The 288,358-nt window shown below is 39.2% G+C and overlaps 1 protein-coding gene and 2 pseudogenes across 8 annotated transcripts; 2 read left to right on the top strand and 1 right to left on the bottom strand.

Annotated features, from left to right (window-relative positions):
* Positions 1 to 17,106: 17,106 nt before the first annotated feature.
* On the bottom strand, positions 17,107 to 17,676 carry LOC145504821 (NADH dehydrogenase [ubiquinone] 1 beta subcomplex subunit 7 pseudogene; annotated as a pseudogene). The gene has a single exon (XR_014052538.1). The product of XR_014052538.1 is annotated as an NADH dehydrogenase [ubiquinone] 1 beta subcomplex subunit 7 pseudogene (transcript).
* Positions 17,677 to 100,898: 83,222 nt separating this feature from the next.
* POU2F1 (POU class 2 homeobox 1) lies at positions 100,899 to 284,240 on the top strand. 7 transcript variants are annotated; one of them, XM_081489272.1, is made up of 17 exons: positions 100,899 to 100,966; positions 182,017 to 182,117; positions 210,823 to 210,888; positions 238,263 to 238,363; positions 242,155 to 242,208; positions 244,066 to 244,185; positions 247,492 to 247,680; positions 249,097 to 249,223; positions 250,316 to 250,410; positions 255,676 to 255,849; positions 261,832 to 261,973; positions 263,732 to 263,877; positions 264,346 to 264,525; positions 265,846 to 265,951; positions 280,681 to 281,026; positions 281,786 to 281,874; positions 284,150 to 284,240. In XM_081489272.1, the coding sequence occupies exons 3-17, from the start codon at positions 210,831 to 210,833 to the stop codon at positions 284,188 to 284,190; spliced, it is 1,968 nt and encodes a 655-aa protein (XP_081345398.1). In that variant the 5' UTR covers positions 100,899 to 100,966; positions 182,017 to 182,117; positions 210,823 to 210,830; the 3' UTR covers positions 284,191 to 284,240. The 7 variants fall into 7 exon arrangements, with proteins under 7 accessions (XP_081345398.1, XP_081345394.1, XP_081345397.1 ...); XM_081489268.1 differs by lacking the exon at positions 284,150 to 284,240 and adding an exon at positions 283,663 to 284,148; XM_081489270.1 differs by lacking the exons at positions 100,899 to 100,966; positions 284,150 to 284,240 and adding exons at positions 101,418 to 101,715; positions 283,663 to 284,148.
* LOC145507496 (large ribosomal subunit protein uL11 pseudogene) lies at positions 218,592 to 219,097 on the top strand (annotated as a pseudogene).
* Positions 284,241 to 288,358: the final 4,118 nt, after the last annotated feature.

Below are 288,358 nucleotides of genomic sequence, written 5' to 3'. Positions count from 1 at the left end.
GCTAAACATTTTGTGGAAATCACATTTGTAACATAAGATAATTGTAATAGTGTGATTATAGGTATGAGAAGAAGCAACTAGGGAACATGTCTCCTGGATTATAGTTAGACAGAATCTAGAGAATTTTTAATTATTGATGTGGCCTGGTCCGAAACTTAACACCTGGAGTGGCATATCAAGAATTTTTGCCTGAATTGGACAGAGTCTCCCAGCACCACGGGACAAGAGCTAATTATGAAATGTCTCCCAAATATTGGTCAAATTCCTGACCAAGAGGAGAAGGTCTGAGGAGTGGAATCAGTGATTGCAGACCTTCAGTGTGAACCAGTGAGCCCCAAGGAAGGGGGAATACATGCCACCTAAGCAGTCATCAGACTGCAGCCACTCTCTAAGGTGAATCCTGAGGAAACTCTGAGAATACAGGGTTACAGGCTTCCAGAAAGCTTAGGCACATAATAAGAAAATAATTTTAATGAGCCCTGACTCTTGATTCTTCCCATACATAAAAAAGCACCAAATTTCTTAACTTGAGATCCTGTCTAGTGGATTTGAAGTTCAGCATTTCTAAGTCTCCAAGTGTAAAATAGACACTTTCCAAAAGAGGAACAAAAAGAAGACAAATCTCAACATTTGAAACAGCACCAATGGTGGACACTTCCAGGAAGATCCATCTGATGAAGCAGAACAGCCATCACCCCCTTTTCCACAAGATTGTGGAATGGACTTTGACATTGGGAATTGTTGCAGAGAAGAAGCCGATTTTGTCTCCATGTTGGAAACAGTTTCTTTGACTTGCTTTTCCTTGCTTTTGTTATTATGAAATGAAGTGAAGTCGCTCAGTCCTGTCCAACTCTTTGCAACCCCATGGACTGTAGCCTGCCAGGCTCCTACCTCCGAGGGATTTTTCCGGGCAAGAATACTGGCGTGGGTTGCCATTTCCTTCTCCAGGGGATCTTCCCAACCCAGGAATCGAACCCCATCTCCCGCACTGCAGACAGACTCTTGAAGAAGGAATTCATAGGGCCTGGACTCCATCTTAGGCCTGTTTGCGCTGATCATGTTCGGCCGCCTCTCTAATAGACTCTGAACTCTGTGCTTAGTGCCTGTGGAAACGACAATAGAAGGATAAGACCCCCTCCGGACAGGAGAATCTTGAAGGTTGTATCCAGGTTACTCATCACCTAAGAGAAAACATACACTGATCCCCCTACCTCCAGACAGGTCATAAATTTTTTTCTGTAACCTCAGGCTTATTGATAATTGACTGTTTGGAATGTAACCTCGGGCTTATTGATTATTGACTGTTTGAACACATAACACATGAATGATGGGGTTATTGTGATTGTATTTACCTTTCCTTTGTTTATGTAAGTCACAAGGAAATTGGGTGGTGGGTTCAGACATGTACACATGGGGTATAAAAGATTTTCACAAATGCTGGTCGGGGTCCTTGGCTAAGAGGATACTCTGCCTTGGGCCCGCTGTTGTAATAAACTGCACTTCACTATCTGCATCATCCTTCTGAGTGAGTTTGTTTCCCGGAACGTGTGGCTATAACACTCTTAACGATATGAGCCACCAGGGAAGCCCTTTGTTATTATGAAAGTGAAAGTGAAGTCGTTCAGTCCTGTGCGACTCTTTGCGACCCCATGGACTGTAGCCTACCAGGCTCCTCCGTCCATGGAATTTTCAAGGCAAGAGTACTGGAGTGGGTTGCCATTTCCTTCTCCAGGGGATCTTCCTGACCTAGGGATCAAACCCCGGTCTCCTGAGTTGTAGGCAAACGCTTTTACCGTCTGAGCCACCAGGGAGGTCTGGTGGCTTGTTATTATAATCTTACATAATAGGCTGCCTCAGAGGACCCTGACCCTCTGCCTGACTCTACCTTTGTTCAGCTCATAGACAGATAATCTGACCCCGCCCATCTGTGAATAGCTACAATAAAAAGAAGAGATTAACACACCCCTTCCAAAGGCTGACCATTCTTGGAGCTGTTTCAGGAGGCTGAAGACCCTTTCACTTTACTTCCGTATTGTGTCTCCCTCCCTTTCACTTACTTCCCCACTGCCTCTCCCTCTCTATTCTATTTTGACTTTAGTTCTCTTTGCTTCTCTCTCTCTCTCTGAATCTATAAAAGAAACTGGCATCCAGGCCCTGACAAGATGATTACTCTGAGATATTAGTCTGCCATCTTCTCTGTCAGCTGGCTTTCCGAATAAAGTCATATTCCTTGCCTCAACATCTCATCTCTTAGATTTATTGGCCTGTCACATGGTGAGCAGAATGAGCTTGGACTCGGTAAAAAATCCACTTATCTCAGATCACAGTTCCTACATATTAGTGAAACCACACAACTCAGATTGGGACTTGAACACATTGTCTTTTAATTGAGATCACACACATGGTCTCAGGACTTAAAAGTTCAGATTCTTATGTCTCATCCAGAAAAAAACTGAGTGAAGGACAAAGCAATAGATAAGAAGTAAATTTACTTAGAAAAACACTGCACAGAGTGTGGGCATCTCAGAAGGTCAGAGGCCCCAAAATATGAGGTAGTTAGTTTTTATGGGCTGGGTAATTTCATAGGCTAATGAGTGGGATCGATCCCTGGGTTGGGAAGATCCCCTGAAGGAGGGCATGGCAACTCACTCCAGTATTCTGGCCTGGAGAATCCCATGGAAAGAGAAGCCTAGCAGGCTACAGTCCATGGGTCACAGAGTCAAACACGACTGAAGCAACTTACACACATGCATTCATTGAGTGGGAGGATTATTTCACCTATTCTGGAGAAGGCGTAGGGATTTCCAGGAACTGAGCCACCACCCTCTTTTGACCATTTATGGTTGACTTCAAAACTATCAGTGTACCTGTGGATATGTCATTCAGCATGCTGATGTGTCACAATGAGGGTGTAATGAATATCAAGGCCTACAGGAAGTTCAATCTTCTACCATCTTGGACCTAGGTAGTTCTAACCAGTTTATGTCACATCCTCAAGAGTTAAGTCATTCTTGCAGAGGTTATGCACTGCCCTATTCCATCCCATTTCAGTAGCTTTGGGATTCACACCCAAGTGTGATTAAGCAGTCAAACCCTAGCCAGAGTACTATTATTCACTGTTTTCTAGAAATATAGAAAAGAAAAAGTAAAAGAATAAAAGTAACCTGTGACTACCAGCCACAGAGATAGCAATTTGTTTTACTTCCTACCTGCTACCCTTATTGTAAACCTCAACTTTATGTGGCAGTAATGTTGGCTTTCCAGGCACATTCCTGTGGGAAATGGTCTCTCTTCTCAATATCTTTTCTTTTCTTCTTTAAAATTAATTTATTTATTTTAAATGAAACAAAGATGAATATTTCTAATGCTAAAGATAAAATTCACAAAGAAAATAGAATCATAAACCATTAGACACCTTAACAACAAAGGAACTAAGATATATAAAGCAAGTCAGAAGAAATATAAGGAAAAAGAAAAATTATATAATCATAGTGAGGCATTTCTCTGAGAATATTTTATAAAGTGCAAAAAATAGCATCTTGACGTCATTAATAATTTAAATATAATATGCTCACATTTAATTAATTTATATTAATCATATCACATACAAATATATTCAAAATTTTATATCTCAAACGTTGTTATTAGATGTCAATAGGACACAAACTGGCAAATAGGACAAAAACTGGCAAAAAGATAAGTATTACTAAATTTTGAAAGTAGAATTCTTTTTTATGTGTGTGATTCAATTATATACAAATGTTATTTTTGAAATTATTTTCCATAATAATGTCTATGTTATTACAAGATATTGACTATAGTTCTCTGTGCTGCACAGTAAACCTCCTTTTTTGCTTATTACATAACTATTTTTTTAATTAGAAATCTAGCATTCTATTCATATTAAGTCAAACAAGTAGAACCAAAATCTCATAAATTTCTTCCTTAGGCAAAAATTTATGTTTTCTAAAACATATATATTATACATATTATTTATATATATGTATATAAAAGCTTTTCTACTACACTTGATTAAGGCTTGAGAAAGAACATCCAAAAAAGAGAAAGATGGAGAAATTGGAAAACATAAACTAAATGAAATGCGAGCAATGAATATGAAATAGAAAAAGTGCAACAAGCTAGATAAAAGTAAAAGATCATCATATAGTCCAGGTGTTTTTAAAAATGGTTGCTCATTAGAAATGTATCTGGAACTCTGGCAAAAAAAGGAGCAATACCTGGGCATTTATATTTTTCAAAAAATTCCAAGACAATTCTGATATGCATCCGGTTTTAAAAAGTAAACCCATGGCTGATTCATGTCAATGTATGGCAAAAACTATTACAATATTGTAAAGTAATTAGCCCCCAACTAAAATAAATAAATTTATAAAAAAAAAAAAAGTGATTACAGGTTTTTCTATTAAATGGTAGCTTTGGTGATATAGAATTCTATACTTTTTCTGTTGACCAATCATGATAAAATGGTATTAAGTGAATAACAGTTACATAATCACAGTAGTAAAAGATGTCTATCAGTTTTCACAATCAATAGCCAGACAAAAAATAAACCATAATTACAACTGCAAGCCATAACAGGAACATGATTCAGTTCATTTCAGTCAGTCGTGTCGGACTCTATGCGACCCCATGGACTACAGCACACCAGCTTCCCTGTCCATCACCAATTCCCAGAGTTTACTCAAACTCATGTCCATTGAGTCACTGATGCCATCCAGCCATTTCATCCTCTGTCGTCCCCTTCTCCTCCTGCCTTCAGTCTTTCCCAGCATCAGGGTCTTTTCTAATGAGTCAACTCTTCTCATCAGGAGGCCAAAGTATTGGAGCTTTATCTTCAGCATTAGTCCTTACAATGAATATTCAGGACTGATTTCCTTTAGGATGGACTGGTTGGATCTCCTTGCAGGCCAAGGGACTCTCAAGTCTTCTCCAACACCACAGTTCAAAAGCATTAATTCTTTGGTGCTCAGCTTTCTTTATAGTCCAACTCTCACATCCATACATGACTATAGGAAAAACCATATCTTTGACTAGACAGACCTTTGTTGGCAAAGTAATGTCTCTACTTTTTAATATGCTGTCTAGGTTGGTCATAACTTTTCTTCCAAGGAGCAAGCATCTTTTAATTTCATGGCTGCAGTCATCATCTGCAGTAACTTTGGAGCCCCCCAAAATAAAGCCTGTCACTGTTTCCACTGTTTCCCCATCTATTTGCCATGAAGTGATGGGACAAGATGCCATGATCTTAGTTTTCTGAATGTTGAGTTTTAAGCCAACTTTTTCACTAATAATATAAAATAATTACATAAATTTGGGGGTTAAGCAGAGTGATGTGGTAAGTGGAAGTACATACATGCACATGTTTTCATCCACTCAGCCAATCTATGTCTTTTGATTGGTGCATTTAATCCATTTACACTTAAGGTAATGATTGATATGTATGATTCTATTACCGTTTTCTTAATTGTTTTGGGTTTATTTTCTGTAGGTAGGGCTTTTCCTTCTCTTGTGTTTCCTGCCTAGATAAGTTCCTTTAGCATTGTTGTAAAGCTGGTTTGGTGGTGCTGAATTAACTTTTGCTTGTCTGGAAAGCTTTTGATTTCTCCATCAAATCTGAAGGAGAGTCTTGCTAGGTAGAGTATTCTTGGTTTGTAGGTTCTTCCCTTTCATCACTTTAAATATGTCATGCCATTCCCTTCTGACTTGTAGAGTTTCTGTTGAGAAATCAGTTGATAGCCTGATGGAAGTTCCCTTGTATGTTATTTGTTGTTTTTCCCTTGTTCCTTTAAATATTTTACCTCTGTCTTTCATTTTTGTCAGTTTGGTTACACTGTCTCTCAGTGTGTTCCTGCTTGGGTTTATCCTCCATGGGACTCTCTGTGCTTCCTGGACTTGGTTGATTATTTCCTTTACCACATAGGGAAGTTTTCAGCTATTATCTCTTCAAATATTTTCTCAGAATCTTTCTCTCTCTCTTCTTCTGGGACCCCTATAATTCAAACGTTGGTGTGTTTAATGTTGTCCCAGAGGTCTCTTAGGCTGTCTTCATTTTTCATTCTTTTTCTGTGTTCTGTTCTGTGGCACCATTCTGTCCTCCAGGTCATTTATTTGTGCTTCTGCCTCAGTTATTCTGCTATGGATTCCTTCTAGTGTATGATTCATTTCTGTTTGTTTGTTTTTTAGTTCTTGTAGGCCTTTGGTAAACATTTCTTGCATCTTCTAAATATTTGCCTCCATTCTTTTCCTGAGATCCTGAATCATACTCACTATCATTATTCTGAATTCACTTTTTTTTTTTTTGAAGGTTGTCTATCTCCGATTCATTTAATTGCTTTTCTGGAGTTTTATCTTGTCCCTTCATCTGGGATGTAACTTTCTGCTTTTTCATTCTGATTAACTTCTGTAATGTGGTTTTGTTTTAGTTGCTGTGGGATTGTGGTTCTTCTTGCTTCTTCTGTCTGCCCTCTGATGGAGGAGGCTAAGAGGCTTGTGTAAGCTTCCTGATGGTGATAGGAAAAACTGGGTCTTCCTCTGGTGAGGAGGGCCTTGCTCAGTAAAGCTTTAATCCAGTTATCTGCTGATGGGTGGGGTTGCACTCCCTCCCTGGTAGTTTATTGGCCTGAGGCAACCCAGCTCTGGGGTCTAGAGGTTCTATGGTCAGTTTAAAGGAGATCTCCAAGACTGCTTATGACAAACGGGGCTTCCCCAGACATTTGCTGCCAGTGCCCCAGTCCCAGCAGGAGCTCCTGCTGACCCATGCCCCCACAGGGAACCCTCCAACACTAGCAGGCAGTTTTGGCTCAGTTTCCTATGGAGCCACTGCTCCTTTCCTCTGGGTCTTTGTGCACAAAGGGTTTTGTTTGTGCCCTTCAAGTCTGGAGTCTCTGTTTTACCCAGTCCTGTGGAAGTCTTGTAATCAAATCCTGCTGGGCTTCAAGGTCAGATTCCCTGGGGATTCCCAGTCCCTTTGTTGGATCCTCAGGCTGGGAAGCCTGATGTGGTGTTCCAAACCTTCACACCAGTGGGAGAACTTCTTTGTCATTATTGTTCTTCAGCTTGTGGGTCACCCACCCAGCGGGTTTGGGATTTGATTTTATTGTGATTATGCCCCTCCTACCATCTCACTGAAGCTTCTTCTTTGTCTTTGGACATGGGGTATCTTCTTTCGGCAGATTCCAGCATTCTCCTGTCACTGTCTGTTCAACAGCTAGTTGTGATTTTGGTGCTATCACAGGAAGAGATAAGCACACATCTTTCTACTCTGCCATCTTGAATAAGAACTACTCTCTTCTTCATATCTTGAGACTAGCCTTTAATAATCTGTTAGTCAGCACTGTGCCTCTGCCCCTCCAGGAGACCCCTGTAGGACCCTCACTAGCTGTACCCCAGACCCAAAGCCTGACTCTCTCTCCCTTGCCACACCAAGGCCCTGTTTCTGCAGAGACTTACCCTCTTATACATTCTGGGCTAATATGATGTCAGGTAAAATGCACCAAAGTTTTAGTAGGCTGTTCCTCACAGGTTGCATGTTTCTAAGTAGATGGGAATTTGGAGAAGATAATGTAGTTTGGGGGGCTTCCCAGGTGGCTCAGTGGGTAAAGAATCCACCTGAAATGCAGGAGATACAGGAGAAGTGGGTCCAATCCCTGGGTTAGGAAGATCCCCTGGGGGAGGAAATGGCAACCCACTTCACTCCTCTTGCCTGGAGAATCCCAAGGACAGAGGAGCCTGGTGGGCTAAGGTCCATAGGGTCGCAAAGAGTTGGACACTACTGAAGCAACTTAGCAGGCACACATGTAGTTTTTAGCCTAAAGTCCAATGTAAAGTTACATTAGGCTTGCACAGGCTTTTAGTGTTCTCTTAAAACGTAACCATTTCTAGGTGTCTCCTGCATTGGCAGGCAGGTTCTTTACCACTAGCACCACCTGGGAAGCCCATAACCATTTCTACTTTGCTGCCTTATCAGTGGGTAGTGTTTTTACAGTGGAACCTCTTGATGCTTGGTTGTGATGGGAAAGTTTTGGTGAGGAGGTAGGTGGGAGGTAGGGGGTTGGAGGGAAGATATTTCATGTGGCAACACAGGAAGTCTCAGAATGTTGGTGACCTCAGAACCCCTGAGGACTCTAGTGAAGTCAATTTATCTTGGAGGTTGTTCTTTCCTGCCTAAAAGCTGAGGCTGACTACAGAGCCCCTCCCACACCCAGAACACAATTAAACAGAAAGCAGATTGCCAGGACCAGAAAATGGAACAGTGCAGGGAGAAAAAAAGTGCTGGATAGCACTCTCAAACACAGTACTTCCCTTTTATATGAAACATTTAACAATGTCCCTTTTCTAGAAAATCTTGGATAATATAACCTACCTACTCAAATAATTTTTAAAATCAATATAATGTCCTACCTATAATATGAAAAAAAATAAAAAGAAAGTAATAACATAACAAAATAAAATATATTTAAATATGTGAATACTAACACACAACTACACTAGAGGACATAGCAAAGAGCCAGATGCTCCCAGCTTTACCTAAAATCATTATATGAATGCAAGAGCTACAAATACAGATGGATATAGTTGTGGTTAAAGTGACAACTGTTGCCAGAAACATGTGTTTCCAAAATTGTGGAGAACTTTTGATAAAAGCAAAATGCCACCTTCCCTTGATTCACCCAGTTACAGATACACTCTAGGCTCAGATCATTATCTGTAGGATTTTCAACTACACAAACATCTAGCATGATTTTCCAAAGTCATTCAAAAACAGCTACTGTCATGGAGGATTACTTTCCTCATTTCAGGAAGTACAGCATCCCTAGTCAGCTGTACTCTCCAGTCACTGTGGCAAACTGTGGCAAAAATGCCCCTATAAATTTCCAAAATATTCCCAATGGTATTACCCTCATTGAAAACCAATGTCTGGGAATACCCCCAGGAAAATATTTGAAGGATGATCGCATACCCGAAACTCTGTGCATAGCATGAATATTTCAGGAACATAATAGAAAGAAGTGTTAAACACTGAATAGCAATATGGACATAGGTTACTGACATGTTTCCCAAGATGTTAAAAATATGCTTGCCTTCAGACTGAACTATAAAATCAACACAGTAGGAATTAATTGGGAAGTTGCTAAATCACCTTAAAGAGTTAGGAATGCCTACAACTGGAAATATAATGCTAATCTAACTAATAGTGGTAATAGATCCAAAGGAAAACTTTAGGTAAATTTGATTAAAATCAGTTGGTCAAAGATGGATTTGAAAAAGTTAAGTCCTTAAATGACTGATTTAACAAAAAGCAGTAAGTTGAAAATTAATTTGCTGAATGATTAATTCACCTAAAACTGCCAAGTCCTTTACCTTAAGCCAGGTCTCAAACAGTTAACAGTAGTGATCTCACTACAAACTGGTTTGCTATAGTTGTGTCACTGAGGCCAGCCAGTCCTAGTGTATTTGTCACTTTGGTCTATGTGAGAGGATCTTGTGTATTTTAAACTTCATGCATTGTGCACAAATTCAATGTTGCAGATTTTGTAAATAGTAAGTTTGTTTTCTCTCTGCAAATACATTTAGCCCACTTCCTCTCCTATTACTTTTAATCACAGCCTGTGAATAAGCTCAAGCAAATAAATATTTTGTGCATGTTTCAGACTTCACACTCCTTTCACTTTAATGTCATATACTTGAAAGAATGGTTTGCCCTTTAAACGCAGTTTTATACCAATTTGCCCTTCATATTTTTGCTGACTTACCAGTCTTTTGAACAAAGATTTTTGCCTGCTTATTAATTTTACATATATATAATAAATGTGGAAACTGGAAAAAATACTTGCATGAAATAAGATCTAGGTATAAATTTAGGCATGTGACCTATAAAATCCAAGTTAGGTATAAGGCCTCAAAACAAGAGTGATCTCATGCATTAACATATAAAATGCTGTATGTTAAAGAAGTACAGGATCTAAAAGGTGAAAAACATAAAACAGATATTCAACCGAGCCAGCCTGACAAATTCTCAGTGAAAGAGTTGGGGTGAAGCAGTTCCCAGGAGCCACACCAAACAAAACTGAAAACAAATCTTCAGAGTATTGAAGCTTCCAGATATGTCATATCATATGAATATGTGCAACCTAAAAAAAAAGTGGTACAAATGAACTTATTTATAAAACAGATGTACAAAACATATGTAGAAAGAAAAACATGATTACCAGGGCAGAAGGTGGGGGGAGAAGGGATAAATTGGGAGACTGAGATTGGCATATACACACTGCTATATATAAAATAGATAACTAACAAGGACCTAGAGTATAGCACAGAGAAATCTACTCAATACTCTATAATGACCTATACGGAGAAAGAAGCTAAAAAAGAGTGGACATATGCTTATGTACAACTGATTCACTTTGCTGTATACCTGAAACTAACATAACATTGTAAATCAACTCTACTCCAATAAAAAAATTTATTTTTAAAGAGTGTGGAAGCAGTATCACACAACAGAGCTGCTATAAGCTCTGTCAGCATTTAGTAAAAGCAGGGTTTTGATGAAACAAAAATTTGGTCAGTTGGTCATTTGACATATTGATGACCTAGAACATTTCTTTTAAGCAAACGGAAATATTACCTTTTGGAAATTTGGCTTGCTTTCCCCAAAATCTGATGTGCTAGGCAAGGGAGTTGGAAATAAAAGAATGACAGAAGCTAGTGTGGGGAGGGCCCACTAGTGACCATGTCCCATTCTCCATTCTGGCCTGCACATACATCCCCCAGCATAGACAGACGCTTCAGGCTAGCTCAGCCTGCTGCCAGGAACAGCTGAATCACAAAACCAATTCCTCCTGATTCCACACTCATCTGGAAAGCTTCTGATCATAAATGAGCATCCTCAATAGTTTTCCTTCAGAGACGGAGTTTGTAGGCCAAGGGTTAGAAGCACCTAATCACCTTGGTGGATGTAAATCTAAATTTACATTAGTAAATGGGCATCTTTGTTTTTTACATCTGTATTTTATGAGCTTTATAAATGGTGGTAATGCCACGGAGTCTGATCACCCCCAGGACTCTGGCAAGATCAATTTTTCACAATGTCTGTGAGTAATGACCAGGTCTATTCTGAATTCACCCAGTTGGCTCTGCAGGTTTATTGTTTCTATAATCTTTATGGTTGAAAAAGGCTCTGCGTTTTAAGTTCAGTTCAGTTCAGTTCAGTCACTCAGTCGTGTTCGACTCTTTGCAACCCCATGGACTGCAGCACTCCAGGCTTCCCTGTCTACCACCAACTCCCGAAGCTTACTCAAACTCATGTCCATCGAGTTGGTGATGCCAGCCAACCATCTCATCCTCTGTCGTCCCTTCTCCTCCTGCTTTCAATCTTTCCCAGCATCAGAGTCTTTTCCAATGTGTCTGTTCTTTGCATTAGGTGGCCAAAGTATTGGAGTTTCACCTTCACCATCAGTCCTTTCAATTCAGGACTGACTTCTTTAGGATAGACTGGTTGGATCTCCTTGTAGTCCAGGGGACTCTCAAGAGTCTTCTATGACACCACAGTTCAAACCATCAGTTCTTCAGCACTCAGCTTTCTTTATAGTCCAACTCTCACATCCATACATGACTATTGGAAAAACCATAGCTTTGATTAGACAGAACTTTTTTGGCAAAGTAATGTCTCTGCTTTTTAATATGCCGTCTAGGTTGGTCATAGCTTTTCTTCCAAGGAGCAAGCGTCTTTTAATTTCATGGTTGCAGTCACCATCTGCAGTGATTTTGGAGCCCAAAAAAATAGTCTCTCACTGTTTCCACTGTTTCTCCATCTATTTGCCATGAAGTGATGGGACCAGATGCCATGATCTTAGTTTTCTGAATGTTGAGCTTTAAGCCAACTTTTTCACTCTCCTCTTTCACTTTCATCAAGGGGCTCTTTAGTTCCTTTTCACTTTCTGCCATAAGGGTGGTGCCATTTGCATATCTGAGGTTATTGATATTTCTCCCGGCAATCTTGATTCCAGCTTCTGCTTCATCCAGCCTGGCATTTTGCATGATGTACTCTGCATATGTTAAATAAGCAGAGTGACAATATACAACCTTGACATACTCCTTTCCTGATTTGGAGCCAGTCTATTGTTCCATGTCCAGTTCTAACTGTTGCCTCTTGACCTGCATACATTTTAAGAGTGCATCACATTTTAAGATACTACATGACATTTTAAGAGTAGGCTCAAAATCACTGTAGACAGAATAAAATATTTTCATTATGTGTTTTATATAAAATACCTGAAGTGATAGCTTGTGTATCCAAAGTTTCATCAGTTTGGAGTCTGAGACAGGGTCACATTAACAGAAACAAATGGTGTTTCTCTGGTCTAGCTTCAGCCTACTACTATGGGCCTCCTATCTTTCCATGCTTCACCCCCACACCTCCCACAGCCTCACCAGTTATTTAGGGGGTCCTTGTGTGCTGATGAAAAGGCCCTCTGGGCTATCCCCGCTGTTGTTTCCTCTGCTCCGCTCCCGTTGATCAGTTTCTGCTGCCCTGGTACTTCCCTGTGATGCCCACAGCCAGGGCTGGCACCAAGTGTGGCCTTGTGCTGCTGGGCCTCTTCCCTCTGCTTCACCAGCTGGAGCCATTACTGTGGCAATATGCCAGGTCCTCCAGGGGCCAAAGCTGTGCTTGACTTGCTGTTGTCCTCACCTGGACATCTCCTGCACTAACGGGTGGGTAATGGGTCTCTCTCTCTCTTTTCTTCTGTGTCACAGTGGACACAGGACCCTGCCATGCTGCCTCATATTTCCAAATAGTTGTCCCAACAGTCCACAGAGATTCAAACAAGGCTCTTCCTAGGCCCACGTAGAAGAGGGAGTGCCACTGCCATGTGAGCTGGAATTTAAACAAACCCCGGTGCAGCAGAGAATCAGGAAGTGATGCAGAACCACCCAACCAAAGCAGGTGGGGGCCGTCGGCAATGACGTAGAGGTGGGACCTGTCTTGTCCAATCTGGAGGGGGATAAAATGAAGAATTATCATCAAAACCACACTGAAGAACTTTCATAGTCTTTGTTGTTGTTGTTCTTGGCTGCACTGAGCAGCTTGCCAGATCTTAGTTCCCAGACCAGAGACTGAACCCAGGCCATGGCAGTGAAGGCACCAAGTTCCTAACCACTGGACCGCCAAGGAATTTCTTACGATAACTTTTTTAAAGATAGCATTTTAAGCCATCATTGCAATAAAAGAAGCCATTCATTTGTTTAGTTTGATGCTCACAGTCATGAATGCAAGCTGTCATCAGAGTCCCAATAATGTGGGTACAGTCGCTCTCCATGAATCACTTTGCTATCTCAGTAAAGTCACAGGGAGACAAAATGCTTCAGGTGGTGTAGAAAGACACCATATCTAACTGGACACACCTATTAGTTGCATCAGTTCCATCTAGGTCAGGTAAATAGCTTCCCACACTCCTGTCCCTTTCCCACCTTCAGAATGGGACCTCAGTGGAATTAGTCCTGCCAAGGACTGCCCAGGATCAATGCCTTTTTTTTTCTTTAGGGGGAAAATACAACTTTATTTTAACCATAGGAATTAAACTCCTTCACAGAGTAAGGACACCATGGGATTCTTTTTCTTTCGTTTCATTTAATTAATACACATGAATAAAAATACTTTATTTTGCAAAGGGATCACCTCTCTTCTTCCTCCAGATTTCCTGCAAGCCCCATGGCCAACAGCTCATGTGGCCACAGGCCCACACTCCAGTGTCACCCACCCAGCACATCCTTCCCAAAACCATGTTCACCTCTCTCTGGAGAGGGTTTGGCTCACCCACCTGCTGGCAAATACTCTGTATGTACAACACCTCCCCTTTCTCCACCCTTTTCCAAGGACAAAGTCATCATACTGAATTTCAACTTTTAAATGATCCCCTTCTGAGAAGGAAAGAATCTGGTCTCCACAGAAGACCTTCAGCCAATACCATTTAAAACTAAGAAATCAGTGAAGTTTCAGTAAAATGGACTCCTGTCCACAGGTACTTCATGAAACGGAAAGGACAACATAGAGTAAAATATATTGTATGTCTTGTAGACCACCTCTGATTTCAAAAATATAAACTCCTATTTACATTTAACCTGTTTGAAACAGGCCAAATGTTTGATTCTGCATGCAACAGATCTGTTATTGCTTGAAACAGCCTTGGACCAGGGCTGAGCTGCCCACGCAGGAGGGATCCAGACCACCTCACAGTCATGAACCACAGCTGAGTGCACACCCCATGCAGCGACCCCAAGTTTCATGCTTCCACAGGTGCCAGTCAGGTCCAGGATGATGCACGCTCTGCGCTCTGTGCTGTTCCCTTCCCAAGCTGCAAAGAACAGTTTTGTCCCAACATGTTCCTGCTGCAGCCACCATGTACAAAAGCTTAGAATTCCCAGCCTTTAGATTGGAAAAGAAAAACTGTACTACACTCAGAAGACGTTTTGACTAGTCTCAGGCTCCAGTACTCCTACTCTGTAAATGCACTAGTAACTGAGACATGAGTGCAAACTGTGATAAACATCAGCATGGAAAACGTCAGTCTTCACAGCCAGCAGGAAACTTCTTTCCTATGTACCCCTTTCTTCATTAATCCACATTTTAAAAAAGTATTTCCTGAAAGTATTCTAATGTGATTATTTATGCGTGCTCATTTGCTTCAATCGTGTCCAACTCTGCAACCCCATGGACTGTAACCTGCCAGGCTCCTCTGTCTATGGGATTTCCCAGGCAAGAATACTGGAGTGGGTTGCCATTTTCTCCTCCAGGGGATCTTCCCAAGCCAGGGATCAAACCTGCATTTCTTGCAGCTCCTGCATTGGCAGGTGGATTCTTTACCACCTGCGACACCTGGCGACCGTGACTATTTGTAACATACAACAAATGAAAAATGTGACTAGATTGCAAGAAAAAAAATCTTGTAAAAAAGGTACTGAAACAAAGTCATGTGCTCCTCATGGGAGACAAGGGAAACAGGAGAAGCCCCCAGGTAGGTGGATACCCTCTGCCTGAGCAACAAGGCCCCACGTCTTCAGAAGGAACACCACTGGTTCTAGCGGCGGCGGCAGGCCAATGCTAACCCCTCACGGCTCTGGGAGGAGCGGAGGCCACGAGGTGCTGGGTCCACAGGCACACCAGCTGGAGAGGTAGTGGTGACAGCTCTTATTATCGACCTGAGCCACCTGGTCAAGATGCCCTGAACTGTGCCCAGCTGCCATCATTCTACAGAAACCATTGCTTCAGAAAAGAAGCCTGTTTGGGGTGGAAAGGGCAGAAAAAAAGAGATGCTGTGGTTCTGCCAGCTTGCCATATTTTGATACCAGCACAGTGTCACTGTCACCAAGTGTTCCACAGGAGAGATCCCAGAAACCAGTTGGTGGTGTGTCTGGACACACGTGGGCACATGATTGTGTGCAGGGACGAGGCTCAGAGCCCCAGTGACTTCTGCAGGATCTGCTTGGTGATCTTGTAAAACTGCTTGTGGTCCTCTTGCCACATTTTGGAGGTGTCTACTGTGGCCCCGCCTTCATCCCTGGGCTCAGTTCAAGGCTCCCATGGCGGGACGCCTCCTCCCATGGTCACCAGGAACAGGAGTGCAACAGAATCAGCAGGGCAGACTTGAGGGACCGGGGTCCCAAGCTCCACCAGGGTCTCTGCCCATACCCTTGCGCAGGAGGCAGCCGCTCCTCCCACACCTGGCTCAGCCCTTTCAGGGACAGCGTCGGCTCTGGCAGTCACTGTGGTGGCCACATTCCTGGGGCTGGGCAGAGACACAGATGGCGCTGGCAGGTCAGAATGTAACCTTCCTGCATTTCCTCATTTCGCCCTGGGCTCAATCAATGACTTTTCAACCATTCCCTCCCTCATCATGTATCTACAAATGATCATGTGCATATACAAGCATGCACACAGGCACACACATTTTGCTCTTGATCCAGGTGATTTCCAAGGCTGCTGGTCAACCCTGGTGCTCATTTCCTGAAATGGCGGCTCACTCCGTGCTTCACCTTGTAAATTTTAAGCATTTTCCCTGGTTCTGCTCTGCTACTTCAGGAGGCAGAGAACCTCTAAGCAGCCTGGAATCTCACCTTTCCAACATCATTTCCAGGCAAGATTCACGGAGGACATCTGTGTCCTACAGGAAGTCTAAATTCTTATTCTGCAGATACCTCTCATTTATTTCAGGATTCTGTTTTCCCTTTCTTGTGAAATATTTTATTCCATGTATCTTTCTCTTAGTCTCACCTTTTCTTCAAACCAAGTTACGAGAGGGACTCCGCTATTTATGGTTGACCTTATCCTGCATTTTGTAAGGTATGCTAAAGGATTTTCTTGCCACTCCTGCCACTGGGTTTTAAAATTAATTTTAAAAGGGAGCGAAATTTCTGAGGTTGTCCTTCCTTGAAGGACATTTTTTTATTCTCTCTGCAGAATGTGCACTGGGAATTGATTGGTCTATAGAAAAAAATTCTTTTGGGGCCTTTGTTTTATTTTCTGGATTGCTTGGGGGATGGGTGACCTGGTAACACAACTAAGCAAAGGAAGTCCTCACTCTCTGAGCTCAATTTACCACATAATCAATGTGAACAGTCGGCATTCTGAAATGCTAACAACCACGTCTACAAAAATATCCTTCTGCCTCAGGCCAGGCCTGTTCACCTGGAAGGCTCCTCTTCTTCAGTGTCTAGCATCTTGCTCTCAACGGCAGTACTTGGTCCCTCCGTGGTTAAAAAGAACACACACAAGGAGAAGTGGGCCTTCCAGAAATGTTCCTTTTATTGCTGTCTAAAACTGAAGCTCTCCCTTGAGAAGAGGACAAAAGGAAGGAGAGTATGTAGTGATGTGTGAAAACGACTTCGAGTTTGGTACCCATGTTTCCTCCACCTCTCCGGTGGTGAGTCTGGAGTCAGATGGGTGAAGGAAGTAGTCAGAGGAGAGGAGACAGGTATGGAAACACCTGCCGTGGGAGAAACACTTCACTAGGTCTCTGCTCCATAGAGAGCAGATACTAAACTCCCTGAGAGAGGCAGGAAGTGGAAATGGAGAGTTCTGCTATTTTCAGATTTCTTTTTTTTGTTGTTTTTTTGTTTTTGAGCTTGGGCCGAGGGGCCTGGAGGCGTTTATTTCTTGACTGGTCCAGAGTGGGGGGCGGGCTCGCTACAGGGCCACCTCGGGGGCCACCTCGCCGGGCCCCAGGCCTCTGGCCATGTCCGCCTCCTTCTGCTCCCGTCTCTTCTTCCGCTGGAGCAGCCGCCGCTCCCGCTCAAACTCCTTCATGCGCTTCACATAGTCGAGGTGCTCGCAGTAGTCCCAGTCGTGCTGCTCGTGCTTGCAGGCCAGGAAGTTGGGGAAGTTGTCGCGCTTGCACTTGAGAAACCGGATGAGGTAGTGCGCGCAGTAGTCCCGTTGCTGGAGCACCAGCTGGGCGTCGTTCATCTCCTGCTGAGTGGCCACCATCTCGCGTTCCTTGCGCTCGGGGAAGCCGTAGTCGGGCGGGAAGGTGGGTGTCCGCAGGGGATCAGGCTCCACCGATGCATCGCCCAGGTATCTCTGGGCCAGGTGAGCCCCCATGGCTGCTGTCACCGCAGGTTTCAGCGGCAGCCGGGGTCACCTAATTCCTACTCGGAAGCATTCCCCTATTTTCAGATTTCTGTTGGGGCCTTTCCATGCTGAAACCAAAACATAGGATATATGACATAGACGCTCTGGGTTCATTCTAAAGAGGTGGCAGGACTGTTTACTCATGGAAATCTGACAGGGTTAACTGTGAATCATGTTGATGCTGGTTTAAGGTGGAGATGGTTTTGTGCCATCTCCCTTGCTCTGTTTCCCTCACATCTGTCTCCCATTGTTATCTTCCTGATTTCACATTTGTCAGTCAGGGTGTGGGAGAAGGGTGGGGAAGCAGTTGTTTCCAATTACTACCAACCATAAGCACACAATGGAGAAGGCAATGGCACCCCACTCCAGTACTCTTGCCTGGGAAACCCCACGGACGGAGGAGCCTGGTAGGCTGCAGCCCATGGGGTCGCGAAGAGTCATGCACTGAAGAAGGAAATGGCAACCCACTCCAATATTCTTGCCTGGAGAATCCCAGAGATGGAGGAGCCTGGTGGGCTGCCATCTATGGGGTCGCACAGAGTCGGACACGACTGAAGCGACTTAGCAGCAGCAGCAGCATAAGTACACAAAACTGAATGCAGACCACTTCAGTCACTGAGCACTGATTTTATCTAATTATATTGTTGGGTAGAACTTATATATAGGGCCATTCCAGAATGGGAGCCAAGATACCCATCATTCAAAGTAACCCCCAGAAAGCCACCACTAGAAATATATGTGAGTATCAATTATATTCTTTTTTCTTTTTTTTAATTGAAGTATAGTTGATTTGGGCTTTCCTGGTGGCTCAGATGGTAAAGAATCCACCTGCAATGCAGGAGACCTGGGCTTGATCCCTGGGTTGGGAAGATTCCCTGGAGGAGGGCATGGCAACCCACCCAGTATTCTTGCCTGGAAAATCCCCAAGAATAGAGGAGCCTATACAGTCCATGGGGTCACAAAGAGTCGGACACAACTGAGTGACTAAGCACAGCACAGCACAGCATAGTTGATTTACAGTGTTGTGTTTCTGGTGTACAGCAAAGTGATTTAGTTTTATTTAGATTTATATATATATATATACATATTCTTTTCCATTGTAAGATATTGAATATAGTTCCCTGTGCTATACAGTTTACCTATTTTATACATAATAGTTTGTATCTGCTAATCTCAAACTCCTAACTTATTCTCTCCCCCTTGAGTGTCTTTTTAAAAACAAATGAACTTTAAAAAAAAAAAGCCTTTCAATTAGTAGGAATTCAACTAACTAGAACTCTTACTTAGGATTGCAAGCTATAAAGAAAAGAAAGAAACAAAAGGATTTTTTTAAAGATGAAAATAATAGCTATTTATTGTGTCATTTCCATGTGCCAGTGAGTTATTTTTCTATAATACGTACACCAACCCTAGGGAAACTCTTGGTGCTAAAGAGGTAAGTAACCTAGTCAAGATCAAACCACCATTTGCAATGGCAGAATCAAAATTCAACCCCAGGTTTTATGCTCTAATCTGCTATGCTGTATTTATCTCAGTTTTGTTATTTTTTTATTTTGTTTTTTTTTTTTAAGTCCTAAGTCATGTTGTAGGTAAGAATTTTACACTTGCTAGGGTAATCATTAATGCTGTTCACCAAATATTTTCAGATTTCCACCTTTGAGACACAGAAAAGAAAAACTCCTTCAGGGCTGGGGCAATGGAATGACCCAGAGGGATGGGATGGGGAGGGAGATGGGAGGGGGGTTCAGGATGGGGAACACATGTAAACCCATGGCTGATTCATGTCAATGTATGGCAAAAACTACTACAATATTGTAAAGTAATTAGCCCCCAACTAAAATAAATAAATTTATTTTAAAGAAAAAAGAAAAACACTTGGTAGCTCAGACGGTAAAGAGTTTGCCTGCAGTTCCAAAGACCCAGGTTCGAGCCCTGGATCGGGAAGATCCCCTGGAGAAGGAAATGGCAATTCCCTCAAAAATACTCCAGTATTCTTGCCTGGAGAATCCCATGGACGGAGGAGCCTGGCAGGCTACAGTCCATGGGGTCACAAAGAGTTGGACACGACTGAGTTACTTCAATGTCTTTTCTTTCCTGGCACCTCCTGTTTGGGTGGGGCCCTGTGATTGATTTAGGCCATTGAGTTGTGAGAGGAAGAAATAGAAGTAATGTGTGTCACCTGTGGATGAAGGCACTTAATCATTGATGGGAGACCTCCCAGAGCTCTCTTCCCTTCCCTGAATGGCCATGTTCGAGCTCCAACAGCACAGGTCCTGAGGTGAGGACCCAGCTGACCAAAAGTCAATGTGTTGTGTGTGCCTGAAATTTGGAGGTCATTTGATGCTGCAACATAATCTAGCCTACCCTGACTGATACAGTCACAACCTAGGGAGTACAAAGATGTATCTTTATTTCCCTTTAACTGAACTTAGTAAGTCCTCACTTCTACCAATATAAAAAAAAAAATCAAGTCTTGTCCGTTCAATCCACTCTTCAATGTAATGCTCAGCTATGTTTCAAGGAAGAACTACTTGGTCAGTTCTAGGTTCTGTCCATTGTTTTCCTTGCCCAATGGGGACTGGGGGCAGTAAATCTAAGTTTTGAGTAATGGAGAGAGTAAGAAGTATAGTTACAGTTCCCACAGCAAGAGGTACAGGACGAGACCTTTGTTCTAAGGCTGTCTTCTTATCTGCAGGCCATCACAGCTATGTAACTTTCCTCTTGACCTTTGTGGTAGATGTCAAGCACTGTCATGACCACCGAATACTAAATAGACCACTTTGCCCCCTCCTCATCTCAACCAAAGACCTCTGGGGTCTACTAACCCTCTTGTAATATTTCTTGTCCCTCCACACAAATCTTTGGTCCTCAAGACCTTGAAGGTGCTGTGAAGTAGTCCCCAAGTAATTCATTCATTTACAGGGACCACTGCTGGCACCATGCCTCATGGCAGGGGCGGGGAGGTTGTTTCATAAGAGTCAGGCTATCCCCCTCGGCTACATCTTTCTGAGCAAGGTATAAGTGCCTACCTATCTCAGGCCCCATCCCCCTCAACTCTCTGAGATTTCTATCAGTCTTGTTCTACACCCAGCTTCTGAGATTAAACCCAAGGAGAAGGAAGTGGGGTTAGTGGTCAGAGCTCTGAACCTTCTCACAAGGACGCTCAACAATGTTGCCCTCTCTTGCTCTCCTTTCCCAATTCTCCCGTCCCTCCTCCTTTGGGATAGAAAACTATCTCTTCTGTCAGTGCTATTCAGAGTGCTGGTTTGCAATAAAAAAAAGGACATTATGCCAGCTCATAAATCCACACATTGCTTCCTTCATAAAGACAGTCTGGCTACCAAAAGCAAAAGTGTCAACTGAACTAAACAGTGTTCATTGTAATAAAGTTGATTTACATCCTGTTATGAGCTCCTTATCTCAGTAATAAACAGTTCTTGGGAGGCAGTCTATTTTGCTGTGCATTCCTTCTTATTCTGTGATTTGTGGATAAATGTTATGCCCAGTTTCCTTCCGGAGTTGGCTTTTGATGTTCAAAGCCAGCTTTTGGAATTTGAAAAACTTTCCACTCTCTGGAACCTAGTCTTTCAAGATTATTATTTCAGCTATGAGTTTAAAACAACACCATTCAACCATCCAATTGATGTCTTTGTTCCATCCTATATCTGCCCTCATCCTGAGAATAACTTTTTAAAAATCATTGCTGAGAGACTGCTGGTGAAAAGCTAATTTTTCTAACTCGGGCTGTTGAACTTTTTAACTATATTTCCTCTTTTCCCCATGAGTTTTAAAGTAAATACTTACTCTATAAATGAGAATTCATTCTCTGAGTATTCAGATTAATCAAAATTTGCCTAGTATTTTTAACTGTTAGTCATTTTTAAAAATTTTTATTGAACTATAGTTGATTAACAATGTTGTGTTAGTTTCAGGTATACAGCAAAGTGATTCCATTATACACACACATATATACATATTTTTTTTCAGATTCTTTTCCACTGCAGGTTATTACAATATACTGAGTATCGTTCCCTATGCTATGATGTAGGTCCTTTTGGGTTATCTATTTTATGTATAGTAGTATATATATTTTGGTCTCAATCTCCTAATTTATCCCTCCCCCCATCCCCCTTTAGACCCGTTAGTCATTTTGAATCTGTTCTCTTCTAACAACATACATAGTCAGAAAGTTGTCTGACTTACATGATGTTTACTAAAAATGTGTAATGATATGAGTAAGTGCTTCTGATGACATGGACAGAAAAAAAGAGGATTACAATATTGAGTTTCAGTGTGACAATAACTTCAAAAATAGCCCCCCAAAGACTAGCTAAAACCAATAGAAATATATATGCCTATTCATATTTGTAATTTATATAGTATTCTTTAATAGAGAAAATAATTTTGTTTTATTTTTAAGAGATTCAATTTCCCAACTGACTTATAACTTGAACAATATTTACTCATAGTTTTATGTTTTGCCTTACATTGTTCTTTAGATGATTTATCTCCTCAACTTCTTTTATAAGTATCTTTTCTGCATATTTGAATAAACTTTGAAGGTCATTAAATTCTTCTATTGTGGTACATTATCATCATCAACCCATTTAAGACCCACTGAAGACCTGTCTCCTTATACCTGAGTGTCATTCCAACCCAGCTCCCAGATACCCATATTTGCCACATGTCTAGGAATATGTGTGTATACCCATATGCTGCATATACAATGCTAGTCTCTGTGTAAATGTGCTTCCACTGCAATTCTGTGCTATGCAGTCTCTTAATTTGCTCATCCAATACAGTGTTTTGAAGATTTATCCCATTATTAAACACATCTTTAAAAAAAATTTTTATTGAAGTATGGTTGATTTACCATGTTGTGTTAATTTCTGCTATACAGCAAAGTGATTTAGTTATACATGTATACATTCTTTTTCATATTCTTTTTCATTAAGGTCTATCACAGGGTACTGAATATAGTTCCCTGTGCTATACAATAGGATCTTCGATCACCATTATCTAATCCAGAACACCTTCATCACTCCCAAAGAAACTCTAGACCTACTATATAGTACAGGTACCTCAATACTCTGTAATGGTCTATGGGAAAAAATCTAAAAAAGAGTAGATATATGTATACATATAACTGATTCACTTTGCTGTACACCTGAAACTAACACAATATTGTAAATCAACTATACATAAATAAAAAAATTTTTAAAGGACTTCCTTGGTGGTACAGTGGATAAGAATTTGCCTTCCAATGCAGGGAGTGACAGTTCCATCCCTGGGTGGGGAGCTAAGTAAGGTCCCATATGCCTCATGGTGAAAAACTCATGAGATAACATGGGTTATTGTAACAAATTCAATAAAGCCTTAAAAAAAATTGGGCATCTCAGCAAGAGAAAGGGGAAAAGGAGAGAAAAGATTTGAGAGAGAATAGAAAATTTCTGTATTTTTCTACTGTTTCAGAAAACTAGAATGCTCTGCCAACCAGAAATGCTTCTCCCCATTTTTCCTGTGCCCACACATCTAGATCTGAATATTTTCATAAGCCCTGAAAACTCAGCACACATATGGCCAGTGTTGAACAAAGAACAATGAATAAATGAAGGTCAACCCGTTGTTCTTTCCCTTTGCTTTCTGGCTCTCTAACTTGCCCAGCTCCCACCTTGGCCATTGTGGTCTTCCTCTGTACGATTCGGGTAGCTGAGTAGGCAGCAGTGGAGAGGGCTGCAGAAGAGGTCAGCAGTGAAGCTTAATTACAAGTCAACATCATTTCTCTGGGACTGTTGTGGGAAGGAAGTGCAGTTAAGATCAGTGAAAGTGCTCAGAGGACCTTGGAAGACAGCCCCTTGGCCAATATAGGGTAGGCTTTTATTGTCACTGCTATTAGTAAAACAGATGTTCTCAAAGAATGAGACAGGACTTGTGACAGGACTTGGAAAATTGCTGTCTCTTTATTGGCTGCTGAAGCCAAATAAAAATCAAATTAAAGTTTAATTCACCTCATTATTTTCTTCATGGCAGCTCTCCTTGGCCAGCCTTGAGGCAGAGCCAACTATTTCCTCCTCCATGGCATAAATCACATGCAGCCAGAAGCTCCTAGAGTTCAGCCGCTCCTTTTCCCTCACCCAGAGTACCACGTGGGTGGTATTTTTTAATACGTATATTTTACTGACGTATAGTTGACTTACAACATTTCAGGTGCACAGCAAGGTGATTCAGTTACACAAATACACATATAGTATTTTTGAAATTATTTTCCATCATATTTTATTACAAGATATTGACTATAGTTCGCTATGGAATACAGCAACCTTTGTTGCTTGTTGCATATCTTGTTGCATATTTTTTAGTTAGAAATCTAGCCTTTTATTCATACTAAGTCAAACAAGTGGAATCAAAACGCCACAATTCTTTTAGTTAGGCAAAAACTCAGAAGTTTCCCAAAATATATATATTATACACATATATAAATATGTATAGTATACATATTATATCTATGGCAAATAGATGGGGAAACAATGGAAACAGTGACATAATTTATTTTCTTAAGCTCCAAAATCACTGCTGATGGTGACTGCAGCCATGAAATTAAAAGACACTTGCTCCTTGGAAGAAAAGCATTGACAAACCCAGTGTATTAAAAAGCAGAGACATTACTTTACCAAAAAGGTCCATACATTCCACGCTATGGTTTTTCCAGTAGTCATGTATGGATGTGAGGGTTGGACCATAAAGAAGGCTGAGCATTGAAGAATTTATGCCTTTGAACTGTGGTGTTGGAGAAGACTCTTGAGAGTCCCTTGGACTGCAAGGAGATCAAACCAGTCAATCCTAAAAGAAATCAACCCTGAATATTCATTGGAAGGACTGATGTTGAAGCTGAAACTCCAATACTTTGGCCACCTGATGCAAAGAGCTAACTCACTGGAAAAGATCCTGATGTTAGTAAAGATTGAAGGCAGGAGGAGAAGGGGACAACAGAGGACAAGATTGTTGAATGACATCACTGACTCAGTGGACGTGAGTTTGAGCAAGTTCTGGGAGATGGTGAAGGACAGGGAGGCCTGGCGTCCTGCAGTCCATGGGGTCACAAACAGTCGGACATAACTGAGTGACTGAACAGCAGCAATACAAAAGCTTTTCTACACACTTGATAAAAACTTGAGAAAGAACATCAAAGAAAAGAAGAGATGGAGAAATTGGAAAACATAAACTAAAATGAAATGGGAGCACTGAATATGAAATAGAAAAAGTGAAGCAAACTAGATAAAAGTAAAGGATCATCATATAGTGGCTGCTCATTAGAAACATAGCTCTGGAGCAAAAAAGCTCTGGAGCAAAAAAGCAATACCCGAGCATTTGTATTTTCAAAAAATTTCAAGATAATTCTGATATGCATCTGGATTTTAAAAAGTGATTACAGGTCTTTCTATTAGATCCTAATTTTGGTGATATAGAGTTGTATTATTTTTCTGTTGACCAATCATGATACAATGGAATCAAGTTGAGTAGTAGTTACATGATCACAATAGTAAAAAATGTTTATCAGTTTTCACAATCAATAGCCAAGCAAAAAATAACACACAATTACAATTGCAAGCCATAATGGGAACATAATTAACTTAACAATATAAAATAATTGCATACGGTTTGGGGGTAAAGCAGAGTGATGTAGTAAGTGGAAGTGCATACATGCACATGTTTTCATCCACCCAGCCAATCTATGTCTTTTGGTTGGTGCATTTAATCCATTTATATTTAAGGTAATTATCGATATGTATGATCCTATTACCATTTTCTTAATTGTTTTGGGTTTATTTTCTGTAGGTAGGGCTTCTTTCCGTCTCTTGTGTTTCCTGCCTAGAGAAGTTCCTTTAGCATTTGTTGTAAAGCTGGTTTGGTGGTGCTGAATTAACTTTTGCTTGTCTGTAAAGCTTTTGATTTCTCCATCAAATCTGAAGGGGAGTCTTGCTGGGTAGAGTCTTCTTGGTTGTAGTTTCTCCCCTTTCATCACTTTAAATATGTCATGCCATTCTCTTCTGACTTGTAGAGTTTCTGTTGAGAAATCAGCTGATAGCCTGATGGCCATTCTCTTGTATGCTGTTTGTCACTTTATCCTTCCTGCTTTTAACACTTTACCTCTGTCTTTATTTTTGTCAGTTTGATTGCTCTGTCTCGGTGCTTGGGTTCATCCTGCCTGGGACTCTCTGCTTCCTGAACTTGGTTAACTATTTCCTCTCCCATGTTCTGTAAGTTTTCCGCTATTATGTCTTCAAATTTTTTCTTAGGTCCTTTCTCTCTGTCTTCTCTTCCTGGTACTGTTACAATGTGAATGTTGGTGCATTTAGTATTGTTCCAGAGATCTCTCAGGGTGTCTTCATTTCTTTTCATTCTTCTTTCTATATTCTGTTCTGTGGCAGTGATTTCCACCATTCTGTCCTCCAGGTCATTTATCTGTTCTTCTGCCTCGGTTATTCTGCTTTGGATTCCTTCTAGTGTATTACTGATCTGTATTTGTTCTTTAGTTCTTTCAGGTCTTTGGTAAACATTTCTTGCATCTTCTCAATCTTTGCATCTATTCTTTTCCTGAGATCTTGGATCATCTTTACTCTCATTATTCTGAATTCTTTTTCTGGAACGTTGCCAATCTCCACTTCCTTTACTTGTTTTTCTGGGGTTTTACCTTGTCCCTTCATCAGGGACATAATTTTCTGCTTTTTCATTGTGATTAGCTTTCTGTAATATGGTTTTTGTTATAGCTGCTGTGGGATTGTGGTTCTTCTTGCTTCTTCTGTTTGCCCTCTGATGGATGTGGCTAAGAGGTTTTAAAGCTTCCTAATGGGAGGGACTGGTGGTAGGAAAAACTGGGTCTTGCTCTGGTGGGGAGGGCCTTGCTCAGTAATGCTTTAATCCAATTATCTGCTGATGGGTGGGGTTGTACTCCCTCCCTGGTACTTGTTTGGCCTGAGGTGACCAAGTCCTGGGGTCTACGGGCTCTATGGTAGGGTTAATGATGAACTCCAAGAGGGTTTACACCAAGGGGGACCTTCTAGTACCCCCATACCTGTGGTGAGCCCCTGCCAACCCACGCTTCCACAGGAGGCCCTCCAACACTAGAAGGCAGTTTTGGTTCTGTCTCCCGTGGGGTCACTGCTCCTCTTCTCTGGGTCTTGGTGCACACAAAATTTTGTTTGTGTCCTCCAAGACCAGATTCTTAGTTTCCCCCAGTACTCTGGAAGTCCTATAATCAAATCCTGCTGGCCCTCAAGGCCAGATTCCCTGGGGATTCCCAGTCCCTTTGTTTCATCCCCAGGCTGGGAAGCCTGATGTGGGTTTAGAACCTTCACAACAGTGGGAGAACTTCTTTGGTATTATTGTTTTCCAGTCTGTGGGTCACCCATCCAGGGGATACGGGATTTGATTTTATTGTGATTGTGCCCCTCCTACAGTCTTGCTGCATATTCTTTGTCTTTGGATGTGGGTTGTTTCTTTCTTTTTTTTTTTTTGGTGGCTTCCAGCATCCTCCTGTTGGTGGTTGTTCAATAGCTAGGTGCAATTTTGGTGCTCTCGGAGGAGGAGATGATCACAGGTCCTTCTACTCCACCATCTGGAATTGGAAGTCCTGTGGGTGGTATTTGCAGCTGCGGAAAGGGCTTCGGCTCAGGCTAAGATGGAAGAATATCGGAAACTGCTAGGTGATACCAGAGGTCCCTTCCTTCCTCTTCTCTCTGAGATTTTCATGGCCACTATGGGAAATTGCAAAGTATTCCAGCTATATAATCTAGGCCACACATTTCCCCAGGCTCCCGAGGGGTTCTGGACTATAAACACAATGAGGTCTATAACCACATATACCATGTTTCTTCTTATACTTTTTATACCTAAGATTTGTTATTCAGTCGCTAAGCTGTGTCTGATTCTTTGGGACCCCATGGAATGTATCCCGCCAAGCTCCTCTGTCCATTTAGTTTTCCGGGAGAGAATACTAGAGTGGGTTGCCATTTCCTTCTCCAGAGGATCTTCCTGACCCAGAGATCGAATCCATGTCTTCTGCTTTAGTAGGCAGATTCTTTACCACTGAGCCACCAGGGAAGCCCACCTGGGATAATGGGGGCTCAGTTAATAGTTCACACATTTATTGAATAAATTTTCTTATTCGACTAATACATGGATGAGTGAGTGAACAAATGAAGTCCTTTTCTAGCTGTTTTCTTTTTTAATTTAATTTGTTTAACTTTGGCTGCATTGCATCTTTGTTGCTATGCGTGGGGTTTCTCTAGTTGCGGTGAATGGGGGCTACTCGCTAGTTGTGGTGCATGGGCTTCTCATTACAGTAACTTCTCTTGTTGTGGAGCACTGGATCTAGGGAAGGATAGCTTCAGTAGTTGTGATGCATGGGCTTAGTTGCCCTGCAGCATGTGGAATCTTCCCAGTGCAGGGATGCAACCCACATCTCCTGTGGATTCTTAACCACTGGAGCACCAGGGAAGTCTGTTTATCTAGGACTCTGAGGGCATCATTCTGACTCTGGCAGATGACTCTGGCATGTACTGGGAATTAACAGCTCACCACTGACTACATACATTCAGCATTGGGTTTTGCCATCTGAAATGCATCAAGTGCTCTATGAGAGAAAACCAGTGACCTCTTCATCTAAATCAGACAAAACACAAAGACAAGGAGAAGCTTATAATATAGCCAGGATGTAAATGAACACAAGCACCAAGAATAGTCTTCAAAGTTGAGAAGAGCCTCAAGAAAAGCTGTTGCAGTGGCTGCAATATGAATAATAAAGCCCAGGAAGGGCTCCAAATTCTACTCAGAAATTAGCCCCTTCATTCACTTAGCTGTTCATATACCATTCCTGTACCTGCAGAGTGGCCTGGACCATGCAGAGATGAATGAAGTTAGAAGTTTGCCTGCTTATAGTGGAGGCCATGTGGAAATGAATTTTCACCCTACAGTGTGGTGAGAACAAAGCAGAGACATAAAGTGTAGATGATACAGAGGTGGTGGTAGAGAGATTGTAAGAGGGAATGGCATGACTCAGTGTGGGTTTTTATTTTTATTTTTGAAGTATCATTGACTTATAATGCACTAATTTCTGTTACACAGCAAAGTGATTCAGTTATATATATATATATATATATACTTTTTCATATTCTCTTCCACTATGGTTTATCACAGGATAGTGAATATTGTTCCCTGTGCTATACAGTAGGACCTTGTTGTTTATCCATAATAGTTTCCACCTGCTAATTCCAAACTCCCCCACCGTCCTCCTGCTTGGCAGTCACAAGTCTTTTCTCTACATCTGTGAGTCTGTTTTTGCTTCATAGATAGGCTCACTTATATCATATTTTACATTCTACTTATAAGTGATATCACATAATATTTGTCTTCGGCTGACTTAGTATGATCTTCTCTAGGTCCACAAATGTTGCTGCAAGTGTCATTACTTCATTCTTTTTTAGGGCTGAGTAGTAGTCCGTTGTATGTGTGTACCACATCTTTATCCATCCCTCCACTGATGGGCAGTTAGGCTGTTTTCGTGTCTCGGCTGTTGTAGATAGCACTACAGTGAACAATGAAGTGCACGTATCTTGCTGAATTCTAATTTTCTCTGGATATACACCCAGGAGTAGGATTGCAAGATTACATGGCTACTCCAGTTTTTTGAGGAACCTCCCTACTGTTTTCCATAGTGGCAGTGGAGACAAGAGAGAGGAGAGGAACTTAGGAATATGAGGATGGAAAAGAGGAAACAAATTAGAGAGACTGTTTCAATCCATTTTCTGCTGCTGCTACTGCTGCTGCTGCTAAGTTGCTTCAGTCGTGTCCAACTCTGTGCGACCCCATAGACAGCAGCCCACCGGTTACCCCAGCCCCGGGATTCTCCAGGCAAGAACACTGGAGTGGGTTGCCATTTCCTTCTCCAATGCATGAAAGTGAAAAGTGAAAGTGAAGTTTCTCAGTCGTGTCCAAATCTTAGTGATGCCATGGACTGCAGCCCACCAGGCTCCTCCATCCATGGGATTTTCCAGGCAAGAGTACTGCAGTCGGTTGCCATCGCCTTCTCCAACAATCCATCTTCAGTCTCTGTCTAAGGCAGATACTACCTCCACCAGGCATTTCTCTCCTTAAGAGTCTTAAACTTCATATTTATGGCAATGTTTATCTTTGTACATATGAATGGAAGTTTTCTTTAAAGGTCAAGAGGTTCAATTGTTGCATATTTTTTGACATAAGGTTAAAGAGAAGAGTATGTGTAAATCATGCTACTGTTAAGAGAGATTTTTTTCACTTTGTTTTAAAAAACATAATGCATGTCCTAAAAATTAATACAAGCTGAACAACTTCTATTTCCTCTATCATAGAAGTAGAGAGTTAAGCATTCTGATTTTTTTTAATTAGTTTATTTTCTATTTTTTAACTTTACAATATTGTATTTGTTTTGCCATACATTGACATGAATCCACCATGGGTGTACATGTTTCCCCTTCCAGAACCCCCTTCCACCTCCCTCCCCATCCCATCCCTCTGGGTCATCCCAGTACACCAGCCCCGAGCACCCTGTATCATGCGTTGAACCTGGACTGGCGATTCGTTTCACATATGATAATTTACAAGCTTCCATGCCATTCTCCCATATCATCCCACCCTCGCCCTCTCCCATAGAGTCCATAATACTGTTCTATTTATCTGTGTCTCTTTTGCTGTCTCGCATACAGGGTTATCTTTACCGATTGACTAAATACCATATATATGTGTTAGTATACTGTATTGGTGTTTTTCTTTCTGGCTTACTTCACTCTGTATAATAGGCTCCAGTTTCATCCACCTCATTAGAACTGATTCGAATGTATTCTTTTTAATGGCTGAGTAATATTCCATTGTGTATATGTACCACAGCTTCCTTATCCATTCATCTACTGATGGGCATCTAGGCTGCTTCCATGTCCTGGCTATCATAAACAGTGCTGCGATGAACATTGGGGTACACGTGTCTCTTTCAAGTCTGGTTTCCTCAGTGTGTATGCCCAGCAGTGGGATTGCTGGGTCATATGGCAGTTCTATTTCCAGTTTTTTGAGCAATCTCCACACAGTTCTCCATAGTGGCTGTACTAGTTTGCATTCCCACCAACAGTGTAAGAGGGTTCCCTTTTCTCCACACCCTCTCCAGCATTTATTGCTTGTAGTCTTTTGGATAGCAGCCATTCTGACGGGCGTGAAATGATACCTCCTTGTGGTTTTGATTTGCATTTCTCTGATAATGAGTGATGTTGAGCATCTTTTCATGTGTTTGTTAGCCATCTGTTTGTCTTCTTTGGAGAAGTGTCTGTTTAGTTCTTTGGCCCAGTTTTTGATTAGGTCGTTTATTTTTCTGGAATTGAGCTGCAGGAGTTGCTTGTATATTTTTGAGATTAATTCTTTGTCCGCTGCTTCGTTTGCTATTATTTTCTCCCATTCTGAAGGCTGTCTTTTCACCTTGCCTATAGTTTCCTTTGTTGTGCAAAAGCTTTTAATTTTAATTAGTTCCCATTTATTTTTGCTTTTATTTCCAATATTCTGGGAGGTGGGTCATAGAGGATCCTGCTGTGGTTTATGTCGGAGACTGTTTTGCCTACATTTTCCTCTAGGAGTTTTACAGTTTCTGGTCTTACGTTTAGATCTTTAATCCATTTTGAGTTTATTTTTGTGTATGGTGTTAGAAAGTGTTCTAGTTTCATTCTTTTACAAGTGGTTGACCAGTTTTCCCAACACCACTTGTTAAAGAGATTGTCTTTACTCCATTGTATATTCTTGCCTCTTTTGTCAAAGATAAGGTGTCCATAAGTGTGTGGATTTATCTCTGGGCTTTCTATTTTGTTCCATTGATCTATATTTCTGTCCTTGTGCCAGTACCATACTGTCTTGATGACTGTGGCTTTGTAGTAGAGCCTGAAGTCAGGCAGGTTGATTCCTCCAGTTCCATTCTTCTTTCTCAGGATTGCTTTGGCTATTCGAGGGTTTTTTGTATTTCCATACAAATTGTGAGATTATTTGTTCTAGTTCTCTGAAGAATACCGTTGGAAGCTTGATAGGGATTGCATTGAATCTATAGATTTCTTTGGGTAGTATACTCATTTTCACTATATTGATTCTTCCGATCCATGAACATGGTATATTTCTCCATCTATTTGTGTCCTCTTTGATTTCTTTCACCAGTGTTTTATAGTTTTCTATATATAGGTCTTTTGTTTCTTTAGGTTGATATATTCCTAAGTATTTTACTCTTTTCGTTGCAATGGTGAATGGAATTGTTTCCTTAATTTCTCTTTCTGTTTTCTCATTGTTAGTGTATAGGAATGCAAGGGATTTCAGTGTGTTAATTTTATATCCTGCAACTTTACTATATTCATTGATTAGCTCTAGTAATTTACTGGTGGAGTCTTTAGGGTTTTCTATGTAGAGGATCATGTCATCTGCAAACAGTGAGAGTTTTACTTCTCCTTTTCCAATCTGCATTCCTTTTATTTCTTTTTTTTTTTCCTTTTATTTCTTTTTCTGCTCTGATTGCTTCCAAAACTATGTTGAATAGTAGTGGTGAGAGTGGGCACCCTTGTCTTGTTCCTGATTTTAGGGGAAATGCTTTCAGTTTTTCCCCAATTAGGATAATGTTTGCCATGGGTTTGTCATATATAGCTTTTATTATGTTGAGGTATGTTCCTTCTATTCCTGATTTTTGGAGGGTTTTTATCATAAATGGATGTTGAATTTTGTCAAAGGCTTTCTCTGCATCTATTGAAATAATCATATGGTTTTTATTTTTCAATTTATTTATGTGGAGTATTACATTGATTGATTTGTGGATATTGAAGAATCCTTGCATCCCTGGGATAAAGCCTACTTGGTCATGATGTATAATATTTTTAATATGTTGTTGGATTGTGTTTGCTAGGATTTTGTTAAGGATTTTTGCATCTATGTTCATCAGTGATATTGGCCTGTAGTTTTCTTTTTTTGTGGCATCTTTGTCAGGTTTTGGTATTAGGGTGATGGTGGCCTCATAGAATGAGTTTGGAAGTTTACCTTCCCCTGCAATTTTCTGGAAGAGTTTGAGTAGAATAGGTGTTAGCTCTTCTCTAAATTTTTGGTAGAATTCAGCTGTGAAACCATCTGGTCCTGGGCTTTTGTTTGCTGGAAGATTTCTGATTACAGTTTCAACTTCCATGCTTGTGATGGGTCTGTTGAGATTTTTCTATTTCTTCCTGGTTCAGTTTTGGGAAGTCGTACTTTTCTAAGAATTTATCCATTTCTTCTAAGTTGTCCAATTTATTTGCATATAGTTGCTGATAATAGTCTCTTATGATCCTTTGTATTTCTGTGTTGTCTGTTGTGATCTTTCCGTTTTCATTTCTAATTTTGTTGATTTGATTCTTCTCCCTTTGTTTCTTGATGAGTCTGGCTAACGGCTTGTCAATTATATTTATCTTCTCAAAGAACCAGCTTTTGGCTTTGTTGATTTTTGCTATGGTCTCTTTTGTTTCTTTTGCATTTATTTCTGCCCTAATTTTTAAGATTTCTTTCCTTCTACTAACCCTGGGGTTCTTCATTTCTTCCTTTTCTAGTTGCTTTAGGTGTAGGGTTAGGTTATTTATTTGACTTTTTTCTTGTTTCTTGAGGTGAGCCTGTATTGCTCTGAATCTTACCCTTAGCACTGCTTTTACCATATCCCATAGGTTTTGGGTTGTTATGTTTTCATTTTCATTCGTTTCTATGCATATTTTGATTTCTTTTTTGATTTCTTCTGTGATTTGTTGGTCATTCTTCAGTGTGCTGTTCATCCTCCATATGTTGGAGTTTTTAATAGTTTTTCTCCTGTAATTGACATCTAATCTTACTGCATTGTGGTCAGAAAAGATGCTTGGAATGATTTCAATTTTTTTGAATTTACCAAGGCTAGATTTATGGCCCAGGATGTGATCTCTTCTGGAGAAGGTTCTGTGTGCGCTTGACATAAAGGTGAAACTCATTGTTTTGGGGTGAAATGACTTATAGAATTCAATTAGGTCTAACTAGTCTATTGTATCATTTAAAGTTTGTGTTTCCTTGTTGATTTTCTGTTTAGTTGATCTATCCATATGTGTGAATGGGGTATTAAAGTCTCCCACTATTATTGTGTTATTGTTAATTTCCCTTTTCATACTTGTTAGTATGTGCCTTACATATTGGAGAAGGAAATGGCAACCCACTCCAGTACTCTTGCCTGGGAAACCTCATGGACGGAGGAGCCTGGTAGGCTGCAGCCATGGGGTCGTGAAGAGTCAGACACAACTGAGCGACTTCACTTTCACTTTTCACTTTAATGCACTAGAGAAGGAAATGGCAACCCACTCCAATATTCTTGCCTGGAGAATCCCAGAGACGAAGGAGCCTGTTGGGCTGCCGTCTATGGGGTCGCACAGAGTCGGACACAACTCAAGCGACTTAGTAGCAGCAGCAGCAGCAGCAGCCTTACATATTGTGGTGCTCCTATGTTGGGTGCATATATGTATTTATAATTGTTATATCTTCTTCTTGGATTGATCTTTTGATCATTATGTAGTGTCCTTCTTTGTCTCTTTTCACAGCCTTTATTTTAAAGTCTATTTTATCTGAAATGAGTATTGCGACTGCTGCTTTCTTCTGGTCTCCGTTTGCAACAAATATTTTTTTCCAGCCCTTCACTTTCAGTCTGTATGTGTCCCTTGTTTCGAGGTGGATCTCTTGTAGACAACATATATAGGCATCTTGTTTTTGTATCCATTCAGCCAGTCTTTGTCTTTTGGTTGGGGCATTCAACCCATTTACAATTTAAGGTAATTATTGATAAGTATGATCCCATTGTCATTTACTTTATTATTTTGGGCTCGAGATTATACACCCTTTCTGTGTTTCCTGTCTAGAGAAGATCCTGTAGCATTTGTTGGAGAGCTGGTTTGGTGGTGCTGAATTCTCTGAGTTTTTGCTTGTCTGTAAAGCTTGTGGTTTCTCCTTCGTATTTGAATGAGATTCTTGCAGGATACAGTAATCAGTAATCTGGGCTGTAGATTATTTTCTTTCATCACTTTAAGTATGTCCTGCCATTCCCTTCTGGCCTGAAGAGTTTCTATTGAAAGATCAGCTGTTATCCTTATGGGAATCCCCTTGTGTGTTATTTGTTGTTTTTCCCTTGCTGCTTTTAATATTTGTTCTTTGTGTTTGATCTTTGCTAATTTGATTAATATGTGTCTTGGGGTGTTTCGCCTTGGGTTTATCCTGTTTGGGACTCTCTGGGTGTCTTGAACTTGACTGATTATTTCCTTCCCCACTTTAGGGAAGTTTTCAACTATTATTTCCTTGAGTGTTTTCTCATGGTCTTTCTTTTTGTCTTCTTCTTCTGGGACTCCTACGATTTGTATGTTGGTGCGTTAAACATTGTCCCAGAGGTCTCTGCTGTTGTCCTCATTTCTTTTAATTCTTTTTTATTTTTTCCTCTCTGTTTCATTTATTTCTATCATTCTATCTTCTATCTCACTTATCCTATCTTCTGCTTCTGTTATTCTACTGTTGGTTCCCTCCAGAGTGTTTTTGATCTCATTTATTGCATTATTCATTATATAATGACTCTTTTTTATTTCTTCTAAGTCCTTGTTAAACCTTTCTTGCATCTTCTCTATCCTTGTCTCCAGGTTATTTATCTGTAACTCCAATTTGTTTTCCAGATTTTGGATCATTTTCACTATCATTATTCGGAATTCTTTATCAGGATAGATTCCCTATCTCTTCCTCTTTTGTTTGATTTGGAGGGCATTTATCCTGTTTCTTTACCTGCTGGGTATTTCTCTGCCTTTTCATCTTGTTTATATTGCTGTGTTTGGGGTGGCCTTTCTGTTTTCTGACAGTTTGTGGTTCCCCTTTATTGTGGAGGTTCCTCACTGTGGGTGGGGTTAGACGGTTGGCTTGTCAAGGTTTCCTGGTTGGGGAAGCTTGTGTCGGTGTTCTGGTGGGTGGAGCTTGATTTCTTCTCTCTGGAGTGCAATGAAGTGTCCGGTAATGAGTTTTGAGATGTCAATGTGTTTGGTGTGGCTTTGAGCAGCCTGTATGTTGAAGCTCAGAGCTATGTTCTTGTGTTGCTGGAGAATTTGTGTGGTATATCTTACTCTGGGACTTGTAGGCCCTTGAGTGGTGCTTGGTTTCAGCAGCATTCTGATTTTAATTCATGAACTAGGAAGTCTTACCTGGCAGATCCTGTTGAGTTTTCAGCTTGACTGCTGACAGATAGAGAAATGTGTTTTTACAGTCCCTTCCTCTCCATCCCCTGTCCTGCTGCCCATATTCCTCGAAGTTGGCAGGAGACACTGACAGAAGTCTTCACCCCATGGTTTGGAGAGCTGAGGTTTACTCCACAGGCGGCCCAGAACTGGGGAAAGGCTTTCTCATCAGTGTACCCTGGTCACGTGGCAGCTACATGTGACTGAGTGTCACTCACTGAGGCAGAGTGAATGAGTGACTTTGTATGCTTCTCCCCTACCATAAAAAAGAAAAAAAATAGCATTTGCTGGATAAGATTGGGCATACTCCAAGGTACTGCTAGATAAGACTGTCAAGAGGGAGAAAATCAGGAATGGAAAGGAAGGAGGAAAAGTTGGAGGAAAGATTAGAGAAAGGGGAAGAGGAAAAGGCTGAAGAAATTGGAAAAGCAAAGAGTTTTTAAAAAAGGGATAACAATAGTACTGACTTTTAGGGTTGTAAGAATTTTTTTAAAAAATATTACCCCCCATAAACTCCAGGAGTTGGTGATGGACAGGGAGGCCTGGTGTGCTGCGATTCATGGGGTCGCAAAGAGTCGGACATGACTAAGCGACTGAACTGAACTGAGCTGAGCTTTCTAGTTTCATCTCCTTTTCTTTCATTTATTTATTTTTAATTTATTATTTTTTTTGGCTGCACATTGAGGCATGTGGGATCTTAGTTCCCAGACCAGGGATTGGACTTGTACCCGCTGCAGTGAAAGCATGGAGTCTTAACCACTTGACCTCCAGGGAAGTTCCTGATGTGAGAAGTCTTTTTTAAAGACTGTTCCTAAAGGTCTTTTCACTTGTTGCCTCTACCAAAAACTCTCTCCTCAGTGTTCTTAATTTCTCATTTCACTTCAAAGATCACCTCACAGCAAGACTATTCTTGATGTCCTTATATAAAGTCCCCTCCATTATGTCGCTCTCTAATTGCTTAACCAGCAATTGTTACCATCTGCCATATTATATATTTATTGGTTTGTTTTCCTTTCCTCGAAAGAACCGTAAATTTCCCCAGCACAAGGACTTTTTCTTTTCTTCTTCTTTTTTTTTAAATTGCTATAAATTTTTATCACATCTCAACTTCAAAATCAAAGGAAGCCTAAGCATTTCCAAAACTAATTATTGCAGAGTAAGAGCAATATCTTATGAGAAACAACATTTTTCATAAGATTATTTCACTTAACTAATGGAAACATCTGAAACTCTTTGTTCTACTTTTTTTTTGACTCATCTGTGATTAACTCAGCTCTGCCTAGGGCATTTATGTAACAAAGATCTTGGAACTTATTGAAGCACATTGCCTGCCTTTTTATTTTTTTCATTAAGACGTAACTGACATGCAATATTGTATTAGTTTCAAGTGTACAACAATGATTCAATATTGCATAATTGTGAAATGATCACCACAATCAATCTAGTTCACATCCCTCATCACACATAGTTACAAAATTTTTTTTCTTGTGATGAAACTTTTACTCTCTTAGCAACTTTCAAATATGCAGCACAATATTATTAACTACAGTCACCATGCTGTATATTTCCATGACTTAATATTTTATAACTGTAAGTTTGTACCTTTGACCCCTTTCATCTGTTTTGCCCAGCCCATTACACTCTGCCTCTGGCAACCTCCAATCTATTCTCTGTAGCTCTGATGAGTTCAGTTTGGTTTTTGTTTGATTTTTTTAAGATTCCACATATAAGTGAGATCATATAGTATCTGTCTTTTTCTGACTTACTTCACTTAGCCTAATGCCCTCAAAGCCCACCATGTTGTTGCAAATGGCAAGATTTTGTTCTGTTCACTGGCTAAAAAACATTCTATTGTATATACATTCTACATCTTCTTGATCCATTCATCTAACCAATGGACACAGGTTATTCCATATCCTGGCTACATAATAATGCTACATAAACATGGAGATGTGTATCTTTTTGAGCTAGTGTTTTTATTTTCTTTGAATAAATATCCAGAAGTAAAATGACTGGATCATATGGTGGTTCTATTTTTAGTTTTTTGAGGTGTGTCTACACTGTTCTCCATAGTGACTGTACCAATTTACATTCCCACCAAAGTGCACAGTTTCCCTTTTCTCCACATCCTTGCAATAGTTGTTATTTTTTGACTTTTTGATAATAGCCATTCTAATGGATGTGAGGTGATATCTCACTGTGGTTTTGATTTGCATTTCCCTGATAATTAGTGATTTAAGCACCTTTTTTGCACCTAGTGACCATAAGGAGCAGCGGCTGCACTTTGCTGGAGCAACTGTGAAGAGATAACCCATGTTCAAGGTAAGAGAAATCCAAGTAAGATGGTAGGTGTTGCGAGAGAGCATCAGAGGGCAGACACACTGAAACCATAATCACAGAAAACTAGCCAATCTGATCACATGGACCACAACCTTGTCTAACTCAGTGAAACTAAGCCATGCCGTGTGGGGCCACCCAAGACAGACGGGTCATGGTGGAGAGGTCTGACAGAATGTGGTCCACTGGAGAAGGGAATGGCAAACCACTTCAGTATTCTTGCCTTGAGAACCCCATGAACAATACAAAAAGGCAAAATGATAGGATACTGAAAGAGGAACTCCCAGGTCGGTAGGTGCCCAATATGCTATGGGAGATCAATGGAGAAATAACTCCAGAAAGAATGAAGGGATGGAACCAAAGGAAAAACAATATCCAGCTGTGGATGTGACTGGTGATAGAAGCAAAGTCCGATGCTGTAAAGAGCAATATTCCATAAGAACCTGGAATGTTAGGTCCATGAATCAAGGCAAATTGAAAGTGGTCAAACAGGAGATAGCAAGAGTGAACGTCAACATTCTAGGAATCAGCGAACTAAGATGGACTGGAATGGGTGAATTTAACTCAGATGACCATTATATATACTACTGTGGGCAGGAATCCCTTAGAAGAAATGGAGTAGCTAGCCATCATGGTCAAAAAAAGGGTCCAAAATGCAGTACTTGGATGCAATCTCAAAAATGACAGAATGATCTCTGTTCATTTCCAAGGCAAACCATTCAATATCACGGTAATCCAAGCCTATGCCCCAACCAGTAACGCTGAAGAAGCTGAAATTGAACGGTTCTATGAAGACATACAAGACCTTTTAGAACTAACACCTCAAAAAGATGTCTTTTTCATTATAGGGGACTGGAACGCAAAAGTAGGAAGTCAAGAAATACCTGGAGTAACAGGCAAATTTGGCCTTAGAGTACAGAATGAAGCAGGGCAAAGGCTAATAGTTTTGCCAAGAGAACACACTGGTCATAGCAAACACCCCCTTCCAACAAGACAAGAGAAGACTCTACACATGGACCTCACCAGATGGTTGACACCGAAATCAGATTGATTATATTCTTTGCAGCCGAATATGAAGAAGCTCTATACAGTCAGCAAAAACAAGACTGGGAGCTGACTGTGGCTCAGATCATAATCTCCTTATTGCCAAATTCAGACTTAAATTGAAGAAAGTGGAGAAAACCACTAGACCATTCAGGTATGACCCAAATCAAATCCCTTATGATTATACAGTGGAAGTGAGAAATAGATTTAAGGGACTAGATCTGATAAACAGAGTGCCTGATGAACTATGGATGGAGATTTGTGACATTGTACAGGAAACAGGGATGAAGACCATCCCCATGGAAAAGAAATGCAAAAAAGTAAAATGGCTGTCTGAGGAGGCCTTACAAATAGCTGTGAAAAGAAGAGAAGCGAAAAGCAAAGGAGAAAAGGAAAGATATACCCATTTGAATGCAGAGTTCCAAAGAATATCAAGGAGAGATAAGAACGCCTTCCTCAGCGATCAGTGCAAAGAAATAGGGAAAACAACAAAATGGGAAAGACTAGACATTTCTTCAAGAAAATTAGAGATACCAAGGGAACATTTCATGCAAAGATGGGCTCAATAAAGGACAGAAATGGTATGGGCCTAACAGAAGCTGAAGATATTAAGAAGAGGTGAGAATAATACACAGAATAATTGTACAAAAAAGATCTTCACGACCCAGATAATCACGATGGTTTGATCACTCACCTAGAGCCAGACATACTGGAATGTGAAGTCAAGTGGGTGGGCCTTAGAAAGCATCACTACGAACAAAGCTAGTGGAAGTGATGGAATTCCAGTTGAGCTATTTCAAATCCTGAAAGATGATGTTGTGAAAGTGCTGAACTCAATATGCCAGCAAATTTGGAAAACTCAGCAGTGGCCACAGGACTGGAAAAGGTCAGTTTTCATTCCAATCCCAAAGAAAGGCAATGCCAAAGAATGCTCAAACTACTGCACAATTGCACTCATCTCACATGCTAGAAAAGTAATGCTCAAAATTCTCCAAGCCAGGCTTCAGCAATATGTGAACCATGAACTTCCAGATGTTCAAGCTGGTTTTAGATAAGGCAGAGGAACCAGCGATCAAATTGCCAACATCCACTGGATCATCAAAAAAGCAAGAGAGTTCCAGAAAAACATCTCTTTCTGCTTTATTGACTATGTCAAAGCCTTTGACTGTGTGGATCACAATAAATTGTGGAAAATTCTGAAAGAGATGGGAATATCAGATCATTTGACCTGCCTCTTGAGAAACCTGTATGCAGGTCAGAAGGCAACAGTTAGAACCAGACATGAAACAACAGACTGGTTCCAAATAGGAAAAGGAGTACGTCAAGGCTGTATATTGTCACCCTGCTTATTTAACTTATATGCAGAGTACATCATGAGAAATGCTGGGCTGGAAGAAGCACAAGCTGGAATCAAGATTGCCAGGAGAAGTATCAGTAACCTCAGATATGCAGATGACACCAGCCTTATGGCAGAAAGTGAAGAAGAACTAAAGAGCCTCTTGATGAAAGTGAAAGAGGAGAGTGAAAAAGTTGGCTTAAAGCTCAACATTCAGAAAACTAAGATCATGGCATCTGGTCCCATCACTTCATGGGAAATAAATAGGGAAACTGTGGAAACAGTGTCAGACTTTATTTTTTGGGGCTCCAAAATCACTGCAGATGGTGATTGCAGCCATGAAATTAAAAGACACTTACTCCTTGAAAGGAAAGTTATGACCAACCTAGATAGCATATTAAAAAGCAGATACATTACTTTGCCAACAAAGGTCCGTCTAGTCAAAGCTATGGTTTTTCCAGTAGTCATGTATGGATGTGAGAGTTGGATGGTGAAGAAAGCTGAACACCAAAGAACTGATGCTTTTGAACTGTGGTGTTGGAGAAGACTCTTGAGAGTCCCTTGGACTGCAAGAAGATCCAACCAGTCCATCCTAAAGGAGATCAGTCCTGGGTGTTCATTGGAAGGACTGATGTTGAAGCTGAAACTCCAATACTTTGGCCACCTAATGCGAAGAGTTGACTCATTGGAAAAGACTGATGCTGGGAAGGATTGGTGGCAGGAGGAGAAGGCGACGACAGACGATGAGATGGCTGGATGGCATCACCGACTGGATGGACATGAGTTCGTGTAGACTGCGGGAGTTGGTGATGGACAGGGAGGCCTGGCGTGCTGCAATTCATGGGGTCGCAAAGAGTTGGACACGACTGAGCGACTGACCTGACCTGACCTGATATGTCTTCTTTCGGAAAATATCCATTCAGATCTTCTGCCCATGTTTGAATTAAAGTGTTTGATTTTTATGCTTTTGAATTGCCTAAATTTTTAAAATATTTTGGATTTCAACCCCTTATCTGATTTGCAAATATTTTCTCCCATTCACTAGATTGTCTTCATTTTGTTGAGATTTCCTTTGTTGTGCAGAAGACTTTAAGTTTGCTCTTATTCAAGTTATTTATTTTTGCCTGTGGTATCAAATTCAAAAAATCTTCAAGATTGATGTCATAGAGCTTATTGCCCACGTTTTCTTCTAGGTGTTTTATGGTTTCAGATGTTACACTCATGTTTTAATCCATTTTGAGTTAATTTTCATGTATAGTATGAGACAATGGTCCAGTTGCTATCTTTTGCATGTGGCTATCCAGTTATCCTAACACCATTTATTGAAGAGACTATTTGCATAGGGACTTTTTTCAATTTCATTCCTTGCTATTGATATTTTCCAAGCATCTAGAACTGTACCTGGCACATTATCAATGTTCAATAAATATTTGTTGAATGAATGAAATGTCTAGGGACTCTTTAAGAAAATTTAAAAATCTTCCCCTTTTGCCCAATCTCAACGTTTCTGAGAAAAATGAGAATTTTTATTTAAAATCTTTATTTCCTGGAAATAAATTGTTTTATTTGTTTACAATTCGATCCTTATCCTCTTTTACATAATTTTTTTCTACCAGCGCCCCAACCCCTACAAAGGGAGAGAGAGAGAGAATTCACAGAGTGTATGTGCTATCAAAGGAATCCCCCTTTCTTTCATGGCCGTCTTTTTGGGACAAACCTTAAGTCTGCCAAGCAAGGATAATGATGATTTCTTTCCTACCTCCCAGAAGAGGACAAGGATGAATCCAGTGACAAAGGGAAGACCATGATGTAAGGCAGAGCTCACATCAAAGAGACTCTGTTGCTGCTGCTGCTAAGTTGCGTCAGTCGTGTCCGACTCTGTGCGACCCCATAGACGGCAGCCCACCAGGCTCGTCTGTCCCCGGGATTCTCCAGGCAAGAAAACTGGAGTGGTTTGCCATTTCCTTCTCCAGTGCATGAAAGTGAAAGTGAAGTTGCTCAGTCGTGTCCGACCCTTTGCGACCCCATGGATTGTAGCCTACCAGGCTCCTCCATCCATGGGATTTCCCAGGCAAGAGTATTTTAGGGGATGTTATTTCCTCTCTTCTTCCCAAAGCCTCTGTAAAATCTCCAGGATTTGTTTTGGAGTTGGGACAGTTTTAAAGACTAAAAACCACGAGTTACTATGACTTCCACAGGATTTCACTCTGGCTACTGGTATGAGACACAACGGAGGGGCTCCATGGATTTCCATTTGACTCAGAGTCTTGAGGAGGGGAGCAGTTAAAAAGGAGGACTGTTTGATGTAATGGGGTTTCAGTGGGCTTTGGGGTGGCTTTGTGCCACAACTTTAAGCAATTTAGGCAGGAAAATTTGGAGTAACTGATGAAAAGAAACTGCAGGAAAAAGAAGAGTGGAGAGAGATGCAAAACTGAGAATGAAGGAGAGGAGAAACAAAGGTAACTCATACTCTCTTTAATACAAGCTAAACTCACCTGCTACCCTGTCTACAGGGGCCAAGGGGTATCTTCAGCTTAGTTTTTGGTCAGCTTAGGCCAGTGATCTTCAAGTTGACCCTTGCAGCCACCCTTAATCAATTGATGGAATTTCTCCCCAGCATACCATATATTAGTATAAAAAATTTGTTTTATAAAGGATTTGTCTGAAATTTTCCCCAGGTTCTTGGCATGGGGCTTCTCATACCCTTGGGATTTCCAGAGTGATAGAATTATCTTTGTTATTCATGAGCCCCTTGGATCATTGTGCTGTCATTATGTTAATGAAGTGACTCATCCTGGCCCCTAGATAACTTCTGAATGGGAGCTATTCACTGAGACGATTGTGATTAGAGGGTTAGGTCTTTGAGCCAACTCAACCTCCAGAGAGGGAAGGGAGACAGGAGATTGAGTTTAATCATGGGGCCAGTGATTTAACCAGCTATGCATTTATAATGGAACTTTGGACACCAAAGCTGAGGGGAGCTTCCGGGTTGGTGAACACTTTGATACACAGAAAGAGCGATGTACCCTCTTTCCATGAGGAGAGTACATGGGATCTTCCCAGACCTCAGCCTGTGTTTCTCTTCACTTGGCTGTTCCTGATCTGTATCATTTATAATAAAACTGAGCTCAGAATGTAGCACTTTCCTAAGTTCTGTCAGACTTTTTAGTAAATTATGGACACTGCAGGGATCACAAGAACTCCTGAGTTTACAGCCAATCAGCTAGAAGTACAGGTGGCTGAGGCCCCCTTAAATTTGTGCTGGTATCTGTAGTGGGGGCAGTCTCGTAAGTGACTGTGCCCCTAATTTTGGGGGTCTATGCTAACTCTGGTATAACTGAATTGCAATACAACACAGGGTGTCAAGGGCTTCCTGGTGGCTCTGTGGTAAAGAATCTGTCTGCCAATGCAGGAGACCTGAGTTCGATCCCTAGGTCAGGAGGATCCCCTGGAGAAGGAAATGATAACCCACTTCAGTTTCTCGCCTGGGAAATCCAATGGACAGAGGAGCCTTGTGTAGCCATGGGCTACAGTCCATGGGGTCAAAAAAGAGTCAGAGAAGACTAAGCAACTAAATAACAGCAACTGGGTATCAGATACTAATTCAACTTAGCAGAAATGTCAGTATTTTGGTGAAAACTTTTTTGACTTCCCCCAAGTTAGGTGCTCCCTCTCTGTTCTTTCATAGCAATCTGCTGAGGCTTCTATCACACCACACACCGTACTTTTGCACACACATAATTTTTCCGTTAAGAAGTCTCTGTCCCCCTCCCATCTAGGCTCCTCAGAGTAGGCCTGTGCGCTGTCCCTCTCTATATCCCCAGCACCCAGCACCATGCCTGCACACAGGCTCAGTGAATGTTAGGAGAGCAAATGGGTCATGAAAACTAATTTTTGAGAGCCCTCAGCCCAGAACAGATAACTAATCAAAGAACATGAATTCTTATAACTTCAATTGAAAAAACTATCAATTGATCTTTAAATAACAAAAGTTGGGACTTCCTTGGTGGTCCAGCAGTGAAGACTTCACCTTCCAGTGAAGGGGGTCACCAGTTCAGTCATCAGTTGGGGAACTAAGATCCCACATGCCTTGCAGCCAAAAAATTCCAAAACATACAACGGAAGCAGTATTGTAACAAAATTCAATAAACTTAAAAAAAAAAAAACGGTCCATATTTAAAAAATCTTAAAAAGTTACACATACCAAATTTCTCATTTCTGAGCACTAGCCTCAACAACAAAAAACCGCTTCTCAAAAAAGGGACTGTGGATTCCGGGCACCCCAAGGGTTTCTGTCATAAATGCAAAGAGGAGGTGCCAATATGTTTGTAGAAAGAAACTTCTCAGGTGGAGGTGGGGCCTATTTCAAATACATCAGAGTGTTATTTGGGGCAGAGCCAGATAAGGAGGTACAGTTTGCAATTCGAGGAAAACTGCCCCTGTCCTGTCCACAGGACAAAGTCAGAACTACTTTGAGAAAATGGCAAATTTGTAGGGAAAATTGACACACCTCATTTTTAGTTTTTCTTCAAAAGCCCTGCAGGCCAGTATGGCTGTACACAATTTCACATCCAGCTTAAGCTTTCATAAATCCCTTTGCACATTCCATCCCATCTTAGCCCAGGGCCTGGCCCCATTCTCAGCAGGGTCTCCCACCAGCCTTTTCTTAATTCATCTTCCTCTGAGCAGCAGACACAGTAGCTAGCTTTCTGTATCATTAATTGGCTATAAGGTAGAAGGTGTAACAAGGAGAAAGGTTACATTCTGGAGGCTTTTGCAACTTCAGGTTAACTAAGATGACCAGTTTCTGCAAAGGGACAAGGTTCTAGAGAGAATACAAATTGGAAATTTAGGGAAAGAAGCTTTTTACAAACCGTGTTCCAGCCCCATGAAAGAGTGAGGAAAAGAGTACTCCAGGGGAGCACTGGGAAGGCTGGGTTTGAGGATGACTAATGTAATTACCAATTTGGAATTTAGCTTAGGAAATGAGAAGAAACAGACCAGAGATGACAAGATTAGAGATTCTTTTGTTTGTTGGTTTCTAATCTTCACCTGGTCAGGAGTGGGGAAAGGAGCTAGGATGAAGGAGGTGCAGAGAAGAAGGAAGAAGAGATAGAATCTTTTTTAAAAGGAGTATGGGAGGCATTAAGGCATGTGGCTAATGTGATTAACAGTGGTCTAGGGGCAAGGTGGGGTATTAATTTTGATCTCCCTAGATTTATGGCTGCTGTGAAAATACATGACTGTGAGGCAGGGGCTGGATGGCAGGAGAACCCAGGAAGCTCTCCTGTTTCTCTCCACTGAGAGTTGGCCAGGTGAGAGCAAGTAAAAGTCACCTGAAAGAACAAGGTCCCTGGCTCTGAGAAGCCTAAAGTAAGGACTTGGGAGAAGAAACCACCAGGAAACTGGCATTATTATATCACTGCTGTGTAGGGGCTCTAAGCTGTGCTGTGTCTCCCCTCACCCTGGATCCCAACTCCTGCCAAGTGGTTGGGTATCAGGCTCTTCCACAAACAAATTCTATGGTTTCCCCTTAACGCCCCAAGATTGCATGTGAAAATCCTTTCCAGGGGAAGCACACCCAACCAGAACTATGGTGGAGAGGATGACCTGAACTCCACAGTAACTAGATGTTTTCCAGGTCTAAAAAGACTGAGGAATAGTCATAGCCAAGAGGAGACTGAGAAGACATGAATACTAAAGGTAATGTGGAATCCTGGAACAGGAAAAGAACATTTGAGGAAATTGGAATGAAATGTGGACTTTACTTAATAATAATGTATTAATATTGTCTTGTTAATTGAAACAAATGTACCATAAGACATCAATAATAGGGAAAACTGGGTGTGGAGTATGTGGAAACTATACTATCTTTACAATTTTTCTGTAAATCTAAAACAAATCTAAAATTAAATACTTTTTTAATGTGTGAGTCACCAATAGTATAGACTCAAAGATGGGAACATTGCCTCTGGAAAGGTCATGTTTAAGATATACATTCAGTTCAGTTCAGTCTCTCAGTCGTGTCCGACTCTTTGCGACCCCATGAACCACAGAACGCCAGGCCTCCCTGTCCATCATCAACTCCCGGAGTCTACCCAAACCCATGTCCATTGAGTCAGTGATGCCATCCAACCATCTCATCCTCTGTCGCCTGCTTCTCCTCCTGCCCTCAATCTTTCTCAGCATCAGGGTCTTTTCCAATGAGTCAGCCCTTCGCATCAGGTGGCCAAAGTATTGGAGTTTCAGCTTCAACATCAGTCCTTCCAATGAACACCCAGGACTGATCTCCTTTAGGATGGACTGGTTGGATCTTCTTGCAGTCCAAGGGACTCTCAAGAGTCTAATCCAACACCACAGTTCAAAAGCATCAATTCTTCAGCGCTCAGCTTTCTCTATAGTCCAACTCTCACATCCATACATGACTATTGGAAAAACCATAGCCTTGACTAGACGGACCTTTGTTGGCAAAGTAATATATCTGCTTTTTAATATGCTATCTAGGTTGGTCATAACTTTCCTTCCAAGGAGTAAGTGTCTTTTAATTTCATGGCTGCAATCACCATCTGCAGTGATTTTGGAGCCCAAAAAAATAAAGTCTGACACTGTTTCCACTGTTTCCCCATCTATTTGCCATGAAGTGATGGGACCAGATGCCATGATCTTAGTTTTCTGAATGTTGAGCTTTAAGCCAACTTTTTCACTCTCCTCTTTCACTTTCATCAAGAGGCTCTTTAGTTCTTCTTCACTTTCTGCCATAAGGGTGGTGTCATCTGCATATCTGAGGTTATTGGTATTTCTCCCGGCAATCTTGATTCCAGCTTGTGCTTCTTCCAGCCCAGCGTTTCTCATGATGTACTCTGCATATAAGTTAAATAAGCAGGGTGACAATATACAGCCTTGACGTACTCCTTTTCCTATTTGGAACCAGTCTGTTGTTCCATGTCCACATTATTCTGTGTGTAAGTATAAGTTTTCTATAAAAACCTGTGATGCTTTTGCAATTAAAAAGTAATTTAATATAAATTGCATATTATAGACTATCTGGAAGAAGAAAGGATGCAGAGTAGCTATTTCTATGAACACTTTCCTGAGTTCATTTATTTAGCAACACATGTTAAGTGTGAGCACTTGTGAACCAGGCATTCTACTGGGGAAACAAGATAAAGCCCAGTCTTCACAGGCTAGAAGAAGCTGGTGGCCTACTGGAGAGCTGATGCCCAAGCCCACAGCTATGAGACAATGAGTGGGGTGACTTGAGCCCGGTGTGAGTATGGCGGCCACCCAAAGAGGGAACACCCAGCTCTGCAAGGGGTTAGTCAAAAACTAACAGTACAATATGTCTTGGCTTAAGAATTTAAGCTCTGGAGTTGGATAAATCCCTTAAGACCTCATAGGATTACTTTAAAAATTAAATTAACAAAGTGACAAGCACAGAATAAGCTGGTTTCTGATATATTGAAGGTTTATTATGTGCCATGGGCTGTTGTAGGTACTTTCCACCTGTTAAGCTCATCTAATTCTCAGATCAACTTATGAGGTAGGTACTATCATGAATCTCTGTGTTAAAAATGAGGAGATTGAGGCCCTGTGGAGGAAGTAATTTATCCCTGGATATCAGCTAGTTAGTGGTAGGGTCAGGCCAGTACCTGGGAAGTCAGCTCCAGAGTCTGCACTGAATTCTCCTGCCAGGTGCCTCCTGCTATGACTAATGTAGCAGTTAAAGCCAGTAACAGGTAAGGTGAGGAGAGCTATTATAGCTCTTACAACCTGATAGCTTAGACCTTAGGAGCAGTCTCCCTGTGATATAGATTTGAGGTCTTCAGTACGTGGTGGAAGATAAGATCTCAGAGTTGATGAAATGGCCCAGGAAGTACATCCACCAACCAGCACAGAACATCCTGGAGTCCTGACAGAGAGCAGTAGGAACTGTCTTAGTCAGTTCAGGCCACTGTAGCAAATTACAGTAAGTCCCCTACATACAAACCTTCAAGTTGTGAAATTTCAAAGATGTGAATGGGCATGCCAACTGTTCACATGTTTGTATGCCAGCTGTTGTACTATACTTTTCAAGGTACCATCTGTACCTTTTAATCTGTAAGATTAGAACGTTTTCTTTATCTTTTGTGTTTGCTTTTTTAATGTACATATTATTTTTGTGAAAACTATTATAAACCTATTATAGTATAGTACTATTAGGCTTCCCAGGTGGTGCCAGCAGTGGTAAAGAACCTGCCAGCCAATGCAGGAGACACAAGAGACATGGGTTTGATTTCTGGATCAGGAAGATCACCTGGAGTGGAAACGGCAACCCACTCAGTATTCTTGCCTGGAAAATTCCAAGGGCAGAGGAACCTGGCCATAGGGTCGCAAAAAGTCACACATGACTGAGCAGGCATGCACTCCAGAGAGGCAGGCTAACTTTGTTGGAGTTAGGAACAAATTGGTCTTATGAAGTGCTCTCAGAATGGAACTCATTTGTATGTAGGGGACTTGCTGTACCAGAGACCAGGTGGTATAAGCAGCAGATATTTATTTCACATTGGAAGGCTGGGAAGTCCAAGGATCAAGGTGCTGGCAGACCTACCATGTAGTTTGCTGATGGCTGTCTTGTATCCTCAGATAGCAGAGAACAGAGAACAAGCTTTCTCATAAATCTTCTTATGAAAGCCCTGATCCCATCCATGAGGGATCTCTCCTGACCTAGTCACCTTCTAGAGGTCCCACCTCCTAACGCTGTGCTAGTCAGCAGCAGCCAGTCACTGGTCTCCTTCTGCTCTGCCCCTCACTTCACAGGGCTCCTCTTTCCTTGTGTTTTGTGCTTCCTCTTAGCTTTCACAGCCTCATGACACACATGATCTCATGATATCTGCCCATGATTGTTTCTCTGTGTCTTTTTTTTTTTTTGGTGGCACCCCTGTAGCATACAGCATCCTAGTTCCTCTACCAGGGATCAATCTCATGTCCCCTGAATTGGAAGCGTGGAGTCTTAACCACTGGACTGCCAGAGAAGTCCCTCCTCTGTGTCTTTTAATTTCTCCTCCCTACTAACGAATTGACTTGCTCTCTGAATCTTTAGTTCACGTTTTGAGAGGGAGGTCTAACAATTCAGTTATATCCATGTCTCTAAGAGGCAGCGTCCTCTGTGGTTTGGCTGCCAAGGCCTCTGGTCTAATCACCTGTGGCCAAGAAGGCCAGGTCACATGGTACCAGCAGGGCACAGTTTAGAAGAATTGTTTTGGAGAAAGGCTGTGGGTGTGTGCGGATTTTTGAGTCTTAGCCTTCATAGAAATTCTCAGTAAGGACTACAAAGTTTCTAGCCTGGTTCACTACAAGAGTGAATGAGGAGAAACAGAGAACATAAGGTAAGGAGCAAGCTGGTTTGGTGAATGGAGAAGTTTGAGGTGCATATAAGAGAGATAGTCACACAGAGGGAGAGATCTGGGGGAAGTTAGAAACTCAGGCCTGAAATTCAAAAGAGGTCACCTGTAGGGAAGATTTGGCGATGAGCATTAAAATGGTCATAGAAGTCTTCAGAATGGGGTGCTCTGGATTGGGTGACATAGAATGAGTCGCCTCTGGAGATAGGAAGGCTAGGGAGACACCAGCTGATTCTTTGTCCTTCTGTTCAGGGAACTCCTCCTACAATTTCCCAAGGATTCATTATATCAGTGGTTGAATGGCTTCCCACTTTTCTCTCTGCCCCTCACAACAATGTTTTCTGGTCCTTTCTCAAGGTACCATAACTTTGGAAGCCTGGAGGGATCTGGCAACGCCCAATGTACTCTTACAAATCAGTCTGAGACAAACATTGCAATAATGCTCACATAGTAGAGGTTCCCCTTCTCCCATTTCGTATCTCTCAGCATCAGGGTCTTTTCCAATGAGTCAGCCCTTCGCATCAGGTGGCCAAAGTATTGGAGTTTCAGCTTCAACATCAGTCCTTCCAATGAACACCCAGAGAACACCTTCCTCTCGGTTAGGAAGCTGACATACCTATGGTGTTCTAAGATAACATCTCTGGATATTATGTAAGCAATGAATCCTATACTGGGAAAATTCATACAACTCTGCACATGAATTTGAACTCTTTTCTTCCCTGCTTCCTCTAGCTGGTTCCTTTCCTGAAAGGATGTAATTAGCAGTGAAGTCAATAAAATCTGGACTTTTTGCAAACTCATCCACAAATTGTTACCTAACAGTGTTAAACAGCTCTTAGCACTTATTGAGCAATGCACACTCACACTCACAGTTAGGCAGGCTCCTTGATTTTCTCATCTCAGCAGCCCAGGAAGGATGACTTTTGGTATCCAGTTACGGACTAGTTTAAAGGCAGAACCACTGGGCACAAGCCACCTACTTTCATGGGACCACACAGGCAGCCATTCTCAGATACAGGGGCTTGCCAAAAAGGAGGGCAGGGCTGGGATGCTCAGAGCTTCTCAATCAAAGTGTCTGGAGAGCCTGGGGCAGGGGTAGAAAGAGAATCTCTCTCTCTCTCTCTCTCTTTTCCCGGCACTTCCTATCCCAAATATACATCAGCTATCTCTTCTACCTCTAGGAAGCTTCCATTAATCTATGTCTTAAAAAAAATAGTTTGAATTTAACTTGCAATACTGACAATCTTTGGCTGTATCAGCCAGGATAGGCTGGATTATGCTGTGATAACAAATAACTTTACAATCTCAAGGGCTTATAGCCACAAAGATATATTTCTTGCTCAAGCATTATTACATCCACCTCAGATAAGGTGTAAGCAGAAGACCTGGGTTCAGTTCCTAGGTTGGGGAGATCCCCTGGAGAATGAAACGGCAACCCACTGCAGTATTCTTGCCTGGAGAATCCATGGACAGAGGACCCTGGCAGGCTACAGCCTATGGGGTCACAAGAGTCGGACACAACTGAGTGACTAAGCACATGCACACAGATAAACTGTGGTTGAGTTCTATGTTGCCTTTGCACTAGGATCCAAACTGAGGAAGCAATGTTCATCTGGAATATAGCTGGTGCCATGATAGACAGAAGAGAAAATTTGGCAATTACAAACTGGCTCTTAATGTTTCCACATTGTGGGAAACAACCCACATTAGTTATACTCATTGTATTAGTTACTTATTGTTGTATAACAAACCATTTCAAAACACACTGGCTTAAAACAATAATCATTCATTATCTCACAGTTTCTGTGGGTCAAGAATTCAGGCTGTGTGGTTTTCTCAAGGTTTCTCATAAGATTGCAGCTGAGGCACCATCATCTGAAGGCTTGTCTGGGGTTGGAGGATCCACTTCCAAGGTGACTCACTCACAAGACTGGCAAGTTGGTGCTGGCTATGGTCTGGGGCCACAGCCTTCTCCACATGCACCTCTTCATGGACTGCTTTAGTGTCCTCACAGTGCAGTGGATGGTCTTTCCCAGACCAAGGAATCCCATAGAGGAAGGCAGAAGCAGCCATGTCTTGTATAACCTCTGAAATCATACATCATCACTTCTGCCTATTCTATTGGTCACAAAAACCAGCCCTGACACATTGTAGGAGGAGATTACACAAGGGCATGGATATCAGGAGCAAGGATCACTAGGGGTCATTTGGCTAACTCACTCACATTTCTTTGTCCAAATTAAGTCTTGTGGCCAAACCTAACATCAGTGGGATGATAATGCATAACCTTCCTATGGGGTTGTTTGCTGTTGTAAGTTGTGTATAATTCCTTTGTGATCCCATGGACTGTAGCCTGCCAGACTCCTCTGTTCATGGGATTTTCCAGGCAAGAATATTGGATTCAGTTGCCATTTCCTTCTCCAGGGGATCTTCCCCACCTGGGAATCAAACTCACGTCTCCTGCATTGGCAGGCAGATTCTTTACCACTGAGCCAGCAAGGAAGCCCTTTCTATGGGGAGAGAACTGAAATATTTAACAAGCTGAAATACCATCTACTGTGGTGTCATAGAGGCTTCCCAGGTGGCACTAGTAGTAAAGAATCCACCTGCCAATGCAACAGATGCCAGAGATCCATGTTCAATTCCTGGGTTGGGAAGATCACCTAAAGAAGGAAATGGCAACCCATTTCAGAATTCATGCTGGAAAAATCCCATGGACAGAGGAACCTGGTGGGCTATAGTCCATGGGGTTGCAAAGAGTTGGACACAACTGAGAACTTGTCAGCAGCAGCAGTGGTGTCATAGGCTAAGTTTCTCTTTCTCTCTAACTCATCACTAACCCAATGAGCTGTGTTTTTCCTGATGCTGATTTGTAGAGTTCTTGCCTCTACAAACAACACAGCCAAATCCTGCTTGATTTTCCTCAATGGGCTTAGGCACCACTTCCAGCAGAGTCAAGTAAATGTAAAACCAACAGAAGTCTTCAGTGGAATGAAGCCTAGAGATTACTGGTGTAATGACTCTTAAGTCTCTTCCTTTAAGCCTAAGCTTTGAGAAGGTATGCTAAGGCTAGCTAGATCTGTGTAGAACTGCTGGGAAATGTCAGTAGAGTCTCAAGGTAGAGCTTGAGGAGCTAGAAGTAAGTCATACTCACATACAATGCGTAGGAGAAGCAAGGCAAGGCACTCAGGATTCAGAGCAGGAAAAAGCAGAAAACCAGACACAAAATGGTTAACAAGATAAATAGAACAGTGTGACCAGGAGTGTGCACAGCCTTAAAGGCCATGGTAAGTGCAATTATCATGTATAATGGCAGGAAATCAGGAGTCAAAGGGACCAAGGACCAGATTCACAGTACCAAAGAGACTTCAGTTCAAGATAAATTCCTATCTCAGATCTTAGAATAGTATGTCCTTGACCTTACCTTCTAGACATTCATATTCAGTATGGCCCAATCATATTCAACAAAACCAAGATGGTGATTTCTACAGTTATTATAATATTGATGTGTGTAATTTTTATTATAGTACAAGGCTGTATCTATCATGGGTGCTCAGTAAATGCTTACTGACTGTTAACTATTGCCATCAGTTTTCAAAACTAAATATACTGGAAAATGTAGCTGTTCAGCATTATTGGGAATCTAGGCCCTGAGTTTTGAATTTCCCTTGGCAACCAATATTAATGACCTCATCAGTGAAAGGAAACTTGGGGAGGCAGACTAGAGATTTCTGTAAATTTTTTGCACTCCTATTGAGAAATGGGGTTTATTTACTCCTCTCTCTAAATCATGGCCGCTTTGGTCAATAGGATACAGTTGAAGTAACACTATGTCAGTTTGGATACAGCCATTAAACGGACTGACGGCTTCAATGTGGTTTCTGGGAGCCCTAAGCTGCCATGTCTGATTAGCCTACTGGAGAGACCACATGGAGAGGCCTGAGAGGACATGGAGAGGAAGAGAGGCCCAGCTGAGCCTCCTCTTCCAACTTTCCCCACCAAGCTGCCAGGGGAGTGACCAAGCTGTCCGGGATCCCATTGAACATCCTGGCTGATACCAGAATCCTATCAAGTGACCTCTTTTAATCACATGGAACAGATCATGAATCCTCCCAGAATCCCTGGTCTACAAAATCAAGAGATATAATTGAATGGTGTCAATTTTTTTTTTTTAGTGGAATGAAATCCACATAACATGAAATTAACCATTTTAATGTGTATTATTCAATAGCATTTACTACATTCATCATACTGTGCAACAATCATCTTGCTCCAGTTCCAAAACATTTTCATCACTCCAAAAGGAAACCCTGTGTGCATTAAGAAGTTACCTTCCATTCCTCCCTGCCCCCAGCCCTTGTTAATCACCAATCTGCTTTCTCTCTCTGTGGATTTACCTATTCTGGATATTTCATGCAATACTCCTTTTGTGTCTGACTTCTTTCACTTAACATGTTTTCGAGGTTCACTCATGTAGCATGTATCAGTGCTTCAGTAGATGTGTTTTTAGCTTTAACTTTAAGGGTTACTTGTTACACAGCAGTAGATTCCCAGAAAACTTGGTTTGAGACTAAAAGCTATAAGATCATTTTACCAAAAGTTTCCTGATTTGAAGCTGCAGAGCTGAGGTTCCTTATGAAACCTCCTACACGTGAATAAACCTAGCTTGTATTTCCATTTCACTATCTCCTTTCAAAAGTGATATAAAGAAGCAAGGAGACATGTGTATTGTCATATGTGAAACAGAGCACCATTCCATGTTCGATGCATGTGACAAGGGCTCGGGGCCGGGGCAGTGGGATGATCCAGAGGGATGGGAGGGGGAGGGAGGTGGGTGGGGGGTTCGGGAAGGGGAACACATGTAAACCCATGGCTGATTCTTGTCAATGTATGGCAAAAACTATTACAATATTGTAAAGTAATTAGCCCCCAAGTAAAATAAATAAATTTATAAAAAAAAAAAAAAAAAAAAAAAAAAAAAGGTCAGATCAGATGCAAAAAAAAAAAAAAAAAAAAAAAAAAAGAAGCAAGGAAAAATATGGGGGTGGGAGGTGTCTTCCTGCATACATAATAATAGCTTCAAAGAAATAAACATCTGAAGAAGGACCCTGCCTTGACTGAGCTCATAGACTCCAAGTATGTACATGAGAAAACACATCCTTATGTACTGGAAATCTTATTAGCATATCAAGCTCTTAACCATTTATGAAGCACTCTGAGTGCTTTAAATGAGAGGCCTGCAATTACAAACTATCCTTACTATTTTTAGTCCCAAGATCTGAGGGTCCACCCACAAATTTGGCCACTTCTATCCCATTATAAAGAAGGTGCCTGGAAAGTTGTTTCAGCAGTAATGTTCAACTGTTTAGCCCTGCATAATTGAAGGAAATTAGAGGAGCCTGTTGCAAGCCAGTTGAGTGAAATTCCCACATGGGATTTAACCAAGATGTTCCAGGATCTTCTCTTCTCAACCTACTCCCCAACTCAAGAAAGGATGAGGAGGCAAACTTTGGCACTTTAACATTAAGATAACTTGGAAGCTGGCATCTTCTTGAGATCCTTTTTAAATACTTAAGCAACTACTGTCCAACCTGGCACTCTTTACCACTGACTGTATTTAACAGACGCTTAAGAAAAACAGTAGTTTATTATAAAGAAAAAGCGGTGTCTTACAGAACCCAAGCTTCAGAAGCAATGGGCTGGAATAAAAAACTAGAAGACTATTAAGAATCAGGGTGCCTTTCCAGCACACTAAACAAAAAAACTCTGTTTTTGTCATTAGCACCTTATTTTCCCTGCCACTCTGCTTCTCCAGACAAATGGACAGAACCTAGCAGCCTTTACCCCTGCTCTCTCACACTTCTCTGTCCTTGTTTCCACTAATCTGGCTAGAACAAGCAGAGAGGTTGCACACTGGTGTTATACAGCAGACATGGCCCATAACTGGGTGTGCTTTGGACAACACAATTTTTTTTTAATGTACAATAATCTCAACATTATCAAATTTCATATAAAAACCTGAATGTTGGACTTCTTTTGTAAACATCAGACAACCTGGCAAACTGGGTTTACATGTAGCAGTTCTCACCTCTCACTATTGCATCTGTCTTCATTAGCTGGAGCTGCTCTAATAAGAATACCACAGACTGGGTGGCTTCAACAACAAACATGTTTCTCACAGTTCTGGAGGCTGGGAAGTTCAAGTTCAGGGTGTGACATGGGTGAGTTCTGGTGAGAGTCCTCTTCCAGGTTTCCTCATGTGACATGGGGGGAGAGGGGAGACGGGAAGTTTCTCTTGTCTCTTCTTATAAGGTCGCTAAGGGGTGGCTCAGCGGTAAAGACTCCGTCTGCATTGGCAGAAGATGCAAAAATTCAGGTTCAATCTCTGAGTCAGGAAGATGCCCCTGAAGAAGGACATGGCAACCCACTCCAGTATTCTTGCCTGGAAAGTCCTATTTACAGAGAAGCCTGGCAGGCCACAGTCCATGGACTCGCAAAATATTCAGATACAACTGAACACGCATGCACAATTCCATTTATAGGAGCTCCACTCTCATGACCCTCCCAAAGGTCCCATCACCAAATGCCATCATATTAGGGACTGGAGTTTCAATATTTAAAATTAGAGACAGAAACATTCAATCCGTAGCAAGATCCTTGACCCCAAGATCATGGGTCATGTGCTGTCAATCACAGAAATTGTGCTGTTGATTTCCTTAAACCTGACAAGCATCACTCATTATGTTACCTGCTTGGCCCTTACAGGCATTTAACATTAGCAATCCTACTCGGTTTTCTTAGTGCACATGCTAAGCCCCCAGAAGAAGAATTAGATTGGCCCAGCTGTGATCATATCTGCCCCTGGTCTAAGCAGCTTGGCCACAGCAGGAGTTATATGACTCCAGAACCACTCAATAGGACGTATGGGAAAAGAAATTCTGAGAAGGGATTAAGGGCAAGTTCTCCAAGACAGTATGAAGTGGGAGGAAATATTAATGGCTCTTGTATATAGGATTCATGCTCTTATCCTGCCGTGTTTTGTCTGGCTTCCCTTACGACCAAGGCACAGACACTTGCAAGGGAGTTGACAGTTCATGTATGCAATCAGAGTTGGTAGACTAGTACAGAGGTCTGGATGGGTTTGTTTTGTTTTAGTTAATGCTATAGTATAAGCTCCACAAGAGCACGGACTTTGTCCTCTTGGTTTTCTGATTTATTCCAAGCACCTATCATGGTGCCTGACCCACACACATGACCTGGACACGGGTGCACATGGCACTCAATGAGATGAACCCTGTCACAGACTGGAGAGCTGTCTTCCCTGCTGGGAGTTCCCTTGGAATTACTTGGAAAGCTTTTAAAAATACAGACTCCACATCTTAGACCTCCTGAAATAAACTTTCCAGAGATAGGGAGGGTAAAGGAATCTATGTTTTTGAAAAAGCATTCTAGGGGATTCTGATGAGCAGGGGTTATTTTATAAACTAATCAAACCAAATAAACAAGTAAACAAAAAACCTGTAAAATATTTTCCAAGGTCTCAAATTCTTTTCTAAAATTCTATAAAATAAAGAAGCAGAGGAAGGGAGATAAGTAGAGGAAATAGGGATAAATAGAAAAATTAGAAACAGAGGAAATAGAGAAAAATAAATTCTGAGGTTTTTCTATCTAACATTGTTTACTTAACACAAGCTAAATGAACACAAAGTGAAAGTCGCTCAGTCGTGTCCGACTCTTTGTGACCCCACGGATTATACAGTCCATGGAATTCTCCAGGCCAGCATACTGGAGTGGGTAGCCTTTCCCTTCTCCAGAGAATCTTCCCAACCCAGGGATCAAACCCAGGTTTCTCACATTGCAAGTAGATTCTTTACCAGCTGCGCCACCAGGGAAGCCCAAGAATACTGGAGTGGGTACCTATCCCTTCTCCAGGGGATCTTTCTGACCCAGGAATCGAACCAGGGTCTCCTGCATTGCAGGTGGATTCTTTACTGACTGAGCTATGAGGGAAGCCCAAATGAACACAAGTTGGATATTAAATATTTCTGAGAACAATTCTACTATTTATATTTTGAGAAATCTAGCAGCCACTCTATAATTTACTAAAATTTCACTGTCAAGTAAATGCTTTCTTCTAATAATTGTCTAAGAATGTCTAATTTGTCAACATTATGTGTTGAATTTTCTCTTGAACAAAATCTGTATGGAAAGTATGAAACTTTAAATATTATGAATAGATACTATGCTTAAGGGGTTCCCTGTTAGCTCAGCCGGTAAAGAATCCACCTGCAATGTGGGAGACCTGAGTTCTATCCCTGGTCTGGGAAGATCCCCTGGAGGATGGCATGGAAACCCACTCCAGTATTCTTGCCTGGAGAATTCCATGGACAGGGGAGCCTGGTGGGCTACAGTCTATAGGGTTGTGAGGAGTCAGACATCACTGAGTGACTAAGCACAGTGCAGCACAGTATGCTTTAAAATAAACCTGCCCTAAGTCGGTCTTCTGAGGTTTATACAGAAGCCTAAAAGTTTGTACAGTGTCAGTGGTGAGGTTCTCACGGCAGTGTGCTTTCCAGCGATGCTGCCGCATCCACAGTGAAATACATACTGATCACACCAGCCTCAGAGCACGACTATGGAAAGGCCACTGGCATTTTCAGGCAGCAATTAAAAAGGGAGCTCTACAGTCTCAGCACAGACCTGCAAGGTTTCACTTCATTACAATAAATGCATAAGGGCAATGGTGCTGATCATTTGCAGGGCTTTGCCTCCCTTGGGGTAAAATTACCCCCACATCTCAAAAGGTTGATGAGCTGGGGTATAAACAGGAAACTCGGGAGATGCTGAGAACTGGAATCTGGGTGGCAAAGCTCCCTGAGTCAAACCTAGAGGTTTTGAGCAGGAACCTGCCAGCAGAAGCAAGTTGGGGAAATGGAAGGGGCATAGGCCTTTCTAACGGATCAAAAGTGGCTCAGGAATTCAGGAATTTAACTTATCTTCTTCTTTTCTCACATAATTGTATTTAAGTATGAGCTGACCAGAACCTTATACCCAGACTTTGTGTAAAAAATTCATTGACATCTGTATATGTTCATGTTTGCTTCTTTATGCATAATCTCCATAAAGATATACCATCAGATAATAATAGCTGCTTCTGGGGAAGAGAACTGGGTAACTGGGGGATTTACTTTCCACTATACCCTACTGTGACTTTGCATGTTGTATCACACGATAATTTTATCTATCGAACAGTTTTTGTGGTAGTTCTGCACTGTACCCAAAGCCCAGGATGTTGACTGGAACTCTGGGTTAGTGCCAAGCACTGAGGACCCTACATTATAAAGAAAACTCCCTATACTGAGGGTGGGGGGCACACAGCTTTCTCAGGCTCCCCAGACTGGTCCTGCTACCCTGTAACCTAACACCAGCATCCCTGTCTCCCACATTTGGTAGGGGAGAGAGTGAGCGTCTTTGGGAAGACAGGCCAGGGCTTGTCTAGTCCCTGTGGTGGTTGTAGCCTGGCCAGCTGGCCAACCTCCTGGGGCCAGCTCTGCAGCCAGGTAGTCTCCTCCTCACTGGGACCCTGCTCCTCTCCTCTGGCCGCTCTCTCAGACGCCATACCTCGCAGCCTATGACAGCTTCTCCCCAGAAGGCAGAGACTCTACCCTACTCATTATTTTATCCCCAGTCCCCAGCACAGTGCTTGGCTCAAAGTGGGCCTCGTTAAACAAATGAACAAGTGAATATTGATCAACGAGTAAATGGCATTAAGTGCTTTACTGTCCAAAGTAAGTAAGTGTTAGTCGCTCAGTAGTGCACGACTCTTTGCGACCCCATGGACTGCAGCCCATTAGGCTCCTGTGTCCATGAGATTTTCCAGGCAAGGATACTGGAGTGGGTTGCCATTTCCTTCTCCAGGGTATCTTCCCAACCCAGGGATCGAACCCGGGTCTCCTGCACTGCAGGTAGATTCTTTACTGACTGAGCTACAAGGGAAGCCCTTACTGTCCAAAGCTCCCTCGCAAAAGAGAGAACTGTTTTACTCCATGCTTGACAAGTCTCCTGACACTGCCCGGTGTTTGTAGAAAGGGCCTCACAGCCTACACAGCACCTTTGTGCAAATTATGAAGACACACTCCTCTGGGCAGAAGCAGGGCACAGCTTGGTGGCAGAAAAAGCCTCTGTAGGTGGGTTGAGGTATGTCCTGAGGAGACACCTGGATTGCTGAACTTGGGTTAGATTTGAAGCTCCATTCACCCCTGGGCTGGCACCCCTGTGCAGGATCTATACCACACAACCTGGGTGGCTACAGAATTCCTTCCCTCTCCCCCACTTCTCTGTCAGGCCACCCCAGGACTCCATACTCCCTCTTCACCTTGGCCATTTACCTCCCCAGTCTCCTCCCTAACTCTTTTATCTGAGGGGTCCCTGCCTGGCTCCCTCCTCATCCTCTCACTTGCTCTTTTCACTCTCAGTCTCTCTTCCAAGACTTTTCCTTCCTTGACTGCTCATCTTCTCTTTTCTCAACACATACGACATGCTAGACACACTTTCTCACTCTGTTCTTGTGGCAGCAAATAGAGGAAGTTGGTTTACCCTCATGCAACAGAAAACACACAGTTTATGTAACTTGACCAATGTCACACAAGACTTAAGGAATAAAGTCAGCAATTTAACCCAGATTTAGGGGACTTCAAACAAGAAATCCTGACTTCTGCGTCTGGCTGAGATGAAGTAACAGAGACTGAATTTCATCCTCCAGTCTGAAGCAACAACAAAAGAGATGAAATATATGAAATGACATTTTTAAGGCAATGGAAATGAGGTAACAATGGATAATGATTCTGGAGAAAAGGGAAATAAACTTAATGCGCTCTACAGTGACCATCACTCCCTGCCTTAGATAATTTCCAAACTGGGACACAAAGAGGGGATACTGAGGCAAAGTCCAGCAATCTCACTGAGTGGAAGAGACAGAACTGAGAGTCTGGAGACAATGAAGCAGCCAGAATGCAGAGGACAGAATATGAGAGAGGAGAGGGGAAAGAGCCTCCCAGGCTCTGCAGGATGTGTATCAGAACACTGGATATGAGGAAGGAGCCATCGGACAGGCTAGGAGGACCAGGCACTAGGCCTGAATTGTGCTTCTTCCGCCAGGTTGACAAAATTCATAATTCATGACACACTGGGTAGAGTCCTCTGGAAGTTCTCATCACAGAAGGGGGCAATATTCAGCACTAGACTGAGCGCTGCTCTGGACCACCTCACAAATCATAAAAGCAAGACCCAAAAGGATCAAGCTAGTATTTCTAAGTAACTGCAACTCAAAACAAAGCTCATACACAAATATCTAACACCCTGCAACATATAATTCACAACACCTGGCATCTGAAGGCAGGCAAAGAGGCAGGAAAATGTGATACAGATTGAGGAGAATTAATCCATTGAAGCTGACTGGCCCAATCCAGAATGGAAGCAGATGGTAGAATTAGAGTATGTTCAGTTGCTCAGTCATATCTTTTTGCGACCCCATGAACTGTAGCCCACCAGGCTCCTCTGTCCATGGAATTTTCCAGGCAAGATTACTGGAGCAGGTTGCCATTTCCTACCCCAGGAGATCTTCCCCAGCCAGAGATCGAACCCAATCTCTTGTGTCTTCTGCATTGGCAAGTGGATTCTTTACCCCAGCGCCTCCTGGGAAGCCTGTTAGAATTGGAGAAAGACACAAAAACACGCAGTAGTAAATGCTCAGGTGACATCATCATTAATTTCACCCTCAGAAAAATTTACTTCAAGGAGAATTGTTGCATCATCTGCACTGACAGAAAAACTGAGGTTCAGAAAGCTGGAATGGCATAATCAATATCCCAGAGGGAACAACCTGCAGTGCAGGGGCTAGACCGAGGTCCTTCACTTACATATTGCCTAGGACCAGACCCGTATCTGACCCCACACCAGCCTCCCTGTCTAGTGGTCAGTCTTACCTCTCAGCTTGAGCAGAACAGGGCAGGGTAAGTATTGTACCAGCTGCTCCAGTTCCCAGAAAGTTATCAGGGTGACAGGGCACCGCGGGCTATGCTATGCTGAGGTAGCTTCGGGGACCAGGGGTCTGCACTCGCACAGTTCTGTAAGGGCTAGACACTGATCTTCCCCAGGGTGGAATGAACTTGAAATTTAACTGAAGCTCTTACCCTAAACGGAGAAGGCAATGGCACCCCACTCCAGTACTCTTGCCTGGAAAGTCCCATGGATGGAGGAGCCTGGTGGGCTGCAGTCCATGGGGTCGCTAAGAGTCAGACATGACTGAGCGACTTCACTTTCACTTTTCACTTTCATGCATTGGAGAAGGGAATGGCAACCCACTCCAGTGTTCTTGCCTGGAGAATCCCAGGGACAGCGGAGCCTGGTGAGCTGCCATCTATGGGGTCACACAGAGTCAGACACGACTGAGGTGGCTTAGCAGCAGCAGCAGCTTACCCTAAAACCAGGGTCCCCTGCACTGCAGGCAGATTCTTTACCAGCTGAGCTACCAGGGAAGCCCAAAACTATGCAGGCTGATAGAAGTCTGCTACTTTGGGTACCCGTTGTTGTTATTTAGTCGCTAAGTCATGTCCAGCTCTTTTGCCACCCCATGTGCTGTAGCCCATCAGGCCCCTCTGTCCATAGGATTTCCCAGGCAAGAATACTGGAGTGGGTTGCCATCTCCTCCTCCTGACCTAGGGACTGAATGCCCATCTCCTACATTGGCAGGTGGATTCTTTACCACTAAGCCACCAAGGAAGCCCTGAAGAATTATTGTTGCTGTTTATTTTCTGAGTTGTGTCCAACTCAGTCCATTTGTGACCCCAAATGGACTGTAGCCTGCCAGGCTCTGCTGTCTATGGGATTTCCCAGGCAATAATACTGGAATGGGTTGCCATTTCCATCTCCTGGAGATCTTCCCTACCCAGGAATCGAACCTGCATCTCTTGCATTGTCAGGCAGATTCTTTACCACTGAGCCACCAGGGAAGCCCCAGTACAGTGGTATAACCTTCAACTATTAAAATAATTATATTTATTTACATGAAAAATATTAAAAATACTTCTGGGTGGTGAAATATTGCTTTTGTTTTACTTCTTTAGTGTTTGTAGAATTACTTAAATATAAGAAAATAATTTTTCAAAAGTAAGAAAACTTTGTAAAGGTTTGTACATATTAAAATATTGAGTATGATTTGGATAGACTACATCTTCCTAGTCTGACTACAAGAAAAATTAATAAAATTCCAATTTTCATTATCCTTTGTCTATATGACCCATCACTCAGTCATGGATATAACTCAGGTTCTTTGGCATAATTTTCTCATTATGTCCCTAATTTGGACAACTTTCATACAGTTAATATACTATAGATTCAACCTTTCATATGTGGAATTCAAATTCCTGTACTCTGCTAACAGGAGGATGTTTTGAATTCTCACATAATTTTGGTGTCTGCCAGCCAATTTGTTCAGTTTCAACAGCAGTATTTTTGGTTCAGCAATTGTTTTGGTTGTTGTTTGTCTTATTGTTCAGTCACTCAGTCATGTCTGACTCTTTGCAACACCATGGACTGCAGCATGCCAGGCTTCCATGTCCTTCAACATCTCCCAGATTTTTTTCAAACTCATGTCCATTGAGTTGGTGATGCCATCCAACCATCTCATCCTCTGTAGTCCTCTTCTCCTCCTGGCTTCAATCTTTCCCCGCATCAGGATATTTCCTAATGAGTCAGCTCTTCGCATCAGGTGGCCAAAATACTGGAGTTTCAGCTTCAACATCAGTCCTTCCAATGAATATTCAGGACTGATTTCCTTTAGGATGGACTGGTTGGATCTCCTTGCAGTCCAAGGGACTCTCAAGAGTCTTCTCCAACACCACAGTTCAAAAGCATTAATTCTTCAGCGCTCAGCCTTCTTTATGGTCCAATTCTCACACCCATACATGACTACTAGAAAAACCAGAGCTTTGACTATACAGACCTTTGTTGGCAATGTGATGTCTCTGTTCTTTTAATACACTGTCTAAGTTTGTCATTGCTTTCCTTCCAAGGAGCAAGTGTCTTTTATTTTCATGGCTGCAGTTGCCAACCACAGCGATATTGGAGCTCAAGAAAATAAAGTCTGTCACTGTTTCCATTTTTTGCCCATTTATTTGCCATGAAGTGATGGAACTGGATGTCAGTATCTTCATTTTTCTAATGTTGAGTTTTAAGCCAGCTTTTTCACTCTCCTCTTTCACCTTCATCAAGAGGCTCTTAAGTTACTCTTCATTTTCTGCCATTAGGGTGGTATCATTTGTATATCTGAGGTTGTTGATATTTCTCCTGGCAATCTTGATTCCAGCTTGTGTTTAATCCAGCCTGGCATTTCGTGTGATTTATTTTGCATAGAAGTTAAATAAACAGGGTAACAGGACACAGCCTTGATATACTCATTTCCCAATTTTGAACCAGGCAAGAAGCAAAAATGAGAGCCGGTCATGGACTGGTTCAAAATTGGGAAAAGGGTTTTGATTGTGCAATTGCTTAAATTTTGTATTTTATTTTAAAATAGAATATTAGAGACTTCCATACAGTAAAGAATTTGCCAGCAATGCAGGAGACCCAGGTCGATCCCTGGGTTGAGAAGATCCCCTGGAGATGGGAATGGCTACCCACTCCTGGAGAATTCCATGGACAGGGGAGCCTGGAGGGCTACAGTTCATGGGATCACAAAGTTAGACACCATTGAGCAACTAACACTAACACTATGAGTGTTTGAACATGCATTTTCATCTATCTTTCCTCCTAAAACCCAACTATGATTGTTATTCCTTTACTGTTATTGTAAAAAAAATAAAAAGGTGTAAACTAAGAGAAAGAAAATAGTAGAGAAAGCAACAGTTTAGCAATATCAACAAACTTTAGGAAGAGGGATACTGAATGAATGAGTCATTTCTGATTTAGCAGGAGAATCTATTAAAAGAGTATATTTATTCAAGACAACAGGTCATTTTAGAATGAAATATGAGATGGAACTCTCAACTAAAGTATTGGTTAAAAGTCTGTATAAAGAGCAGTTAGATCCCCAGGTCTCTTCCTTCAACCTAAGTAGTTGTGAAGCAACCCTCCCCAAACCGAACAGCAGAGAAATGCCTACAGGTAGAACCAGAGAGACTATGAGCTTAGGGACACTGGGCACTGTTAAAGGCTGGAGGAAGGCGTCAAACTGAAAACAGAGGAATGAACTGATGGTGAGCCTACTAAATGATAAGAACCCCTCTATTCTTTACGTGAATTCCAGGGTGTTGACAGCTAAACATACATCTTGGCCTTACCCACCATCCCAGAAGTTGAGAAGATTCTCTTCTGAGTTAACTGACCATCCCAAGGAAACAAACCTACAGACACTGGCATTTGGGGGTCTCCTGCGGGCTTCCCTGGTGGCTCATTCAGTAAAGAATCCTCTTGCAATGCAGGAGACTGCCTACAATGGAGGAGGTTCAGGTTTGATCCCTGGGTTAGAAAGATCCTCTGGAGAAGGAAATGGCAGCCCACTCCAGTATTCTTCCCTGGGAAATCCCATGGACCGAAGAGCCTGGCGGGCTACAGTCCCTGGGGCTGTGATGAGTCAGACACAAGTTAGCAACTAACCAACCATGGTTAACTCAATAATTAACAATCTCTGCCAATGCACATAGAACTTCCAATCAGATTTTTAGTGCCTCATTCTTAAATATGAATAGACTAACAGAGAGTCAAGGAAATCCTATAACTTGAAAGCCAAAACAACAACAACAACAAAGGCAGGAAAAAAAAAAATCTAACAAGAAAGACGATGCAGAGAGTAGAAGTAAATTTTTTTTTAAAAGTATGAGCAATATGTTCTAAAAAATTAAAAGACGTTGTATATATTAAGGAAGAATATGATGTTAGAGAAAAAGAGCATTTAGAAAACAGGAAAGATCTCCTAATAATAAAACAACTGATATATCAAAAATCAAGACCCCAATAGAAAAGTTGGAAGATCAAGTTGAGAAAATATTTAGGAAATGGAACAAAAAAGAGAAAAAAATAGAAAATAGAAGAGAAAAGTCAAAAATTTAGATTAATCTGCAGCATACAAAAAATTCAAAAAGAGAAAGAAGAAGAAACAAAGGGGAGGAAATTATCAACAGAATAATAAAATGTCCTGGTCCACACTCTGTGGAGTATGTTTCTCTCTAAATATTGATAAATCCATTTCTTACCTATCAAAGAAAAACCACACACACACACAAAAAGCAACAACATACTTCCTATACTACAGGAAGAAAGAAAGATTGAAGTTTCCAGGGTGAAAAAAAAAGAAGGGTTCAAAGAATTAGGGATTGTACTTCTCAAAAGCAGTAATGGAAGCTAGAAGACATTGAGACAATGCTTCCAAAATTCTGAGAGAACATTATTTCCACTAAATATTCCCAGGTAAATATTCAATTAAGTTAGAGGGTGGAATAAGACTGACTGAGGTCTCAAAAACATAAAAGTATTTTGAATGTACTCTTTCTCAGGTAGCTACTCCCCCCTCCCCTGTCCAAATTGAGGGGATAAGCCAAGGAAGAGGAAAATGTGGGCTCAAGGAAGGAGGGGATATTTCACAGGAATGGAGTGAAAGGGATTTTCAAGCTGCTGGCAAAGATAAGCCCGAGAATAAGTGAGTTTCGGGAGCACCCAGGATGGGGAAGGCCAGGAGGGATGGCTTCACAAAATTGTTAAATTTACTGATGTTGATCATACTGAGAAGAGTACCATATTCCTCTTAGAAAGTTTAGGGATTAATTAGTAATAATTACACGGAAAACTAAACAAACAACAAATAAGACAAGTATTTACTTAGGAGAAAAAGGAAAGTAGTACTCGATAACAAATGTAATCAAAGTAGACTGAGGGGCTCAGTGGTGACCTGGGTCTGTGCTGCGCTTAGCCACTGTCTGACCCTCTGCGACCCCATGGACTGCAGCCCACACGCTCCTCTGTCCATGGGTTGATCCAGGCAAGAACATCTGGGTGGGTTGCCATGCCCTTCTCCAGGGGATCTTCATTGCAGGTGGATGGATTTTTTACTGACTGAGCCACCAGAGGAGCCCACCTAGCAATAAACTTGTCAATTCGGATTTTATATTTTTTACTATAATTTTGAATGTTGATTTAAAAAAAAAAATACTGTCATAGCTCTAAGAGAGGTGGTATAAGGATAAAGGAAACTAAATCTTCATCAATCCATACTAAATCCTACCTACATCTACAATTAGAAGTAAATAAATAATGTCCAAAATATAAAATTTTGAAAAAAAATTGGCAGTATAAGCATGTTTAGAAAGAAAAAAAACAGAAGAAACAGTTAAAAGGTCCTAGGAATGGGCATTGGAATGGGAAGAATGAGGCTTATGGATATACTTTTGACTTCTCAAATTTACAGTAGTATTGAGTATACATACACACATGTTTTACTTTAATACACACGAAAAGCTTTTCAATGACTGGAGAACAGAATGAAAGTGCTTTTATTTGTGATAGGAAGCAAGGCTCTCATTAATTCAATAGACTTGAGATGAAGATAAAAATCATTATGTCGTCAATCTTTGGCCTAAGACAGATGTCAGTTAGACTTATTTAATGTAGTCAATGTAAACAAATACACTGAATTATAAAGAAAGAGAAAAAAACAGCAGAATAAAATGCTTAAAATAGATCATTAAGATTCTATCTAAAAGAGGGGGGTAAAATGATGGTCTTTAGGATTCATTTAATACTCTGAAAATGTGTGTATAACTCTCATTTTACACATAAGTCCATTTATTCTGTAGTACATGTCTAATTTTCCAGGCAAATTTTTAGGAATACACCATATAGGAGTGTGGGGAAAGCATATATTAAAGTTTAAAAGCCTGTTTAAAATAACCAGATCATCCTAATTCTCCTCTTCAACGAGAGACATTTCATTTCTTTTCCCATTCTCAAAGACATTCTGTGAAAGTATTATTTTGGCACATTTTCTCCGCATAGAGGTCTTTATGGTGACTCAGACAGTTAAGAATCTGCCTGCAATGAAGAAGACCTGGGTTTGATCCCTGGGTCAGGAAGATCCCCTGGAGAAGGGAATGGAACCCACTCCAATATTCTTGCCTAGAGAATTCCATGGACAGAGGAGCCTGGCCAGCTGTAGTGCATAGGGTCACAAAGAGTTGTACACAACTGAGCGACTAACACTTTTGCCTGGGTTTATACAGCACAAGACTCTCTTTTTGGTCAGGACGCCTTGTTGTATGCTTCCCACCCAGAAGAAACTTTCTCCAAACTTTCAGACTCTCTTTTACATTTCAGATCACGGCTGGCTAGTGGACTATGGGATTCCTGCAAACTCCAAATTATGTTCTAATGATTCCATCTCCCCCTGACCCTTTTAACATTGTGGGCAGACCATTTTTTTTTCCTTTTCAGAAAAAGTTTAAGAGTAAATAGCAAGTGCACCAAGTGTCCTGTAAGAGAAAATATGCGTGTGATTTTACAAACCGGTGATTTCCATCCAGTCAAGCTGTCCCTTTTAGGTTTGTCTTAACCCCACCAGCAGGTGATTTTCAGTTCAATTCAGAAGCCACTCATGGCATTCATTCTGTGGCATGAAAGCAGACTGTCTGGCTTGTGTTCAGGCTCTAAAAATATCCCAGCTAAGAGGTGAAATGAAGTGAAAGGTAGCAGGGAGTGAAATGGGCTGAGAGGAGACTTGGGCTTCCAGAAGGTGGAAAGGGAGGAAAAGGAAATGTGGCCAATAATTTGACAATTTTTTCTTGAGTTCTTTTGTAGCCAGTGTTGCATTAGGGCAGCTTTCTAGCAGGCTCTCACAGAGAGACAGGAATTTGTTGTCCTTCCTACACTATGAATGAGCACCTGCCAGTGCTTAGTCTGCCTTTTCCTCTCAATCATGTCAGAGGGAGCAGAACTGAGAAGCTTTTCAAAATCTTTTGAGATCTCCAAACAGCTGCCTACAAATGTTTCTCTGTTCATCTCATGAAATGTGGAAGGTCTTTATCCCAGTGTAGAGATCCAGATTATCTCTCCCAGGGCATCCCTCCTTTCTCCTGGATAAGAAATTCCTCAAGGACAAGAAAACGTAGCATTAACATCACATAAAATGTAGCATTTGACCCAAAAAAACTCAACAAGCATCTTGCTCATGGTGGCCATCTAGTGTATGCGTGCTGCATGAATAACTGAAGATGCCTGAGAGATGTCTTCTCCTTTGAATGGTTAAATGTGATTATTTTCCAGGATGTATGGGTTTTTTTTAAGAATTAGAAAATATGATCTTTCTTGTTCATCATTAACAAACAAATATCCAAGACATGGTTTTTACATAGTTTTAAAACAAACATAATGATAAATAATAAATTTTCTTCCCAACTGACACTAGCTAGAGAATATTTTAAGCCAAAATTAAAACCTAGAAATATTTCTGAAGTACAATAAATATCATTAGGCTAATAGCTCTCTTTTAGTCTTTTGGTTCTTTTATTGTTACAGGATGATCCTAATTTCCTAAACAAGGGTATACATAGGCTATTCTTCTGCTTGGAATAGCAGGGCTCATCCCCCGATACATAATGAACTCCTATTTATCCTTCAAAACCCAGCCAAGGAGTCACCTCTTTCAGGAGGCCACCTCTGCCACTGCCTACCTTCAGACTAAATAAAGTTGTATGTTTCCTTGTGATTGGAATATTTTTTAATTGTTATACACAAATCAGCAAATTGTAATTTATTGTTTTCTTTGTAAGATCCTATAATGGCAAGGATTATGTCATATTTACCTCTAGTTCCCATTGACCTAACTCAAGGACTAGCATAGCATGGCGTAGTCAGTAAACAATGGTTGGATTGAATTGAATGCTAACTGAGAGTCTTTTCTTACTTGTGAATTTAACTATTTTGAAGGCTTATAGCTATATAAAATATCTTTATATTTAGTTACATATTTAACAAATTGTCTTTATTAAAAAGATTTAAGTTACATGAAATTGGAGTGTCCTAGAATGTCCTAGACATATGACCATATGGCTTCAAAGTCACATGATACCGGCAGCTTGGATTTATCTAATTTGACAAAATGAGGTGTTCGATGGCATTTGAAAGAAATGTCAGAAAAAAAACATGGTGCAGGGCAGTGGGGCAGGGGGAGTAACTGGATGTGGGGGGAAGTTGCTTAAATCAACTTCAGTTGCCAAAGGGAAGTGACTCATTTCCAAGTGATTTGTTCTGACTCTGGTATTAATTTCCTAGCACAGATCTGGTAGTTTATCTTCGAGTAATAGGTGTAATACCTTTGGGTGTTATTTGGCCCTTTTTCACATATGCACTGAACAATCCAATGTTAAAATATAAGAAAACACTTGTTACAAGTACTTGCTAATTAAAGAACCAGATTCTTCTAGTCTTTAGGTTCTCAGGGAAATTAGGAGGACAATTAGTACATAATTACTTCAAAAGCAGTGAAAATTACAGGGGTTAAACTTATGAAAGAATAGGGTATAGTGGTGGGAATTTAATCTTTCTATGCTGGAGAAATAGCACCTGCAGTATTAAAGCATTTCATTAATTCACTTGTTTGTTTCAACAAACTTATTTTGAGGCTCATGAAAAACACTGCAGTGGCTATGCCATACAGCAGGACCCCTAAAAAAGCACTTGAAAGGATGTGCCAGCAGGTTGAAAAATTATTATCCTTCTTTAAGAACTCAACAAATGTCATAACTTACTTTGGTCATTGAGGCATGAGATACAAGAGGGGTCTTATAAGAATTGTCAGCATAAAGTGTAACTCGATTCAGGTGAATTGGATTAATGCTGATATTAGATCCCTAATTATATGTATATCAGAGCAGAGAGAACTTAATCTACAAAGAAACTTAGGTATTAACAAGATTGTGTGTACAGCATTTAAACCTGACTTGTTTGTTTGTTAATGAGCTAATGACATTCTTTAATGTGAAGAAAGTAGGAAAGTGTCTAGCATCTGGCTCTTTCCAGGCTTCATCCTTTGTATTCAAGAATCTTGAAGGAGATCATTGACAGTGTGTGTTCATCTCAACCAACAGACTACCAGCATAAAACCATTAATTTTGCATCTATTAAGTTTGTAAGTCACTAAGGATGCCAAAAAATATGAGCTATGGTCTCTGTCTTCACTGGGCTTCAGTTCAGTTCAGTTCAGTTCAGTTGCTCAGTCGTGTCCGACTCTTTGCGATCCCATGAATCACAGCACGCCAGGCCTCCCTGTCTATCACCAACTCCCGGAGTTTACCCAAACTCATGTCCATCGAGTTGGTGATGCCATCCAGCCATCTCATCCTCTGTCATCTCCTTCTCCTGCCCCCAATCCTTCCCAGCATTAGGGTCTTTTCCAATGAGTCAGCTCTTCGCATGAGGTGGCCAAAGTATTGGAGTTTCAGCTTCAACACCAGTCCTGCCAATGAACACCCAGGGCTGATCTCCTTTAGGATGGACTGGTTGGATCTCCTTGCAGTCCAAGAACCTCTCAAGAGTCTTCTCCAACACCACGGTTCAAAAGCATCAATTCTTCAGTGCTCAGCTTTCTTTATAGTTCAACTCTCACATCCATACATGACCACTGGAAAAACCATAGCCTTGACTAGACAGACCTTTGTTGGCAAAGTAGTGTCTCTGCTTTTTAATATGCTATATAGGTTGGTCATAACTTTCCTTCCAAGGAGTAAGTGTCTTTTAATTTCATGGCTGCAATCACCATCTGCAGTGATTTTGGAGCCCAGAATAATAAAGTCAGCCACTGTTTCCACTGTTTCCCCATCTATTTGCCATGAAGTGATGGGACCAGATGCCATGATCTTAGTTTTCTGAATGTTGAGCTTTAAGCCAACTTTTTCACTCTCTTCTTTTACTTTCATCAAGAGGCTCTTTAGTTCTTCACTTTCTGCCATAAGGGTGGTGTCATCTGCATATCTGAGGTTACTGATACTTCTCCCGGCAATCTTGATTCCAGCTTGTGCTTCTTCCAGCCCAGCGTTTCTCATGATGTACTCTGCATATAAGTTAAATAAGCAGGGTGACAATATACAGCCTTGACATACTCCTCTTCCTATTTGGAACCAGTCTGTTGTTCCATGTCCAGTTCTAACTGTTGCTTCCTGACCTGCATACAGGTTTCTCAAGAGACAGGTCAGATGGTCTGGTATTCCCATCTCTTTCAGAATTTTCCACAGTTTATTGTGATCGACACAGTCAAAGGCTTTGGCATAGTCAATAAAGCAGAAATAGTTGTTTTTCTGGAACTCTCTTGCTCTTTTGATGATCCAGTGGATGTTGGCAATTTGATCGCTGGTTCCTCTGCCTTTTCTAAAACCAGCTTGAACATCTGGAAGTTCACGGTTCACGTATTGCTGAAGCCTGGCTTGGAGAATTTTGAGCATTACTTTACTAGTGTGTGAGAGTCACTGGGCTTATTGACTCTCAAAGGATGGAATTTGTGTAAGAAGACAATAACATTAGAGAAACATGCAAAATGCTAACTACAATATAGGCTGTTAAGTTCAGGGATGGATTGTCTGGTTGGAGAAATGGAGGAAGAACTTGACAAAGCCCTTGAAAGAGGGGAATGTGGGAGAGGGGTGAGAGAAGAGTGGGAGAATCGGAGGACACAGCAAGAGTAACAGAAGTGGGGCTGGAACATGGGTGGCATTGGAGAGCAGTGGATATACCAGTTGTGCCACGATGCATGCACAGTTAACCTGATGCCAAATTTTGCACTATAGTATGTGCATTATTTGGCCTGAATTTAGTTTGAATATTGAAAAACTGGTAGAATTCACATGAAGATCTAGATTCCTGATATACTCTTATTTAAAATGTTATTGAAATATAGTTGATTTATGTTGTGTTTAATTTCTGCTGTACAGCAAAGTGACTCAGTTATTATTTTACACATTCTTTTCCATTATGGTTTATCACAGGATACTGAATATAGTTCCTTGTGCTATATACAGTAGGCTTTTGTCATTTATTCATCCTATGTATAATAGTTTGCATCTGCTAATCCTAGACTCCCAATCCATCCCTTCCCCACCCCTGATTCCTGATCTACTCTTAAAAATTGGAAAGCCTGATAGGCCTGTGTTCCTGAAAGGAACTTGAAGCTGAATCACTACTATGCCCTTCTGACCAGAGTTGGTATTCTACTTTGATGCAACCCCTATGCAGCCCATTTGCTCATTTACTTCTTCTGTTTCATGCTTACCACTAGTTAATTCATCAGTTTGTCTTGGGTTAGGCTGTAGTAACAAACATTTCTCAAAATCTTAGGGGCTCACAAATACAAAATTTTATTTCTCACTCTTATTACACGTAAGCTGTGATTAGTTGTTGCAGTGCTCTGTGTATCTCCTTTATTCTGGGATCTAGGCTGAAGGAGCAGCCCCCACCCCCTGGATACCTCAGTAGCTTTCCCAAGGCAGAGGAGAAAAAACAGCAACGGCAGAGTTATGAGATGGGTCTTAAAACTTTACTCAGTCACAGCATACACCACTTCCTCTGAGAGTACATTTGGCCAAAGAATGTCACAGGCCAAGCCTGGGTCAGTGGTTTGGGAGAGTGTCATCTCACAGGGAGGATGGTTCAGTGACTAACTGGAAATACATAATAGCAATCCTCAACAGTATTTGAATGTATTCCTCCCCTACTGAGATCTTTTGGAATGAAGTAGGAGTGAGAATCTGAGGGCTTTGGATGACAGCTACAAGGCTTCATGTCTGACAGCAAAGTTCCACATGGACATAAACCAAAGAGACAGCAATGACAATAACAAAGCCCTAGGAAGGCCTGACTCGAGGAAACAGGGCTTTTACATCCCCCTCATAAGAAACATTCAACTGAACTTGACAGAAGCTAACAGAGGAGGAAGAATGGGTTGGATTCCTTTGCTCCTGTCTTTATTTACAGCAAAGGACAGAACACTTTGTCACCTTGGAAACCAACAAAGGCAGTGTGTAAAGCTGTAAGAAATCCCTGTCAGCTCTCTCAGAGGTGGCTGAGGCTAAGTGGTGGGGTGGGGTATTCTGCTACTCAACTGCCCTGAGTCTTGGGTATTACGTAGTCAGGCAGGTAACCCCAGCTGGAAGGAAAAGCTGTTTGGCCTTTGATGGCCGGAGCTGACTACATATGTGCCTCCTTGTCTTCTGTATTCCAAGGTATCACTGCTGACAGAGGAGAGTGCGGCCACAGCGTCTAAACCTGTGACCTACACTATGGACAGTTCAGTCTCTCTGCTGTATCGCTATTCTTTACAAGTCTTGTTGCAGTCAGTGATTTTACAGCTTGTGCCACTTTTACTCTGAAGAAGCCATAATAACCTGGGAAATTTTGCCACGATCCCCAAAAGTTATATATGTGTTCCTGCTTGCATGTATATAATTACTAATTTTCTCTTCTCTTTTCATGCTAAATTGTGTTAATACTGCATTAGTAAAATTCTTCAAGAAGCTGGAAGTGCTTTTGTTATAGGCCAGAGGGAGATGTTAATTTTTTTTTTATTGAAGAACACGGTTTCTGCTTTTACTTCCCTAGTCACACACTAATTAAATTTTAAAAATTATTATCATTATCAACAACATTTACTAGAGCATCTTCTATGTGACTGTTTGACTTCTTCAAATATCAGATTGTCTTGAATGTAGAGCTTTGTTTTTTTTAATTAATTTATTTTAATTGGACGATAATTACAACATTGTGGTGGTTTTTGCCATACATCGAACAGAATCAGCCACATGTGTCCCCCTATCCTGAACACCCCTCCAACCTCCCTCCCCACCCCATCCCTCTAGGTTGTCCCAGAGCACCGGCTTTGAGTGTCCTGCTTCATGCATCGAACTTGCACTGGTCATCTGTTTTACATATGGTAATATATATGTTTCAATGCTATTCTCTCAAATCATCCCACCCCCACCTTCTCCTACATAGTCCAAAAGTCTATTCTTTACATCTGTGTGTCTTTTGCTGCCTTGCATATAAGATTGCCATTACTTTCTAAATTCCATATGTATGCATTAATATACTGTATTGGTGTTTCTCTTTCTTACTTACTTCAGTCTGTATAAGAGGTTCCAGTTTCTTCCACCTCATTAGAACTGACTCAAATGTGTTCTTTTTTATAGCTAAGATATATTCCATTGTGTATATGTACCACATCTTCCTTATCCATTCATCTGTCAATGGACATCTAGGTTGCTTCCATGTCCTAGCTATTGTAAACAGTGCTGCATGAACATGGAGATGTTAAATTAACTAAAAGATTGGTCACACTTATTTCTGTGTCAGCTTGGAGACTTCGCTTGATTTCCAATGTCATGTTGATGCTACTCTGGCACTAACAAGAGGTTCTTGGCCTTTGAAATAGGATTTTGAGCTTCTTAGACTTCCCAGATATTATCAGTTAGGTAACAGCACACAGTTGACAATAGTTTAGTATGTCTGCAGCCTCACCTGTGTAGTATGTACCCTCCACAGTATTTGCATACATGAGGCCATTCCTTTGTGACTATTCACAAGTGACATCTTTTTTTTTTTTTTTTTGCATGTTGCTAGAGAAAGCATATAGATTAAACATTATTGAGCTCAAAACTATATATTGTCTTCACATACAGTATGGTTTAATTGCAATGACAACAGCTTGAGGGGAACCTGAACTTTGGTTTCAGCTTTACCACTTATTCGGGCTTCCCTGGTGGCTCAGATGGTAAAGAATCTGCCTGCAATGAAGGAGATGATCCCTGGGTTGGGAAGATCCCCTGGAGGAGGGCATGGCAACCCACTCCAGTATTCTTGCCTGAAAAATCCCCCATGGACAGAGGTGCCTGGCAGGCTACAGTCCATGGGGTTGCAAAGAGTCAGACACAACTGAGAGACTAAGCACAGCACAGCAAAGCATTACCACTTATTATGTGACCATAAAGAAGTCATTTATTCCTGTGTAAAAAGAGTGGACTAGAACAGACAAGAGACAGCAAACATATGCCTAATGTGCCTTTAACAATTTAACAAGGGTACTCAATGGTGGCCCTGATTCCCACAGATTCTGGAATGATCCTCAGGATCCTTTCCAGCACAGAATTCAAGGCAGATCCTACCAGTCATTAGGACTGACACAAGTTGAAATCGTTGTGAAAGTCTAGGTCCAGACAATCTACAATAAATGGAGATAACATGTGAAAGTGTTGCAAGAATGGGGACCCCTTCTAGGCCCTGAGAGTGGGTTCTTGTCTCATCTAACACTCAGAAATAAATTGTCTGAGGAAATACACATGCGGATAAATCAAGAGACTTTCTTCGGAAGGGGTAAGGGAACCCAGGAGAACTGCTCTGCTGCGTGGCTCACAGTCTCCAGTTTTATGGTGATAGGATTCATTTCTGGGTTGTCTTTGGCCAATCACTCTGACTCAGCATCCTTCCTGGTGGTGCATGCATTGCTTAACCAAGATGGATGCCAGCAAGAAGGATTCTGGGAGGTGGTAGGACACGTGGCTTCTCTTTTTGACCTTTCCTGAACTCTTTTGGTTAGTGGTGGTTTGTTAGTTCCATGTTCCTTACTAGTACCTCCTGTCCTAAAATAACTCACTCAAGTTGTTACTATGGTGGCTGGCCAGGTGGGACGTTTTAGTCACTGTGTTTCCCCAAACAGAAGTGCTTTGTAAACTCTTCTATGTTGTACAAATTTAAGGTGCTATTATTGTTATCACTGTTCATTATTCTTGTTACAGAAAACTTGTGCAGATTTTGTTCAGGATATACGAGGTGCTGACAGTAGTTTGTATCTTGCCAACATGGCCTATAGCTGTTTTCTAATGATATACACTAAATGCTCTTGGCATTTTTAAAATGAGAGTAGTCAATGAAAGCAGTTTCAAAGTGCAGAGCAAGGACCATCTTGGACTGCCTGGGAAACTACTGGGGAGACATACAGACTTGGGTTTGCAGACTGGCTCCATCATTTAAGGTGTAAATGGTGGTTTTGCCATCAATCTTCTCTCAAGGTTGCGGAAAATTTAAATGAGTTAACAAGTATAAAATAAAAAGTAAAAACCATGATTCATAAGTTGTGCTCTATAAATGTTAGTTCCTAAGGGTGGAAAACTGGTTTATAATGAGCACTTTGGGACTTTTGACTCACTTTCTATTTAAGCAAAAGTTTGGTAAGCTTTAAGAGTCAGAAAACATTTTCAGTCAGAAACATTATTATTTTAGGGCAAGAGATAAACACCTGTACTCCCTTGGATCACCATCTTCCTTTGAAACAAAGGTAAGAGCTAGAATATAAGCCCTCCCTCTTTAAGATTGCCTCCTTTACCAATGAGATGTTACAATTTCTTTTTTACATAAAACAATTAGAAATGTTCAAGGGAACGATAACTCAATAGCTGCTAATGCTTTGTGGATGACATTCAATAAAGGGAAAATGTTATGACTCAAAATAACATACTTCAACTCTGTGCTAAGATTTGAAGCATGCACAGTGCTTGATGATGTACATGAGAATAATGCAAATCCCTCTGGGAATGTATATGTGACACTTTTCAGAATGATCTGTGTCAGAGTTCCAAGCACCCCAAATAGAAGGCTTCTAATGCTCAAAATCCAGATAAGTCTCCTATTTCCACCATAAAGATTAGAATTTCTTTTGAAACTGTAACCTTAGCACCTTCCTTTTGCCTCCGCCTCTATGCCTCTTCCTTCCACCTGCTGCTCTGCCAAGTTCATTGTCAGTACGTAGTTTTCCTCCAATTTGGAGTGCAAAGACATTTAATTATCCTAGAAGGAAAATTTGAGAGTACAAGTTGTACACAGCAGGTTAAGATTGCTAATATATAACTTAGCTAAAAATCTGTTTATTTAGAGTAGCTTGTTTCACAAGTCTTGCTTTTGTGGTAGCCCATTTTGGGAGCAAAACTTATCTTCTCTAAATGCAATGATCTGCTGTAGATAAACATTAATGAAGAGTCTTAAGGTCCAGAAGTATCCGTTCAATTTGTGGGGTTTCCTAAGGATTAAGGGAAAACATTCTTGAGCATTTTCTTGAGCACATTTTTAAAAAATGCAAATGGATATAATTAATCCCTGAATTCTAAGCCTGTGGTAAGCAATCTTTTTGTGGAAGAACCAATGTAAGTGAAAGTCTCTCAGTAGTGTCTGACTCTGCAACACCATACTCTCCATGGAATTCTGCAGGTCAGAATACTGGAGTGGGTAGCCGTTCCCTTCTCCAGGGGAAGAACCAATATAAAAACATAAAAACTTTACAGCTCCCACTTATTTTTTTACATGAAAATGTCTTTTCTCACAAAAATGGTATAAACTCAGAAAAAATTAGGACTGCTTTGCAGTCAATAACTATGAATATCTAGACCCACTAAAGAAGCAGCCAAGTGGGGATCTTTTTCAGTCTTTTTATTAAATTAAATTAAAATGCAAGGCATGCAGCTTTAAGTTAAAAAGAGCTCATCACTTTTCTAAGGGTATATAGTTTTTTCTTTTAATGTTGTCTCTTCTAAATTATTGTGGTGGGCCAATAACATGATTGTATACCTGAGAGTCATAGGAGAATCACTTTTAAAATGATTGTAACTGAATTCAATATGAAGACTGGTTTAAAAATATATTTAAATGTGTGTGTATATATAGATACACACATATACATATATATGCATATACACACTGATGTAAACACATTGATCTATATGTATGTGTTGTGTAAATATGTATATAAGAAGCCTTTACCTCTGAAAGTTGAGATAATTCTAAAATAATTTTTACATATAGGGAAATAATTACCTCCAATTAGTCCCTTTTACTTAGAAAGACTTATGGAAGCAGGAGTGGTAAAAGAAAAATAGAAACTTTAAATCCTCACTACTCTTTGTTGCTAAAATGTGAGACACCGAATAGATGGCTTTTGTTTTATCAGAGCTTGTAAGTGTATCTTTGGATGTGCAAAGGTGGCTCAGAGATATGCAGAGGGCACAGAGTGAAGCTATTCAAAATACATGATAAAGAAAGTGAGTAGGCAAAGGGATTCAGTTCCACCACGAGGTCCATGAATTGTTTAAATTGTGAAGAAGAGAAGAAGAGACAGTAACAGTGGGATAAAAGTGAGATCCAGAGGTCAAGTGTCAGAAGAGACCATGAGAACATAAGGTTCCAGGAATGTGTAATACTGTATTGAGGGAAGTAGGACAACAGGCATTGCAGTTAGCACCAACTGTGAGTTAGGAGCATTAAGGTAACTGCAATTAAATCTCAAGGGAATAGATACCCATTTATATTATTTTCATGAATCAAGTCTGGAGATTATGTATCAAGCTATTCATGGTCAAAACAACTCATTCCTAGAGATTTTAATTTGTTAGGCTTGGAATGGGGTCCCCAAATGTGTTTATTTAAAAGGTTATTCAGGAAAAGTACCAAGCATTGATGAGAGAAATAAAAGACCTAAATATATATTGGTATATAATATTTTCACTAACTGAAATGTTGGGTTTTATGAAGATGTCAAGTCTCCTCAAAGTTATTGAGAGATCTGATGTAACCTTAGTCAAAATGCTGACACGTTTGTTTCAAGAGGTCAGTGGTCTGGTGCTTAAATTTATATGAAAATGCTAAAGACCAAGAACAGCCAAGCCAATCTTAATGAAAAAGAAGACAGTCAGAGGACCTTTATGCTATCAAATACCATGATATCAATATTAATAATATCACAGAGACATAAATAGAGAAATGGAACACAATAAGGTGTCCAGAGACAAAGCCACACAACTGATTTATGACATGTGATTTACGACAAAGGTATCACCGCAAAACCTTATACCACACACAAAAAGTCAATTCTAGATTGATGATTGACTTAAATGTGAAAGATAAAACAAACTTTCTGGAAGGTAACATTGGAAAATATATTTGTGACCTGACAGGATCCCTCCCCACCTCAAAACAATATGAACCACCCAGCCTAGGGTAACCAAGCATTCAGGCTTGTCTTGGACTTTTCCTGTTTTAGCATTGACATCCCATGTCCTGGCAAACCCCTTAGTTCCAGCCAAACTGGGATGGTTGGTCACTCATAAGGAAAAAAAAGATTGACAAAGTGGACTATGTCAAAAGTTAGAACTTCTTCTGTTCATCAAAGATATCACTGAGAGAGTGAAAAGGCATATACAAAGATGGAAGGAGATATTTACAACACATCTAGCCAACAAAAAGTTCATATATAATGTCCCCCCTACAGATCAATAAGAGAGGTTTCCCAGGTGACTTGGGTAAAGAATCCACCTGCCATAAAAACAAGTAGACCATATGAGGATCTTTAACTTTTATCTAGCTTGTGTCACTTTTTCTATTTCACATTCAGTGCTCTCATTTCATTTAGTTATGTTTCCCAATTTCTCTCTTTTTTGTTGTTCTTTCTCAAGCCTTTATCAAGCATAGCTGAAAAGTTCGTGTATACATACATATATATAAGTAGTATGTATAACATAATATACGTATTTTAGAAAACTTACGAATTTTTGCCTAGCTAAAAAATTTATAACATTTTGAATCTACTTGTCTGACTTAGAAGAATGCTAGATTTCTAATTTATATCACTCAAAAATTTGATATATTTCTGTGTATTTTGGCATCCAGTATTACTGCTTAAAGTCTAGAAAGTTTATTATCTTAATGGATTTTTAAAATTTTTGAATGAGGCTTGAAACTGCTAATCCAATTCTGAGAATATAAAGAAATACTATGTTGTAAAAAAAAAAAAACAACAGGAAATTAACATGTGATATAGTTATTATTAACTAAAGTACCTTATTCAAGATTTCACACTGCATTTAGTTGTATTGAGTAGCTTCAGCTGCATGCAAAAAATTCTGATAAATTCTCTTTTCATTTTTATTCTATTACAAATATTTTCTAATTTTCCTTGTTATGGTTTCTTAGATACACCCATCATTTAAAAGTGGACATTTAATTTCCAGATACATGAGGTTTTTACAGTATCTTTGATATTAATATATTATTTAAATGCTTTCTTCTCTGCAGTTACCTTCTGCGCTTTTTTAGTCTTTGTTGCGCCTTTCAATGGCTAAGTGAAAGATCTCTCTTGGTAAATGTCACATTGCACTTGAAAATATGTGGGTTATTTTCAAATATCTTTTGATATGGGTTTCTAACTTAATTCCACAGAGATAAGAGAACAGACTCTGTATGATTTCAATACCTTTAGACCATGAAATTTTTGCGCCTTGTTTTATGTCCCTGGATATGTTCCAGTTTCTCCTAGTTTATAGTCTATGTGTACTTAAATAGAATTTGTATCCTACTGTTGTGTGAAAATTGTCACATATGGTCAGATTTTACCAAAGCATAAATCTTAACTACGTTGAATTGGTTCATGGTGCTTTTCAGGTCTACTATATCCTTCTACTTTACTATATATTCACTCTATTAATTTTTGAGAGTTTGATATTAAAACTCCACCTAAAAAAATCTTAATTTATCTACTTAAAAAATAATTGTAATATATAGGGGAACTATATGTAACTTCATTCTATATTTTCAAGTCTCCTGTAAATGTATTGTTATACTTTCAGAATTTAAAATTAAAAAAAAAAATTTTTTTTTAATTAAAAAAAAATTTTTTTTAAATTAAAGAATCTGCCTGCCGATGCAGGAGATGCAGGAGCAGTGGGTTTGATCCCTGGGTCAAGAAGATACCCTGGAGGAGGAAATGGCAACCCATAACAGTATTCTTGCCTGGAAAATTCCATGGACAGAGGAGCCTAGCAGGCTGCAGCCCATGGGGTGGCAAAGAGTCAGACACAGCTGAGCAATTGAGCCCACATGATCAATAAGACAATATAATAGTAAAACGAGCATATCTTGAAAAAGCATTTGTCAAAATAACCAACAAAGAGATTGAAAGTTACTCAAATTTGTAAGTCCTGGGTTATATGGTTATTATTAATACATGCTCTCCAGTATGTCAAACATGGGTCTGTCAGACTATAAGGAGGATCCAGATAGAATCAGGATATTAATATTAATACATGCTTCTCCTTTTACATATTACACATCATGCTGCTGCTGCTGCGTCGCTTCAGTCGTGTCCGATTCTGTGCGACCCCATAGACGGAAGCCCACCAGGCTCCGCTGTCCCTGGGATTCTCCAGGCAAGAACACTGGAGTGGGTTGTCATTTCCTTCTCCAATGCATGAAAGTGAAAAGTGAAAGTGAAGTCGCTCAGTCGTGTCTGACTCTTCGCGACCCCATGGACTGCAGCCTACCAGGCTCTTCTGTCCATGGGATTTTCCAGGCAAGAGTACTGGAGTGGGGTGCCATTGCCTTCTCCCTTACACATCATGAGGAGTTTCCAAAGAGTTAACAATGGAGTCACTTTATACTAATTCAACTGTATCTCTAATCAGTATAAATAATTATGCAGAAGTTACTTAGAAAACTATCTAGAGTTTATGTCATGATGCAAGTTTTGTTATTCTCAATTAATCTGTCTGGCTGTCTTCATCAAGTCCTGATACAAAAGAATTCAACATAAGGGTTTTTAGAGAGAGATTTCTGCATAGGATGGATTCTCCAGATATAGAGTCAGTATTTCCATGCCCAGCAAGCACATAGGGAGTGAGTTCCCGTTACCCAATCATGTCCAAGTTCTGCATTCCTGAGTTGCATGCACTCTTGAACTAGTTTGGAGTCCTGTTGGACAGAGATAAAATGTGGACTTCCAGCAATGGTGGGAAAGGTTGGAGCCCAAGGGTATGCTCTTTTTAAAAATGTAACTGTTTTTTAATAGTGGTTTAAAATATTTCCGTGAAATGATGAATAGTGAAACAGTGAAGAATGAATTGAGAATCCAATTGGCGAATGAAATAACAATGGGGGAGGAGGCATGGTCAGATTTTACCAAAGCACAGCCCTCAGCCTGAGGAGGCTACTATGTGGCTTGAACAAATATGGCAGCTCCCAGGGAAGGGGAAAGCGGAGACGGGAGCCAAGTTTCTGAATAAGATTTGGCTTCAGGGAAAGTTTTTATGATTTAAAAAAAATATTGCTTCATTTAATGCCCTTAAAAAAACAGAATTAGAAAATTTCAAACATATTATGGGGCATGATACTCTAGAAGAATCCCAAAGCCAGGTTCCACAGTGTGTCTGTCGAACCCATCAGCTGGCAGTCCCAGGAACCTGTGTTCATTACTACGAGTGTTGGGGAGAAGCATTCGAGGAGGTTTAGGGTAGATACTGTGCTAGAGAAGAAAGGGGAAAGTGAATTAAGAATGGTGCTTGTTCCCCAGCCAGGCCTCAAGAGAGAGAAGGAATAATTCAAGCTGAAAGAGCAGTTTTCTTAAGTCATTCAGTAGGACTTGGAGCACAAGCAGGGATGCTTCTGGGCTGGTTGACAGATTCAACACAATGGTACAATGCACACTAGCATTCAAAATCACAGGGGGTCCAGAAGCTGTTTGGTGTGCCCAGGGGCTGGGGACTGTGACAGCCCTGGGAAGCTGCCTGCTCCTCACTAGCAAGAATGGCAGGGGACTCGGCACAGAGAGAAACACGAAAGGCCAACTTCGAATAGCACGTGCTGTCTTACAGTAATGGGAATTGGTGCTGTGAATAGGGGAGCCTGGTGGGCTGCCGTCTATGGGGTCGCACAGAGTCGGACGCGACTAAAGCGACTTAGCAGCAGCAACAGCAGCTGTGAATAGGAACTTCGGGGTTATTGTGCATAATTTAACTTCCTTTATACCCACAGGACAGTAGGGTCTTGAGGCATCTAGGGTTATACGATATCAACACAGTTTATATAGTTTTCTTTAAACAAGTGAAAGAGGATTCAATTATAATATATAATAATATATAATAAGATGCTCGTTTATTTCACTTGTTAGGTAACATGATATTCCAAGTGAGCCAATTTTTTCCAAATCATTGACATGGCTCTTTAAGATGTGTAACATTTTAATCTTTCTGATGGAAAGCCTGCCAAAATATACTGTACACTTTGCTACTTTCTGAAACAGAAACAAAGAATAATTTAACCATTCCTTGGTATCTCTGAGTCATGATGAACACTGATTACTTTTTGTACATAGTATTTTAAGGTCTTGGGGCTTCCCAAGTAGCACAGTATAAGGAATCCAACTGACAATGCAGGAGATACAAGAGACTCAGTTTCAATCCCTGGGTTGAGAAGAATCCCTGGAGTAGGAAATGGCAACCCACTCCAGTATTCTTGCCTGGAAAATTCCATGGGCAGAGGAACCTGGCAGGCCCAGTCCGAAGAGTCGGACAAAACTGAGCACACACACACACAGGATAAGGTCTTGAGGTATGTAGGGCCATACTTCCCTAAAATACATTGCACCTAGACTGCCATGTTTTCTGAATTCTTGTATCCACTTTTGGTAGTCTTTTTCTCTTCCACTGTTATTAGGCTGTCAACAGACACTTCCTGCTTTTCTCAGGGAGACAGTTTCTAAGAATCTTCCTTAACCCCATCATTTTAATTTGATATTTAGTCTGCTTTGGATCTAGAAGTTACATGACTCTTCTAAAAATTCTGCCTAGAAAACCATAAAAAATTGGGTTCTCATTTCTGACAGAGGGTCAGAAAGGTTTGCCTATGAATGAAGCACAAGTCTTTAAGAAATTAATTTATTTGAGGCATTTTAGATGAACTTTGGGTCTTGGCTGTATTCCTCCAAATTGAAGTTACTGGATGAAGGACTTTCAGAGAAGTGGGTTTTAGTGAACATGTAATTGACATCCTGAGGAGAGGGGAAGAGTTGATTTTAGCCCTCCATCTCCCCCTGATCAACATTATCCTATTTATTTTATGGAAACTGTAGTTAATATTCTGAATTAATTAGATTGTACAATCAGTTTCAAAAGCATAATGCAGTAGTGTATAAAATATAATAATGCATAAAACTTGTTATGGAAATTTAAAATTTTAAGACCTAGATGAAATTCAAACATGAATTTTGCATGAAGAAATGAAAAAAACAATTTTGTTCAAGTAATTTGCTTTATTACAAGGGGGAACATCCACAGCATCATTTAAATACTATACCATTCATCATATGCAAGTCTTCCTAGCAAACTAATTTTAGATAGACTCAGACTCAATGAATATCAAAAGGGTATATCATTGTCCCACCTCTGCTTATTTTCCTTTCGAGGATCAGAAGGCTTAGTAAAAACAGATTTCCTAAAATAAGCATTATCATATACAGAGAAGACTGGAAATCATAAATGATGTGAGCAACTTCCCTTGATTATGACAGGAAGTCTACATATGTAATCTTTGTAGTGAATAAACATCTTCAATTCCTAGTACTATATCATCCAATTCCAGGAAAACATTATCATAATATGAAATAGATTAGAAAGTAAATAGCAATCAGAACTATCTGGCAAAGAGAAACACTAGGTTTTCTCTCCTGAGCTGGGGCAGCCTGGCTTAGTGAGAAAAGCAGATATAAGGTGGTCCTGGGTTCAACTCTAAATGCCTGTGTCACTCTGAGCAAGTCACTAAATTTCTCTGAACCTCAACTCCTTTGTTTTTTTTTGGTTGTCATAGGAATTTCTTTGTATGTACATATGTATGTTTTCTGTGAATGTTCATATTTATACATATATTTTTCCCAAATGAGTAAACCTCAGTTCCTCTGAACATGTAATGAAAATATTGTTTTGTTCTCAAGGGTAGCATCCTATTTAAATGAGACAATGTATTTTTAGCACTTTTTTCCATCCCACAAGCCCTCTATTTATTTAGAAACTGTAGCCCTATACAGATAGGGTGCTGATCCTTACTTCCAGCCCTAGGTCCCTTCTTGTATGTCTTCATAGGGCCTTTCCAACTCCCAGCCAGGAAGCTAGTGGTTGTTCAAGAGTCCCCCTTTCCTTCCTCCCACTGGCTCCTAATTCATGTCTGAGTTGTCAGATGCATCTACTCTGAGATGCCCTGATTTATGTGGATTTCATACTGTGTACTAACCCACACTGGTGAATGCCCAGTACCCGAAAATTCTCTTGAGGAAAGGAATTGTACTTTTATCTCTGGCAGGGTATCTATGGATCTGAAGTGAAATAAAAGAGAAGCACAATAGCTCAATAAATCCCAGTTTGTTCTCTCCCTATTCCTGGCTGTGATCAAGATGCTGACTTGTGTGACTCTCATGCTGCTGGCTCTTATCTTGTCAACTCGTGTAGGACTAGTTCCCGTGAGTGGTGGGACCTGGTGGGTATGTTCCATGATCTTCCCACCACCTGCAACAACAGGGACCATGGAGAGAGTACTGCAACCCCTATTTCCCAGAGGAGACCCTAAAGTAAAAGGCATTCAAGTCTTTGGCATGAGGTTAAACAGTGAGTGAGAAGCAGAATGGGATTGATCTCAGATCTGGCTGATGCCAGAAGTCACCTAAGGATTACATTCTATTCCCTTCTCAAATACATCTGACCGGTTACCGGCGGGAGCCCCCATGTTATGCCCTTTTGTCTATAAGCGTCCCTCTCTAGACACTGCTACTGCATTTGATTGGTGCCACGGGTCCCCTTTCCAAAGCACTGAGGTCCATGATTTGCCAAATGGGGCAGAGATCTCTCTTTCTTTTGTGCATTAAACTCTATCTGCTGCTGCTGCTGCTAAGTTGCTTCAGTCGTGTCCGACTCTGTGAGATCCCATAGATGGCAGCCCACCAGGCTCCCCCGTCCCTGGGATTCTCCAAGGCAAGAACACTGGAGTGGGTTGCCATTTCCTTCTCCAATGCAGGAAAGTGAAAAGTCAAAGTGAAGTCACTCAGTCGTGTCTGACTCTTCGCGACCCCACAGACTGCAGCCTACCAGGCTCCTCCGTCCGTGGGATTTTCCACTCTTGCCTGGAGTGGGTCGCCATTGCCTTCTCCGTAAACTCTATCAGAGGAGTATTAAATCTTATACCTCAATGTCCTATAAAAAGTTTCATGAGATGGTCTTTACAGACAGGGCTGAAACTCATTAGGTAAGGCATAGCTGGCATCTACTCTGATGGGCTGGTTGTCTGTTCTGTTCCATCCATGCTTGTACCAACCAAGTGTTAAATATTTTGACTATCACTTCTACTTCCAGAGCTAGTGAAAGTGAAAGTGTTACTCAGTCATGTCTGTCTCTGTGTGACCCCATGGACTGCAGCTTGCCAGGCTCCTCTGTCCATGGAATTCTCCAGGCAAAAATACTGGAGTGGGTTGCCATTTCCTTCTCCAGGGGATCTTCCTGACCCAGGCATAGAACCCAGGTCTCTTGCATTGCAGGTAGATTCTTTAGCATCTAAGTCACCAGGAAAGCCCATTGAGATATAGATCCAATTTTAAAAAGTGGATAAATTGCTTTAATATAAGCTAAATGTAATTTTAAATAAATTAACATAATTTTAATTTTACTTAATAGTAACAATTTGAAATATATTATATATATTAACACACACATATGTTTTGTTTAAGATATACATTTATATGCATACATATGTGCATATTTGTTTTGAAGTCTCTTTCTTTGGCTGTTTAATAGTTTTGTAGTTAACACCACACCACCTCCTAAAATTTTGGTCCATAACTAAGTGTACTGAAGGTGCTTAGAGGCTCCTGCAACACTAGAACAATCTGGGGAGCAATTCTACTTACTTCTTGGTAGCAAGGCTGTGCCTTGGTCTTCCTACTTGACTAACTTCTCAACTTCCTAGAAAGCTATAGTTCCAGGTAGCAGTCAAGCAACAATTTTACTCAGCTTCCATCTATAAAGGTGTGTGAGTATAAAATAGAGTATAAAAAGGAGTATAAAATGCCATAGGTAGAAGGTTGCTTGTGACTAACATGAAGTGTTTATAAATAGCCTGTGTTCAGCAAGAGAGGAACAGGTGAGTAAGCCATGGTTTGTGCACACAATGAAGTACACACAGCCACAAAAATGGTGAGTAAAATCTCCAAATACTGATAGGACACAATTTTCTGGATATATAGATATGTGAAAAAAGCAAGGTATGGAACAGTACACATGGTATCTGTATTTTGTATAAGAAAGAGAGGGAAATAAGAATTTATGTGGTTGTAAGAAGAGATTTAGAGGGATACGCAATAAATAAATAAAAATGATTTCTTAAAGAGGAGAGGAAGTGGGAAATGGTGTAAACATAAGAATTCCTTGTATTATATCATAAAATGCTGAGTTTTGATTTTTTTCTTTATGTAAGATCTATCTATATAAAACCACTTATATAAGATTTATGGAAGATAAAATTGTAACAAAACACCACCAATTACAAAAAGTGCGTGTGTGGCGGGGGGAGGGCAAAGATGCTTCAAGTCATAAACCTAGTTCTAGTTCTTTCTCTTTGTGGCACTAAAATCCCAGCACCACTGCCTTCCTCCTTCCTGGCTTGCAGCCCAACAGGCCCAAAGCAGCAGACCCACTTATGTGCCATTCCTGATTCACAGAAAGGATAACTGCTTTGGGGCCCATTCCTTTTTGGTTTTCTTTCCTTGTAGTTTATCTATCAGTGTTGTAAATTTACAGCAGAGAAAATACTGGGATGTGAAACTTCTTTGCCCAGGGAAGTCCTTTTCCTTTTGTTTTAATCCTTATTATTGAAAATTCCTTTAAAATATTTCTTTCCCTGCCTTAGAAACTCTAGCATATTCAGGATAATTAAATATTTCTTGGGTGATTAAACATTAGAATGAAGTTTCTAAACCTTTTTCTATACACAGTATCATATTTCATCGATTTAATATGTCATTGCTTGTAAAATGTACTATAGTTTACCATTAAGAAGTGCTTCCAATTAAACTATGACACATTTTCTTATATACTTTGTAAGATGCATCTTGATTTAAACGATCTTAAAATGTGAAAAAAAAATGTGCATCTTGGAGTAGATAAGATATAGAGTTATAGAGGTAGACTTGGGAGTTGAAAAGCTGAATTAAATGTGTACTCACCCCAAGGCATTCCAAGAAACTAAAGGAAATGTTTTGCCTAGAGTATGAGAGAATAAAGTCTTCTTAGCTGCATTGGATGGCCACTAAAATATAAGAGGAAGTATGTAAAATTGTTTTTTAAAAATTGCTAAGCATAGACTAACATAAAGCATAAAAAGAAAACAAAAAATAATGAGGACAATATAGTCCAGCCCTAGAATATTTTATACTCTGATGAAAAAAAGAAACGTAACAAACATAGTTTGACATAGAGTGAGGTCAGGACTGAAGGTGTAGATTTAGGGGTTGGCTTCAGAGAGATAACAGTTAAAACTGTAAGGATAATAATGACATCAAACAGGCTTGCAGCAATGAGGAAACAAACAGACAAGGGCAGATCCTTGGAGAGCACATATATTAGATGGGAAGAAGGGGATCCAGCCAGGAAAACCAAGATGTGTTTAGGGAGATAAGAGGAAACAATGGAAAGCAAATTTGTCATTCAAACTAGATTTAGACAGATAGTTTTAAGAAGGAAGGAACCATCACTGTTGTCCAACTGCTGAGAGATGGAACAAGATGAAAACTGGAAGTGTCACCAAATTTGGCAGTTGGGAGGTCATCAGTAACTTCTAATAAAGTAATTTCAAGAAAATGATTGGAGCCGATATCAGACTATAATAAGTAGATGAATAAATGCAAGAGTTTATTTAGAAATAGCTTATGAGGAAGGATAGGAAGTGACATGGAAAAAATAGAAAGGGCAGAAATGGAATCAATGAATGCAGTAGGGGAAATAGAGAGAGAAACATGGAAACAAAGCAAAGGGCTGGATGTCTAGATGCAGTAGAAGGCAGCTTGGGGAGGCAGAGGGCAGTCAAGGCACAGAGCAGATCTGATGTCCTAGAGACAGTATGGAATCAGGCAGTTTTTCATTCAACAACTCTCCTAGTCCCTTATTGTATGAACTTGGGCAAGGTACTTGACCTTGGCCCTTCAGATACCAAGAAAAAATCCTCAGAAAGGAAACAGACACGCCAAAAACTCTAAACAGTAAATATGATACATACTACAGTTTTTTTCCTCCTTATAATTTTAATGTAGGCTGATGACAGAAGTCCAAGCATAATTCTAGGAAAGAATCTTACAAGTGGACAAAATGACTGTTTTCAAGTGCATGGCTGACAGTTTGGCTTTTAAGAATACCTAGAGTTGGAATTAGAAGTGGATTTCATCCTGAATGCCAAGAATGATGAAATGTCAATGATTGCCTGAGGCACAGGTTGGAAAGAAACATGAACAACAGTCAAGGCTTGGCTTAAGAAAGGGTTATGGATTAAAGAAGGTGTCCATGGGGCTTGGAATAGACAGCACAAGAGTTCAGTTCAGTTCAGTCGCTCAGTCGTGTCTGACTCTTTGCGACCCCATGGACTGCAGCATGCCAGGCCTCCCTGTCCATCAGCAAGTCCCAGAGCTTACTCAAACTTGTGTCCATTGAGTCAGTGATGTCATCCAACATCTCATCCTCTGTCGTCTCCTTCTCCTCCTGCCTTTAATCTTGCCCAGCATGAGGGTCTTTTCCAATGAGTCAATTCTTCACATCAGGCGATCAAAGTATTGGAGTTTCAGCTTCAGCATCAGTCCTTCCAATGAATATTCAGGACTTATTTCCTTTACGATAGACTGGTTGGATCTCCTTGCAGTCCAAGGGACTCTCAAGAGTCTTCTCCAACACCACAGTTCAAATGCATCAATTCTTAGGCACTCAGCTTTCTTTATAGTCCAACTCTCACATCCATATATGACTATGGAAAAACTATAGCCTTGACTAGACGGACCTTTGTTGGCAAAGTTTCATGTGTCTGCTTTTCAAAAAGCTGTCTAGGTTGGTAGTAACTTTTCTTCCCAGGAGCAAGTGTCTTTCAATTTCATGGCTGCAGTCACCACCTGCAGTGATTTTGGAGCCCCCCAAAAATAAAGTCTGGCACTGTTTCCACTGTTTCCCCATCGATTTCCCATGAAGTGATGGGACCAGATGCCATGATCTTAGTTTTCTGAATGTTGAGTTTTAAGCCAACTTTTTCACTCTCCTCTTTCACTTTCATCAAGAGGCTCTTTAGGTCTTCTTCACTTTCTGCCATAGGAGTGGTGTCACCTGCGTATCTGAGGTTATTGATGTTTCTCCCGGCAATCTTGATTCCAGCTGGTGCTTCCTCCAGCCCAGCGTTTCTCATGATGTACTCTGCATATAAGTTAAATAAGCAGGGTGACAATATACAGCCTTGACATACTTCTTTCCTGATTTGGAACCAGTCTGTTTTTCCATGTCCAGTTCTAACTGTTGCTTCTTGACCTGCACACAGATTTCTCAGGAAGCAGGTCAGGTGGTCTGGTATTCTCATCTCTTGAAGAATTTTTCAGTTTGTTGTGATTCAAAGACTTTGGCGTACTCAATAAAGCAGTAGATGTTTTTCTGAACTCTCTTGCTTTTTTGATGATCCAGCGGATGTTGGCAATTTGACTTCTGGTTCCTCTGCCTTTTCTAAATCCAGCTTGAACATCTGGAAGTTCACGGTTCATGTACTGTTGAAGTCTGACTTGGAGAATTTTAAGCATTACTTTGCTAGTGTGTGAGATGAGTGCAATTGTGTGGTAGTTTGAGCATTCTTTGGCATTGCCTTTCTTTGGGATTGGGATGAAAACTGACCTTTTCCAGTCCCGTGGCCACTGCTGAGTTTTCCACATTTGCTAGCATATTGAGTGCAGCACTTTCACAGCATCATCTTTCAGGATTTGAAATAGCTCAACTGGAATTCCATCACCTCCACTAGCTTTGTTTGTAGTGATGCTTCCTAAGGCTCACTTGACTTTGCATTCCAGGATGTCTGGCTCTAGGTGAATGATCACACCATCATGATTATCTGGGTTTGAAGATCTTTTTTGTATAGTTCTTCTGTGTATTCTTGCCACCTCTTCTTAATATCACTATAAAATATTATAATATGATGTTATATCAGTATGAGAGTAGTGACATGAATTTGCTGACCCTGAACTAGAGGGGACCATGGGCTATATATCTATCAGTTCTCCAACAATGATATTGAGCTTTCTGATAAGTATTGACTTTTAAAGATTTCAGTGTACATTCTCTAAGAAGTACACATACTACGTTGTACATTAAGGGTAGAAACATAAATTGCAGCAGATAGCTACCGTAAATAGGTTTGACATCCCTTTACGAAAGTTAAGATATGTGATCAGGATACAGTTACTAATTTTATAGAGGCCATCTCCACCTGCTCATAGAGGAGGATCATGGAAATATCTGAGGCATGATCAAAATCTTCCTTGGGAAAAATTCTGGGTACACTGTAAGACATGGAGAAAAAGGAGATCAAGGTCCCAATGCTACTTATACAAAGGTCATGATCATTTTATCATGAAAACTTTTTAAAGTCACTGTTGCTAATCTTGCTCCACTCCAAAGAAATATTCACAGTATATGTACCACTAAGCAATGAAACATCTTGGTTGAATTTTCCAGGTTAGTAAATTTCATATATATATGTATGTATGTATGTGTATATATATATATGTATGTATGTATGTATATGTACACATATGGGGGCTTCCCAGGTGGAGCTAGTGATAAAGAATCTGCCTACCAATGCAGGAGACGTGGGTTCAATCCCTGGGTTGGGAAGATCCCCTGGAGAAGGGCATGGCAACCCACTCCAGTATTCTTGCCTGGAGAATTTCATGGACAGAGGTGCCTGTGGGCTACAGTCCATAGGGTCACAAAGATTCAGACACAACTGAAGCAACTTAGCACACATATACATATATACACATTTATATATATATATATATATATATATATATACACACACACACACACATATATATATGATTTATATATAATGTTTTAAAGTAGTGATACCATGTTTTCAAATGAATCGTATCTTTATTTCCAATATAGGTAAAGTAAAATCATTTCAGCTAAAGAGGAGGTGGAGGGGTTGGTCTTCACCCTCTCTTAAGGCCAGGCCTAAGATCTTCATGAAACAAGGCTTGAAAGCCTTGCTGTAAGAGTAACTAGTTATGAAATACACCTTAGGTCACTAGAGAAATTAATTTGCTATATTAGAATGATAATCCTTATGAATAGCTAAAATGTTGAAGATGTTTATAAAAATATGATTGTTTTTAATTTATTCAACTAAGGTAATTACAATCATTAAAATACATTTCCCAGGGTCTGGATTCCTCAGTCTTTAACAAAACTATGTAGCAGCATGGAGAGTTAACTTCAGTACAAGGAATTCTGTGTCTGGCCCAGTCCCAGTCCCAGGCTTCCCTTCAGCTGATTGGCTTGTTGTTTCTAACATGTTCTCTCTTGAGAATGGTACTCCATGGTCCAGGAAAGCTGCAGGAATTTCAGTCTTCACATCTGCATTCCAGGCAGCAGGAAGGGAAAAAGGAAGAACAAAGTAACTCTTCTTTTAGAAGCTTCCTAGAAAGCTAACCCAACAATTCCTTAAAACCCAAAAGCCAAAATTTAATCACATGGCCACATCTAGCTACAAAGGCTTGTGTGTTACCCTTTAGCAGGATAGATTTATGCATTCACATCCACACATTACCATTGTAAACTAAAGAACATCTAGTAACAGCAACTTCTAGGCAGACTCATCATACCTTTGTACTACTTCTGTACCTTATATGTATATGGTGTGTGAATATATATATGCACATATACACCTTCTTCCACCATTACCTCCAGGCAACTACTGATCAGTTTTATTTCAAGGATGTCATGCAAATGGAATCATACAGCATGATTTGAGATTTTCTGCTTTCACTTAGTGTAATGCCTCTGAGATTTACTGAAGTTGTTGCATTTGTCAATAATTCATTTTTTTAAACTGCAAAATAGTATTCCACGTTATGAATGTACTCCAGGTTGTTTTTCCATTCAATTGTTTAAGAGCCTTTGAATTGTTTCTAGATTTGGCAATTATAACAGAGCTGCTATTTGTATGTATGTTTTTGAGTGAACATAAACTTGCATCCATGTCTGTATTTTAATTATGAGATTACATACAAGGACGTTATGTGTTAATACGTTCTCTTACCACATGAACTTTAGGCACCTCCAGGATTTTGCCTGATCCAAAGCAAGCATCACAGTCATGAGAGTACAATCCCTGACCTGTGTTTGACTCTCAGCTCTACTGTTTAATAGTGGGGTGACATTGGGCAAGTTACTTACTACCTCTATACCTCAATTTCCCCCACCCTGGAAAATGGAAGCAGCTGTCATAAGCTGCACATTGGTTCCTTGACCTGGGGAGTCAAGGCTATTACGTGGGAAAGGCCAAGTGGAAGCCACTAGACCTACTTCTATCCAGGAAAATAGTAAACCAAAAGGAATGCTGCATTACTGGAGGGATTGTAGAGCTTAGTTTCACCATCAAGGATCTGAAAGATGTAGGGGTGGTTATTCCTACCACATCCCCGTTTAACTCTGCTATCTGGCCTATTCAGAAGACAGATGGATCTTGGAAAATGACAGAGGATTACCATAAGCTTAACTGGGTGGTGACTTCACTGACAGCTGCTGTACCAGATGTGGTTTCAATGCTTGAGCAAATTAACACATCCCCTGGTATATAGCTATTAATCTAGCAAATGCGTTTTCCTCCATCCCTGTTAATAAGACCCACAAGAAGCAGTTTGTTTGTAGCAAATACACCTCGCTAACCCACCTCATAAGTATGTCAAGTGTGAATTGACAGCTGGGAATCACAATTTAGTTTGCAGGATCTTGCTCTCTTTTCTCTTTCACAAGCTATTACACTAGTTCATTGCATTGATGACATCATGCTGATTGGACCTAGTAAGCAAGAAGTATTAACTACTTCATACTTAAACTGGTAAGGCATTTATGTGTCAAAGTGTGAGAAATAAGTCTGACACAAATTCACGGGCTTTCTACCTCAGTGAAATTTCTAGGGACCCAGTGGTGTGGTGCATATCAAGATATCCCGTCTAAGGTGAAGGATAAATTGTTGCATCTGGCTCCTACTACAACTAAAAAAAGAGGCACAGCGCCTAGTGGGCTTTGGATTTTGGAGGAAACAGCCCACACTTGGGTTATTTCAACCTACTTACCAAGCGGCTCAAAAAGCCATTAGTTTTGAATGAGACCCAGCATAAGGGAAAGCTCTGCAACAAGTCCAGACAGCTGTGCAAGCTACTCTACCACACGGGCCATAGGATCTGGCAGATCCAAAGATGCTTGACATGTCAGTCATAGGTAGGGATGCAGCTAGGCTCCGACTGAATCACAGCTCAAACCCTTAGGATTTTAGAGCAAAGCCCTGACATCTTCTATAGATTACTACTCTCCTTTTGGGAAACAGCTCTTGGCCTGCTACTGGACTTCAATAGAGACTGAATGCTTACCGACGGCCCACCAAATTACCATGAGACTTGAGCTGCCCATCACAAACTGGAAATTACCTGCTTTATGAGGAGGTGCACAGCACTTCAAAAGAACTCCTTGAGTCGTCTAATTGTTACAGACAGAAATCTTGGGGACAAGTGTGGAAATGAATATTAGGGGATTAGGATAACGGTGGAAAGAATATAAAGTTGAATCAGGCCTTTGCACTTGGACTGGAACACAACATTGCTTCTTGGGCCTTCAAACTGCAGATGTGGAGACTTTTCAGCCTCCGTAATTATATAAGCTCATTCTTTATAAAACATATCTTTCATATACATAAAGTTATGTATGTATCTCCTATTGGTTTTGTTTCTCTGCATAACACTGACTAACACAAGCAAGTTACATAATATCTATATGATTCAATTTCCCCATCCTGGAAAACTGGGATAATCAGAGTTCTTCTCTTCCAGAGTTGTAAATATTTTAAAAAGTTGATACACAAAGTTTGCTGGGGTCAAAGCAGTATCTTACACATTTTCATATCCTTAACACCTAGTAAAGTTTATGGCAGGATGAAGATTTCAAAACTATTTGTCAAATAGATGATTTATCAATTTTTAAAATAATCCTAACATATATAACTGTATTATTTATTATTTTTTACTCAACAAATACTTATGACTATCTACTATGTTCAGTTATTGTGCTAGGCCCTGGGCTCAGATCATGAACTCCTTATTGCCAAATTCAGACTTAAATTGAAGAAAGTAGGGAAAATGACTAGACGATTCAGGTATGACTTAAATCAAATCCCTTATGGTTATACAGTGAAAGTGACAAATAGATTCAACGGATTAGACCTGATAGACAGAGTCCCTGAAGAACTATGGACAGAGGTTCCTGACATTGTACAGGAGGCAAGGATCAAGACCATCCCCAAGAAAAAGAAATGAAAAAAGGCAAAATGGTTGTCTGAGGAGGCCTTACAAATAGCTGAGAAAAGAAGAGATGCTAAAGGCAAAGAAGAAAAGGAAAGATATACCCATTTGAATGCAGAGTTCCAAAGAATAGCAAGGAGAGATAGGAAAGCCTTCTTCAGTGATCAATGCAAAGAAATAGAGAAAGATAACAGAATGGGAAAGACTAGAAATCTCCAAGAAAATTAGAGATACCAAGGGAACATTTCATGCAAAGATAGGCACAATTAAGGACATTTCGGTATGGACCTAACAGAAGCAGAAGACATTAAGAAGAGGTGGCAAGAATACACAGAAGAACTGTACAAAAAAGATCTTCATGACCCAGATAATCACGATGGTGTGATCACTCACCTGGAGCCAGACATCCTGGAATGCAAAGTCAAGTGAGCCTTAGGAAGCATCACTATGAACAACTGGTAGTAGAATTCCAGTTGAGCTATTTCAAATCCTGAAAGATGATGCTGTGAAAGTGTTGCACTCAATATGCCAGCAAATTTGGAAAACTCAGCAGTGGCCACAGGACTGGAAAAGGTCAGTTTTCATTCCAATCCCAAAGAAAGGCAATGCCAAAGAATGTTCAAACTATCGCACAATTGTACTTATCTCATATGCTAGTGAAGTAATGCTTAAAATTCTCCAAGCCAGACTTCAACAGAACATGAACCGTGAACTTCCAGATGTTCAGCTGGATTTAGAAAAGGCAGAGGAACCAGAGATCAAATTGCCAACATCTGCTGGATCATTGAAAATGCAAGAGAGTTCCAGAAAAACATCTATTTTTGCTTTATTGACTACGCCAAAGCCTTTGACTGTGTGGATCACAATAAACTGTGAAAAATTCTGAAAGAGATGGGAATACCAGACCACTTGACCTGCCTCTTGAAAAACCTGTATGCAGGTCAGGAAGCAACAGTTAGAACTGGACATGGAACAGACTTGCTCCAAATAGGAAAAGAGTACATCAAAGCTGTATACTGTCACCCTGCTTATTTAACTTATATGCAGAGTACATCATGAGAAATGCTGGGCTGGAAGAAGTACAAGCTGGAATCAAGATTGCTGGGAGAAATATCAATAACCTCAGATATGCAGATGACACTACCCTTATGGCAGAAAGTGAAGAAGAACTAAAGAGCCTCTTGATGAAAGTGAAAGAGGAGAGTGAAAAAGTTGGCTAAAAGCTCAACATTCAGAAAACTAAGATCATGGCATCCGGTCCCATCACTTCATGGCAAATAGATGGGGAAACAGTGGAAACAGTCAGACTTTATTTTGGGGGGCTCCAAAATCACTGCAGATGGTGATTGCAGCCATGAAATTAAGACACTTACTCCTTGGAAGGAAAGTTATGACCAACCTAGATAGCATATTAAAAAGCAGAGACATTACTTTGTCAACAAAGGTCCGTCTAGTCAAGGCTATGATTTTTTTCAGTGGTCATGTATTGATGTGAGAGTTGGACTATAAAGAAAGCTGAGTGCCTAAGAATTGATGCTTTTGAACTGTGGTGTTGGAGAAGACTCTTGCAAGTCCCTTGGACTTCAAGGAGATACAACCAATCCATCCTAAAGGAAATCAGTCCTGAATATTCATCGGAAGGACTGATGATGAAGCTGAAACTCCAATACTTTGGCCACCTGATGTGAAGAACTGACTCACTGGAAAAGACCCTGATTTGGGGAAAGACTGAAGGCTAGAAGAGAACGGGATGACAGAGGATAAGATGGCTGGATGGCATCACCGACTCAGTGGATCTGAGTTTGAGTAAGCTTGGGGAGTTGGTGATGAACAGGGAAGCCTGGCGTGCTGCAGTCTATGGGGTTGCAAAGAGTCGGACATGACTGAGCGACTGAACTGAATGGGGCACACATTTGGAAACATAAATATTACCATCAAGAGGAAGATGAATCATTGATACTGTTAAGTTTCTTTTCCTCACAGAGCTATTTTTCTTTACGTAAAAGTTCATTCCATAATAATTTCCTTTTATATAAATAAAACAATAATGAATAGCACATGCACTGGCTTCAGTTCCTTTCTGAAAGTCATATTAATTTACTTTTTGAAACAAAGAGCAAAACAAAGATTAAATAGAAGAATTTAAATAAGGGTATTTGATTTCTTTTTCTTAGTGGAGATGACTTCAAATTTGTTGTCCTTAAAGCAGGGTCATGTACTTAACTTTGTCCCTGTGGCTTAGCTGATAAAGAATCTGCCTGCAATGTAGGGTACCTGGGTTCGATCCCTGGTTTGGGAAGATCCCCTGAAGAAGTGAAAGGCTACCCACTCCAGTATCCTGGCCCAGAGAATTCCATGGACTGTACAGTCTACCGGGTGGCAAAGAGTCTGACACAACTGAGCAACTTTCAGTTTCAAATAGATTGAGGATTATGAGACTTTCTATTAATAGCAATGCTGGTGAATATGCTATATTTACAGATTAATTGTAACGTGATTAAATTTTGCATTTCCTTAACTGTGTGTTGGTTGGCCATTGTCTGAAATAATTAGATTACAGGGTAGTCCAATTATTTGGCTTAAACAGTCATGCATACACCCTAGGCCTTAATTGCCATGAATAAATCAATACCACCTGGAATTCATTGGCTGACAGTGACAATAGCTTTAACTGTACTTGCATAGTGTTAGAAATTCAATGAGCAGGCTAAGAACAATGATTAAAACTTTAGCCATTAAATAATGGTTGGCTATCTCCTAGAGATCAGTTTTTTTTCCTCAGGGCAGAAATTGTGCCTGTATGCTCAGTCGTGTCCTACTCTTTGCGACTCCCAGGACTGCAGCCCAACTGGCTCCTCTGTCCATCGGGTTATCCCGGCAGGAATGGCAGGAATACCCGAGCGGGTTGCCATTTCCTCCTCCAGGGGATATTTACCACCCAGCGATGGAGCCCCAGTCTCCTTCAGTTCCTGCACTGGCCAGCGGATTCTTTACGTGAGCCACCTGGGAAGACCAGAATTTGTAATCCTACTCAATTTAAATCTTACACTCACTTTTCTCTCCTCAAGACTATCTAAAACTAATTTTTTTTTTAACTTTTCTTTGGTAACCATGAAATATAGTATATTCCTCTTAAAAAAAAAAAAAAAACGGAAAAACCGTAGGCCTTAAAAATTCGTAAAATAATTAGACCTGGGTCTTGTCCAGGAAAATCTATTAAATTTAGATAAAGAAATCTTAGACCATTATGACTAGTTACAAGCAAAGATAATTACATCGGAAAACGCCTATTTTTCATATTTACCTTGAGATGCAACAAAGTAAAATTCTTGATGAAGCTACCGCTGATTTCGACATTTTTTTTATTTACTAGGTCGTGGGTTTTCAGTTTATGCTAGGTTTCAAAAGATGCTCCTCACCGAAAGGAAGGGAAGAATGCCTATCTGTAGACCAGAGGTCGGCTATTTGTCTCCATCCGGTGAGCGGCGATCGAGGCACGAGAAAGGGCAGGGGCGGGAACTGGCGACTTAATAAAACTCCCAGCTAACGTGGAAGCCAGCCGGGTGTTGGAAACAAGTAGAGCAGAAGATTTGGGGCTAACTAAAAGAATCAGAGGACACTCCCCCTCGCATTGGCCCGGGTCAGGTCTCCAGCATTCGCAAGGCTGAGGGCGGGGACTAATTCGGATTCAAACTTAAAGCGGGAGGCCCGCGCCTGGCCCAGCAGGTGCCTCCAGCCCGATTCCCCGCGGCTGGTTTCCGCCCCTACCTGCCCACAGGGCCGGAAATTACCTAGCAGGGGAGCGGCCTGTCCTTTGTTGTCGGTGTTTAAACAGCGCGGAAAGCCTCAAAAAGTGCGCAGCGAAGAGGGCGCGGGCTAGTCCGCGCACCGACACCTCAGGCGCCTCCACCCTTTTGGCCGCTGTGTCCCCTGTCCCTGTTGTAGCATGCCCCTGGGGGCAACCAGAGTACAATCGGGAGGGGAGTGAAGCGGGAAGAGAAGGGAGGCTATTAAGATGCCACATTCGCGCTCCGTACTGCACCTCACAGTTCACCCGTCAGCAGGGAGCCGAGGAGAAAAGGCGCAAGCGCAGACTGGCTCTGAAGCGCGTGGTGCAATTCGCGCATGTGCAGAGCCCAGACGGGAAAAAATGAAGCGAAGGCGTGACTCGCGGGCTGAAGGCGCTTTCGCTGCTGAGGAGCCAGAGCGGCCCGGGAGCGCATGCGCAGAGAGCCCGCCGGAGGTGGGACCCTTCGGAGGGGACGGCCTCGCGCGCCCCCTGGCGGGCGCCCGCGAAGAGGCAGCAGCCGGAGGGGGCGGGCGCGGGGAGGAGGTCTGGAGGGCGGGCGGGGGAGGGGAGCCGGAGCGAGGGAGGGCTTATCGACCGGGCGATTTTGGTTAAAATATTCAAAATGGCGGACGGAGGAGCAGCGAGTCAAGATGAGAGTTCAGCCGCGGCGGCAGCAGCAGCAGGTAATCATTACAGCATTTTACATATTCATATTCATACTCAGCCCCGGCTCCCGCTGCCCCCCCCGCGACTTAGCATAATTTATTAGTACTCAGGATTATTATAATTAACGGCGGGGAGATGGGGGGCCAGGGAGCACGGAGCCCCCGCCGGGCACCGAACGGAGGGGGAAAGCGGCTCGGCGCGGCCAGGCGGAGGGGGAAAACGAGGGGCAAAGGGGGCTGCGGGCCGGCGCCTGCTCCTGCCCCCGGCCCGCCCCGCCGCTCGCCAGCACCGGCCCTCCTCCTCCGCCGCCGCCGCCGCCGCCTTCCCGTCGCCGAGCCCCAGCCCGAGCGGGTCCGCGCGGGGCGGCGGGGCCGGGGCAGCGGAGAGGACAATAAAGACACTTTACATATTCATAGCTGCGGGCCGGCGGGGCGCGACGGGGCGCGGCGGGGCGCGGGGCGCGGGGTGGGGGGCGTGGAGGCAGAGCCGGGGGCGGCGGCGAACACAATGCGGGAGGCGGCGGGCCCGGAGCGGACCCCGGGCCGGGCCGCCGCACGTGTGCTGCCCCCGGGCCGGGCCAGCGCCCCCTCCCCGCGCCCGCCGGTCCCCGTCCGCGGGCTGACCCGAACCGGGCCTGCTCTGTAGCCGGGTAGGGGCGAGCGGTCCTGGGCGCTGCGAGCTGGCCCCCGGGCGGAGTGACTGGGCAGTCCGCGCCGGCCTTCGCTTCGCCCCCTTGGGGGCTGACTGGCCTGAAAGCGGCCCTCGGGTAAAGTTCCCCTCAGGGAGCAGGTCCTCTGAGGCCATTCCCTGTGCTCCAGGCCGCCGGTCGGGCTCCCAGTGGGTCCTGGGAGAGCCCCCTGTTCCCAGCGGCCGCGGCTTCTCAGCAGGGTTGAGCTGAAGGCGCTGGCGCGGTCTGAGCCCCGCGTCCCTCTGCCCCACCCTGTCTGCCCCCGCCCCTGCGCTTGACCCGCACCCTCAGGGCCGGGGGCCTCGGGGGCCTCTCTCCCCTCAGGCCCCAGCGGGGCCTGGAGGCCGCCCGGGGACTCGGACGGAAAGCGCTGCCCCAGAGCCGGCTGGGCTGAGAAGTTGATTATATTCTTGGTTTCCCCCCACCGGCTGGGACTTGGGTAGGGGCGGGGATCCCCCTTCCTGGTTCTCTGCTCCTGTTTTCTTGTTGGGTGCTGGGTCCTCTCATGCTCTGGTTAGCTGAACCTGTCTCATTTGAATAATGTCTAATTCGGGGAGGTTTATATTATTGAAATGGCCGCCTGGCTTTCCCCGCCTCTCATGTTTAGTAATTCAGACCTTTAATAACAGCCACTCACAGCCCAACGCCGTGTTTATATTTTACATTCGCCCCATGTGCTTTTGTGGTTCGATATGATTCTTTTTTTTTCCTTGGCAATCCACAGGGCTCTGAGATCAAACCCAGACTGTGCTGGGAAGAGAGGGAGAGAGCTAGGCCGTGGCTCCTGTAGCAGTGGCCTAGGCCTCATGGTCTCTGCCGCTTGATTTATTTACTAATAACCAAAATGACTCCCCCCCCTAACTAACTTCCGTACGCTTACCCCTACTCCACGGGCAAAAGAAACCCTCTTGGGGCGTTAGCAGCTTTCAAACAGCTCCTAGCTAAGCATCAACTGTCGTGTTCTGTTTTGTCTTAAAAAGACTTTCTTATAGTTTGCCATAATATTGGGCCTAAGGAAAAAAATCTATGCTTTCTCATTTTCAGAGGTGAATGAAACCCATTTTGGTTTAATAAAATAAATCACTTTGTTTTCGGGCTAGTTCACCCCTGCCCCTTGACTTCTGTCCTCAAGTTAAACACTTTCAGGCTTTGTAAAGAGCTTCAGTATTTGTAAAAAAAAAAAAAAAAAAAAAAGCAGTAGTTTTTTCTAGGAGTTGTAGAATAGCTAGTTATTTTAGAAGTTCCAATTAACAGCATGCTGCATTCCCCTTTCAGCCTCTTCATTCTAATTTAAAATGGGGCTGATATTAATGCTGATATTAATTTCGTGCTACCACTGTTATAGACTTGCTTATTTTAATTGTAGCACTCCTGAAAACAGAAATGGGGTTATATTTTCTTTGAGTGTTTGTGTCAAGGTTAAATGAGTGAAAATAGAAGAATAAACTAAGGCATTCTGTCTACCCTAAATTTGAAACTTATTCCCTTCCCAAGCACATCTACCCCTCATCTTTAAGTTGTCAGAATTGATTTTATGTTTTGTGTAGGCTTAGAACACTTGGTCTGTGAAAGGCAGATTAACTTTTGCTATTTAAAAGAAATAATTTTGATTTGAGGGCTTTCCCTTAGTAGAGTTGTCTTTTTAAGTTTGTATAGTTCTTACCTGTTTTTTAAAAGCATGGTGTGGCTTCTCCTTGGTGTTTTTTTAACCCCTGCTAGTAAAGTATCGAAGAGTTGTTGAACACTGACATGTTTAACCTTTGAAATTGTGTTAATGCATTTGATGGTCAGTTGCAAGATACATATTTTGTGAGACATTAGTTTTCAGTTTAATTGGAAACAAAATTCTAGCTTTGATGGGCTAAAAACAAGCCAGTTTCAAATACCATTTCTCACTTTTGTTTTTTCTTTTACTGCCAATAGGCAGGGCCTGAATGCAGCAGGAAAAAAGAATCTGTAGCTTTCATGAGAAGGTTCAGGTGAATAACTGCTTCAGAGACCTGAAGCATGAGGTTGGATGGACAAAAAACAGTCATATGATTTCATGCCTTAAATAGCATATGTTTTTGCACCCGATTCTGAAGATGTGGTCAAACTGATGATGTCATTGGACAGAGGACAAGGTGCAGTTAATTTGATTTATTGTCCTGAGGTGAAGTGTAGCAATGAAACCTTCTCATAGGGAAACCATTTATCTCAGGACAATTTCCTTTATAGCTGCAATTTAACCACTACTGAGGCTGCAAATATTTTATCCAAGATGATAAAATGTACGTTGCATTTTACAAACAAAATTTCTTTCTTACAATTATTGTGATACAGGAAAGGGTGAGTATTGTTAACTGGCCTTATATTTTGGTTGGCTTCCATGCTGTTGTAAAAATTCATTTCCTAAAGTTCTCAATTGGGGACCATGGTTTTAAATAAGTATAATCATAGAAATGATCCATAAGCATGCCTGTTTTAGATAGGTTTTTTATAATCCCCCAAACTCTAGTAAGAAGCTATATTTCTTGATACAGTTTCTTCAGAGCATCACTCAGGATAAAGGAGAGATTATATTTGTTTTAGAACCTGTTACAATGAGTAGAGTGAACTTGAAGAGGATGAGGGCTGTATATTCTGTTAGGTTGAAATTATAGTGTTTAAAATAAGGTAAAATACAGTAAAGCATGTGCTCTGCAAACACTTTTTTTTTTAATTTCAGAATTCTTTTTGGATTGTCTTAATTTAGTCTGGACAAGTTTGTGCATTTTATTTTGATTGATTAGTGATTTTTAAAATTGTTTCACTGTGACGTATGATTGCACAAATGATTTTTGACCTATTAAATTTTCCTGTCAGACATTTTTCATCTTATTTTTAACTAGTTTATCTTAAAGTGATGATTAAAATATCCTGGGAATGTGGTAGAATTGTTGTGATTTATTCCTAACTCGGTACTTGTGAGACATATAGAGTATTTTAGGTTACTTTTAGGCCTTCATAAGTTTATAACCTGCTTATCTCCTTTTGCATCTGTCAGGTGGCTTCCCACAAGTTTTCAGAAAAGCCCTTGTGACTTCCTTCTTTCTTGCCCCGTCCAGTCATTATAATGGTACTTTTGAATTTAGGTCTGGAAAATTTATGTGACAGCTGACCAGATATTTTAATTTCTAAGAAGACTGTTCTTCCAAGGCATTACTGTTCAAATAATTTTTAACCTTGACCCCCAAACTAATTTCTCATTCCTTTCATTTTGTCATTGTCAAAAATCCCTATCGTCAAGGAAAAAACAGTGACTGTTATTCAAGTTTGAGTGGTATACTATTCAGCCATATTTTAGATTTATTATTCTCTGCTTTGATAAGCAATATAAAGCAGAAGAAATAAAATGTGTTTCATTACTACATAGGTTGAAGTAATTGTTAATCTGTTATTCATCTGGTCAGTGGATCTTGGAATAAGTTTAGGGTTCAGAATGTTAAATTGCTCTTATAAAGCCACCGGAGATGTTTAAAGGAGCCTTGTATATCTTAAGCAGGTGGTTCTAAATGACCTAACTGGAAATTTGAATGTTGCCTTTCATAAGTATTTTCCATTAAGAACGAAACCAAGTTTCTGGAATTTGTATTGCTTGATCTTGAGTTTAGGTGTGTGGGTTTGTATGTTTAAGTTGTGTTTTTAAAATTGATCTCTCACTTTCATGAATGTCTGTCCCTTTGTACTAGGAGAACTATAATGTAGTCGTGATTCCCTTAATGTTATCAGTTATTTTTTTAATGTTGAAAGCCCACAGCTTTAGTCTTCTTTTAAGCCCTATTAAAATTAACTTTCTTTTAAAATACTGGTGTGTGATTGTCAGTGTTGGTTCAATTACAGTTTTTGTAATTAGTGAAGACTTACTAGGAAGCCTAATTTTAAGCAGGGATGTGTTTTCCTAGTGGAAATGATTGTGTTTGGGAATATTCAAACAATTATTGTTTACAGAACAGAGCAAATCACAGGCAAAACATGTCCCTTTTTGGTCACCCATGTTTCTGTTGTCTCCTTTAATGTTAAATACCTGAGCAAACATGTTTATTACTTATTTCTTCTAGGAAATCTAATGTTAGGCATTAGAGTGTGGATTTGATTGTTATGCATTTGCCTTATTTGAGTTTCTGTATCCCTCCTGAATGAGTTCTTTCCTCGTTTTCCTCTTTATAGGAAACTCTTTGGGCCAGAATTTTGCTTAATTCTTATCTTGATTATATCTTATCTTGATTATAAATGTCTTTTTGAGTAGAATCAATATTGAAAGAGGTAATACTTACAGTTCACAGATTACTTATCCATCTTCTTTTGCCAAATATTTTTGCACATTGTTGGCGTTTTATAAAGATAGTTGGATACCTTAGATTTATATTTCTTCTTAGGAATTAATTGATTTTATTTTGTACTGAAATACTTCTAACTATGCTCTAAACTGGCAATGAGCCCTTATAAACTCTTTTAGCAGTAATAGCAATGGAAACAAAAATAGCATGAGTGGAGCCAGTGCTTGACTTACTGATACATGTACGGTATATTTAGAATTTGGAATATGAGAATTGTCTTGAGTTTCAGAACCTCTGATTTGAGGAAGCTTTTTATGTATAATACATGTAGTTTTTACTGCAGGATATTAATTTACTGAGCATTGATGAGATATCTTATTTGTATTTAGTGACTGATAAAACGCTTTTGTTTTTTGTTTTTAAATTTTTTTTCCCAGTTAAGCAAATATTCAAGTTTTCAGTGTTGCCTAGATTTTGTAGACAGACCTAGCAATCAGCAAAAGAAGAATCAGCAAATCTCTAGATTTATCAGATTCTTTTTTTTGTTTCAAGTGCTATACAAGAAATTAGATACTCATCCAGAAGAGGATACATAATAATTAATTTTTAGAATGACAGTGTGAAGCACAAAACTTAGCTCACTGTGAGCTTTACTCAGCCTGTGATATTGAAAGGCATTGCAAGTACAATTTAATTTGTCACTTGTTCTATTTCATAATTCTCTGTGTAATTTTATTGGTTTTTATGTTGGAATCATAGCTCTAGCATGTAAAGTTAATCATTAAATCAGTGAAATAATAAAAATTATGATAGGCTTTTTTTTTGGACTGGTGAGCTTTTGTTTACAATAGAAGATACAAACAGGAATGGCTAGGAAGTGAACATTATGTTGTGTATGTTAAACAGCTCAATTATTTTTAACATGTGGTCACCTCAAGTTGTACTGACTAGCTTTATAATCTGCAGAATAAATATATATTTTAGAGAAAAGTGACTTAACTATTTTCTTCCTTTAGTATACTTTTTAAAATAGTCTGCTTAGTGTTAAAAATGCTTTTTTTTTTTTGCTGATTAATACTGCAGTAGGCAAGTATATTTTAATCAATCTTTTAAAAATAATTATTTAAACATTTCTAAGCTTACAAAAATATCTGCTGCTTTGTACCTGGTCCCTATGCCACTTATCTTTGAGGCTAGCAAGGGAATGTAAGACTCTGCTGTGGAGTTTATACTTAGCAGGGAAAATTTTAAAGCAGTGTATCTACGATCAACCCTCTATATTGATGAGTTTGGCATCCGTTAATTCAGCCAACTGCAGATTGAAAATAATGGAAAGAAATATTCCAGCAAGTTCCAAAAAGCAGAACTTAAATTTGTTGCATCCTGGCAGCTATTTACTTAGCATTTACATTGTATTACGTACTGTAAGTAACCTAGAGATGATTTAAAGTATATGAGGATGTGCATAAGTTACATGCAAATGTTGCACACCCCTGGGTTTTGGTATCTGTGAAGATTCTGTAACCAATCACCTGTGGATAGCAGGGGATGATTGTAGTTACATATTAAAATATATAATAGATAATAATGATCAGAGTAGAGATCAGGTCTGTCCAAGTTTGTAGGAAGCAAAGCATCCTAGAATGGTTAAAGCTGGAAGGTAGTTTAGGTACAGTCTATCTTAAAACCTTTACAGATGAGCCAGTGTTCTCCCAGAGGGCGGTGGTGTAGTGACTTGACCACAGTCTCTTAACTGTTGAGTAATGAAGACTTCAGACTTTTAGTCTTCTCCTCCCCATGCCCCATCTCTCTCTCTACCACATTGCTGCTAGTCAGAGAAGACTTTTAATAGGTGAGATTTTTAAGCCACATTTAAAAGGGTGAAAAGAATTTAGAGGAATGGGAAGACAGGGAAGATATTGCAGGGGAGGTTGTGTTCAAGATTGTGCTGTAGATGTAAAGAATGAGGTTATTCTATGTGCAGGGAGCCTGTTGGAGGTTTTTGAAGTAAGGAATCCTATGATAAAAGCAGTGTTCTGGGAGTAACACGGTGGTGTGCAGGACGGTTTGAAATAGGAAGGGAGGGATTTGGGTCCATGGAAACCAGTATATAAAAGTCAGGGTATGTGGTTTTTGACTAATTAAGCCATGGAGATTGTTGTTGTTTAGTTGCTAAGTCATGTCTGATTCTTTTGCGACCCCAAGGCCTGTATAGCTCACCAAGCTCCTCTGTTCATGGGGTTTCCCAGGCAAGAATACTGGAGTGGGTTTCCATTTCCTTCTCCAGGGGATCTTCCCCACCCAGGGATTGAACCTGGGTCTCCTGCATTGGCAGGCAGATTCTTTACTGCTGAGCCACCAGGGAGATACAAACATTATATAATAAGACAATTACCATACGTCAAAAGGCTTTCAGTCTAACAATGATGTAATGAAAATAGATAATTCATAGGATGTTGAGAATGTTGTTCAGTTACTCTGCATAGAATAAGGACCTTTGGGAGAAATTCTTGCCGGTCTTTACAGTAAGAACTTTTTTATTTCTGACCAATGATTTTGTTTTTAGTCTTTGGGACACTGAACTAATTGACTTTATTTCCTTTTCAAATCAAACTACATTGTTTAAACCACATTATCAACCTGAAAACTTAGGCATTTATAGTATCCATTTTTCTTAGTCTCATTCCCAGTTCCATTTTAGGTCCTTACCTTTTGTTTTGCATTTCTTTTATTGTTTCCATCTTTAAACTCTTGTTATTTTGTGTTTTATGTGGTTTACCTTATATCCTTTCTGTAGCAAAGCAGGTATAAATAAAATAAAATTACTGGTAATCATTGCATAATGATACTGTCTATATTTTTATAGTACCTTAAAATTTATAGTCGTACTCTTACTTTTGTTAACTTGTTTGCTTCTTTCAGACAAGAATTATTATACTCATTTTACAGTTGAGAAAAATAAAGCTCAGTTTAAATGACTTTCCCAAGGTCATGTGCTTAATAAGCACTAAGTGTGTTTGGGGAATAGCGAGACTTCCCAGTTAGCTATTACTGAGGCTGTACACTGGAAAGTGGTAGAAGGCAGGTGGGGAATCCTTTCTGGAGAGTTCTGAATGTCAGGCGTTGATGGTATATGAGTTTGGATTTTACTTGCTTGGCAGTAGGAGTCATTGAATTTTTTTGTTCTGTACTGAGCCGTAATCAAAGTTCTTAATTTAAAGTGTTTAAAAGCAGGTAATTAGAGTCAAGGGGGATACCAGGGTTTTGAGCTTAGAGTATCAAAAGCAGTGCTGTGAACAGAAGTAGGGAAGTTGAAAGAGAGAGCCATTTGGGGGACTAGGCAATGAATTCAATTTTAGACATGTCATTTGAGACATGATTGGGTGGTTTTCATGGGGTTACATGTTTATTGTGAAAATCAACAAAGTGTTACTGAGTTAAATTATGTGTGTGTGTGTGTGAGTTGCTCAGTCGTGTCCAACCCTTTGCGACCCCATGAACTGGGGCTCCTCTGTCCATGGGATTTCCAGGCAAGAAGACTGGAGTGGGTTGTCATTTCCTTCTCCAGGGATATCTTCCTGATCGAAGGATCGAACCCCGGTCTCCCGCATTTCAGGCAGACTCTTTACTGTCTGAGCCACCAGGGAACCCATACAAATAATAGGATTTGAGATTTATGTTCATGCCACTGTGTGTGGACTGAGCATTAAGTCTCAACACGGTAAATTCTAGGCATCTCATTTTGCCTTTGCCACTGGCTTCTGTAGTGGTTTCAATAATAAGATGATGATAATACCAATGTTACAGGGATGCTGTGGGGAGTTACAAATTGATGGCAGAGGCATTTTTAAAGTTCTGTAATAGTTTTTCTTACGTGAGCACAAGAGTAAATTTAGCAATTATTATTATTTGTGCTGCTGTAGAGAGGGAGCTTGTAAATTGATTCTGTGGGACACCATACTTCAGGTTGTACATTTCCATGTGTAACCAGCACCTTGGGAGAAGGAGGTACTCCCCTAATACTCTTTAAAAACCTATATGGAGGTATTATTGCATTGTAGCAAACATAAACTTGTCCTTGATTTCAAGGCTTTCTGTTATCTCGCCCCTACCCCTCCCTTACATTCTTATCTTTTATTGCTTCCTTAAAGAGCGTGACTCAATAGTTCCAATAGAAAGTTCCCTTTATAGTCAGTTCATTCGCTCAGTCCTGTCCGACTCTTTGCGACCCCATGGACTGCAGCACGCCAGGCTTCCCTGTCCATCACCAACTCCTGGAGCTTGCTCAAACTCATGCCCATCGCCCTTTATGTCCCTTTATAGGCCCACCACAAACAGTGTTTCTTTTAACAGGTTTTAATTTTTAAAAAATCACCTTAAAACTTTGTCTTGAAGAGCTATTCTGGGAAGGTGGCTTTATTTATTTTGAAGTGTGGACTCTCCTCTCCCCCTTCACAGTCTGTCACATGATCTGAAAGGAAGCCCACTGCCTTGGTCAGTCTTGTGTGTGGGATGCTCTGAGAACTTTTCGCTCACAGGCTCATACTGCCCCCTCCCTTGGAATGTTGTGATATATCGTGTGGTACAGTGAAAACAGCATTGAAGGTTGGGAGACCTGGGCTGTGTATCACTAATTAGCTTTGTGACTGGGACAAATCACTTCACCACTGATTTTTTTTTCCTTTATTTGCATTTGTAAATAAGAGAGTTTTCAAATAAAAGGCCATTGGAATCATTTTCAAAATGAATTTTAGACAGAAGCTTAATGTTAAAAGGTAAGAGTGGAGCTCTTCTGATTGAGGAAGGTGCAGGGGCAGGGAAAACATCTCCCTCTACTCTCCACAGTGACCCTATAGACCCCTTCATAGGATCTTAGAACTCCTACTGGTGCACTGTTTGAAACTGGCTATCCTTATTTATCATACAGACCTATCTGTTATTCTGTCTCTACGCCTGTGCTTCTGTCCTACTTTGTTTGAATTTAGCACTTAATTTGTGTTCATTTAGCTAATTTAGCACTTCATTATACACAGTCTTATTTTCTTCACTAATTGAGTTATATAAGTAATCTTGTCTCTTCCTAAGAGCCTTGAGAGAAGGAACACACTGCTAGGGACAGTGTTGACAGTTAGCAAATGATGCTTGATTGATTAAATTAGAGGTTCTCAATCTTTGCAATACTTTGGTCACCTGATGTGAAGAACTGACTCATTTGAAAAGACCCTGATGCTGGGAAAGATTGAAGGCAGGAGGAGTAGGGGATGAGAGAAGATAAGATGGTTGGATGGCATCACTGACTGGATGGATGTCAGTTTGAGCAAGCTCCAGGAGTTGGTGATGGACAGGAAAGCCTGGTGTGCTGCAGTTCATGGGGTTGAAAAGAGTCAGACACGACTGAGTAACTGAACTGAATCTTTGCTGGGATAAGACTTGCCCATGGAACTTTTTCAGCATGCAGAGGCCCAGACCTTACCTTCCGAGTTTCTAATAAAGTAGAAGTCTGGTGAGCCATAGTTTTTAAAAGTTTGTAAAAAATAATTCAGTTACTTTGAATTTGTTGCATTTCAAGATTATTGCTTAGAATATTTTGAATTGTGGTTCTCAATGGACCATAAAGTCTTCCTAGTGGAAAGACAGAGAACTAGGATCCTTACTCTGTTTGTAGCACTATCTGCCTTTATGATATTGAACAAATCTCTTAACTTTTCTGGCCCATAGCATTCTAAATTGACGAATTGTGTTTCATTTTCATGCTTGGTTTTCTTTTTAAGCTGTGGAATTCTTCAAAAGCATCTTTTTTGGTGAAGACCAGTAAACACAACAGATAGTTTGGCTTTCATCTGAATACCATTTTAATAAACCTATAAATAATAGAGAACATGGTAGGCTTGATCCTATCTCAGCAGCAGAGATAAAATATATGGGGAGTCTGAAAATGTAGTATTTAGATTTTAAACTTGAAACACCTTTCTAGAATGTGAATGAACAAGGACAGTAAGCTTATCAGGAACTGTAATAATTCTTGTGAACATGAAGTGGATTATAATTAACCAATCAGACTGGTCCTTCTGCATTCTTTTAATTCAATAAATATAGAGTTTTCTTCTATTCCTTGCCATGCACACAGCACTGGAGAAAGAGTAGTGAATAAGACAAATACTGCCCCTGTCCTCTGAAATCTTATAGTGTGTTGGGCAAGTCGTACATTAAATAACACTGTTTATAGTTAATTGAGTAAAATACGGGAGATTCAGAGTACTCTGAATAAGATAAGGACATAAGATAGGGACACCTAATCAGGACAAGAGGATTTAGGAAGGGCTTCCTGAGGAAGCAGTGTTTACACTTGAGACATGAAGGGTGACTGCAAGTTACCAGTTCAAGTCTGGGAGTAGGAAATGGGGTTGAAAATGTTATAAGCAAAGGAAGCAATATATATGTAATTTTTGAAACCAGTGCTAGTGACTAAGCTTTACATGTATTTTCCCATTTATCTTCACAATGACCCCATGAAGTGTATTTAGTTGTCATTTATCCTTGTCATCTTTCAGGTAAGAAAACTCTAAAGAGGCTAAGTGGTACACCTAGGTCTCTGACCTATTTTGGATGCAATTAAGAGCATTATTATGCTCTTAACCATTAATTTCTGCTTCCAGTCAAATTGAATGATGAACTGTTTAGCAGCTCTTATTTCTGAGTTTATCCTTAGTGCTCTTATGCAGTTCCCAGTTCCAGATTGTGTGGTCTAGAATCAATGGTGCATTTATCTCTTATCTTACAGTTTGGGGAGGTGGACAATTGATCAGCAGATCTAATGTTAACCTAGCTTTCAGGCATCTCCAGTTGTTGATTATAAATTTTGATGCATGAGACAAGGGCTCAGGGCCGGGGCAATGGGATGACCCAGAGGGATGGGATGGGGAGGGAGGTGGGTGGGGGGTCCAGGAAGGGGAACACATGTAAACCCATGGCTGATTCATGCCAATGTATGGCAAAAACTATTACAATATTATAAAGTAATTAGCCCCCAACTAAAATAAATAAATTTATAAAAAAAAAATATTTTGAAGCTGTCTGTATGTAGATTGTTGATTCTGGTGATCCATAAAGCTTGAACATTTTGAAATTATACTTTAATTTATACTTTAAAACTTGCAGATGTTAACGTCCAGATAATTTTCATTTGAGCCCTCATTTATATTCTTCTGTTGGCTAGATTAGGAAATCAGGACATGTATTTAAAATATTTGAATGTTTCTCCAGTGAGTTGTGACTTAAAATTGATATGCTGGCAAGTGCTGGGAATTTGTTTATCACTCCCCTTCCCCCACCAAGCTGTAATTAAGCCAGTTTTCAGTTGAAGAAACATGACAGTTGATTATTGTTTCTGATGAGAAGTTAGTCATTTAATAGGATTGATATTCCCTATCATATATACCATGTTTCATCCTTCCCCATATCACCCTGTTTGTTGTTACAGTGTTTATGTGTGAAACATTTTTCTTTACAGTGCATAGTCATTGCCCTCTATGTGCTTCTTCGTGCAGTCAGCCAAGAAGGCTATTTTAGCAGACTGTAGTATATATTAACTCATATGTCAGTTACTGTTAGTTAGAAAGGAATTGGTGAAAATTCTCTGGTGTCATGAGAGACATTGTAAACATCACTAAAGCCTGAGAGGACAAATTAACAATTTTATGAGCATTACTGGAAGAAATCATGGTGTGATTTCAGAGAATTAGAGTGTAGTGTCAGGACCATTGCCAGTTCATGATACTGGAGTCACATCTTAATAGTGCTGTCCTGCTATAACCCTGTGTGGTGCTGGATCAGTGATTGAGCCCCTTTCCTGGAATGTTCTCTTGTGTGTGCGCGCGCGCGCACATGCGCACACAGACCCACATACCCTGATTAGATGCACAGTGTATCCACATCCACTCTTATACCTCAGGTGTGCCTGCCCCTCTTGTGTATGTGTGGCTGTTGTTTAGTTGCTAAGTTGTGTCCAATTCTTTTGCAATCCTGGGGACTGTAGCCCACCAGGGTCCGCTGTCCAAGGGATTTGCCACTTAAGAATATAAGAGTGGTTTGCCATTTCCTTCCCTACTTATATGTGTGTACATAGTTCAAAAAGGGGTCAGTGTGCATCCTGATTTTTTTTTTCTTTTAAACGTGTCATCCTATTTTAGGTTTACCCAGGTAAATAGACCTTTTTATTTGTTAAGTACAACCTCTGTGTAATTTCAGGGCTTCTCTGGTATCTCAGATGGTAAAGAATCCACCTGCCATGCGGGAGACCTGGGTTTGATCCCTGGGTTGGGAAATTCCCCTGGAGAAGGAAATGGCAACCTACTCCAGTATTCTTGCCTAGAGAATCCCATGGACAGAAGAGTCTGATAGGTTATAGTTCACGGGGTCACAAAGAGTTGGACACAACTGAGCGACTGAACTGAACTGAGAAACTAAGCACTGGGTAATTTCAAGGCTAACTCCCTCCACCCTTTTTTTTTTTTTTTTAAAGATCTTTGAACTTCATTTAGCTGAGTAACTTCTAGTGGCATAAATAACAAACAATAAACAGATTGTTGAATTGTTATTCAGGGTAGCTGTAACTGATCAAGGATGAGTGATCTTAGGTTAATCAGAGAGACCCAGTGAAGTCAGTAGCAGGGCAGTTTTCACCTTGTCTTATGAAACTGCAAAATACTGACATGTCTGCAGCTTTCAGTTCTTCAAAAACTAACCTAACCTGCCCTTTTACCTAATAATTTTTTTTTACAAATGTCCTCCATACCTTACCTAATCTTTTTTAATGGTTGTATATTATTTTATTGTATTGATGCACCAGCCTGTTTACTTGTTTCTTTTGGATGTATGTTAAATTTTTTCTGCATAAGCATCCATCTACAGTGTTTTATTTTTTTAAGATAAATTCTTAGGAATAGAATTGTGGCATTAAAAAAATTATATGTTTAAAGATTTTGTGTGTGTTGTCAGATTGCCCTTGAGAGAGGTACTATTCTGTGTTTTTATCTATAGTACATATTTTGTCTATAGTATTTAATAGTATCAATTTCCCCACAGTGTCTTTTTAAAATTTTTGATGTATTGATAGATGAAATGTTTTAATTTTCATATTTTTGCTATAAGTCAAACATCGTATTACACTTTAATGTCTTTTTCTGTATATTTTTCAAATGTAATGTAAAACAGTGACTTCTTACTCTTGTTGTATTGCTGTAGTTCTGACCCTTTCATGAAAATTTATAACTTCTTAAATATTCTCTTTTCGTGAGTACCCCTGCCTGGTAACCTTAAGTTCTACATATATGTACCCACTTGGTAGTCATATCCTTTATTGGCAACCATCTGTTAGCTGTTCATTCATAAAGAGGGGATAGTTGCAGGTCAGCTGTGGCACTGTGGTCCTGGAGAGCAGAGCCATGCCTTGCGCTGCACAAAAATGTTTCTTTTAGTTGAGGGGAATTAGGATGAGCCTAATTTTTTACTCTGCTGTTCTGAAGAAATTTTGATTTTTAATCAGATGTTTAGGATGAAGAAGAATTGGAGAGAAATTCAAGTTGAAAAGTCTAGGAATTTATTTACTCCCTATGAACTTGGTCCCACGTGGCGCTAGTGGTAAAGAACCTGCCTGCCAATGCAGGTTAGATGTAAGAGACGCTGGTTCGATCCCTGGGTTGGGAAGTTCCCCGGGAGAAACAAATGGCAATCCACTCCAGCATTCTTGCCTGGAGAATCCCATGGACTGACGAGCCTGGAGGGCTACAGTCCATAGGGTTGCACAGAGTCGGACACAACCAAAGAGACTTAGCACACAGCAAAGAATGAACTTGGTACTGACAGGACCTAAAATTATTCCAGTGCTAGACTGAACTGGGATCTAACCTCCGAGCAAGCTTGTTGTTTTCTGGGTGTGAGGAACAGGGAATTTCAGGAAGCTGATGATAGGAGGAGGGTAATGTAACTTCTGAATGGAAATGGCTGAACAATGTTATGTGTGAACCCTGGTTGACATACAGCAGTGATATCATTGTAGAGTCACTTGGTGGCCAGGAAAGATGACAGTGACCTTGAAGAAAGAGGCTGTCTAGCAAAATCGTGATCTTACATCTTGTGAAGTTTAAACATCTGCCTAGATTATGCCAAGTAATTGGAAAGCTGAGGGGTCAGTAGACTCAGATCATTGCAATGCATAGGGTTTTTCCTCGTATTTGAGGGTAGAGGGAAGGGCTCAGATAAGACACAGGTTATAATAACAATCTGTTTGTTTTTCCCTTTTGATCATTTTTATCAAGTAATTTTAATGTTTTCTTTGTCAATTATGACTTGTTTTTACTGTTTTTAGTGATACCTGTGAAATAGTATTTCTAAATATTATATGTAACTTTAGATTTACAATAAGTTCAAGTTTACACAAAGCCATTTTTAACTACCACTGATCTAATTTGTATAAATAAAAAAAATTATTGGGGATATTCTTTGATCTTTCTTCTGCTCCCCTTCTTAATTTCCCTTTTCTGATTTCCCCAGTTAACTAAGCATTGTCTGGTTTTTATTTTTTTAAATCTGTGTATCATACTCTTGAAATCCTTCCACTCCCTTGACTTCTCATGTGATTTTGTTTTCTGTTGCACTAAATTTAAAAAGAACATTTTCCATATGACGCATTACTGCAAGCTTCATCCATTTGTTGCTTTTTTGTTCACCCCTAAATTTAAGGTAGTTTGTAGAGGTTTATAGAGGTTTGCAGTCTGTAAAAAAGGCAGAGGAACCAAAGATCAAATTGCCAACATCCGGTGGATCATCGAAAAAGCAAGAGAGTTCCAGAAGAACATCTATTTCTGCTTTATTGACTATGCCAAAGCCTTTGACTGTGTGGATCACAATAAACTGTGGAAAATTCTGAAAGAGATGGGAATACCAGACCATCTGACCTGTCGCTTGAAAAACCTGTATGCAGGTCAGGAAGCAACAGCTAGAACTGGACATGGAACAACAGACTGGTTCCAAATAGGAAAAGGAGTACGTCAAGGCTGTATATTGTCACTCTGCTTATTTAACTTATATGCAGAGTACATCATGAGAAATGCTGGGCTGGAAGAAGCACAAGCTGGAATCAAGATTGCCGGGAGAAATATCAATAACCTCAGATATGCAAATGACACCAGCCTTATGGCAGAAAGTGAAGAAGAACTAAAGAGCCTCTTGATGAAAGTAAAAGAGGAGAGTGAAAAAGTTGGCTTAAAGCTCAACATTCGGAAAACTAAGATTGTGGCATCTGGTCCCATCACTTCATGGCAAATAGATGAGGAAACAGTGGAAATAGTGGCAGACTTTATATTTTGGGGCTCCAAAATCACTGCTGATGGTGATTACAGCCATGAAATTAAAAGACGCTTACTCCTTGGAAGGAAGGTTATGACCAACCTAGATAGCATACTGAAAAGCAGAGACATTACTCTGCCAACAAAGGTCCATCTAGTCAAGGCTATGGTTTTTCCAGTAGTCATGTATGGATGTGAGAGTTGGACCATGAAGAAAGCTGAGCGCCGAAGAATTGATGCTTTTGAACTGTGGTGTTGGAGAAGACTCTTGAGAGTCCCTTGGACTGCAAGGAGATCCAACCAGTCCATGCTACAGGAGATCAGCCCTGGGTGTTCATTGGAAGGACTGATGTTGAAGCTGAAACTCCAATACTTTGGCCATCTCATGCGAAGAGTTGACTCATTGAAAAAGACCCTAATGCTGGGAAGGATTGGTGGCAGGAGGAGAATGGGACGACAGAGGATGAGATGGCTGGATGGCATCACCGATTTGATGGACATGGGTTTGGGTAAACTCCGGGAGTTGGTGATGGACAGGGAGGCCTGGCGTGCTGCGATTCATGGGGTCGCAAAGAGTCAGTAGGCTACAGTCCATGGGGTCGCTAAGAGTCGGACACGACTGAGCAGCTTCACTTTCACTTTTCACTTTCATGCATTGGAGAAGGAAATGGCAACCCACTCCAGTGTTCTTGCCTGGAGAATCCCAGGGACGGGGGAGCCTGGTGGGCTGCCGTCTATGGGTCGCACAGAGTCGGACATGACTGAAGCGACTTAGCAGCAGCAGCAGCAGCAGTAGAAAAGCAAGTGTGAACGAGTGCTAACATTTTTAATGCATCATGCAAAATTACAAGTACAGAAAGCGAATTGATTATCCACATTTTAAGACTCCTTTGATTTTTAAAATATTGTCAGTAGATATGCCATAAATTGTGGAAGACTAAATAATTTATTCATATTAAAACAGTAAAATGAACATGATGTTAACTGTTACATTTAATTTTTATTCTTTGCAAAGTAGATTTTTGCTTAATTTTTCTTTTGGTAATCCTTAGACTTTGGGCTCCTTGAGGGTTCTGAAAGCTTCCAAGTTTTGTTAATTTTAGTACCTCATTTTAGCACAGTGTTTAGCTCATAGAAGATATTGAATATATATTTATTGAAGTATCTTCTTAAATTTAATTCAGGATTGACAGTTTTCATTTTAATGTGTCCCATGTAGTTAGCATCTTTCTCGCTACACAGGCATACTAGTAACCCTAATAAAAGATAAAGATCTGAGTAGCTGTCACGTAGAAACATTTCTTCTTTTGCTCTCTGCTGTATCTGTCCTTAATAACTAACCCAGAGTAGAGTCTTTCTGTCTCTGCCCATGTTCTGCTCATCCTGGCTCTGAGAATCCTAAGCACTAGACACTGTATGAGGCTTGCTGAGTTGAAGGGCTGGGGCAGTGCGAGAATATGGGCTCTGGAGATTTGGGATTGGGAATACATCTTAGGTTAGACGATAGCATGTAAAGGAAAAGGAAGAATTTTTGTGAGTCAGAAATTTGAGCATGGCTTAGCTGGATCCTCTGCTTCAGTCTGTCAAAAGGTCAAGGTGTTGGCCAGAACCGTGATCTCATCTGAAAATTTAATGGGGGATGATCTGCTTCCACAGTCACACACATGGCTGTTGACTAGATTCAGTTCCTTACTGTCAGACAGACTGAGCTGAGGGCCTTGGTCCTTCTAGGCTGTTGGCTGGAGGCTACCCTCAGTTCCTTACCATGTGAGCATGTCCAGCTTGCTTCATCGGCTCAAAAACACAAGAAGAGCTAGAGAGTGCTAGCAGGAAAGGAGTTGTTAGACAGAAATCACAGCCTTTGTAACCTAATAACAGAAGCAGTCTCATCCTTTTGTAATATTTTGGTTGTTACAAACAAGTCACTTGGTTCAGCCCATACACAAGAGGAGGAGTCTACACAGGCATGAATACCAAGAGTTGGGAATTCTTGGGGGCTGTCTTAAAAATTTGATCACAGGATCTTCAGTAATTTTTAAGTATATAAAGGGGCCCTGAGATTTTAAAAAAAAATTAGAGAACTCCTAATCTACACATATGTTAAATTGGTGGCATATACGTGTGGGAAGTAATAGCATCCTTTAGAAAGGTTTTCTTTAGAGTAATACCTTGGGCCTGGGAAGTGAAAATGAAATGAGGAAGAACTTCTTCTTTTTGTGGACCTCATTTTCTAAAGAAAAGGGTCTTAATATTATTTATTACATAGCTTTTTTTTTTTTTAGCAACATCTTTTAGGAAGTAGCACAAACATGATAGAATGAAATAGCAGATGTTAGAAAAATTAAAAAGTCTCTGAAGCATATCCTAGCTGTCGTGAGAACACAAAGCACTGTTTTGTCAGAGTAATTGGGACTCCATGAGTAGGAAGAAAGACTGCACTTGACATCAGATAATTAGGGTACTTAGTTGATTGAGAGATGTAAGAGTAGCATCTAGCTAAATATTTGCACTATTCTTTATGATATGAGAAGCCAGGATGCTTGATTTCTTGGTGAGAATTTTGAAGTTGCCACTACACTTTTGCCACTGTCCACTTCCGTGATGTTAATCTTTGGAGCTAAAATTTCTTCATCTGTAGAGTGGAGCCATGGATTAGGTGAAGGTTCTGTTTGTTTTCACAGTTTTTTAAGATGGTCTGGGTTGGGGTGAGAAGAAAATGAATGACCAGATCTGTGATTAGTGATGACTTACAGGCAGAATTTCAGAAGTAAGTATATGAGGTTTCTTAATGTCTTTTCTGCCCTCCCTTCTTTATCTTTTCCTGCTTACCTCTCTTTCCTCTTATGAAGAACTCACTCATATAAAGATACTGAGGTTATTAACTTCACTACAGTATTTATTTAAGCATTTTATATTGCAGTTTAGGATTATCAGATGTTGATCACAGGTCCTTGTGTTCAAATATCTTTAGCTTTAATGTCTATAGTTTAGAGAGATCTGGGAAAGAAGGAAAATAGGAACACATTCTTACAAAGCAGAACTTTTCTTTGGAGAATCTTTGTATATATGTTACCCTTTAGGAAGCTCTGAGAACTGGACTGTAAAAGTGAAAGAATTTGCAGTGATAATTTTTTAAAAATGGTTGTTAAAATGTTTCAGATCAATTCCAATACGGCTTAAAGGCCATTAAATGACCCAAATATTTTCTAAAAAAATGATGACTTTATTGTAAAATTGTTTATATCAGATCATTTGATCCAAACAAAATTTTCAGATTCATTTAGGGCAAGACAAAATAATTTTTGTGAGGCTAATTTTATTTCTTCTTGTAAGTATAAAAGCATACAAGGTGACTGAGAAGAATGTTGATGTCAGATAAGCCATTATTGATATCAGAATAGTCTGAATATTGTTAATATCCCAAGATTCACATATAAATATAAAGGAAGCTGAAAAATTGTAAATAAGCTTGTCTCAGTTTGATCAAGCCTTCAATGCTAGAAATTTGTCAAGATAAAAATGGGTGGCTAACAGTCATCAAGAAAGTATGGTACAGGCACAAGGACAGAAATATAGATCATGGAACAAAATAGAAAGCCAAGATAAATCCACGCACCTATGGACACCTTATCTTTGACAAAGGAGGCAAGAATATACAATGGAGAAAAACAAGTGGTGCTGGGAAAACTGGTCAACCGCTTGTAAAAGAATGAAACTAGAACACTTTCTAACACCATACACAAAAATAAACTCAAAATGGATTAAAGATCTAAAAGTAAGACCAGAAACTATAAAACTCCTAGAGGAAAACATAGGCAAAACACTTTCCGACATAAACCACAGCAGGATTCTCTATGACCCACCTCCCAAAATATTGGAAATAAAAGCAAAAATAAACAAATGGGACCTAATTAAAGTTAAAAGCTTTTGCACAACAAAGGAAACTATAAGCAAGGTGAAAAGACAGCCTTTGGAATGGGAGAAAATAATAGCAAACGAAGCAACGGACAAACAATTAATCTCAAAAATATACAAGCAACTCCTGCAGCTCAATTCCAGAAAAATAAACAACCCAATCAAAAACTGGGCCAAAGAACTAAACAGACACTTCTCCAAAGAAGACATACAGATGGCTGACAAACACATAAAAAGATGCTCAACATCACTCATTATCAGAGAAATGCAAATCAAAACCACAATGAGGTACCATTTCATGCCTATCAGAATGGCTGCTATCCAAAAGACTACAAGCAATAAATGCTGGAGAGGGTGTGGAGAAAAGGGAACCCTCTTACACTGTTGGTGGGAATGCAAACTAATACAGCCACTATGGAGAACAGTGTGGAGATTGCTCAAAAACCTGGAAATAGAACTGCCATATGACCCAGCAATCCCACTGCTGGGCATACACACCGAGGAAACCAGACTTGAAAGAGACACATGTACCCCAATGTTCATCACAGCACTGTTTATAATAGCCAGGACATGGAAGCAACCTAGATGCCCATCAGCAGATGAATGGATAAGTAAGCTGTGGTACATATACACAATGGAATATTACTCAGCCATTAAAAAGAATACATTTGAATCAGTTCTAATGAGGTGGATGAAACTGGAGCCTATTATACCGAGTAAAGTAAGCCAGAAAGAAAAACACCAGTACAGTGTACTGACACACATATATGGTATTTAGTCATTTGGTAAAGATAACCCTGTATGCGAGACATCAAAAGAGACACAGATAAATAGAACAGTGTTATGGACTCAATGGGAGAGGGCGAGGGTGGGATGATATGGGAGAATGGCATGGAAGCATGTAAATTATCATATGTGAAACGAATCGCCAGTCCAGGTTCAATGCATGATACAGGGTGCTCAGGGCTGGAGCACCGGGATGACCTGGAGGGATGGCATGGGGAGGGAGGTGGAAGGGGGTTCTGGAAGGGGAAAACATGTACACCCATGGTGGATTCATGTCAGTGTATGGCAAAACAAATACAATATTGTAAAGTTAAAAAATAGAAAGTAAACTAGTTTAAAAAAAAAAGGGTGGCTAGAAGAAGCAGAAATTGCAGATAGCAGTATAGTAGTAACTTGGAAAATGACTGTAATACTAAGCGGCATGTTCCAAAACTATGTTTAGTGAATTATTCTATTTCCTTGTATTTTTGAAATTTAAGGTAAGAAACACAGTTGCAGCAAAGAAGTCCTTCTATCAGATTTATTGTTGATGAGATTGTTGTCCTTCAGTCAATTTGTATCCTTTTTATGAAGATTCATCTAAGAAATAACTTTTAGATATTAAATATTTGAAAAAGTTTTGCTTTTCTTGAGGAATTGAATGCTGCTGTCCCCTTACCTCAACCATCCCAAAGCAAAGTTGAGAACATTTTCTTTTTTGCTTTTAGCTGCTAAGAATTTTAGTGCCAAATTATCCCTCAGTTTAAGAACTTTACATATTTACATTCTAAATTTATGCCTGTTTTATTCTTTTCTTAATTTCCTTTTTTTCTGTGTGTTTTGTACTTTTTTCTTCCTCATAAGAAACTTATGAGATTGTTCTTATAAAATTTGTAATAATAATAAACTGAAAAAATTCTCAGCTTTACTAGTTATCAAAGAAATGCAAATTATAGCAACATTGAGAAATATTTTAAATCAAATTATAAGAAATGAAAATATGGTTGTCAGGGCTGATTGACATTGTTGTTGAGTCATATCTGACTCTTTGGGACCCAGCAGGCTCCTCTGTGGATTTCCCAGGCAAGGATGCTGGAGTAGGTTGTCATTTCCTTCTCCAGGGGATCTTCCTGACCCAGGGATTGAGCTCATGTCTCTTCCAGCTCCTGCACTGGAGAATTCTTTACCACCGTGCCACCTGGAAGCCCAGTGATTGACATGGATACAGTGAATAGGGAACTATCATATCTATTCAGTTCAGTTCAGTTCAGTCGTGTCTGACTCCTTGCAACCCCGTTGTGTGCTGCAGGGAGGCCTGCAGCACACCAGGCCTCCCTGTCCATCACCAACTCCCAGAGTTTACTCGAACTCTTGTCCATTGAGTTGATGATGCCATCCAACCATCGTCGTCTCCTTCTCCTCCTGCCTTAAATCTTTACCAGCATCAGGGTCTTTTCAAATGAGTCAGTTCTTCGCATCAAGTGGCCACAGTATTGGAGTTTTAGCTTCAGCATCAGTCCTTCCAATGAATATTCAGGACTGATTTCCTTTAGGATGGACTGGTTGAATCTCATTGCAGTCCAAGGGACTCTCAAGAGTCTTCTTCAACACCACAGTTTAAAAGCATCAATTCTTCGATGCTCAGCTTTCTTTCGAGTCCCACTCTTACATCCATACATGACTACTGGAAAAACCATACCTTTGTCTAGACGGACCTTTGTTGGCAAAGTAATGTCTTTGCTATGTAATATGCTGTCTAGGTTGGTCATAACTTTTCTTCCAAGGAGCAAGCGTCTTTTAATTTCATGGCTGCAGTCAACAATCTGCAGTGATTTTAGAGCCCAGAAAAATGCAGTCTGCCACTGTTCCCCACCTATTTGCTGTGAAGTGATGGGACCAGATGCCATGACCGTAGTTTTCTGAATGTTGAGCTTTAAGTCAACTTTTTCACTCTCCTCTTTCACTTTCATCAAGAGGCTCTTTAGTTCTTCTTCACTTTTTACCATAAGTGGGGTGTCATCTGCATATCTGAGGTTATTGATATTTCTCCTGGCAATCTTGATTCCAGCTTGTGCTTCATCCAATCCAGCATTTCTCATGATGTACTGTATTGGTGGAAGTATAAATCTATACTGCTTTTCTGGAGAGCCCTAAAACATCCATATCTTTTGATCTAATGATTTAAGTTCTTGAATATCTCCTAAGGAGATTCCCTAAATTTGGAAAAAGCTTAATGCCCAAGATGTTTATATCTCCTATTTTAAAAAAGGTAAAATTTAAAAACAACCTAAATGGGTTGTTTGAGTGAGCACGCAAACTGTTGTGTATCTATCCATTTGATGGAAGGAGTGATAACATTTCTAAAAGTCTTTAAAATAAAATAATCATGTAGCTAGCTTTAATTGGGTATCTTAACTATGTGCCAGGACTGTGCTAAGCACTTTATCTTTTAATCTTCACAACAACTTTATGAGGGTAGATGTGTGTATTAACTACTGCTTTACAGACAAGGAAACAGGCTTGGGGAGCTGAAATAGCTTGTTGGAAATCATCCAATTCCTAACTAAGTGGTAGAACCTGGGTACAAACCCTAGTCCGACTTTTGTAACCTGATACTTAGAACCACTTCCTATGCTCCCTCTTTAATAAGAAAAGTTGTGGGGAAAGCATTGGGGTGCACGTATCTGTTTGAATTATGGTTTACTGAAAACGTAAAATGTTTCTGATAAACAGTGAAAGAAGCATAGAAGATAATTTCTATGATTGTTAAGATCTGGAAGGGATTTAAAATCCTAAGATTCTGCTTCAGTAACTTAGAGCGGACTTAAGTTAGTTGACCCAAGGTCTTACAAGTGAAAAAAGACTCTATACTTTAGATTTCCAAGTAAATTGTGTTTGCTTTTGTATGGTGGTTTTCTAAAAATTAAAATGTAATGATTCCTGTATCTCCTAGCAGTATTTGAAAGACAGGAAGACCATATCTTTAATTTTTCCTTTGCTTTTTTTGTTGATAATTTCTTCTGTCAGATTTTTTTCTGTTTCTCATAGGTTAATAAAAATGAGGTGTTGTAGATTTAATTTAACTAGTTTATAGCTATATAAAGAAATGATAACTGTGTGAACAAATGGTACTTCAGTTTAATGCTAAATGTAATCTTGTAAGTAAATCAGGTTATAAACATTATTCAATTTTTATTTCTCCCAGTTCATAAAAACAATTTCTCCAAATTAAAAAAAATTATTGAGGTATAATTGATTTACAGTGTTGTGTCAGTTTCAGGTATACAACAAAGTGAATCTGTTATACATGTATCCTTTCTTTTTTAACTTCTTTTTTCATATAGGTCACTACAGAGTATTGGGTAGAGTTCCCTGTGCTATATAGTAGGTCCTTATTAGTTACCGGTTTTTTATATATGTGTCAATCCCAGTCTTCCAATTTATCTCCTCCCCTTACCTGCCAATAACCATAAGTTTATTTTTTTACCATCTGTAACTCTATTTCTGTTTTGTAGATAAGTTCATTTATAGACTTTTTTTTTTTAATTCCACATATAAGCAATATCATATATGTGTCTTCTTCTGTCTGATTTACTTCACTCGGTATGACAATCTAGTTTCATTTGTGTTGCTGCAAATGGCATTATTTTATTTTATTTTTTTGGGCCGAGTAACATTCCATTGTGTATTTTTAGCATATCCTTATCCATTCTTCTGTTGATGGACATTTAGGTTGCTTTCATGTCCTGGCTATTGTAAACAGTGCTACAGTGAACATTGGGGTGCATGTATCTTGTTGAATTATGGTTTTCTCCAGATATATGCCCAGGAGTGGCATTTCTGGATCATATGGCAGATCTACTTGCAGTTTTTTTAAGGAACCTCCTTACTCTTCTCCATAGTGGCAGTACCAATTTACATTCCCACCAACAGTGTAGGAGGGTTCTCTTTTCTCCACAGCCTCTCTAGCACTTGTTTGTAGATTTTTTTGATGATGGCCATTCTGGCCAAAGTAAGGTGATATCTCATTGTAGTTTTTGATTTGCATTTCTCTAATAATCAGTGATGTAAAGAATCTTTTCATGTGCTTTTTACCATCTGTATGTTGTTGGGAGAAATGTCTATTTAGATCTCCCACCCATATTTTGATTGGGTTGTTTGTTTCTTTTTAATTGAGCTGTATGAGCTGTTTGTATTATTTTTGAGGTTAATCCCTTGTCAGTTTGCAGATATTTTCTCCCATTCTGAGGGTTGTCTTCATTTTGTTTATGGTTTCTTTCAGTTTTTCCCCAATTTTAAGATGAGTTTGAATTGGTAAAGGACTGTTAAAAACAGCGCATGTATTTTAATCTTTACCCAAATTCCCCATCCCCCCCCCAACTTTCCTCCCAAATCTCTTCCTTTTTCCTTTTTGTTTAAAAATTTCTGAAAATCTTTCATCTCCAGTTGAATTTCAATTTGGAGCTCTCTAATACCTATTAGCTTCTATCTTCTTAGCAGTTGGAACATTGAATTGTTTGTAAGTTCTTTTTTTGGCTTTGATACATGTTTTATATACATATAGTTGAAAAGATGTGCTTCAAAAAGTTAGCTTAAACAAAAAATACAGGTAGAATAATTACCAGTAAGGGGGAAGTATCAATTTCTGGTAATAGAATGACCTATGGTTTATGGAAAGACCTGTAGTTGAGTCACATATTTTGCTTTACAAAATGTATAACAAACAGTTTTAATTCTTTTAACCCATTATCAGGTTTCTTTTGGAAAGGCATAGTTGTATAATGTGTGTATGTACTGAATTAAGAAAACATTGCAAGAAATTGTGTGTGATAATTTATTTGATGTGTGGTAATTCCTTTGTGTGCAGTGATTTTTAAGAACTCAGGGTAGGGTAGTTAGGTTTTTTAGCTTAAGTATTTAACTGCAGCAAATTTATAAATGATAGACTTTTAGTAGATGAACTTGTATGAGACGGTCATTGAAGGCTAATGTTAAGTGTTATTTAACATTTATTGTCTAATAACATCAGGCACCATGTCTTATTGATTTACATATATCGCTTATTCTTTACGCTGAGCTTCAGTCAGAAAAGATAGCCACCATCCTGCAAGAATTCACAATTCAGTGGAGGTTGTGGGGGGAGGGAAGTATGGGGATAGATGAATCAGTTGAAAATTGTAATATCCTGTGATAAATCTCTGAAGGATGTAAACCACCTGGTATGCAGTAGAGAAGCTGCTGCTGCTAAGTCGCTTCAGTCGTGTCTGACTCTGTGCGACCCCATAGATGGCAGCCCACCAGGCCTCGCCGTCCCTGGGATTCTCCAGGCAAGAACACTGGAGTGGGTTGCCATTTCCTTCTCCAATGCATGAAAGTGAAAAGTGAAAGGGACGTCGCTCAGTCGTGTCCAACCCTTAGCGACCCCATGGACTGCAGCCTACCAGGCTCCTCCGTCCATGGGATTTTCCAGGCAAGAGTACTGGAGTGGGTTGCCATTTCCTTCTCTGGCAGTAGAGAAGAGATTCACTTAAACTAATTGTTTAGGGAGAGTGAGTGAGTGTTAGTCACTCAGTCATGTCCAACTCTTTGCGACCCCATGAACTGTAGCTCACCAGGTTCCTCTGTCCATGAAATTCTCCAGGCAAGAATACTGGAATGGGTCGCCATTCCCTTCTCCAGGGGATCTTCCCAACCCAGGGATTGAACCCTGGTCTCTCACATTGCAACAGATTCTTTACTGTCTGAGCCACCAGGGAGAAGGAGAGAAAGTCAGGGAAGACTACCAAAAGAAGACCAGAGCTGAAAGATAGTAGGAGTTAAGTTGAGGATATGAGGGCAAGAATATTGGGGTAAGGATATAGGGGTGGGCAAGGGGAGTCTAGCATGTTCTTTTTAGTACTAAATGAACATGAGAGCATCAAGTAGCATTTTAAGTTTTTAGCCAAAATAATAGCTGATATTTAGTACATGCTTGTATATGTGCCAGTCACTCCAAGAGCTTTGTGTGTTCTGTGTGTTAAGTCCTTTAATTCTCACAACCCAATTATGTAGGTATTGTGATTATTCCCATTTTATACATGAGGTACAGAAAGATGAAATAACTTACCTGGAAAATATCTTAACTAGGAAGTATAAGAGCTTGAATATAAACCCAGGCTGACTAACTTCAGAGTTTGGGCTTTTACTAGTACAAGAAGTTAAACTCTGGGTTGCTTTGGACATAAACCCTTTTCACATATCAGCTTTTTCTTTCACCTTGCCCCAAGCTTCTTTGAACATGATATAAACTGCTGAACTCCCTTCCTTTGCTATACAGCTTTAACTCCCTCCTCAACCCGTTGAAATCTGGGTTCTAAAGAGATCCTTATAAAGAAGCGTCCTGGGCTGTGGAGGACTAGCCTGTAGGGTTGCGCCTCCTGTTGTTTCTATTTTTCCAGTGGTGCTTGGCAGCCCAAGGTGTATGAGTGGAGAAGGCAGTCAGATGTAATCCTCCAGGACTGGGGGCTTTGTTGAGATGTGCAGTGGAAGGACAAGGAAGCAAGGCAGTGGAAAGTATTGACAAAAAAGTCATTAATGGACCTCATGGTCTCAGTGGAATTGAGAAGACAGGAGTGAATTGATGGCCTAGAGGTAAATGGGCATGTAAGGGGTCTGAATAAGGGGTCTGACAGAATGCCTGAAGAACTATGGATGGAAGTTTGTGACATTGCACAGGAGGCAATGGTCAAGACCATCCACAAGGAAAAGAAATGCAAAAAGGCAAAATGGTTGTCTGAAGAGGCTTTACAAATAGCTGAGAAAAGAAGAGAAGCGAAAAGCAAAGGAGAAAAGGAAAAATATACCCATTTGAACGCAGAGTTCCGAAGAATAGCAAGTTGAGATAAGAAAGCCTTCCTCAGTGATCAGTGCAAAGAAATAGATGAAAACAATAGAACGGGAAAGACTAGAGATCTCTTCGAGAAAATTAGAGATACCAAGGGAACATTTCATGCAAAGATGGGCTCAATAAAGGACAGAAATGGTATGGACCTAACAGAAGCAAAAGATATTCAGAAGAGGTGGCAAGAATACACAGAAGAATTGTACAAAAAAGATCTTCATGACCCAGATAATCACTATGGTGTGATCACTCACACTCACCTAGAGCCAGATGTCCTGCAATGTGAAGTCAAATGGGCCTTAGGAAACATCACTACAAACAAAGCTAGTGGAGGTGATAGAAGCCCAGTTGAGCTATTTCAGATCCTAAAAGATGATGCTGTAAAAGTGCTACACTCAGTATGCCAGCAAATTTGGAAAATTCAGCCATGGCCACAGGACTGGAAAAGGTCAGTTTTCATTCCAATCCCAAAGAAAGGCAATGCCAAAGAATGTTCAAACTACTGCACAGTTGCACTCATTTCACACGCTAGCAAAATAATGCTCAAAATTCTCCAAGCCAGGCTTCAATAGTACGTAAACCGAGGACTTCCAGATGTACAATCTGGATTTAGAAAAGGCTGAGGAACCAGAGATCAAGTTGTCAACATCTGCTGGATCATTGAAAAAGCAAGAGAGTTCAGAAAAACATCTCTTTCTGCTTTATTGACTATGCCAAAGCCTTTGACTGTGTGGATCACGATAAACTGTGGAAAATTCTTCACAAGATGGGAATACCAGACCACCTTACCTGTCTCCTGAGAAATCTGTATGCAGGTCAAGAAGCAACAGTTAAAACTGGACATGGAACAATGGACTGGTTCCAAATAGGAAAAGGAGTGCGTCAAGGCTGTATATTGTCACCCTGCTTATTTACCTTATATGCGGAGTACATCATGTGAAATGCCAGGCTGGATGAACCGCAAGCTGGAATCAAGATTGCCAGGAAAAATATCAATAACCTCCGATATGCAGATGACACCATCCTTATGGCAGAAAGTGAGGAAGAACTAAAGAGCCTCTTGATGAAAGTGAAAGAGGAGAGTGAAAAAGTTGGCTTAAAACTCAGCATTCAGAAAATGAAGATCATGGCATCCAGCCCCATAACTTCATGGCAAATAGATGGGGAAACAATGGAAACAGTGAAAGACTTTATGTTTTGGGCTCCAAAATCACTGCAGATGATGAAGGCAGCCATGAAATTAAAAGACGCCTGCTCCTTGGAAGAAAAGCTATTACCAACCTAGACAGCATATTAAAAAGCAAAGATGTTATTTTGCTGACAGAGGTCCGTCTATGGTTTTTCCAGTGGTCATGTATGGATGTGAGTGTTGGACTATAAAGAAAGCTGAGTGCGGAAGAATTGATGCTTTTGAACTGTGGTGTTGGAGAACACTCCTGAGAGTCCCTTGAGGTTAGTAAGGAGATCAAATCAGTCAATCCTAAAGGAAATCAACCCCAAATATTCATTGGAAGGACTGATATTGAAACTGAAACGCCAATACTTTGTTAACCTGATGCGAAGAGCTGACTCACTGGAAAAGACCCTGATGCTGGGAAAGACTGAAGGCAGGAGGATAAGGGGATGAGAGAGGTCGAGATGGTTGAATGGCATCACCAACTTGATGGACGTGAGTTTGAGCGAGCTCCGGGAGTTAGTGATGGATAGGGAAGCCTGGCGTGCTGCAGGCCATGGGGTCGCAAAGAGTCAGACAGGACTGAGCGACTGAAATGAACTGAAGGGGTCTGAATGAGTTGGAGAAAATAGGTCTTTAATGAGAGTAAGGGAATGTGCAATCCAGGGAAGAGTGGGGTTGTGTTGAGATAGTTTAAAGTGTTTGAGGAGGAGCAGTTCTCGGTGATGATGGGATTCCACATATGACCTTTGGTGTGAGCAACTGTAAAGCAAAAGTGTTTGTCTCTCAGTTGTGTCCAACTCTTTGCGACCCCATGGGCTGTAGACCATCAGGCTTACTGAAATAAGGATCATTTCATTAATGTTGAGGAAGCTGATTAATCCAGGGTGAGGTATAATTGACTCAGGGTGAGGATGGGCCTGTGTATTCAGTGGAGCAATGTGATGAGCTGTGAAAAAGAATGAAAGCATAATTTGCAAGGTGCTCTTTGTCATCATCTTTGCACCTTGCTGCCAAATATTCATTAAGCACTGGAAGGGTATGTTTACCCTTGTAATTGACATATTCTTGTTTGCGTAGAATAATGCAAAGGCTTCAGTGAAAAGGAGCATTGTTTGTATGATCAGATTTTTGTATGTGTCCTCTTTTGGTCCATCGGCAGATGAATGGATAAGGAAGCTATGGTAGATACACGTAATGGAATATTACTCAGTATTTTTATTCTTGAGGCTGTTACTACAGGAACATAAGGGGGAAAAATGTAATGTAATCTTATTTGAGAGAATTAGTTTTTGTTAGCATTGCCCTAAGAGGATGCTACTTTGGGGCTGAACATTGATGCATACAAGTAACAAAGGTACAGTCGGTTGGTTTTCTATGAATTTAGACATAGCTATTTACTTAGTGGGCTCTGTAAGCCTTCTTTGTATCAACAGAGTGGATCAAACTGACTCTAAAAACTGGTTTCCAGTAATCTCATCTATGTGCTTCCCAGGTGACCCAGTGGTAAAGAATCCGCCTGCCAGTGCAGGAGACACAAGAGACATGGGTTTGATACCTGGGTCAGGAAGATACCCTGGAGAAGGAAACCATTCCAGTATTTTTTGCCTGGGAAAGCCCATGGATAGAGAAGCCTGGTGGGCTACAGTCCATGGGATCGCAAAGAGTCTAACATGACTTTGCCAGTAAACAACAACAGCAAGTCTCATCGACAGGGGAAATTTAAGGGCCTACAATAACTCAGTATTCTGGTATATAAAATAGTGAATTATTTTAAAAATATGTCATAATATCACTGTCTTTATTGTAAGTTATTTTATTTCTTCAAATTTTCCTGATTATGTTCAGTTTAGGCTAGATTGAAAATGAATACACATACACAAACTGTATTTTGCTAAGGTTCTAAAAGCAAATTACTGTGTTATTTTAGTAATTTCAGAATTGTGTTCCTCAAGAAATCAGTAAAAATTTAACAACATTTCAGGTAATAATAGGTTTGTGTGTGTGCATATTTTAGAGGTATTATAAGAAAATCTCATGAACAGACTATGAGGTTTTTAGTTTTAAAACTAATCTTGATAAAAACAAAAAACTAATCTGGATAAAAACAAAAAACTAATCTTGAGTTCATTTGTACATAAGTAAATTGGGGCCACTATTTACCAACATTTTGCTAAGTATGGAGAGAAATAGAGTTTGGAGACATAGTTTATAATATATTAGTGGAGAATTCTTGTTTTGATTTGCTTTCATGTTTTCTCTATATTGGATATTAGGAAAATGGTGTTTTTCCACTGAAAGTTTGTACTTCTTGGAAATTCTCCTGGTTTGACACCCAGAACTTATTGATCAAACCTTAGGGTATATTTCCTGCCTGACACAGTAGGTTTTGCAAGGTGGATAAAAACACCACATCGTTTTTATCCTTAGTCAGTATATTGGTATTGTAGACTTAACAGTGGATAATATAAACTAATTAAATTATCTGTATTTTATTAGGAATTATGAGAAAATAGATACGGTATTTGTTGTTCAGTCACTTAGTCATGTCCGACTCTTTGTGACCCCATGGACTGCAGCACGCCAGGCTTCCCTGTCCTTCACCATCTCCTGGAGCTTGTTCAAACGCATGTCCATTGAGTCACTGATGCCATCCAGCCATCTCATCCTTTGTTGTCTCCTTCTCCTCTTGCCCTCAATTTTTCCCAGCATCAGGGTCTTTTCCAGTGAGTCAGCTCTTTGCATCAGGTTGACAAAGTATTGGAGCTTCAGTTTCAGCATCAGTCCTTCCAGTGAATATTCAGGGTTGGTTTCCTTTAGAATTGACTGGTTTGATCTCCCTGCTATCCAAGGGACTCTCGAGAGTCTTCTCCAGCACTACGGTTTGAAAGCATAAATTCTTTGGCCTTCTTTATGGTCCAACTCTCACATCTGTACATGACTACTGGGAAAACCAGAGCTTTGACTATACAGACTTTTGTTGGCTAGGTTTGTCATAGCTTTTCTTTCAAGAAGCAAGTGTCTTTTATTTTCATAGCTGCAGTCATCATCTGCAGTGATTTTGGAGCCTAAGAAAATAAAGTGTCACTCTTTCCATTGTTTCTCCCTCTATTTGCCATGAAGTGATGGGACAGGATGCCATGATCTTCGTTCTTTGAATGTTTCACCTTCATCAAGAGCCTCTTTAGTTCCTCTTTGCTTTCTTCCATTAGGGTGGTATCACCTGCATATCTGAGGTTATTAATATTTCTCCCAGCAGTCTTGATTCCAGCTTGTGATTCATCTAGCCCAGTATTTCACCTGTTGTACTCTGCATATAAGTTAAATAAGCAGGGTGACAACATACAGCCTTGACATACTCCTTTCCCAATTTGGAACCAGTCCGTTGTTCCATGTCCGGTTCTAACTGTTGCTTCTTAACCTGCATACAGATTTCTCAGGAGGCAGGTAAGGTGGTCTGGTGCAGTCAATAAAACAGAAGTAGATGTTTTTCTGAACTCTCTTGATTTTTCGATGATCCATCGGATGTTGACAATTTGATCTGTGGTTCCTCTGCCTCTTCTAAATCCAGCTTGTACATCTGGAAGTTCTTGGTTCATGTACTGTTGAAGCCGAGCTTGAAGGATTTGAATATTATCTTGCTAGTGTGTGAAATGAGTGCAATTGTATGGTACTTTGAACATTCTTTGGCATTGCCCTTCTTTGGAATTGGAATGAAAACTGACCTTTTCTGTGGCCACTGCTGAGTTTTCCAAATTTGCTGGCATATTGAGTGCAGCACTTTCACAGCATCATCTTTTAGGTTTTGAAATAGCTCAGCTGGAATTTCGTCACCTCTACTAGCTTTGTTCATAGTGATGCTTCCTTGACTTGCCCACTTGACTTCGCATTCCAGGATGTCTGGCTCTAGATGAGAGATCACACCATCGTGGTTGTCCAGGTCATTAAGACCTTTTTGTGTAGTTCTTCTGTGTATTCTTGCCACGTCGTCTTTCTCTCTTCTTCTTTTAGGTCCATACCCTTTCTGTCCTTTATTGTGCCCATCTTTGCATGGAATGTTCCCTTGGTATCTCTAATTTTCTTGAACAGATGTCTAGTCTTTCCCATTCTATTCTTTTTTCTGTTTCTTCTTTATGTATTAATTATTTCAGTCAAATGTATTTCTTTTCTTAGGGTTGGCAGTTTTCTCTGTGTTTTTTGAATACTTCCTTAGCTTTCATCTCATAAGATATGATGCTTCTCCAAATGAATGCCATCCTATTTACTGTTAGGATGATATGAAGAGACCTCTGTAGAGAGTATATTTAGAACCAACAGTCTCGGATTCATGTCCTGTATCTTTACAAATGAAGCAGAGGTGTTTTCAGTTTCTTTGTAGACTACATCTGCTAAACAATATCCATACGTGTTCAGTTGCTAAGTCATGTCTGACTCTTTGCTGCTCCATGGACTGTAGCCTGCCAGGCTCTTATGTCCATGGGATTTCCTGGGCGAGAATATGGGAGTGACTTGCCAGTACCCTTTCCAGGGAATCTTCCCCACCCAAGGATCAAACTGGAGTCTCCTACATTGGAGGTGGATACTAAGCCACCAGGGAAGCCCCTACAAAACCACAGTCCTCACTAATTCCCCTTGAGAGACTTGTTTGGGGAATTCAAGTGTGCTTTTCCAAAGTGCTATTTAAAGTTATCCTGCATAGTTTTCTGTGTAGAAGAAGCTCATGCAAGAATCACTAATATGAAGTGTTTAGGGGGCCATAAGGTTCCAAAGTCTGTTTTCAGTGTTAATTTTTTTTTGCCGTGAAGGGAAATCAGCACCACAATGAAATCCATAGTTGATAATTTGAGAGGACAAACCAGATCATTGTCTATATTCTGTATAATTGTGTAATTAAGTTACAGCTTTTATTAATTGTGGGTTTTTACTTTTTCACAAATTCCAAACCAAAAGATGTTCATAAATGAGCCACAAGCAGCAAAATTGATTAAAATATTTCTGCCTATTAGAAAAGCTTTAAAAAATTCTTTAAAAATATAACTATATTTGATAGTTTTTTTTGCTTATAGCAGAGTTAACATGGATGATTAGTTTGTAGCTTTTCATGTGATACATAATGGCACTGGAGAAAAAGCATGTATGTCATGAATTTCATTTCTAATATTTCACAGCCCAAGACTGTGCTGGCTGGCATTTTGCTGGGATCTTTGGGTATTGGCTGATTTATGTATACATTTAATTCATACTTACATAATCTTTTTGAGCCTTTGGGTTTGTAAAAATGGCCTTGTTTTATTACAGTACAGTGTTCTTTACAATGCATATTTTAAAATAGGATGGCCCAAAGTGCATGGTATGATGAATTTATTAATGAAATACTTCTGAAACTTGAACAGATTTTGTTATCAAGGGACAAATTCAGTTAATGAGGCCAAAAGAGCTTCACTTCAAAGAAAAGCCCATAGTCCTTTAAGCAGTTTGAATTGCTGTTTTTCTATCTCTTTTCAGCCCAAGAGGTTGTACTTAAAGGTCAGAAACAAAACTTTTATCCTCTGTGAATTCTGTAATAATTTACTAACTCTGTTGTACAACAAGATGTCATTTTTTTCTGTCATCATGTTTCATCTTTTATTTTTGTCATTTTTCTTCTTAAGAGTGAAACTTGGAACTAGATTTTGTTAAGGATTTTTTAAATTTTAAATAAATAGAGTTCTTTCTCTTAGATTTTTTTTTTTCCTTCCTTTTTAACTTTGTGCTAGGTTTGTCTGTCTCAGTACGGAAAAGAACAGAAAATGTTCACTGAGGGAAAGTTTTTGTCTTTTCTGTATTATTTTTTCTGTTTGCTCCTTTTATAATACAAGTAAAAAAGAAAAGGCAACTTCAGTGACACTTATAGTCTAGTTGGCATATAGTAAGTTTTCTTAGTTTGAATTTTGATGAGAATGAATGAACTCTATTCTTGCTTGGTTGAGTCCTGTGGCAAAATATTTCAGATTCCTATATAATATGGTGAGATGAATTGCTTCAGTGGGATTTTCAATTTTTTTAACAAGCCTGTTCACACATTGTTCAGGTTTTGAACAGGAAACCTTTTTGATAATGCTGCACAAATCTAGAAGACATCTTGGTATTCTTTTTGTAAAATCTTAATAAGAGTATTGGTCTAACTTAAAGATTATGATGACATACAAATAAAACATTTGGCAGCCTCAATTTTATTTAATGTGAATTTGAGCAATATTACTAATGTGCTTTAAGTGAGAGCAACCACTGTGCCTCTTTTTCACCTCACTAGTACAAATGAACTAGTGTGTGGCCCTGCAAGGAGGTAGAAAATATTTTTTAAGTGGGATTTGATGCAGGGGTAATTCTGTCTTTTTCTGTTGCCTAACTTTAATTCATACCAGAGCTATGTTCCAAGTGTATATTGTTTCTTTCTGCATAGGAAGCTATGAAGAAGGCAGTATTAGTTTTATTCATTGTTAAAAAGCAGCGAGTACTGTTTAGAGTTTCACTTATAACCGTAGAGAACCTTGAACCTAAAATCAGAAGCATTTATCCTTCAATTCAGCAATTGAATATATGGGATAATGTTCCATTCGTGATTATCAGAAAAGATGTTGGTTTGGGTAATATCTTCATCTGTTTCTTTCCCCATTCCCCCCACCCCCACCCACCCAGTGTAAAGCATTGTTTAATTGGAATGCCCCCAAATGATATTATGATTCATTTTCTTCCATTGGGTGATTTTTGTGACTACTTCACAGCAAAGTGTAAGACTAAACTTACATTCCATAACATTTACTGCTTCCCTACTGCCAACAATTTGAAGAACTGGCTGTATTTAATAAGAATTGTTTTCCTTAAGCAGATTTTCAGCAGTCAGTGGTTTTTTTAACTAGAGAGGTAGGGGCAGGTAACATTACTCACCTTGAAGCTTTTTGACAGTATGCATGGCTGGGCCCTAATTTATTAATAGGTTTAGTAGGTTCAGGCATCTTTGTTTTTACAAAGCCTTTCAAATGCTCCTAAATCATGTTTACTTTTAAAATCTATACGAATGAGGCAAGTCTGTGAATAGGTAAGTGCAATGAAATGTTGTGGGTATTGTGAAAGAAACCTGTATTTTGGTATGTTGAGGGCTCAAAGAAGTCCTAATGGGTACCTAAAAGAAAGGTTTCATGCTAGAACAAACACCTCAACCGAATCTTGTTCACCCAAGTGTTTTAGAGTAGGGGAAACCCCTTGAATCCATGGCGTAGCACAGGAAAATTCCAGCTGAGAGCGATGTGAACAAGTGAAAGTCGCTCAGTCGTGTCCGACTCTTAGCGACCCCATGGACTATGGTCCATGGAATTCTCTAGACCAGGATACTGGAGTGGGTAGCCTTTCCCTTCTCCAGGGGATCTTCCCAACCCAAAGATTGAACCCAGGTCTCCTGCATTGCAGGCAGATTCTTTACCAGCTGAGCCACAAGGGAAGCCCAATGTGAACAAAGGACAAATGAAAAACAGCTTACTAAATTTTGGAAATTGTAAGAGCATGATTATGTGGTGAAGATGGTCAGACTTAAGATGGCTTTTTGAAGTCGTTCAGTCGTGTCCAACTCTTTGCGACCCCTTGGACTGTAGCCTACCAGGCTTCTCTGTCCATGGGATTTTCCAGGCAAGAATACTGGAGTGGGTTGCCATTTCCTTCTCCAAGGAATCTTCCTGACTGAGGGATCGAACCCAGGTCTCCCACATTGCAGGCAGATGCTTTACCCTCTGAGCCACCAGGGAAACCCCTGTAGGAAACTAGGAGATATTAAAAAGTATGATGAAAGAAAAATAAGATTAGACTTGAACTTTAGAAAGATCATAGGTGACAGTATGGAATATGGATTGGAGTGGTATGAGACTGGATGCAGGGAGGCCAGGTGGATACATACAGTCACAGTAATCTGGCAGAAGTGATGAGGAGGCCTAGACTAAGGGAATTGCACACAGCTGGGGAGGGAAGAGGATTGGAAAAAAGTTAAGGAGGTGAAATCTTTGAGAATTGGTGATTGATTGGGTTTCGAAAATGAAGAGAAAATGATACCTCATTTGTATTAAGAGTTTGGATAATGTGCCAAACATCAAGATAAAGGTTTTCAAGGCATAATTCGGTTTTCAAAGAAGATAATGGGGGTGGAGGTTATAGCTGATGGAAGAGGGAAATGGGAATGAGCCTCAGTGGAAGAATTTATTTCAGGTGAGAAGGAGTAAAGAACATCTGTGTTTTTGCTTGGGGGGACTCACTCCTTCGCCACTTTCAGTCCATGCATAATGAGTGATTGCTCTGGATTCCCCAGTCAAGTGGTTTGTTCGAGGTGGGCAGTTTCTTGGGTCAAGCCAATCACAGCTTTTGCCTTAGAGCGAGGAGGAATCCTCCTGCCACTTAAACCCAGGTTACTGAAATGCAGGAGTGGCTGCACTTCTTGGCCCATCAAGTGAAGCCTAAGAAGGAAGTCTGAGAGAGACAGAGAAGAGAGAAAAGTCAGGTCTTGCAGATTTTGGTTAAGTGTCTGTAGAGTGTTCTGCTTCTGGTGATTCCAGTGATTTGAGCCCATTAGACAACCCCCACCACCACCACTTTTCTTTTGATTTATATCAATTTGTATTAGGTTTCCTGTCCGTCAGAATAGATGTAGTCCTGATAGGGAAATAATTTTTATTTTTTATTTTTTTCCTGAGTCAGGAGAATAGATGGCTGACAAAACATGAATTTTTAGATGAAGAATTGGTCAGGATATTCACCCAAATAACCTTGAGTTGCTTTGTTGTTGTTCAGTCACTAAGTCATGTCCAACTCTTTATGACCCCATAGACTGTAGCATGCCAGGCTCCCAAGTCCTTCACAGTCTCCCAGAGTTTGCTCAGGTTCATGTCCATTGAGTCAGTGATGCTATCTAACCATTTCATCTGTTGCCCCCATCTCCTTTTGCCTCAGTCTTTCCTAGCATTAGGGTCTTTTCCAGTGAGTCAGGTCTTCGCATCAGGTGGCCAAAGTATTGGAATTTCAACTTAGCATCAGTCCTTCCAATGAATATTCAGGGTTGATTTCCTTTAGCATTGACTGGTTTGATCTCCTTACTAACCAAGGGACTCCCAAGAGTCTTCTCCAGCACCACAGTTAGAAAACATCAATTCTTTGGCGCTCAGCTTTCTTTTTGGTCCAACTCTCACATCTGTACATAACAACTGGAAAAACCATAGCTTTGACTATATGGAACTTTTGGCAAAGTGATATCTCTGCTTTGGTGGCTCAAATGGTAAAGCGTCTGCCTACAGTGCCGGACACCTATGTTCGATCCCTGGGATGGGAAGATCCCCTGGAGAAGAAAATGGCAACCCACTCCAGTATTCTTGCCTGAAGAATTCCAAGGACAGAGGAGCCTGTGGGCTACAGTCCATGGGTCCCAAAGAGTTGGACACAACTGAGCAACTACCACATACAGCTAGGTTGTCTTAGCTTTCCTTCCAAGGAGCAAGTGTCTTCTAATTTCATGGCTTCAGTCACCGTCCACAGTGATGTTGGAGCCCAAGAAAATAAAATCTGTCACTGCTTCCACTTTTTCCCCTTCTGTTTGCCATACCGTGATGGGACTGGATTCCATGTTCTTAGATTTTTGAATGTTGAGTTTTCAGCCAGCTTTTTCATTCTCCTCTTTCACCCTCATCAAGAGGCTCTTTAGTTCCTCTTCACTTTCTGCCATTAAAATGGTATCATCTGCATATCTGAAGTTGTTGATATTTCTTTCTCTGACAATCTTGATTCCAGTTTGTAATTCATCCAGCCTGGCATTTCCCATGATGTACTCTGCATTGAGTTCCTAACTAAGTTGAAAACAGCAGAATTAAGTGACTTGCTGAAGGTGAGCATCTGATAAGTGAGAGCTGAGATTAAAATTTAGGTAGTGTACTTCTAGCTCAGTGCTTTTAATACCATATTATCTGACTTATTCAGACAGAAAAGAAATGACGGTCTCTGGTTGACCTGTTGTTTAGTTGCTCAGTCGTGTCTCTTACGACCCAATGGACTGCAGCTCACCAGGCTCCTCTCTCCATGGGATTTCCCAGGCAAGAAGTAGGTTGTTATTTACTTCTCCAGGGGATCTTCCTGACTCAGGGATCAAACCTGTGTTTCTTGTGTCTCCTGCATTGGCAGATGGATTCTTTACCACTGAGCCACAAGGGAAGGCCTCTTGGTTGAGCTGCCTGTGGATAAAAAGAAAGATGATTTTTATCTATCATTTTGTTGTATTTGAAGAACTCTTTGGGATAAAACAGTACAGTGACTCCTTCCTGAAGAGCCTCAGTGAATATCTATTGATAAATTAGGGTCTGGGTATACTGGTTATAGCTATAGCAATCTTTATTTTAAGGCATTCATAATTTTGAGTTCTTAAGGCAGAGAGATGCCTATATAGCAGTAAAATCCTATTTGAATGTGGCAGTCCCTTTTCACTGTCTGGATGTGTGTTGCAGGAAGGAGGACCCCTTCCAGGGTCTGAAACGGGGCTCTTGTCCAAAACTCGGAAATGAATTGTCCAAGGAGATGCATATGCTGACAAAGCAAGAGATTTTATTGGGAAAGGGCACCCGGGTGGAGAGCAGTAGGGTAGGGGAACCCAGGAGAACTGCTCTGCCATGTGGCTCACAGTCATGGATTTTATGGTGATGGGACGAGTTTCCTGGTTCTCTTTAGCCAATCATTCTGTCTTTAGTCAATCATTCTGTCTTCAGTCAATCATTCTGACCCAGGGATCGAACCCCAATCTCCTGCATTGGCAGGCAGATTCCTCACCACTGTACCACCTGGAAGCCCGGCTAACTACAGTACAGGGGCTTATAAATGCTTCTTTCTTTCACTGTGGCCTCAATGAAGAAGACCTGAGTAATAAGGACAAATTTTATATTCAACTTAAAATTTATATGAGTATTTTATTCAGCAAAGTTTTTTTAAGTACAAACTTTGCTCAAAGAATTACAGGAAACAAAACATGAATCAGAAACAGCTCCTGCCCTCAAAAGGCTCTTAGAACAGTTTTTACAAATTATAAATACAGTTGTTTTTATGTGCAAATGTGTCCATCTTAACTTCACAAAAGGAGGGGGTGGAAATTGTTTATAATATAATTGAGGAGATCAAATATACAAGGAGAAAGTCATCAAGATAGTGTAGAGTAAGTTACAAAGCCCTGGAAGTATGGATGGTTGTAGAAGTGGAGGAAGTAGTTTTGTACTTGAGGTATGCTGGAGACCGAGAGTGGCGGTAACGTGAGCTGGGTCCTGAACAAGGAAGGTAGGATTGTGACAAGTGGATTAGGAGTGGAGGGTGGGATTGCATTTCAGAAAGACAGAACCATGTGAACCAAAATCTGGTGGAGACAGAAAAAACTCATGTTTGGAGCAAAAGTAGTTCAATTTGGCTAGAATACAGAGGAGTAAAAGTAAATAAGTTTGCCAGTTTGTGTAGGGTCTTAAATATCAGGCTAAGGTGTTTGGACTTAATTCAGTAGACAGTGAGGAGCCACTAAAGTTTTTTGAATAATATGATCTGGGCCATGATTTTGAAAGATTAATCTGGTTGTATTGTGACTAATGAATGAATGGGGAAATGAAAGTATTTTCCATTGTTCACTCACTTATTTTTCCTTTCTGTGTAAACATAACTAAAACCAAGCATGAACTTGATTTAGTTATTAAATAGTAATGCTAAGAATCTTTAGTAATACATATATTTGTGTTTTCATATTCAACTACCTTTTAAAACTAGTGGAGGCCTTATTCACCTGATGGATTCTAATTACATTTTTGTATTTAGACTCTTCAGGTAGTTATATACCACAGATAGATTAACCTTCCAAATATATTGTTCTGATCGTACCATTGTACTCCTCAAGAAGCCTTCACCACTTGGCTGCTAAGGAGAGTCTGACAGTCATAGCCCAGTAATCAAGGCCCTCCCTCCTTCCTCTCTCCCTCTCCCACTGTTCCCTGACTGCTTCAGAAAACGTGTTCTTAAGACTGCTTGTGATTTCCTATTTCTTTGTCTCCGTTACTCTAGTTTCCATGATCTTCTTAGAGTCATAACATTAAAAAGAGGGAAAGGACAGTGCGGTCCTGAGAACTTAAGTCACTAGATCATATCTGGCAGAGCTGGGATGAAAGCTCTATCATTTGTTCAAAAAGTATTCTTTGTACTTGGCCCGGCACCAGGTATTGTGCCATACCCTGAGGATATGATGGTACATAGAACAGAAGTGGTTCCTATTCTTTATAGCCTGCAGTCTCAAGAGACAAGCATTAACTATTAGGTATAATTAAGCCAATGTTATAATCACTGATTGAGGTGAGTACTGTAAAGGAAAAGTACTTTTTTGGGGTACTTTGAGAGAATAGAATGAGGGAAGGCCATGAAGCTAATTCAGAGTGGCATGTCAGGGAAGTTCTCTTTAAGGAAGTGAATTTTAAGCTAAGAACTGAAATGTGAGAGTGAGAGCGAAGAGGCAAAGCAAAAGGTGAGAAGGGCATTCATTCCAAGCAGAGAACAGTGCGCCCCAATCTCCCACCCCCACTGGATGGAGAAGAATGTGGGGTCATAGAGGAACTGAAAGGTCAGTGTGGCCAGGACATTTTGGTTACCGAGGAGTAAGGTGAGGCCAGAGATAGATCATGTAGAGCCTTTGGGGCCATATTTAGAATTTTTCATTTTATATCCAATACAATGGGAAGAAAGTGGTAATTGAAAGGCTTTTGAAGAATGATACAATTCAGTTTTTGTTTTTACAAATCACTGTAATTAATAATATATCCTAAATCTAGCCTCCTCTTTTCTTTACTTACCCTGCCCTGGTCTAAGAATTAGCTGGTCTCTGCTTCCACTCTTGCAGTCCTACAGCCTATTCTTGACATAGTTGCTAGTGTTTTCCTTTAAAATGTTACAGCATGGCTCTCCCCTGCTCCAGCTCTTCTAGTGTTTTCCTATTTCATACAGAGTAAAAGGCAGAGGCAAGCTCCCACCTCAGAACCTTTATCCTTGTTCTCTTTGCCTGCGTGCTTTTCTGGGAATAACCTTGTGGTTCACTTCCTAACGTTTAGGTCTATGTACAGTTGGTGAATCCATCCCTGGCCACATATATTTAACACTAGACTGCATCCTGTCTATCCTTTCCTACTTTCTTTTTCTCCAGAGCACTTAACTGCCTTCAGATGTGTTTTATACTAGAATTTAGGTTTCTTAGGTAAAGGATTTTGTAGGAGAGTTCTGTGCATGGTACTCAAAACCCATTACTTAGTGTGCCTGGCAGATAGCAGACATTTAGTAATTATTAGTTGAAGGATTAATGAATGGATGGAGATTGTATTGGAGGAGTCTAGAGTAGAAGCTGAGGGAACAGTTACAGGTTCTTTGTCTAGATGAGAGATGATGTTGGCCTAGTTGAAGATTGTGGAAGATGCAAAGAAATGATGGATTTAAGATATGTTTTGGAGGAGACTTCCCTGGTGGTTCAGTGGCTATGACTGTACTCCCAATGCAGGGGGTCTGGGTTCAACCTTTGGTCGGGGAACTAGGCTCCCTCATGCCACAACTAAGACCCAGTGCAGCTGAATAAATAATTTTTTTTTTTAAAAAAAGCTCTATCTTGGAGATAAGAATCAACAGGATAGTTCACATGGTTTAAATAATTCAAGCCATTACCTTACAAGTTTAATTTTTTTTTCATTAAATCAACCTGAAACATAATTGTTAGCTAGTAATATGTTAGTAATTTGATATTTTTTTAAGTCTCTGTCTACTGGTGCTGCCATATTCACTGATAGTAGCAGAATGTGGTGAAGAGTAATTGAATTTGATAAGTATTTTAAATATTTAAAATATTAATACTTAGTCATTTTAAATATTTTTAGACTTTTAAAATCAAACTGGTGGGACGATGCATGCAGAAGTAGTATATATGGGATAGTTCTTTTAGTTAGCCTAGAGTGGTGGTTCTTAACTTGGGATGATTTTGCTCCCCAGGGAACGTTTGGCAGTGTCTGGAGATGTTTTTGGTTGTAGGTGCCACTAGCAACTTGTAGGATATTGCTAGTAGCACTAGTTATTAGAAGCCAGGTTTTGCTGCTAAACTCTCTGCAGTACCCAAGTCAGCGCTCCTCCCCTAGTGGATTTGATCCAGGATGTCAGTAGTGCTGGGGTTGAGAAACCCTGCCTCGGTGATTGAAACCCAGATTTCACCTTATTTTAGTGGTCAGTCTACAGTTACGGTATGACATCCACAGACCTGTATAATTTCTTGTCTATACAAGGTCTGACTAGAGTGGGTCTTACTTTTAAACAAATATACAATAAGCAACATATATATATGCTCAGGTACATGAATCCAGTTGAAAGCTCTATCTTCAAAGTAGTTCCATTGAATAGATTATTCGTTTATGTGATCCTGCCTTTTTTTACAGTTGCCTTTGAGCATGCAGCAAATTCTTGAAATCTCCTTATTGGTACCACATTTTCTTCTGAGGGTGAGTGAGGAAATACCCAGTGTTTTCTGAATGTACAGTGATGAGTAACGAGGTTGGGGAGTAATTCTGTTAAAAGATGAAATTGAGATATGACTCCTCTCTGAAGATAGTTAAAAAGAGTAATGCTTCTTCTACAGATATTTTCATCAGTAAATATTGGGAATAAATGTACTGAATTCTCAACTTGAAGGAGCATGTTTATGTGTGAAAGTTCTAAAATGATTTGAAACAAATGCAATGTGTCTCAGAATGTGAAAATACTAAAAAGATTATTGTTGTCTAGGATCAGGGGAGATAGGCACTCTCAAATAATTTGGGGAAACTTGGTACAACTTTTGGAGAGCAATTTGGTAATGTTAAACTTTTAAATATTTGAAATTCTGCCTCTACTCATTAATTTACAGAAACATTTTTACCACAGAACATTTTTACCAGTAAGCAAAGGCACATATAAATCCTCTGTTTCATAGTCTGTATACATACAAGCTGTTTCTTAAAGATATCGTAAAGTGGAAAAAACGGAACAATCCAAATACCTATCAACAGCATCTCGGTCACTCATCTTTAGTACATCTCTATGGTGGCTTATTGTACACCACCAAAAAGAATTGATATGTGGACTGAAAGGAGATATAAAATATATTAAATTGGAGAGGGAATTGTAAAAACAAAGTAAACCCAAACAAGCACATATGGCGTACTATAGAAAATTATACTTGTAGGAGCTGGAAGAAAAAATACTAAATCTAACAATTGGGACTAGGTAAGTGAAAGTCTCTCAGTCATATCCGATTGGAGAGGGAATTGTAAAAACAAAGCAAACCCAAACAAGCACATATGGCGTTCAGTTCAGTTCAGTCGCTCAGTCGTGTCCGACTCTTTGCGACCCCGTGAATTGCAGCATGCCAGGCCTCCCTGTCCATCACCAACTCCCGGAGTTTACCCAAACCCATGTCCATTGAGTCAGTGATGCCATCCAACCATCTCATCCTCTGTCGTCCCCTTCTCCTCCTGCCCCCAATCCTTCCCAGCATTAGGGTCTTTTCCAATGAGTCAACTCTTCGCATGAGGTGGCCAAAGTATTGGAGTTTCAGCTTCAACATCAGTCCTTCCAATGAACACCCAGGACTGATCTCCTTTAGGATGGATTGATTGGATCTCCTTGCAGTTCAGGGGACTCTCAAGAGTCTTCTTCAACACCACAGTTCAAAAGCATCAATTCTTCGGCGCTCAGCTTTCTTCACCATCCAACTCTCACATCCATACATGACCACTGGAAAAACCATAGCCTTGACTAGACGGACTTTTGTTGGCAAAGTAATGTCTCTGCTTTTAAATATGCTGTCTAGGTTGGCCATAACCTTCCTTCCAAGGAGTAAGCGTCTTTTAATTTCATGGCTGCAGTCACCATCAGCAGTGATTTTGGAGCCCAAAAAAATAAAGTCTGACACTGTTTCCACTGTTTCCCCATCAATTTCCCATGAAGTGATGGAACCAGATGCCATGATCTTAGAGACGTACTATAGAAAATTATACATGTAGGAGCTGGAAGAAAAAATACTAAATCTAACAATTGGGACTAGGTAAGTGAAAGTCGCTCAGTCATATCCGGCTCTTTGTGACCCCATGGACTGTAACCTGCCAGGCTCCTCTGTCCATGAAATTCTCCCAAGCCAGAATACTGAAGTGAGTAGCCATTCTCTTCTCCAGGGGATCTTCCCAACCCAGGGATCAAACCCAAGTCTCCTGCATTGCAGGTGAATTCTTTATACTGACTGAGCCACCAGTGGAGCCCAAGAATACTGGAGTGGGTAGCCTATCCCTTCTCCAGGGGATCTTCCCGACCCAGGAATCGAACTGAGATCTCCTGCATTGCAGGTGGATTCTTTACCAGCTGAGCTACCAGGGAATCCCTGCTCGGATAGCTTTCAGTATTTCAGACGCATTTGATTGTTTTACAATGATTGTATGTTTTACAGTCGGGAAGGGAAATAGTAAATATTTTAAAGTGAAGGAACAGTCATCATACTTTATAGCCAGATCTTTTATTGTTTTGAAGTAGCCTTTTGTTTTAATATGAAACTTTTTAGTAGTTTTGTATTTATATTCAGGAATACCTAAAATTGTCTAAAGGTTTCTAAGGGTCTTGCTCTTCATCTGAAGTTATTCACTGCTTTTTAAAAATTTTTAAATTATTTACTTGAAAGTGAAAATGTCAAAAGATTAGTTATGCAACAGTTTGTTTTAAAAAATCTTAAGCTTTAAAATATAGAAGTCTCATCTGTATTTATCCTGCAGGTGGCGCTGGTGGTTTTGTGTTCTTTTGCAGTGTTGATTACTCAAGTATAATTCACCTAAACTTGAAAATCATTTAATTACTAGTCCTGTTGGAGGAATGCTGTCTTTCATGTAACTGTTGAAGATCAAATGTTTTTCAAACTATTATTTCAAGCAATACAGTGTAGCAGAAATTCTTTGGACATAATTCATTTTGTTTTGTATCTACTTTATTACTCATGACAATCTCTGGGAAAATTGTTTATTTTAATACTGAGTGATAACTCTCTAACACCTTTAAAGTTCCAAAACTGCATGAAAACTGGCAGTAGAACTAATTTTTTCAAATGAATTCTCTTTGAAGTCCTCCCTTTTCCCGCTCTCTTTGTGTGTCTGACTCCCCCTCTCTTTTCCCTTTCTTTCTCTCTGTCTGTCAAGTTCAAGAGCAGCTCAGATGCCATGAATTAAATGAAGCACAAAAGGGGGAAAGGAGACCCTTTTAAAGAACAAAGGCCTCCCATTAGGCTGCCATGTTCTTTTTTGACAAAACGTGCACCCTACATAGCTTCTATTGTTGTCCACATGCCCTGCGCATAAGGTAAATACAGTAGATCCTCATTACCTCACGTTTTCGTTCTCTTCCTCCAATGCCACACGCAACTAGTGAAGCTTTAGGTCTTTGAGGCCTTTAAGCATTCTTATACAGTTGCTTTATCTCCTTTTAAAAAACTACATGGGTAGAAAAGGAAGTGGAGAGAGATGCACATCAAAACCCCACAAGGGGAGAAAATTGGCTGTTAAAGAAGCTGCAACTCCAGAATCCAGGGCAGGTGGAAGGAACCGAAATCTTTACTGCTGTTCTTCTACTCTGTGCCTTTTAATATCCTGCATTTTAAAAATAGCATTGATTTACATTCAGTATAGGTTGGTGAGTTAGTTTCTCCTCTTTGTCTAACATAACAAAACAGGCAAATGGGAATAAATTTAATTGCTGAGAACAGATCTTGTAGTAGTGAGAAACTCTTACTAATTTGCTGCTGGTTTTCCTTGGATGTTTGCCTTTTTGTGTTGTGTAAATAGCTTAGAAGGCAGAGGCACCCCACTCCAGTACTCGTGCCTGGAAAATCCCATGGATGGAGGAGCCTGGTAGGCTATAGTCCACGGCGTCCCTAAGAGTCGGACACGGCTGAGCGACTTCACTTTCACTTTTCCCTTTCATGCACTGGAGAAGGAAATGGCAACCCACTCCAGTATTCTTGCCTGGAGAATCCCAGGGATGGCGGAGCCTGATGGGCTGCCGTCTATCGGGTCGCACAGAGTCGGACACGACTGAAGCGACTTAGCAGCAGCAGATAGCTTAACTATAGGCTTGTTGTCTTCTATTACTTTTTGTAGAGATGGAACTGAGAAATGATGACAACAGACAGCTTAGAGTGGCAAATAATAAAGGGACTTACTTATGTACAACCAGACTTAAAATTTCAGAGGAAAAATATTGAAATTTCAAATTTTACACACTTGAAACTTAGCTTGAAATTTAGCTTGCTTTACTGTTGCTGACAAAGGTCAGTTGCTTTTGCAGAGGAGTGTGTGATTGATTCAAGATATTTGCCTACTTGTTCATCATTGAGAAAAACATCAGATTAGCAAGTCTAGTGAAATAGCCAGAGACCTCCTTAGTTCACTGCAGAGATGCAATATCTGATAATTGGAGGTTTGAACTATGGTTTTATTTATTCTTTCAAAGAAATTGGCAAGTCCCTAAGTGATTTGTGGTAGAGTTTGGGGACGTGGTGAAAGAGATGGAAGAAGGAAGAATCTGGTGGACAGTTTATGACTTGACATATCGAGAGTGAATCTACCATTTTAGGTTTACAGAAGTGATTCAGTGGGGTTAGAAGGAATCTTTGTAAGAATTAAATATATTCTTTGTAGAAACAGTAATAACATTTTATTTTGAAAATTTCATGAGATTTTTAGTATTTCTATTTTTTCTCCCATACAGCATTCAAATGAAAGTCCATAGTGTACCCCCCTTTTTGATCCAAAGCATTTCTTTTAATACTAAAACCTGGCTAGTGCACTTGCAGTAAAAAATAAATAAAAAATAAATGTGTTAACTATGTGAAGAAATAGTTTTGACCTTTAGTGGACCCTTGTTGTTGCTTTTCAGGAACCATATTGCTTGGTTTCTTGTTTTTGGGGGTTACAGTAGTTTGCAGGAAATCCTTTGGTTTATATATTTGGCAGCAAAAGAAAAGGCAAAGAGCTTCTTGCTTTGTATTGTGTAGGAAATTACCATTTCGTTTGTCTGTGCAAGATGTTCTAAAGATGTAGCAAAGGAGTTTGGGCCGGGGTGGTGGGAGGAAGGGAAGAGGTTTGCAGTTCTAATCTTTTGCTTTTGCCTCTGGTCATACCTTGGATTATTTTTCTGCTTTTGTTCCTTGGGATGGCATCTGTCTTCAGGAGAAATCACTTCACGGTCAAATACAAACTGCTGAACTGTGGCAATTTTTATTTCTGCATTGATGGAAACAGGGATAGCATAAGGTTGGGCTTCCCTGGTGGCTCGGGCAGTAAAGAATTCACCTGCAGTGTGGGAGACCCGAGTTCTATCCTTGGGTTAGGAAGATCCCCTAGAGGAGGGCATGGCAACCCACTCCAGTATTCTTGCCTGGAGAATCCCCATGGACAGAGGAGCCTGGCGGGCTACAGTCCATGGGATCACAAAGAGTTGGACACGACTGAGCACAGTACAGGTTGTCCTCTGGCCAAATCCAGCGTGCTTTCAGTTTTTGTATGGCCCATGAGCTAAGATGAAATTTTTTATTTTTAAATAGAAAAACACTAAAAGCATAATATTTCATGACACGTGAAAATTAAATGGGAATTTCTGTATCCATAAAGAAAGTTCTATTGGAACACCACCACACCCGTTTGTTTTTATATTATCTATGTAAAATCTGTGGCTGCACTTGTGCTACAATAGTCAGTTGAGTGGTTGTGACAGGACTGAGTGACATAAAGATGAAAATGTTTACCTTCTGGCCCTTTACAGAACAAGTTTGTAATAAAGGATTGCCTGCAGTTTGTTAGAATGAACAGTATAGAGTTTTTGTAAGACTAGAAATGTTTGCCATTAATATGTTTGTTTTCTGTGTTCTTATATTTGTTCATCAGGAAGAGTTTTTCCAGTCATTTCTTGTCTTTTCTTTCCTCCTCCTCCTCTCCTCTCTCTCTCTTTTTTGTTTGTTTGTTTGAGAATGCTCTTTTTAGGCGATGGGGGAGAACTAGGGGGGAGATGCTGTTACTCTGGCTCCTTAAGTATATTTTCTACTCAATAAGATTTCGAAAAAATCAAACTGTGTTCAGAACTCAGTCTAATTTCCAAGTCTGCTGAGAGCTGTGTTGCTTTTTCTTCTTTAAAGCATGGGAGATTACATTGCTTGACCATCAGAGAGCTGTATACTGTTGTTGAGAAAAATTTGAGAACTTAGATTCACACAGGCAAACATTGCCCCATTTTAGCCAGACGTTGAAATGGGCAGTTAATCTTTCTTGAAAACATTAGACCTTCCAAAATTTGTAAATCACTCATTTTAAGCTGCATTAAGGGATTGCATTTTAGACTTGTTCTTTAAAACATTGATTTTTCTTTCTCTTGGCTTCAGGGTTGGTAGCTTCTGTCCTTCCCTTAGTATCCAATGAAGTGTGGCAGTTGTTGGGAAAGTAATTGGGAGCCCTCATAGGCTTCTGTAGGAAAAGCTAGGATGACCCATATTACAGTTTACTGTATGGAGATTTGCCTGGATGGAGAATTTGAATTTGTAGCCTGTATTCTGTGAGTCTTCCTGCTTTTCTCTCTCCTGTCAGTCACATGCTTAGGACAGTAAAATTAGGGATTTAGCAATATCATCATAGAATAAATTATTGGGTTTGACAAAGGTATAAAAGTCATAGTTAAAAATAGGTATTTAATTTTTTGTCTTACTAGTATCTATTGTTCATGACATCTCTATATAAAATAAGGGAGTAGTAATTATAAATCAAACTCCTGATTTATTCTGAATGACCACCAGCTGCAAACTAAGAATGATTTTTTTACTCTAGCTAGGATTTCTTGTTCCTAGTCATAGCCAAGCAGTAATAAAGTTGATATTTTCCTTTATTTCATTATTCACATTATATTACTCTGTGCAGATTTTTTTTTTTTTTTGCCAAGTCATGCAGGCTTGTGGGATCTTAGTTCTCCAGCCAGATAAGGGATCAAACCTGGGCCCCTACAGTGAAAGTGCCGAGTTCTAACCACTGGACCACAAGGAAGTTCCTTACTCAGGATTTTTTTAAATATGCTTGGGTAGAGAATGAAGCTATCAAAAATCCATGTGGCTGTAAAAATAATAGTAATACTCAGTTTGATTATTTCCAATAATTTCTTTGCTTAGTTTCTTTCCTTTCCATTTAGATCTTTGCATATTGCCTAAATTTACCCTTTTTGGTTAATTTCTGTAGGAGTTGCAGCGATATTAAAGAAGCAGTTTTGATTTTAAGTAAGAAGTTACCTATTCCTATTGTTTTATTGGCCTTGCATTTAGATAAGTTGCTATTTGGTACTATATACTCTGCCTTAGAAACCATACGTCTACCCACTGCTGCTGCTGCTCTGTCACTCAGTTGTATCCAACTCTTTGCAACCTCATGGACTCTAGCCCGCCAGGCTTCTCTGTCTATGGGATTTTCCAGGCAAGAATACTGGAGTGGGTTGTCATTTCCTACTCCAGGGGATCTCCCCAACCAGGGATTGAACCCACGTCTTTTGTGTCCCTGAAGAAGCTAGCATCACAGAGCACAGACAGTGGCCTCAGAGCCAGGCCTGTGGGGGTGTCTACTTCTTGTCTTCCAGCCTCATGACCTTAGCATCCTAAGCCCTGTTTGCCCCTGTGAGGACTGAATGAGATATCGTGGGTAGGGGTGTTGTTATTGTTTTCACCAGCAGCCCCCAGCAACCTCAACTGTTCTTCCCTGGCAAGCAGGGAGCAGCTTGGTGAGGACAGACCATCTCTTACCAAGAGTGTTTTCTTACATCAGAGACTTATTTTGCAACTTGTTTTAAAACTCTATCATAGAAGTAAGGGTACATCATTCTACTGTAATATTACAGTAGGCCACAGTGACCATGAAATCTCTCTACTCATTCTTTCTAAAATTGGAAGATGGGACTAAATGTTCTGATTCAGCTGTTCAGGTTTTCCATTCTCATTTTTTAAAGTGTTCGTATATGTTTGAGCTACCCTGGAGAAGGAAATGGCAACCCACTCCAGTATTCCTGCCTGGGAAATCCCTTGGACAGAGGATCCTAGTGGGCTATAGTCCATGGGGTCACAAAGAGTCAGACACGACCGAACACAAGCCTAACTCTGCAGGCAGAGTTATGGAATCTTTACATTTGAAGACTGCCTGGAAGAGTTTAGGTTAAGAAGCAAAGACATTTTAAAATACCAGCTTAGTGGCACTCTGTCCTAGTAATGGTGAATTTTAGATTCTGTCATTCTCCATCCCCCATCCCCATTGGTGATGATTGATTAAACCACAGATGAAAAATGTGAAACCCTGGTAATGACTGATTGATGGTTCTGTGAAATAGCATTTATGCCTTAACTACTTTCCATTCAGAGTTCCTGTATAAGAATACCTTTGTGGCCTGGAAGCGTTCAGGAAAAACCACTTTATATGCTGCTGCTGCTGCTAAGTCGCTTCAGTCGTGTCCAACTCTGTGCAACCCCATAGATGGCAGCCTACCAGGCTCCCCTGTCCCTGGGATTCTCCAGGCAAGAATACTGGAGTGGGTTGCCATTTCCTTCTCCAGTGCGTGAAAGTGAAGTCGCTCAGTCGTGTCCGACTCTTAGCGACCCCATGGACTGCAGCCCACCAGGCTCCTCCATCCGTGGGGTTTTCCAGGCAAGAGTACTGGAGTGGGGTGCCATTGCCTTCTCTGACTTGATATGAGTCCTACTTAATATTAATCATTTAGTTATCTTAAAATTTTTAACAGAGACCGCCATGGTTTGACTACATTATGCCCCAAAATAAGTAATATAGGAAATATTTAACTTCCATTAGACTATTCTTATATAGGAAGAACTCTTTTTTTTTTTTTTACAAAATCTTTTCCTATTGAAGCCATTGATGTACCTTGTGAGAGAAATTGTTCTGAAGTTCATGATTAAAAGCAGCTAAGTTTTACCATCAGCCTCCCCACCCACATGAGTCTGAACTGTGAAATGTTTTTAAAAAGGACAGGAAGAATAGAAAGTGTTCAATTAAAAAATGAAATATTTTCAGTTCCATATTGTAATCAAGTGAAGGAGGGAACACAGTTTAGAAAAAAAAGAAATGAAAAAGAAAGCTATATTGATGGCAGGGAGACAGTACAAAGCAAGAAAGGATGGTTAGAAATAAGGAAGGGAAAACAAGAGAGGTTTTATTAAAGGGGTGAGCAGAAAATCTACTTGTCATGTTCTGTTGCTAAGAGCCTTGGAATAATTCACCAGTCTTTGAAATATTCTGATTTGATCATCAGTCATCTCTAGGTTATGAAATCCTGTGGGCATTTTTCCAGACCATTTCTTAATTGAGCTCTCAACAGCATTTGACATTCTTGTCCACTATCTATCTCTAACCCCTCTGGAAGCTGTGAAATCATGCTATTTTGATTTTCCTCTCATTTCTCTAGTAGCTTCTGTTTTGTTACATTTTTGTCCTTAGATGTTGGAGTTCATGAAGGCTCAGTCCTAGGTGCCTATATGTTTTTTCTACAACCTAGCAAATGTGTCCATCCCTGTGGCTTCAGTTACCACTAACTGATGCTACATGTCATTCTCTAATGTCCTGCATATCAGTGAATAGCATTACCTTACTCATTTAGATGTCCAGGTCAGAGACTTAGGAGTCATTCCCAACACCCCCCCTCAGCCTCACATCCCAAATCCTTACGGCCACGGCCTGTTTTACGTTATTTAATGACTCCCAAGTCTGCCCATTTCTCAGTCCATATTCTCAGCTACCCTAGTCTTGTAGTCATCATCTCTGTTTTACAGCATAATAGTAGTCTCTGATAATCTTCCTTTCATTTATTCTGTACACTGAAACTAAGATGATCTTTTGAAAATATAAGTCCAGTCATGTCATTCCGCTTAAAATTGTTTCCCACTGCTTTTAGAATAAAGACTAACGTCCCACATGCCTACTTCTCCAGCCTTTCCTCTTTCCTCCTTCTCTTCCCATGAGCCACCCAGCCCTTTTGTTCAGATTCTCACAGGTACCAACCTCTGACCTTCTACATTGCCCTTTGCCTGGTCAATTCCCAGTTCATTCTTCAGATCTCAACACAAAGACAGTTTCCATAGAAAAACTACTTCTTGATATATCATCTTATAGTAGTTTGTTCTTTTCTTTTCTAGCATTTATCGTAGTTTGTCATTTTGTATCTCTGTGATGAGACAGAAAAATCCCAAGAGGAATGAAACCTTGTCTGATTCTCTCACCGCTGAACGCCCAGAATCCCCAACACCTGGCAGTTAAATGCCTTGAGTCTCTCTTTTCTGTAGACTCAAAGTATACATCACTGCTCCATACATTTTACTTTAAAGAAATCTTAGGACACTGTGTAATCTGTTTAGGGCTCAAAGATGAGGATAATCATGTTTTCTATAATGTTTATCTATTTTGTTTTCTATAATGTTTATCATTCAACACAGTATAGAAATTAAAGATCCAGTAAAAATCAGCTGTTTTCTGAACTGGAACTGAATCTTTTCAGATTGTCTGGAAACACCATTTTTACCTGTCCCTGAATGTGTTTCCTCAAAGAAGACATGCTGACTTAGGGGTTTTGCTTTAATTATGCAAACATTCGAGGGCATATGATATACCAGACACTTTTTAGACTTTAACTGACTACTCCCCCATGCATTTATCTTTCTGTGATAATGGAAGTTAAAGTAATTTTAAATCTAGATTTGCTTTCCATGACCTCTATTGCACATGGGTACATATTTGTGTCTTTGAGCCTTTCTTTAAACAAATCACTTTATAAAGGAAGTGTTCACTTGAAAGATATATTTTCACTTGATTGTGATTAGTTAGGTAAACTCTAATTTTTACATAACTAGGCCTGTTAAAGGTATTCAAATGCCATTGGAAATAGATTTGTTCCCCTAAGTTCTGTTTCTTCCTGATAATACCAGTAGAATACTTCCCCAGATATTTGGTGGAGGGTTGTGGTATGTAACAAATGTCATTCGTGGATGAGACTTAGAAATGGGATTTTTAAAAACAAATTCAGTTCTTTGTTTTAAAAATATAATACAATTAATATCTGCCCCAGGATGTAGACCAAGAGCTGTTATAGTTTTCAAATTTAGGTTTATGCTGAGCCATTTTTTCCCCCCTTAGAGATCTTTCCCACCATGATAGACTATGTATCAGAGTTAAGGGAGTAACTTGTGGCCTACTCTTGCAAACCAGATATTTGTTTATTGGATTTTTTGAAATAGAAATACTGGATTATTGTAAGAGCTTAACAGGGGAGTAGGGGAGAAATGTGGTTCTTGGTAGAGGGAACTACAGCATAAATGTTCCTAAGGAAACAGATGTTGATGAGAGTCAGGGGATGATGAATGGGATTAAGTGGAAGACTTAGCTTGCAGGTTTACTCGTCTAGAGTGACGAAAAGGTGGTGATTAGTGGAAACTATGTTTGGAAATATAAGCCAAGAATTTTGATTTGATAAAATGATTTGTATTTTAAAATATAGTATAAAAGTTTATTCAGTTTAATTAAGTCGCTCAGTCATGTCCGACTCTTTGCGACCCCATGAACCACAGCACGCCAGGCCTCCCTGTCCATCACCAACTCCCGGAGTTTACCCAAACTCATTTCCATCGAGGCGGTGATGCCATCCAGCCATCTCATCCTCTGTCGTCCCCTTTTCCTCCTGCCCCCAGTCCTTCCCAGCATCGGGGTCTTTTTCCAATGAGTCAACTCTTTGCATGAGGTGGCCAAAGTATTGGAGTTTCAACTTAACATCAGTCTTTCCAATGAACACCCAGAGCTGATCTCCTTTAGGATGGACTGGTTGGATCTCCTTGCAACTCTCCAAGGGACTCTCAAAAATCTTCTCCAACACCACAGTTCAAAAGCATCAATTCTTGGTGCTCAGCTTTCTTCACAGTCCAACTCTCACATCCATACATGACCACTGGAAAAACCATAGCCTTGACTAGACAGATCTTTGTTGGCAAAGTATTGTCTCTGCTTTTTAATATGCTATCTAGGTTGGTCATAACTTTCCTTCGAAGGAGTAAGTGTCTTTTAATTTCATGGCTGCAGTCACCACCTGCAGTGATTTTGGAGCCCCAAGAAATAAAGCCTGACACTGTTTCCACTGTTTCCCCATCTATTTGCCATGAAGTGATGGGACCAGATGCCATGATCTTAGTTTTCTGAATGTTGACCTTTAAGCCAACTTTTTCACTCTCCTCTCTCACTTTCATCAAGAGGCATTTTAGTTCTTCTTCACTTTCTGCCATAAGGGTGGTGTCATCTGCATATCTGAGTTTATTGATATTTCTCCCGGCAATCTTGATTCCAGCTTGTGCTTCCTCCAGCCCAGTGTTTCTCATGATGTGCTCTGCATATAATTTAAATAAGCAGGGTGACAATATACAGCCTTGACGTACTCCTTTTCCTATTTGGAACCAGTCTGTTGTTCCATGTCCAGTTCTAACTGTTGCTTCCTGACCTGCATACAGGTTTCTCAAGAGACAGGTCAAGTGGTCTGGTATTCCCATCTCATGAAGAATTTTCCACAGTTTGTTGTGATCCACACAGTCAAAGGCTTTGGCATAGTCAATAAAGCAGAAATAGATGTTTTTCTGGAACTCTCTTGCTTTTTCGATGATCCAGCTGATGTTGGAAGTTTGGTCTCTGGTTCCTCTGCCTTTTCTAAAACCAGCTTGAACATCTGGAAGTCCACGGTTCACGTATTGCTGAAGCCTGGCTTGGAGAATTTTGAGCATTACTTTTCTACCATATGAGATGAGTGCAATTGTGCAGTAGTTAGAGCATTCTTTGGCATTGCCTTTCTTTGGGATTGGGATGAAAATGGACCTTTTCCAGTTCTGTGGACACTGCGAGTTTTCCATATTTGCTGGCATATTTAGTGCAGCACTTTCACAGCATCATCTTTCAGAATTTGAAATAGCTCAACTGGAATTCCATCAGCTCCACTAGCTTTGTTGGTAGTGATGCTTTCTAAGGCCCACTTGAGTTCACATTCCAGGATGTCTGGCTCTAGGTGAGTGATCACACCTTCATGATTGTCTGGATCATGAAGATCTTTTTTGTACAGTTCTTCTGTGTGTTCTTGCCACCTCTTCTTAATATCTTCTGCTTCTGTTAGGTCCATACCATTTCTGTCCTTTATTGAGCCCATCTTTGCATGAAATGTTCCCTTGGTATCTCTGATTTTCTTGAAGAGATCTCTAGTCTCCCATTCTATTGTTTTCCTCTGTTTCTTTGCATTGATCGCTGAGGATGGCTTTCTTATCTCTCCTTGCTATTCTTTGGAACTCTGCATTCAAATGGGAATATCTTTCCTTTTCTCCTTTGCTTTTGTCTTCTCTTCTTTTCCCAGCTATTTGTAAGGCCTCCTCAGACAGCCATTTTGCTTTTTTGCATTTCTTTTCCATGAGGATAGTCTTGATCCCTGCCTCCTGTAGTGTCAAAAACCTCTGTCCATAGTTCATCAGGCACTCTATCAGATCTAGTCCCTTAAATCTATTTGTCATTTCCACTGTATAATCATAAGGGATTTGATTTAGGTTATACCTGAATGGTCTAGTGGTTTTCCCCACTTTCTTCAATTTCAGTCTGAATTTGGCAATAAGCAGTTCATGATCTGAGCCACAGTCAGCTAGCTTCCAGTCTTGTTTTTGCTGACTGTATAGAGCTTCTCCATCTTTGGCTACAAAGAAAATAATCTGATTTAAAAAGTTTATAATGTGAGTTTAGAAGTTTATAATGTGAGAAAAAATAAAACTTTGCTCTGGTCTTGTGAAAGTAAAAGTAGATGCTATAGGTAGCAAAGATGATGGTGTTAGAGCTTGATTTTTTTTTTTAAATGGCTTAATTTTGTTACTTGCAGCTGTTTTTTAAGTTTTCTAACTAGTTTTCATCCAGAGAATTTAGAAAAATAACCCTGAACACTTTCTGTTTAGCAGACATGTTGTTATGTTTCAAATCAGTTTCTACCGTCAGTAGGAACATTGTGCCAATGTCAGCCCAAATTACCTGAAGGCATGGACAGTACTATAACAGTAACTTTTAAAAAGCTAGTTGACATTAGGTTTTTACATGACCCCTACTGTTTTAAAGGTGAGGATCAAGGTGGGCCACCAACCAATTTTGCTTTACTTTTAGGCTTTTGTGTTCCCTCTTCATTGAGATGATCTCCTTTGCTTGTTCTTTCCAGTCTTAGGCTTTTATTTTTCCCAGTCCTAAATAAGCATGGAAGGGAAGATCTTCCTTCTTTCTAACCCTTTTCCAGAAATTAATTGTGCTAAAATATTAGCTTCTTAGATTTCAAGCAATCCTCATGCCAAAGGCATGTGCTTGCTACTATGCTAAGTATTACAGTAATAAAATAGGAGCACATGGGACTGCTAGCTATTTAGTGCTTTTAAAATGCCAGGTAAGCCTAATGCAAATCATATTATCAAAAGTATTCATATAAATAGTGTCCCTACTCCACTCTACCAAGCTAAGTGCCCTAAATGCTTTAAGATAGCATCCCCAGAGGAGGAGGGTGAAGTGTCTAGTTTTCATTTGGATCTGGTTTAAATGAAGAAATAAAAATTATACAGTTCTCTAGAGGTCTGTTTATAGACGAGTCTCATTCAAAATGTACATCAAGTATTGTATTTGGGAGTGTTGTCCCAGTAGCAGAATGCCTAAGACTCTGATTGTCTGCATAAAGAAAAGTGTACAAGTTTAAAATAATGTATTTGGGAGGAGATATTCCAGTTTATACATGTAGGATGGCAAGCTATTACTTTCAAGCTATTACTAGGAGAGAGAATTTAAAAATTACTGTTTTTTATTATATTTGAAGATAGCAGACTGATGTACTGCAACCAAAAGACTAGTTCTGCTTTTACAAGAAGGGTTGTTAGAAACATAGAAAATATTTTTCTACTCTTCTGCCAAAATATCTGTATATATTGTATATAGGTTTGGACATGTTGCTTTAGGAAAGAAGAAAGTTCCAGAAGAGGCATGATTAAAAACCAAAAAGACAAAATAATCAAAGCACTTCAATCTGGATTATTATAAAAATTTAGGATGTTTTAGGCATCCATTCAACCAGGTAGTTACTGAGAAACCAGTATATTCTAGGCCATGTACTGCTGCTGCTGCTGCTAAGTCGCTTCAGTCGTGTCCCACTCTGTGCGACCCCATAGACGGCAGCTCACCAGGCTCCGCCGTCCCTAGGATTCTCCAGGCAAGAATACTGGAGTGGGTTGCCATTTCCTTCTCCAGTGCATGAAAGGGAAAAGTGAAAGTGAAGTCGCTCAATCGTGTCCAACTCTTAGCGACCCCATGGACTGTAGCCTACCAGACTCCTCCGTCCATGGGATTTTCCAGGCAAGAGTACTGGAGTGGGGTGCTAGTGCCTTCTCCAAGGCCATGTACTAGGCTCACAGAATGCTCTTTGATGCTTCTGTCAGACTGGTCAGTGCAAACTGTATGTCTCTCTGGTTTGTTTTTCTTACTGCTCTAATAGGAAAAACAAAAGAACAAGAAGAAAAAAAAAAAAAACCCTTGAGATTGTATACAATCTGAGATCATAAAACCTTGAATAGGTAGAGTAGATGCAGAGTTATTGATGAACATTTGGGAGGTCAGGCCTCAGGGGATGATGATGGGGTTCTAAAGCCAGACTGCCTATGTTTGAGTCCTGGGCTGTTTTGAGGATAATGTATCACAGTGGTTAGAACAGTATTTAGCCACAGTAAAGGCTTAATAAATGGTAGCTATTAAGTTGAAGAATACTAGAACTTTGTAAAGACATAGAGAACTAGATATGGGACAAACGAAAAATATTAAAGCAACCCCACAATTAACCAGCCTGTTGTTAGGCAGATTCCTGGCGAACTAAAGATCAGGTCCAGTGGAGAATGCCTTTTAGTAGCCTGTAAATATTCATGCTTTTTAGAATTCTGGGACATAATTGTGGTGCTTGAAGCTTATAAAAGGGGGATTTTAAGAGTTGTTTGAATAACAAAAGATTGGCCTGCTGAATGTGGAAGAGCATTCCAGGAATCAGGATTAGTTCCAGAGGACAGTTCACAAAAAAAGAGTGTTAAGTAAATTTGTGTGGGTCTAAAGCAGGTGTTCTCAAATGAGGGTGATTTTGCCTCTCAGGAGGCATTTGACTGCGTCTGGGAGATGGTGCTGCTGGCATCTTGTTAGAGACTTGGGACACTGCTAAACATCCCATACTGCACAACGCAGTGTCCACAGCAAAGAATTCCCTAATCCCAAATGTCAGTAGTGCTGAAGTTAAGAAACACAGGTCTAGTACGAGGTATAATTAAGTGCCACTGGGTAATAGAAGCCTGCATTTTTAATATTATCTCCATCTCAGCCCCCAAGAAACAAATATGAATACAAAAAGAGATCAATCCTGGGTGTTCATTGGAAGGTCTGATGTTGAAGCCGAAACTCCAATACTTTGGCCACCTCATGCAAAGGGTTGACTCATTGGAAAAGACCCTAATGCTGGGTAGGATTGGGGGCGGGAGGAGAAGGGGACGACAGAGGATGAGATGGTTGGATGGCATAACCGACTCGATGGACACGGGTTTGGGTAGACTCCGGGAGTTGGTGATGGACAGGGAGGCCTGGCGTGCTGTGGTTCATGGGGTCGCAAAGAGTCGGACACGACTGAGCAACTGAACTGAATCTAGCTCACCATAATGCATACAAACATCTTTAACGGACCACACTGCTTGTGCAATGTTACCTTGTACCATGTAATCAGGAGCCTAAAATGATGCCATCTTTGCTGTAACATCCACACTGTATGTCTTACTCCCTTATCCTTGAGGGAACAAATGTAATGCATATTTGCTTAGATTAGAAATTGTGATGAAAACTATTATCAAGAATCTTCTTTTCTAGGTATCTTTTTTTGTTGTTTTACTCCTGCCCCTGCAGGTGCACTTTTGTACACCAGGCAAAGTTAACAAAACAGCAAATAAGGAAGATTTATTTTGCTGGTTGAATAAAGAAAAGTTGAAGCTTGAAGATATAGAGATCCATGGCATTTGTTTGTAGGACAGTTTCTGTCATCACTATGGGGTTTTATAGAATGTGATGTGGTTAGAAAGAGGGATAGAGGTGACAGTGTGTAAGTGACATGGAGGGCTGCCTGGTGTGTGTAATCATTCTGAAGCGAGGCAGTGTGTTGAAAAATACTGTGATCTGGAAGAAGACAGGGACCTTTCCTTTTCATTTCAGACCTATAAATTCAGCTACTTGCTGAACCTCTTGGAACCCATAGGCATGTCAAATTAAACATACCCAAACTCATTCCCTCTTCACTCCCACATTTTCCCTTCTTATACTCATGTTTTCCTCCTTCCTAATAACATCACCTACATACTCAGTCACTCAGACCAGAAGCTGGCAGTCATTCTGCTCATCTCCTTCACTCAGCTGAGCATATAAATTGGTACCAAGGCTGCTCCTTAATGTTCACGCTGTTTCTTCTCCATTCTCAGCTGACTACTTTAGTTCTAACCCCCATCGTGCCTTGAGTTCATGTAATGGTTCAATTTTCAGACTTAACACCCTGTTAACTTGTAGTCATATAGCTTCCAAAAAACTATTAAAAAAAAAGTTAAAAAAATAATTATGTTACTCTTGCTTAAAACCCTTAAAACTTTAAGGTCAAAATTTAAACTTTTAAGTTATTTTAAGTTGAAGCTGAAATTTAAATATGAGGAACTTGATGTCCTTGCTTACCTCTCTAACTTTACCTCCCAGTACTTCCTTACCTCCTCACACATACCATTTGCTGTTTCCTGAACTTGTGACTATCACACCACTTTCCCTTGTCATGTTCTATTTTTTCTATACTTTTCCACCCCAGTATTCATTATTTCACTTGTTCTGCTCAGCAAATCCTGCTCTGACTTTCTTGTTTGATTTATAATTTGTAGCTCTTCTTGGCCCCTTTAGTGTCTCAAGTAAGAGTTTAAATGCAGGACTTGCTCCAGAGATAAACTAGGTAGTAAAACTTAAGCTCCACTCTTTGCTGGTTAGGTCTCTTTGGGCGGTTAAATGTCTTTATAATCACTCAATTTTCTCATATGTTAAATGAGAGTAATAATAGAACTTACCTAATAGGCTTGTGAGAATAGTATATGTCAAATACTTAGAATAGTCCTTGGCACATGTTAATACTTATTGAGCATTAACCTGTTATTATCTTAATGTATTACTCATTCATAGCACATAGTATCAGGTACTGAAACACTACTTACTCCCTCTTCCACTGTATTGTGAGCTTTTTGACAGAAGGAACTGAATTTTATTCAACTTAAATTTTATTCAAAAATATTTATTGGATATCCATTGAATCATAAATATTTGGCCAAATCTAAATTGGCCAATTTTTGTGAGGCCTCTGAACCATATGAACAGTTTCTATATTCATAGAAAAAGTATTGTTTTAAAAAAGAAAAAGAAGAGTTTGTGTTGAGCCCAGACTCTTCAATATTTATTTTTCACTGTTCTTAGGGATTTTGGCCAAGCAATTTACCCCCTAACTATCCTATTTTGTGTTCATGGCCTTAAAACAATTTCTCTTCCTTTTTATTTCCTTAATGATCCAACTTTCTACTTAACTGGTATATGTCTTAAAGTTAATATCCAAATTGTAATTAATGTTGATGTCTTTTATGTTAACTGACAACCATTTGGATATTTCTAATCTGAAAACACCAGAGTATTTCACAGATTGGTGAATTATTTCGAATCACCGTGAGAGATAGAAGCCCAGTGCTCTGGTTTCCACTCTTTTTGCTTTCTGTTAGACCATGTTGTATCTCTGGCTTTCCATTGTTATTTGACAGAATAATAATGATCAGGATCTAAAATATATTTCTTGTTTATTTTTCAGGTATTTGAAAATACCATGGTATACTCACTTTGCCATTCCCACTGTCCAAAACTGAAAAACTTCTTCATGAGACTAAGATCTTACACATTGTCCTGTAGGCAGTCCTTACCTCTCCATATTCTGATTTGGAGGCAAAAGTGGGAAACCCTGCTCCTATAGAACATTGCTTGTGAAGAAGAGCATCTGTCAGTATGAGCTTATTTTTCTCTCTTAAAAGAGACATTTTAATGAAAAATTGGGAAATAACATGATGTTTTCATCTTTAGCGTTAAGCTATAGAGTCTTTTTCCAGGCTACCATGACCTCTAATACATACAGTGATAGGCTCTAAGAATAACATTAGATAACAAATAACAAACGAATAACAAATAAATGGTTGTCAAATTGAATTGACCCCACTAAGTAGATGAGTTGCTTTGTTTTGCTTTATGTAGAAAGTGAAAGTGAAGCCACTCAGTCGTGTCTGACTCTTTTCGATCCCATGGACTGGAGCCCACCAGGCTCCTCCATCCATGGAATTTTCTAGGCAGGAGTACTGGAGTGGGTTGCCATTTCCTTATCCAGGGGATCCTCCCGACCCAGGGATCGAACCCGGGTCTCCCGCATATATTAACAATACTAGTATCTTCATTCTAGGTGGCTTTGTCAAGTATGGGCCACCTGAATCAATCACCTGGGGTGATCACGAGATGCAATAACGTATGACTCCCCTGTCCTCACCCCAGGCCCGCTGAATGTAGAAGTGGAAATTAAATTCCAAATCGATTGGCGTCTATGATGTTGGCTTAAGGGCAGTAGGCTTAAAGTTAAAGTTTGTGCCTTTATTCTGCCACTTTTATAGCATCTGAATTAGGACAGTTTGCTTAAATTTACTTTTTCTCATCTATAAAATAAATCAAAAAATAACTGCTTCAGAGAATTTTCTTAAGTTTAAATCAGATCACATTGAAGCCTACCTAACATGGTATCTGGTACAAGAAAACTGTTCAATAGATGTTCAACATACTAAAAACAAATAGTGCTTTAGATGTGTCTTAAGGCTATTTTAATAGAGGCCTTACAGAATCACAAAATCATAAAAATTAGATGGGAAATCAGAGTTCAAGCTCAGCCTCCCTTTAGGAATTTAATTTTTTGTCTAGCATCCCCATCAAGTATTCATTTCTCAGTGCCTACAGATAAGGCACTGTGGTAGATTTTAGGAAAGTTCCAGAGTTGACTAAGGCACAGATGCCCTTTTCAAGGGAGGAGCAGAGGGTCCTGGCATGCTGCAGTCTGTGGGGTCGCAGTCGGACATAGCTGGGTGCCTGGGCAGCAACCACACTCTCTCCAGAAGGCTGTCTGCGGCAGGCTTCATTGAAGAGGCGGCAGTGGAGCTAGATCGTGAGGGATGAGTGGATTGTGAACACTCAGAGGGGTTTCTGACTGCAGGAGCACGTGGAGCAAAGGAGAGGAAACACAGAGCCGCCACAGAAAATCGGGAGTGTGAGTCATTCCATTTTACTGGCCTTAAGGAAAGGTAAAGGAATAGGTAAAGATCAGGTTGGAAGAGAAAGTTATAGCCAGATAGTAGGAGTCCTGGATGCATTGCTGCAGTTGACTTCCTGGTACACATCAAATGAAATATAATGAAAAAGTTTTAACTGTGAATGCTGTAATTGGAATCATTCCTTTTTTTTTTAAGTATATAATAATTTTAAAATAGTCCTTAATATTAACTTGAAATATGTCACCTTGTTGTAACTTTCATCTCTGTTCTAGTTCATTTTCTGTAGCCTAATAGAAGCAATCCCTTTCTTATCCCTCACATCAAATCAGACACCGGTCAGTTTTACCTCTAAAAAACATGTTGAATTTGTCCCTACATTTTCTATCCAAGTTTAAGCTACAACCATCTAGATTACTGTGACATGTGGCTCAGAATCAGCCAATAAGTTGCCATTCTTACTGTCCTGTTAAGAGTAGTCTTCAAAATCTTTTGCAGATCTCCATTCTTTAAAAATTACAGATTGTATCTTGTAAACCATGTCACTGTGCTTGACCCTTATCATCTTAGTGAAGCTAAGGAAACAGTCTGCTGATTCTTACTTTCCTGTTCTAGCCAAGGCAAGAATCACTCAGATAATGTCATTGTTGATGCATTACCTTAAGGTAGTGAGCGCTAGAAATGTCTGTTAAAATCAGGGCAGAGGAGGAGACTTTAAATCACAGTGACGAGAGTGTGGAGTAAAGGAAGAGCTATGATAGAGGATACACTGTACTATCAACACAGAGCAGCAATTGCTCTAAGCAAATCAACTGAGAGCATGTTTTTGTTTTTCTAATTTAAATTTATTTATTTTTTGGCCGTGCTGGGTCTTCGTTGCTGCACGTGGGCTTTCTCTAGTTGCAGCAAGTGGGGGCTACTCTTCTTTGTGGTGGACTGGCTTTGGTGGCCTCTCTTGTGGAGCACAGACTCTCAGCACGTGGGCTTCGGTACTTGCAGCTCATGGACTCTAGAACTCAGCCTCAGTAGTTGTGGCTCATGGGCTTAGCTGCTCTGTGGCATGTGAAATTCTTGCTGGACCAGAAATTGAATCTGTGTCCCCTGCATTGGCAGGTGGAGTTCTTATCCACTGTACCACCAAGGAAGTCCTAGAGCTTGTTTTTGAGGATTGAAATTGTTTATTTTAAAACTTACTCTCAAAGACTTCTGACACTATAATGGATTATTCAGAGAAATTCTACAAAAATCCTACAAAATGCCTATAACATTCCTTTACATGTTTTCTGTGCAAACCCAAGGATATGTGAGGGATTTCCACAGAATCCATGAAGAAGAAAATGTATGGTCACCAAGTTCTCCCTGGAGCTGCATAAGGGCCTTTGTGCAAACCATACTCCAGACCCTTGTGATTTAATGTCTATTCTAGACAGAAGACTAGGCTTTTCAGGGTGGAGAAACGGAGCTCATATCCCTGCATAAAGCTTGGAACTCTTACAAAAGGCCTACACCCTAAGCAACATTCAAAAAACTAAGACCATGGCATCTGGTCCCATCTCTTCATGGCAATTAGAAGGGGAAAGGTGGAGGCAGTGACAGACTTATTTTCTTGGGCTCCCAAATCACTACAGACAGTGACTGCAGCCTTGAAATTAAAAGATGCTTGCTCCCGGGGAGGAAAGTTATGACAAACCTAGACAACGTATTAAAAAGCAGAGACCTTAATTTGCTGACAAAGGTCTTGTATAGTCAAAGCTATGCTTTTCTCAGTAGTCATGTACAGATGTGAGAATTGGATCATAAAAAAGGCTGAGCACTGAAAAATCAATGCTTTCAAAATGTGGTGCTGGAGAAGACTCTTAAGAGTCCCTTGGACTACATGGAGATCAAGCCAATCAATCCTAAAGGAAATCAACCCTGAGTATTCATTGAAAGGTCTGATACTAAAGGTGAAGCTCAATACTTTGGCCACCTGATGCGAAGAGCCGACTCATTGGAAAAGACCCTGATGCTGGGAAAGATTGAAGACAAAAGGAGAAGGGGACTGCAGAGAATGAGATGGTTAGATCAGATGACCGACTAAATGAATATGAGTTTGAGCAAACTCTGGGAGATAGTGGAGGACAGAGGAGTCTGGTGTGCTACAGTACATGAGGTCACAAAAAGTCAGACATGACTTAGCAACTGAACAACAACAGCAACAGCAATATCAACCCATACTTGGCAAAAGGGTAGGCCAGGAAAATTTACCCACCAGCAGAGTACTGCAGTGAAGGCTTGTTTCTCTTTACACCTATGGACAGATTGTCCTGAGAATTTATATATACTTAGCTCTTTTTAAATATGAATTTGAAGTTCAAATTTATACTACCTGTGTGATCTGGGAAACCCAAAGCCAAGAAATAAAAGTGCTCCCAAGATATAAATGCCTCAGGTTGAGCAGAAGCAAATGTATGACCTTTCTGAAGGAATGTACTTTTAACCCATGCTTTGCAGACTTCTCCAGATTAGTATTCTTAATATGAGTCTATACCCCAAAATTACAGAACCTAGGAAGAAACAAGGCAACCTCAGAGTTGCAGCAAAACAATCAGCAATAGAAGTAGACTCACTGCTGCCTCCCACAGACTTCAAGGAAGTTGACTGATTAAAATCAGGTTTACTATTTAAATTAATTTTTAAATGTTTTAGTAATAAAAGCAGATTGAAATCTTGAGCAGGTAACCAGCTGTGAAAATTACTAAGCAGATTTGGCAAAGAGATAATCTCTAGAAAGAAAAAAATAAATACAATGAACAAGTTAAATAGTAGATAAGGTACTTTTTGAAGAGTGAGTTAATGACAGATGTGAAGAAATTAAGCAGCTGAAGTAATGAAAGATATGCAAGAGAAGTTAAGAGATATGGAGAATAGAATGAGAAAGCTTAAACTGAATCTAATCGTAGTCAGGAAGCAACAGTTAGAACTAGACATGGAACAACAGACTGGTTCCAAATAGGAAAAGGAGTACGTCAAGGCTGTATATTGTCACCCTGCTTATTTAACTTATTATGCAGAGTACATCATGAGAAATGCTGGGCTGGATGAAGCACAAGCTGAAATCAAGATTGCCAGGAGAAATATCAATAACCCCAGATATGCAGATGACGCTACCCTTATGGCAGAAAGTGAAGAAGAACTAAAGAGCCTCTTGATGAAAGTGAAAGGGGAGAGTGAAAAAGTTGGCTTAAAGGTCAACATTCAGAAAACTAAGATCATGGCATCCGGTCCCATCACTTCATGGCAAATAGATGGGGAAACAGTGGAAACAGTGGCTGACTTTATTTTTTGGGGCTCCAGAATCACTGCAGATGGTGACTGCAGCCATGAAATTAAAAGATGCTTACTCCTTGGAAGGGAAGTTATGACCAACCTAGACAAGATATTATAATGCAGAGACATTGCTTTGCCAACAAAGGTCTCTGGTCAAGGCTATTGTTTTTCCAGTAGTCATGTATGGATGTGAGAGTTGGACTATAAAGAAAGCTGAGCACCGAAGCAGTTATGCTTTTGAACTGTGGTTTTCGAGAAGACTCTTGAGGGTCCCTTGGACTGCAAGGAGGTCCAACTAGTCCATCATAAAGGAGATTAGTCCTGAGTGTTCATTGAAAGGATTGATGTTGAAGCTGAAACTCCAATACTTTGGCCTACTTTCAAAAGAGCTGACTCATTTGAAAAGACCCTGATGTTGGGAAAGATTGAAGGCAGGAGGTGAAGGGGATAACAGAGGATGAGATAGTTGGATGGCATCACCAACTCAATGGACAGGAGTTGGTGATGGACAGGGAGGCCTGGCATGCTGCACTCCATGGGGTCGCAAAGAGTCAGACACGACTGAGCCACTGAACTGAATTGAACTGAGTCTCCTATGTGGCCCTGACTTTTGAAAAGAAATATTTGGTAAACAAAATTTTTTTTTAACTGTTATATTTCAGATTTGCTATCAGGGAGTATACTTTCAGTAGGGTTTTGTTAGGAGGGCTGCTTTTATTCAAAATCAGTAAATGCTCTGAACACATAGTCCTGTCTTTTTCAGAAATAATTTCTTTCAAGGAATTTGTTTTATCATGGACTTAAGCTGCTTTCCCTGATCTGATACATACTGACTTCCTAGTTTCCATTCATTCACTTAAGAAATACTTCTACTATTCACTAAGGTTGCTGTTGTGAATAAGACAGACTGAAAAAATACCTGTGCACAGAGAGCTTGCCCTTTTTTGTTACTGTTCAGTCGCTCGGTTGTGTCCAACTCTTTGTCACCCCATGGACTGCAGCACGCCAGGCTTCCCTGTCCTTCACCAACTCCTGGAGCTTGCTCAGACTCATGTCCATTGAGTTGGTGATGCTATCGAACCATCTCATCCTCTGTTGCCCCCTACTCCTTTTGCCTTCAGTCTGGCCAGCATCGGGGTGTTTTCTGATGAATCAGCTCTTCATATCAGGTGGCCAAAGTGTTGGAGCTTCAGCATCAGTCCTTTTGAAAGGACTATTCAGGGTTGGTTTCTTTTAGGGTTGATTGGTTTGATCTCCTTGCAGCCCAGGGCATTCTGAAGAGTCTTCACCAGCACCCTGATTTGAAAGCATCAATTCTTCAGCACTCAGCCTTCTTTATGGTCCAACTCTCACATCTGTACATGACTACTGGAAAAACCATAGCTTTGACTACACTGACTTTTGTCAGCGAAGTGAGGTCTCTGCTTTTTAGTACATTGTCTAGATTTGTCATAGCTTTTCTTCCAGTGATCAGGCATCTTTTAATTTCATTCTGGCAGTCACTGTCCACAGTGATTTGGAAACCCAGGAAAATAAAATCTGCCACTGTTTCCACTTCTCCATCCATTTGCCATGAAGTGATGGGATTGGACGCCATGATCTTCATTTTTTGAATGTTGATTTTTAAGCCAGCTTTTAGTTCCTCTTCACTTTATGCCATTAGAGTGGTATCATCTGCACATCTGAGGAATCTTGATTCCAGCTTTTGATTCATCCAGCCCACAATTCGCATGATGTACTCTACATGTAAGTTAAATAAGCAGGGTGACAATATACAGCCTTGTTGTGCTCCTTTCCCAATTTGGAACCTGTCCCTTGTTCCATGTCCAGTTCTAACTGTTGCTTCTTGACCTACATGCAAGTTTCCCAGGAGACAAGTAAGGTGGTCTGGTATTCTCATCTCTTTAAGTATTTTCCACAGTTTGTTGTTATCCCTACAGTCAAAGGCTTTAGCATAGTCAGTGAAACAGGAGTAGATGTTTTTCTGGAATTCCCTTGCTTTCTCTATGATCTAACGAATGTTGGCAGTTTGGTCTGTGGTTCCTCTCCCTTTTCTAAACGCAGCCTGAACATCTGGAAGTTCTTGGTTCACGTATTGCTGAAGCCTAGCTTGAAGGATTTTGAGTATTACCTTGGTAGCATGTGAAATGAATGCAATTGTATAGTAGTTTGCACATTCTTTGGCATTGCTCTTCTTTGGAATTGGAATGAAACTGACCTTTTCCAGTCCTTTGGCGACTACTGAGTTTTCCAAATTTGCTGGCATGGTGAGTGCAGCACTTTAACAGCATCATCCTATTTTGGTATTTTAAATAGCTCATCTGGAATTCCATCACCCCCACTAGCTTTGTTCCTACTAATGCATCCTAAGGCTCACTTGGCTTCACACTCCAGGATGTCTGGCTGTCAGGTGAGTGATCACACCATTGTGGTTATCCAGTTCATTAAGGCCTTTTCTGTTTAGTTCTTCTGCGTATTCTTGCCATCTCTTCTTAATCACTTCTGTTTCTGTTAGGTCCTTACCATTTCTGTCCTTTATTGTGCCCATCTTTGCATGAAATGTGCCCTTGCCTTTTAATGGAGTAAGTTAAAATTATGAGAACAAATAACAAAATGGCGTGACATGATAGTCTTGGATTGGTACAGGGATGGAAAATATTCTTTAGATTGCATGGTCAGGGATGGCTTCTTTGAGGATATGACTTTCAGTCCAAGACTGGAATAGCAAAAAGAAGCTACCTGGGCAGAAGCATCCTAGACTGAAGGAAAAGAAATCACAAAGGCTATAAGGCTGATGATCTTGGTATATATCCCTGTGGTGGTTTGTGCACTTTTTAAAAATTTTTTTATAGCCATGACACGTTGCAAGATCTTAATTACTGTCAGGGTTTGAACCTATGCTCTCGGTTGTGAAAGTGCCAAGTCCTAACCATTAGACTGTCATAAAATTCCATTATATGCACTTCCTCAGTTATGAATGTGCCAAGTCCTAACCATGAGACTGTCATTGAATTCCCGGTGTACGCACTTCAGTTCAGTCATTCAGCCATGTCCGACTCTTTGTGACCCCATGGACTACAGCACACCAGGCTTCCCTGTCCATCACCAACTTCCAGAGCTTGCTCAAACTCATGTCCATCAAGTCAGTGATGCCATCCAACCATCCCATCCTCTGTCGTCCTCTTCTCCTCCTGCCTTCAATCTTTCCCATCATCAGGGTCTTTTCCAGTGAGTCAGTTCTTTGCATCAGGTGGCCAAAGTATTGGAGTTTCAGCTTCAGCATCAGTCCTTCCAATGAACATTCAGTACTGATTTTCTTTACAATTGGCTGGTTTGATCTTGCAGTCCAAGGGACTCTCAAGAGTCTTCTCCAACACCACAGTTCAATGCATCAACTCTTCAGCGCTCAGCTTTCTTTATGGTCCAACTCTCACATCCATACATGACTACTGATAAAACCATAGCTTTGAATAGACGGACCTTTGTAGGCAAAGTAATGTCTCTGCTTTTTAATATGATGTCTAGGTTGGTCATAAATTTTCTTTCAAGGAGCAAGCGTGTTTAATTTCATGGCTGAGTCACCATCTGCAGTGATTTTGGAGCCCTAGAAAATAAAGTCCCTCACTGTTTCTGCTGTTTCCCTATCTGTTTGCCATGAAGTGATGGCAATCGATGCCATGATCTTAGTTTTCTGACTGTTGAGTTTTAAGCCAACTTTTTCACTTTTCTCTTTCACTTTCGTCAAGAGGCTCTTTAGTTCTTCTTCACTAAGGATGGTGTTATCTGTGTAGCTGAGGTTATTGATATTTGTCCTGGCAGTCTTCAGTCCAGCTTGTAATTCATACAGCCAGGCATTTCGCATGATGTACTCTGCATGTAAGTTAAATGAGCAGGGTGATGTTATACATCCTTGACGTACTCCTTTCCCAATTTGGAACCAGTCCGTTGTTCCATGTCTGGTTCTAACTGTTGCTTCTTGACCTGCATACAGGTTTCTCAGGAGGCAAGTAAGGTGGTCTGCTATTCCTATGTCTTGAAGAATTTTCCACAGTTTGTTGTAATCTACACAGTCAAAGGCTTTGGCGTAGTCAATAAAGCTGAAGTAGATGTTTTTATGGAATTCTCTTACTTTTTCTATGATCCAATGGATATTGACAATTTGATCTCTGGTTCCTCTGCCTTTTCTAAATCCAGCTTGAACATCTGGAATTTCACGGTTCACATACTGTTGAAGCCTGGAGAATTTTGAGCATTACTTTGCTAGCATGTGAGATGAGTACAATTGTGTGGTAACTTGAACATTCTTTGGCATTGCCTTTCTTTGGGACTGGAATGAAAACTGACCTTTTCCAGTCCTCTGGACGCTGGTGAGTGTTCCAAATTTGCTGACATATTGAGTGCAGCACTTTCACAGCATCATCTTTCAGGATTTGAAATAGCTCAACTGGAATTCCATCACCTCCACTAGCTTTGTAGTAGTAGTAGTAGTAGTAGTAGTAGTAGTGATGCTTCCTACGGCCCACTTGACTTCGCACTCCAGGATATCTGGCTGTAGGTGAGGGATCACACCATTATGGTTATCTGGGTTGTGAAGATCTTTTTTGTCTCATTCTTCTGTGTATTCGTGCCACCTCTTAATCTTCTGCTTCTGTTAGGTCCATACCATTCTGTCCTTTATTGTGCCCATCTTTGCATGAAATATTCCCTTAGTATCTCTATAATTTTCTTGAGATCTCTAGTCTTTTCCATTCTGTTGTTGTCTTCTATTTCTTTGCATTGATCACTGAGGAAGCCTTCTTATCTCTCCTTGCGCTTCTTTAGAACTCTGCATTCAAATGGGTATAGCTTTCCTTTTCTCCTTTTCCTTTTGCTTCTCTCCTTTTCTTAAATATTTGTAAGGCCTCCTCAGATAACCAGTTTGGCTTTTTGCATTTCTTTTTCTTGGGGATGGTTTAGATCACTGCCTCCTGTATTATGTTACAAACCTCTGTCCATGGTTCTTCAGGCACTCTGTCTATCAGATCTATTCCCTTGAATCTGTTTGTCACTTCCACTATATAATCATAAGGGATTTGATTTAGGTCATACCTGAATGGCCTAGTGGTTTTCCCTACTTTCTTCAATGTTCGTCTGAATTTGGCAATACGGAGTTCGTGATCTGAGCCACAGTCAGCTTCTGGTCTTATTTTTGCTGACTTTATAGAAGTTCTCCATCTTTAGCTGCTTCAGTCTGATTTCAGTATTGACCATCTGGTGATGTCCATTTGTAGAGTCTTCTCTTGTGTTGTTGGAAGAGGGTGTTTGCTATAACCAGTGCATTCTCTTGGCAAAACTCTGTTAACCTATGCCCTGCTTCATTTTGTACTCCAAGGCTAAACTTGCCTGTTACTCCAGGTATCTCTTGACTTCCTACTTTTGCATTCCAGTCCCCTATGATGAAAAGGACATCTTTTTTGGGTGTTATTTCTAGAAAGTCTTGTAGGTCTTCATAGAACCATTCAATTTCAGTGTCTGCAGCTTTACTGGTTGGGGCATAGACATGGATTACTGTGATATTGAAGTTTGCCTTGGAAATGAACAAAGATCATTCTGTCATTTGTGAGATTGCACCCAAGTACTGCATATCGGACTCTCTTGTTGACTGTGATGGCTACTCCATTTCTTCTAAGGGATTCTTGCTCACAGTAGTAGATATAATGGTCATTTGAATTAAATTCACCCATTCCAGTCCATTTTAGTTCACTGATTCCTAAAGTATCAGTTCACTCTTGCCAACTCCTGTTTGACCACTTCTGATTTACCTTGATCCATGGACGTAACATTCCAGGTTCCTATGCAGTATTGCTCTTTACGGCATCAGACTTTACTTCCATCACTAATCACATCCATAACTGGGTGTTGTTTTCACTTTGGCTCCATCTCTTCATTCTTTCTGGAATTATTTCTCCCCTCTCCCCCAGTAGCATATTGGGCATCTACCGACCTGGGGACTTCATCTTTCAGTGTCCTATCTTTTTGCCTTTTCATACTGTTCATGGGGTTCTCCAGGCAAGAATACTGAAGTATTACTGAAGACTGAAGAATACTGAGCCAGACCTATGTTTGAGTCTCCTGCGGAGGTACGAGTGGCGTGCCACAGGGGCAGGGGTTCTGGGTGCGCTACCTGGTCACACAGCCTGTGGCATAAGCCGTATTGGAGCAGCTCGCCATTAACCCCACCGTAGAGCCGCTGAGCAGATGACCTACAAACTTCAGAGGTCTGCATTTAGAGAGTATGTTTACGTGGTGGCTTAACATGGCCTTACATTTTGTGGAAATTTATTTTAATGTTATGATGGTGTGAAAAGCAGACCAGATTGTCATAACTTAAATTTCTTTTACTGACTTGGGTAAGGTAAATTACCCTGATTTTTACCCTATCCTGTATTCAGCCTGTGAAACTAAACATTGTTGAATTATAAATCTAGATTTTTCACATAGGAGACAAGTGGTTGGTTGTTGTTGTTCTGTCGCTCAGTCGTGTTTGACTCTTTGTGATCCCATGGACTGCAGCATGCCTGCTTTCCCTGTCCTTCAGCATCTCCTGGAGCTTGCTCAGACTCATGTCTGTTAAGTCGGTGATGCCATCCAACCATCTCATCCTCTGTGGTCCCCTTCTCCTCCTGCCTTCAATCTTTCCAAGCATCAAGGTCTTTTGTAATGAGTAAGCTCTTCACATCAGGTGGCCAAAGTATTGGAGTTTTAACTTCATTATCAGTCCTTCCAATGAATATTCGGGGTTGATTTCCTTTAGGATTGACTGGTCTCATCTCCCTGTAGTCCAAGGGACTCTCAAGAGTCTTCTTCAACACCACAGTTCAGAAGCATCAATTTTTTGACGCTCAACTTGCTTTGTAGTCCAACTCTCACATCCATACATGACTACTGGAAAAACCATAGCTTTGACTATACGGATCTTCGTTGGCAAAGTGATGTCTCTGCTTTTTAATAACACTGTATAGATTTGTCATAACTTTTCCTCCAAGGAGCAAGCATCTTTTAATTTCATGGCTGCAGTCACCATTGGCAGTGATTTTGAAGCCCAAGAAAATAAAGTCTGTCACTTTTTATAATGTTTCTTCATCTGTTTGCCAAGAAGTGATGGGACCAGATGCCATTATCTTAGTTTTTTGAATGTTGAGCTTTAAGCTAGCTTTTTCACTTTCCACTTTCACCTTCATCAATAGGCTCTGCAGTTCCTCTTTGCTTTCTGCCATAAGGGTGATGTCATCTGCCTATATGAGGTATTGATATTTCTCCCAGCAATCTTGGTTCCAGCTTGTGCTTCATCCAGCATGGGATTTTGCATAATGTACTCTGTACATTATATATAAGTTAATGTATAATGTATAAGTTAAATAAGCAGGAGGCAAGAGATAATGGCAAAGGATCATAGCATCTTAGATATGAAACCTGAAAGGTAATATTAAGAACCCCAAATGATGTTACAGAATTTAAACGTTTTATCTAGTTTTTAGAATAAACGTTATTACATAAATATCTAGTTATTTATAGGTTTTCAATATTATTAAGGAATCTTAAAATTTTATGAAAACTACCTTTTCTCTTTGTATTAAAATATGTGTATGTTTGTTCCCTTTTAAAAGTAAAAACAGTTCTTAACCTTTACTTAAATTATAGATTTCTAATGTCCTAGCTTTTCATTCTGATTGTTTTCAGTCTGATAGCTTTTCATGTCTGATCTTTCTGGCTTCATAGAACAGAGTATAGAACCCTGTACATAATAATTTACTTTTTTTATTATTATTATTTTTGACTGTGGTGAGTTTTTGTTGCTTTTCTTGGGCTTTTCTCTTATTAGGCAAATGGAGGCTATTCTCTAGTTGTGTTGTGCAGACTTGTCATTATGATGGCTTGTCTTGTTTTGGAGTACAGGCTGCAGGTTTTCAGGCTTCAGTACTTCCAGCACACAGGGTTGGTAGTTGCAGTGCCCTTGCTCAGTAATTGAGGTGCACAGACTTAGTTACCCTGAGACTTGTGGAATCTTCCTGGACTAGGGGTCAAACCAGTGTCCCCTGCATTGGCAGATGGATTCTTATCCACTGCACCACCAAGGAAGTTCTTAATTTCTTAAAAGTTTTTTTTTTTTTTGAGTGGACAAATTATTGGATGAATATGTATAAACATTATTTTAAAGTGATCTTTAGAGAATAATGATCAGTAGTCAGTATACTTAAAATGATTAACATGACATTGGTTACTTTTTAAAAAGTGATTTTGTAAAATTCTTGTTAGAAAATATTTTTGCATTTCTAAAAGAGAACTTGGTCAATGTGAAGAACACTTATATGAACCAAAAATCAGAAAATGGATCTGAATTTCAGCTGTGCCATCATTCACGAGAGTATTTCAAAATAAATCACACAGCCTTGCACACAATTTCCTAGTATGTACAACGAAGGGATTAGATTGATTATTGTTAACATTTCTCTTGTTCTAAAACTCTACAATTTTCATCCTTTGTTGTTTGTAAGAACCAGGAGAGATAAAGTTTACCTTTATGTTAGATTCAATTCTAAACCTAGTGATAGAGGACAGTGGTACTTAAACTATTCTTGTTAAACGATAAAGGAAAACCTTGAAAATGTTCGGTGGTAGTATGTATAAGCTGATTATGTTAAGATCAGTTGTGCCACTTTTATTTTCTTTAATGGCCTGTACTTTTCATCTTCCTAATTTTTCTCTAAGTATTGAGATTTTACTACAAAAGAATGGTATGTTTATAAGAAGGGGCTCAACCCAAATTGTGAAATGTTTGGAGGTTTATGGCCTCTTTAAGTATAAGGAGATTTTATGGAGTGGTCTACAATATAATACTGTTTTTTCTTTTTTTCAAGTTTCATTTTTTTAGGGTGAGAGGAGGTAGTTGGTGCTTCTCTCTTTTACATTGAGCATATTAGCTTATTATTGGGGAATTTTTCCAAAGTGAAAATAAAATCTGTTTAATGGTAAATTCAAGCTTAAAATGGAGAATTTTAATAGCTTCATTTGTCTCCCAAATGGTCTCGGATAGTAGAAGATTATCTGAGTGGCAATACTTTAGGGGCTCTCGTCCCTTCACATTGGGCAAAATGAAGTCCAGCTACCCTGTAGAAGTGCTGCTGACTTGGAGCTCCTGAGATCTGACATGCCTTTTCCACAGTCCTACTTGTTTTCTCTCACATTCATGTTAGAAAATCGTGTGCATGTATACACACACGTGCACACACACACTCCCAAATATCTCATTTGACTTGGCTCACATAATTAAAAGGTCAGACGCTTTAGAGATGGTAGAACTGGACTCTGGGTTGCTGCGCCCTCAGGTTCTTTTATTTATGGTTGCAAAACAACTTCCAGCAGCAACCAGGAAAATATGCTTCCTTGTTCGTGTCCAAAGAGAGGAGAGTCACCACTTACTGTCTATATTCAAAGTGAGAATAACTATCCCATAAAACTTCAGGAGCTCTTTCCTTGATTTTGTCGACCAAATTTGAGTAAAGTTCTTGTATACATACGCTCGTTTTTAACTTCACAAATAAATGGTAACAAAAACCTCCCCAACATACAGTTCATTCCTGAACGAGTCATTAGCTTGGGGGATTAGTTAATCTTTCAGATCTTGCCTTTATCCAAGTGGGAGAGTGGGAATGGCAACCAGTGTGGACCATTAGTATGTAGCCTGCAGTCAAACATCAAAGTCAATGAAATTGATAATACTGGATCAGTTCTGGCCCACTAGTGGCACTTTGGCAGTCACTGGTATAGTCAAAAGTGGACCAAGGAGAGGCCCTAAGGAACACCAATATTTGACAGAGGAGACGAGGAGCCTGCGAATCAGTTTCCTACTTACATTTATTCTGTATTGCTGCTTTGATGGAGAATTGTTTTAACAGTTTAAGACAATAATGATGACCTTAGGTATGTTTTCTTTATATTTCTTTTTCCAAGAGAATGGATTGCTGGAAATATGGTAAGCTTAGAAATTGAGATTTGAATTTATCCCTTAAGTAAAACTTTTCCCTTGAATATTTGAGTAAAAACATTCTTATAATTCAAGTGGTTCCTAATTTGAGAAACGAAAATAACAAGCAGGAGAAAACAAGTCAAATGTATCTTCTTTTCTGCTTCCTGCCTTGTTTGTAAAGTAAAGAATCTGACCTTTGAGTAAATTTCATAATGCTTCTTATCATAAAACAGATTACAAAATGATTCTTGGTGTAGGTAAACATTCTGCTTTGAATTTCCTAGGTTTTTTCTTTGTAAATTGTGACAGATCGTCAACTCACATAAAACATGATTTTAAAAGTGCATTTTGCAGGTGTAATTCTGAAGGTACTTGGCTTCCCTGGTGGTCCAGTGGTTAAGAATCCTCCACACAATGTGGGAGATACTGGTTCAGTCCCTGGTCTGGGAAGTCCCACAGGCCTTGGAGCAGTTAAGCCAGTGCACCACAACTGCTGAGCCCATGTGCAGTAGCTAAGGAAGCCGGCACACCCTAGAGCCCATGCTCTGCAACAAGAGAAGCCGCCACAGTGAGAAGCCCCTGCTCTCCTCAGCTAGAGGAAACACTCACAGCAACAAAGGCCCAGCACGGCCAAAAATAAAATAAATAACTATTCAAAAAATACTGAAGGCATTTAGCAATTTATTTTAAATTATGACCTTCAGAAAACTTCAGCTGGCTTGAATTCATTGATTTTAATGGTATGTGGCATATTTGATTTACCCAGTGGTTTTTCTCCATTATATCTCTCTGGTTACTTTAAAAACTACCTGGGTTTGTTTGTGTTTTTTTTTTTAAGTGCTGTTTGTTGTCTTAAAGGAAATAGAGAAGGAATTACAAATATATATACAGAAGTTAATGGAAAAATGAAAAGAATATTTTGTAGTGTGTAAACTCTAATGTGTTAGATACTGAGGAGGAACTGCATCCATGTATGATTCTTTTTTTTTTTCTTCTTCTTTTTTTTTGGCTGTGCTGGGTCTTCATTGCTGTGTGAAGACTTTCTCTAGATGCAGTGAGTGGGGGTTACTCTCTTGTTGGACTTCTCATTGAGGTGGCTTGTCCCCTGTGTTGGCAGGCAGATTCTTAACCACTGGACCACCAGTGGATACATACCACCAGTGGATACATACATGGATGTCTCTCCATGTATGTTTCTTAAAAAAAGTTTTCTTCTTCTTCTTCTTTTTTTTCTTTTTTTTACAAGTACAGCCATCCCTTTACATGGGGAATTGGTTTCATGACCCTGATGGATACCAAAACCCAAGGGTGCTGAAGTCCTTTGTATAGGATGGTATAGAATTTGTATATATCCCATATGGTACTTTAAATCATCTTTTGATTACTTATAATACCTAATACAATATAAAGGCTGCATAAATAGTTGTGAATATAATGCAGATGCCCTGTGAATAGTTACCAGCATGTGGCAAATTCAGGTTTTGCTTTTTGAAACTTTCTGGGTTTTTTTTTTTAAGTTATTTTTGATTTACATGGGTTGATTGAATCCTTGGATGCAGAACCCATAGATATGGAGGGCCAATTTTAGTGAAGAATGTTAAAATTCATGACTCAAACTCAGGCTCATCCCTACATACATGATTGATGTATTGGCAAAAAGATTATTCTCTTTTACTGTAAAGTAATAAATGGTTAGATTGTTGCCCTGTGTGTCTGAAGACCTCAGTGTTTGGAAATGTGTTGTGAGACAGTGATCTACTAGCCAACAGACTTAATACAGGAGGCGAGTGAGTTTTCCTTTACATTTTATTTTATTACCTTGCCTTACTTAGTTCCAGTGAGTCAAATAAACAGTTTCTGTTTCATATTCAGCCTCCTCTGAAATTTGACACTATGTGTCAGTGGTTCTCGAGCTTTAGCTTGCACCAGAATCTTCTGGAGGGTTTGTGAAAACATACATTGCTGGACTTCACCCCCAGAGTGTCTGTTTCCGTAGGTCTGGGATGGGGCACCAAGAATTTACATTTCCAATAATTTTCCTGAGGATGCTGATCTAGGTACTGCCCTTTGAGAATCACTGCTGTAAAAACATTTACTTTTAAGTAAAACCAATGAGGAGTCATACTGAATTTATTTAAGGGAAAGATATACACAGTATTTACTACTGTTTAGATTAAACTTCGGAGAAGGCAATGACATCCCACTCCAGTACTCTTGCCTGGAAAATCCCATGGACAGAGGAACCTGGTAGGCTGCAGCCCATGGGGTCGCTAAGAGTTGGATACAACTGAGCGACTTCACTTTCACTTTTCCCTTTCATGCAATGGAGGAGGAAATGGCAACCCACTCCAGTGTTCTTGCCTGGAGAATCCCAGGGACGGCAGAGCCTGGTGGGCTGCCGTCTATGGGGTCTCACAGAGTCAGACACGACTGAAGCGACTTAGCAGCAGCAGCAGGTTAAACTTACATTGTTTTTCTCTGGATGTTGGTTATTACATTAAGTGACCTACTGGGAGTACTCGTATAAACTATGTTTCTTTAGTAAAAAAAAAAAAAAAAAGACACTTTTCTTTTTTTTTTGGTATTGGGTTTTTACTAAGTACCATAATTGTTATTTCACTCAATGAGTATTAAAACTTTAAGCCAGTTTGAGGCCAGTACACAACTTCTTTGCCGTTGCCAACTGTGCACGTTTCTGTGGAAACTCAGGAGGGACTAGCAGGATCACTTTTGTTGGAATCACACCTGGCTTATTTGCATCCATTTTAAGTTGGGGAAATTTCAAAAGAATAAGAGGTCTGTAGATACGCCAGTGGAAGGCAGTAAGAGCTTGTCACTTTGTAACTATCACATTGGTCTAAAAGAGGAAGGATGAGTAGATTTTCCTTATTTGTTATAGTTCCTGCTCTAGAGGATTTTGATGGATGTGCTAAATAAAGTTCTGTTTATTTTGTGTATTTAGTTTCTGTTTCATGTTAGTATGTTTCTGTTTCATTTGGCTTTTTTTTTTAGGTATATCCTCTTACAACTTAACAGTTTTAAAAATATAGGTACATAATTAAATATAGATCATACTTTTTAAGAGAGGGAAAAAAATTGAAGTTTTTTTTTCAGTTGTAAAACATAGTAAAATGTCTTAATAAATTTTTAATCATTATTGGAGAATTGTGACAGAATTTTAGTGATCTCTCTTTTCAATATTATGAGCTAATATGAGCCTCTTCTCTCACAAAAATAGCTCCTTTTTAAGAAGATAGTTTGAATTATTTACATATTTGATTTTGTTTGCACTTTGAACTTAATTAAGCTCTTGGTTCAAAGTTTCATGAAGTAGTTAAGAACATCAGAATGTATAGAAAAAATTATGTTGTCTATTACGTGAGCACTGAGCACAGTTATACAAAACTCAAATGGTTCTCATTAATGTTGTACTAATTAATCATGTCATACTAATTCAGACAAAGCCATGTAGTAGAGATATGTAGTAGAGATAAATGGCAAATAAGAGGCAATGTGTGTACCAACTCTTCATCCATTAAGGCTGCTTGAAGCTACTGTGCAGGGTTCTGAGGCCTTGTGGCAAAGAATGTGATGGTCAATCAGTGACAGTAAATGTACATACCTGTGTGTACCAAATATTGACCTTTCTCATTTTCGGAAGACAAAATGTAATCTTGCACCTTTTCTCAGAATTCAGTAATAACAATCTATATTGATATATGCCCGTCATCTATGTGAGTGTGTTTTCAGCCAGTTGAAGTAGATGCTTGTAAGTTTGGAAGGAGGTTAAAGTCAGATTTTGAGGTCTTTTTTTCAAGTTAATGAAATATACCCTTAAAAGAAAATATGAAGTAGGCTATCAAGCTTCATGAAGGACCACCCCTTTATAATACGTATTCCAAGAATTTTCTGATTTACCTCTATGTTTCTGAAGTAACTGCAGGTGCTAGTATCCCTATTCTGTAGATGAGAAAGTAGGCACAAGAGAGATACCTGTTTCCAATCACTGTATGTTTAGGCAGCTAACCATTCCAGTGTTCCCCACTATTTGTAATTGTTCCCCCTTAAAGTCTTAGGTTATTTTATACAACTTACTTAGTCTTGCCTTTTTCTCTTTTTGTATTCATAGACTGGAAAAGTAAGAAGAGCTTTCCTGCCTTTTTAATTACCAAACTACTCTCAGGTTTCAGTGAATCAGTTCAAAGAAAGAATGCAGTCTTTCTATACCTGGTAAATATTTTATGCTAATAAAAGCTATTAATTTAGTGTCCTCTGATAAATCCAGGTGTTATGATGATTACCTTTAAGTTTGTGGAATGATTATAAAAATGACTCAATATATTATAGTTCATTTTTAACTCTGAAATTTGTTTGATATTTATTGCTATGATAGTTATGCTTAGAATGTCTGTGTCCTACCCAGCAATGGAAAACAGTTTAGGATTGGCCCTACGACTTAGATTTGGCTCTAATTTCTTTTGAAAAAGTTCTGAAATTAATGTAAATAAGGTACATGTTAAATCTCATTTTTATTGTGATAATATAACATTAGTAATAATCCCTATGTGGTAGTTTACTAGAAGTGCTTTGTAGTTTTATAAAGTTAATCTAGTAATCAAAATATTATAACCTGGATTTTACTATTTTACAAATGACCTAAGTGAATATTAGATTGATGAAGTAACTTGTTTAAGGAGTTCAGTTAGCCAGTGTAGAGCTAGGAGCAGAATCTAGACTCCTAATCTAGTGCCTTTTAAAAATTCTTATTTTTTAAGTACTTTAAATATAAATTAACTTGCTTAAGGGAATAAAAAACCATAATGACATTTCATGTGAATTTCCCTTTTGTATAACTTAATATAGCAACAGAGAAGCCAAAATAGTTTTATTTATTCTACATTAAATTTTTGTCTATTAATAGCAATATTAGAACAATTAATTAACTGCTAGGTGCCATTGAAGCTTTTAGATATGCTTTGTTCAAGTCTGAGGAGAACCCTTGGGAGTATTATTGTACCTGTTTTACAGATGAGGGAACTGAGGCTTAGAAAGAGTCATAGTTTAGAATTTTAGAGTTCTAGAACTGGAGTTTAAACACACTTCCCTCTGATTTCAAAGCCCATTACTAAACTGTGAAGCCTGTTTATTTTTGAAATTAAAATTTAATCATGAATCCAACCCATTCCTTATTAACTGATACTGATTATGGAATTATTTCCTCTTAACTCATCCATCCCAAGATTTGACCACTTTAAAGACATGTTGTAGCAGTGTGGAGAAACCACAGAATTGCATCTGTAGGCCTTATACCCCCTCAAAAATATATAATGTACTCAGTTGCTCAGTCATGTCTGACTCTCTGCAACCCCTTGGACTGTAGCCGGCCAGGCTCCTCTGTCAATGGGATTCTCCAGGCAAGAATACTGGAGTGGGTAGCCATTTCCTTCTCCAATTTATATAATATTTGTATATTATATATATATGTTTAAACTAATTTGAGCAAGTCCATATGTATATTTAGTGTGATTGAAAGTTTGTCTCCATGTTTCTACTTATTATAGTTGATCATCAAGCAATGATTATTTTCCTAAAATATTTTTAAAGTGGACCTTTCAAAATTAATTAAGAGGAGAACAAGATGCCAGAGGAGTAGGTGGACGTGGAGTACATCTCTCTCCACGGATACATCAGGAATACACCTTCAGACACAGAAGTACATGCAGAACACCAGCTGAGAGTAGACAGGAGTACTTGATCAGAGAGAAAGAATATATAGAACCACACAAAACTCAGTAGGACAAATGAACTAGGGAGAAAAACAGGAGTGTTAGTAGGACTGGACCTGCCCTCAACAGGTCGTGGAACTGAAGCAGGGGTCCAATCCCCACATCGGGGCAATTGTCTGAGTCAGAGGTGAAACATTTAAGGCTGAGAGTGAAACAGCTGATCTGTGGCAGCCTAAATGGAATGAGAATCAGACAGTCCTCGCCCCAGCCATACATACCACAGACAGGAGCTGGTCCTCTAGAATGCACAGCGCCTGGGAGCTGGAGTTTGGGGAGTGTGGAGCAATCCCAGGGCAAGGGCTGCTGTTGACTGCAGAGAGACGGATGGAGGGGGTGTGAGGGAGGAGACTGTGGTGGGAAATGCCTGTGGAGAAAAGCCAGGAAGCTGTGGAACCACGGCAATACAGCTGAGTATCGTAGGGGTTGGAGCCGTCACCATAGCCTCTCTCCCCCCACACTCCAGCATCTGCAGCTGAAGAACAGAGAGGCTGGCCCATCAAATGCCTGACACACTGAACTACAGATAGGACCCCACCCAGAATGCCCCTTTAACTGACTGATGTGCCGATCTACAGAGTAGGACCCCAGGCAAGGGAGCCCTCTAAGTGCCTGAATGGGCGGAGCTACAGAGAAAGACTGGCCAAAGAGGCCTTCTGATGGCCAGCTACAACAGGCTCGAAATAAAGACTCTGATAGGGCCATAACTCCTGCGGCTGAGGCGGTCCATGACCCTGCACACTTCGTGCTGCCAGGCACTAAGAAATCCATTTAAGCTTTTGAGCTTTTTTTATCTTGCCCCTCAGTCACATTTTTTATTGTTGTCATATACCTCTGCTTCTACATTGGGCTTTTGCAGTTCAGCGGAGTTTTCCTCTTTTTTTTTCTTTTAATCTTTTAAACCTATTATTATTTTTCTACATTTATTCCTTTGTTTGCTTTTCCTACTGTTCTTTTCCCCTTGCAGTTATCTTTAGCGTATATAAATCTTTATCTACCTCTATTTAACTTTGCATATCTATTCTTTGCTTCTTTTCTTTCTCTCCTTTCCTCTCAACATGTTTGTTAGTTTTATTTTCATTGTTTTATTCCCCACTTGGCACCTTGCTTTAGTTTTGTTTTCCAGTTTGTGCTTTAAGTTAGTTTTGTTCTTAACTGGTAAATATAATTTTTGATTTGCTTTGTTCACGAGGTCAATCTACTGTACTTTATTTTTGTTGGACTGTTTTCACTTTGCTCGTGGTTGTATATGTATATGTGTATATTCCATTATTTTAATTGTTATTTGCCTGATTTTGTAACTGCCATTTGTCTGGGGTTCATCTTTGGTTTCCCATTTTTGGATATTTGTTTTAATCGCACTTAATGCCATAACAAACCACGTGTGGAAACTTTGTTCCTGACCAGAGATCAAGCCCTGAATCTTTAGAGTGGGAGCACTGACTCCAAGACCCTAGACTATCAGAGCAGTAACCCTAGGTAGTATTGATAGTGAGAACTCACACAAAGCAAGCCACTTTAGTACAAGACCCAGCGTTGCCCAACCACCAGTGGCACCCTCTGCAGGATGCCTCATCTAAACAACAAACAAAACAAAAATACAAACCCAATCATCAGCAGACAAGATTAACACCTCACTCAGCCTTGTCCCTCAGAGGAAAAACAGGCAAAAACCAGTACAAATCTCACCCTATATGAAGCTCACACAAACCACTGGACCAACCTTAGGAGGGCAGAAACCAAACAGAAGAAAGAATTCAACCTTCTTCAAAGAAAGAATTCAACTTTCCTTAAAGCCTGGCAAAAGGAGACCCCAAACAAAAAGTTTTAAAAAAAAATAATGAAAAGACAGAGAAATGCTAAACAAATGAAGGAACAAACTAGAAACACAGAAGTCCAAATAAATGAAGAGGAAATAGGCAAACTACCTGAAAAAGAATTCAGAATAATGATAGTAAAGATGATCAAAAACCTAGAAAACAAGATGGAGAAAATGCAAGAATCAATTAACAAAGATGCAGAAGAATTAAAGAATAAACATACAGAGGCAGACAACACAATTACTGAAATTAAAAATACTCTAAAAGGAATCAATAGCGGAATATCTGAAGCAGAAGAACAAATCAGTGAGCTGGAAGATAAAAGGGTGGAAATAACTTCTGAAGAGCAGAATAAAGTAAAAAGAATGAAAAGAGCTGAGGTCAGTCTCAGAGACCTCTGGGACCATATCAAAGGTGCCAACTTTTGAATTATAGGTATCCTAGAAGAAGAAGAGAAAAAGAAAGGGTACGAGAAAATTTTTCAAGAGATTAGAATTGAAAATTTCCCCAACATGGAAAAGGAAATGGTCAATCAAGTGCAAGAAGCACAAAGAGTCCCATATAGGATAAACCCAAGGAGAAACATGCCAAGACGCATACTAATCAAACTATTAAAGACTAAACACAAAGAAAGAATATTAAAAGCAGCAAGGGAGAAGCAACAAGTAACATACAAGGGAAACCCCATACACTTAACGGCTGATCTTTCAGCAGAAACTCTGCAGGCCAAAAGGGAATGGCAGGATATACTTAAAAGTACTGAAAGGTAAAAATCAACAACCAAGATTACTGTACCCAGCAAGGATCTCATTCAAAATTGATAGAGAAATAAAAAGCTTTTCAGACAAGCAAAAGTTAAGAGGATTCAGTACCACCAAACCAGCTTTACAACAAATGTTAAAGGGACTTATATAGTCAAGAAATACAAGAGAAGAAAAAAGATCTACAAAATCAACCCCAAGCAGTTAAGAAAATAGCAATAGGAACATATATATCAATAATTACTTAAATCTGAATGGATCAAATGGTCCAACCAAAAGACATAGACTGGCTGAATGGATACAAAAACAAGACCCATATATATGCTCTCTATAAAAAACCAACTTCAGACCTCAAGACATATGTAAACTGAAAGTGAGAGGATGGAAAAATATATTCCATGCAAATGGGAAGCAAAAGAAAGCTGGAGTAGCAATCCTCATATTAGACAAAATAGACCTTAACATAAAGACTATTACAAGAAGGAAGGACACTTCATAATGATCAAGGGATCAATCCAAGAGGAAGACATAACAATTGTAAATATCTGTGCACCCAACATAGGAGTACCTCAATTCATAAGACAAACACTAACAGACATAAAGGGAGAAATTGACAGTAACACACTAATAGTAGGAGACTTTAACACCCAACTCACAACAACGGACAGGTCATCAAAAAAGAAAATTAATAAGGAAACACAAGTCTTAAATGATATATTAGATGAAAATGCAGAAGAATACACCTTCTTCTCAGGTGCACATGGAACATTCTTCAGGATAGACCACATCCTGGGTCACAAATCAAACATCAGTAAATTTAAGAAAATTGAAATTGTATCACGCGTCTTCTCTGACCACAGTGCTATGAGACTAGATATCAGTTACAAGAAAAAAAACTGTAAGAAACACAAACACATGGAGATTTTTTTTTAATTAATTTATTTATCTATTTTTTTGCTTTACAATATTGTATTGGTTTTGCCATACATTGACATGAATCTGCCATGGGTGTACATGTGTTCCCCTTCCAGAACCCCCCTTCCACCTCCCTCCCCATCCCATCCCTCTGGGTCATCCCGGTGCACCAGCCCCAAGCACCTTGTATCATGCATCGAACCTGGACCGGCGATTCCTTTCACATATAATTTACATGCTTCAATGCCATTCTCCATATCACCCTGCCCTCACCTTCTCCCGTAGAGTCGAAAAGACTGTTCTATACATCTCTGTCTCTTTTGCTGTCTCACATACAGGGTTTTCTTTACCAATTTACTAAATTCCATATATATGTGTTAGTATACTGTATTGGTGTTTTTCTTTCTGGCTTACTTTACTCTGTATAATAGGCTCCAGTTTCATCCACCTCATTAGAACTGATTTGAATGTATTCTTTTTAATGGCTGAGTAATATTCCATTGTGTATATGTACCACAGCTTTCTTATCCATTCATCTGCTGATGGACATCTAGGTTGCTTCCATGTCCTGGCTATTATAAACAGTGCTGCGATGAACATTGGGGTACACGTGTCTCTTTCAATTCTGCTGGGTCATACGGCAGTTCTAGTTCCAGTTTTTTGAGGAATCTCCACACTGTTCTCCATAGTGGTTGTACTAGTTTGCATTCCCACCAACAGTGTAAGAGGGTTCCCTTTTCTCCACACCCTCTCCAGCACTTATTGTTTGTAGACTTTTGGATAGCAGCCATTTTGACTGGCGTGAAATGGTACCTCATTGTGGTTTTGATTTGCATTTCTCTGGTAATGAGTGATGTTGAGCATCTTTTTATGTGTTTGTTAGCCATCTGTATGTATTTTTTGGGAGAAATGTCTGTTTAGTTCTTTGGCCCACTTTTTGATTGGGTCTTTTATTTTTCTGGAATTGAGCTGCAGGAGTTCCTTGTGTATTTTTGAGATTAATTCTTTGTCTGTTGTGTCATTTGCTATAATTTTCTCCCATTCTGAAGGCTGTCTTTTCACCTTGCTTATAGTTTCCCTTGTTGTGCAGAAGCTTTTAATTTTAATCAGGTCTCATTTGTTTATTTTTGCTTTTATTTCCAATATTCTGGGAGGTGGGTCATAGAGGATCCTACTGTGGTTTATGTCAGAGAGTGAAACACATGGAGATAAAGCAACACGTTTCTAAATAACCAACAGGTTACTGAAGAAATCAAAAGGGAAATCAAAAAATTTCTAGAAACCAATAACAATGAAAACATGACAACTCAAAACCTATGGGATGCATCAAAAGCAGTTCTAAGAGAGAAGTTTATAGCAATACAATCCTATCTCAAGAAAGAAGAAAAACATCAGATAGACAACCTAACTTTACACCTAAAATAAATGGAGAAAGAACAAAAAAACCCCCTCAAAATTAGTAGAAGGAAAGAAATCGTAAATATCCAAGCAGAAATAAATGAAAATAAATGAAAGGAACAGTAGTAAAGATTAATAAAACTAAAAGCTGGTTCTTTGAAAAGGTAAACAAAATTGACAAACCTTTAGCCATACTCATCAGGAACAAAAGAGAGAAGAATCAAATCAACAAAATTAGAAATGATAAAGGAGAGGTTACAACAGACAATGCAGAAATAGATAGGATTATAAGAGATTATTATGAACAACTATATGGCAATAAAATCTGTAACCTGGAAGAAATGGACAGATTCTAAGAAAAGTTCAATCTTCCAAGACTGAACCAGGAAGAAATAGAAATTATGAACAACCCAGTTACAAGCACTGAAATTGAAGCTGTGATCAAAAATCTCCCAAAAAACAAAAGCCCAGCACCAGATGGCTTCACAGGAGAATTCTGTCAAGCATTTAGAGAAGAGCTAATGCCTGTCCTTCTAAAACTCTTTCAAAAAACTGCAGAGGAAGGAACACTTCCAAACTCATTCTACGAGGCCACCATCACCCTGATATCAAAACCAGACAAAGACAACACAAAAAAAGAAGACCACAGGCCAATATTACTTATGAACATAGATGCAAAAATCCTCAGCAAAATTTTAGCGGAGTTCAGCAACACATCAAAAAGCTCATACACTATGATCAAGTTGGGTTTATTCCAGGGATGCAAGGATACTTCAATATACGCAAATCAAACAATGTGATACATCATATTAACAAACTGAAAGATAAAAACCATATGATCTTCTCAATAGATGCGGGAAAAGCCTTTGACAAAATTCATCACCCATTTATGATTAAAACTCTTCAAAAAATGGGCATAGAAGGAACCTACCTCAACATGGTAAAGGTCATATAGCATAAGCCTATGGCAAACGTTATCCTCAATGGTGAAAAACTGAAAGCATTCCCCCTAAGATCAGGAACAAGACAAGGGTGTCCACTTTCACCACTATTATTCAACATAGTTCTGGAAAGTCCTACGTACAGCAATGAGAGAAGAAAAAAAATGAAAGGAATCTAGATCAGAAAAGAGAAGTAAGCTCTCACTGTTTGCAGATGACATGATACTGTACACAGAAAACCCTAAAGGTAGTATCAGAAAATTACTAGAGCTACTCAGTGAATTTAGCAAAGTTGCAGGATACAAAATCAATACACAGAAATCACTTGGATTTCTATATATTAACAATGAAAAGTCAGAAAAATTAAGGAATCAATCCCATTCACCATTGCAACAAAAAGAATTAAATATCTAGGAATAAACTTACCTAAAGAGACAAAAGAACTGTACACAGAAAATTATAAGACACTAATGAAAGAAATCAAAGACAACATAAACAGATGGAGAGATATTCCATGTTCCTGGGTAGGAAGAATCAATATTGTGAAAATGACTACACTACCAAATGCAATCTACAGATTCAGTGGGATCCCCATCAAATTACCAATGGCATTTTTCACAAAACTAGAACAAAAACTTTCACAATTCTGGAAACTGAAAAGACCCTGAATAGCCAAAGCAGTCTTGAGAATGAAGAATGGAGCTGGAGGAATCAAACCTTCCTGACTTCAGATTATAGCTACAGTCATCAAGACAGTATGGTACTGGCACAAAAACAGAAATATAGATCAATGAAACAAGATAGAAAGCCCAGAAATAAACCCGTGCCCCTATGGGTATCTTATTTTTGGCAAAAGAGGCAAGAATATACAATGGGGCAAAGACACCCTCTTCAATAAATGGTGCTGGGGAAAGTGGACAGCTACATGTAAAAGCATGAAATTAGAACACTTCCTAACACCACACACAAAGATAAACTCAAAATGGATTAAAGACCTAAATGTAATACCAGAAACTATAAAACTCTGAGGAGAAAATATAGGCAGAACACTCGATGACATAAAGCAAGATTTTCTATGACCCACCTGCTAGAGTAATGAAAATAAAAACAAAAGTAAACAAGTGGGACCTGATTAAACTTAAAAGCTTTTGCACAGCAAAGGAACCTATAAGCAAAGTGAAAAGACAACCCTCAGAATGGGAGAAAATAATAGCAAATGAAACAACTGACAAAGGATTAATTTCCAAAATATACAAGCACCTCATACAACTCAATACCAGAAAAACAAACAACCCAATCAAAAAGTGGGGAAAAGATCTAAACAGACATTTCTCCAAAGAAGACATACAGATGGCTAACAAACACATGAAAAGATGCTCAACATCGCTCATTATTAGAGAAATGCAAATCAAAACCACAATGAGATATCACCTCACACTAGTGAGAAAGGCTGTCCTCCAAAAGTCTACAAACAATAAGTTCTGGATAGGGTGTGGAGAAAAGGGAACGCTCTTGCACTGTTGGTGGGAATGTAAATTGATACAGCCACTATGGAAGACAGTATGGAGATTCCTTAAAAACCTAGGAATAAAACCACCATATAACACAGCAATCCCACTCCTAGGTATATACCCTGAATAAATGAAAATTGTAAGAGACACATGTATCCCATTGTTCATTGCAGCATTATTTACAATAGCTAGAGCATGGAAGCCACCTAGATGTCCATTGACAGATGAATGGACAAAGAAGTTTTGGTACATATACACAGTGGAATATTACTCAGCCATAAAGATGAACATATTTGAGTCAGTTCTAATCAGGTGGATGAACCTAGAACTTATTATACAGAGTGAAGTTTGTCAGTAAGAGAAAGATAAATACCGTATTCTAATGCCTATATATGGAATCTAGAAAAATGGTACTGAAGAATTTATTTACAGGGCAGCAGTGGAGAAACAGACATAGAGAAAGACTTAACGGACATGGGGAGAGGGGAGGAGAGGGTGAGATGTATGGAAAGAGTAACACGGAAACTTACATTACCATATGTAAAATAGATAGCCATGGGAATTTGCTGTATGGCTCAGGAAACTCAAACAGAGGGGCTCTGTATCAGCCTAGAGGGATGGGGTGGGGAGGGAGATGGGAGGCAGGTACAAAAGGCAGGGGATATATGTATACTTATGGCTGGTTCATGTTGAGGTTTGACAGAAAACAGAATAGTCTGTGAAGCAGTTATCCTTCAATAGAAAATAAAAAGAATATTACTCAACCTAAAAAAAAAAGCTAAGATACCATTAATGAAAAAATATCGATATTATAGCAAAAAATAGTAGTCAGAAATTATACTTTTAAGAAATGTTATTTAAAGATTAAAATAGGAGACAAAATCTTGAGTAGTATATATTGAATATCAGAATATTAAAATAATCCTGTTATTTTTATAGTTCCTGATTATTGTCAAAATAACTAACATTCTCATTTTAATTTTAAGAACAGCCTTGAGAGACAGCATGATTATTCTCATTTTTCAGATGAGACAATTAAGGTTCAAATGTTGTATTAAGTTTCCTAGGGATGCTATAACAAAGTACCATACATCAGGTGCCTCAAACAACAATTTATCTTTTCATAGTCATGAAGGCTAAAAACTCAGGATTAAGGTTTTGCTACTGTTGGGTCCTTCTAAAGGTTGTGAGGGAGAAGCTGTTCCATGCCCTTCCAAGAAGAGTCTTCCCTTTGTTGTGTCTGTCTCTGTATTTAAATTTTCCTCTTTTGTAAAGACAGCAATACTGTTGGACTGGACTGGAGCTCACCCTGATGACTTCATCTTAACTTGATCATCTCCAAAGACCCTATTCCCACATAAGGTCACATTCACATATCCTGGGATTAGGCCTTTAGCATCTTTGGAGAAGACACGATTCAACCCATAAAGGATAAAGTCATTTGATTAGGGTCTCTTAAGGAGGAAAAGTTGGAGAGCAGCCACTGAAATAGTAATTTTAAAAGAATGTGAAATATAACTATAATACCACATTGAAAATTCAACTATACTTCAATTTTAATAAAGTAAAATTCACTTTATAATATTTTCTTATGCCTGAGTAGATTTTATTTAAAATTAACTGAGATTCTAAAATATTTAATAGCATTTTTGGTTGTACTGGATTTCAAATTCATTTTCTTTCTTTGGATAATAAATAAGTGATATGACACCAGCTATGGAAAGTTGTCCAATACTCAGTGCTTAGATCTGAGTTTAAATCCGAACTACCGTTAATTCAGTGTAAAGCTTTAAAATGTCAACTCCTCCACCATATGTTGAGATGCCCATCAGAATACTGTTTAATTTATTTCAAATGCACTCTGAAACTAGATTATCTGTACATTTCACACTCTGGAAAAATTATAGTTTAGCCTGTGTTAATATGCATCTTGTGATCAGAGATTTCTGAAGATTGGAGACGGCAAGAGTCCACTAGGATAATAAAACAGTGTATGGTAGTTTGTTGATCTCTTCCTCCCCTCCTCCCCAAATCTTTGCTATATCTTCCTTTTTCTTATAAAATGATTTTAGACTTACAGAAATGTTGAAAAATAGTACAGATAACTTCTTCCCTGAACCTTTGGAGGGTAAGCTGCTGACTTGATGCTCTATCATTCCCAGATACTTCAGTATATATAATTGCTGCAAATAAGGACATTCTTCTGCATAGCTTTGATGCAAACATAAAACTCAGGAAATTCACAATAATACATTACTACCAACTAATCCATAGACCATATTCAAGTTTTTTTAGTTCTCTTAGATATGCTCTTCATAACAGAATAATTCAATCCAATTATTCAATCCAAAATTCAATCCTGCTTTGCATTTAGTTGTCATGTCTCTTTAGTATTCTTCCATCTGGAGTAGTTCCTTAGTGTTTCCTTGATTTCTCAGCACTGTGACACTTTGGAAGAATATGTTTTATGGAATGTGTTTGAATTGGAGCTTGTGTGATAGTTCCTCATGATTAGATTCAGGTTATGTGTCTATGGCAGGAATATCACAGAAGTGAAGTGTTCTCATTTTTTAGAGGGGTGGAGGTTTGATTTGCCCCTTGACTAGTGATACTCACTTTGATCACTCAATTAAGGTGGTGTTTACCAAGCTTCTTTACTGCAAGGTACACTTCTTCCCTCTGTAATTAATATATATTTTGTGGACTCTTTGCAACCTCATGGACTGTAGCCCACCAGGTCCTCTGTCCATGGAATTCTCCAGGCAAGAATACTGGAGTGGGTTGCCATGCCCTCCTTCAGGGGATCTTCCCTACCCAGAGATCAAACGTGTCTCTTAAGTCTCTTGCATTGGCAGGAAGGTTCCTTACCACTAGCGCTACCTGGGAAGTCTTATATTTTGTGTGCAAACTAAATTTTTGTCATCAAATTTTCACCCACTAAATTTAGCATTGGTTGTTTCTTGACTGAATTTACTACTATTAGGTTGGTGCAAAAGTAATTTTGGTTTTACATTGTTGAACTTTGCCATTTCCTATTGGAATGCATTCTTGAATAAATGAGATTATGTTATACATTATTTTAATGCACATTTCCTGCTTTGTTTTTTTACTCCTATAACTTATTACTTGCTGTTTATTTTATATTTATTTTAGACTATAGAAATGATGTTAGACAAAAGGCAAATTGAGTGATTTTTTTATTTGAGTTCAAAATGGGTCATAAAGCAATAAAGACAACTCTCAACATCAACGACGCATTTGGCTCAAGAACTGCTAATGAACATACAGTGCAGCGGTTCTTCAAGAAGTTTTGCAAAGGAGACAAGAGCTTGAAGATAAGGAGCATAGAGGCCGGGCATCGAAAGTGGACAGTGGACGACTGAGAGCAGTCATCGAAGCCTGTCCTCTGATGACCACAGAAGCTGCTGAAGAGTCTATGTCGACCATTTTATGATCATTGGTATTTCAAGCAAATTGGAAAGGTGAAAAAGCTTGATAAGTGGATATCTCATGAGCTGACTGAAAATCAAAAAAAATTGTCATTTTGAAGTATCTTCTCATATTCTGTGCAACAACCCTGAACCATTTCTCGGTTGGATTGTGATGTGTGATGAAAAGTGGATTTTATACCAAATTGGTGACGACCAGCTCAGTGGTTGGGCCAAGGAGAGCTCCAAAGCACTTCCCCAAACCAAAGTTGCACCTAAAAAAGGTCACGGTCACTGTTTGGTGGTCTTACTGCCAGTCTGATCTTTCTGAATCTTGGCGAAACCATTACATCTGAGAAGTAGGCTCAGCAAATTGATGAGATGCACCAAAAACGGCAGTGCCTGCAGCCAGCATTGGTCAACAGAATGGGCCCAGTTCTCCACGACAGCACCTGCCCGCACATTGCACCAGCAACAGTTCAAAAGTTGAACAAATTGGACTACGAGATTTCACCCCACCTGCCATGTTCACCTGACCTCTCACCAACCAACCTCGGCTTCTTCAAGCATCTTGACTACTTTTTGCAGGCAAAACACTTCCACAACCAGTAGGAGACAGAAAATGCTTGCCAAGAGTTTGTGAATCCTGAAGAAAGGATTTTTATGCTACAGGAGTAAGCAAATTTATTTCTCATTGGCAAAAATGTGTCGATTGAAATCGTTCCTATTTTGTTAGTAAAGATGTGTTTGAGCCAAGTTTTAATGATTTAAAATTCACAGCCCTAAACTGCGATTGCTTTTGTGTCAACCTAATATAATGGTTTCCAAATGTTGGTTTTCCTGACATTCTGCTGTAAGGAAGAACTTTTTCTTCTCCCTGTTCATTTATTTATATATAAGCATGGATGCATGACTTTCTTTGAGTAATGGTTATAATTCATCATTTTTTTTCACTTTGTCCAGATTGTCCAAAAGTTGGTCAATGGGAGATATTTCAAGCTGGCTTCTATTTCTTTTTTACATATTCCCATAATTTTTTAAAGCATTTCCACTAGTAATTTCTTCACCAAAACAGTAAAAGAAGTAAAAAATAAAGGCTCAGTGAAAAAACAAAACCTCAATAAAGAAATAGAGAATATAAAGAGCTAAATGGAAGTTTTAGCATTGAAACCCATAATAACTGAAAGAAAAACCTCACTGGGTAGGCTTATAGTAGAATGAAGGGGACAAAGGGAACTTGAAGATAAGACAGTAGACATTACCCAATCTGAACAAGAAGGAAAAATAGAACAAATTAATGAGCAGAGCCTTAGATACCTGTAGGATTATGACCAAAAAAGACTACAACAAGAGAAGGAGAAGAGTGGAAAGAATGCAGGGTTTAGAAGTAATTAAAGAAATAATGGATGCAAACTTGCCATACTTGGCAGAAGACATAAACCTACACCTCCAAGAAACTGAGCAAATTCCAAACAAGATAGACCCAAAGAAATATGCAGGACACATCATAATAAAACTTATATAAAATTAAAGATAGGAAAAATCTTGAAAATACATGGAGAGAAGTGGCACCTTATGTATGGGGGAAAACAGTTCCAGTAATAGTGGATTAATCATCAGAAACCATGGAGGCTATGAGACATTTGCAAAATATTTTTCAAGTACAGAAAGAGCTCAAAAATTCTATATATTCAGGAAAAATATCCTTCAGGAATGAAGGAAGAAATCAAGATATTCTTAGATGAAGGAAAACAAACAGAATTTGTTTCCAGCAGCCCTACCCCAAAAGAATATTTAATTTAAAATCCAACAGAACATATTCAGGACTTCTTTGCTGAAAACTTCAAAATACTAATGGGAGAAGTTAAGGAAGATATAGGGAAATGGAGAGATGCGCTGTGTTCATGGATTAGAAGATTCAGCATAGGAAAGATGAATTCTTCCCCAATTGATACACAGGCTTAATGTAATTCCTACTAAAATTCCTTTAAGATTTTTTTTTTTGTTTTTGCTTTTTTTGTTGAAGTATGGTTGATTTACAATGTTATTAGTTTCTGATATACAGCAAAGTGATATATGAAATCAGATTCTTTTCCATTGCTGCTGTGCTACTCAGTCACTTCGTCGTGTCCTACTCTTGCTACCTCTGCCCATGGGATTCTCCAGGCAAGAATACTGGAGTTAGTAGCCATTCCCTTATCCAGTGCATCTTCCTGACCCAGGGATCGAACCCACGACTTCTGCTTGACAGAAGGATTCTTTACCACAGAGCCACCTGGGAAGTCCTCTTTTCCTTTATAGGTTATTATGCTGCTGCTGCTGCTGCTAAGTCGCTTCAGTCGTGTCCGACTCTGTGCGACCCCATAGACGGCAGCCCACCAAGCTCCGCCATCCCTGGGATTCTCCAGGCAAGAATACTGGAGTGGGTTGCCATTTCCTTCTCCAGTGCATGAAAGGGAAAAGTGAAAGTGAAGTCGCTCAGTCATGTCCGGCTCTCAGCGACCCCATGGACTGTAGCCTACCAGGCTCCTCCGTCCATGGGATTTTCCAGGCAAGAGTACTGGAGTGGGGTGCCATTGCCTTCTCCGTATAGGTTATTATAAAATAGTATAATTCCTTGTAGTACTCAGTAGGTCCTTGTACTTATCTATTTTATATAGTAGTGTGTATCCATTAACTCTGTTAAGATTTTTAATAGGTATGGTTATCCTAAAATCAATACAGAAATGCAAAAGAATTAGAAAAGTTAATAAAATTTTGAAAAGAATAAAATGTGAAGAATCCGTCCTTAATTTCAAGAGTTTTTATAAGAATCAAGGCTCAGTATTAGGGACATTGACACATTGATTAGTAGAATAGAATAGAAAGCTCAGAAATATCTATACAAGTACAGCCCATGAATTTGTGACTAAAGTACAAAAACAGTGAAGGAAGAAAAATAATTTCAACAAATGAGGGAGAAAAATAACTTTTACCCTAAACCTTGCACTAGGATTAAAAACAGAAGAAAATTTTTAGGACATAGGCCTCAGTAAAAAATGCTTAATCATGACACCAAAAGCACAGTCCATAAAAGAAAAAAATTGATAACCTGGACTTTATCAAAATTAAAAAGTTTTTCTGTGTTAAAGTTTTCTCTGTTAAAAGGATGGAAAGTCAGACTCCACGGTAAGGAAGAATAGTGGCAAAGCACATACCTGATAAAGGATTGTTATCTACAATGTATAAAGAATTCTCAAAACTGAACTGAAAAGAAACAAATCCATTAGAACAAAACAGATTTGGAGGGAATTCCCTGGCCATCCAGTGGTTAGGACTCCATGCTTTCATTGCCAGGGGTCCCCATTCAATCCCTGGTTGGGGAACTAAGATCCCACAAGTTGTGGGAAATGGCCAAAAGAAACCAACAGATTTTTGCATTTTTAGAAAAATTTAGGAAAAAAATGGACAGGTCACTGAAGGTGATATATGAATGGCAAATAAGCATATTCCCTTCATAGATCACCCTTCACATTGTTGTGGTGAAGGGGCTTACATAATTCAATGAAGCTATGAGCCATGCTATGCAGAGCCACCCAAGACAGGCAGGACTGTGGGTCACAATAAACTATATGGATCACAACAAAAATTGCTCAAAGAGATGGGAATACCAGACCTCCTCACCTGTCTCCTGAGAAGCTTTTATGCAGGTTAAGAGGTAGCAGTTAGAGCTGGACATGGAACAACAGACTGGTTAAAAATTTGGAAAGGAGCACGGCAAGGCTGTATATCGTCATCCTACTTACTTAACTTTCATATTTAACTTAACCATAGTGGGGTAGCAGCGGGGAAATTCACTGTGACGAAATAGTTCTGTATTTTGATTGCAGTGGTGATTGCAAGAATCTACACATGTGACAATAGGTATAGAGCAAAATAACGAAGGAGCACATCAAGGCTGTCTCTTGTCACCCTGCTTACTTAACTTGTATGCAAAATGCATGAGTGAGTCCGCTCTTTGCATCAGGTAGCCAAAGTATTGGAGCTTCAGCTTCATTATCAGTCCTTCCAGTGAATACTCAGTTGATCTCCTTTAGGATGGACTGGTTGGATCTCCTTGCAGTCCAAGGGACTCTCAAGAATCTTCTCCAACACCACAATTCAAAAGCATCAATTCTTTGGCGCTCAGCTTTCTTTATAATCCAACTCTCACATCCATACATGACTACCGGAAAAACCATAGCTTTGACTAGATGGACCTTTGTTGGCAAAGTGATGTCTCTGCTTTTTAATACGCTGTCTAGGTCTGTCTTAGCTTTTCTTCCAAGGAACAGGTGTCTTTTAATTTCACGGCAGCAGTCACCATCTGCAGTGATTTTGGAGCCCCCAAAATAAAGTCTCTCACTGTTTCCATTGTTTCCCCATCTATTTTCCATGAAGTGATGGGACCAGATGCTATGATCTTTGTTTTTTGAATGTTGAATTTTAAGCCAGCCTTTTCACTCTCCTCTTCCCAGAGCCACCTGGGAAGCCTAGTTCAAAGTATGGGTGGGAATAACCAAAGCAGCGCGTGGTTTTAAATGAAAAAGTCTGTTTTTCATGGATTTAAGAAATGTAATTAGAGAAAAAGTCACATTCCTGTTGTTAAGGTTGGAGAACTCTAAGATTAGCCGAAGATATCAGAATAAATCACAGAGCTGTGTTGTCGCCTGTCCTCTCCCTCCATGGGACTCTCATACTTGCAGTTTTGTATTTACCATTGTTGCTGCGGTTCAGTTGCTAAGTGTCTGACTCTTTGCAACCCCATGGATTGCAGCCTATCAGCCTCCATGAGCTTCTCCAGGCAAGAATACTGCAGTGGGTTGCCATTTCCTTCTTCAGGGGATCTTCCTGGATCAGGGATTGCTAGGTGGATTCTTTACCACCGAGCCATATTATGTATTTAGATGATTGTTTAATATTTCGTCTACTGTGGAATTGTAAGCATTCTGTGATTCAGCATTGTAGTCCCAATTCCTATTCTAGTGTCTGGCAGCACTTGGTAAATACTTATTGAATGTGTTCATACATGAAATAAATGACTGCAAAACTGTTTAGATTAAAACAAAAGACAGTTATAGAAGTAAAAACCAGGATGATAAAATAGAAAAGTTTAGTGTAATGGTAAAGTTTAGTAGAACTACACAAGATTTAAGCTTTTACAGCTAAACACTTCAGGGTTGTATTTTGTAAGGATGCTGTGTTACCGAAGAATGCCAGAATGTTGGATTGAGCAGTAAATGAGCTGTGGCATGGTTGTAGAAATAGAAGTTAGCACAGGTTAAGGAAGAGACCAGAGCATGAGCCTCTTAATACTGGCTACTTTCTAGTGTGGCGGCTTTCTTAACAAGTGAAAGTGAAGTCGCTCAGTCGTGTCCGACTCTTTGCGACCCCATGGACTGTAGCCTACCAGGCTTCTCTGTCCGTGAGATTCTCCAGGCAAGAGTACTGGAGTGGGTTGCCATTTTCTTCTCCAGGGGATCTTCCAGACCCAGGGATCGAACCGGAGTCTCCCACATTGCGGGCAGACGCTTTGCCCTCTGAGCCACCAGGGAAGCCCTTTCTTAACAAACCATCACCTAAATGACAGATCTGTTTAACTGATGCCCTAAGAATTCCTGTTTGAAACATACTGATGATACCCTTCAGCATGCTAAGTGCTTACTCCTTAGTATGTCCGTGCATATCTGCTGCTGGTGGAGGAGTTGTATGGGTATCAGGATTCATTTACTTGTTTGTGCTGTCAGGCCTTTTCTTACTGGTTTATACTTCTTATTTAATTAGACAATTTAAATAATTATTAAATAAATCAAGGAAAAAGTTAAGTTTCTGGAAAAACTTAAATTTCCTGTGAAAACCCAAGTTGAATGATAAAAGGTAATTACTAAAAATAAAGACTGCTTGGTATTTGGTCACCTAAATTTTTAGTAAATGGTAGACATTCCATTTGGGGCTTGGGCGTTTATTGTGCTTTTGGGTTTTTTTGGGGTGTGTGTTTTAAGTACTGAAATCCCTGTACTGCAACCTTAGGAGGCATCATTCACAAATGCTAGTCAAAATGGCTATCGTTAATAATCTACAAATAATAAATGCTGGAGAGGATGTGGAGAAAAAGGAACCCTCCTACACTGTTGGTGGGAATGTAAACTGGTGCAGCCACTATGAAGAAAAGTAGGAAGATTCCTTTAAAAACTAAAAACAGGGTTACCATATGATCCTGCAATCCCATTCCTGGGCATATATCTGAAAACTTTAACTCAAAAAGATACATGCACCTCAGCATTCATATCAGCACTGTTTACAATAGCCAGAACGTGGAAGCAACCTAAGAAGCCCAGACAGGTGAATAGAGAAGATGTGACATATATATACACACAATGGAATATTACTCAGCCATAGAAGAGTGAAATAACGCCATTTGCAGCAACATGGATGGGCCTAGATATTATCATATTTAAGTAAAATAAGTCAGAGAAAGACAAATATGATATCACTTATATGTGGAAACTGAAATTCTATAGATGAATTTTGTAAATAAGTTTACAAAACAGAAATAGACTCACAGACATAGAAAACAAACTTATGGTTACTAAGGGAGATGGTAAGGAAGAGATAAATTGGAAATTTGGGGTTAACATATACACACTACTACTATATAAAGCAGATTACAACAGGGACCTACTATATAATACAGGGAACTATATTCAATATCTTTTAGTAGCCTTTAATGGAAAAGAATCTGAAAATATGTCTCTGAATCACTTTGCTGTACATCTGAATCACTATAAATCAACGATACTTTACTGAAAGTATTTATTTTAAAAAAGAGTATGTATTGACCTCTTCCAGTGGAAACAGTTGTTACCTTACTAATCAACTCCTAAACTATGTCTTGGTGGTGGTTTGGTCGAGAAGCTGTGTGCAACTCTTTGGGACACCATGGGCTGCAGCCTGTCAGGCTCCTCTGTCCGTGGGATTTCCCAGGCATGAATACTGGAGTGGGTTGCCATTTCCTCCTCCAAGGGAATCTTCTCAACTCAAGAATTGATCCGGGTCTCCTTCATTGCAGGCGGATTCTTTACTGACTGAGCCACCAGGGAAGCCAAACTAGGTCTTAAAAGGAAAGCAGTTTATAATTGATTTAATTCATGCTATAGTGTGAATAGCAATCCCACAAACCTCCCAGAAATGGTTCTTCTTTTTTAAAAGGATATTCTTTTTAGGTTAAGTTTTAATCTGCTATTTCAGACAGAGGACCAAATGAACATTTGAAGTGGAAGTTGCTCAGTCGTGTCCCCTCTGTGTGACCCCATGGACTATACAGTCCCTCGAATTCTCCAGGGCAGGATACTGGAGTGGGTAGCCTTCCCCTTCTCCAGGGGATCTTCCCAACCTAGGGATCGAACCCAGGTCTCCCACATTGCAGGCAGATTCTTTACCAGCCAAGCCACAAGGAACATTTGAGACATTGTGGAAAAAGCTCTGTGTTCCCCTCTTTCAGATCTAAGCATTCCATGGTTAGGGGACTCTAATGGAGAAATGGTGGCCATCCCTCCCCCGATCCATCTATGAAAGACCTGGACAACCTTCTAATATTTAAGCCTTCCGTCTAGAATGCGCAAAGTACCTAGATCAAGAGTGACAGAAAGGGAGTTTTCTTCACCCTTCCCATTGTGACAGTCAGTAGCCTGGGTCAAGTGAGGCTTCATGTCATCCTAAATAGTCACATCTCATGCTGCCTTCTCTCTCCCTCATCCTGGGGTGAAGACAGTGAGTTGTGTAGTAGAGGGGAAGGAGGTCTCACATTTCATAGTAGCCTTTATGAGTTGGTGAGCTATAGGCCTACTGTGCAGAAAGACCCTGTGGAACTCTCTTGACCTGAGGGAGAAGAGGGTTATTATACTGCTCTGCAAGGTATCTTCCAGTAAACACTCCTTAGTTGCCCGTGATTGTCTGTCTAGCTGTAAGTCATCCTTAGCTGATGTATGAAAGACCTAGTTGGCATGAGAAAGATAGTTGAGTGGTATTTACTACATACGGTACAAAAAGGTAGATTGTGAGGTGCAGAGAGATTCTGTGATAAATGCAGGCAGTAAATGTAAAATTTTACGAAGGCAGAAGACGGAAAAAACATTTATTGATATCCACTATATTCCAATCACATTCATCGCTACTTCTCATATTTTCCTGCCAAGTAGAAGTTGTGTAGTCCAATACATTCTACCTTAAAATTTCACTTGTTTCATTTTCTCTTCCATAATATATTCTTTATTGTTTTAATACAAAGTATTGTGAATTATTATTGAATAAAATCGATGTTCTTAGAAGATACACCATGTTTGTCCTGTGTCTTCATGTCTTCTCTGGCACAACTGCCTCATGCTCCAGTGCAGGGTCTAGTCTGAGAAGCACAAGCACATTTATCCTCACAGCAGCCTCGTGAAAAAGATAGTATTTTACAGATGAGAAAAGGAAAGTTCAAAGAGGCAAAGTCTCACAGGTACTACATGTCAGTGTTAAATTTCTCCCCCAAACTCCCTCTCTTACAGATTTTGTGGTTCTATAAAACAGAAAAACTAGCAATATAAATAGAATGCTGATCTAAAAGTTAAGAAGGCTTTTTGGTTCTGTTCCTTACAAAGTTGTTGACTTGCAGGGAAATCTTTTGAACGTCCCTTAGAGAAATCTTATATTTCATTTCCTCATATGCATACTGTTTCATTTCATTCTTAATGTTAGGGAAAGGTATATACATACTTTTAAGAATCAGACACTTGGCATGCTTGAAGATAAGTCCTGAATAAAAGCAATTATTAATGAAATAATACCGTTAAGAACTCTCAAGCCTAGTGCACTCTTCTTTGTGTCCACACACACTTGACTTTTAAACACAAAGTCATTGTCACCGATTATTGGTTTCCTTACTACGCTGGGAATAAACTGTTTTAGTTCGCTGCTTGATTCAAGCCCTCCATGCCTACCAGTTCCCTAAATGTATAATTTGTACATAGGTATTATAGTGGCCAGGTGCTCAAGTTTTAATGTCAGCAAAATCTGGTTTTAAATCCTGACTCCAAGTTATTCATGTGACATTAGGTAAAATGCTTCAGCTCTAAAGCTGTCCCTCAGTTTCCTTATTTTTAAAAAGGAGTAGTAATGCCTATTTCATGGGGTTTTAGAAATCTGTTGAACTGTCTAATGATTACATTAGAATGTTGTCATATGGTAATGCCTAAAAAATTTGGGGTTGATGTTTTACCTTGTAAATTCATTTTAAATTGAATAAATACATTTTTGTAAGTATTTTAAGTTTATAGATTCATAGCCAGTAAGTTAAATTTACTTGAAAATACTAAGTAATGCTACAATTTAATGACCCATTTTTTGATGATTGATATTGTAAATAACAAATTGTCATATACTTTAGATTGATTTTGATGGAGAAAGGGTATTTTGTGATATGTGGCATTCAGTTAATCAATTTGGTTAATTTGATAGTATAAAAGAATTTGTAGCTGATGAGTTTTCATACTCTTGAAGATAATTTTATAGATGCTTCCAGATATTTGTTGGTTCCTTGTTTTGAAGTAGGATTTTCCCCTGACAGTGTATGTTAATATTTGGAAAATTCTCTATCAGTAGGCTAGCACCATCTTGACAGCCCTATGTTCTGCTTCTACCTTGCTAATTGTTTCCTTGGGATTATTTGAATTGTGTAGAAAGCTTTTTGCAAATCCTCTTATTACTGAAGTCATTGTTGCCAGCAGGAATAAGATTAAAGGTGCTTAAGTCTGTAGAGTTGTTTCTAATTTGTACGTGTCATTTCAGTGGCATTTTAACAGAACGCTGTCTCCGGTCCCTCCCTGCTCCCTCAGTACTATCTCAAGTTAGGTCCAAGAAGCCAGACCATTGGAAGAAATCTCGTTTTATCCTCCTAATTATTATGCTGACACTCAGGAGATAATTTTTCCCTTCATGCACTGCCAATTAATATGCAAATAGACTGATAAATATTTATGCAATGATTTAAATTATGCAGGGGGTGCTTTCAGTGTATTCTGTAAATGAATTGTTCATGGACTTCAAAGTGCTGGCTGCTGTGCTAACGAGGAGAGATTTGCATAAGGCCCTAATCACGCGCATACTGATTAAGCTTCATTATGGAAACTGCCAGCTGCAATCTTTGTTTCTATTTTATTACAAAAAGGGGAACTTTTCATGCTTCAGTTGCCTTGACAATGTCAGTCCTAGCTGGTAAGAGAGACTAAAACTACTCTGAGCAACTGAAGTTTCCTTATTCAGTTGAAGATTGCTATGGTGTAACTGAAGTTGTATTTGCTTCTCCCCCTAATCCACTTTCCACCTCCCACCCTTGTTCTCTAAAGAATATAGTGTAGATTTGTTAGAAATAGTAGTACCTTCTTTCTCCCACGCCAAACCGCTACCTGTTTCTTCCTTGCTTTGGACTGTCTGAACCTCTAGAAGATTGCACAGCAATGCTGGACTGCAGTGACTATGTCCTAGGTGGGTACCAGCACAGTTCTTTCTTATAAGCTTTAATATGGAAATAGTGTGTTTAGGGTTGACTATGCATAAATACTTAATCGCATATGCAACCAACTTGTGGGAGGGGGGAGAAGTGGAGTGAGCTAGCTGGGAAGGAGGAGAGCATTTGCAAAGCATAAGCCTGCTTGAATTTATAGTAAGTTCCTCCCTACCACTAGCTCTTCTGGTTCAGAGGATATTTTCAGTAAATAGTGTGGATTTAGAGTTCTACTTGAATGGAGGACATTTTTGCTTTTTGGGAATTTCTGTTGAGAGCATTTCATATTGTTCTAAAACAACAATCTAAATCTGAAACAAGATATAAAGTGTAACTCGATAATCTGTACATATTAGAAAAATGTTTTGCATACTGAATATGAATATCTTATCTAAAAACCAAAAACGCCTGGTGAAAAATAAGATGGAGCCATAGTACATAGTTGTTCCCATAAATCCTAATGCAGAAGGTAGTTGGAATGGTAAACTGCAGTAGGACTGTTGATCAATTTCCAGATTTTAGAAACTATTAACTATTTTCAAATTTTGATTAATACTAGCCTTTTTTATTTTTAAAAATCAACTTCTTTTCTTCAGGAAACAATTTTTAAGTGCTGGAAAGCGTGTTTTTAGAGTTTTTTACTAAAGAACAATAAGATTTGGGGAGAGAAATGTGTGGCTTGAATATATAAACTGTCTTTGATTAAGGTTTAAAATAGATTGAGGCACTTTGATTTTTAGATGTACTGTGACTATAGTGACCATATTTTGTGCTGAGTTTTTTCTGTTTATATGAAAAATTGTTGAAACCTCTTTGGGTTACTCTGGTCACATCTCCAAGTGATGTTATGAACCCCGGATTTTTTTTTTTTCCTGTATGTAATTTTTCCCACTTGAAAAATGGAGGCTGTCCCCAACACCATTGCAGTTGCTCATAATAAAATGATAGATCTGAAAATGTTTGAATTTTTAGGCAGAAGGCATGGTCTAAACCCAAGATAGTGGTAATACTTCTACAACATGATAGAAACCACTATGAAAAAGGGTGAATGACTAAAATAACAAACTGATGTCAAGAATTGAGTCCAAGAGCGACCTGTAGACTGTGTTTTAGACTCACACAGTCAGTTTAGTGTGCCTAGAGAGAAAAAAAAGCTTCAAACATAAATAAAACTTACTTGTATTTACTCTTTTATGTCTACTAAGTTGGGAACTCAAGAAAGGAAAGTACCTTTTTGAAATATTTTTGGCATTATATTTTAGAATTAGAAATTCTGTTATTTTCAGTTCACAGTTAATATCATTTAAACATTTTTCCATTCCATTCCAATGTACAACATTCATAGTAGTATAGTTAGTCAGAATTTGGTTTTATTTATTTTTGTGTATGTGTATTAAACTCTTAAGACTTTAATAGGAAGTGCATAGAAGATTCACATAGAATATCTGTGACATAATTTTTAATTTATACATGTGGAAACCAGGATATGAATTATACAAGATCATGACTTGTTAAGAACTATGCCTACAACTTTGTTTTTATGGTTTCTGGGGAAAAATTGTTACCGTTCTGATGAATGTTAGCTAGTTCATCATTTTTTCCCATTTTGTTTAAAAATACATTATAAAGGAAGCATTGAGCAGCATGTATGCTTTATTAGTATATTCTGTTACATTTATTGTGACTTTTGTTGACTTTCATAAGATTTTGGTTAAGTCATTCAGAAAGCTGATATTTACTAAGTTGTACACCTGTTGCTTTCAAAACTTAGTATGCTTTCAGATGATATTTAAATTTTTCTGAATGGATCTGGGAAGTAAGTTATAGAGCTGCCTTCATTTATGACTGCAGACTTAACAAATTTGAACTCTGAACATGTGAAGAACAGAACAAAGATATGTTAGAACTGCTTAAGCCCATAAGGCAAGCATTTGTTTCAAAAACTGTATTAGAAAAGCCATTGCACAGCTTCCAGATTGGAAATTAAATTTGTGGGAGGATTCTTGATTCTTTCTTACCAGTTATGCATGTGGATAAAATAACTAAGAGCAACACGATTGGGACTACTAACGATTATTTTGATTTTCTAGTTAAACATTTAAGCAGATGACAAAATGGGCTCATGAGTCAAAAATCTGAATAAATATAGTTTAAGTATTATTCTCTACTAATGACTATAGTTAAATGGTTCTTAACCTGATGGGCAGAAAAGTTAGGACTTGCTTGATAGTAATTTATTTGATTTTAAATGTGCTAAGTTTCAGCTCACAAGAGGAGTAGAATAAGATATATGATATATAAAAGTATAGTTTATGGAGGTAGGAATAAAGTGGACTTGTTCTTGTATTTCCTCTTGCATATCTTCTAAGATGCTTAATACTGCTTGATGAAAATTTACTACTATGAAAGTGTCCATTTAGGATATCAAAGCAGTATCATTTTTAAGGCAGTATGATTATGACTTAATGTTGCAATTATTAGATGTATTTGTTATGCCTTGTAGTCTAGCTTCTTGTACTAGTTTATACTTGTATGAATTTGGTATATTTTCACTTTGATGTATGTTTAGTTTGTTTTAGGGGGCATGGAGAGTAAATATGGAGTTATTTTTCTTAGACGTGTTTTCTTTTTATCCTGTTGAGTTATTGTCCAGTATGTTATCAAAATTACCAGTAGCTTATTTAGGTTATAATTAATGAATATCTTTACTTATGAAAAAAGAAACTATTTGGGAATAACATATTTTACTTTGTGAGGTACTTCTCCCCCTCCTACCCCAATTTTGTTTCTGTAATATACTTTATGCTTCATATTATAAATCATTTTCCTCTTTTTTATATTATACTCTCATAATTTTTCAGGTTAGATTTCTGTTATCTCTGTTGGAAGAATCTTAAATTTCTTTTAAGATTAAATCATCTTTTAAAGATGATTTCTTTGTGGATCATTTCAGACTTAGTTCAGCTCAGTTCAGTCGCTCAGTCGTGTCTGATTCTTTGCAACCCCATGAACCGCAGCACGCCAGGCCTTCCTGTCCATCACCAACTCCCAAGGTCCACCAAAACCCATGTCCATCGAGTTGGTGATGCCATCTAACCATCTCATCCTCTGTCGTCCCCTTCTCCTCCTGCCCTCAATCTTTCCCAGCATCAGGGTCTTTTCCAATGAGTCAGCTCTTCACATCAGGTGGCCAAAGTATTGGAGTTTCAGCTTCAACATCAGTCCTTCCAATGAACACCCAGGACTCATCTCCTTTAGGATGGACTGGTTGGATCTCCTTGCAGTCCAAGGGACTGTCAAGAGTCTAATCCAACACCACAGTTCAAAAGCATCAATTCTTCAGCTCTCAGCTTTCTTTATATAGTCCAACTCTCACATTCATACATGACTACAGGAAAAACCATAGCCTTGACTAGACAGACCTTTGTTGGCAAAGTAATGTCCCTGCTTTTTAATATGCTATCTAGGTTAGTCATAACTTTCCATTCAAGGAGTAAGCGTCTTTTAATTTCATGGCTGCAGTCACCATCTGCAGTGATTTTGGAGCCCAGAAAAATAAAGTCAGCCACTGTTTCCACTGTTTCCCCATCTATTTGCCATGAAGTGATGGGACTGGATGCCATGATCTTAGTTTTCTGCATGTTGAGCCAACTTTTTCACTCTCCTCTTTCACTTTCATCAAGAGGCTCTTTAGTTCTTCTTCACTCTTTGCCATAAGGGTGGTGTCATCTGCATATCTGAGGTTATTGGTATTTCTCCCAGCAATCTTGATTGCAGCTTGTGCTTCCTCCAGCCCAGCATTTCTTATGATGTACTCTGCATATAGTTAAATAAGCAGGGTAACAATATACAGCCTTGACGTATTCCTTTTCCTATTTGGAACCAGTCTGTTGTTCCATGTCCAGTTCTAACTGTTGCTTCCTGACCTGCATACAGGTTTTTCAAGAGGCAGGTCAAGTGGTCTGATATGCCCATCTCTTTCAGAATTTTCCACAATTTATTGTGATCCACACAGTCAAAGGCTTTGGCATAGTCAATAAAGCAGAAAGAGATGTTTTTCTGGAACTCTCTTGCTTTTTTGATGATCCAGTGGATATTGGCAATTTGATCTCTGGTTCCTCTGCCTTTTCTAAATCCAGCTTGAACATCTGGAAGTTCACAGTTCATGTATTGCTGAAGCCTGGCTTGGAGAATTTTGAGCATTACTTTACTAGCGTGTGAGATGAGTGCAATTGTGCGGTAGTTTGAGCACTCTTTGGCATTGCCTTTCTTTGGGATTGGAATGAAAACTGACCTTTTCCAGTCCTGTGGCCACTTACGAGTTTTCCAGATTTGCTGGCATATTGAGTGCAGCACTTTCACAGTGTCATCTTTCAGGATTTGAAATAGCTCAACTGGAATTCCATCACCTCCACTAGCTTTGTTCGTAGTGATGCTTCCTAAGGCCCATTTGACTTTACATTCCAGGATGTCTGGCTCTAAGTGAGTGATCACACCATTGTGATTATCTGGGTCGTGAAGATCTTTTTTGTACAGTTCTTCTGTGTATTCTTGCCATCTCTTCTTAATATCTTCTGCTTCTGTTAGGTCCCTAGCATTTCTGTCCTTTATTGAGCCCATCTTTGCATGAAATGTTCCCTTGGTATTTCTAATTTTCTTGAAGAGATCTCTAGTCTTTCCCATTCTATTGTTTTCCTCTATTTCTTTGCACTGATCACTGAGGAAGACTTTCTTATCTCTCCTTGCTATTCTTTGGAACTCTGCATTCAAATGGGTATATCTTTCCTTTTCTCCTTTGCTTTTTGCTTACCTTTTCACAGCTATTTGTAAGGCCTCCTCAGACAGCCACTTTGCTTTTTTGCATTTCTTTTCCATGGGGATGGTCTTGTTCCCTGTCTCCTTTACAATGTCACAAACCTCCGTCCATAGATGATCAGGTACTCTGTCTATCAGATCTAGTCCCTTAAATCTATTTCTCACTTCCACTGTATAATCATAAGGGATTTGATTTAGGTCATACCTGAATGGTCAGTGGTTTTCTCCACTTTCTTCAATTTCGGTCTGAATTTGGCAATAAGGAGTTCATGATCTGAGCCTCAGTCAGCTCCTGGTCTTGTTTTTGCTGACTGTATAGAGCTTCTCCATCTTCGGCTGCAAAGAATATAATCAATCTGATTTCGGTGTTGACCATCTGGTGATGTCCATGTGTAGAGTCTTCTCTTGTTTTGTTGGAACGGGGTGTTTGCTATGACCAGTGCGTTCTCTTGGCAGTACTTTATTAGCCTTTGTCCTGCTTCATTCTGTACTCCAAGGCCAAATTTGCCTATTACTCCAGGTGTTTCTTGACTTCCTACTTTTGCATTCCAGTTCCCTATAATGAAAAGGACATCTTTTTTGGGTGTTACTTCTAGAAGGTCTTGTAGGTCTTCATAGAACTGTTCAACTTCAGCTTTTTCAGCGTTACTGGTTGGGACATAGACTTGAATTACCGTGATATTGAATGGTTTGCCTTGGAAACGAACAGAGATCATTCTGTCATTTTTGAGATTGCATCCACGTACTGCATTTCGGACTCTTTTGTTGACTATGATGGCTACTCCATTTCCTCTAAGGGATTCCTGCCCACAGTAAGGGAATCCCAAATTTCTTTCAGATGAAATTTTATTATAGTTTCCAATGTTTTAGTGTTGACACCATCTTTCCTCGTTCTTTAGGGCTGTAACATTAGTCAGTATTCTTAACCTTTTTGTTTGCCACAATTTTTGCCTACCCAACCACATCCCCAAGTTTTTAAAAATCTCCTCTAATTTATTGCAGACTCAAGAATGAACAATCCGTCGGAAACCGGTAAACCATCTATGGAGAGCGGAGATGGCAACACAGGTAAGAGATGGTCCTCAGATCCAGCCTTTTAATTAGATGTAATAAGGCTAAAGGAAGAACCTTCCCATTTAACTCGTTTTCGGTGAATAAAAACCAATGTGAGTATTGAGTTGTCAAATATAAGTTAGTATTTGCAGGAACTGGGATTGTATTTACTTAAGATTATGTAACTTCTGCTGATTGTTTAATCTTTTCCTGGTGTATATCAGAGAAACGGTAGAGTAGTTGAGAGAATAATCCTGTGGGTCAGTTAGTTCTGAGTATGAATTATTAGTAGCTTACTAGCTTTGTGACTTTAGGCAGTTTTCCCAATCTTTTTGAGACTTAATTTGTTCACCTGTAAAACGGGGATAATAAATTTCACAGGTCATTGTGAGTATTACAGGAAATGTATTAAACATTTTGGCAGCTATACAGTAGCCTTTCAGTAAAAAGTTGTTCCTGTTATGGGTATTAATCAAGATAGGAAATCTTATCCATATTTAGTATAAATTGTATTGAAGTAATATTATTAATATAAGTAGATAAAAACATATCTGTTCTTAATACATCCTTTTATTTGGTAATTTTTTAGAAAAAATTTATACTTGATTAAACCCTTTATCAGGAGATAATTAATATCATAAAAATGAGGAAACTGAGACCCCTCTTGGGAGGAGCTGAGACTGTAAAGGATAGATTGTCTCCACAGCCCATAATCTTGACTCCTGATATCTGACTGTGTATCTTTATCTGCCAGAGATGGTACAGGGACTTCCCCAGTTTCTAGTAAAGGCATAAATTATAAATATACAACCATTTAAGAAGGGATACCCAGAAAGTAATAGTTTCACTAGGTTTTTTACTAGCAAAGAGGGTTGCCTCTGACTTGTCATTTTTAAAATGCCTAACTATTAAAAAAAAAAAAAAAAGCCTAAAAAGCCTAACTATGGGAGATAGTAGGACTTCCCAGGTGGCACTAGTGGTTAAGAAGTGAAGTGAAGTCGCTCAGTCGTGTCCGACTCTTCGCGACCCCATGGACTGTAGCCTGCCAGGCAGGCTTCTTCATCCATTGGATTTTCCAGGCAAGAATACTGGAGTGGGTTGCCGTTTCTTTCTCCAGGGGATCTTCCCGACCCAAGGATTGAACTGGGGTCTCCCGCGTTACAGGCAGACTCCTTAACGTCTGAGCCACCAGGGAAGTCCACTGCCTGCCAATGTAGGAGACTCAGGTTCAATCCCTGGATCAGGAAGATCCCCTGGAGGAGTGCATGACAACCCACTCCAGCATTTTTCCCTGAAGAGTCCCGTGGACAGAGAAGCCTGGTGGGCTATGGTCCAGAAGGTTGCAAAGAGTCGGACACGACTGAAGCAACTTAGCACACACCCACACACAGGAGACAGTAAAAATGAGAGTCCCTCTTGGAAACTGTCTTTGTTTTCCACCCCTCCTAGCTACAGCACCTTTTAATTTGAAGTAGATGAGTTGAACCAGTATAGGAACTTCCTGCCTATATTTCTTTCATTTAAAATTTTTCTGTACCTGGAGATACTTGTCAATCTTTTAATCTTTAAAACATAACTGCTTCTTTATATGAAGCTGAGCAGTGAGGTTTCCTGTTGTATTTAACGTGTCTCTCAAGTTCCTCTGAGGCCCGCCAGACAGACTGTGGTAAATACATCCCGAGAAGGGAAGGGCAGCATTCTGTTCTGTCTCTAGTGTCAACCAGTTTCCTTTAGCTCTCCTGTTTGGGTTCCATCTTGCTTTTTTTTTTTGTAGCTGCAGTCCCTCTGCCCGTATTTGGCCGCCTAACTCAGGTGTGGGACTTGTTTGCAGAGAGAAATAAGGCAGAGAATGAGCAAGACACCTATGCCTAGAGAACAGATTCAAAGATGAGTCATGTATTTCTTCAAGAAGGGAAACAGACCCAGAATGATTAGATAACACTGTGAATGTTCACTGTATCAGATTCCTTGGGAATCCATCACTATAATAGAAATTTCAGTAGCTACCATTTATAGAGTACCACATTTAATAAAACCCTGATGACATGTTTTTAAAAATCTTAAGCACTATATGCATTACCTGGTTTTAACTTGAGTTCTTATGAGAGCCCTGCAAGTTAGGTATTATTTCAAGGAATAGGAAATTGAGGCACAAAACCAACCAGGAAATAAAGGCAGGATCAGAATTTATACCCTACATATGGTTCATGCCCTGCATATGGTTCCTCCTATGACTGTAGTAAAATAAAACTGAAAATTTAAGCAACATTTTGTGTATATATTTCAGGTCTAAAACCATTTATAGAGGTGTGTAAGATAAATTCTAGCTGAAACACTTGCTGAAACAGTCTCATGAATTTCTTGCCCTGTTTTAAGATGTAGTGTTTGGTAGACTCATTCCTACCATAGAGCTGAACAGTATGGATTTAGGTATTTTACTTTTTAATGTCTCTAAAACTGATTTTGTGGGTGGTGGTTTCTTAGACTTTTTTATTTCCATCACCAGCAATAATGGTTGATTTTACAAAATAGGGGAAATTTGTGTTCTTTTTTCTCAAGAATTACTGCTAATGCAATAATAATAGAAGCTGGATCAAACATGAGATGATCTTAACTCTGAAGCGTGATGACTCACACTTTCTCTATGTTGACTGAAGCATTTGTTGCCTTTATAAAATTACAAATTGCTTCCATGTTATAGGCTTTTATATTCACTTGAGGATAACCTTGAATGTCAGTTTCTTAAATGGTAAAGGTCTGTCACTGTGTTGTTAGTGTCGCCCACTGATGTCAAGTGGTTAGCTCAGGAACATAAAAATACATTTGAGTTCCAGTTTGCGTAGTAAATTACCATGTCTGATACACTGAGTGTAAAATTACAGTTAATTGGTACTTCACTGGTGGTCCAGTGGTTAAGACTGCATGCTTCCACTATAGGGCATGTGAGTTCAATCCCTGGTTGGGGAACTAAGATCCTACATGCTGTGTGGCATGGCCAAAAAATAAAAAATAATAAAATAAAATTACATGCTTACAATACAAATAATAATTTGTTTTAATACAAAACAATACAAATAGTTACATGCTTATAAATTGATTTTTATTTAAAAATATATAACAAACAAGCCTGGAGGTTAATTGTAAAGAATATGTGGGTTCTTGGATTTTGTTAGTTTATGAATAACAAGTAAAATTTTCACTGGAAAAGAACTCAGCATTATAATAAAACTGAAGTTTCACACTTTCTGGATTCAGAATACTTTTGTGTAGATTACTACAATTTTAAACATTTCAGGGAAAAAAATTTTTGATTTGTGACAGTTTAAAAGAATGTTTTTTATAAGAGTATTTAAGATTATGTTGAGACGGTACTTCTTTGCCTTTCTCCAGCCAGAGTGATTTATTTAGGTTGACCAGCTAAGTCTGACAATGCACTTTTGTCAAATAGCCCTTACATGTTCACAGAAAATCTTTTATTTAGGTTTATTAATTTATTATTATGTATGTGCCTATCCTGTATTATAATAATAATATTATACTTGGTGTTATTAAAAGATGTTAGTACAAATAAATGAGACACCTTCAGTCTTTGAAGAGTTAGCAATCCATTAGAGATGAGACAGATATGCAAGTGACAGATTCAGGGTAAATTATGGTAATTCAAGAGGAGGTATAGGAAAGTGCCATGGTGATATTTCATAGGCCAGGTGGAATGAGCCACCAGAGAGAAAGAAGTTAAAGAAAAACAACTGAGAGAACTGAGGTAGGGGAAAGAGGTAGGATCAAAAGTACAGAATAGAGGGTTAACTTTGAAAATAGAAAAAGATACACCCTCTTTTAATATTGAGGAAAAGAAGGTAAAATCAGACAGTGACAGAATATTGAGGTGGAAGGGAGATGGAAAATGAGGAAAAATTTACATTAGATATCTCCATTTTTCTCATATTTCATCTGAGAGGATGAAAAATTTTCATCTGAGAGAAAGACAGGGATAACAGTGATAATAATGACAGCATTTACCATTGGTTGAATTCTTACTATATGTGCATGGCTAGCTGCTTTATTGTATATACTTTATGTCATAATTGATAAAAGTAAGTAGTATTATGCCTATTTTACAGATAAGGGAAGTAAATTCAGAACTACATAGTAATTTTTGATTGCAAAGATCTTGAACCTTTTATTATCTCATACTGCCTCAGAGATTTTGAATGAGATGGATTTGAGGGTTTGATTAGATTAAGTGAGTTTTGACATAGTTACCTTTAAGGGATAGATTAAAATAAATAAAAAAATATTAATAAGCTTCTTGAGGTCAAATAAAGAGAGTAGATGTATGGCTTAATCTAGCCAACAGGAGTGGAGAAGGCAATGGCACCCTACTAGTACTCTTGCCTGGAAAATCTCATGGACGGAGGAGCCTAGTAGGCTTCAGTCCATGGGGTCGCTAAAGAGTCGGATACGACTGAGCAACTTCACTTTCACTTTTCACTTTCATGCATTGGAGAAGGAAATGGCAACCCACTCCAGTGTTCTTGCCTGGAGAATCCCAGGGACGGCGGAGCCTGGTGGGCTGCCGTCTATGGGGTCTCACAGAGTCGGACACGACTGAAGCGACTTAGCAGCAGCAGCAGCCAACAGGAGTAAATGACCTTTCCATAGCCTAGCTCAAGAAGTCCAAGATGAAGGGAAGAAAATGGAAGATTGTATTATTTTTCCAAATAATATCCTTTCAATAAAGTACCCATCTGGATAAGAGGGAGTAGTAATGATATTTCTTATAACAGCTTTCTGTACAAGGATGCTGGAAAGGATGCTTCCCCTAGGGGAAACAATAACTCTACTTCTTTCTCCAAGCCTTTGGTAACCTCTAATCTATTTTCTGTCTCTGAATTTGCCTGTTCTAGATACTTTACTTAAGTGGAATTATGCAATACGTTCTTTTGTGTCTGATTTATTTCACTTAGCATATTTTCAAGTTCATATATGTTGTACAATATATAGCTGTATGTTTATATCACATTTTGTTTATCCATTCATCTATTTATGGACACTTGGGTTGTTTCCATTGTGAATTGTGCACCAGTGTGCATAGTCTTTGGAATATATAACTAATTGTGAAATTGCTGGGTGAAACAGCACAATTTTATTATGGCTTTGGAGGTTGGAAGTCCTAAGCTACATTCCTTCCAGACGCTCTGGAAGAGAATTCATTTCCTTCTCTTTTCTAATAGCTTCTATAGGCTGCGTTCCTTGGTCTATGACCTCTTCGTCCATCATCAAATCCAGAAGTAGAGTGTCTTTAGGTCTGTCTGCCTGTCTTCCTCTCTCTCTCACTGCTGCTTCTCTTATCACATCTGCTCTGACTCTCCTACCTTCCTCTATCTCTTACAAAGACCATTTTGTGGTTATACTGCATCCACCCAGATAATCAAGGATAACACCCCCAACTAAAGACCCTTGACCTGATCCAGTCTGCAAAATCTTTTTTACCATGTAAGGTATTCACAGCTATTCACAGCTTCTGGGATTAAAATGTGGACATCTTTGAGTGGCCATTCTGCCTGCCACAGTACTTTATCCTAAATTAAATCTGATTAACTATATTATAGATGACAGTTGGAGACCAGAAGTTTGTATGACATCTTACAAACTTCGGTAAGAAAAACCAAAGCATTTTCTTTAATGTAAAAATTATTAGACAAATGTTAAGCCTTGCTCACTTTTTAATCAGAGAGCAGATTTCTTTCATCAGTATTTCTGACAAATGTTCATCTACTCTGAGCTTGGACTCATCCTTTGACAGGGAACAGTTTTTAGTGCATCCTGTTCTGCTGTTGTATAACTGTGTTATCTATACTCTTGAATTGTGCCCTTAGCAGTAACACAGATTAAAATGATTTTTCTCATTTTTTAAAAATGAAAGCTTTTCTAGAAGTCATTGCCCTAATCTAAGTTTTCATAGTTTGACATTTATTATAAAGTGATTTATTATAAAGGGTTCCCCTCATAGCTCAGTTGGTAAAGAAACTGCCTGCAATGCAGGAGACCCCACTTGGATTCCTGGGTTGGGAAGATCCACTGGAGAATGGATAGGCTACCCACTCCAGTATTCTGGCCTGGAGAATTCCAGGACTGTATAGTTTTTTTTTAATTCATCTATTATAAAGTATTTATTATATTAGTACATATATTATAAAGTATATAGATTTATTATACAGTATTATAAATATGATAATTTATTATAAAGTAATATAGCAGTGATTGTTATTCATTAAGTATTATGTTCATTAAGTATGTTAAGCACTTGTATAGATTACCTCATTTAATCCTTATAACAACCATATGAGACATTATTTTTTTTTTCTGTAGATCAGGGATTGAGGCTTAGATGTTTAGTTACTTGACAAGAGTCACACATATCTATAAACAAATATCTATAAAAGTGAGCAGAGACATCCTCCTATCTTTTGTAGTATGTTCCTTTTGTTTTGTCCCTTGTGTGTAAGACTCTATACTATACTCAGTAGAATCACTAAAATTGAATAAAATATTAATTTGTTCTCAAGAAATTTATCTTATAGAGAACATGTATGAAGAGGTAATAGAATAATCCTAAGTATTACAGGAGTCCATAGGAATTCACTGTAGGGAGATATCATTTCTAGCTGGGAAGATCAGGGAAGGCTTTGAAGAAAGTGGAACTTAAACTGGACCTTGAAGTTGGGTAGGATCTAAATGTGATGGCAATAGGCAGTGTATGTTCAGTATGGACAAGGAGTAAAAGCTAAGATGGGAGGAAGAAATCTGCACTGAAGGTTTCTAATTTCTTTAGAGTTTCCCCATCATGTCATGATTTCTAAATCCTTTATCATTTAGTCATCCTCAGAATTAGTATTATAGTTCTACAGACTTTAGTGCAACCACTTCCATTACCACTGGCTTCTTTTTATTATTTTTAAAAACTTATTGTTGGCTTTTTATAATTAATAAAGATAAAAATGACATCAGATTAAATTTTTAAAATATAAGATATTATTTTTCTGATGATATTTAACTGTTTTGAAAGATTAAAAGTTGTTTTATTTTAAAGCAACCAATTCGTCTTTGAACTAGACAAGAACTCGGTTTTAGGAGGATTCGGTTTTAACCTGTTGATGGATTGAGTTTGTGGTCAGTTTATCTTCTTTTTACCTGAATTATGTTCAGTTGATTTTTTCATTCAGATGATTTTTCTCCAGGATAATATCAAGATCTTTTTGGCAACTGAAAAAGCCAAATAAATTTATTAATTCAACCTAATCTACAGTTATGAAATGGCATTCCAAAAATACTATCAGAAATTCTTAGCGACAAATGTTTATCTGCTCTGTGGGACTTATTAGTGCCATGGTTGATCTTAGAAAGTTATATTCATAAGAGATCATAATCAGGCATCATTTTCTTTGAGATGAGGACAAAAGATGTTGAAAGACCAGGGCACCAGTGAATATATCTGCTATTTTTGTAATAATTGAAGAATATTAATGTCTTGAAACAGTGCTAGTTTGGGAAAACATTTGCAGATGAAGTACCAGTATTTTTAGGAGAAGCCTCAGAAATTCACTGAGGGAGAGACCTCATATAAAGTTCTCATCAAAACATAGTGGAGCTTTTGGCTTGGAGGAGGCAAAGATTCAACTTTTCTTCAGTCATCCCAAATCCAGGTTCATCTGACACCAGCCGACTCCACCATGCCACCTAACTTAGACCCCAGCGAGATCAGAGTTGTGTATCTGAGGTGCACCAGTGGGGAAGGAGGTGCCACGCCTGCCCTGGCTCCCAAGATCGGTCCTCTGGCTCTGTCTCCAAAAAAGGTTGGTGATGACATCACCACAGCAACTGGTGATAGGAAGGGCCTGAGGATTACAGTAAAACTGACCATTCAGAACAGACAGGCCCAGATTGAGGTGGTACCTTCTGCTTCTGCCCTGATCATCAAAGCCCTCAAGTACAAAGACAGAAGCAGAGAAACATTAAGCACGGTGGAAATAACACTTTTGATGAGCTTGTCAGCATTGCCTGACAGATGTGGCATCAGTCTTTAATAGCTAGAGAATTCTCTGGAACCATTAAAGAAATCCTGGTCACCACCCAGTCTGTGGGCTGCAGTGTTGGTGGCCGCCACTTTCATGACATCACAGATGACATCAACAGTGGTATGATGAAGTGCCCAGCTAGGTAAGAACTGCAAAGAAAAAAGAAAAATAAGAGATTATTTGGCAACCAAAAAAATAAACAAAAAATAGTGGAACAATTACACATTTCAGACTCCACAAGGCTATTTTCCTTTTGAACTTAAGTTTATCGTAGGATTATTACTAGTATTCTTATTGCTATTATTATTATTGTTTTAAATTTATTACATATTTTACTGTGTGGACTGCATTATACACTGGCCAAAGTTAAGTGTCAGAGTGGGAATACCAACATTGATACTGATTTTTCTCGGTCTTCCTTCATAGGATGTTTTAACTAGTTCCACAGGTCATTGAAACTGCCTGGAACACTTCTAGAGCCTCATGAGCCTGGTAGAGGGTATGTTACTATGTTCTTGGTGGTCTAGAAGCAAAAAGTCAAACATTTAATAGGAAAGATGGCTTTCCTCTAGTGTTTGGTTTGACAGATGTCAATGTACATGGCTTCTAAGAGAATCTGACTACTGTGTATTGAGAAACTTCCCTGGCCCTGCCCTTTGGTGCATGTGGGGAGTTTTAATTGCTGTTGTTTTGGTGTGTGGGGCAGAGAACCATGCATAATTAGTGAGCCTATGAGAATACTAAGTGACATTTGAATTAAAATCTCACTTTTGTTAGAAGAGTTGAATGAGCAATTGATCTTTTCACCAAGTGATAACCCAATAATAAAAATTTAAGATTTTTAAAGGTAGTATCCACTTTATTTTTATTCATTACCAGTAGAATTTAGAATATTAATATATTGTGTTTGTTTCTAAAAGGCTGCTTTAAACACAGATCATGAGATTGTAATTTTCTCCCTGCTTCCTCACAAAGCAGGCTAGTTTCCTGTGATGTCACTTTTTTTGTGTTTTTTCTAACAAACATAAAAGATTTTCCCAGTTATCTTATATTTTACATCTTGCTTGAAGCAAAAAACTAGATTCCATTACTCTTTCAGTTAGATCCACTGTATAGCATTTTTGTCTTAGAGCAGTGGCAGTAGAAGCCAGGGGTCAGATTTAATGAGCACTGGTGAGAGGTGGAGAGGAAATTGAGAAGGTGTTTTTTTTGTTGGGTTTTTTTGTTGTTTTTTTTTTTTAAAGAAAAAAGGGAGGAAGAAGAGGGAGTAATCTAAAATAAATACCTGTATTTGTCTTGGGACCAAGATAGACATAGCACATTACCTGAGTAGGGACTGCCTGAGCTGGGAATAGACTGCCTGAGGTGATACATTCAGTTTTGAAGATGTTGCATTTGGGTGCCTTATAGCAGTTGTAGGTGAAAAAGTGAGTAATTGAAGATAGAGATGTGTTCCTGAGGAAGAAAAATTGGCTGCTTATATAGGTGTGGAAGCACTTAGCAGGGAGATACTACTGGGAAGAGAATGGAATAAGCTGAGAAGAGGACCACAGGCAAAGTTCTTCTACAACATAAAAAGGGCAGACAGAGAAAGAGAACCCCTGCCCGGTAGTAGGGTGGCCATAGGCTGCACATCACTGTTTAAATTAAATTAAATTTAACGTTCAGTCATGTTAGCTACCCTTCTTGTGCTCAGTAGCCACATGTCATTAGTGGCTACTATCCACTATGGTAGTAAAACATTTCCATCGTGACATAAATTTCCTTTGGACAGTGCTTTAAGTAGACTAAGCAAGACAACTGCAGAGATCAGAAGTGAACTGGACAGCAGAGTTCATGGAGTTAGTATTCATTGTAATGAAGTCTTGCAAAGAGGTAGAGACATATAGGAATCTTCAAATGTGATCTTTGGATTTGACAGTTAGTAGTTACTAGGGACTTTTTAAGAAATTTATCTTACTGAAGTATAGTTGATTTACAATGTGTTAATTTCTGCTGTACAACAAAGTGATTTAGTTATATGTATATATATTCTTTTTCATTATGGTTTATTATAAGATATTGAATATAGTTCCCTGTGCTATACAGTAGTACCTTGTTTATTTATTCACATACTAGGGACTTACAGGTTTTAAGTAAGTGATATAAGGAAAGAAATTGCTATGGATAGAGCTGGGCAGGGGAAGGATAAATGTAGACAACTTTTAAAATAGAAGTTCTATAAGAAGGTGTGTGATTAAGAGCTTAGGCCCTGGAACCAGACCATCTGGATTCAGATCCTGTTTTTTTTTTCAGTTATGTTACTTTGGGCACATTATTTCCTTCTGTGCCACAGTTTTGTTTAGCTATAATATGGAGATAAATAATAATAAGCCATTGCATAAAATTGATGTTGAAAGCAAGTAGATGTATAATTCAGTAAGGGCTCAGTAACTAGTGTTTATTATGAGTATGAGCATTATGATGGTGTGATATTAAATAAAAGGAAGGAATGGATGGGAGAGGAGTTCAAGCCCATTTATATGCTAAGAGAGAACCAGTAAGAGAGGAGTGGTAAAGTTCCTAAGGAAAAGGTGGGTTTTGGTTTTCAGAGCACTGATAAATGAAGTAGCTTAGATAGAAGCCCTCTCCTCCTCCACCATCACATTTTTTTTAAAAAAATGTTAGAGAAATGGGAGAGTAAAGAAGTTAAAGATAAGTTATAGATAATGGATATAGATAGTAAGTTTTTAGGTAGAAGGGAAGGTAAGAAAGCACTCTAGATAGGATTAGGAACAGTGGTAAGTATGAATGTCCTTGTGATATTGGGGAAAATGAAACCAGGGGATAGAATGCAGTAAGAAGTCTGGGAGTAGGTAGTTCATCCAGATAAATAAACATGATAAGAAGGATTGGTAGCAAAGAGTGATAATTCAAGCTAGGAACCCTGACATAAGATAAATTCAGGATAATAATTTTTGCTGCAGCTTTTCAGGGACTTTTTGTGTTTCCTAAGAAAGCAGGAAACTGCTGCCATTTACCTGGCTCACTAAAGGATCATTTGACTAGATTATGAGGCAGGAGAAAGATGGAACAGAGCAAATGTTTGCAGATTTTTGTAAACAAAAATGTTGCTATGATACTGTAATTCTAGAATAAGGGCTTTTTGGTTTTATTGGTCTTCAGAGTATTCCTGTTATTTGACATTTGCAGAAGACTTGATCTCAATATTTAGTAGCTCACAAGTCATTTTTCCACAATTAAGAAGAAATCTAAAAAAAATTATTTTAATAGGAACTTTCATCCTGATAGAGTTAATTCAACAAACATCAACCATTTATAGAAATCTTATGCATCACTGATGTGCAGTTATCTACATAAAAACAACCAAAAAAAGTAAAACATGTACCATTTCTTGGTACATGAATATACAATAGCAGTGGAAATTTTTCAGTTCAGTTCAGTCAGTCAGTCGTGTCCAACTCTTTGCGACCCCAGGGACTGCAGCACGCCGGGCCTCCATGTTCATCACCAACTCCAAGAGTTTACTCAAACTCATGTCCATTGAGGTGGTGATGCTATCCAACCATCTCATCCTCCGTTGTCCTATTCTCCTCCTGCCCCCAATCTTTCCCAGCATCAGGGTCTTTTCTGATGAGGCAGTTCTTCACATCGGGTGGCCAAAGTATTGGAGTTTCAGCTTCAACATCAGTCCTTCCAATGAACACCCAGGACTGATCCCTTTTAAGATAGACTGGTTGGACCTCCTTGCATTCCAAGGGACTCTCAAGAGTCTTCTCCAACACCATAGTTCAAAAGCATCAATTCTTCGGCTCTCGGCTTTCTTTATAGTCCAACTCTCACATCCATACATGACCACTGGAAAAACCATAGCCTTGACTAGACAGACCTTTGTTGGCAAAGTAATGTCTCTGCTTTTTAATATACTGTCTAGGTTGGTCATAACTTTGCTACCAAGGAGTAAATGTCTTTTAATTTCATGGCAGCAGTCACCATCTGCAGTGATTTTGGAGCCCAGAAAAATAAAGTCAGCCACTGTTTCCACTGTTGCCCCATCTATTTGCCATGAAGTGATGGGACCGGATGCCATGAGCTTCGTTTTCTGCATGTTGAGCTTTAAGCCAACTTTTTCACTCTCCTCTTTCACTTTCATGACTTTAGTTCTTCTTCACTTTCTGCCATAAGGGTGGTGTCATCTGCATGTCTGAAGTTATTGATATTTCTCCCAGCAATCTTGATTCCAGCTTGTGCTTCCTCCAGCCCAGAGTTTCTCATGATGTACTCTTCATATAAGTTAAATAAGCAGGGTAACAATATACAGCCTTGACGCACTCCTTTTCCTATTTGGAACCAGTCTGTTGTTCCATGTCCAGTTCTAACTGTTGCTTCCTGACCTCCATACAGGTTTCTCAAGAGGCAGGTCAGGTGGTCTGGTATTCCCATCTCTTTCGGAATTTTCCACAGTTTATTGTGATCCACACAGTCAAAGGCTTTGGCATAGTCAATAAAACAGAAATAGACGTTTTTCTGGAACTCTCTTGCTTTTTCAATGTTGGCAATTTGATCTCTGGTTCCTTTGCCTTTTCTAAAACCAGCTTGAACCATCTGGAAATTCACAGTTCACGTATTGTTGAAGCCTGGCTTGGAGAATTTTGAGCATTACTTTACTAGCGTGTGAGATGAGTGCAATTGTGTGGAGCATTCTTTGGCATTGCCTTTCTTTGGGATTGGAATGAAAATGGACCTTTTCCAATCCTGTGGCCACTGCTGAGGTTTCCAAATTTGCTAATGTTGAATGCAGCACTTTCACAGCATCCTTTTTTAGGATTTGAAATAGCTCAACTGGAATTCCATCACCTCCCTAGCTTTGTTCGTAGTGATGCTTCCTAAGGCCCATTTGACTTCACATTCCAGGATGTCTGGCTCTAGGGTTGATCACACCATCGTGATTATCTGGGTCGTGAAGATCTTTTCTGTACAATTTTTCTGTGTATTCTTGCCACTTCTTAATATCTTCTGCTTCTTTTAGATCCATACCATTTCTGTCCTTTATTGAGCCTATCTTTGCATGAAATGTTCCCTTGGTATCTCTAATTTTCTTGAAGAGCTCTCTAGTCTTTCCCAGTCTGTTGTTTTCCTCTATTTCTTTGCACTGGTCACTGAAGAAGGCTTTCTTATCACTCCTTGCTATTCTTTGGAACTCTACATTCAAATGGGTATATCTTTCCTTTTCTCCTTTGCTTTTGGCTTCTCTTCTTTTCACAGCTATTTGTAAGGCCTCCTCAGACAGTCATTTTGCTTTTTTGAATTTCTTTTCCATGGGGATAGTCTTGATCCCTGTCTCCTGTACAGTGTCACGAACCTCCATCCATAGTTCATCAGGCACTCTGACTATCAGATCTAGTCCCTTAAATCTATTTCTCACTTCCACTGTGTAATTGTAAGGGATTTGATTTAGTTCATACCTAAATGGTCTAGTGGTTTTCCCCACTTTCTTCAATTTTGGTCTGAATTTGGCAATAAGGAGTTCATGATCTGAGCCACAGTCAGCTCCCAGTCTTGTTTTTGCTGACTGTATAGAGCTTCTCCATCTTTGGCTGCAAAGCATGTAATCAATCTGATTTCAAATTTTTAGCAGATGTGTAATAATCATCCATTCCTTGAATTAACTATAGCTCGGTTCTGATTATGCATCTTGTTTTGTAGTAACATAGAATGTTTTTATAGGCATAAGTGATGGTCTTTCTGGATTTCCATTATCCCAGGTTCCTCCTATTTTATGGTGACACACTTGGAAGAAACCACCTATTCACACACACAGACACACACACACCAGTAGAAGCCAAGTTTTCCTGAAGATCTTTTGGCTGTTATTTGTATTAGATATGCCCCACAGTTGCCTGACTTTTTGTGAAGTTCATTTGGAATTTGTGCTGCTTATCAAGGTAATGTAGTGACAGGCACAGATATTATCATTATTTCTTGTAGGACATCTGAAATTTAACCATAATTTTGATTGCCTTAAATTTACTGAAATTAAATTTACTGCCTTAAATTAAAAATATGAAAAAAAAACTTTTCTTATTGTATAGGTTTAACTGAAGTAGTAGTATATAATGTGGCTGCTCATTACACATTAAAATATACTAGATATTATCCAGAATATAGCTGCTTAGTGATGAAAAATTGCTTTCACAAACCCCATTTTCCAGAATTTCTCATTCAAAAAATTTTTATTTATTTTTGTACATACACAGTTCCACTAGAGATTAACTCTCTTGTTACTTGCCTTGTAGCAGAGTGTCAAGTGGCCAATTAGATAGGTGAGATTGGCTGCTACAGCCAGGGAATCATAGGGCAGTAAGATTTCTATTGTCTGTCTTGTTCTACAGCTGCAAATTCATTTTTGGTTTTGTTTAATTGAGGTGAAGTGCATATAACATAAAATTAACCATTAAAAGCAAACAATTCTGTGACATTTAGTACATTCACAGTGTTGTTGCAGCTACCGCTTTTATCTAGTTCTAGCATTACCCCAAAAGGAAACCATTAAACTGTTGCTTTCCTTTTTCCCCTCCCCCCAGCTCCTGGCAATCATCATTCTATGATCTGTCTGTGTTGGTTGAACCCTTCTGGAAATTTCATTTAAATGGAATCATACAGTATGTGACTTTCTGTATCTGACTTCTTCACTTAGCATAATGTTTTTGAGGTTCATCTATGTTGTAGTATGTATCAGTATTTCATTCTTTTTGTGCCCGAATAATATTCCATTGTGTGGCTATACCACAGTTTGTTTTTCCAGTCATATGTTGATGGACATTTGGGTTGTTTCTACTTTTAGTTATTGTGCATAGTGCTGCTGTGAACATTCATGTCCGAGGATTTGAGTATCTGTTTTCAATTCTTTGGCGTATATACCTACAGTGGAATTGATGAGTCATGTAGTGAACCTTTTTGAATACCCACTAAACTCTTCCACAGCAGCTCAGTTATTTTCCATTTCCACAGTCAGTGCCAAGGATCGCATTTTCTCCACATCCTTGTTACACTTGTTACTTTCCTTTTTTTTTTCTCCTGTTAGAGCCTGCTAATGGGTTGAATAATATACATTTAAAGTAACCTCCAGAGAAGGCAATGGCACCCCACTCCAGTACTCTTGCCTGGAAAATCCCATGGATGGAGGAGCCTGGTAGGCTGCAGTCCATGGGGTCGCTAAGAGTAGGACGTGACTGAGCGACTTCACTTTCACTTTTCCCTTTCATGCATTGGAGAGGGAAATGGCAACCCACTCCAGTGTTCTTGCCTGGAGAATCCCAGGGACGGCGGAGCCTGGTGGGCTGCCATCTATGGGGTCGCACAGAATCGGATACGACTGAAGCGACTTAGCAGCAAAGTAACTTCTCTCTATTCATTTTTCTCAGGAAATAGTGTTAGAAACCAAATCTTTACTTGTTTTTTTCAACAGTGTCTTTGGGCATCTCCCTCTGTATTACAGTTAGAATGACTTATGATATGAACAATGGGTTGTAATAAAGTGTGTTTACATCTGAACCATTTGATTTTTGCTTTCCTCACCTTGGTGGTTCAGCCCTCACCCTGTAACCCTGCTGCTAAGTCGCTTCAGTCGTGTCCGACTCTGTGCGATTCCATAGACGGCAGCCCACCAGGCTCCACCATCCCTGGGATTCTCCAGGCAAGAATACTGGAGTGGGTTGCCATTTCCTCCTAGACCCTGTTTCGAATCTCCTCTCTCCCTCTTTGCCACATGAGAACTCTCAAAGCACTTTGTATCTTTCTTACCGCAAATACCATAGTCTGCCATGCTTTGCTTGAGGGCAGTGGCAGGTTTTCTTATTTATTTACTACCTCTCAAACCTATGCATTTAGAACAAAAATCTGAGATCTCTGAGATTAGAAAAGAGAAAAAATTTTTTTAAATATCATGGTGTCCTTTAGATATAACTAGATCCTGAAGAGAGAGTTAAAATGTAAGTTTTAATTTTGAGGCCTCAAAGGGTTGATCTGTTTGGAAAATATTAATATTATCTCTTAAATAAGGATGAAGTGTCTTTACTTAACAGCTCGGTTGTACTCTTTAATGACCTGTATGGGAATAGAATCTAAAAAAGAGTGTACATATATGTGTATGCATAACTGATTCACTTTCCTGTACAGCAGAAACTAACATAACATTGTAAATCAACTATACTCCAATAAAATTAATTTAAAAGTAAAAATAAAGAAAAGAAAGGTAAATATATTTTTAAATTGTTTTAATCATTATGGACTCAATGTGTATGGGATTCATATATACAAACTACTATACATAAATTGGGGCTTCCCAGGGGGCACTAGGGGTACAAAACCTGCCTGCAATGCAGGAGACACAGGAGACGTGGGTTCCATCCCAGTGTCAGGAAGATCCCCCTGGAGGGCAAGGCAACCCACTCCAGTATTTTTGCCTGGAGAATCCCACGGACAAAGGAGCCTTGCAGGCTACAGTCCATGGGGTCACAAAAGAGTCGGACATGACTTCGCGACTAAAACAACAAAAAAAGGACATAGATATCTGTTCTCATTCATGGAGAAATGACAGCAGGATTAGGATAATGAAAAAACTGTCCTCCCTCTACCAAAAAATAATAATAATAAAATAAAGGGACTCCTGGACAGAATTTTAAAAATCAGAAGTCAATTTTTTTTAAGAGACAGATCACATAGGAGTAAATAGAAGGTATAAATTATTGCTTTTGTGTTTGGAAGGTTGGAAACATAAAGGAAGGTAGCACATGACCTAGGCACTGAAAGGTATTGAAAAGCGTGAAACCTATGCAAATCTCAGAAGTATGAACTATTCATCGGGAGAGGAAACCTTTGCCTATTTGGTCCTTGACTACTGCCTATGAAGAAACAACTTCCTGGGAGATGACAACTTGCCAATTCTTAGTGAAAGTCACTCAGTCATGTCTGACTCTTTGCAACCCCATACAGTCCATGAAATTCTCTAGGCCAGAACACTGGAGTGGATAGCCTTTCCCTTCTCTGGGGGATCTTCCCAACCCAGGGATCCAACCCAGGTCTCCCGCATTGCAGGCAGGTTCTTTACCAGCTGAGCCACCAGGGAAGCCAAAAATTCTTAAACTCCATGTAAATTTCACCTAACGTTCAGCTGGGCCTTCACTGTAACTGGTGTCCTTGGGTTCACCTCTAATGCACCTGCTTTTTTCTTTGCCTCTTGCTGTCTGGATGTGTCCCCCAAAGTTGACTGCAACTCTGGTCATTGTTGATGTTTTTCTTTTACTGTTTTAATATAAAAGTGGTAATTGTAAAAACCTGTATGTAAACATATATGTGTGGTTTAAGCACTCATGTGTCTACCACTCTGGTCACAAAACAATTATGTTCCAGAAGGCCACTGTAGATCCATTCTGATCATGTGCTTCTACCAAAGAGGTAACCATCAACCTGAATTTGGTGTTAATGGTAACATTGCTTTTCTTTCCATATTTTTCCACCTGTGTATTAGTTGAATCATACTATATATGTATATGTTCTCTGGTTTCTTTTGCTGAACATTATGTTCTGGGGATTCATCCAGGTTTGTACATATATCTCTAATTCACTTTCACTGGATATGTAATCCCAGTATATGAATGCATCACAATTTTTCTATCCATTCTATTATTGATAGACGTTTCCATTATTTTTAGGCTTTTGCTATTATAAACATTACTGCTATAATTTTGTAATCTCTTGATACATATGTGTGGAAGTCTCTAGAGTATTTAATAGTGTAACTGCTGAACTTGTTACAGTGTTACTCAGTACTATGACCACAGCTAAAGTGGTAGTACTGATTAATACTGCTACCAACAACAGATGAGAATTTCAGTCTTGCCAAAACTTCCTATTAACCAACTTTGTAATTTTAGCCAGTCTAGTGGATGTGAAATGCTATCTCATTGGGACTTTATTGTATTTCCCTAGTTTCCAAGGAAGTTGAATATCCTTTCTTGTGTTTGTGGGCCATTATGTTTCCTCTTGTGAAATTCTTAATTCATTTGTTTTGCTGGTCTTATTTTTCTATTGGTTCATAGGAATTGGTTCATATGAATCTATTGATTCATAGGAGTTTTTTGTGTGTTCTGAATACTAATCCTTTCTTATTTATATGTATTGTAATTATTTTCTTCTTTTCATTAATTATACATAGTCTTTTGATGAATGATGCTTGTAATTTTAAAGTAGTATGTATGTATGTGGTTAGTTGCTCAGTTGTGTCCGACTCCACGTGAACCCAGGGACTGTAGTCCAGCAGGCTCCTCTGTCCATGGGGATTCTCCAGGCAAGAATATTAGAGTGGGTTGCCATGCCCTCCTCCAGGGGATCTTCCCAACCCAGGGATTGAACCCAGGTCTTCCGCATTGCAGGTGGATTCTTTACCATCTGAGCTACCAGGGAAGCCCAAGAATACTGGAATGAATAGCCTATCCCTTCAGAGGATCTTCGTGACCCAGGAATCAAATGGGAATCTCCTGCATTATAGATGGATTCTTTATCAACTGACCTACCAAGGAAGCCCATGTCATTTGTATATAACAAAGGCAATTTTTAACAGATTTTGTGTGCTGCATCTTATTAAATTCTCTTATTCTGATTATTCACTTCAGTTCAGTCGCTCAGTCCTGTCCAACTCTTTGTGACCCCATGGACTGCAGCACACCAGGCTTCCCTGTCCATCACCAGCTCCTGGAGCTTGCTCAGACTCATGTCCATCCAGTCGGTGATGCCATCCAACCATCTCATCCTCTGTTGTCCCCTTCTCCTCCTGCCTTCAATCTTTCCCAGCATCAGGGTCTTTTCCAAGGAGTCAGTTCTTTGCATCAGGTGGCCCAAGTTTCAGCTGCAGCATCAGTCCTTCCAACGAATATTCAGAACTGATTTCCTTTAGGATTAACTGGTTGGATCTCCTTGCAGTCCAAGGGACTCTCAAGAATCTTCTCCAACACCATGGTTCAAAAGCATCAATTCTTTGGCACTCAGCTTTCTTTATACTACAACTCTCACATCCATACATGACTACCAAATAAACCATAGCTTTGACTAGATGGACCTTTGTTGGCAAAGTAATGTCTCTGCTTTTTAATATACTGTCTAGGTTGGAGAAGGAAATGCCAACCCACTCCAGTACTCTTGCCTGGAATCCCATGGACAAAGGAGCCTGGTAGGCTACAGTCCATGGGGTCACGAAGAGTCGGACACGACTGAGTGACTTCCCTTTCACTTTTCACTTTCATGCATTGGAGAAGGAAATGGCAACCCACTCCAGTGTTCTTGCCTGGAGAATCCCAGGGATGGGGAAGCCTGGTGGGCTGCCGTCTATGGGGTTGCACAGAGTCGGACACAACTGAAGTGACTTAGCAGCAGCAGCAGCTAGGTTGGTCATAACTTTTCTTCCAAGGAGCAAACGTCTTTTAATTTCATGGCTGAGTCACCACGTGCAGTGATTTTGGATCCCAAGAAAATAAAGTCTGTCACTGTTTCCATTGTTTCCCCACCTATTTGCCATGAAGTGATGGGACAGGATGCCATGATCTTAGTTTTTTGAATGTTGAGCTTTAAGCCAACTTTTTCACTCTCCTCTTTCACTTTCATCAAGAAGCTCTTTAGTTCTTCTTCACTTTCTGCCATAAGGTGGTGTTATCTGCATATCTGAGGTTATTGATATTTCTCCCAGAAATCTTGATTCCAGCTTGTGCTTCATCCAGCCCTGTATTTCTCATGATGTAGTCTGCATATAAGTTAAATAACCAGGGTGACAAAATGCAGGCTTGACATAGTCCTTTCCCAATTTGTAACCATTCTGTTGTTCCATTTCCAGTTCTAACTGTTCCTTCTTTACATGCATACAGATTTTTCAAGAGGCAGGTAAGGTACTCTGGTGTTCCCATCTCTTGAAGAATTTTCCAGTTTGTTGTGATCCACACAGAAAATGTCTTTGGCGTAGTCAATAAAGCAGTAGATGTTTTTCTGGAACTCTCTTGCTTTTTCGGTATTCCAGCAGATGTTGGCATTTTGATCTCTAGTTCCTCTACCTTTTCTAAATCCAGCTTGAACATCTAGAAGTTCACAGTCCACATAACTGTTGAAACCTGACTTGGAGAATTTTCAGCATTACTTTGCTAGCGTGTGAGATGAGTACAATTGTTTGGTAGTTTGAACATTCTTTGGCATTGCCCTTCTTTGGCAATGCCCTTTGGCGTGCCCTTGGGATTGGAATGAAAACTGACCTTTTCCAGTCCTGTGGCCACTGCTGAGTTTTCCAAATTTGCTGGCATATTGAGTGCAGCACTTTTACAGCATCATCTTTTAGGATTTGAAATAGCTCAGCTGGAATTCCATCACCTCCACTAGCTTTGTTCATAGTGATGCTTCCTAAGGCCCACTTGACTTTGCATTCCAGGATGTTTGGCTCTAGGTGAGTGATCACACCATTGTGGTTATCTGGGTCATGAAGATCTTTTTTGTATAGTTCTTCTGTGTACTCTTGTTGCCTCTTCTTAATATCTTCTGCTTCTTTTAGGTCCTTACCATTTCTGTCCTTAATTGTGCCCATCTTTGCATGAAATGTTCCCTTGGTATCTCTTAATTTTCTTGAAGAGCTCTCTAGTCTTTCCCATTCTATTGTTTTCCTCTATTTCTTTGCACTCATCACTAAGGAAGGCTTTCTTATCACTCCTTGCTATTCTTTGGAACTCTGCATTCAGTTGGGTATATCTTTCCATTTCTCCTTTGCCTTTTGCTTCTCTTCTTTTCTCAGCTATTTGTAAGGCCTTCTCAGACAACCATTTTGCCTTTTTGCATTTCTTTTTCTTGGGGATGGTCTTGATCCCTGTCTCTTGTACAGTGTCATGAATCTCTGTCCGTAGTTCTTCAGGCACTCTGTCTATCAGATCTAATCCCTTGCATCTTTTTGTCACTGCCACTGAATCTTTTTGTACACTTTCACTGTAAGGGATTTGATTTAAGTCATACCTGAATGATCTGGTAGTTTTCTCCACTTTCTTCAATTTAAGTCTGAATTTAGCAATAAGTTCATGATCTGAGCCACAGTCAGCTCCTGGTCTTGTTTTTGCTGACTGTATAGAGCTTTCCATCTTTGTCTGCAAAGAATCTAATTAATATGATTTTGGTATTGACCATCTGGTGATGTCCACGTGTAGAGTCTTCTCTTGTGTTGTTTGTAGAGTGTGTTTGCTATGACCAGTGCATTCTCTTGGCAAAATGTTAGTCTTTGTCCTGTTTTATTTTGTACTCCAAGGCCAAATTTTCCTGTTACTCCAGGTATCTCTTGTCTTCCTATTTTTGCATCCCAGTCCCCTATGGTGCGAAGGACATCCTTTTTTTGGTGTTAGTTCTAGAAGGTCTTAATAGAAACATTCAACTTCAGCTTCTTCAGCATTACTGCTTGGGACATAGACTTGGAATACTGTGATATCGAATGGTTTGCCTTGGAAACAAACAGAGATAATTGTGTCATTTTTGAGACTGCACCCAAGTACTGCATTTCAGACTCTTTTGTTGTCTATGAGGGCTGCTCCATTTCTTCTAAGGGTTTCAGAATGCCCACAGTAGTAGATAAAATGGCCATCTAAATTAAATTCACCAATTCCTGTCCATTTTGGCTCACTGATTCCTAAAATGTTGATGCTCACTCTTGCCATCTCCTGTTTGACCACTTCCCAATTTGCCTTGATTCATGGACCTAGTATTCCAGGTTCCTATGCAATATTGCTCTTTACAGCATCAGACTTTACTTCCATCACCAGTCACATCCACAACTTGACGTTGTTTTCCCTTTGGCTCCGTTTCTTCATTCTTTTTGGAGTTATTTCTCCACTCTTCTCCAGAAGTGTATTGGGCACCTACTGACCTGGGGAGTTCATCTTTCAGTGTCTGATCTTTTTGCCTTTTCATACTGTTAATGGAGTTCTCAAGGTTAAGAGTATTGGTTTGCCATTCCCTTCTCAAGTGGACCACATTTTGTGAGAACTCTCCACCATGACCTGTCCGTCTTGGGTCCATCTTGGGTGTCCCTACACGGCATGGCTCATAGTTTCATTGAGTTAGACAAGGCTGTGGCCCATGTGATCAGTTTGATTAGTTTTCTGTGATTGTGGTTTTCATTCTGTTTGTCTTCCAATGAATAAGGATAAGAGGCTTATGGAAGCTTCCTGTTGGGTGAGACTGACTGTGGGGGGAACTGGGTCTCCTACTGACAGGCGGGGCCATGCTCGGTAAATCTTTAATCTAATTTTCTGTTGACGGGCAGAACTGTGTTCCCTCCCTGTTATTTGACCTGAGACCAAACTTACGGTGGAGTTGATGAAGATAATGGTGACCTCCTTCAAAAAGTCTTGTACAGGCACTGTTGTATTCAGTGCCCCTGACCCTGCAGCAGGCCAGTGTCTACCCAAGCCTCTGCCAGAGACTCCTAGACCCTCACGGGCAAGTCTGGGTCAGTGTCTTGCGGGGTCACTGCTCCTTTCTCCTGGGTCCTGGTGCACACAAGGCTTTGTTTGTGCCCTCCAAAAGTCTGTTTCCCCATCCTGTGTAAGTTCTGTAATCAAATCCCACTGGCCTCCAAAGTCAAATTGCTTGGGGGTTCTCAGTCCCTTTGCTAGATCCCCAGGTTGGGAAATCTGTTGTGGGTCCTAGAACTTTCTTAACAGTGCAAGAATTTATACGGTATAATTGTTCTGCACTTTGTCGGTTGTCTGCTTGGCGGCTCTATGGTGGGGTTAATGGCAACCTCTTCTAAGAGGGCTTATGCCACACGCTGTGTGACCCAGGTCTGCTGCACGCAGAGCCCCTGCTTCTGCAGCAGTCCACTGCTGACCAGTGCCTCCACAGGAGATACTCAAACACCCAAAGGCAGGTCTGGCTCAGTCTCTGGGGGTCCTGGGTCCTGTTGCGCACAAGGTTTTGTTTGAGCCCTCCAAGCATCTCTGGCGGGTATGGGGTTTGATTGTAATCACGATTTCGCCCCTCCTACCATCTTGTTGGGGCTTCTCCTTTGCCCTTGGACGTGGGATATCTTTTTTTGGTGAGATCCAACATTCTCCTGTCAATGGTTGTTCAACAGCAAGTTGTAATTTTAGAGTTCTCGCATGAGAAGATGAGTGCACATCCTTCTACTCTGCCATCTTGTGTGTCTTTATAAACATCTTGTATGTTACATTCCTTAGGATATTCTATATCCATAATCAAATTATCTAGGAAGGAAGTTTGTTTTTTTCACTCCAACTTACTGTCTTCTTTCCTTATTTTGCTGACTAAGCCTTCCAATAGCTAACACCGTTATCTTGTTCTTAATCTCAAAGGGAGTGCATTTAGTGTTACTCTTTGTCAAGTTAGAGAAGCTTCTTTCTTTTCCTACACCTAGAATTTTTATCATATGTAGATATTGAATTTTGTCTAAATGCTTTTCTCCATCTTTTGAGGTGATTGTATGATTTTAACCCCTTACATTATTTGAATTTCTTTTAGCCCCAAACCAACCTTGCATTCCTGGAATAAATCCATCTTAGTCACAATATTTTATCCTACTGGATTATTTTTGTTATTATTTAGGATATTTTCATATATTTATGATTTTTCTTTTTCATACTTTGTCAAGTTTTAGTATCAAGGTTATGCTGGCCTCATAAAATGTAGTTATGAAATATTTCCTTTTTTTTTTAAAACTGCACTCTGATAACGTTGTTTAGGATTGGAATTCTTTTTTCCTTGAATTTTTGAAAGCAAGCAGAATAAAATAATCTAGACTTCATTTTCTTTTCAGGAAGATTTTTATCTACTAATTCAATTTCTTCAAATGCTATGGACTTTGGGGCTTTTTTTTTTTTTTCTTTCTTGAGTCAGTCTTGATAAAGTTTCTAGAGAGTTATCTGTCTCTAAGTTTTATTTTATCAGTTCACAATATCTTCTTTTTAGTTTCTGTGACATTTTTTTATTTTGCTCATTTGGTTATCCTTAAATTATTTGCCCTTTTATTTTATTTTGCCAGAAGTTTGTTAGGTTATATGATTCTTTTGAAAGAACCAAGTTGATATTTCTGTTACGTATTTTCCCCCATTTCATTAATTCTTGATCCATTTCTTTCTTCTTTCTCAGTACTTAATCCTTATATATTCTCTACCATTTGATCATAGTACCCCATCCTTGCAGCTTTCTCTTCTCTGGCTTCTGAGGCATGTTAGTCTTGAGGGAACTTTTGCCTGCTTTTTTAACTGCTTCCTCTGACTCTTTGTCTTTACATGTCCTAATTAGGTCCCCTCATATCTTCAACCTTTTTTCTGTATGTAGTCCTCAGCCTATGATGGTGCAAAAACAATATGGACTCTGTAGAAACCATACTTTGAATCTATACACTCTATAGAAACCATAATTTAAGTTACATGCTGCTGCTGCTGCTAAGTCGCGTCAGTCGTGTCCCATTCTGTGCGACCCGATAGACGGCAGCCCACCAGGCTCCTCTGTCCCTGGGATTCTCCAGGCAAGAATACTGTAGTGGGTTGCCATTTCCTTCTCGATTAAGTTACATGAGATAGTCAATATTTTATTATAAAGCAAGCTTTGTGTTAGATGATTTTACCCAACTGTAGGCTAATAAAAATGTTCTGAGCACATTTAAGTTAGGTCAGGCCAAGCTATGACATTCTGTAGGTTAGGTGTATTAAATGCATTGCATTTTTGACTTAGGATATTTTCAATTTAGGATGGGTTTTATCAGAACGTAACCCCATCGTTAATTAAGGAAGATCTATATGTATATCCGTTCTTAATTAATAGACTTTTTACTTTACTGATTTCAACTACCCTTTCTCTATGAGTGAGTTTATGCAGAATCAGGAACCCATTCCTTGTCTTAGCCCTTCCACCAACTAGCTCAGACATGTTGAGCAATTCACTTAAGATTCCTTAATGTCTGTTTCTTCACCATTGAGATAAGGAGGTATTGTATACAAGATCTTTGAAGTTTACCTCAGTAATACTGTTCTAGTGATAACCTTATAAGTTCTTTAGCTCTGACCTCTGTCATTTCTAAATTCCTCAGGATCACTTGTCTTAGATGTTTTATTAAGGTTTCTGAAACTCTATGCTGTATCTTATGTTAATCTGCATATGTAATTCAGCCTTCTCCCCCAACCTTTTAATTTCCCTGATTGCTCCTTTGAATGCTGCTATTTTCTCAGGCACACATTTGGTTTTGGCTCCCAGCATCCCTATTTTTCCATGCTGTCTTCATACTGAAGTCTGATTAGGGTATGCCTGTGTATAAGTGTGTATCTGTTCCCTTCTCCTTTCTTTAGCTCAGAATATGTTCTACAAGAATGATTTCTATGCAGTATGTACTTCATTCTACCTCTCAACATCCCAGTGGAGCTTCAGCACTTTAATTAAAAAAAAGAAAAATGTGTGCCTTTGCAGCTTAGATCTCTGTTTGTCTGAGTTGTTAATCTCAATGTTTTGATCATACCATGCTTTGGATACCATAACTTTATGCCACCCCTCCTTACCCCCAAGAGGAAGAGCAGAGTACTTAAATAGCATTACGTATAGGCCGCTGGAATAGGCTTTGTACACCCAAAATCAGTCAAACTTGTGTTGTATATTTCTTTGTGATTTACAAAAAGCTTGTTATTTTTATGAGAACTTGAGAATGGAACCAGTGTGTAGAATTTTTATGGTCTCCATGAGAGTGAAATATTTGTTTCTGAAAGACTTCTTCAACTTGTGGTGTGTTAATCTCTAAGTGCTTATCTCTGTTTTTCAAAATCTTATCTTCTTTTAGCCTTGTTGATTTATTTAATGTATCTTGAGCTTGTTTCTCTAATGGTGCACAGTCTTACAATCTTGACATAAGTAGTGATTTCCTGCATCAAGATGGAGACAGCAGCCAATGACAAAAATGTGCAACTTTAAATAGTGAAACTTCTGTATGTGGCTTGTGGAACTTAAAGTAAATTTTATTTCATACTAGTGTCTCACACTACTTGCCGCAGCATGTACTTTTAGTCTCATTAATTATATATGTGTAAGAAGTTCTATATTTCCTATGTATGAGAAACTTTAGGAAAAACCATAAGAGAACAATCACTATGAGATTTTTCAAGGAGGTGAAATATATGTACACTTTTTAAATAATCATCTCAAACCTTAAATAGTTCTTGTGAGTCATGTGATCTACCTAATTAATTCTATTAAAGTGATGCATTTGCTCAAAGTTAGCTAGGATATATAATGGCAGAAGTTAGCTCCCTTTTAGAAATACTACCTGAAGTTTCTAGCTTGTTTTTTTCTAACTGGTCTGCTCTGTCAACATACACAGAGGCTGAGGAAGAGAAATTTAGATATTCCAGTGGTAGGAAATGGAAGCTTACTACCATGTTTATGTGACTTGATGATTCTTGCAGGTTCCCATAGTCCATTATATTTTATTCACTACAAAATATTCTGGTTATTTCTAAATAATATGTAGACATAGTAATTTGAAAACAATGTAGTATATCTCTTAGAAAGTATTTCTGGATAGTGGGGTGGTGTGTCTTTCCATAAGTTAGTCCGATTCCTACATTAGATTGCAGTGTAAGTGGTTAAAGACACTGACTGATGTAACAGTTAGAAAATGATAATGATAGCAGAGCCCCTGCTGATTAGATGTATGCAGCAGTCTATACATTAATAACATCATCTTGTTTATCTAAATGATTGCTTTTACTGTCGTTTATTAAAGCATTTTAATTACTCTTCTCAGTATAATTCATCTCAGTCTTGGCAAAGTCACCTGTTAATTTCTTCTGTCCAAGCCATGTATTGAGAAAGGAGAGACTAGAAGAGAGCCTTGGTACTCCCATAAGAACTCTGTACCAGTCTTTACAACAGTGTAATAATGATAATCTCTTCTTCAAGCCACCTTAGGTTTCATGCTTATTCTGACCCCACTTGCTCTAATTGCTGCTTTCACTTTTGAACTAACATGATTTTATGATTATAATTTGTTATTTATATTTTTGTTTCTTAAGCTTTATCTGCATTCATGTACGTGTCTTGCAGTCCTATCTTTAGAAGAGAAATCATTTTACTGTATTTCTTCATCCTTTTGAATCTTTTTTCCTCCTTGGAGGTACTTAGAAAAATGCTTGTACAAAATAGGTGCTTGATAAATGTGCCTGTTTAAGAAGAGTCTGGTGCTTATTTCAGGTTTGTGTTTTCAGTAGTTATACAATTTTGCTTGCTTTCTAGGCACACAAACCAATGGTCTGGACTTTCAGAAGCAGCCTGTGCCCGTTGGAGGAGCCATCTCAACAGCCCAGGCCCAGGCTTTCCTTGGACATCTCCACCAGGTAGGTTGTTCTGCTCAGCTGTGAGTGAGAGTGAAAAATGGAGACATGGAATTCTAGGGCTTAGTAAAGTTATTTCAGAATGTGGAACTTTTAAAGTTGATTAAAACCTGGTGTTAACAGCATCTAACTGTGTCATTCTGAATGGTTACTATGGAATCCTTTAACTTAGTTGACTATATAGCTGTTGACCCCACGGCTGTGTGAAAAAGAGTTCCTTGTTATGAACAGATATATTTACAACTGGGTTACTGTTTTTGTGAGTGTGGTCTGTGGTGACTCACTGAAAGTATTGAATAGTAAATTACAAAGTCATCCAAAATGATTTAACACCCATTGCCTGAGACCTGCTATGTAAGGCTTGAGTTCACAGCTCGTATTCCTTCTTTAAAGCAGTTTCAAACCATTTACATTTGGGCAACCACTTAGAGGCTTTGCTTGACTGTGAACATCCTGGTTGGCGGTTCAACTTTATTACTCTTATATTACATGAATTTCTCCTAAGTCTAAAGCAGGCTTTAAATCTATCATCCATATGTTATCATTAAAATAGACAGAAAAGGAATATAAAAACAAATATTGACTCCAAGAGTTTGGGGATATGGGAGCTGGTTGAAAATTGAAAGTAAATAAAACAATAAAAACATTTGGGAGACAGATTATGAATGTGTCTCAACTGCTTGATTTATGTTCACAGTTATGTGTTAAAGCATTACTTTGCACAACTTGTTGGTCTTTACCTCATATAAACCCTAGAACTGGTTTAGTGTACAAATTGTGCAGGTCAGCAGTAGTGATTTTGGTAGTGCCAGATGGTACCTAGTGGTAGAGGTTCGATGAAAAGCACATATGGGCATAAAATAATAAATGTTCAATAATTATTTGTTGAACAAATGAATGAATGGATGGTAAAACTTATGAGTACAGAGGAAGAAATGATTAGCTCATCTCATATATTGTAAGATTTTTATCATAGGGTGATTTTTAAGCCAAGTTTTAAAGAATGTTGTTGTTCGGTCGCTAAAGTCATGTCTGACTCTTTGTAACTCCAGGAACTACAGCACACTAGGCTTCCCTGTCCTTCACTGTCTCCTAGAATTTGCTCCAACTCATGTCCATTGAGTCAGTGGTGCCATCTTCCCCAGCATCAAGGTCTTTTCCAGTGAGTCAGCTCTCACCAAACTCTTCTTCCAGGTGGCCAGAGTATTGGAGCTTCAGCTTCAGCATTCCAAGAAGCAAGTGTCTTTTAATTTCATGTCTGCAGTCACCACCCACAGTGATTTCGGAGCCCCAGAAAATAAAATCTGTCACTGTTAACACTTTTCCCCCATCTATTTGCCATGAAGTGATGGGGCTGGATGCCATGATCTTCATTTTTTGAATGCTGAGTTTTAAGCCAAGTTTTTCACTCTCCTCTTTCACCTTCATCAAGAGGTTCTTTTTTAGTTCCTGTTTGCTTTCTGCTGTTAGAGTAGTATCATCTGCATATCTGAGGTTGTTGATATTTCTCCCTGCAATCTTGATTCCATCTGGTGCTTCATCCAGCCTGGCATTTTGCATGATGTATGCTGCATATAAGTTAAATAATCAGGGTGACAGTATACAGCCTTGACATACTCCTTTTCCAATTTTGAACCAGTCCATTGTTCCATGTCTGGTTCCAGGGGATCTTCTCAACCCGGGGATTGAACTCAGGTTCCTGCATTTCAGGCAGTTTCTTTACCATCTAAGCCACCAGGGAAGCCCAAAGGATGTTGCTAAGTGGCTTCAGTCGTGTCCAACTCTGTGCAACCCCATAGACGGCAGCCCATCAGGCTCTCCCGTCCCTGGGATTCTCCAGGCAAGAACACTGGAATGGGTTGCCATTTCCTTCTCCAATGCATGAAAGTGAAAAGTGGAAGTGAAGTCGCTCAGTCATGTCCGACTCTTCGCGACCCCATGGACTGCAGCCTACCAGGCTCTTCTGTCCATGGGATTTTCCAGTCAAGAGTACTGGAGTGGGGTGCCATTGCTTTCTCCGAAAGGATGTTGGGAGCTAGCTAAATGGAGTTGTCAAGGGATACTCTCACTTTTTGTTTTCAACTTTCTATTTTGAAAACTTTAAAATCTACCAAAAATTGAATAACAACAGAACAGTTTTCAGCCAAAAGCTCTTCATCTGGTATCACTAATTGTTACCATGTTACCATATACGCTTTATGTGTTTGTGTTTGTACACATACATTTTGTGTGTGTATATACATGTCATGTGTATATACATGTCAGCTTGGAGAAGGAAATGGCAAACCACTCCAGTATTCTTGCCTAGAAAATCCTGTGGACGGAGGAGCCTGGTGGGCTGCCGTCTGTGGGGTTGCACAGAGTCAGACCTGACTGAAGCAACTTAGCAGCAGCATACATGTCAACTTGTCCCATTATTCTGTACTGAATTTGATCATTTGATTAAGGTAGTGTCTCAAATTTGTCTACTATAAAGGTAACTTTCTTCCTCATAATTAATAAGGAGATACTGTAAGACTTGTGTTCCTCAACAAATTTTTATCCAGAAACATCATGATTGAAATAAAATCACAAAGAAACTTTAAGTTCAGGAAGTCTTGATGCTGTGTGCTAAATCCAAAATGAAATTATCATGTTAATGATAAAGTTTTTCAGTCTTCCAAATTTGAACCCTGGAATAATCCATAACTTTTTTTTTTTCCTTCATTTATATCCAGTCAGTTTCCAGGATCCTCTGTAGTACTTTTGCAATACTTTTCATGTTTCCTACTTTTAATTCCCACTGCTGCCATTCTAGGGTAGGTTTCCATTTATTCAAACCTAGTTTATATAACAATCCAGTTGTTTTATGTAGTGTTGGTCAATTTAGATTTACTGATGTTTCATCACAATTAGAACTGGAGGGAAATACACTGTAAATAATACTGTATTCTTCTAAGCACATCATAGTAGAAGGAACATGTATCATTACTGGTGGCTTTAAGTGTGATCACTTGTCTTCCTGATTTTCCCACTATTTTACCCTTTGTAATTAATAAATATCTATGGAGAGATAGGGAGAGGATATGTAAATATCATGCTACTCCTCAAATTTCACCCGTTAGTTAGAACATCCATTAGTGACAGTTGCCTGAATCAGTTATTATTATCATGGTTGCCATATGATGATCCTTATTTTAATATAACCATGGTTTGAACTTTTTGAATGTGTGAAGTGTTAGTATTAACTGTTCTGACAGACTTTCATATGTGGTTTATAGGACAGATTCTTTATTTCATCCAGGATTTTTGAATTATGACAATAAATATTTTAAGGACTTGACTATATGGGGGGGTGTGTGTATTTAAGATTTTTACTTGTATATACATGAAATTTTGAAATTAGAATGAGTAGATAATTCTGATTGTTTTTAAGGGTAAAAATAATGTCTGTAAGTAACCTACTTCTATGTTCTTTAACACAATGTGGAAGATGAGTTAAGGTTTTAGAAACTAAATTATACTGTAAGTACAAACAATGTAATGTAAGGGATGTCGAATACAAGTGTGGCATGCCTGCTGATGCAAATTTAGTGTGGGAAAACATCTTCAGAAAAGAACTTTTAACAGCATTTTCTGCTGGGAGGTGGAGGTACTATGAGCTCTTCCATAAAGTTTCAACTCCATAAGGTAAACCTCTTCATATGCTTGGTTCTAAATAAAACACACATTTGTAGAGGCTTGTTGATGACAGCCTCTAATGATGGATGTCAATAGTATTAGATTAGAATTTCCCCAATTACTTTACTTTATAGGTCCAGCTCGCTGGAACAAGTTTACAGGCTGCTGCTCAGTCTTTAAATGTACAGGTAAGCTGGAACATGGGACTGTGGATCAATTTTTCTATTCATTTTTACCATATTTTTCTAATTTTCTATAATGAATATGTAATAATTTTATAATGAAAATACTTAGAAATATTACTTTTTTTCTTACTGAATCTCAAAGATTCAAATAATGATAACCATTGCCATTAATAAAAATCCATTTTATATTACATCACTGTGAATGTCTAAAGGTGAACAAGAAAAGTCTAATTTCAAGGTTTTATTTGGAAGTTCAGTAAAAATGTTTCTAAGTTGTACAGCAATTTATCATTTTTCATATCTTAGGAAAACATTATAGTAGAGGGAAGAACAATAGAATGAGAGACCTAAGTCTTAGGTTTGAATTCTCATTCTGCCACTCACTAGCTGTATGAATTTTGGCAAGTCACTTTTCCTTCTGGGGCTCATTTTTTCTTATACAGTTGGCCCTCCCTATCCCCAGGTTCCACATCTGGAGGTACAGAGAGCTGACTGTGAAGGACTTTAGCATCTGCAGATTTTGATGTCTGGGGCAGGGGGTTGTGGGGGTGGGGGTGGTCCTGGGACTTATCCTCTGTAGATACCAAGGGGCAACTGAATGTATTTAAGTGGACGAGTTGAGCAGATTGCCAAGATTCTTCTCTGCTCTGCCATGTCATGAGTCTGAGAATTGCAATTAAACCTATTTATAAACATTAATGGGCTTCATACAGTCAAATTTAAAGACAAAACTTAAATCTGGGTGCTTTGTTTCTATGAACCATCCAGCATAACATGCAAAGTTTAGTTTTTATGCATTACTCCATAATATTTCAGTCAACCTGCTGCTTCCTTTCATTATAGTGTTTAGGTAACTAACAGTCAAGAGAGAAAAACTATTCTGAAAGGCTGATTTCAGTGTTGCTAATGACTAAAGACCTTGGACTGAGCATTCCATGAAACCAAGTGAAATATGGACCTAGTAACACATGGAGACAAGAAGAGAAAAGAAAAGGAGACAGTGTGGCCTTCCTTTTTGAGGGAGAGGAGGTGGAGAATTGCCTTGGTTGCCATGGTAAACTTTTATCCCTTGGAGAGATGTTGGCAAACAGGCTGTATCTCCACTGTGGAATGTTTACAGTCTTGCACTGTAATTATCTCTAAATGACTGGCAGAATTAATCAGAGCCTTTATGTTAATTAGCCTTGCTGCAGTCCCCAAAACAGGTGGTGGGAAATATGCAAATCTAGGCAGAATTTTAATGCTCTGCATAACCAGTTTTAATTACCATAAAATTTTCTCTCAGTGCCCCTTTCAGGATCGTGTTCTCTTTCCCTCTTGGCTGCAGCATTTCCCTCTAAGCTTGTGTGTTACTTGATGGGGGAACGCTAAATTTATAGTTCTTTAAAAGATTAGTTGAAAAATTTAATGGGTCAAATAATCAATTTCTGAGATGGTATATAGGGAACTTTTACATTGACCACCAAAGACATGTCAAAATGTTGAGATAGAGGGTCTGTCTATTGTAAACATAGGTTGAAAATATGTTCTTCCCTTATTCCTTATTTCCAGAGTTAAGGATTTGTGTTTATGAAAAATTCTGTTGATTAGTGGAAGACCAAATTACTTTTTCCTCTTAAAAATTAAGAATTAAGAAAAATTTTAAAAATTAAGAAAAACTAAGCAGTTTTGCTGGTATTGGAATAAAAAGTCTGAAAACTTAATAAATAAAATTAGGAAACTACAAAGATTTATAAGAAAGGAAATGTGAAATTGGAAAACTCATGATTAGATAAGTCTGTGTTGTAAATCTTAAAATATGAAATTAGTACTTTTTAAAAATCAATTATTAAATCTTTTTTTCTCCCCCCACCCCCTCAGTCTAAACCTAATGAAGAATCGGGGGATTCACAGCAGCCAAGCCAGCCTTCCCAGCAGCCTTCAGTGCAGGCAGCCATCCCCCAGACCCAGCTTATGCTGGCTGGAGGACAGATAACTGGGGTAAGTTTTCACTGAGAGATTTGTAATAACCTTTCTCTGTGTCGGAACTGCCATTGGCCAGTATCTGATTAGATCTGTTGACTGTAGCAGATACATAGCTGTGCCTGGCATATGTCTTTAAAGGAATTTTCTAATTCCTTTGTAACAGCTTTGTAACAGAATAGTAATCAGCTCTGAAAAAAGAGCTATCCTTGTCATGAGTTTTCAATGTATTTTTTCTTACTATGGCAGATAGGCTCTGGGTAAACTTAAGGACCAGAGAAGGCAATGGCACCCCACTCCAGTACTTTTGCCTGGAAAATCCCATGGATAGAGGGGCCTGGGAGGCTGCAGTCCATGGGGTCGCTACGAGTCAGACACGACTGAGCGACTTACTTTCACTTTTCACTTTCATACATTGGAGAAGGAAATGACAACCCACTCCAGTGTTCTTGCCTGGAGAATCCCAGGGACGGGGGAGCCTGGTGGGCTGCCGTCTATGGGGTCTCACAGAGTCGGACACGACTGAAGCGACTTAGCAGCAGCAACAGCAAACTTAAGGACATTTTTAAACCAATGTTTCAACTGTTGCTTCATCATGCAGTGGAATCATGTTCCCATGGTTGAAATAGTTACAGTGATGAAATTGTATCAGTGGTTGTCAGTTTGGAGTTGTAACATCACTGCAGAATAGAAGTTAAAGAATGGATTAGTACCTATGAAGGAAAAACATTTTAAATTACTATATAGTGTTCTAAGGGGCTTCCCAAGTGGCTCAGTGGTAAAGAGTCCGCCTGCTGATGCTAGAGACACGGGTTCGATCCCTGGGTCAGGAAGATCCCCTGGAGTAGGAAATTGCAACTTGTTCCAGTATTCTTGCCTGGAAAATTCCGTGGACAGAGGAGCCTGGTAGGCTGCAATCCATGGGGTCACAAAGAGTCAGGCATGACTGAGTGACCAAGCACACACACACATAGTGTTCTAAAATGAGACCTCTGCTGTCATATCCTGGCTCTTCAGTTTACTATGTTGGCTAATTCATCTCTCTGTGCCTCAGGTTTCCTTCAATTAAGTGAAAGTGAAGCTGCTCAGTCGTGTCCGACTCTTTGTGACCCCATGAACTGTAGCCTACCACGCTCCTCCTTCCATGGGATTTTCCAGGCAAGAGTACTGGAGTGGGTTGCATTTCCTTCTCCAGGGGATCTTCCCGACCCAAGGATCGAACCCGGGTCTCCCGCATTGTAGGCAGACGCTTTAAACAGAGATGTTAATAATACTTACCTCACAGTATTGTTTTAGAGATTAAGAGTAGTAATGTAAGTGAAACTCATAGAACAGTGTCTGGCGTGTCATACCATTCAATAAATGTCATCTGTTTTTATTGGCAGTAAATTTTTTAAAAAATTTTAATTGGAGGCTAATTACTTTACAATATTGTGGTGGTTTTTGCCATACATTCACATAAATCAGCCATGAGTGTACATGTGTTCCCCATCCTGACCCTCCCTCCCACCTCCCTCCCCATCCCATCCCTCAGGGTCATCCCGGTGCACCAGCCCTGTGCACCAGCCCTGAGCACCCTGCCTCATGCATCAAACCTGGACTGATGATCTATTTCACATATGATAATATACATGTTTCAATACTATTCTCTCAGATCATCCCACCCTTGCCTTCTCCCACAGAGTCCAAAAGACTGTTCTTTACAGCTGTGTCTCTTTTGCTGTCTCGCATATAGGGTCATCGTTACCATCTTTCTAAATTCCATATATATGCGTTAATATACTGTATTGGTGTTTTTCTTTCTGACTTACTTCGCTCTGTATATTAGGCTTCAGTTTCATCCACCTCATTAGAAGTGATTCAAATGCATTCTTTTTAATAGCTGAGTAATATTCCACCGTGTATATGTACCACAGCTTTCTTATCCATTCATCTGCCGATGGACATCTAGGTTGCTTCCACGTCCTGGCTGTTGTAAACAGTGCTGCGATGAACATTGGGGTACATGTGTCTCTTTCACTATTGGTAGTAAATTGACCTGTGCAAGTATATTAAGTTTTAACTTTTCAGATGTCTTTGCTCTGAGGCCCCATTAAAAGTATTTTCCAATGTTGAAAATTTGTGTATTAAATTATCTTTTGTGGGGGAGTCAAGAGGAGTGGTAAGGAAGAGTTGTTTGTTATTCAGTTCACATCACATCAACCTACAAAATATTTATTTCCTTCATTTCAGTTAAGTGTGTTTTGGCAGCAGAAGGCTCTTTTAAGAATCGTTGCAGAATTGTTTTACAAAATTCCATCAACATAAATTAATATATGTTTACATATCATATAAAATATTTATAAACATCTATCTTGATGGATATTGGGATTTTGAATGATTTAATTCTGATTCTGTCTCTAATACACAAATTGTATTGGACCTTTTTTGAAAAAGGTTTATGCCACTAAATGACATATTCCTTCTTGATTTGATCAGAACATGTCACCAAAAAGAAGGTAGAACATATTTAACACTTTAAGTGTGTTTGAAATAAGCTTCATTTTGAAAGCAAGTTTAAATCTTCAGATACATTTCCTGTTTTCCTGTTTGGGTTTTGTTTGAGTGCCTAGTGTTTACAGTAGTAAGAGACACTTGGAAAGAACCCAGACTCATGTGGCTGGAGCTGCTGTCAGCCTCAGGCACTGGATTCATGTGTGTCTAAAGAGAGGAGCTGTCACCACCTGCCTCACAGAGATAGTATGCTGGAAAGAGGGTGTAAAGTGCAGAGACCCAGTGCTTTCAGGAACAGAGAAGAGCGTTGGGAATGAGGCTGCAGGGAGACTTGGAAAAGAAACCAGTGGACCTCATATTCTTTAGTCGTATCTTAGAACATAGTGAAAGTGATGGAGTATGGCAGGGATTCATGCTAATGAGAAGAAGCTGGGCCTTATCAAGTTCTTTCCTGGTCAGATCCAGCATCCCTGTTCCTTACTCATCTCACTAATCACTTGCTGTTCTGTTGGGGGTAAATTTCTTTTCATTTCCTGTCAGCGTTGATTCTTTCCTTTGTTGCTTACTAGTTAATTACTTTTTTGCCTGAACCCTTGGGCCTTGGACAAGCTTGAATGATTAAGTCCAGAGTGAGGACCACTATTTTAATGTAAATGGTCTGCACATAATGGTAGCTTGATCACTGATGAACATTTTAGCCTCATACTGGCCATATGAAGTTGGGTAGCTATGGTTTAATACCAGTTGAGTTGCTTACTTCAAAGCAGTTGGCTTGCATTAGGGGCCCATCTCCTTCAACCCTTTCCAACTATTTGTCCTGATTTTGTTTAGCTGACTTTGACACCAGCCCAGCAGCAGTTACTACTACAGCAGGCACAGGCACAGGCACAGCTGCTGGCGGCTGCAGTGCAGCAGCATTCCGCCAGCCAACAGCACAGCGCTGCTGGGGCCACCATCTCAGCCTCCGCCGCCACACCCATGACGCAGATCCCGTTGTCTCAGCCCATACAGATCGCACAGGTGAGTGAGTCACTCTCGTAGCTGGGGCAGGAAGGGAGGAATAAAATGGCAGATTTTCTTTGGTATTAAGTTCACATTCTGATTGATAGTGTGGTCGCTAAAAGGCCTGATAAGCTCTAAATCAGTGAGGTGAGTGATGAAGCCTTCTTTACTACTGAACTAGAAATAATACATTTGTTTGCTTATTTGAGTTGGTATTATAAACACATAACTAATTATTTGAATAACTGTTTATATTAAGTGGCAGTTCTTGAATAACTAGCTGGCATATTTCTGGAGCAGAGGATTACTGTATTTATTTAATTAGCTAATTACAGCAGGCATGCGTTCTTTCGTGTGCTCTGCAGTGAAGGTTGCCACCCATGTGTGAGAGAAACTGGGAATCATTTCTCTGCTACAGAGTGATTAGCTTTGTGCAGAGCTGCGTTAGTGTTGTTTGGCCATAATTTTTGCATTTTAGGGCAGAGTATCCAGAGATAATAAAAATTTATTTAGAGAGGCATAGACAGTTCTACCAAGGAGGAAAAATAAATGGAAACCTTTATCTCAAGGAGAGGAAAAAAGTAGAAGTAGTCACATCAGTGAAATGTATGAAGAGTTATTATAAATCTAATGCAGATAATTGTTTTATAACCCCAGAGAAGACTCAGAAATGGGCTCAAATTATAGGTAGAATTTGACTAAACATTAAAAAAAAGCCAATAAACTATAAGTACAGAATAGATGTCAGACTAATGTTTATGACTATTATGTAATAGTCATTGTTTTTATTTTACCCATTTTTTTCATTAACAAATAAATGTTTTTCATGCCAAAGTTGTGAGACTCTATCTTGACATTATTCTAATAAGATAATATACGTGCAAGGACATTAAAAATTATGAAATAATAAGTCAATATAAGCAATTTTAATATGTTATAGATCAGATTTTTATATGGGTAGCTTTTTTTAAATTTATGCACTGTTTTCTCAGTTGAGTTAGGCTGGTGCCAAATTTCATAGGTCTTTTAATTTATTGATGCAGGTTCAGACATACCACTTAATTTTTGCTCTACAAGAGGAAATTCAGTCACTTAAAAAAAGCAACATATTCTTTTCTCACTTGATTTTTAAAGCTCATGTTGGTCTCTACGTGTTAAAGATACAACCATAAGCATTTAACTATTAAAAATTAGATTTAGCATAAGTCATGACACAATATGTGCTCATAGGACTAGCATGTCGTTGTCACAGCTCCAGGTTTCTTCACACGCTTTGGAACACGTCCAGAGCTCATCCTTGTTAAGAGTTTATAATAATGTCAAATATTGACTCTTTTTTTATTTGGATGACAGAACTCATCATCTGGGAACCTTAAGATTAAGCATACTTTAATTTCAAAATCTCCAATCCATGTTTTAATCCTACCTTTTTAGGATCTGCAACAACTGCAACAACTTCAACAGCAGAATCTCAACCTGCAACAGTTTGTATTGGTCCATCCAACAACCAACCTGCAACCAGCGCAGTTCATCATCTCACAGACGCCCCAGGGCCAGCAGGGTGAGCACCTCCTTAGAGCTTACCAGTGGTACACCAAAGCTGTCCACTTGTGTGACACAGATGCTATTATATTTTGGCCTAGAAGCTGTCGATTAAAACAGTGTTTTTTTTAAATTTTATTTAACTTTAAGCTCAATGTTCATGTTGAGAAAAACTTTGTCATGCATACCTCATTATTGAAGGTCATCATTCCCTGCCTTTCATATGCTTAATCAGTAAGGAGTACTGTGAGTTTGACCAAAAGTCTAAATTAAATTCTTCAACTGCTGAACATATATTGGATAAATTGCTTCTAATGTTTTGATAGTTTTTCATGGGAATGTGTTCAAAGAATGTGGGCTGAGGATTTGAGCATTGAAAGTATATGCTTCTAACAATCATTGGTTTTCTTTTAAAGTTTAAGAAAAAGAGGGTATCATGTTAGAAACTGTATAAATTTGGGGAGTTATAAAAAGAATCTTCAAGGCCTTTTATTGCTAAATGTTGTTGTGTTATTTCTATATAACATGTTTGTTGGGCTGGTTCATGGAATCAATATAGACAGTATTAGAGTATCAAGGCTTCAACCCAAGGAATATTAGTGCATTACTGCTTCCTCATTATTTGTTTTTTAGCCTTTTTTCTTAATCATTCAAAAATCTTTTGTTGTACACATACCTGTTCCACTTTTAACAGATAAGATAGCCTGCCCCTTTCATGAACTAGACAGTTCTCTGGTCCAGCATATACTAGCAGTTTCTAATGGCTTTTGGGTTAAGAAGTTGAGCTTTGTTTTTTTTTTTTTTTTTGGAGTTTCAAGCTGCTTCCATTTAAAATACTTCTTCACTTTCATCCATTCCTTCCTAAAATAAAAAAAAATTGATCAACCAGAGAGGTTAGGTTACACCAAAGACATATACCAGTTTTACATTTTTCCATATCTTCTTGCCCAAATTGTATGTAATAAGACTGAATTGTAGGTAAATAAGACTTTAAGAGTTTTAAGACCAGTAGGACTATCAGGATATCAGTTGAAAATTTTCACTTCGCTTCCTTATGCCATATGTTCAAGGTCATCTTTAATGTTGGACATAACATGTTTGTGTTTTGTAGGTCTCCTGCAAGCGCAAAATCTTTTAACACAACTACCTCAGCAAAGCCAAGCCAACCTCCTACAGTCTCAGCCAAGCATCGCCCTCACCTCCCAGGTTAGTTTTCTTCCATGAGGTTTGCTTTCTTTTATCCTGATGTCTTGAGATACTTTGGGGCTTTGTCTAATTCAACTCCCTAATAAAAATAATTCAAATAGTTTTAAAAAAACTCACCAAAATTTCAAAGCTAGGTTTATCAGCTTCATAAAAAAAAAATGCTGCCAAATTGATGTAGTCTTTGAAAACCTTCAACGAGTCCCTATTTTCTTACATGTTCATAAAGAATAACTGTGTTAGTACTGAATGAGTAATGGATTCTGGCTCTTTGACCACCCTGCTCCCTGATATATGACAGTAGAGATTACCACTTGAACTAGACACCTTGAGCCTCAGTTAAAACCGTCGTTGTTCTTTGCTCTTTCTCAGAAACTGCGAAGAAGCTCTTATCTCTGTGTTTTATTCCATCTCAACTTTCATATGTTGCTTTAGCTAATTTCTTCTAGAGTTTAACTATTGAAAAAGTACAAGTCTAGGCATCTAGAGGTTTAGTCTTTAGACCTAGTTCTGTTTCTTTCCTAGCTGTGACTTTGAGCATATCATTTCTCCTTTCTGTACCTCTGTTTCCTTATCTGTAAAGTAGGTGATTGAACAAGCTGATCCTCAATTCCCCTTCCATCGCTGATTCTCTTTGTTCATAACTATGGAAGTTATCACTTGATACTAACAAATTACTAGATTTGACAAAATTCAACAACAGTTTATGATTTAAAAAAAAAAAAAAAACTCTTCTAGGAATAGAAAGTAACTTTCTCAACCTGCTAAAAGGCCTGTTATAAAGACTGAACAGTTATCCACTGTTACCACTTTTATTTGGCATTGTACTGAAGAGCCTAGTAATGCAGTAAGATAAGAAAAATAAAGATATGTAGGTTAGAAAGGAAGGGTTTCCTTTGGCAGACAACATGATTGTCTATGTAGAAAATTCAGAAGAATCTACAAAAATGTTGCTGGAATTAATAAGTGAACTTAGCAAGTATGTAGGATACAAAGTCAATAGACAAAAATCTGTATATTAATAAAAATCATTTGGAAATTGAAATTAAGAAGAAAAATATTTGCAGTAATTAAGAATAAATTTAACAAAACATTTATAAGACCTATACATGGAAGACTACAAAATCTCGCTGAGTGAAATTGAAGAAGACCTAAGTAAATGGAGAGATGTAATGTGTTCATGAAGACTTCGATTGGTAAAATAAGATCTCTCCAAATTGATCTATAAATTCAACACAATCCCAATTAATATCTACAGGCTTTCTTTGAAGAAATATGTGTGGTGTTTCTAACATTTGTACAGAATTGAAGAGGTCATGGAATAGCCAAACAATTTTGAAAAGTGAAAGAGTTAAAGGATTACTTGTTGTCTAGAATTATTATAAAACTATGGTAGGAAAGACAGTGTGATAATGGCATGTGAATAGAAATAGAGCAGAAGTCCAATAGACTTGCATATCGAGAACCAACTGGCTATCCATAGGCAAAAAAAAGAAGAACCTTACTCCTTATTTCACAACGATGTTATTGTTGTTGCTCAGTCATCTTCAACTCTTTGGGAACCCAGGGATTGCAGCACGCCAGGCCTCCCTGCCCCTCACTATCTCCCGAAGTTTGCCCAAGTTCATGTCCATTGAATCAGTGATGGCATCCAACCATCTCATGCTCTGTCACCCTCTTCTCCTTCACAATGATATACAAAGATTAATTTGAAATGGGTTGCAGACCTAAACTTGTAGAAAAAAGCTTAAGGAAAAATCTTTGTGTCCCTGAATAATTTCTTCAGTGGGACACAAAAAGCACTAACCATAAAAGAAAAAAAATAATAAATTTAATTTCATAAAAATTAAAAGCTTCTGTTGAAGGAATGAAAAGAAAACCCACAGACTGGAAGAAAATATTCTTGAAACTTATATCTAATAAAAAACTTATATCCAGATTATATAAAGAACTCATACAATGCAATAAGACAACCTGTTTGTTTGTTTTTAAGGGGGTATGTGGAAAATATTTGAAGATATTTTACCAAAGAAGGCACGTTAAATACCTAATAAGTGTATAAAAAGATGCTCAAAATTATTAGTCATGCTGCTGCTGCTGCTGCTAAGTCGCTTCAGTCGTGTCCGACTCTGTGCGACCCCATAGACAGCAGCCCACCAGGCTCCACCGTCCCTGGGATTCTCCAGGCAAGAATACTGGAGTGGGTTGCCATTTCCTTCTCCAGTGCATGAAAGGGAAAAGTGAAAGTGAAGTCGCGCAGACGTATCGACTCTTAGCGACCCCATGGACTGTAGCCGACCAGGCTCCTCCGTCCGTGGGATTTTCCAGGCAAGAGTACTGGAGTGGGGTGCCATTGCCTTCTCCCTATTAGTCATGAGGAAAATGCAAATGAAATAATCACTGCATACCCAGTAGAATGGGCAAAATTAAAAAGACTATGATAATACCAAACGTTGATGAGAATATAAAGCAAATCCAGCTCTACCACTGGGATTGTGAATTGATACAGGCACTTTAGAAAAGAACTTGGCAGTTTCTTATCAAGTTAAATACACCTTATGACTCAGCAGTTGTACTCTTAGAAATGAGTACATTTACTCACACAAAGACCTGTATATCAATGTTCATAGAGCTTTTATGAACATCCTAAACATCCATCAACTGGTGAATAGATAACATAAATTTTGACATATTTATGTGATGGATTGCTACTCAGCCATAGAAACAAATGTGCTTCTGATACATTCAACATCATGTATGAATTTCGAAAGCATTACGCCAGGTGAAAGAAGACAAACATAAAAAAACTGTATACTGCATGATTCAATTTATATGGCATTTTACAACAGACTAGGGGTGAGAATTGACAACAAAGGGCCCAGGAAACTTTTGAGGGTGATGAAAATTTTCTGCATCTTAATCTCTTATAACACTTTGATGACTAAATATAGTTGTCAAAACCCATCCAACTGTACACTTTTAAATGGTGCATTTAATTGTGAATAAGCTGAATTATAAAAATGAGGTTGAAAAGAAAACCTATAGCGGCAGTTCCTTTCTGACCTATGAGCTTTGTAAACAGTGGCAGGGCTGAGAGCTGCATCCTGACTCCTGCTCACTGAATTTTACTCTACTATTTCTAGATCTGGCCCAGTCCAGCCTGAGGTTTCTGGAGTTGGGGTAACTTATCTGTAACCACTCCACCAAAAGGTACCCAAGCTATTTTCAGTCCTTTATTATTTGAGAATGGGGCTACTTCAAGCCTGGAAATAAAGCAACCGTCTGATAGTTGAGACACATCTCTAACCATCAACCAGTTTCAGTGGGAAATTATAACCACATAGGACTCTAACTTGGTTGGTAAAGTTTTGGGCTCCTCCAGATGGTCAGGTTAAAATTTTCTCAGTGTCAGCATGCCAGAGAGATTAATTTTGTTGTCTTCATTGAAGAGGGATGGTAGAGAGGAGCTTACCCCAAGTGTAGGCATGCATAATTCCTATTATGTAGTTTTCAGGGGCAGTCAGTTCAGTTGGAGAGAGCATAATGAGGTACAAATTAGGGGTATACGATGCATTAAAATTATAAGAAAAAAAGCACATAACCAGAGACTTCATCTGTAACCCTGTCCTGTAATCTCGCCTGGGCTTCTGTTCACAGGAAGGGTAAACTGAGCAGTTATAATGCAGTCAGGGCAGCACCTCTCACTAGTGAGTACTCAGAAGGGAGGATTCTACTCAAAGCTTGTGAGGCAAACAGTGTAGCCTTGTGTTTGTGTAATAAGGAAATTCATTGTTTTCTTTTTTAAAAAAGATAGATTATAAAACTTTAGATGGATTTAAATAATTAAACATTTTTAAAGACATAGAAGGAGGATATTAAAAGGAATTTTATCCAAGCTAGAAATAAGTCAAAGCTTTCTCAGATTTGAAGCAACAGCAGATATTAGGAAGAAAAAATAGTGCACCCAAATGATAATTCAAAACTTATGTACACTGAAAAATAAAATGAGAAAAGCAGAGTGGGAAAATTATTTGTATTAATACAACAGACAAAGGCTTAATCTATAACATTTGATGAGCTCTTTGAGAATAAGGATACCATTAATATATAAATGGGTTATGGATGTAAAGTTAATTCACATGAAAGGAAGTACAGGTAATAATTAACATTTGGGAAAATTTTGGCTTTAAGTAATAAGAAATATGAATTAAAGCATTAACAAAGTACAATTTATTCCTGAATTAGTAAAACATTTTTTCAAACTGCTAACACAAATCATGTGGAGAACTTCGTATACTGAGAACCAGCATAATGATGTGTACCAAAAGCCATGAAATTGTTTATGGTATACTCTTTATCCAGTTACAGAAAATCCTTTGTGAATTTATCTCAAAGAACTAATTAGAAAGGTGGAAAAAACAGTATGCACAGAGTTTCATTGTGATATTATCTTTGTTAGTAAAAACAAATGAAAAATCTCTAACGATAAAGAAATGATTAAATAAATTATTATGATAATATTACCTTTCAGCCCACCTTTGACAATTAGGATGACTGAAACACCATAGTAGAAAAAATTGAAACCTAATGTTAAGGGAGAAAAGCAGAGTATCAGATTTTGTTACTATAATTACAGTTAAGGTTAAGAATGCATCAGCAGATGTGAGGGAGGAAGAAAACTTCTAGAGGTTATGGAAAAATGTAACATAAAATAGAGCATAAAAATGAAGCCCTTTGGAAGAAAACTTGAACAAATAGTCAGAAATGAAGCTATTAAGTTATTTAAACTATAGGTGATTTGTTTTTCCCCCTTAAAATAGTTTTTGATAATCTTATTTTTTATAATATTCTATTACAAGTAGGAGATACAATAGTGATAAAACAGGGATGGTTCCAGCTGTTTTGAAACTTATAGTTTAAGTGGCATATTTGTGATACAGGTTCTTAAAAATAAAGACTGATATATTAAATGACATGAGATGTGTGTATTCAGACCATTTGAAAACTCAAGGATAATGGATTTCATTTTTGTATATTCAAGTCTTTTCCATAGACTTACGTGTTTAACCTTAACTGTAATTATAGTGTGTATAACATCACACTCTGCTTTTCTCACTGGATATTATGTTGTACCTTTCACAGTGTGTTACATGGTCTTCATAGTTCTTAAATATAGCTCTTCCTGTAAATTGTTTACTTGCAGCATTCCAGATACAAACTTAAATTTCTTAGTGTATGTTTGTTCTTATTCTGTTCCTTCTCTAACAGCCAGCAACCCCAACACGCACAATAGCAGCAACCCCAATTCAGACACTTCCACAGAGCCAGACAGCACCAAAGCGGATTGATACTCCCAGCTTGGAGGAGCCCAGTGACCTTGAGGAGCTTGAGCAGTTTGCCAAGACCTTCAAACAAAGACGAATCAAACTTGGATTCACTCAGGTAGGATGAACCTACCTTTAACATAGGCTTCGTTCCTTGGCCAGGTCCAAATATTTGCATTCCATGTCCAAAGAGACTTCTAAGGAGCAGTATATTTCTCAAGTTTGTTTTTAATTTTGGACTGTAACTTTTTCTTAGCCATTTCCTGTATTTATAAGTTTAGACTTTCATCATTTTTATTCATGTATAAATATAAATTTACTGTTATGTTAAAATTGTTAAGGTTTCTCTCAGAACACAGGCCTCTGAAATTAGAATTATACTAATAAATGGTGAGAATTTAAAAGATTAGGTTGGGGAATGAAATAACTATAATATACTGAGGGCTTTGTCATTTGAAAAATGTTTGGTTCTAGCCCTTCATGTTATATATAAGTAAGAATGAGAGGAATAAAGGTTACTTTATTCCTTTTATAGTAGCTGAAAGGGGAAATATTTGAAAGACTGGTTTAAAATAGTTTGGGGGGAAAAAGAAAGCAATAATGGAAACATATACACACAAACACACAGTAATACCAAACTGAGGCTGACTAACTAAATAGGAATCTGTTGAAGATGAAAACTCCAAATTAATCAAAATCCATATTAAATTTTAAAATGTCACCTAACAGACGGTTTTTAAAGTGAAATGAATTTAATGGTTTAAACAGGCCTGTAGGTATATAGCTTGTTCTAACCATTCCTGCTGACTTACTCTTTGATTCAGTTCAGTTCAGTTGCTTAGTCGTGTCTGACTCTTTGCGACCCCATGAATCGCAGCATGCCAGGCCTCCCTCTCCATCACCAACTCCCAGAGTCCACCCAAACTCATGTCCATCGAGTCGGTGATGCCATCCAGCCATCTCATCCTCTGTCCTCCCCTTCTCCTCCTGCTCCCAATCCTTCCCAGCATCAGGGTCTTTTCCAATGAGTCAACTCTTCCCATGAGGTGGCCAAAATAGTGGAGTTTCAGCTTCAACATCAGTCCTTCCAGTGAATACCCAGGACTGATTTTCTTTAGGATTGACTGGTTGAATCTCCTTGCAGTCCAAGGGACTCTCAAGAGTCTTCTCCAACACCACAGTTCAAAAGCATCAATTCTTCGGCACTTATTTTTCTTCATAGTCCAACTCTCACATTCATGCATGACTACTGGAAAAACCATAGCCTTGACTAGACGGAACTTTATTGGCAAAGTAATGTCTCTGCTTTTTATTATGCTGTCTAGGTTGGTCAAAACCTTCCTTCCAAGGAGTAAGCGTCTTTTAATTTCATGGCTGCAGTCACCATCTGCAGTGATTTTGGAGCCCCCCAAAATAAAGTCTGACACTGTTTCCACTGTTCCATCTATTTCCCATGAGGCAATGGGACCAGATGCCATGATCTTAGTTTTCTGAATGTTGACCTTTAAGCCAACTTTTTCACTCTCCTCTCTCACTTTCATCAAGAGTCTTTTCAGTTCCTCATCACTTTCTGCCATAAGAGTGGTGTCATCTGCATATCTGAGGTTATTGATATTTCTCCTGACAGTCTTGATTCCAGCTTGTGTTTCTTCCAGCCCAGCGTTTCTCATGATGTACTCTGCAAATAAGTTAAATAAGCAGGGTGACAATATACAGCCTTGACGTACTCCTTTTCCTAATTGGAACCAGTCTGTTGTTCCATGTCCAGTTCTACTGTTGCTTCTTGATCTCCATACAGGTTTCTCAAGAGGCAGGTCAGGTGGTCTGGTATTCCCATCTCTTTCGGAATTTTCCACAGTTTCTTGTGATCCACACAGTCAAAGGCTTTGGCATAGTCAATAAAGCAGAAATAGATGTTTTTCTGGAACTCTCTTGCTTTTTCGATGATCCAGCTGATGTTGGAAGTTTGGTCTCTGGTTCTTCTGGCTTTTCTAAAACCAGCTTGAACATCTGGAAGTTAACAGTTCACGTATTACTAAAGCCTGGCTTGGAGAATTTTGAGCATTACTTTACTAGCGTGTGAGATGAGTGCAATTGTGCGGTAGTTAGAGCATTCTTTGGCATTGCCTTTCTTTGGGATTGGAGTGAAAACTGACCTTTTCCAGTCCTGTGGCCACTGCTGAGTTTTCCAAATTTGCTGGCATATTGAGTGCAGTACTTGCACAGCATCATATTTTAGGATTTGAAATAGCTCAACTGGAATTCCATCACCTCCACTAGCTTTGTTGGTAGGGATGCTTTCTAAGGCCCACTTGATTTCACATTCCAGGATGTCTGGCTCTAGGTGAGTGATCACACCATCGTGATTATCTGGGTCATGAAGATCTTTTTTGTACAGTTCTTCTGTGTATTCTTGCCACCTCTTCTTAATATCTTCTGCTTCTGTTAGGTCCCTAGCATTTCTGTCCTTTATTGAGCCCTTCTTTGCATGAAATGTTCCCTTGGTATCTCTTAATTTTCTTGAAGAGATCTCTAGTCTTACCCATTCTGTTGTTTTCCTCTATTTCTTCGCATTGATCGCTGAGGAAGGCTTTCTTTTCTCTCCTTGCTATTCTTTGGAACTCTACACTCTAATGGGTATGTCTTTCCTTTTCTCCTTTGCTTTTTGCCTCTCTTCTTTTCCCAGCTATTTGTAAGGCCTCCTTAGACAGCCACTTTGCTTTTTTGCATTTCTTTTCCATGGGGATGGTCTTGATCCCTGTCTCCTGTACAATGTCACGAACCCCTGTCCATAGTTCATCAGGTACTCTGTCTATCAGATCTAGTCCCTTAAATCTGTTTCTCACTTCCACTGTATAGTCATAAGGGATTTGATTTGAGTCATACCTGAATGGTCTAGTGGTTTTCTCTACTTTCTTCAATTTAAGTCTGAAGCATGTCACAAATAAAGCAGAAAAAGAATTAAACTGAATGACATTTATGTAAAATGATGCAAGATCATTAAGTGAAATAGAATTACTGAAGTATAGATTGGATTGGATGTTTCAATAGAATCAGGAAATGCCTGATGTTTTTTTTCCCCAGAGAATATAATTACTGTTTGAAATTTAAGCCAGCACTAAAATATTATCCAAATTATTTTATGTTGAAAGTGGAGTAACATACCACCTACTCTGGTAGATAAAAAATCAAGGATGACATCCCTGTTTTGTTCCTTATATTTCTTTGGTAATTTATTTTTGCTCAAAGAAACATTATATATTGATAACATAAAATGTTTTTTAATAGATGTAATAATTTTAGAGAAAATGCATATTTGTGAAGAGTCTCAGTTATGAAGAAACAAATTGTAGTTTACAAAGATTTTAGTGCTTTTGAACTATCTAAACCATCTGGCTTTTAAAAAGAAAGCTAAGATAATATAAAACTAGATTGATAGAAATAAATTAATAAGCTTAAATAGGTATAAGGTTGGCATGTTTAGCAGTGCTTTAGCTCTTAAGCTATTAACATAGCATATTCTTCGTTTCCTAGGAGATTGTTGCCTGAGTGATATGGCAAGGCTGTTAAGGCTTTTAAAAACCTGTAACTTTTATACCGGATAGTGGTTTGCCAGGGTTGTTTCTCTTTTTCTGTTTCTCTCTCTCTCCCTTTCCTTTTTTTTTTTTTTTTTAATATTTACGTATTTGGCTGTATGGGGTCTTAATTGTGGCACACAAGATCTTCGTCACCTCATGCAGGATCTCTCACAGTGGCATGTGGCTCTCACTGGGATGCATGGGCTTCGTTACTCCGCAACATGTGGGATCTAGCTGCCCAGTCAGGGATCATACCCACATCCCCTGTATTGTAAGGCAGATTCTTAACCACTGCACTAGCAGGAAAGTCCCTCTCTCTTTTTTTGATAAAGGAGCTTCCCTGTGATCTGGTGTTCTGCTTATGGTTTTATCCTATTCTTTGGCACAACTCTTCCTTATTTTTCAAAATGACTTCGACTTAGCAGTGGCAACATTTCACAAACCTTGGCTGTGTTGATTAAGGCACACATTACTGATGCAGGATGGGAAGATCAACATGTTTTATGTCAGATACCTCAGTTGTAGTTTTTTTAAACATTCCCTTGTATCCAGTTTATACACATTCACTCAGAGGGTAAGTGAGACATTCAAGTTATTAGTTGAAACAAACAAATTCCTGTTCTCTGAGTAAATATACATGCCACTAGGTGTTTTAAACAGTATTTTCTAACTACATAATTTGTTATTAAAGGATTGCTGTAGATGTTATTACATAATTAGAAGGCATGCCATATTCTAACACCATCGATACATTTATTATTTCCTAATCTCAATCTTCATTCCTTTTTTTCTCTGCTTTTTTTAAAATAAAAATCAAAGTTCAGACTGTGTGTATGTTAACTGTTCAGACATTTACTCTGTGAGGCAGAACCCGGGGTGGTTGTGTGTTACAAAAGCACTAAACCAGCTTATATCAAATTAGGGAAAACTAGTATATTAACTGAGGCATCTGTTGCTTTTTAGTCAGTGAAATTATTTGAATGTGATGGTCTACTTCTGTTCTACTTCTGTGAGATAGTATATTCGGAGCTGTCAATAAAACCTTTTATGATTTTGTATCTGTGCTGTCCAGTAGGATAACCACTATCCACTTGTGCCTATTGAGTACTTGAAAGGTGGCTAGTGGTGCTAAGGAACTAAATTTTTAATTTATCTGCTTTGAATTAATTTAAATTACACGTGCAGCTGTGGCTATTCTGTGGGAAAGATTAGAATATAGATGAGTTGGAGTTCAGGTATTCTCAAAGTCTCATTTTATCTTTATCCAACATTTCTCCTCTGTTAAACTTTTTGTCACAATTTGCTCACCAATGGAGTTTAAAAAGGAATATTCTTTCTTTTCACTGACTAACCCCTTATGTAAGTGCTAATAGACAATGTTCTATCCAAAAGGTGGTTTGTAGGGGAGATAAATGAAAGGAGTGAGATATTCCTAATTCAAAACGAATGTTGCCAAGATAGTTGGGAGTTGGCTGTCTTAGTAGAATGAGCTATGTAGTGTTTTGGACCAGAAATGTTGCCTTTCTGTCTTGTCACTAAAGTATTTGAAATGAGAGTGTGAATTATTTCTACTGTATAACTGGTGGCTCAGACAGTAAAGGATCCACCTGTGATTCAGGAGACCCAAGTTCGATCCCTGAGTCAGAAAGATCCCGTGAGAAGGGAATGGCTACCCACTCCAGTATTCTTGCCTGAAGAATCCAAAGGACAGAGACTACAGTTCGTGGGATCACAAAGAGTCAGACACAGTTGAGCTACTAACACTGTGTATTACCTATATATATATATATACAATAAGAGAGGTTTCAGCTGGAGGAAAAGCACTCCATACACTTCAAAGGCTTATAGAGAAAGATATTTTTTAGTTTCCAGTGCCCATAAAGGTTTTGACTAAATGGGTCAAAACTCTCTACTGTGAATTTCTATAATGGTTACAGAAGTAGTCTTTTTAGAATACCTGGTTTTTGTAACAAACTGAAATCCAAACTAAGAGTGCAAAGGAGATTTTTTTTTTCCACAGCTTCCAGAAATACTTTACAGGAAAAAAATTAAAGAAGCATAATTTCTAAGATTTAAAGTGATTTATGTGAAGTTGTATTAGTTCAGAAATGTCTAAGGTTATCCAGACAGTTACATCTGTTAACCCTGTAGGTGATACAGGTTAACTGGTTTTTAAAGATTACTTAGATCACTTTGGTTGCTTCAGTTACTTGGTAGAATATCAGCACTACCTTTTGAGAGTTAGCAGAAACACTCGTTATTTCAATTATTAAGAAGAGATTCAATATGAAGAGAATATGGGGCAGTTTTGAATGTTGTCACCATTGAGGCCTAATTAACAAGAACCTTCACTAGAATACTGTGCTCAGCTTAGGGATGGATATTTTTGTGGAACCCAGTAAATGGAATGATTGTTGATTCTTTGTCTAGAACAGTTACTGGAGCAGCACCCTCGAGTGAAGACCATAAACATTACATGAATCTTCTCTCTGTCTCCTTTCCTATTCTGTATTATTGTGCAGGGCGATGTTGGGCTTGCTATGGGTAAACTGTATGGAAATGACTTCAGCCAAACTACCATCTCTCGTTTTGAAGCCTTGAACCTCAGCTTTAAGAACATGTGCAAATTAAAGCCACTTTTGGAGAAGTGGCTAAATGATGCAGGTGGGTGAATAGATAAAAAATGTATATTTCCTTGTTGTTCATTGAAATTTTACAGGCGGGGATTGTTGTATAAATGGGGATTATATTTCTTATTACATTATTTATACTACAGAATCTTGAAGCTCACTAATCTTGGGAGGATCAACATAAATTATGACTACATAAATTAGAAAGCTAATTCATGTAAATAGTCTAGTAATTACAAGGTACATAATCAGCAATAGTTTTTAGCTTTGGAACATTTCTTGTATTTGAGCCCAGAATCAGAGACAGTTGAAGGAAGTTGAAGACGATGAGAAGACCTATGTATTTAAATAAACTTGAAAAACAAGTTTATAGGTTCTTCCTCCATGGATTATTATAAATTTGTTCCTGATAGTATTTCTGCTTTGTTATTAAAAGTGACCACACGTTGGTATCTATATACAATGGACTATATCACTCAACCATAAAAAAGAATGAAATATTATCATTTACAACAACATGGATGGACCTAGACAATATTCTGTTTAGTAAATAAGTCAAACAAAGACAACTACTATATGATATCACTTATATGTGGAATCCAAAAAATAATACAAATGAATCTGTATTCATTTAGAAACATAATCACAGACATAGAAAAAAAACTTACAGTTACCAAAAATGGCAGAGGGAGGGAGGGACATATTAGGAGTATAAGTTTAATAAATACAAAAAATACAAATTACTACTATACATAAAATAGATAAGCAACAAAGACCTGCTGTATTGTACAGAGAATTATATTCAACATTTTGTAATACTCTGTAGTGAAATACAATCTGAAAAACTGTATTTATAACTGAATCACTTTGCTATATACCTGAAACCAACAAACTATAAATCAATTATACTTTGATTTTTAAAAAATGACCACCTTTTTGTACATTAAAAAAATTGAGCTATTAGTTTTAACTTAAATGCTTTGTGCTGTGGTTTCCCTTTGGAAATTTTGAATTTTGAGTCACAGAATCATAGACTGTGAGAGCTGTAAGGAATCATAGAGGTCCCTAAGAATGTGGTTCTCATTGTAGATGTGAACAAAATTCAGGTCTTTGGCAAAGACAAAACTGTAACTCCCAGCTTTGAACAGTCTGATTTCATTGTTCTACATATAGCCTCAGCATCTGTAATCTTAGTGAGTTCCACAGGTGAGAACGGCTGGTCTGTTCCCTTCATAGAACATAGAGTAGAAAGAAACTGAGAGATGTCTCTGACATGCTTAGGGTCATTAAACTATTAAATGACCAAATCTTGTTTAAACTTTAAGTAGTTTCAAAGTGTTTCATTGTTTGGTTTGAGGGGAAGGAGAGGAATACCAGTGAAATAAAATGAGAGGTCATTTGCAAGATAAACAGTCAATAATTTCCAAGTTTTCTTCCTTTCATCCTTAGAGTTAATAAATAAAAAAGCAAGCAAAACCAAAACAGAAGAGCAGAACTCTCTCATAAAAGCAGAAGAGGTAGAGCTTAGAGTAGAGAGAGGAGTAGTAGACTGCTTTGTCAGAAACAAATCAAAGAATAGCAGTGACAATATAATGAACCATCCTGAGACAGAGAATGCCAATAAGAGCAGTGGAAAGATCCATGGTAGTGAACATATTATAATATAAGTTGTGATAATCTTTCATACTTGCTTTTAGCCTAAAATATTTTGGTTGGTTGTTGTTAATATGTATATTATGTGCATGAATCATGCTCAGCTAATTTGATTTACATGTTTTCTTCTTTCTTACAGAGAACCTCTCATCTGATTCAGCTCTCTCCAGCCCAAGTGCCCTGAACTCTCCAGGGATGGGAATCGAGGGCTTGAACCGTAGGAGGAAGAAGCGCACCAGCATAGAGACCAACATTCGTGTGGCCTTAGAGAAGAGTTTCTTGGAGGTTAGTGAGGCTTTTACTTTTCATGTACATGGGACTGTCTGTGTAATACTAATGTTATGTACAGGGGAAACACAAGTAGTTTGGTTTGGCTAAATTCTAGTGTTTGGAACCAGAACTCTTGCCTTCCTCACATTGTCCAAATGAGATTATGTGTATGAAGCACTGGGAAAATTCTTAAATTCCCACTAATAAATAAGGCATTAGTTTCATTCATGATTAATTGCCCTTAAAAACATATATATAAATATTCAAGAGTAACATCCTAAGTTAATATGACTACATTTAATAAATGAATGTTTATTAGAATATAGAAGTTTTTTGTTAGAAGTGGAGTAATATGGCCCTGTATAGCCCAACTTCATTCTCTTGTTGTTTGTCCTCCCCATTTGCTTATTCATTTAATAACATGGTTATGCCTGTAGTTCAGAAAGTTTTTCCAAAAGATGATTTTATTATTTTCCCCTTCAGAATCAAAAGCCTACCTCGGAAGAAATCACAATGATTGCTGATCAACTTAACATGGAAAAGGAGGTAATACGTGTTTGGTTTTGTAACCGCCGCCAGAAGGAAAAAAGAATCAACCCACCAAGCAGTGGTGGGACAAGCAGCTCACCTATCAAAGCAATTTTCCCCAGCCCAACCTCACTGGTAAGGATGGAATACAAGGGTGCATGCTCAAGGGTTAATTTCTACAATTTTATGAATGAGCTATCAAATAAATTTATATCATTATAGGAATCTATTATATATATTCATGTTGAATATAGCTATATAAATTTATATTTTAAATGTTACCAAAGTAATGAAATCTCTTGTTGTTAACCCAAGAACTTAACTGATCTTTCCTTTTTAAACAGTTTTAATCCTTTCCTATTTCATTGCAGTTCCATTATTCTCTTCTCTGCTATAGTTTATTAGGTTACTCTATAACTGGGAGTCAATTTGCAGCTAATTTCAGTTATCTAAAAAAATCTTTAGTTGCTCTTTATTCATTTTGGGTTCTAAGGCTCAATTTATTAAACTTTTACTTACATGATTAAGTGACAATAAATTCCCAGATAACCTTTAGCTCTGAGTTTGTATTGATGTGGGCCTTTTATTTATAACCTTATTGAGTAACCTCTGCTGTTAACATTAAAATAGTATTCCTAGACTGAAGGGACATATAGTTGTCATGTGACTCAACTTGATCTTTAGGACAATTGTGAATGTGATGCCATGTTTCCAACCAGGATTCCAAAGATGGGAATATTGTTGAGTTTGCATTTCTGATACTTTTTAAATTTATTTCTAATTTAATATTACTCCATGCCGGGAGACTTTTCTAACTAAAGTCATCATTAATAGCACTTCCTAGTTTGTTAAGTGAAAGCTTTGATTGTTAACTGGTAAGACTTTAATCATAAAGTTCATGAGATAGTAGTTATGAAAATGATAGTATTAGATAGTTTCGTTTTATGTACATGATTGTTTTGTGTTTTGGATAAATTTGTTTTATATTCTTTCCATAATGAGATTTCATTAAAAACAAAACCAAGACAGTCTTGCCCCCACATAGCTGAAAATAGAAGTAATATACAAGAACTCCAAATTCTGTGATCGCCTTGAATAGTTTTCTTGTTTAGATCACTTATAATGGTGTAGTATTTTTTAATGATTTAGAGTGTATCTTATTCAACATAATTGAAGTATTTTTAAATTAATTTCTCATTAAAACTTGGGCAAAGCCATTTGTGATATTAGTGAAAAACCATCTACTAAAAGCAGCCTTTCAACATAAGCCAATTTTCTCAATTCCAAGGTCAGAGAGTAATTAATAAAATCATTTCCTTTTGGACACTTTAATTTTATTCTGTTGTATCTAGAATTTTAAAAATGTTTATAGGAAAAATAAATCTACAGTATGAACTTAAATTTTTAAATTTTGGTTTTTAAATGCTTTTGCATGTTTTCACTTCCGACCTCCAGGTGGCAACCACACCAAGCCTTGTGACAAGCAGTGCAGCAACTACCCTCACGGTCAATCCAGTCCTTCCTTTAACCAGCGCTGCGGTAACTAATCTCTCTGTTACAGGTAAGCAGCAACCAAGCTGTGCAGCTGTTAGGCAAATAGTAGGCCCATGATAAGTTTCTGTGAGAATCTGCCATTAAATTGTAAACTAAGGTTTTAACTAAAAATATATATTGCTTTTTTAAAACAAAAGTTGTATGTGAAAACCTGAACTCTTAAAAAAGTATCAGGCATAATACATTTTTCCAGAAAGAATGCTTTCACATATTTTTTTTTTCTTTCCCATATTACTTTGTCTTTTACATTGCTCCTCAGCGTTACCGTTTTGGTGGTTTTTTTTTTTGGCTGTGCCATGCAGCAGGATCTTAGCTCCCCATCTAGGGATTGAACCTGCAGTGGAAATGCCAAATCTTAACCACTGGGCCACCAGGGAAGGCCCAGAGTTACTTTTTTTCCAATTAACTTCTCCTCCCCTTAAAAATGTGTAATAGCTTCAGCCTTTTGCATTCAGGAAAACATCCAAATTCACCATGAATTCGTAAACTACTTACAGTCTGGACCCTATCTTCCACTCGTTTTTTTCTCCATCCTATCCTCAAAACACAGGAAGGATCCTCCGTACCTTTGTAAACATCCCCCCAGGGTAAAATGTCCATCCCAGCCTTCACTTCTTTCTGTTAGTGATGAAACTACTCCAGCTTAGATATCAGTTCTTCTTGGATATATACTGTTTAGCTTCTCCAGGAAATTATTTCCACCTGCCTATTTTATAAACAGTTTTTATACTTCTTTCTTTTCCAGTAGACTTTGTACATCTCAAAAGATCTGACTATCATTTTTGAAATGTCAATGCCTAACTTAGTGTTTGACACATTATGGTAAAAATGAATAAATATTTTCTGTTTAAATGGCACATTTTCCAGATGCATCTAAAATAAATTAGTGTTGTCATCAGAAGTTTTTTAGTGATACATATTACAGAAGACATTCTCTAATTATTCACCAGGTTGATTATATGCTAGTAAGTCATTGGATAGATTTATGATCTTTCATAATCAAGCTTAAATTTAACCTGGAGTTGGGAAATTTGATTTTTTTTCCACTCATATTTTAAGTGACATAACCATGATGTAAAAATTGGATTAAATGGTTTTATGTAGTTATTAAATTTCTAAGTTAGAAAATTTCATAATATTGTTTATTCAGAGCACTACCTTTGATAACTTTTGGGCCTTTGACCTCTTTGAAAATTTGGTGAAAGCTATAAAATTTTCCTCTCACAAAATAGACATACTCACAGTTTTTAGTAAAATACAAGGAGGTTTATAAGTGACAAACCTCATCAGCTCCCACCTTACCAAGGCTTGCCATTTCTGGATGTCTTAGAGGTAAATTAAAAACTCCTGTTCCAGAGTGTATAGTATTCAGCACCTTAGCTTAATATGCAAAATGTTGGTGATTGGTTGCTATTGTGTTGGGCACCAGGAACATGAAATTCCTGCCTCTGCAGCATTTACTGTCTACCCTAACTGCGTTAACTGGTAAATTTTGTACTTTACCTTCCAAACAAATTATAAGTCATATTACATTAGGTTTAAATATACCTCTCTATTACAAAAAAAAAAAAATCATAATAGTTCAGACATTAAGAACAAGTAGCTTTGCAGATTTCATAAAATGGCACATTAAATGGCATTTCTTAAATGGCACAAATCTGAAGCAAAGGGTAATTTTAGGGAGATACACATACTCAAAACTAGCTGGAAATTAAAAAAAAAATTCTGGTATCTTAACTGACTAATCAAATTCTCTTAAACTCAATTACTTGGCCCATTTATGTACATTTAATTATGACAGTTTTCTGAAATGGTAGTAACTTTTGGAATGAAATTTTTCTTTAATCATTAAAAATTTTAACATGGGAAATTCAAATAGGAAAGACAAAATCACCATGAGTACTGTTTTTATGTGTTTTTTTATGTGTACATAGATGTACAATTCTAATAGTATTGACAGTGTATCCTGCTTTTTTTTTAACTTAATATCTTTTAACGTCTTCCTCTGTTACTATAGTCTTTACTTTTCTAGTTTTGATTTGCCTTAATATCAAATGATTGTACTGTAATTTCATAAACATTTCTATATGCTGACATCATGGTTAAGTTCTACAGAGGGTAACCAACTTTTTCAGTTTGAGCAAATATTAAATCCCAGGAAACTCCTAAATCTCTAAGCCACATAACCAGTCTTGCTTGTTCACTATTGTATCTCTCATGTCCAGCACACCACCTAGAGTGTAAGATGCCCAGTAATTATTGAATGAATGACGTTTTCACTATTATGAATACTATAATGAACACCTTTGTGCATACAGCTTTTTCTTTAAGTTTTTTTAAACATCATTTCAGACGTATAGAAAAGTTATAAGAATAAAGAAATCCCAAATCTCTTCCTTACATTTTCCAAATATTAAAATCTTACTGTATTTACTTCCTCTCTTCCTTTTCCCCTTTCTGTGTGTTTCTGTTCCTGTGTTTGTGTATGTGGTTTTTTTCTGAACTGTTCTTAAGAGCAAATTATAGGTTATAGGCCCTTTATCCCTACTACTTTACTATGTATTTTTTAATAAGCAAGAAATTCTATATATAACCAGAGTAGTTACAAAACATCAGGTTATTAACATTGACTCAATTACTGTTATCTAGTAAATAACTCACATTCAGATTTTGCCAATTGTATCAGTAATGTCTGTTACAGCAAAAGAAAATCTAAGATCAGGTATCGCACTCAGTTGCTGTGTCTCTTTAGTTTCATTTAATTTGGGACAGTTTGAATCTTTGTGTTTTGTGGCATTGATATTTTTGAAGAGTATAGCTAGTTATTTTGTAGAATGTCCCTTAATTTGGGTTTACCTGATGTTTTATCATGATTCAGATTATGTACTTTGGGCAGGAATCCCATAGAAATGATGTTGAGTCCCTCTTTGTGCATTATGTGGAGACATGTGCTGTTGATTAGTCCTATTGTTATTAACTTTGATAATTTCATTAAGGTGGTATCTGCCAGATTTTTTCATTGTATGCTGCTGCTGCTAAGTCGCTTCAGTCGTGTCCGACTCTGTGCGACCCCATAGACGGCAGCCCACCAGGCTGCGCCGTCCCTGGGATTCTCCAGGCAAGAACACTGGAGTGGATTGCCATTTCCTTCTCCAATGCATGAAAGTGAAAAGTGAAAGGGAAGTCGCTCAGTCGTGTCCGACTCTTCGCGACCCCATGGACTGCAGCCTACCAGGCTCCTCCGTCCATGGGATTTTCCAGGCAAGAGTACTGGAGTGGGTTGCCATTGCCTTCTCCGTTTCATTGTATAGTTATTGTATATTGTTAATGTAATAACATTCTATAGTTATTTTACTCTTTACAGTTAGTATCTTATGAGGAGTTTGAGACTGCAAATATCCTGTTCCTCAAATGTTTATACACTAGTGTCCATTGATGATTTTTGCCTGAATCTATGTTCTTCTGACTCTCATATAGTTTCATCATTTCTTTTACATTTATTAGTTGGCTTTCAACTCTAAGGATGAGCTTTTCCTTTTCCCCTATTTATCTATCTGTATCAATGTGGACTCAGAAATTCTTTCTGTATTCAATAGGTTACAATACTATTATCACTTTTTATTTTAATATTCAGATTTTCCCAATTTAGCCAAAGGGAGCTACTTCAGAAGGGCTTCTGTGCCCTTTTGACGTGTCCCTAGCATTCTTTGAGTACTTCCTGATTTTTTTGGCACACATAATGTTCAGCCTCATCTTAAAGTTTCTCTGCCTCTGGCCTAGAATCAGCCTCCTTAAAATCCCCAAGTTCATACTGATATCTCCAGTTCCAATCCAATACCCTCTAGTTCATTCTTTTCTATCCTAGTCTCTTTCCGTATTTTAAGTCCCTTCTCAGTGACAAGTAACTTGGGTCACATTATCAACAGTTACAAGTTACTTAATTGCACAATCCTATAGTGAAAAGAAAGGGATTTCAAAATTGCTAACCCATGCCTCTGAAAAAGACCAACTAATTCAGTTTAGAGTTCTTGTCTTAAGCCTAAAGACATGATGTCCAAATACTATGTTCAGAAGTTATCTGGGTTAGTTCTTCTTATATACCCTTCAGTGTATTTGCGTTATTCATTTGAAATTCCATTTAGTTTATTTTTTGTTCATATTAAATATTAGTATTTTTCCTTAAATATTAGTGTTTTTCCTTCCATCCTTGTGATTTTTTTAAAGAATATAAGATATTAACTGTTTTATAAGTCAAGACTATACAAAAAGTTCTCCTTGGAAAAATGTCATTCCTTTCTGTCATAGTTCTCTGTATGTTTTCTACCTCATTCCCACTTGTGCCATTCCTGCATACTTAGGTGACCTTTCTTTGCTTAACAGATATTCTGAAAATCACTCCACGTTAGTTCATGGAAATCTTCATTATTTTGTTTCATTGTTGTAGAGGACTCCATTATGTGGATATACTACATTTTATTTTAACTCCTTTCCTGTTGTATGGACATTGAATTTGTTTCCAATATTTTTTAATTATTGACCATGCTGCAGGAGTAACCTTGTGGATAAGTATTTTTGTACTGTTGGAAGTGTGTCTTGAGGGTAAATTTCAAAAAGTAGAATTGCTGACTCAAAAGGTATCTATGTAGTTTTCTTGGATACTATCAAATTGCCTTCCAAAAGGAGTGTACTTATTTTCATTCCCACTAATAATACATGAGAGGACCAGCTTCCCCATAGCCTATGCACTTTTTAATTTTTGCCAATCTGATAGGTGAGAAATTATATCTCAATGTACTTTAATTTTTTTTATTTTTGGCTGTGCTGGGTCTTCGTTGCCGCACATGGGCTTCCTCTAGTTGTGTTATGCAAACTTCTCACTGCAGCAGGGCACAGGCTCTAGAACACACAGGCTTCAGTAGTTGCAGCTTTAGGGCTCAGCAGTTGCAGTTCAGGAGTGTTGTATTGCACAGGCTCAGCAGTTTTGCCCCTGTGGCCTATGGAATCTTCTCGGACTAGGGATAGAGCCCACACCCACCACATTAACAGGTGGATTCTTAACCACTGACCACCAGGGGAGATGTCTCAGTGTATTTTAAACTTCAGTTTTCTAATCATGTAAAGTTGAGCATCATTTCATATACTTCAGAGTCATTTTTCATCTTTTATAACAGTGAAATAGGTTTTGTTTCACATCAATTGATCGGTATTGCACAGGCTAGAAATTCCAGCTGAGGGAATTAGTAAGAGCAGACATTGTTGTCTTCTTTCCAACCATATTAGTTTTATGTTGATGCATAAGAATTAGTAAAACTTAGTGGCCTCAATCACTACTCATTTACTATCCCACGTATAGGTTGGAAGTTTAGACATAGATTAGAGCTAAGTCCTCTGCTCAGGGATTTACCAGGCTGAAGTTAAGATGTTGGCTGGAGCTGTGACCCCATATGATGACCAAGATCTTCCAAGTTCATTGGTTTTCAGAATTCTGTCCTTATGGTTATAGGGCTGGAGTTCTGCCCCCTCCTTTTTTTTTGCTGGCTGTCGGCTAGATCACTCAAATCCCACAGGCTAACCCCAAGTCCTAGCTCCATGACCTTAAATATGGCAGCTTCTTCAAAAGCAACATGAAAATCTCTATCCAGTCAGCTGCTACAGAGAATCTTATAAATATAAGGTAATCAGTCCTCTCATCTTTGTCATATGATATAACCCAGTTAAAAGAGTGGTTTTTGCCTCTCCTATCATATTCACAGATCTACCTGTACTTAAGAGATGGGGATTATACATCAGGATTTTGATGTCTTCTTTTAAAGAGTTTTTGAGTTGATTTTGGCAGGCAGATAGATTACTACAGATTAGCTTGACCCTTTCAAGACTTATTTTTTAAGCTTTACTAGATTGGCCCTAAAGTAGCCTTCACTAGCTTCAGGTGTGACCCTTCTGGGTTCTCTAATCAATGCTCAACTCAATAGTGTCTCCTCTCTGTGTAGTTAGACAAGGAGTATCTCCCTTGTCCTGCATGAATTCCAAGGATCATTCAGTTTACAGCCTCCCTGCTTGGACTCATGGCGTTTCCCTGCACATGTGTAATTTAGTATTCAACTAAAGATTCTAGGAAACCCCGTTGTACATTTATAGAGAGATTTCTCTATTTAGTTTCTTCCTTTCCACTACTCTCTGCTGCAAACCCCAGCCATTTTGTCATTCAGCGATAGTTTTTGTCTCCTTGAATCAGTGAAATTGCTGTGCTCTACTTAGTTTCCTCCCCTGGTACAGAGGTTTGAAGAGCACTTCCAGGGACTTCCCTGGTGGCACAGTGGTTAAGAATCCACCTGCCAATGCAGAGCAACTAAACCCATGTGCAGCAACTACTGAGCCTGCACTCTGCGACTCCTACTAAAGCCCTTGTGCCTAGAGCCTGTGCTCCCCAACAAGAGAAACCACCACAATGAGAAGCCCACACACCACAACGAAGAGTAGCCCCCACTCACCACAACTGGCGAAAACCTGTGCAGAGCAGTGAAGACCCAGTGCCGCCAAAAATAAACAAATAGAAGTGCTTCCAAATAAAGGGCCCACATCATTTGTTTCTCTTTCTTCAGGGATCACAGCCCTGTGCTGCCTATCTTCTCATATTTAAAACAGTTTCTCATATGTTTCCCTATTGTTATTATGGTATAAGGGTAAGTTTGCTATCATTACTCTTATTGTCAAAGGCAAAATATTAAATTAACAATCAGAATTTATAACTGTGACAGAAAAAGTCTAAGGTGAGCCCCCACCATGGTGTCTGTCTCGTAGTGTTCATGCTTTTGTGGCTCTGTATTGTTAGCAGACTTACTCTAGAGACCCACCTCACCAGTCAGGTAACTGGGGTTGACCTCTAACATTGAAGTTGACCTTCAGCCAACAGCCTGGCATTTAGTCTAGAGCAGCAAGAAAATTCTGCCAAATGATTTTTTCCAACAACCCAGGTGAGCTTGGCAACATACTCTTCCCCAGTAATGCCAACAGAATGGAACAGTGTGGCTAGTACCTTTATTGTGGCCTTGCAGAGGACCAGCTAGGCTGTGCTTGTACACCTGACCCACAGAAACTATAAGATAGTAAATGTATGTTGTTTTATGTTACCAAGTTTGTAGTACTTTGTTAAATAGCAATAGAAAGTGAGTATAATAGTATTGGGATGGTTTAGTCGCTCAATCTTTTCTGGCTCTTTGCGACCCTAGGACTGTAGCCCACCAGGCACCTGTATCCATGGGATTTCCCAGGTAAAAATACTGGAATGGGTTGCCATTTCCTTTTCCAGGGGATCTTCTTGACCCAGGGATCGAACCCACATCTACTGCATTGCAGGTGGATTCTTTACAACTGAGCCATCAGGGAACCCCACAATAGTATTAAATTTGCATAAATATTGTTAAAGGCCAGCCCATGATAGGGTAAAAAAAATGTAATCTTATGGTACTTAAATCCTGCTCCTTGAAAGAGAACATTACAAGAGTCAGATGTCAAATGGATTTGGTTTTCTTCCTCTTGTCAGCTCAAAATCATGTCCTGTTTTAGTTTTATTCCTATTTGGACCATAACTTTCTTATTATAGCCTCTTTTGCTCTGACATTTCTATACTGCCTTTCTTTTTTTCTGTTGACAGAAGTAGCGTGTTCTTTCACTCATTATTTATGAAAGTCATGCAATAGTGTATAGTTTATTTAATGCACTCTACTTTCTTTCTAAAGATTTTCTCCTTGAGGTCCTCATGATTGGTTAATTTAACTTGTTTTCACTGTGTTCCTGAGTTAAATTCAATATTTCTGGTAAGGTTTTCTAGAATAGAAAATGAATGATCATGACTGTACTGCTCCAGAAAGCTACCTATTCTTATGTGTCTTAAGAACTTGTAAAACTTCCACAGCTCTTAATAATCTCAACTAAACAAGCTCTGCCTCAAATTCTTATTCCAAAATAACGTTTCATAATAAACCATGTGCAACCCCATAGCTATTGTCAGTCTCTCCTTGTTCACTCCTCCGGAATCCATGGCAGTGACTAGTCCGCTGTGTCTCTATGGGTTTGCCTGTCTCAGACAAATATAAATGGAGTCATATAATAGATGACTTTCTGTGTCTTGCTTCTTCCATTTAGGATATTTCCAGGGTTTATCCATGTTGCAGAGTAATATTGGAACTTCATTCCTTTTAATGATTGAGTGATATTTCATTGTATGGATATACCATATTCTGTTTATTATATGAGTTGATGGACGTTTGAGTTACTTACCGTTTGGAGCCATTTTCAACACTGTTGATATGAGTATGCATTTACAAGTTTTAATGTGATTATATGTTTTCATTTCTCTAGGGTATATATTTAGGAGTAGAATTGCTGCATTATGCACCATACCAAAATATTATAAACAACTTAACGCCAAAAAAAATTAGGTGACTTAGATGAAATGGACAAAAGACCTAAAACAAGTAAATGAACCAAAAAGAAATGCCTAAACTCAGATGGCTGTAACAGTGAATTCTATCAGATATTTTAGGAAGAAGTAAGAGTTAATCTTTAGCAGTCTCCTCCAGAAGATAGAGGAGGAACAACTCATTATATGAAGCCAATATTACCTTGGTATTAAAGCCAAACAAAGATACCGTAAGAAAAAGATTATAAACCCATATCACTCATGAAAATGTACACAGAAGTCCTCAACAAAGTCTTAACAAGTCAAATCTAGCAACATATAAAAAAGATTATACATGACCAAGGAGTTATCCCAGGAATGAAAAGTTGGCTTAATAATTGAACATAAATTAATGTAATACACCATAGTAATAGAAGACCAAATTCTCATGATCATCTTACTAGATACAGAAAAAGTATTTGACAAAATCCAACACCCATTCATGATTTTAAAAAACCTGGAATAGAAGAAGGCTTCCTAACCTGGTAAAGAGCATCAACCGAAAAACCTACAGCTAACAGCATACTAAATGGGAAGGACTGAATACTTTCCCCCCTAACATTGGGAACAAAGGAAGAATGTTTGCTCTAACAGATTTCTAACTAGTCTAGTTATAGACAGCTTAACAATGGAAAAAAATTTTAAACATCCAGTTTGAAAGGGGAGAAGTTAAAACTGTCTTTTTTTCATTATCCTATATGTATAAAATTCCCAAGGAGTTCACTCAGCAAAAAAAAATATTCTTAGAACTCAGTGGTAAAGGACTATCTTTCCTGGTGCAATGGATAAGAATCTGCCTATCAGTGCAAGGAACATGGGTTCGACACCTGGTGTAGGAAGATCTCACAGGCCTCAGAGCAACTAAGCCCATGCGCCACAACTACAGAGCCCACACTCTTAAGAGCCCAGGAGCCACAACTACTGAAGCCTGAGCACCTACAGCCTGTGCTCTGCAACAAGAGAAGCCACTACAATGAGCCTACTGAACTCAGCCACAACTACTGAAGTCTGTGCACCACAAGGAAGAGTAGCATCCACTTGCTGCAACTAGAGAAAGCCCATGGAACGGAACGAACACTCAGTGCAGCCTAAATAAATAAATAAATGATTTTTTAAAACTCAAGAGTAAGAATATAAGCAACTTGGTTTTTTAAAGGGGCAAAAGATTTTAATATATAATAACATTATATCTAATATACATTATATTTAATATACATTATAAAGGACAGAAATGGTATGGACCTAACAGAAGCAGAAGATATTAAGAAGAGGTGACAAGAATACACAGAAGAACTATACAAAAAAGATCTTCATGACCCAGATAACCACGATGGTGTGATTACTCACCTAGAACCAGACATCCGGAATGTGAAGTCAAGTGGACCTTAGGAAACATCACTATGAACAAAGCTGGTGGAGGTGATAGAATTCCAGTTGAGCTATTTCAAATCCTAAAAGATGACGCTGTGAAAGTGCTGCACTCAATATGCCAGCAAATCTGGAAAACTCAGCAGTGGCCACAGGACTGCAAAAGGTCAATTTTCATTCCAATCCCAAAGAAAGGCAGTGCCAAAGAATGCTCAAACTACCACACAATTGCACTCATCTCACATGCTAGCAAAGTAATGCTCAAAATTCTCCAAGCCAGGCTTCAACTGTATGTGAGCCATGAACTTCAGATGTTCAAGCTGGTTTTCGAAAAGGCAGAGGAACCAGAGATAAAATTGCCAACATCTGCTGGATCATCGAAAAAGCGAGCGAGTTCCAGAAAAACATCTGCTTCTGCTTTATTGACTATGCCAAAGCCTTTGACTGTGTGGATCACAACAAACTGTGGAAAATTCTTCATGAGATGGGAATACCAGGCCACCTGACCTGCCTCCTGAGAAATCTGTATGCAGGTCTGGAAGCAACAGTTAGAACTGGACATGGAACAACAGACTGGTTCCAAATTGGGAAAGGAGTACATCAAGGTTGTATCTTGTCACCCTGCTTATTTAACTTACATGCAGAGTACATCATGAGAAATGCTGGGCTGGAAGAAGCACAAGCTGGAATCAAGATTGCTGGGAGAAATAGCAATTACCTCAGATAAGCAGATGACACCACACTTATGGCAGAAAGAAGAACTAAAGAGCCTCTTGATGAAAGTGAAAGAGGAGAGGGAAGAAGTTGGCTTAAAGCTCAACATTCAGAAAACTAAGATCATGGCATCCGATGCCATCACTTCATGGCAAATAGATGGAGAAACAGTGACAGATTTTATTTTAGGGGGCTCCAAAATCACTGTGCAATGGCAACCCACTCCAGTACTCTTGCCTGGAAAATCCCATGGACAGAAGAGCCTGGTAGGCTGCAGTCCATGGGGTCGCGAAGAGTCGAACATGACTGAGCGACTTCACTTTCACTTTTCACTTTGATGCGTTGGAGAAGGAAATGGCAACCCACTCCAGTGTTCTTGCCTGGAGAATCCCAGGGACGGGAGAGCCTGGTGGGCTGCCATCTATGGGGTCGCACAGAGTTGGACACGACTGAAGCGACTTAGCAGCAGTAGCAGCAAAATCACTGCAGATGGTGATTGCAGCCATGAAATTAAAAGACGCTTGCTCCTTAGAAGAAAAGTTATGACCAACATAGACAGCATATTAAAAAGCAGAGACATTACTTTGCCAACAAAGGTCCGTCTAGTCAAAGCTATGGTTTTTTAGTAGTCATGTATGAATGTGAGAGTTGGACTATAAAGAAAGCTAAGCGCCGAAGAATTGATGCTTTTGAACTGTGGTGTTGGAGAAGACTCTTGAGAGTCCCTTGGACTGCAAGGAGATCCAACCAGTCAATCCTAAAGGAAATCAGTCCTGAATATACATTGGAAGGACTGATGTTGAAGCTGAAACTCCAATACTTTGGCCACCTGATGCGAAGAACTGACTCCTTGGAAAAGACCGTCATGCTGGGAAAGATTGAAGGTGGGAGGAGAAGGGGATGTCAGAGAATAAGATGGTTGGATGGCATCATCAACTCAATGGACATGAGTTTGAGTAAGCTCCGAGAATTGGTGATGGACAAGGAAGCCTTTGCAGTCCATGGGCTCACAGAGTTGGACACGACTGAGCAACTGAACTGAACTGATACATTATATCAAAGAAGATATAGGAATGACTAATAAGCACATGAAAAGATGTTCAACATTATTACTCAGAGAAATGCAAATTTAAAGTCATAATGAGATACTTCTTAATCCTAGAATGGCTATAATCAGAAAGACCAAAAATAATAGGTCTTGGAGATGTGGAGAAACTGGAATCTTCATGCATTGTTGGTGGAAATGTAAAATGATATGGCCACTTTGGCAGTGTCTTTAAAAGTTAATCATAAATTTACCATCCTACCCAATAGTTCCCCCAAGAGAACAGCAAACATTTCCATAAAAACTTTTACACAGTGATCATAGCAGCATTATTCATAATAACCAAAAACTGGAAACAAGCCATAACCCACCAACTGATGAATAAATTAAACATCATGTGGTCTATCCATGCAGTGGAATACTTTTCAGCTAGAAGGAAGTATTGATTCATACTACAACATGGATAAACCTTAAAAGCAGCTTGCTAAAACTGAAGGAAGCTAGATGCAAAAGACTACAAATCATTTGATTCATTTATATGATGTGTCTGGGAAAGGTAAATCTACAGATCAAAAAGCAGATGACTGGAGGCTGTAGGTGGGAACAGGTGTGACTGCAGATAGGCACTAGGGCTCTTTCTCAGTCATCAACTTGATGGGGGTGATGGCTGTACCACTCAGTCAATGTATTAAAAACCGTTGAATTTTATACTTAAATTGGGTGAATTTTATGGCATATAAATTGTATCTCTCTAAATCTGTTTTTTAAAAAAGATGAGATAGGTGCTCGCCTTGGCAGCACATGTACTAAAATTATAACAATACAGAGATAGGGATTAACAGATACTAACTACTATATATAAAATCAATAAACAACAAGGATTATAGCTCAGGGAACTATATTCAGTATCCTATAATAACCTGTAATGGAAAAGAATGGAGAATATATGTATCGATATAGACATATGTATAACTGAATTACTTTGCTGTACACCTGAGCCAATTACTTTGCTGTATACCTGAGCAATATTTAAACCAACTACAATCATTTTAAAAAATTTTTTTAATTAAAAATGAAATGAGAAGCAAGAGGTTATGTCAAACACTATGTATTCTTGCAGATAACTTTCTACTAACCTTGTGAGGTGGATGATGGCATCTTATTTTGTTGTCGAGGACATTGAAGCTCAGCAAATATCAATTCCCTGATCAAAATTGCTCAAGTAATTGAGTTGCTAAGAATATAGATAAAAGCTATATATTGATTAAAATGTGATTTACTGACTGGGAGAAATAATTTGAAGATCTTATTAAGTTATTGTACTCTAATGCTCATATGACATTCGTGTTGAAGACACTTAGAATGTGGCTGGAGGATGCATGAGTGCATGGTTAGTTGCTCAGTTGTCTGGCTCTTTGAGACCCTGTGGACTGTAGCCCATCTTTGTCCATGGAATTTCCCAGGCAAGAATACTGGAGTAGGTTGCAGTTTCCTCCTCCAGGGGATCTTCTCAACCCAGGGATCAAACCCAAGTCCCCTGTGTCTCATTGGAGATTGGCATTGTTAGATTGTGTCTCTTTGGCAGGCACATTTTTTACCATTGTGCCACCTGGGAAGTGGTTGGAGGATAAAACCAGAAAAAGTCTTTGAGTGGTTTCTGGAGTCATTGTCTCTTAGCCTAGCTTAAATTCACTGATGAAATTATTGGGGTTTTCTTTGTATACATGTGGGATTTTAAGATAGTGATGCTGAGTACTCTAAAAATGGCAGTGGAGAGTGAAGAAAGAGCGAAGTAAACATTACTTTAAGCTTTTGACCTCAAGATATGGGCTATTTCATCTCAGAACTTTGAAAAGAAAGTAGTGCCCATAAGTGAAATCAAGTTAGATAAGGTGAGAAATTGGTCAAGAAAAGATTGAAATTTACTAGCAGTAGAAGAGAAATGAGAAAAGATGTTTACCTTTCTTATAGAACAGTGTGCAGGTCTTAGGAGAAGAGTGTCAAAAAGTGAAAAAGTGTATGAATCTGCCAAACATAAGGACCAACATAGCATCAATAGCCCAGTGACATAAATTGATTTGATAGATTTAGAACTGAATGATGATATTGTAATTAATAATATCCACAAAGATCTAATTTGTACTTATGGACAGCAAGAGTCAAGAGGGAATCATGTTATATTTTTGAGAAGGGCAGAAAGAGGAGTAAGTAAATCCTCCCTTTTCAGTTAACAGTAAGAAAGGTATGTTTACCTGAATCATTCAGAGACTACATAGCACTAACATGAATGTAACATGAATGGAAATGGGGAAAGTAGAGTCAGTACTGAAGTAGATGGGGTCTAATTTTCTCCTACCTCTGTGATACGGGAAAGGAACGTCTCTTCACAGTAAAGTGATGAGAGTTGAATTCTAGGTGTTCTTAGTATAAGGCTTCAACATAGGTTTTAAAAGAACAAAACTGACTGAATTTTTAATACAGCTGTTAATAGAGAAGAGAGTTTTCTACAGCTTAGTGACAGATTTTATCACAGAGAAAGTTTTTATATAGACCTTTTTTCTAATATGTTTATGGGTTTGAAATACTTATTTTGATTGGTCTAGTTCTTATATCATTTCTGAAGTCTTTTATACTTCTAGACATATGCCTTTAGTTATTTTGGTACTATTTCTGTGAATGTTATTAATATTTATTTTAGAAAAATATACATCTTTTTCTTGATTTCCTTACTTTGTTTTGATTTTTCTAAAGAGACTAAGGAAATTTCTAAATGAAAATACTTTTCAGAAGCTTGGATTTTTTTGCTTACACTTATCTTCTCCAGAGCAGTTGTGTTTTATAGTTAGAGCTTCTGTGATTTTTTTTTTAATTTTTAATAGGAAATTGGAATTGGAAAGCCATGTTCTCTGTTTCATGGTTACTTTCTTACTCTTGCCTCTTAAAGTAGGGTTCATGGCTTTGGTTCTTAAAATGTTTGTTTTTGTGGTTAATTTCCATAGAAACACTGAACTAGTTTAATAGAAAAGGACATACTTAGATGTTACTGGATGGTAGATTATTCAGTTGATTCTAGAGTATGGCTGAATAAAGCAACCATCCTTCCAAAAACTTTTCCAGAAGGTCACTGTCAAGTGTGATTCTCTTTCAGGCACTACAGATGCCACCTCCAACAACACTGCAGCCGTAATCTCCACGGCGCCTCCGGCCTCCTCTGCGGTCACTCCCCCCTCGCTGAGCCCCTCCCCTTCGGCCTCAGCCTCCACCTCTGAGGCACCCACTGCCAGTGAGACCAGCTCAACACAGACCACCTCCGCTCCTGTGTCCTCTCCTCTTGGGACCAGCCAGGTGATGGTGACAGCATCAGGGTTGCAAACAGCAGCAGCTGCCGCCCTCCAAGGAGCTGCCCAGTTGCCAGCAAATGCCAGTCTTGCTGCCATGGCTGCTGCCGCAGGACTAAACCCAGGCCTGATGGCACCCTCACAGTTTGCAGCTGGGTGAGCTGCTTTCTTACCTTGCTTACCTCTGAGAGACAACTAGGAGGTCATCCCTAGAGTTACTCATAGGGAATACTTTTCAACACTATCTTAAATGCAAAAACAAAAAACCTTTAAAGCCATAATCTCTTTGAAATAGGTTGCTCTGTAGTAGCACAGGGACTTTGATTGTGGTTGGACTAGAGTTTCTTAACACCCTGGAAGGGCACTAATTACACTTTTATTTCTAAATGAAGATACAGAACACCAGGCCACTGATTATACCTGAGTGATGGGGCCAGGAAAAAAAACATAGAATTCCTGACTCGTATTCCTACGCTTTGTCTATTCATCTCTCAACTACGCTTTGTCTATTCATCTCTCAACTGTCTGCTTTCTAATTCTTAAACATAAATAAGAGATACACAGTAATAGGATTCCCAATTTTATAGTATCATCAAAAAAAATAGGAGTTTGTAAATATATTACTATCTCTGTCATTTTTTTCTCTTGTTTTGGAAAAAAGAGAACAAAGTAACTCAAAGTGTCAAAATGACTGTTTTACATTTTGTGTGGACCATAACCTTGCTTTGCTTTGTATAAGTGAGCATCAAGGAAAGCAGTAACTTGGAAGCACCATGTAAAGTGTATAAAAAGAATAACACATATTCCCGTATACTTCCCACCTGTATTTTCCTTTTTCTTGTCCCTTTGGGTATGTTGTCAAATTGACATATGTGTCTGCGTTGTAATAATGTGTCTGCTCTTCTGGTCTTTCAGAGGTGCCTTACTCAGTCTCAATCCAGGAACCCTAGGTGGTGCTCTCAGCCCAGCTCTGATGAGCAACAGTACACTGGCAACTATTCAAGGTCAGTAGAATTTTTTTCCTTACTTTTGCTTTCTCTTTTTTTTCTTAAATGGAGGAAGTCTGCTTTGCTAGAGGTGAAAGTGATGTGAAGAGATAGTTGAATTGATAATGCTGACTAACCTAAGGACCAGGAATGTGTTCTTATAAAAAGCTTTGTAAGAAAAATATAGGTATCAGTTTGTAAGAACAGGAAATATGCTTAGTGTGGTGTATTAAGAAACCAGGATTGGTACTTGCCTGGTGATCCAGCAGTTAAAACTGCTCTTCCATCACAGGGGGCGCGGGTTCCATCCCTGGTCAGGGAACTAAAATTGTGCAGGTTGCACAGTGTGGCCAGAAAAACAGAGAAAGAAACCAGGACTTTTATGCTAATATTTATCTTCTTATAATATACACTTGGAGGCATTTCTTCCTAAATTTATCTAAATAGTCATCTAAGAACCATCCCCAGGCAAACTTGACCAAGTAAAATTCCCCAGTCCCCATCCCCACACTCAAGAGCCATATACAAGAAGGCTCTATAACAAATTAACATTGGAGGACATCATGCAGCCTGCAAGAGTACTTTTAATTCTTGTGAGGTTCTGCCGTTTGTATAGCCTCATCATTATAGAGCTTATATTCTCTTGGATTTTAACATCTCTTTCCCAAGCCCAGATGGGTCCCTTTTGGCCTTAGCATGCTATCCAGTCTAAAATATATCGAAGAGTCTGCTTTGTTTAGTATTTGAGCTTCGTGTTTGAAGATGCTTGCTATTATGTGATTCAAGGAAACACTTTGAGACATCACTATACTAATCTCAGAATTTTTTCTTAAAATAATTCGTGCTTAAATGAGAGTTCTTGGAGCCAAAAACAAAGTTTTTAAACTGCTAAACTTCATTTAGGATTAGTGTTTCCAGGATGATATCTCTACAGTATACTGTAGGCAGTTAGTTCCAGACAAATCCAAAATAGCACCTAGATTACCTTACATTATGTTGACTTTCTCATTGACTAAATCATATGTGAAATTGATTCCTGGTTAGATCTCTAAAGCTTTTACTATAAAATGATTTCTTTTTGGAGTAAGATTTGTGATAAATCACTTTCTCTCTTGCATTACAATGTGTCTCTGGTCTGTGGTGATGCTAAAAAGACACAGCTGAGTACATAAGAGGTACTGTATGGGAAGATCTAGAACTGGAATATGACCCTAAGCCTGGAGTCTCAGAAAATGTCAAGCTGCACCAGGACTCGCTGTTCTCTACTCATTGTATGATCGTATCCAAAGTCAGGGACGTTCCCTCAGTTCCTCTTGCTTTTTTTAGTTATGTAAGAAATCAAAATTTTAATGCCACTAGGAAAAACCCTCAAATATACATGTGAGGGTGTGGTTATATGGGTGAGGGGATTGTTGGGTGTTTTCAGATACAGGAAAAGATAATCTTTTGAATGGAGTTACTCTAAAGTCAGTAATCTTCATTAAATCAAAATTATTGGATTTAACAAATATTTCTGGGTATATGAAATAAGTTGAGATTTCAAGATAGAAATATAACTCTGATTCTCTTCTCCCCTATCCTCCTCATGCTCATTAGTTTTCAGTCCTCTAGGCTCTTTTAAAATTATAAATAAACTTTGGTTGGTAAATTACAGCACTGTGATTAAGGGAAAAAAATTCAGTTAAGGGATAAAATTTTTTCATCTGGGTTGTAGGAAAACTTAGGACATTTGATGTGTTCTTTGTCTTCTCCAAGCTGATGCTAACATTCTACTTCCTACCTGTTTTCTGGGGGGTATGTCTGTAGCTCTTGCTTCTGGTGGCTCTCTTCCGATAACGTCACTGGATGCAACTGGGAACCTGGTATTTGCCAATGCAGGAGGAGCCCCCAACATCGTGACTGCCCCGCTGTTCCTGACCCCTCAGAACCTCTCTCTGCTCACCAGCAACCCAGTTAGCTTGGTCTCTGCCGCTGCAACCTCTGCAGGGAATTCTGGACCTGTAGCCAGCCTTCATGCCACCTCCACCTCAGCCGAGTCTGTCCAGAACTCTCTCTTCACTGTGGCCTCTGCCAGCGGGGCTGCCTCCACCACCACCACCGCCTCCAAGGCCCAGTGAGCGGGGCTGAGCGGCGCTGCTGGCAGAGACTGGAACACGTGATGGACTTCCTCTTGCCATATTGCAAGGGCAAGGGAGAGGACGGAGAGAAGAGAAAAACACTTGGCAGAAAAACAGAAGGATGGAGATGGGACAGCAAATTTGCCTAATTTTTTAATAAAACACTGTCTTTTCAGGATTGCTTCATGGATTGGAGAACTTTCTAACCAAAAATTAAAAAAAAAAAAAAAGGCAGAAACAAAAAATCAAAAACAAACAAAAAAATAAGTGAAAGGACTACTTATCATTTCCAGCAGTCATGATGACGAGTTAAGGTGGGTTACCAATTCCGATATAGGAAGGGGATTTCTTGTTTGTCTAAATTTCTTTTTCTTTTAAAAAAATCATTTTTATGGGTCTGTTGTACAGGCCATTAAGTCATAACAAGGTGTTTATAATCATATCAATTGTGTTGGGGGTTCCTTTCTTAACTGGTACAATTTAGGCAGGCCTGTATTACTGTATCTCTATTGTTATTGTTGTTATTTTATATATATATATATATGTATACACACACACACACACACACATATATATATATATATGTAGTTTGAACATGTTTATCTCTTGCTCCTGGATCCTATTTCAGTGAGCTCCCACACTGTGGGATGGGAGGGCTTTAGGGTAAAGGGGGACTTATGTTCTTAACTGCGGGGAATGTTCTTGCCGGTTTCCTTATCCTTGATGACTCTTACAGAGGTGCTAGAAAATTATTTTCTTTTGCCACTTATGCAAGAGGCTTGGTGCAGAAGCTGAAGGCAGTGTGTGCAAACACTCCCACCCACACACGCCCCCTCCCCCCCATCAGGTGGTGCCTTTGGAGCACTTTTGTGTAGGAAGGAATTCCTGCTGAACTGTAGCTCTCACTCACCCCAGATCATTGACCTGAGGCCCAGATCCTGTGGTGTAGCAGTGCTGCTTTCCGCTACTTTCAATGGAAATGGCTGTACATGTTGCAGGGCAGGATTTGGTTCCAAAGAGCAAAGACTACTGCAGACACCTGACTTGGTGGTTCTCCTGATTTCTTATATCCTGAAATGCTCCTACTGTTGGTGTGTTTGTTTGTTTTTTCCACTTTGTGGAAGTTTTTCATCCAAACTTCCTTTAACTTACTTGGCAAAGAACAAAATGACTTACTGAAACTGGGAAACTTTTCCCTTCTTTTGTTTATTGAAGGAACTCTAATAGACTGTTTTTCATTGGTTATAGATCACCCAAAGAGGTGTGATGAGAAGAGTGTGAGGTTACCACGTTTTCCTCTAGCCACAGACTTCCTTTTCAGTAGATGGCTTATCAGTTCCTCTAACCCTGATACTCTCTTTCTTTCTCTGACTGGAGAAGGCACTAATTAGCCAGATACGGGATCTGTAGAACCTTTGAAAGACTTTGAGCAGGAACTTTGTACACACCTCACCTGTCTCCTTGGTTTGTTAGTGATGCTCCTGCTAGATAGGTCTAAATGGCAATACACATCTCATTATTCATTGTAGCAGGAAATACCCTGAAATACCTTGAAGACAATTAGCTTCTGTAATTGTTTTCAGGGTATTTCTAGACGATGTAAATGAGCCCATGAAAAGGAAATGTTTATGGAAGGAGATGAATAGGAATGAAGGTTTCCCTTCTCCAGGAAGGGTAACCTGGAGATTAGATTCCCCTTTTTGTCAGTGTTCTATTATTATAGTATCTGTATCCCAAAAAATTCCCAAAGACTGGATCGCTGCAATGCAGCTCATTTGAGCTCCCTTCTTATTGGAATTAAAGGCTCCCACCTGGCATCTGTGGGTGCTTGCATACATATCCGCTGGTTCCATGACTGCACTTTCCCCCCTTCCAAGCTTGGGGCTGAGAGAGAGCTTACAGGTAGTTTTTCTTCTTCTTGCTCTGTTTGTGTCCACAAGGGAGCTTGAATTCTGTGTATTTGTCTCAGTGTTGGGAAAGGCAGTGATACAGACACAGTGTGCATTTTTGTTTGTGATCACTCAAGTTGGAGACAGGCATATTAATATTAAAAGGCCAGAAGCGTTTTAGTTCCCTTGTTAATTTTTCTATTGTCTTCCCATTTTATTTCACAAAGTATTTAATTACTACCCTTCACCTTCCTAAAATCCCTCTAAAATCAGTGAACTGCAAGCAGGGAAACTAACAAATGTCCATCCACCGTTTTTATGTGTGGTATGTTTTTTTAATGTTGTTTTTTTTTAACTAAGCTTGAACCAAAGTCAATTTTTAGCAAGCTGCTGTACTAATGGACTAGTTTATATCGTGCAGTTCAGACACATTGAGGAGATAGATGCTACTGACAATTTCTTTTTTTCATTTGTCTTTATTAATTTTATATAAAAGTTGCTGCTTGTTTTAATCTTTTATGTTGGTAAATTGTAATATCCTCTGGGCAGACATTAACTTGATTTTTTAAGTAGCTTATTTAGTTTGGTGTGTAAATAGAATGGCAGTGTCAGTTACTAATTTTTCTCCTCTTCATCCCTCTGTTTCTCTGATGTAGTTGAATTTAACCTTTTATCCTGATTTGACATCTCTAATTTTAGTCTGTGTAGATGATTTTAGGGCTGTCAGTTATACTGTAGCTGCCCATAGGAATGGGTCCCTCCCTTGGGAGTGGTAGGTTAGGAGGAAGGATTCAGGGAGGAAAATGCTGATACCCACCAGACTGGGGTAGAGGTTGTAGCATTCATTTCCCAAATCGCTACCAAAGGAAGTGTTGAGTCCTAAGGGACTCAAGCCCAGTGGATTAAGAGGAAGAGCAAGGAAAGGCCATGTTTGTTTGTTTTCCTATGTGGTTCAAAAATGCTCCCTCTCCTAAATAAGATCACCAATAGACTTTCATATTTAAAAAAAAAAAGATACTAAGCTTTAAATAGCAGTACAGTAGTTTTCTATTCCCTGCCCTGTCTGTAGTCTCTAATCAGTTTGGGGTAAGGGGATTCTGCCTTTGTGTGGATACGAGTGTGGATCACTTTGTGAGGATAAACTTTAAACCAGCATAAAAACCTGTGTTCGAAAGAAGAAATATATCTTTAGACGAAGGTAACTCTTAGAATTTTTCTTTTTTTCTCTTATTTAAGAAACAAGTTGTGAAATGTATACACGAAACACTAAAACAGCTTGTTGATGGGTGTTTAACTTAAAATTGAATCCCCATCGTCATCCCTAGATAGTCTACTGACCATATTGCTTCATGACTCAACCTTTAGTCCTTTTTTACTTTGTATCATCTTTTTTATCATCTCAAGAAATGCTTTGAATCTCCTAAGCTAAGGTTCTCAGACTTAACTTTCAGCCACCTTGTATGGGAGAGTCTGGAAATTAAGGGGTCCATTTGGCCAAAAGAAACGTTTGGTAGAGTTTCTGCACTTTTAAAAGAAAAGACCAGGTAGGTCATCACAGTTCATTGTGGTCATTCTTTGTTTTCCCCTTAATCTTTATGCAAGTTTTATTTTATCCCTGAATTTGGTTAACACATGTTAAGCCAAAGACTAATTCCAAATGCATTTATAATGATACTATAGTTGCCCATGGTAATGGGCCCTGCCTGGGGAGTGGTGAATGTAATTGTTTGAATCCTGCTTATCACAGGCAGGGCAGTTTGGTTATAAACTTTATTTGTACTCTGTGTAAATCTAAAGGACAGAGGAGAAAGACCTAGAAAAGGGCTTCTCAGAAGAACAATACTATTGTTCTTGATTTAAGACATATGTTGAGTGCTATATTAGTTTAAATGTTTCTGAAGTTATATAGGCAGTCTTTTAGAATCAAAAAAAAATTGTTCTATCCATTCATTACTTGATATAAAACACACTTTCTTTTATTTATTTGATAAGAAAGATCAATACCATCCCAGTTTGCTCAACTTATTACTAGAGAAATGGAACCAGAGGTATCCAACTTTCATTTTGTTTAGGGCCATACTGATTTGTACTTCATGGCAGCATTATTAGAAATTAGCATTTTTTTAAAAGGGAAAATAAGATTAATTAAAAGATTTTTAGTGAGATTATCTTGCCAATTTATTCTACACAGTTCATCCATCGTTGGGAAGAAAAGCACAATTATACCTCTTATGTTATTTTGTTGTATTATCCCTCATTTATTTGGGAAGGTGGGAGAAAACCTTGTCTATATTATGCAGAAGCACAGATATTTGCTTGACACAATATTTAAATTCAGCCCAATCTTTAACGTTAAATTTTCTATTTAAATTGCTGGGAAAACTGAATATGTTCGCAAATACAGGAAATTAATGTAGATTTTTAAAGTTGTAGATCCTGATAGTAAACATTGCAATTAGTGTATAATAAACACTTGGCTTACAAAAGAAACTCTTT

The sequence above is a fragment of the Giraffa tippelskirchi genome, chromosome 5, assembly GCF_054371585.1.
Source record: "Giraffa tippelskirchi isolate mGirTip1 chromosome 5, T2T-mGirTip1v1.2.pri, whole genome shotgun sequence".
NCBI classification, from domain to species: Eukaryota; Metazoa; Chordata; class Mammalia; order Artiodactyla; family Giraffidae; genus Giraffa; species Giraffa tippelskirchi.
Note: the sequence above shows the minus strand (reverse complement) of the source record. Positions and strands in the feature narration are given on the sequence as shown.

Coding starts and splice junctions, on each gene's coding strand:
- POU2F1 (XM_081489266.1), top strand. CDS start 100,906: ATGGCGGACGGAGGAGCAGCGAGTCAAGATGAGAGTTCAGCCGCGGCG. Junction 244,186..247,491: donor CTGGAGGACAGATAACTGGG/GTAAGTTTTCAC, acceptor GATTTTGTTTAG/CTGACTTTGACACCAGCCCA. Junction 261,974..263,731: donor GAAGTGGCTAAATGATGCAG/GTGGGTGAATAG, acceptor TCTTTCTTACAG/AGAACCTCTCATCTGATTCA.